At 40.4% G+C, this 235960-nt stretch overlaps 4 protein-coding genes and 1 long non-coding RNA gene across 9 annotated transcripts; 1 reads left to right on the top strand and 4 right to left on the bottom strand.

The window, feature by feature from the left end:
* Nucleotides 1-2092: 2092 nt before the first annotated feature.
* Nucleotides 2093-199858, bottom strand: LOC105205235 (protein deadpan). Of its 3 annotated transcripts, XM_026133845.2 has the most exons (6): nt 199080-199858; nt 156002-156065; nt 155403-155446; nt 100910-101079; nt 13816-14043; nt 2093-6867 (listed from the first exon to the last, which is right to left on the bottom strand). In XM_026133845.2, the coding sequence occupies exons 3-6, from the start codon at nt 155440-155442 to the stop codon at nt 5833-5835; spliced, it is 1473 nt and encodes a 490-aa protein (XP_025989630.2). In that variant the 5' UTR covers nt 155443-155446; nt 156002-156065; nt 199080-199858; the 3' UTR covers nt 2093-5832. The 3 variants fall into 3 exon arrangements, with proteins under 3 accessions (XP_025989630.2, XP_025989632.2, XP_025989633.2); XM_026133847.2 differs by lacking the exon at nt 156002-156065; XM_026133848.2 differs by lacking the exons at nt 100910-101079; nt 155403-155446; nt 156002-156065; nt 199080-199858 and adding an exon at nt 22146-23533.
* Nucleotides 199859-202003: 2145 nt separating this feature from the next.
* On the bottom strand, nt 202004-207141 carry LOC113003639. The gene is made up of 2 exons (XR_003268604.2): nt 206288-207141; nt 202004-205480 (listed from the first exon to the last, which is right to left on the bottom strand). It is a non-coding gene; the product is annotated as an uncharacterized LOC113003639 (long non-coding RNA).
* Nucleotides 207142-207598: 457 nt separating this feature from the next.
* LOC105198486 (dnaJ homolog subfamily C member 7) lies at nt 207599-212854 on the bottom strand. 2 transcript variants are annotated; one of them, XM_011165201.3, is made up of 11 exons: nt 212523-212854; nt 211225-211313; nt 210746-210870; nt 210489-210677; nt 210308-210426; nt 210034-210187; nt 209792-209956; nt 209529-209700; nt 209247-209393; nt 209009-209161; nt 207599-208901 (listed from the first exon to the last, which is right to left on the bottom strand). In XM_011165201.3, the coding sequence occupies exons 1-11, from the start codon at nt 212600-212602 to the stop codon at nt 208792-208794; spliced, it is 1503 nt and encodes a 500-aa protein (XP_011163503.1). In that variant the 5' UTR covers nt 212603-212854; the 3' UTR covers nt 207599-208791. The 2 variants fall into 2 exon arrangements, with proteins under 2 accessions (XP_011163503.1, XP_039303309.1); XM_039447375.1 differs by lacking the exon at nt 212523-212854 and adding an exon at nt 212097-212479.
* A 2980-nt stretch (nt 212855-215834) lies between these two features.
* Nucleotides 215835-228161, top strand: LOC105207965 (SR-related and CTD-associated factor 4). 2 transcript variants are annotated; one of them, XM_026133860.2, is made up of 15 exons: nt 215835-216043; nt 216977-217105; nt 217195-217486; nt 217620-217801; nt 217883-218152; nt 218246-218392; nt 218481-218728; nt 218794-218979; nt 219130-219263; nt 219344-219552; nt 219643-219820; nt 221038-221343; nt 221807-222034; nt 222616-224016; nt 225309-228161. In XM_026133860.2, the coding sequence occupies exons 1-15, from the start codon at nt 216014-216016 to the stop codon at nt 226181-226183; spliced, it is 4815 nt and encodes a 1604-aa protein (XP_025989645.1). In that variant the 5' UTR covers nt 215835-216013; the 3' UTR covers nt 226184-228161. The 2 variants fall into 2 exon arrangements, with proteins under 2 accessions (XP_025989645.1, XP_025989646.1); XM_026133861.2 differs by having other exon boundaries at nt 216014-216043; nt 222640-224016; nt 225309-226183.
* A 2386-nt stretch (nt 228162-230547) lies between these two features.
* LOC105207854 (CAAX prenyl protease 1 homolog) lies at nt 230548-234906 on the bottom strand. The gene is made up of 6 exons (XM_011177497.3): nt 234536-234906; nt 234090-234236; nt 233773-233976; nt 233133-233642; nt 232797-232940; nt 230548-232708 (listed from the first exon to the last, which is right to left on the bottom strand). Exons 1-6 carry the CDS (start codon nt 234635-234637, stop codon nt 232490-232492), a joined length of 1326 nt encoding a protein of 441 aa, XP_011175799.1. The 5' UTR covers nt 234638-234906; the 3' UTR covers nt 230548-232489.
* Between the last annotated feature and the right edge of the window lie 1054 nt (nt 234907-235960).

The raw sequence follows: 235960 nt of genomic DNA, 5'->3' as shown, positions 1-235960 counted from the left end.
AACGTTTTATTGTATACGCACAAAAAAAATGAATTCTTAAAGAAATGCAAATATGCTTTAAGAATATTTTATGCTTAGAATAATCAATAAATAATCAATAAATAATCTCCGATAAATTATTCTTAAAAAACAAATAATATTCTTAGTTAAAAACAAATTTTACTTTATTTAAAAAATAGAGTTGCACCCGTTCAACGTTAAATATGCCTGATTAGGATTACTTTCTTGTCAATGCGGACAGATCTGCTGCGGCGGATTCATTGCTCATTTCACTCATGTTCCCTGTAGGTAACAGATCCGCCTGTGTGTACAGACAACCGACGTTTTTCTATCATTGTGACAAAGTCGGCCGTCTGTTAATTAGAACATAGGGCATTGGTTAGATAGAACGAGCTGAACATCTTTTACTTATCTTTAAAAATTTGAATTTTGGAGGCATGCCTCACGAATATAAAAATTTGCGCAAGCATATTTGCGTTCCAATTTTTCTTCCAATAACAAGAGTACTTTCTACAAACGCTTAAAATCTCTGTAACTCTGAGAACCTTAATTACGAGTGACTTTTCAGACAAAGATCTATAGATTTACGGTTGCGTTAACATGGATATAATCTATGAGATCAAAGATCAAGAAGCATGTGATATTTTAATCTATCGATACTATATTAAAAGTCCTATATCATGTAACGTGATGCGATGCGAAAATGGAAGAAACGCGGAAGAGATCTTTATTCGAAAAATATATGAAATTATAAAATACACGCGGGCATGTTTACTCACACATTCGCTGCTTAGGAAACGGCGTGGCTCTCAATAAGGTGATCCGCGCCATGAAAATTCTAGCAGTCTCGTCGTCCTTATCCGAAAGGCGCGGCCTCTCCACGAGATGTTCGTTTTATCGTTCATTACGCGTGTCCCGGCGGGCCTCGCGTTCCGATAAACCGGTTTCCGGTAAACGGGCAGTCGCGGAAACGGATTTGGCTCATTTGCCAAGCGGACTTTACGCCCGTTTACGTTACGGTTATGCGCGCGCGGCGGGCAAGAAAGGCGTGCGAACGGTCATTTCGCCGGGCGCAAACAGGCAGACTTTAACGATCGGTAATCGGTTTCTCTGGCAGCGCGCGCCGCGCCGGGACGTTCCGACAAAAAGTTTAATGGCCAGGAAAAAATCGCATTAACGATCCCGCCGTCCGTCGTTGCCGTCGCCTTTTTCCCCGCGAAAGGCGCTCGCCCGAAGGTCGACCGCGCGAGGAGGCGATGCAAATTATGACGGGGAAAAAAAAGAAGGAAGGAAACGAGCGAGAGATACGATGATCCCGGTCGGTCCGGAACCGATTTCGGGTGACGCTACTCGACATTTTAGAAGTCAAGAGACGAGGACAAGATTATATGCAAGGAATCCATGTATATTCATGTATTTCACACAGAAAAAAAAGAATATTTTTGCTTTATAAATATCTTTATTTTCTAAATATTAAACATTAAAATGTATTTTTTAAACAAATATTTAAATACTGAAATTTCGTATAGTTTCGTCAAGAAAAAATAAATTTTCATTATTCAATAATAATTTTTATAAGTTGAGAAAAAAAATATTTAATGAAAAATAAAAGAATATCTTTAAGAAGTATTATTGTTATTATCAGAGCAATCATATTGTGTTCTTTAGACGATTGTTATAAGATTTAAATAAAAATATAGTATTTTGCTGAAATTTTAAAAATTATCAAATTCTATAAAAAAAGATTAAATTATATGTAACCATTCTTGCTTATATATGAAATAATAATTGCTAAGTAGAATATATTAATTTTTATTAATGTTTGCTACTGTTTCTGTGCAGACATACTTTTTTTTTACTTATATGTTTCATAGATGTATTAAAAATTATAATGCAAGTACTTACCTCAGACAACTCTTGATTGATATTCGATCGACGATCAGCCGATATCTATGCAGAATATAATCGGGATCGAAAGACAGAATTCCACTAGGGATTAAATCAAGATTCTTAGGAAGCTTAGGTATCGTTTTCTGTATTCGATTAGGCAGGAAATGATAATAAAATAAAAACATAGACGCAACGTCTCGCGTACAGTTCAATATACATGCCTATATTGATTGCGTGTCTAAGTACATCGAATAAGGAATTCGAATCCCAGGATATTTAGCAATTACAGACGTAAATTAGGTGGTGAGATGGTGATTTCTCGCTACGCCGGGTGCGACCGTGAGTCGCACCCCCCTCCGCAAAAGGAAACGCTCTCTATTCACGCAATACACGCACACAAACGCACCCTCTTTTTCCCTCGCCGTATACACCTAGATAACATCAAAATAAATCTATATCTCGCAAATAGCAATAATTCCGATCGAGAGGCTATGTACACGAATGGCGGACTAAAACGCACGCACTCACTCTCTCACTCTTTTTCTCGCACACTCGCTGCCCTTTCTCTCTCTCCCTCGCGCGCGCACACACGCATACATACACGCACGCACGCACGCGCGCGCTCTCTCTCTCTCTCTCTCTCTCTCTCTCTCCCCCTCCCTCGCACACACACACACACACACTCTGTCTCTCTCAATAATCGTAATCTATAGTTATTCCATTTACATACATACAGTTATTTTGCAGCACGTTTTTACGCGCAACTACATCAAAACGATTTCTTTTGTCGCTTGCATAATTACAAAGCTCGCGGGGACCGAGCGGCTCCGCCTGAGAGGCTGTCTCCTTAAGGGGAAAAGTCGTAGAAGTTTAGGCGCACCGTTTTTACAATTCTGTCACACACTCGCTCTATTTTGGCGTTTTTCGCAACCGCTCCTCGAGACACTTCTACGCTGCTGCGCATCGTCGCTCCTGTTCCATTCTGTTCGCGCAATCTGTCAATCTTCTTGGACGCAAGAGAGGCGCAGGCTAATTCGAATCGGAGCGATCCGATCGGTTAGACTCGATCGATTCAAAGAGAAACATACGCAAACATAACTGAAAAAATAAAGATCGAATACTTGACTGGCGAGATACAAAGACTGGAAGTAGCTTATTTTCGTGCGGAACGCGGATCCGTTTTTTTTTTTCAACCCGGGAGTCATCTGGGATGTCTTTTACATAAAATTATTAAAAGTTATATGCGGTTTTTCTTTCAATTATTTATCAAATTATAATATACAGAATTTATAATTTTTTGAAAACGTCAATTTCTTGAAAAAATTTACAAAAGTCTACTATAAGTAACAAATATTTTAAGATTTCATACACGATAAATGCTTTCTTCGATTTTTTAGAGAATTAAAAAAATTGTTTAATTTAATTAGTTTTTGCTTTAATTTTCATCTTTCTTCAGATATTAATTAGTTAAAAACTTCATTTTTTAGCAAAATAAAATATCTATTGTACGTAACAAACATTTTAAGACCTTATATATACACATAATAGAATCATTTTTTGTAAAAAAATTAATGTAATAAAAAATGGTCGGATTCAAGGATTCAATTTGGCATGAAATGCCTCTTATATACATGTACATATACCTCTATTAAATTAATCAATTAAATAAAATGAACAAATAATTAAATAAATAAATTAAACATAAATACATGAAATTGAAATTTATTTCATAATAGAATTATCAATTGACTAACGAATTTTGTTAATCACTTTGTTAGTCAATTGAATAGCGAATTTTGTTAATCACCTTGTTAATCAATTGAATAGCGAATTTTGTTCATCATTTTGTTAATCAATTGAATAACAAATTTTGTTAATCATTAGTAGACTACAAGAAATAAAACCCGAAAAAATCCCCCCCAAAAAAAATCCCACTGTACTGGGTTTTTTCAAACTCTGGTTGGACTCGATCGATTCAAAGAGAAACATACGCAAACATAAATGAAAAAGTGAAGATCGAATACTTGATTGGCGAGACACAAAGATTGAAAGTGGCTTATTTTCGTACGAAACGCAGCTCCGTTTTTTTTCCAATTCGGTAGAGTCACCTGGGGTGTTTTTTTACATCCCAGCAGCGGGAAAAAGCAGCTCAGTACAGCAGTTTTCATTCGTCGATGAAAAATCCGACCTACTTTTTCATTTCTCATTACTTTTTAAAAAAAATCTTAAAAAAAAATAAATTTAGACACATAGAATGATGATAATAATAATAATCTCAAATAAGTTATAGAACAGGCGATCGTTTACGTGAAAAAACTACACAGTTGAAAAATTTGTGTTAAACATTTAACATAAATCGTACATCCCAAACGGTCCACTCAAATTTTTGTGTTAATTTAACACAAGATGAATACGTCAAAAAATAATATATATATATATATATATATTATGTGAAAAATTAACACAAAAAATGTAACACTTCAGCAAAGTTGTCGAGTAAACAAAATTAAAATAGAGTCGTGAGAGATTTAATAACGCCTTCGCCTCTCTGAACGTTCTAAAAGTGGTGTGCGACAATCTCTGCGCGGTCTTCGAAATAAAAGGGGCTACACGGCACTTTATCTTTTTCGAGTTACGCCGCAAGATCATTAAAACGTAGTACGTTATGTCTCACCACGGTTTCGCTCGTTATACGTTCACCCCCCCCCCGTTGAATCGCCCATTCCGAAATCGTTTCGCCGCGATGCGAAAATCCCTCGCCGATGCTGCATCGTACGCCGTTATTCGAACGACGGCTTTCGGCGGAGAATAACGCCGGGTATTGCAGCGGATTTAAATGACACCACGCGGTGTGCTTTTGGACGCGATGCAAATTAAAGGCTTCATTAGCGCCGCAAGAAACGGCGGCGTACAGCGCGCTGACGTCACGCGCGCGCGGAGTTATTAGGCGAGAATGCGCATACGCCTTTTCCGTGTACTCATTTCCACAGCCGAGCGCAAACGGTACGACGGTGATAAAAACAAGAGAGGGCCCGGGGAGAAGGAGGAAGGAAAAAACTCAATCGTGGTTTTTCTCGACTTTCCGCCTCCAGCGCGAAAATCCAAAGATCGACAGAATAATGCGAGGGGAAGGTGTACGTAACACTTTCGACGCACGTAAAATTCATCGTCGCGTTGCAACTGCGTGAAATGGTAATTTCGAGTGCGTTTTCTCCCTCCCATTTCTCCTCCCCCCCCCCCTCTCCATTGTCAATTAACATTTCTCTCGATATTAACGACAATCGCGTTAATTTTCTGCGCCTGTGAAAATTCGCCGATTGCGCAGCCCCTCCGATTGCGGGTTGCATTATCGCGAAATTGTGTCATTGCCAACTCCCCCGTAATAACGTAAATAAATATCGCGCGTTAATTACTTTTGGCTTCGTGTACCGCCACTCTTTTGAGAATTATATTACGCTAATTGAGGAGCGCTTTTCGAAATGCACGCGCTATTTTCACCCAGGAGCGTATTTTTGAAATAGAACGTGCCACGGTGTTCTTTCTTTTTTTTTTTGTAACCTGCACTGAAATAAATGTGATGATTTTTTTTACAGCTTCAGCTGCTTCAGTTAATTAGTCAAAAAAATATTATCGATAGATCGCTCGTATGTAGACTTGAAAAAAGTTCAAAGAACGCACCTTAAAAATAATCTAAAATCTACGATAATTTTGTTTTTGTTCAAAGTAATTCTCATTGTGTGATTAACGTCAATTTTGCCGAGACCTATCATCCAGGTGCATGCCAAGGTGCACACGACCTGATCGCAGCTATATGTAAGGAAGATTTCCTAGAGCAATAGACGACGATCGCAGCTGCGCATCGATGCGGACTTCCGGTTTCGCATGCGCGCTTCGCAAAGGTACACTTCTATTTACAAAGATAAGACAAGGAGCCTCGGATCTTTACCATGGTCTCCACATACCCTCCTCATCCTTGACCGGTTGCTGGCCCACTGGCGACGGAGAGGGCATGCCGACGGCGACCTCGCTGTCCGGGTGACTAGACGGTCTATCCTCGTGGACGATGGGACCGCCGGTCTCGATCGGTAGACGGGTCTGCAGTTGCTGCTGCTGCTGCTGTTGCTGCTGCTGCTGCTGCTGTTGCCGCAGATGATGGTGATCGACGCCGGAATGCGTCGAGTTTCTCGAGCTGGCGGTCTTCATCTTCTTGGACGTGGTGGTGAAGTCGAGCGGCTGCTCCGGCTGCTCCATTCGTGGGCTCTTGCTAGGCTTGAGGCCGCCAGTGGGATCCTGCCATTCCTGGCCGAGGTCCTCGTGCGGTCGCTTCACCAGCTTATCGGTGGCCTTGAGCAGCGACATGTTGGTCGCCGCCCAAATCGCCGTTGGCGGATTGGGCCCGATGCTGATGCCGTTCGCCGCGGCCGCCGCCGCCAGTTGCACGTAGTGGCTCGGTAGCAGGAAGACCACTTGGCCGTCCGGCAATCGGGAGGGTATCACTTGCACCACGGAGAGCATGTTGGGATTCTGCTGCGACGTGGAGGCCTGATCAACCGGCAGATTCGACGGATGATGCGGATGATGCGGGTCCAACGTCGCCGGGTTCACCTGGCTGAAGGCGGAGGTCGGCCGGCTGCTGTTGTTGTTCTCGTCGCCGGCTGTGTTGCTGCTGTCGGGTCGTGCCGCCTCCACCATCTCCGGGATCTCCGACTTGATCAGGCCAGCCGGAGTGAGCGCGGCGCTGCAATGCGGCCCGACCGTCACGTGGTGATCCAGCGGCCCCGGGCTCGTCGTCCCCGCCACGCGATCCGTCACGCTACCGGGACTGCTGCCCAGGCCGCTGTCCGGTCGCGACCCCAGGTCCAGATCTAGTTCCGATACGCAGCTATCGAGATGGCGAAGCAGTCGCTGCTTCACCGCCGGGTCCATCGGCGTGGTGTTGCCCGTGATGATGTCCGGCGCATCGAGATAGCGGCTCACCTGAAGCACGACAATGAGAAACGTGCGACGTTAAGTGCTGGTCTTTCGACGAACGAGAGGAGAGATCGAGTCATAGCGGCGGAAAGCACGCGGTGCGGTCTGAGAGCTCTCGTGCGGATGAATCATCCGCCGCGATCCTTGAATTTCATGCAACCGCGCGAGATATTGACGTTAAAATAGGAGCTCGCGTAGTTCGGAAAAGACCGAGAACTTGCCGCCGCGAGCGACAGCCAATCTGCGTCCTGGCGAACGCAGTTCCGCGCGGGCGGTGGGTGGGGGCGATTTTTGCGAACGCGGTAGCGCCAGCGATAAACAAACATTCGCGCGAGCCAACGCCAGCGGAAAATATATTGCGCGCTGGAAATTCCGTTCTCCCGACCACGGCTGCGGTATCGCGCGTCAGTCATTATCGATCGCAGGCGTAATTGAATATTTCGCTCTTTAATCCGCAGTACGGTCGAGTAACGGCGCCGCGTGATTATTTGTTGCCCGGCACCCGCCTCTCCATCCCTCCCCCCATCAGGCTGCACGACCCGGACGGGCCCCCCTACGGCCTGTAATTTATTTCGTACGTGCCGGCGATAACAACCGGCGCGATAAAACGCTCTTTAACCCGTTGGCCGGGCGGAACTGCGACGACGCAACTGCGAACTTTTCGTGGCCGGTATTATCGCCGTGAATCACTAATTAACGCGCGCTTAGAGCGGCCCGCTGATTAACGCGGCGCGCGGCGCGCGGAAGGCAATCGGGGCGGGATTTTATAATAATGTGCCCCCGGTGGTTCGATATTTCGCGATAATTAAAGAGAAAGATTGAATTGCGCATTAGACACAAATTCCCCGCAAGAATTTGAGGTAGCACGTGCACGGGGGAGGATTTTCCGTTACATTCTACCGCAAAATTCGCTACAAATTTCATCATGTGTGATGAAGACTCTATTTTGGCAACCTATCAAATATTACAGTCACGATAGGAATTTTTTAAATGCGTAAAAGATTTTTACATTTTAACTGCTTTAAAAAAGTTACCAGCATTGTAAAATATTCCAAGGTAGAATTTGTCAATTTAATACATTTTTTTTTATATAATAGGATTCGAACTCGAGATTTTTCTGAATCATGAATCTTTTACTACGCCATTTTTTCAGTTGATAAATGCATCATGTACAGTCTATTTATGATATAAACAGCGTGCCAATCAATTATCAAAATGCTCCATTGTAAAATTTATGTAAGATATCGTTTGTTTGGTATTTACCTATTTCATTTAAAATAATAAAAAATTACAATATTTTAATCATTGCATTCAAAATATTTTAAAATCATTGAAATTCAATTGAAAAACAAATTATTAAGTGTACAGTTTTTAATAAAAATAATCATATTTTGTTACAAAAATATATATAAAATATGTGTAGTAAATATTAATCGGAAAAAAAATCACATAAAATTCTTCAAAATACAATGTTGCCCCACGATTACTACACTCAGAGAAAAGTTTAAATTCATGAAATCTTGAGCTTGGTTTTTTTAAACTGGAGAGAAAAAATATCTTTGAAGAAAATATTTATTTGGTTTCAAGAAACGACGTTGTTGGCCTTTTTTGAAGTAAATTATTCATTTAATTTAAACAAATAATTTTTTAATTCAAAGAAAGTACTGACAGAAATGTAAGAAATAATTTGGTTGTTCCGATTTTGAAAAGTTAAAAATATACTTTTTTCATTTAAAGAAAAAAAAAAGATTTGCATTGCAGATTGCGTTGAGCCAAACTATTTCTTTAATTCTAGTAAAAGGCATAATCAAAAAATTTCTTCAAATCAAAGAAAAGTTCTTGTTTAACTGTATGGCAATGTATGAATTTCTTTGGTTCAAACAACTTCTTTTAACAAACTTTTTTCTGGACGTATTTTGGAAGAGGTTTAAAAGTAAATATGATGACAAAAATTCAAGAGCGTATCTTCGCATTTTTATTGCGGAAGTCAGGAAAAAATTTGCGAAGAGTTGCACCTGCATTAAAAAAAAAAACGTGGGAAATTATATCCGCGAAAATTATATCGCGCGCTTAATCGATGGCGTATACGTGCGCGCGAAAAATCGCGACGGTGTAGTGTCGTTGAAAAAAAAAGTCAGTAGCGCGCGACCGCTGGCGACACGAGCCCGGCGGTAGACCGGAAGAGGGCCGAATTGCGAGTGGAAGCGGCGGCGATTCGGGCGGAAGCGGCGCGATTGATCTCTAATCGCATAGCGTATCGCGCGCTATATTTCACGCGGAGGCGCGGCGGGGCGAGGGGCGTGCATCGAGCGCGCAGCGAGCACGCTGGCTCGCCGGCGAAACTATCGTCCGCCCGTGCGGCGGACAACAGTTTCGCGGCGAGCCGCGAACGCGCGAGAGAGCTTTTATGGGTCGCTGCTTCAAAATAAAGCAACCGAATCCTCCGCCTGCTGCCGCCGATGCCGTCGACGCCACACGCTGGAGGGGGAGAGAGAGAGAGAGACCGACGGCTTCGGGTGCGCGGAAAGATCGCCTATCGGATAGATATCCGCGAATGTGGGTTAATCGCGTGCGTCAGTAATTAGGAGAAACGGAATTTGCATTTTCGATCCTACGCACGTGGATGTTTCTAAAAAATTTATAAATTAATTTAATATATAATAGAGAGAAAGAGAGAGAGAGAGAGAAAGAGAATAAATTAATAACGATCGATACTCTTTAACATACACGAGCGTATTTTAAGATTCGCCTCCTTTTCATAAAATATCTGTGTTTCACGTAAGAGAAAACCTCTCTATGCGTAGGTGGTTTTTGACCTGGTTTTCTTGCAACGTGTTTCTCTCCCTCTCAAAGTGCATCGCGTCGTTCCTCTATCCCAGGAATATATACATATACGATCCCTCGGATCCCCTCGACAAATTCGTAGTTGAGTCTGTCTCAAAGAAAATTCAACGACAGGTCATCAAGCGTCTGACTAACTTGGCTTAAAATTCCAGACAGATTCCGTTAGCGAAGAAACCGATTCGGGCGGTTCGTTACGACTGCACTTGCGCTAAAGAATTTCTCGGAAACCCCGTTAAATCTTCATGCGCTACCAATCTCCCTGCGTTTCCGGGAAATGCCGATATTTCGAGATTTCGCCGCGCCCGTTTCCCGTTTTACTCCTCGACATTGAGAAGGAAGGTACGAACGGCGGATAATGCGTTTTGTGGTCGCAGAGACGAGCAGAGATGCGCGATACTTTAGACGGACGAGATCCCGAAGGAAAGATAGAAAGGACCGCGGAGCAATGGCAGGACATGTCGTCTTGGTCGACCGCTGATTTTATAAGACCATAAAGTTTGCCCCGTAGGGATTCTCGCTTCTTCTTTCGTTCTTTCCTTCCTACCTCGCTTCGTACATATATCACGCGCCATAACTTTGCCCGCTCAACTTGTCATCCGAAATTTTAGGCACACTCTCCCACTCACCTTTCCCCTCCCTCCCCCTTCTCTTTCCGAAACAAAAGTGTTGTGAAATTTGATTCGCTTCACAGATTGAGAACGTTTCTACAATTGAAATTAAAAGATTTTACATTCTGAGAGAAAAGTTTTCCAACGCGGAAATTGGTGACTCGATTAAGATTTGTTTTTTCGCATGTCGATTGTTAATGAACAAAAGTATGGAAAAAAAGAACATTTTGAAAATATCGTTCATTTTCAAAGTGTTAAATAAAATGAAATCAAAAAAATATTAAAATAAAACTAAATAATATTTGACAATAATTAGCACGAGTTAAAGAAAAAAAATATCGGATAATAAAACAATATCTTCGAGAATTACAATTTTTTAACACTATTATTATCAAAATAATCAATTGTGCTTTCTAGAGGACTATAATATTAAAATTAAAATATAAAAAATTTTTTCTTTGCTAAAATTCAAGATCAATAAATTCTTTAAAGGAGAATTAAATACATAAGCAAGCATACCATTTCTTGCTTGTGTATTATGTGAAACAATGATAATGTTAAATATATTAGTTTTAATTTGATATTAATGTTCGATACTGTTTTCCTTCTATGCGAAAAAAGCACAATAAATGAATATAATTCTTTATACATTGATTCTCGCTCTGTATTAAATCATATTTATTTCTTTGCCGATGCGCAAGAGCTGATCGAAAAATTCCGAGACTCTCGATCGTTCTAAACTTGATGGTGGCGATGACACTGGAAGAACTACTTTCGTGTATCAATAATATATCGTATCCACTTTTTACGATGTTCCAAAACGATCGGGAAACGTACAGTTGCGAATTTTGCGACATCCTCTTTAAGGGAAACGGCCGCAAGTTTCTTCTCTTTATCAATGAAAGATTCTCTTCCACGCAAGTGGAAGTTTTTTTTTATGATTAAGAAGCGATCAAGAATGACAACCGACCAAGAATGAGAACCGTAAGAGTGTCCGACGTTGCCACTGCGATTTGTTCTATTGTCCCAAGAATGGAAAGTACTACGGCCGCCTCCTTAAAGAGGATGTCACGGAATTCGCGCTGTACGTTTTTGAGCTGCCGGAGCTCTGTCGCCCGTCCGTCGCGTACGACGGAGAGATTCGGCGTTTCGAAATTAATCTTTTAATCACCCTTCCCAGATTCGAGGTGAAACTCCGATAGCGCGCCTTTATCGCAGCACACAGTTAAAGAAACACCTTGCCCGTGCCACGTTTTAGAGCGTATATATGTATATCAAATTATAGAGCCTGAGAACGCTGACACACCGCTGGTCCGCATCTTCTCGCGTGCACGCGGAAGACCTTGGCCTTGAAGGTGGCCGTCATCGTTGAATCGCGTTGCGCAATTGCGCGCGGAACATGTGCATGCAATTTCAAAGCTTTTCAATCGGTACTCGTGCACATGCGTATCCGTACACATATATCTGCATAGTACACACATCGCGCGTATTTGCTCGATAATTATACGCGTATGACAAAACGATGGCGAATTCGACAAAAGTTGCGATAAAATGTGAGAAAAGCAATTTCGTAAGAATTACGTAAGGCTGCTTTATTACAGTGATCACTCTTCGACGTGAGTCCGCGGAAGATTAAAACACTCTCGCCGCCACCGCGAGTGTACGTCCCGCTCGCGTATGTGATTTTTCAACGATAGCAATAAGTCTTCCCAATTGGTTCTTCCCTTATCTTTATGACGCAGGGCACAGTTGCTGCGCTTCCGAGCACGTGCGCCCCGTGTGGGCGCTACATCTTTCGAACGGCGGGCATCCTAGCGCCGGCAAGTCGGCGACTTTATCGGCGAGGCGTTCTGATAAGGCGGTCGCGCGACAGGTATAGCGCACACGCGTCGGGCTTTGTGTCGTGACAAGTGTGCTTTGTCGATGCGATCGAGCGGGCCGACAATCGACTAGACGCCCGCCTAGAGCTTCGCGGCACGCTTGTCGTGCCGCGCCGTCGTACCGATGAAGATACACGACGGAAATGCCGCGGTATCGCGTCGCGTAGGCTCGAAGTTGCTCGAAAAAAAAAGTCCGCCTCGAGTCAAGTTTTCTGGACGGCAAAATTGTTGCATCCAGTCTGCGATTAAACGCGCAACTGTTAAAGAAAATCTTTAATTGGAAAGATATAAGGAATTATATAACGTGGCTTATTAATAATAAAACGTTGCAAATCTGATAAATAGATATTACAATAGAAAAAAGTTAATGCAATTCATATTATAAGCAAAAATATAAAATCTTGAAAGGATTTGATAATCTTAAAGACATAATTTTTGCTTACATGAAAAAACAAATTTGTTTACGTTTATGTCTGCTTAAGATTAGAAATTCTTTCAACATTTTATATATGAAACAATAAATTATTGATTTGATTGTTGACTAATTTTTTTTCTGTGTAACTGTTTATAAAAAATCGTAACTCTCCTTCACATCTTCAGCCTACGATAAAGTCCTTAAATTTCCTTATACAATTGTTTGTAAATTCTTGCGTTTCTTTAAACTTTAATGTGCTTTTTTTCATATTCTCTAAAAAAAAAATTATTGCAATACTGTACAATAATTCTTAAATTATAATTACAAGACAGGATATCGTATCAAATTGAGTCACAGTTAACGAAATACGTCAATGTATACCTGTGCAGAGATTGATTTCGATCGCAATTCCGGCCACTCTGCGCCGAGTCTTCGCGCGCAGAAACCGAAAACTAAAGAGCCTTCGCCTCCGCTTCCCCCGGATCGAGCGACGACTACCTGACTCGACCAGAGATCCGACCGCAAGGTTCATCCGGCAAATTCTGCGCGACGGCATTTAGAGGGTGTCCGCTTTCAACGAGTTTCCCCTCGTTTCGCGACTGGACGTTCCTTAACGAACGAACGATTGAGCTTCACGGAGTCACGCGAGATTCCCCGAGGACAAACCCGATACGTTAGATACCTATCGCCGTCCGAGCAGAAAGAGGTGGGAGGGAGGGTGGTTTCGGGCGGGTTCTTCTTCCACCGCGTACAATCCCTCCTTCCCCATCCCCTTCCGCCGTGTAACACGAACCAGTTCCGCCGAGTTCTCCGATTACACGCTCCCCGGACGCGCTGGAATTTTTTCACCACCCTCCCGCTCCTGCTCTCCATCCCGCCCGCGTCCCTTCCTCGTGCTACCCCGTGACGAAACGTGCCGAGTATAATGGTAAACGTGACGCAAAACTCGCGTTTTTCCGCATCGCCTTTTTGTTCTCACCGACGGACGGTGAGTCCCCTCTTTGTTCTCGGAAATACGGAGATATCGATCAGGATTTTCGAGGGGAAAAGATGTTTTCTTTTAAGGCAGATATTCTGTTTCGTATCGTAAAAAAAAACTAAAATTTCAGATAAACCGTAAAAGTTACAACATTTTTCCCATTCGCGTGAATTATTAAATGTACATGACATTACATTGCGCTCTCGTTAAAATTAAAAGTGCTCTTACCTCTCTGGAGCAGTCCTGGTATCCCGCCTTGTACCTGGACAGGCCGGGCTGAGCGAGCGATCTCTGTCGCTGCAGATGCCTGACCGTAAGTTCCAAAATATCAGCTTTCTCGAGCTTGCTGTGCTTGGTGTTCTCCAGGCGAGCGCTGTCGAGAATGAGCGCCTTCAGCGCCGCCAAGGACTGATTGATCCTCGCTCGTCGTCGTTTTTCCATTAGTGGTTTGTTAGCCTGGAAAACAGAAGGCAAAAAAAAAAACGGTATTTAATACGTCCGTCGACAACGTGACCTGTAATTCTCAGATAAGAACACAATTATCCGTCTTTGGTATTCGCATAATCCAAAGCGCGCGTTGCTATTACCGATAACTAGAGACAGTAGTGCTGAGGTTTCTTTACGTCGGAATGGAAGAAAAAAAAATGGTAATAATTTGAAATAGCTTTCGTCCGAGTTCCTAGCATGAACCGTTCGCGGCTTAACGACAGTAGGTCAACGTGTTGCCTAGATGCAACACGCTCTTCCATCCCAGTCGGAGTACTATTTCTTTTTTTTTTGTGCGCGCTTCGCGGAAGAGGTGATTTACGAGGAGCCGCCGGCGATGAGCGTGACGAGCGAGCGAGCGAGCGAAACAACGGCGAGAATGACACGGAGCATCCGGGAGGGGGAAGAGAGAGAGAGAGAGAGAGATGCAAACGCGTTTGTGCCGAGTCCAGACAAAACTATCGGGAGTATCCACCTATTTCACGTGCTTCCGTGTCTCTCTTTTTTTCCGAGCTAGATATCTCCCTCCCGGGGTAAACGCGGTGCCTGGGTGGTCTAGGACAATTTTACGAGGGCATTACCGGTTCCAGATTGATCGTAAGCAGGTTTAAAGTCTCGATAAGGTCCGAGTTGGATGGGATTGGCTCTTCTCGTTTTCTTCCTTCGCTTCTTCAGTCGATTTCCATCCCATCCGGCACGCGATACCGCTGCCCTTTCGCGTTCGCCTCGTTTCCATTTCAGTCTCAGAAAAGTTCAAACGTTGCTGCTGCCGCTGCAGCAGCCGGCTCGCGTCGCGCATCGCCGTGACTGAAATACCGAAGTTCTTCCCGCTATGGGAAACGGGAGGTTCGGCTTCCCGCAAGCCAGTACCTTTACGAACGTTCCGAATAATCTTTCATTTTTTTGTGGCTCTCGGCTGACTGGCTGGCAGTGTGCCGACGTCGCGCACACCAAGACACGTCGTGGAGGAGGCAGACGCGATCTCCGGGACAAGAGTTGCAGATGAGCTGAATAAAGTGGATCGAAAAATGGATGACGGAGGCGTGCGGAGACGCACCCCCCGGGTGTGTCGGCAGCTCACGTCAGCGGCAAATTTATTTCTCGCGCAGGTGCCACGCGATAGTTTCGCCGGATGCGTTAATCGTTAATCCATCGTGGCGTGGAGAGAGAGAGAGAGAGAGAGAGAGAGAGAAGGTGGAGGAGGAGGAGGAGGAGAAGACAGGAACGGCGATCGCAGAGGGACGTTTGGAAGAGAGGCAGGGAGACGAAGGATCGCCAGCGGAGACACAAAAAGCAGCGCCGACGTTCCACGTGGAAAGAGGATAGCGTGCGAAATGGCGAGGCCGAACCGGCAAAGGCACGTCCGCCGCCGCCGTCGCCGAGGCGGGAGACGACAGATATTCACGGCGCGTGAGAGAAGATCGTTGGGGAGAGAGAGAAAGAGAGACGGCGGAGCGAGAACGGATGAAAAGGAGACGGCGGGTATCCCCGTGAGAGATGAAGGTGGTGAGCGCTACGGAGCGCCACAAAGGGGGAGAAAGAGAGAGGAGGAGAGAAACAGCGACAGATACGAGCGGACGAGAGAGCGACGGAGAGAAGAGACGGAGATCGCGAGCAGAAGCGACGTGCGGAACGACGAAGACGGGCAAAGTCGGCTCTAACGAGAAAGGGGGGACGGAGGGAGGAGGGCGGGAATTGCGACTACCGCGCGAGAGTAACGGAGAGGCGGTGTGAAGGCTGAGAGGCGAGGGACGCGTGCGGAGCGAGCGGTGCACCGCAAGATACGCGACGACGACGACGACGACGACGTCGAGGGCGACGAGGAGTGGAGTCGTGAAGAGGAGGCGGGACGTCGGACGATCAGGGGGGAAGAAGAGGCGAAGTCGGCGCGCGGTGCGTTCACACGGGAGCGCCGCGACGGGTAAACAAACGAGCGAGCCGCCGCGCGGTCATGCGTATTCGTGTGCGTATACGTGTATCCGTAAGTTACGTACGCGCGGGTATGTGCATGCGCGCGCGTGCACGCGCGTGTCATCGCCGCCGACGCGGCGCGGCGCGGCACTCTTGCTCCATCGCGTCGCGTCCTTCTATTATTACGAGAGAGGAGCGCATGAAGGGCAGCGACGGAAGGAGGGTGAGACGCGCGTTGTCGACGGTGGACTCTCTCGCTCGCTCTTCCACGTGTGCACGTGTGCGTGCGTGCGTGCGTGCGTGCGTGCGTGCGTGCGTGCGTGCGTGCGTGCGTGCGTGCCCGCTTGCCTGCCTGCGGGTGAAGCGGGAGAGGAATTTTGTAATAGAGGCGTTTAAATTACGCCTCGGCGATTCGGAGGCTGAAACTGGGTTAGTCGTGGACCATTTGTTCTCTCTTCCTTTTCCTTTCGCTTCGATTCCATTCCTTGAAACGAAAGTTAAATGACGCTCGAAGGATCTAAAGAGGTGTCGACCGTCCGTCGACGCTCGCGGCTTTCTCTCGTTAAGGATGATTTGGCTACACAATACGAACTAAAAGTTATCGAAATTTTAAAGACTGAAGGCTTATCCTCAAAGTTTATTCTTTTTTTCCTAATTGGCAAAAAAAAATTTGATCGCGAATGCCCGAATTTTTAGCCTGAAACTAGCTGCAAAGAAGAAAACAATGAAAAATTCGATTCATAATGGTTTTTGTAGCGAAAATTACTATATTTTGTTTTAAATAAAGAACTTTTAAACGAGTTAATCTAAATAAATTTTTGCATGAATATTTATTAGAGTTTTATTAGTATATGTATAAAAATTTTGATTTAATTGATAATGCTACTTTCCTATCAATTTGCAAATAAGTACTGCGAAACGCGATTTTACATAAGAATCAAAAGTAAAATTAAGTAACTTTCAAATCAACGAGTAAACTCTGCTCAAATTTTACACAGATATACTCTAACGTAATACCGGAATATTCTATGAAATTTTTATATTTATGGTAATGTTTTGAGATGTGATTTATACATCTTAAAATTTTCGCTAATAAGAGACCAACGAATATTTTGTAACATTTTTGAATTTCGCCTTCTTCGCTTTCGTCTCATGTTTTATAATTATTGCTCGTCGCCGATTTTTCCTTCAAAGAGAAAGATTCTTTCGCGAGATTTCAGTCCCACTCACCGCTCCTCCGAAAAGCTTTACCGAAAAAAAATTGTAGCTCCCAGGATAATTCCGCGACCGTATCTGTGGCTTTCTTTCAGCAGACGTGACTTAGAAAGATAGACGCTGCGCGCGCTCGCGCTCGCGCGCGGAAAAAGAGAAGGGAGATAAAGGGGACAAGCGGCGTGACGCGTGACTTTGACGGTGCCGCCGATTAGCGCGTTACGCGCGATAAATCACATTCTCGTTGTTTGCGACTCCGCGTCACGTACGGCGACGGCATTGTGAATCAGCACCGACGTGCAAACCTCGCGACTCGCCGGAATTTTTTTTCTCTCTGCAGCCAAACTGTTTTAACAACAGTCATCGCTAATAATGGGTCGGTCACGGTCATTTTTTCGATGCATTGTGTACATCGAAGGTAAGGCTGCAACGATCCGTACACGCTTCGGAGATATGTAAATCTTTAAGAAAATGCATGGACTTATTATCGTGTATTGTATCTTCATGTGTAACACGTGAGGAATTAACGGCGTAATCATTAATAGGAAAAATTTGTGCCAAAACCGCCAGAGAATATCGAAGCTACATAAGTGTAATGATCTTACTGTAATAATTAAAAATGCAGTTTTGTTTCTCTTTTTCATTAGACACATAGATGTTTCATAAACAGAGCTGGCGAAATATATCATTAAAGTATTTAAAATACACAATATTTTTATGTACTCCATTGAAATACAAAATACAAATTATATTTCAAATACGCCCAGCCCTGTTCATGAAGAGCATTAAGTTTATGATTAAACTTTTTGGACTAGTTCCTACAATGAAAAAAATTTAGCAATAGTTAGCAACTGAATGAAATAATGTCAATGAAATATTTCGTTAATAATATGACGAAGAACAATTTTACTCTTTTCTAAATATTTCGTAAGTATTATCGAACGGTTGACTACATTAATATGTTTGACACTACTTATTAAGAACTTAGAAAAGTAAAATTATTTTTGGTTATATTAATAAAATATATTTAATTAGCACTATTTTAGTCAACATTTGCTAGCTATCCAAATAGCTCTCTTTCCGGTGTTAAAGGTGTGGTGAAAATGAATTTTCAAGAAAATTCTCAGTAGTAAGCTCGAGTCGCTTCCGTATAATTCTGGAGACGTGATATCACAAGTTCGTCCGCTGCATTGTCATATTCGGGCACGTCGCGTCGTCGCCTTCGCCTCGCGCATGATAAATCGATTAAAATGTGTGAACTAACGAGCGACAGGTAATTAAGCCGGGCATAACGTTGATCTGTTAAGTGCCATCAATTAAATCGTTGCCCGACGACGATCGGCGGCATCCACCGCGTTTCCCTCCTTTCTCTCTCGTTCCTTTTCTCTTTCGTCCCTCTTCTCCCGCCCCACCAGTTTCGAAATCCGACGCGAGGCTTCATCGGCTCTTACTAGATCAAAGTCCTTTTGAAATTCCTGAAACCACCATTCCGATTCCGCGGCGGAAGACATGATAATTCGATCACGCGATAGAAAATGAAATTGTGAATTTCTTATCACGCGAAAAGGTTTTTACATAAAGATGGGAAATTCTCTCACGTTTATGTAGATAGCCATTGTTTGTTTAATCCGCGGATCTCGCGCTTTGATTTATCTGGCGCTGCGACCGTAATGCCTTTAAGTAGACATAGTTCGATTATAAGATACAAAAGTATTAGTGAAATTTTTTGCATTTTTATTTACAGTATCACTATCCATTATGCTAATTGTCTTGCTTGCTCCGGTTGTTTACCAGACTACGTGAATGAGCGAAGGGAAATTGGGTCTCCGACACGAGAAAGATAACCGCGTGAAAGTAGGGCGGAAAGTTAACATTTAAATCTTATAATTTTTATTACTATGCACCATTGGTGGGTGAAGTAAAGATGGAACGAATTAAGAACGTGCGGAGAAGCCCGAATGACTGTTCAGAGTTAATGAGAATGTAAAGATATTTTGTAAGCAAAAATTAATATAAAAATCTACCTGTAAGAGTAACATAAATATCATTGATCGCCGATCTATACGTATTTGTACTCGTCATCATTATCACTTTTTTCTCTTTACTTGCAATTTTCATTCTCTTCGATCTACATTTGTTTCTAATACTTGCATGTATTTGTATTTTCTTTTGTTTTTTTTATTTTATATTTTATTATTCTTTCTTCTATTTTTTGTACTGGCACTTTTTAATATGTTAGCATTTAGTTTCAATCTTATAATTAATTCTTTTTGTTCGTTTAATTTGTATGCGCGTTGTTGTAGCGCTTGAGAGGATATCCTAAGACGCTGTAGAAAGAAAGAAATTTATGCGACTCGTTTTTTTTTATTAAAATGTTTTCTGTTCGAAACAGATGGATTCAGAATTTTTTCAGATTGCGAAAATTTCGCACTTGAAATTCTCGCGGTGTCAAGTACGTATTCGCGACGCGCGTGTCTTCCGCGCGTGTCTTCCGCCGCGAATCCACTACGCTAATAAAGACGAGTGGCACGAAGTTACGCCCTTTCGTCACCGCGGAAACTTTCCTAATAGGAGACCGTGCCGCCGCTCGAGGCGCGCTCGAGCGAACGTACTCTCACACGCAACGTGGATCACCTTAAAAGGGCACCTAGCCGCATTTGACGCACGCGTGCACCGCGGCATCACGCGCGAGTACTCTCGGTACTCGGAATTTCGCGGAGCAAGCGTGTCTCGGCGCGACACGCGAGGCCGCGTTAATCCTCGATTATTTTTAACAAAGAACTTCTTTTTTGGTGAACATACATATATATTTCTTTTTCGTTCAATTTTTTGTTTTTTTTTTATAAAGAGCGTAAGTATTAAATTATCTGAATGTTACGTCGTTACAGATGAAAAATTCTAGACGTGCGAGTTCGTCTTAGAAGCGTAGTCTTTAGATCACGCGTGATGCCTGCACGTTTTAAACCGGCGAATTAACTGGCTAAACCGAATTACGGCTTTTTGAACGACGCCGACGACCACGCGGGCGGGGGCGTCCGGACGATCTGTATGATAACCGCTCGTAAATACGTCCAATTACTGCAAATTGGCGTCACAAGGCTCTGACACGCACTGTTCGTGCCGCGATGTGCCCTTGCGACCCGCTGCGTTTTGCCGCACGGCAAGGAGAAGTAAGGAAATACATGTGACACGCGCTCCGAGTAACATACGATTACAATTTCGCCGTATAATGGGAATTCGAGACGAATCGATGGAACACTGTCTCTTTTAGATTCGTCCCCTCGGCGTAGATAATATTACATAGAGAATTGTGTCTATTAAATACGACGACGATACGCGATCTGTTCTAAAAAAAAAAACGAAGTATTGATAGTTTATCTTTCCTGACGATATATTTTAATCTCGCGCCCGCGTTGGCACGCGTATCTCACGCGATTAATGGCTCAACGGTTCGTGTGTGTACCGCGTTTCGCTGCGATTTTAACGGCGCGTCCACGTGGAGAACGATATCCGTTTTATGCCTCGTATCTATCGCCACCGCTGTCGCGCGTCGTTTTTTTGTTTCGCTTTTTTTTACGATCCGGAAATGGACGAAGGTCGGTTCGAAATCCGCGATCTCGCGGAATCTGCCATCTGTTGTTGCGAAACTGACCCAGTTCGCGGAGATTAGAGAGAAGATACAGGGTTGAAAGTAACGGCGAGCGGCTGTCGCCCCTTTTTTGCAGCGAGCGTTTAATCACAAACTTTTCCTAAAGTCACGCTGAACGCCGCGACTTATGATCTGCCAAGATCGCAACTTTATCTCTACCTTTGCATTCTTTCAATTCGATGTAAAGTCAAATCTTGGAAATATAATTAGTGATTTCGAATTATAATATAAAAATAATTTCGGCGTTATATCGAATATTGGTGCTATAAAAACAATGTTGTATTAAATATAATTGCACGGAAAGAACAATTTTATTGTAGTATCTAAAAATTTTGCTAGATACACATCGCAAAATAATTATGCAAGACATCATTTAGAAATGATGATACTGCTACAAAATATTTTGACATTCAGTAATCAGCTTAAACCGTCCAATATAAATTTTTTAATACTTCAGCATGGTTACTTTCAGATCTGTATTTCAGCAAAACTGTCCTTTACGTGTAGGCATCTCTTATTAACTATCAAGTTCCGAGAATACAGATAAAAAGTAAAATTTTATATCCCAGACAAAGCAAAAAGTATTTTGAATATTTTGACACGTATGTAAGCTTGGTAATTAAAATTACAATTGATTTCGAGAGAAATGTATTGCAGTAGAGAAAAAGAAACGACGGTTAATTTTCCATTAAGAAAAATTTTATGTTTTTATCAGCACATTTTTTTCGGAGCAATAAATTTCGTGCTTAACGCGGGTATCACGCTTTCCGTATACTCGAAGGCTCGACTGACAAATCAGCGAATTCTCACGTAGGGATTGAACGACGACGACGAGCGGTTGTGTGAACGACGCACGTGTCCAGTATCGAGTTCACGTCACACCAGCGGACTTACGATCGCGGATTAAGCGCGCAGGAAGTAGGGTGAGAGCTGCGTTCTGACGCGTGGTCGCGTGCGCTGCGTTGCAGCACGGGGTGAGTACGTCGCGTCATCCTCCACGCGATCGACTCATCTCTTTTCATCCTCTTTTATTCTTAAAACCTCTGATTAAATTATTCGCACGTTCGCGCTTGCGCTGCAATTTCTATTCGAAACTCCGCTCTCACACGCATCCCCTACATTTTCCCTGATTAACATTTTATCAGCGTTAATGTGTCGTTGATATCGAAGAGCTTACATATGAATACAACTAACATCCTCTCTCTTAAACGGAAAAAATCCTTCCTTCGTCCTAGATTAGCTTCTAAATCGAAACTTTTCGGTGTGCTCGTCAGAAGCACAGGCTACTACTTATACTCACTCTTCGTCCGTCCGAATGTTTCGGGCTCGGGCTGAGGCTTGGGCTAGGGCTCGGTGCCGGGCTCGGACCCTGATGCACGGCCTGTTGATGCTGGTGGTGGTGGTGCTGCCTGTGGCTGCTGCCGGCTGATTTCTTCTCCTGGTGCCTCAGCGAGTGTAGACGCGCGGTCATCTTAGCAGGCCGCAACGGCCCTCGGCACAGATCGCAGCACCCTACTTGATTGGTTGGACTGAACGGCTGAGGCTCTCAGCATCTCGCGGCGGCCTGCGACGGCAAGACCAGACTACCACCACCGGACCCCGCTAACCCTTGCGACTGCTGTTGGCACCGGCGATGATATACGGCGTACTAATCACTGTTGCACCATGCCCTCGAGTGTCTCGAGAGTGAGAAACCAATGAGCGAAGGTCGATCGTCAACTTTCTCAGCTGGAGCGAAACGTTTGACGATACCGCAAAGCGTCCGTCCGTTCGCTTGTTCGCTCGCTCGTAAATGACCAACGACCGACGACAATAACTATCTGTCACTTGTCCGTCGTGTGCATCGATTGTTCATCGCACACACGCGCCCGGAAGGGAAAGAGAATCCCGCGAAAGTTCACGCCACCCCAGGCGGCTACCTACACCGGCGCACACACCGCGCCACGTGGTTAACCACGCGTCGCCGACCACTTGTCACTCGCGGAGCGAAACGGCCGCGATAGCACGCCCGTTCTTCGATGATTCTCGTCCAACTCCTTGTCCGTTTCGGAAACTGTCTCACAAAGTGCAAAAGGAAGTAATCGATAAGAAATCGAAGAGCACACTCATTTACACAAGTTCTCGCACAAATGACGTTATAACGTTCAACGTCCCGCTTTCACTGAATCTTTGACAGCGCGCGCTGATGAGCGCCTCTGTCAAGTGAAGATTGCAACCGTCTCGATCGCTTAATCTTCCTGTGGTCCTTTTCCGCTGTACACCAAAATTTTTTTACATTAATTTCCTAAAACGCCGATTTAAGATGAGCGCAAAACCTGACAACGAATGCAATGTGGAGAAATCTACCCTCGTGCATGCAACGTGCAACGCAGAGGCTGATCTCGATCCGTCACTGTGTCAACGATACGACGACAAAAACACGCAGCGCGTGCAGTCTGACTGTAAAGACGTCCGCGTGTGTTCACACGACGAGCGACGGTGACGGACTGTGAGGCGGCGAGCGGTAGCCAGTGCTAATATAGACGGGTTTTCTCGCGCATGCGCGTCCATTGAGGCTTCAGGAAAGTATTCGTTAAAGGTAGTAAAAAGGGAGATCTTCAAAAGCCCATACAAATTTTTTTGACAAAAAAAAGGTTTTTGATGATATTTACACATCATATACGTGTGTAAAATGTATAAAATATAACATTTTTACGAATTTATACCAAAAAGGCAATGACTCCGATCCTCAAGAAGGACAAGACACCCTGAAGCTCGTACTTCAGGAGGTGTAAAATTCAATAGAGGTACATTGCAAAATATTCTATTCATTGCCTACCCCTTATTTAAAACTCCTCCTCAGGCATTCAGACGAGCCTATTAAGTTTAAAAGGTTAATAAAAAGAAAGTCAAACAAAATGTGCACTTTTAAACAATCGTTTAAGAACTAAAATAAAAGGAGCACTTTTTTAAACGCAACCGTTTAAAAACTAAAATAAAATTGTATAAATATAAATAAAAAATAAAAATAAATAATTAAGAAAAAATATTTAAATAATCAACTTAAAATTAAACTCTGCAAATAAAATTTATAATAATAAAAACAAGCATGCATTAAAAATACTGGTTAGATTTGTGACTCTATGCAAAATAATAAACAATAAAAGTAAAATTGTTAAAACTTGTCAGATTTATTTTAATTTTCGTATAAATTTTGTACATTATACAGTTGTAAATGTCTAGGATCAATTTCATAATTAGTGCATTTAAGTATTTTTTGAACTGCCTTTTTGTAAAAATTTAAACAAGCTACTTTAATTTCTCGTTTAGATTTCGAAGATAATAATTCTAAAAAAGTCTCACAACCTGGTCCCACATATATTTTTTCTAAATTTTATGAATGCATCCGATCATAACTGATGCATTTCCACATGCCAATATTTTTAATTGGATTTTTTTTCTTCTAAAGATTTTTAAAAATTTGGAAAAGTTTACTCACGAAACAATGTTTAGCGTCTCAGGATACTAATTTTAATAATTATGTCACAACTTTTTTAGTTTTAAGACAAATATATTTAACAAGAAGACACTTGAATTTTGTATCAGAAATATTTGTACTTTTAATTAAAATGGAAAATTTGTAACATTGTAAATAATCAACAATTTTTTCGATTTCACATTTAGCTATTATATCTGTAACAATTCTTTTATATTTAATTTAGCCCATTTTAAGATCTTGTACAATTTTAGGTTCTGTGCAAATATCCTTCAATGGAATTAAGTGATCTATAGTGATCTAAGTGATCTATAAAACAAACAGGGGTATTGTGATCAACAAAATATGCTGTTAATTTAATTTGGCTTGTTTTACTTCATCCTTATAAGACAATTTATTTTCCGTTAATTCATTATTAACATTATCTATATTATCAATTTTTTTTATCTAAATTTACATTTTTAATATGTTTGGCCGTCTGTGAGTATTGAATCAAATCTGTTTTATAACTTTAATGGTCTTATTGTATGCAGTGCGTAAGACTTTAATTTTTTGATGGTGAGGAGCTAACCATCCTTTAAAAACATTTTCATTTAGCTATGACAATTGAACTATAATCCTACGTTTTTTTATTGCTTCTTTTTCATTTATAAATCCATAATAAAATAATATAATATATACTTCCTTTAATTTAGCCTATTCTATGACGAGCCCGCTAAGACTTATGCGCCCATTTCTGCCACATAGCTACATCACTGTTTTCCCTGCTCTACCGTCGCGCATGCGCGAGAAAACCCGGCCCGTCTATCAACACTGGCGGTAGCTGGCGGCTGTACGCGGCTGAACTTGGCGCGCCGAGGCCGCGCGTCGGCTACAGGGGGCGACGGCGGGAGACGAAAGAGGGGGACTCGCGTCGTGGTTGGTCGTGCGTGGGGCGGGGGATACTGGAGCACGGATGGCTTGCCGTTCGGCGTGGCACGGCGCGGCACGATGCGGCGCGGCGCAGCGCAGCGTGGCAAGGCGAGGCGAAGCGAGGCGAGACGAGGTTCGGCACGGCACAGCGTGGCGCGGCGCGGCATAGCGGCGGAGAATCGGTCGGAAGGCTCGCTTGCCTGCTCACGCGCGCCCTTGCCTGCGGCTACGTGCGGTCGTCTCCTATTCCCATCCTCCTCTCTCACGCACGCTCGCTCGCTCGCTTGCGGCCGCGTCCTCGTCGCGCGCCACGTCGTGCCTTCGTCTCTCTCAGGGCCGTTTTATTGCCTAGCCACCGTGAAGCGGCGTCGAAGCAGGAACCGATTTGGATATCAGTGGATCTTTTTCTCCACTCTCTCTCTCTCTCTCTCTCTCTTCCTTTTTTTTTAAATCGATGCTGGTTCGACTGCGCCCCCGCCTCTCCGGTTTCGGGGTAAATGAGAATTAAAACTCGCCGCGCGCGGTGAGCGCCGACTAAATGCGTTTATGTTCACGGAGATGGATACCGTGCGAAAGATAGCCGTCTCCTCTTTTTTAGTTGTCTACGCGAATCTCCGAGAGATATACGCAGTTGATCGCGTTAGCTGATAAAAAAGTTCCGATATTCGTACATTTAGCTAACAAAAATACAACATACGAGTATACATGTTTACAAATTACATGATACAAAAGTTTAATATATGCAAAAATGCACATAAAAAACTATCATTCTCCTACTAAGAAAAGCGATTGCTCAATTTTTAACTTTCTTCTTTTAAGTAATAGCTTTCCAAAAAACATTTTGGTAATTATTCACTTTAAAAGAAGCAGCTCCGATGACTTTGTGTGATACGTGTTGTCAAAATCATACCCCTGAGTGATCTCTAAGACATTTTAACCGTTGCTCGTTATTTGTTAAAAAATTATAATCATAAAAATTGTGAAAGTTATAATAGGTTTCCGACTTTCCACGTGGAACAAGACCTATCTTAGTACTGTTTCACATGCGTTTTCGACTTTACATGCAAAGCGTAGTCTTTCCTCCCCCCCATTTAGTTAGGCGAAAAGAGGTCTACGATTGTATTGTTGCACATTACCAATATTTTTTGTTAGTAGTATAAAAATACACTCATTGTTTACTCGAAACAAGTAATATTTACTTAATATAAATGTTTGAGTACACAGAGGAAAATAAGATAAAAGCAGATAATATGGAATAGACTACTATTAAAATAGGGGTTTATTAAAAGAAAAAAAAAACACTGCATGCAGGTGCCAATCACTGAAAGTTGTGAAACAATAATGTTATGCTATAATAAACAGCGAGTCTTGTATGACAATTTCTTCGATATAAGTACTTATTTATTTTTATTGCTTCTAGAGATATCATTTTATTGTCGTAATCACGTTCCCGCAAACTCCAAGTAAATTCTCTGTAGTGTTTTTATAGATAGTCGCTTTCTTCCAATAATGCTATATGAATAATGTTACGCTATTTAATTGTGATCTTTAATTTCTTTATTGACACGAGAAAAATTTGTAATATTGAAATGTGCAGGTAACAGAAAATACTTCAAGAGAATGTATGAAATATATATTAACATTTATAAATTACGTTTTTTATTTTTTATAAATGATATAATTATATCTTATAACTTTTCTATATTTTAAATTTATTTTTAATATGCAACGTCGTTTTCATTTTATATAACCTATCACTTTAGATTGCTCAAGTACAAATATATAAACGTTAATATTTATTTTAGGTGGAAATGTTTATTTTACATAATAATTTAATGATTTAAGATTTAATTTTATGTATTTTAATTTCTATGTGCAATGTTATTTTTTTATGTGTTTATTGTACAGTAAAGATATGAATCAGTTATGTTAAATGTATTTTGATCAATTTACATAAATAAACAAACTTACACTTTATTCATTATTGCCCTTGAAATTGGACTCAAATTCCATATTCCATATCCCATTTTTTAACCTCTTTCGTTTTCATTCTATTTACTTTTTTGTTAATATTGAAGTTGCATTTAAATTTTTGAGACTTTTATTAACTGGATGTTATAGTTAACGTATTTCTTAAGATTTTTACATAAATTAAAAATTTTAATATACATTTATATTGGATTAATTTAAAAATATTCCACATTGCCTTTACTCTATATGCTTGAATTATATAATTAAATATTACTTGTTTAAAATATCTCAGATATCCATAGTTCATATATCCATAAATCTATCATAAGTACATTATAAATATAAAATTGATTTAAAATGAAATACATATATCCTAATTCTTAGTAATTTAATAATGTAATCAAGAATAATATAAGTTAAAACTAAAAATTTATTTGTTCAAATGTTTCTTCGATACAATTTTGTATTCTTCGAAAAAGTATAAATCCTTTTCTTGAGTACACAACAATGAGTTTTTCTAAAATTTGTGACAAGTACTATATATTTTAAGACAATTATTAAGAAAATATTCTATGTTAAAGATAACCTTTAATTATTAGAAGAAAAACATAAATTTTGCAATCCCTTTTGTTCGTAGTAGAAATAATACTTTTCTTTGTGTAGTAACGAAAATAGATAAAGTAGAAGAGAAATCGTCATCTAAAGGAAATCACTCTTGTTAAAAATATCGAATTGGAAAACGATGATAATTTAAGAATCAACTCGTAATAATTTACGAAATCAAATAGTCAAAAGTACAAATTTTTGCTTCAAGTGCGACGGACAGTCAGGTTTTTGCCGGATGATTAGTCGCGGTATGCGCTGCTGACATTTAGCGGATATCGATCTACGCGTCAACGCAAATGGTAAGTCGCGTGCGATTCACGCTGGTAATGCCACCAGGCCAGGAGAAAAAAAAAGACGAGTCGCTTCTACGCATCGCACGGCGCGGCACGCGATAAGGATCGTCGGGTTTCGCGCGCGCGTCGGCCTTTAATCTCCCCGTCTCGCAACGCGCGCGAAAAGTCGGCAGCGACGGCGGCACGTCGTGTGCGACGAAACGACCGCAAGCAAGAGTAGGAGGGAGGTGAAGTGACGGAAGAGGAGCGCGAAAAACGCCGAGGCGACGAGCCGTGGTCGGTAGGTAGGCGAGAGAGAATGAGAGGGAGAGAAGAGACAAGGATGGCGAGAACGGGGTAGCTTGGCGGTGGGAGCTCAAACCGTGCCGCCGTGCCGCCGTGCCGCCGCCGCCGTCGCCGCCGCTCGGCTCGTCGAAGCGATGAGCCCTCGGGGCCGCCGCGCCGTGTCGGTCGTTCCCGCGGGGAACGGGGCACGAGGAAACGCGAGCGTGGCGAGGGAGACGCGCGGGTGGCGACGAGGCGTGCGACGGAAAGCCGTGAGGAGCGAGACGGCCTCGCCGTCGTCGGCACGCGCGCCACGAAGCGCGCGTTACCCACACGCGAGCACGGCCGGCACATAGCCGAAGCGTGCGTGCGAACGAGATCGTGCGCGAGGTCGTGCGTATCGCGTACGCTGCTCGTGAATGTATGAGTGAGCGAATGAGCGAGCGAACGAACGAACGAACGAGCGTGCGTGCGTGCTTGGTCGGGCGGCCGTCCGATACGTCGACGTGCGCCAGCTAAAATCGCGGAGTTTCGAATGAAACGGTCATTATTTCGGCCCGCGTACTTTTTGATTGCGCTGAAGGGTGAGGGAACAGGGGGAGGGAGGGAGAGAGAGAGAGAGACAACGCGCATCGCGACGCGCGAGGACGATTAACGGCACGTTTATGGTAGGTGCTTCGTGTAATGTAATGAAGCCGCGCGCGAAATATCGAATCTCTCCTGCCCTTTCGAAAAATAGAGGGATAATTAAATCGTTTAATTAAATGCTTTTATATTTGCGTCATATTATTTAGAGGGAACCGCAAAATGTGTGAATATTCTCTGTAACGACGATTGATTCTGCTCCATATGTCGAGCTTTCCGTATTTTAAATCTTACCTCGTAATTAGAAAGGAATAATTGAATCCTGCATCATGAAGAGACGTCTCAATATTTATCGCTAAAATGCAAGAGAGATTTATTTAATTTATGTATGCCGCATGAAGGATGTGAAAGAAGAGTTTATTAGCATACAGGATAGTCCAGTAATCATGATACAACGGAAAGAGATGATTATCCTTGAAAGGATAAATAAAAAGAAATGTGGAACACAAGTTTTTCATACAGAATTCCGTTTTCGAGAAAATCGACTTTAAAAGTTAGTCAAGTATGCATGCTTATAACTATTGGGCCACCTTGTGTATAAAATAGTTGTAGCGAAAAATTCTGAGAGAGAGAGAGAGAGAGAGAGAGAGAGAGAGGCAAAGGAATCTCTGTTTTTACATAACCCTTATTTAAAATCTTGAATTCTTGAATCCTTGATCTTGTGAAGAAGGAAATAATTTAGAGGCAGAATTTTGAATAAAAACTTTTAAGTGCCAATTGGATTCGCATGTAAATGAAACTAAGACGTGTTACGTCTGCAATAAAAATAAAAAAAAAACCTGTCCTAAATCGTATACGTAAAGTTTTTTTTTAAGCTCACTTGACACGAGCCATAATTTACGACAGAATTCAAGACAGATTTTTATTTATAATTTTATATCAAATTATGTATAGAATATTCGAATGTTTCTTTGACATAGTTATTAAAAAATTAATATGATTGTTAAAAAATACATATAAATACATATAATAAAAGTATATCATGTAAAGTTCTTTAATAATAACATTAGTTTCAATAACATCCCTAATTATAGCAATTTTCGCTCGCAGAAATAAAATTCGTAAACATAAAAAAAAGATTTGGCGTAAGTTATGACATATCAGAAGAGAGCAAAATATACTTAAGTATGCTGCATAACGAATTTTTAGTCAAAGATCCTGTAACATATCGAAATTTTTTTAGATTAAATAAAAAACCATTTTAAGATTTACTTAAATAACATTTTAGTTTAGAAAGAATTTATTCTAATGCATCAGCACGAGCATATTTTTTTTGTTATTAACAGAGTTTACTATGGGCAAGGATATTTTTTACGTTCAGTTAATAAACAAGCGAGTTGCTTCCGGAATCAAGACATTGTCACGTCATTGATCAGATGTGACAATAGGTTAAGTTGTAATTTATAATACGTCATTTATAATTCACGGATACACTGCGCATATCTTGTTTGTCCACATGTTTTCTATATAAAATAGAATTCTGTATAAAATAGAATTCTATATAAAATAGAATTCTCGAATTATGTTATCGCAAATTACACTGAGAAGAAAAGGTTGTTAATTTGAGTAAATTTTTCAACTTGATTGAATTTCTTCAGTTCAAGTATTTATGTATTTAAGTTAAATACATATACAGTTGAGTTAAATATATAAATGCTTCAACTGAAGTTGAAGTATTTTACGCATTTAAGTCAAATACATAAATACTTGAACCTGAACAAATTTAATCAGGTCAACAAATTTTTTCCTCAGTGTATAGATCGTGTGAAGTGGGCTTTACAATATATTGAACACGATAGCTTGTGAGAATCTCTAGTCCGTAAAATCATTAAAAAAAAATACGAAATTGTATTATTGTTTGTACCAGTCCGATGTCCGACGAATTTTCCGCGTTCTCGTAGGAGAGTGTCAATTTTTCCCTCGCGCGCGACCTGCAGCCGCGAATTTTTAGCGCCGGGGCCAACGCGCAACGAGCGGGGAATCAGCGAGCATGTTTTTAATTTAAAACCCGATTCGTCGTGCGCGCGACGCGCGTATATACGTTATTATTACCGCGCTCTTCGTCGCTTGGTATCGACCCGGGGCATCGATAAGCAACGGCACCGGCGACGACGTGTGTCGCGGAGTCACGGCCGAGAGCGAGGGCGAGCGGGATATTTTTCATCGCGCGCGTCAGGAATAATAGCATCCGCGGGACTCTCCTAGTTGGATACGCCTCTCTCTCTCTCTCTCTCTCGAAGAAGAAGAAGAAGAAGAAGAAGAAGGTTCTCGCTTCTCCTTGCCCGTCGAACGCTCGCTTCTCTTCCCATCTTTCTTGTCCTCGTCGACATCCCTTTTTTCCCGCCTGGGGCGAGTAAGCTTGCTTGCTCGCTCGCTCGCGTGCTGCCTGCTGGCACGGCGTTCGCACGCGGGAGAGTCGATGGAATCGCCGCGCGGGAGATTCCATGAACGCGAAAGGTCGTACCGACGCGTGAGAAGTAGCCGGGTGTAAGAGAAGAAGGATGAGCGCGCGTCGGGAGCCGGACGATCCAACTCTTTACGCACGCTGGATGTGCTTACCCAATGGTCCGTACGCGCTCGTCGCGACGACGGACGGCTTTACTCGGGACACGGTCGGTGAGAAAAGAGAGCACTTCTTTCTATAAGTAATCTCGCCTACGTTCTCGCCTTCGATGGCAATCGGTGGCGAAGCGAACGACATCTTCGTCGGAACGACGGTGTCGTCGAAGAAGAAGAAGTAGCGAAGATGGAATGGATCCCATCTTCGGCGAGGAAACGTCACCTCGAATTGTCTCCTTCATGCATCGCTCTTTACAATTACCGTGAGATTCGCGAACGAACGTTCGCGGAAAACCGCTAATTCGCTGTCGTGGATCGTTAGAGTCTGACGACTCAAAGCAGCAGCTTCTTATGAAGCTGTATTAAAAGTAAAAGGCGAATGGAGAAACTCCGTCGCCCCCGGTCGTCTCTATCGACGATGGGATTTTACGACAAGTCGAAATCCCCGGAATGCTCGTTTCTCTCAATCGCCGCTCGGCATCCGCCTAGCTTCCCGTCCGATCGATGGAACTTAATCCCGCGGTACACTTGTTAATAGCCTTACAATCAACTTGTTAATAACCCTTTGTACTTATCTAATTGCCATCTTTCCGTCTTACCCCCCTTTATCTGTAGCTGCGCAACCGCGAACGCGATAGCGCCCGTGCGATTGAATCGAAGTCGCAGCGGGCGATCGCGACTCGCAGCGGAGCATCCGGTTCGCACGGCTTGATTTACGACGAAAACTTTCGGGACACGCCGTAGGCGCCGGCGCGGCGGCGGCGGCGGCGGCGGCGGCCGCGCGATGACGCGGAGAGTCCATCCCACTGTGGGAATCCCACACAAGGCAAGGCTCGCACGCCGCTGGTTAGATAGATGGACATATATATACCTACATACCGCGCCTTGAGCCAGGCTCGCCGCTGTGAAACGTGCCGTCTGGAACTCGCTTGACCGCACCTACCGGGTGTCGTTGGGAGAAACGGGTGGCATTCGCAAGGAGACGCCGGCGCGTTCATCGTCTCTCGTATACGCTAATCATTGATGTGCTAGCGGCACGTAGTCGGAACGTAATTGCCGAATGTGCACCACCCAAGTTACTCTTTATTTTATTTCTCATTTGGTATTATTGATTCGTAATAAACGTTGGAACGCAAGGAAAACGATGAAAATTATAGCCTGATGTTTCAGGTACTTATTACTTATACTATGTCCAATTTAAACTTTCATCAATAAAAATTATAATAATATATGATTAAGTCATTTAGAGGAACGTGCCGCAAAAAGTAATTTTTAGGCAACCGGTTGCCTAATCGTACCTATGATGGATCTTCTGAATCATACCACCTTTGAAAGTATTGAATTGATAAATGAAAATAATTAAACATATAAAGAATTATTAACTGATACTTATTTTATTAGTAATGTATTACAAAAGGTATCAAATATTAAATAATAACAATGGAAAAATAAGGACGTCGAAATAAAACTGATTTTTTAACTGGTTAACTATTGGTTTTAACATTATCACTTACCTATTTTACATTAATACCATTTATTATAGTAAAATTTATGGTAGTGCGATTTAGGAAACTTTTCAGATTTTATAAAAGAATTAGTTTAATCTTTTAATACTTGCAATATTTATAATATACAATGAATGTAAAATATTTTGCAATAAACCTTCTTTTAAAAATACAAAAATTCAGTACAAAATAGCATGATTATATTACTTGATTAATAATTAACATCAGTACGTGATTTTTTAAAAATACGTACAAAACAATATGTAACCTGTTAAACCTGTTATCTTATTATTCACTTCTCATTTATTTCATATTTTTGTCACTAAATGTTGCTTACATTATAAGTAAAATTACAAAATATTGATGAGAATACGATTTAAATAACCAATACGCAATTCGACAACTCTTCCTTATATAGGCATACTGAAAAAAAAACAGTTTAGTAATAATAATTTGAATTAAATGTTTGGCTAATATAATGAAATATTCAGTAACATTTAGTAACCGTTTGATAACCTTTTAATAATTGATTAGTTACTATTATTATGTTTTGTTACTAATATTAATATAATTACTAAATATTACTAAATATTTGGTTATATTAATCAATCATTTAATTGAAACGATTTCACCAGGGTTTGATCATTTCACGCTCACGCAAGTTTGATTATTATTACTAAAGTCTCTTTTTCAGTGTAACGTATGAATTTTGAGTTTTAAATATTTTTTTTCAAGAATGACCAGTTAATAAGGAGCAACGATAATTGATAATACGTTTGTTCGTAAAAGTTTTCCACGATGTGTTAGTCGATTTTAACTGATGTTAATGCGGGTGTGCGTTACACCTACGCGCGAGAATGACGTCAACGTTAATTTCACCGATCGAGAATTTCCTGCCATCAACGTCTAGGCCAGACAGTACGAATTTCAGGGAAATACATCGAACTAATCCGCAAACATATAAATCTCGCGAAAAAATATATATATTTTCATACGCTTCGTGTCGTAATAAAGAGAAATACGTTTTATTCTGCCCGGTGATTAGAATTCACGTCGGAGTCTGACATTGTAAATCATAAGCTGAATCGTAAAGGGACCGATTTTAGAAAATCCCTTCCGATTTAATCCGCGCTGCGGATCAATTGATCAATTTATACGTTTCACCAATTGTTCTCAATTTTCGTTTTTAATTAAATATAACGCAAAGGGCAGAAACCAACGTAAAAATCACACTAATCGATTTCAACAATATTTCCCAACAATATCTTAAATACATAATATGGTAATATAAAAAAAAAAAAAAAAAAAAATTTCGACGTAAGAAAAAGCTCGTCTCGTTGTATGCACGATCCACCTATATATAAACCACCTACGAAGTGCGGGCACACCGCCACACGTAGCGTACACGTATCCGGATCGCCGAGGAACCCACTCACGAACGTCAAGCCCATTATTCTCGCAGACGCCGGGCGGTCGGTTGGCTGGCTGGTTGGTCGGTCGGTCGGTCGGTCGGTCGGTCGGTTGGTCGGTCGGTCGCTCGCTCACTCGCTCTCTCTCTCAGAAAGCGCGGAACCGCCACCCGAGCATAGCGACGACGAGACGCACGAGGAGGAGGAGGAGGAGGAGAAGAAAAAGGAGGAGGAGGAGGAGGAGAAGGAGGACGGGAACACGGCGTATAGACGCCAGAGTAACAGCCGTGGGGCAAAAGCGGCCGAGAAAGGCGAGAGGCTATTTTGTCCCGCGGCGAAGACCCGCAAGAGCTCTTCGGCGACGAGGCGAACGGAGAAAAAGGAGAGAAAGAGGACGTGAGGAAGGACCGACGGCGAGCGAAGACGGCGGTAGCGGGCGCGCCGGACCGAAGAAAGAGGAAAAGGTGGTCCGAAGCTTTTTGCGTGCACGCTACGCGCCACGCCGTGTCGCGCACCGCACCGCACCGCACCGCACCGCACGGCGACGTCGTCACGCCGTGCCGCGCCGAGCCACGCCGAGCCACCGCGCCGCCGCCGCCGCCGCCGCCGCCACCGCCACCGCCAACGCCGTCGAGTCGAGCCACGCCGCGGTTAGATCGACCGCGGTGGCTAGGCCGAGGCGCGCCCAGGCGGAACTGCCAAGGCCGCGTGTCGCCGCATGCGTGTGTCGCGCGCGCGCTGTTTGCGCGGCACGGCGACACGCTCCCGGGCGTGTCGTTGACGGTCGGTGTGGCGGTGCACGACCTGCGAGGTGACGGAGCGAATTCATGACGACGGCGGCGGCGGCGGCAGCGGCGGCGGCGGCGGTGGCGGCGAGACATTACGCACCACGCGAGAGACGAGGCTCATTAGCGCCGTACTCTCTCTCCCCTTCCTCTCCCCAACTCCCTTTCGGCGCCTTACTCGCCGCGCGCAATAGGGGGAATGGAAACCAGTGTAGCACAAGTGCGTGACCTCGCTCCTTCATTTAACGCGTGAGAATTCGACCGGCGTCTTTTACGTAATTACGTCATGATGACGCGTCTTCTCGATTACCGATTTTAAGCGAGATATAACCTGAGATATCAAGTAGCGGCGCAACGAAATTACTCCGATACAGCCTACTTCGTCTTTGTCGCTGCGTATCTGGGAAGACTTTTTTTTTCCACGTCCAATTAATCGAACGCTCGCAATAATTCACATTTTCCTTCCGCCCCATTTATCGTGTCATCGAAAGCTGGCTGTAATGTAACGCTCGGGCGCGTGTAGACGTCCGTTCCGTTTATCATGACGATATGCGCGCACGTATACACACACGTGTATCGTCGCTGGCGAATGCGTCTCGCCGCTTTTTCCTCGTCGTGCGTCTCCTCTCTTCCTCTTTTTCTCCTCGCGTTCGAGTCGCGCGATCCGGGTCCCCTTCGGCGGAATAACAAGCAATTGCAGCGATAGCGTACGAGAGTGTCACCTGCGTTTTCAGAAAGCACTCGGTTTTATTAACTAAAATATTAATGAAAATTCTCGCTTAGCATCGGATGCTCATTCCGCGATCTCGGAACGAAAGAAATTAATTGTGGCAAAAGGAAATTTAACAGCTAAAGAGGATCGCGTGAGGATACGAGGATGCGTTCGCAGATTATTCTTGCGCGAAAAAGGATCGCGCCCGTTGTTCAGGTAATTATTGAGAAACTTAATGCGACGACGCGACGCGTCGATAGAAGTTTGCGATAAATTCCGGTCGTCGCGCAAGGTCTGCAAAGTATAATGCGAAACGTTCGCGAGATAAGATACAGATAAGATATAGGATAACGCACTTTGTGGCTGTTCCGATCAGGATTCACTTTGCGTCGAAAGCCGCACGAAGCAGCAATTTTACGATACAGTTCCGTAATGACTTTAATACCACAATTATCCTTATATAATCCAGATATCCTTCGATATCGTTCCGCGGATCCTATGTGCTGGATCTATCATTTCTAATAGGTAACACGGATCTGACAAGAGAAGAGAAGGGTATAGGAGAGATAGGCGAGATGCGAGCGAGATGGAGGAGGCTCAGCTCGATGCCTTCGGCATCGATCGTTCTTCGGGAGGGGAAGGAGGAGAGAATAAGCGCGCGCGAGAGGGAACGAGGGCGAGAGGCGCGCATGAGAAATTCGAGACGCCCGATGTCGAAATGCTATCCGGCATGCGAGAAAAGACAATCCTCATTATGACGATCACACATAGTATCACACAATTAGGCGATTTGCGGCTGCGACTGCGACTGCGATCGCGACTGACTGTTTCGCAATTACGTTTTTGATCGATGATTGCGGCTGTCATCCATTTGTCAACGTTTGCGTGCGATTTTTAAATAGCTATTTAAATATTAATATATGGATATAAATTTCCAACGATTGAGAGAAATCGGAAGAAATATGCGTACTGTGGTTTTTATAATTATGCAGAAATGTTACGAAACTCTTTCTCGCAGAAAAATATGGGTAAAACCGCGGGTGGCAAGAAGGAAGGAAAAAGATTGTTAATTGCTTCCTTTTTTTTCGTTTTACATAGATGCCTTCGAATAAGTACAAATGTATTTGAAAATCTTGTTACCGAGATAAGATCTTTAATTCAAAGACGCGACACGCATCTGAGACAAAGTATTTCACCCGCTGAGAGACTATCAGTGACACTGCGTCATTCAGCAAAAGATCAAATTTCTCTCAGATATCCCAAATATGAAGAAAAAAAAAAAAAAATAAAGACAAAATACAGTAGTATGATATTAACTGCGAGCAATTGAATATATCATTTTTCTACACAGTCCCCTGGAAGACAGCGCATTTACTGTATATTGCCTCGTCTGGAAAGCGTCTCCTTTATTATTAATAAAATTTTATTTTTATAATCGTATCGCGTAGAAGCAATCTTTTTTGTGAAATAAATATCAATTAATTTTTCTAAAACAAGCCGGTGTTCATCCCTTCTTTCTCGGATCCTGGAACCGGCGAGCTAATCCAAGCTCGCGGGAGAAGTCGAACGTTATAGTTGTATCATTCATCTAATTAAATGTGTCGCCTTGCACGAGGACTAGAGCGCGGGAGAGCCTGTGGCTCGGCTCGGCCTGGCATCCAACACGCGCGAGCGGTCTCCACACGATCGGTTCCGGCATGCCGCGCCGCGATGCGCGGAACGCCGTCGCAGATATAGACAGGCGGCAATACTACGGATAAAGAGGCGCGGAACGCCGTCGCCATTCGATCGGCTCTTTTAAATTGTCACTCCGCGCCGTGCTCGCCTGGCTTCCGCACGCTGCCGCGTTCGCCACGTTCCTATTAGTTAACTCCCCGATTTAAATTAAAGCGGACGCGCGGCGGTATAGTCCGCGGCCGACCGGTCGATCCGGCGCGCTCGCGGCGCCGGCGGCCTCGCGCGGTATCTATTCTTATCTCGGGTATGTACTCATCCGCGCGAGCGTTATCGCGATCGTCGTTGGCAGATGAGTTAAGTAGACGGCTTCTACTCGGCGTTGCGGCACCACTCCGCTTCAATTGGAGCCCCGCATTACATTTGAGAAGCCAACCCGTCGCGCCGCGCGCACGTCGTCGCCGTCGTCGTCTCGACGAGGAAATATCGAAATCCCGCAAAATATCGTCGAATATCTTTGACGACACATATGTGAAGTGTAACTCCAACCCACTGGCAAAGATTTCAATTTTTAGCTTCACCAAACATTCCTCAATTTCTTAAAAATGAAAGTTCAAATGGAAAATTGGAGCTGACTCCAAGAATTATAAAAATTCATCTATGAAAAAAGTACGTTTAAGATAAATGACACGATAATTGGATATGAAACGATGGAAAGCAAGGATTATTGGATTTTTTGTAAGAATTCATGATATAAAACAATTTAATTATATAATTATTATAGCTAAAATATGTAAAATGTTATTATTAATATACAAAATCCTTGAAAAAAGGACTGATGAAATGTTTATAAAGGAACTGATCACTATATCAGTAAGTAATGAAATATCATTAATATAGTAATCAGTTTATTGAAATACTTAAAAAAAAAAATATGAAGAATTTTTAAATTATTTCGAAAATAGTACAAACTTATGAAGTATCTGATTGATCCAATATCTCGATAATATAAAATACTTGTCTTTATTGTCCTAAATTCTTATCCTTAATATACTATTTATAAAAGGAGCAAAAAATATTATTTCAATAAATACAAAATATTATGTATTTATCAGAATGTTAACGAATTAATGTTAACAAGATTTTTAAAAACATCAAAATATAAACTCTAATCTAATTATGTAACAAGTAGATTTTTTTAACGTTGACTTTATAATAATCCACGTTGTAAATATCTTAAATAATTTAAAGATTACAATTGAATCGTAATATTATTAAAAAAAAAAAAACACATTTAAGATTAATAAAACCAAGTTTCCGCGTAAGTGTTTGAGTATGAGGACACATGCGGTCACCGGGACATTTATCATGCCTTATCGGAACATGCCAACACTCTCTTACGCTAGGAAGAGAGACGCGGAATTAAAATTTTCTATTTTCTTAAAGCTGAGAAAATTGGAGAGTGCGGCGGCGGTGGCGGCGCGAGCCAGGAAGAAGACGGCAGAGAAAGCCAGCAGCCTCCGAATCTCTGGCAGCTCGTAAACACGGCTTTATGCGCGCGCTTCCACCTTCTTCCGGAGTATTTATTTCAGTGGTCTCACGCGGCGGTATCCTTGCCGTCGCGCCGCTCTCTCCGCCTGCCTCCGACGGCGACGACGACGACGTTGGCTGCGGCGGCGACAGTGGCGGCTTCCACAACGCAAAAAGCTACGACGATGGTAAAGGTCGCGCGCCAGTGCTGTAAAGCGGTCCACGATGCATCGGGAGGGATAGGAGGCGAGCGAGGGAAGGGGTTCACGCTCGAAAGTAAGGATAATGACAGGAGAGGCGGTGCGCGGCGCGGGCGAGAGCGCCATTTACAGACACTAGCCGGCCGTATATATGTGTCGCATATACATACACGTACATATTCGTTTATTTGTATTTACGTATGCGTGCTTGGCTCGTACAGTGGCCGCGCTGAACGACGCATCCGCGTTTCGACACGAGCGCGCCGAGGCAGCGAGCCAGCCAGCCAGCCAGCCAGCCAGCCAGACCGACCGACCGACCGACCGACCAGGCAGCAGCCAACCATCCAGTCGGGTCATTATGACTGCCAGGCTAACGCCAACGGGCTATGCATCATTAATGGTCCTCGTGCCATCGCCGGCCGCGACTCCCACGATACACGACCGTGTATATATTCGCCGCGTCGCCGCGGCCGTCCGTTTCGCGACGCGCGTTTTCATAATTTTCCACTGGGTGTCCGCGAAACGCGCGAAACGTCAATCGCCGTTATTCGCCTCGTGGCACAGAGAGAGATTTACGCGATGTCTCATCGATGCACGGCGGTAGGAGCGTTCGATTGATCCGCCTCGATATTTCAGCTTCGTCGAACTTTCAAACTTCGGAGAATGATCTTTTCGCCGACAACATTTCACTTATTTCAACGAAATGTACATCGGCGCATTTTTCCGCGATTCCGCCTAATTAACTCATCCAGATTAATTTATCCTCGTCTTGTGCACAGAAAGAAAATCGAGAAACGCGCGCGCGGCTCCCCGAGGAAATCTCTGGCGGCGCCAATGCGCGAGGCGTCGTCGCCCGGCGCGTTCGCGACGCGTCCCGATATTTATTGCGAGTTATTACACGCGCTCTCGCTCTGCGGATATACGCGTAGCACGTCCGTTCGGCAGCCGCCGCGCGCGTCGCGCATCGACGACGCGTCTCGGCTTTACGGCGGGAGATATCGCGGCGAGAGGCGGGCGCGCCGAGGAAACCAATCGTAACCTGGATGTTTACGACGCGTGCGATTGCGATCGTCAGGCACGAACGATTGGGCCCGCGCGGATGCCCGATTTAATTGTAAGTAACGGTAGTCGGCGTTACTCTCCCTCTCCCCCCGGCAGCGGCGACGTGGAATCCGCGCCCAAGCGAAACGAGAAAACGAAGAGACACGCGGTCGCCGCCATTCGTTTATTTGCCGAACTCAATTTTCATTTTATCGCGTCATTCTACTCGCCTCGAATACGAGTTCGCGCTGTGCCGAAGACGTAACTCTCTCGTCGTGCCTTTTTTTTTTTTTAGAAATTTATGTAGAGGAAAATATCGGGGCTTAGGCAAAAGATTCGAACGTAGGGTAATTACGAGACAGGTTCCTACTAGAAGACAACAGGGTTTCCGTTGAATTAACAAACGCGTGTGGTTGGTTCCATCGTGAACTTATTATCGAGATGAAATTTATTTAATAGAAATTCATTATTAGATCACGCGTGCGTGCCGTCGTTGAGAAAAAAAATATAGATTTGCAAAATTGGATATTAAGTGTTAAAATCTCGCTTGTTATATTTATAATAAATATTTAGTAATAAATTCTGCACGCGGCGATAGAGCGAGGTTGAGAAGGAAAATACGGGTTGTGATAAGCGCTAGAAAATATCTAGGCAGAAGGATCCGAACTTCTCAAAGCTTCGCAGTGGACTCGCACACCGCGCTTTCGTCACTGAAAAGGCATAACGAAATCCAGGGACCGGTCCTCCTGTCAGTCATGCACCGTAAATCGCGTGATCGTCGCGGAATTATCGGCAATACTCGAGACGGCGGACGGCTCTATAGGTTCCCGGTGCATAACGCATGCTTAACGGCGCGCGGCTATAGAGCCGCACTCGGTGCATACACAATGAGCGTACGACGCTCGGCGGGCATGCGATTATTTTTATCCTGGTTAGCGCGCCGACTACTTAGCGCGCGGCGCGGACGACTAAAGGTGCCATTAATACACGACGGAAACAATACGGCTCTCTATAGCCGTTGTTAACGGCCGCAGGGTTAAACGTGTTTCGCACTCGTAACGAGATCGACACTGAATACGCGCTATTTAGCCGTCGTTGAATCACTGCGCGTACGCGTAGCGCGCTGCAAGGTCTAGTGCAGCAGCGGAGGCCGCCGCGCCGGCCGCGGCCTAATGTGACCCAATGCTATAGATGCACGTGCATCTGTGTATACGTAGCGGGGCGATAGTTACGCAAATTAACTCCTCGATTAAGCATACCGCTGGGAAGCGCGCGACTTCCCAGATCGATCGATCGCCCGCTTGACGTTGCGTAACGACTCTCTCTCTCTCTCTCTCTCGCCTTTGCCTCTCTCGTCTCGTCATCGTCGTCGTCGATCGTTGCGTAACGACTCTCTCTCTCTCTCTCTCTCGCCTTTGCCTCTCTCGTCTCGTCATCGTCGTCGTCGATCGTCAGGAACGGAGGATTCGATGGATTTACGGAGAGAATTTCATCATCAGCCACGCCGTCGGATCCGCGCTGCGGATCATGTCGCATCCTCGCTACACGTATCGAGAGTGTCGCGCTATCGAGATATACGCATTACGTCGGGAAACATATCGGTGAAGATAGGGTGAGAGGATAGAGGTAGAATCTCAACGATAAGCTGATTCTCGTCGATTCGAGCTCCTCCGTTTCGCGAAGGATAGCTACGTAGTAGTTGGCCATCGTAAGCCATCGACCGGCGGAGGCGGCGCGGCGATTTGGGGCAATTGCGTCCCAACACGAATCCCACGAATCGCGTAGGGACGCGTTGTAAGCGCGGGACACCTCGCCGTGTATTAGTGATACGAAAGCCCTGGCACGTTATCCCCCCTGCGCGGCAAACGGCGATAGAACGAGTGTGCTAGATGGAGCGAGACGTTCGTCGGCATCAGCGGTGGTGATAGGCCGCGGCCGGAGAAGAGCGAGCGAGCGAGCGAGCGAGCGCGACCGGGAGAGATTGTACATGCGGGCATTTGCATACAAACGTCACCCAGGGTTTGCGTCCCCATTAATTATACGGCGCGACCAATGAGCCGGTACCTACCGGTCTTCTCTCTCTGTATGCGTGCATGCGTGCGCGCGTGTGTGTATACGTGCGCGGAGCGCAGCACGCCGCGTTGCTTGTACCTTTCGCGCCCTACCTCTATTATTCACGCGAGCACACCGCACGCATATACCAGGAGGCGCACCGACCGGCAGCGCGAACTTATCTTATCACGGACCGCGCGGCGCGGCGCGGCGCGGCGCCGACCAACGAGCACGATCTGTCTCTCCGTTCACTGTCGGGGACCGGCCGACGACCATGTCTTATCGACGCCCCGTTTCCCTAACGCGCACATGCACGAGCGGCGAACGCTCGTGTCATACGCCGCTTAATATCGTCCGTACGTGCGATATCGGAGTGGCCGCTTATACTCTTGCACGTGCGGGGAAGTGTCTCGGCTAAATTGACGTCGATGCACTCTGCTTATCGAAAAATCGGTCGCGAGCGTATGCTCTGATAATCTTCTCGCATCGGATTCAGGCGGAGAAAAAAAAGTATTTGATATATTGTGACTGGAATTGCATGGTGAAATAATTATGATTAGAAGCTACATTTTTATTATAGTTATTACTGCTATAATGTTAGCAATGATAACCTTATATGTTTGTAGTTTTTATCAACGATGAAAAAAATTCATTATAAATTATAATAATTTCAAATATTAATATAATAAAATGTCAATATAATAAAATGTCAATATAAATAAAATAAAAGTAAAATAAACATTTTATATATAAATATGCAACTGCAAATAAAGTAAATAGAATTATTTCTTTCTAACATTCGCTTACTATTAACGTAATAATAATAACTAATAGCTATAATTTACATTCTTAGAGCAACTGTAAAGTTGTCACCAAAAATGGCTATAAAGTATAAATTGTAATTATAACCTTTATAATTGTAACTATTATAATCGTAACATTTCTTTCTTTCGATGCATGCATCGCGATTGCGATCTTTCTTAAGAATCGCAGTAAATGTGATTTATATCTCTTCTCACAATTAGTTGTACACTATTGAATATCACACGTTCTATAAAATTTTCACAAAGTAATGAAAAGAAACAAACTTCACAGATTAATTAAATCATAATTTAGTTTTAAAAATGAGCATTCCGTAATCGGAATCAAGAGTGCGCAGTCATAACATTTAAATCGTGAGATGTATAAAGACGTTTTATTTTACCATTTTTCTATATAAATATTTAATGAATAAATACTTAATTACAAGTTCGAGTTTGAAGCTACGTTTTAAAACTGCATGCGTTTAAAAATTCAATTGCATATTGCGTTGCAATTAAAAAAAAATCACAAAATCACACATACCTAACTATAACTTGCCATAACGAATTATTACGTAAAGTTCCGGGGTAGAAACGCGTTTCTCTGCTGTGAATTCGAGATTAGTTCCTCAGTCGTGGAAATTTGATCGGCGAAGTCAAATCGATTGGATTATTATGACGAAGGAAATTAAATAATCTCAGCAAATTGTATCAAGGACAATGACAGTGAGTAACAGAACTTTATTCGTCAATGGATTCAAATTTTGTTCCATGGCGGAAATATAATTTATATGATTTCGAGATAAGTCATATTTAATGTGGAAATCAATGACAGGTTAGAAAATAATGACAAAAATAAGATAGACTAAACGTTTGCTGAAAAGCTAGAAATGTCCAAAGATATCAGTTCTTTTCAGATTAATCTCAGTGTAAATATTGAGTTAGTCTTTAATTCGAAAGTGATTACCCGAACCTTCTTCTTAAAAAATGTGACTCTATATTAATGTCTCACATCAATTACGAACCTAAGTGTAATATCGATTCTATCTGGTTCTGCGTATATAAATTTAATTTCAACGTTTTTCTTTCGAATCTCAGCTTCCTTCGGTAATTTCCCACTTCTCTGTGATCGATTTAGCATTTATGTATTATTTACGTTGGTGCTAACTTTTTATTATCGCAAATGTGACACTCGACTTTGCATTTATCGTCCGTCCCTTTTTTTCGTCACCAAGTTAATCCCTCAGAAAATGAATAAATAGATAAATGAATTTTCTCTAGCTCCGTAATTTCCACGACGGGGCTGTTCTTGTCAAATAAAGACTTGACGCTATCTTGGGAATTCGATGAAGGTCGAACTACCGCGCGCGCTTGGGCACACCTCGTGGGCATAAGTGGGCGTAACGAGCCCGTAAATAGACCCCACTGTGATGCCGTGCCGCGGAAATTACTCGGATTAGCGATTATATCGTAGCCCGGCTTCGGGGCCGTCCGATGTGGTCGGACGTTCCGGACGCCTCTCGATTTTGCATGGAGATTTCAGGAAGTCCCGCTCCGAACGTTTTCCTTCAAATCCTACGGCGCGGAAGATTCCTGAATAATTTTGCAGTCCGAGACACCGGCGGAATGCACGCCCGGCTCTTAAAGCTTCCGGATTTGCGGGCGCCATCAGACATCAAGCGGATCCTCCGATACGAAAATTTTAATAACTGCGACGATATTTCCACGGTCTGCTTGCGTTCGAAATTCGGCTTGGGAGAGGCTGCCTCTGACGTATTCGACCTGGGATATCGAATATTAACAAACATCTTCAGTAAAAGTTGAATAACGTAATTAAGCAAACAATGAAAAAAAATTTGGTAATATAATAATTACTAGATTCTTTTTTCAGTGTGCTAAAAAACCTTTTTTCAGAAAAGAAGAACGCCATTTTCTGATTGAAGTGGATCTTGCTGCCTAATAATATTTATGTGAATATTTTTTTTATTTTTATTTAAAACGCTTGTTAGTATCAAAGTATTGTTAAATTGTCAATTTAATTTGCGATATTACGTATTCCAGCTTCAGTTTAGATTCGAAATAATCGGCGCGCAGTTTGCCATAAACTGTAAAAAGATTCGCACAAATATTATTAAACAACAAGATCCACTTCGATCGGAAAACGCGGCGTCCTTCCTCCCTTAATTATATTATCACCAATTTCACTTATTATTGTTTAAGTTGACTCTTTTGGAACCGCGAGACTAATTACGGTGGTTGAAATAATCTATTAGAATTATTGACGTATCTATTAGCATTATCGATACATCTCGGTCCATACATATGCGAGAGACGCGCGCGTGTTACAAGAGCCTCGTGCTGGCGTTTCGGCGGAGCGTCGAGTATCTTCCGCGAAATTACCGGCAGGAATTTCGCCGAGAACGGCCTTGAGGGTCATTAAGGGTCGGCCGAGAGAATGGCCAGGCTGCAAATCATCGATAGCATCCTGGTCCCGGCTCGGATTAATTTCCTACGACTTCCGCCACTTCGCGCACGCGGCTCGTCTCTCCGGCGGCGTATCCGGGAATATCGCGGAATTGAGACGACATCGGGCAAGAGAGCGGATCGGATCGCCATTTATTTGTGTTGCTTTCGATAAAAGCAGACCGGCCCTCTATGCATATGGATGAGCCAATCGCGCGGAGGGAGGGGGGAGGGGCGCGACGTCAACGTCGCTAACTCGACGAGATTCAGGGTGAACGCGCGATACTTGGAGAACGCGTTCGTCCCTTCGTCCCTTAAATCCACGTCGTGTCGCGACATATTTATGATGCGGATCTTTCCGGAAAAAAAGATTGGCTACAAAACACGCCGGACTGGCCTTTTATCTCTACGTCTATCTCTCTCTTTCGTGTTTAACAGTCCCGATTTTCTTTAAAATTGCATCTATTGACAGAATTTGGATTTTACATGCCATAAGATAAAGTTTCCAAAATTCATCTAGAAATGTTGTCTCAGGCACGTGCTGCGTACGATATAATCGCAAATCATACGAAGAAGGCTTTTCATGTGCATGCCATATATAAATAAATGTATAAATAAATGAAATATATGCCTAAATCGATGTCAGGCATGCATATGATAAAAAATACTCTAAAACTGTATTCGGTATTATTCGACGACGCAATATCGGCATTAATTTAATCTCGCACTTCCGCCGGGTAGAAGAGCGAAATTATTCCGCTCTTCCCACCCTCCCTTTTACCGTCGCTCTCGTCTTTGTCTTCGGGACGCGCGTACATCGCAGGATGTGCCAAGGGCGGAGGAAGGGGGTTGCGGGAGGGGACGGATGAGCGAAGCGCGGAGAAAAAAGTGGGCGACGACGAGAGCGAGAACGAGAGATGGATGCTCGCACGCGACCGCTCGGGTCACGTGCGTCAACATCCCTTTCCCTGCTTTTTTCCCCGTCACCCTGTCCTCCGCCAACCCCGCCCCGTCTCACCCTCCATCCACGCGCCGCGCTGCTGTGGTATCCTTTTTGCCTTCATCCTCGCTATTTTTCTTGCCTACACGACCGCCGCGTTTTCTCGCACGTGACGCGGCTATTCGGCAGTTTTTTTTCCCCTGATCACCTGCTCTCCTGAGTCTACTCCAATCGCAAATGGCTCTCCCTCGGACGCACTTCTAGTCATCCAATTTCTAGCGACCGTACAGGCATATTCGAGCTTACATCTCGAGAATGTCGAATACACACGAGAATCAAATATATAATATTTGTTTTTCGACACCTTCTGTACGTATGATGGAATCGCTCGTTCCTGGATTTGTCATTACTTTCACATGTATAAAAATGTTCTTCAATTACTCTTAAATGTACTTTAATCTCAAGAAAGTACCTATATGACTGTTTATTAAAAAAAATTGTATATCAATGTTATAATTACCGCGTTTTTATTTTTTCAAAGAGATTAAATTCGCAGAAGACGACTAATACCATAACGTGTACAGAGAGTTAAAAGCAATATAGCATTCAAATTAACTAACATAAAATAATAACAAAATAAATACTTAAGCTGTTCTTTTTTTATAGTATTTTGCATTTGGTACTACTTTGGACGCAAATCAAAGTTTGAAATTGTGTACCTCGGTGTTTCAATCATCCATTATTAAATATTAAATCTTTTAGTTAAATTAATTTGTTATGTTGTTTTCTGTAGCACGCTGCGAGAGGTGCGATTTGGAAAACCGATCACCCAAAGCGTACCTGTAGTCCTTTAAATCGTTTCATCTTCGAAAATATCAAATTTATAAATCAATTGGCATGGGTACAAATTTATAATTACAAGACTTTTTAAAATTTCTCATCTCTACGGTAATAAATTCATGATAAAGATATTCAAATACTTTGCAACAAAATTAATAAATAAAACAAGAACTTTCTTACATTATATAAAATGTTAGTGTTCACCTATACATTCCACATACATGTAATAAATATTTTTTCTACATTTTCCCCATTATACTTCCTCTTGAATTCCAATAATGTTTGAATGGCTATCTGAAAACAAAGAAAGCTTGCCCTTACCTTTTTTTTCTCCCAACAGAGAGCATTCTATAATTTCCTCGATATACAACATTATGTTTACCGTTTCGAGAAAATTTCGCGTTTGGTTCTGCGTCTCTCGCAAGGTACTCGGTCCTCAGGGCGCCAATAAACGTCCCGCTCGCTCACGCATCGCGGAATACCTGAACGGATCGTAATAGCCGGGACCCAGACGATCGTTCTCGCGCGGTGTGAACCGGGGGGAGTCTTACGCGCGGTATTCAGAGCGGCTGCTGAAAACGCGATGTGTGCGCGCGTCGTCAGCGCTCTATATTACGTCGTTACGGGCGCGTCCGCGCGCGCGTGTGTATGTGCGTGTGCGTGTGTGTATGTGTGCGTGTGTGTATGTGTACGTGTGTGCGTGCACATCGCGAGCACGCGTGCACGTCCGCGTTTCCAGCGGGCGTGACGGGCGGCGTTTATTGCGAGGGAGGTCTTGCTCCTTTAATGGCCCTCGCGTGCCCGCCGTATTGTCGGTCGGATCTACCTCTCGCGCTCCCCATTCCCCCTACCTCCTTTCTCTCTCTTTCTTTCTCTATCTCTCTCTCTCTATCCACCGCGTTCGCCACTGAAGGCGAAGGAGACTGCTCGTGCACGATCGCCGATAACGAGCAGACCGCACGCACACGCGCGCGCGTCCGCACACGCACACGGCTGCCGCGGGGATTACGCTGATGAAAATCCGAGCGTCCCGATCATGCGAGGCGCGTTTACGCGGTAATGAATCATCCGCAGCAGCTCGCTTCGGAGAGGACCGATATTAAATTTTGCGTTACGAGAGGTGGAGATTCTGTGTTTTCACAGACACATTTTTTTTATAAATACAGTAATGTGTTAGAATTACCGATGCCGCCACTCCCGCCGTTCTAATGAAGCGGATCACGGCGAGACGTCCTCTCGCCATTGCAGCCGCTATCAGTGAATAGAACTGGCTGTCACCGCGTGAATTTACGCGCGTAAACCGGTATATCTCATCTGTATTATAATTATAACGGGGTCATTCCCGATATCGTTTGATATTAATGAAAGAACAGCGTGCACTCGTTTACGCCGAGTCGGTCTCGTTTCGCCGGGAAGAAATCAATCTCCTCCCTCTTGCCGCTCCGAGGGGCTAACTTCGACAATTATCTCGGAATGCTCGAGGCATTCCCGAGGAGTCAACCGTCACCCCCCCATCCCCTACGGTTGCTTCCGCCTTCTCTGCCGACCCGAGGCTCTTTCTCCCTTTGCCGGCGCACGTAGCGCGGAATCCCGCGGGGAATACGAAGGGATATATGCCGTAAAGTCGTATCGGCGATAAATAAAGATGAAGCCGCCGCGATAAAATGCGGGGCACGGCGCTCTCGCTTCACGTTCCCTCGGCAGGATGGGGTGCCGCACGCCATTTTGCCTCGCCAGGTTGCCCTCCGTTCCTCCCCGCTCGATTCGTCGTTTTCCCTCTACCTTCCTCTTCCCAGATCCTCCCCCTTCATCCTCACAACCGTCTCCTTAACGTTTCCTCCTCCTCCTCCTCCTCCTCCCCTTCCCCACCATTATCTCGGTCCTCGCGCTCTCCATCGCTTCATCCTGACACCATCAAACCGCCGTGAAACGAGGCGCACGATCATAAAAGCCGTGCCACCCCCCCCCCCGTGGCCACACAGATGCCCCCTTCGCCTCCAACTCTCTCTCGCCGTAATGTTTTCTGCGTAAGAATGTCCTCGGGTATAGGCACCCAACTATCTGCGGGGGAGAGAGCTGGATTAGATGGAGGACGGTATCGCGAGTGCGGCGGTTCTGATGAAGCCCTTAAATGATCAACGTTGGAACGGGATATGAGTTTTTCCGCCTTTGCTCCGAATGGGAGCTGGACCAGTTCGAGATAAAGTAGATTCTTGCGAGAAGAGAACCTTTTAAGCGCGGTATACGTTGTGTACACGCGACCGTCGAGCCTATCCATAAATGCACATGCGAGATCAACACGTGGAATCCGTGATAGATGGATTCTTTGCGAACCATTTAATTCTAAATCCTTTTTGTTCCATCTCCGGAGCACAGAAATAAATTATTATCAAACAATAATGTAATAATATAATCAACAATCATATTCTCATATATAAGCAAGACTAAAAAACAAGAATAAAATTTTTTTAAAAGAGTTTGAAAATCTTAAAGACGTATCGGACATATGCAGTTCCTATAAAATAAATAAAATGAAAATAATTGTTGATTCGATACTATTCTTTTTCTCTGAGTTAATGTCTCTTTGATGAAAACTTGATTAGAGACTTTTTCAATTTTATTCTTCTCGATGTTCAATATTAAATATCTTAATATTTTACACTAAAATTCTTTTAACAAAATTTATTTAAACAAAATTATGAAAAATTATTTTTAGTCGATTGGCTTATATAACTTGAAAACTACTGACGTTTTCGGTAAGTAATAAAAATTAATTTTAAAAAATAACTCGTCCTCTCTCCAAATTGTACGTACATGTTCTATCTGCATGCTCATTCAGCAGTCAATAAATAACTACAATAACATATGTATCTAATAACGTTATAAGTACAACATAAACATCTAATGTGATCTGGCTCGATTTATATCGTATGTCACGTAAAGTCGCACGTAATCGCTCCCGACGGAATCGCCGGTCCTCCGAGGATGGTCCACGCATAATAAATTATTATTCTATCGCGTCCCCACACTAATGAGCGGCGCGGTGCAGGTGTACATAGGCGCGCACGTATAGCGCTTCGGACGGGGAATCCGTCCGAACGCGGAGCTTTGACGCGGATAGCTGCGCTGCAGTGCGGCGTGGGACGACACCGACACGGCGCGGCGGCGGGGGTGGCTGCGGCGTCGGTGGCGGCGACGGGCAGAAAGGGGAGGAGGAGGAAGAGGAAGAGGAGGACATAGGACGAGAGACCAGGGAGTGCGGAGCGTGGCAGTGGTGGCATCGGCGGCGGCAGCGGCAGCGGCGGCGGCGGCGGCGGCGGCGGTGGTGGTCGGGGTCGTGGGTGTCGGGCAACGTGCGATGCCGTGACATCCGCCAACCGCCCTCTCCCTTCCCCTTGCCCTTTCCGCCACTCCATCCCGTACCTTCCTCGCACACCCCCTCTCCCTTCGCCCCTTCCGTGCGGCGCACGAACCCCATCCCCGTGACCGAACCCGACCGCCGAACTACGGGCTCGAGTTCGAGCTCGCCGTTAATCCGTTTATCGCGTTACCGCCACCGCCGGCCCGGCAACCCCCCGACTGGCTCACCACCACTCCGGGCCTCCCTTCTCCCCGCGTCCCGCAGCGACTCCGCAGCGGGGTTCAGCCCCGTTACCTACACCCATCGGACCGCTGCACGTAGGCGACACGTCGAGCGCGCTGTGTGGGTGCACAATGCACCGTGTGGCGTGGGCGCGCTACATGCGCCCGGTGTGCACACCGCTCTCGACCTAAAGCCTGGATTACGCGACACTTCTTTCCACGCGGGAACGGCACGCTGATTCGCCGGCTGGTATAGCGGAAGCTGTAACGTTGAGCAGGGAGCAAGTGCTGGGGAAATCTACCGTTACTCCTTTAGTCCTCGCTCAATTTCTCAAACACCGCAGAGAGCGCGTTGTAAATAATAAAATAAAAGTATTAAATGCACAGAGGCATCAAAAAAGCATTACTCCCCTCTCCTCCCATGGTTTTAATACTACAATTTCAGACAGACGAAATCTTTCGGTATTTCCCGATTTATAGATCACTCTCAAACTGTTTCAGCAATCCTCGAGTAAAGAGAAGCGTGTATACGTGACACCCCATATATATATATATATATATATATATATATATATATATATATAATATACGCGCGAGTAAACCCGATATTTGTTAAATCCTGTCTCACGGAAGAATCGTTCCCTCTGCATCCCTTTACCTCCGCTCTGCTCCGTGCAGAATGCACACTGCAGGGTTAAAAATCAACGTCGTGCAACTCAGGCTTAACTCTCAGCGACGCGAAGCCCTCTCCCTCTCTCTCTTTCTTTTCCCGCCGACTACGTTTGTATCCCCTTGTCTTTGTTCTCTTTTCTATTTTTTCCCCTCCTTCACTCTTTCTTCGTTTTCTATTTTTCCTCGTACTTTCCGCGACCGTGTTTGCTTCCTTGAGATCGCATGTTGTCCCGCGTCCTCGCGTCGTTTGCGAAGGGGATGGCGATTGCGACGCGATGGTGCCGCGCCGCTGCTACCGGTGGCGAGACCAACTAGCACAGCCGGACCTCTCTGTTTGGATATGGACCAATATCCGGACGATAGTTTTCGGTTCTTTATTGCCGGGCTCGATGGGCGGAGGTAAACCTGGATTTTGCGATAAATCTCCGCCGGCAGAATCCTCTCTCTCTCTCCCTTTTCATCCTCCTCTCTTCTTCACCCAACATTATACATATATCTGCTTCCCTATGCGCGCGGTCGCCAATTGTGATTTTATTACGCGCCAGCTTTATGGCGTGATTCGCGTGGTAACGAAGGTGTCGCACGTAATTTCGCGTCTCTACGATCTGGAGAATCATGTACGTACGTGATGCCCCGCCCCTCAGTTTATTTCCGTATACGGCGATTCTTCGGTTTACTCGCAATACACTTGTATTTTTTTTTTTTTTATAAATATAGCAAAGAATACCGATAACCCTCGCAGCTAACGTAATTTCTACTTAGGGATGTTTGCGTATCAAGTGTAACTTTATGCAAATACTAGAATAGTTCCTCATAAATCGTAAAGAGCATAAAAGACCGGACTTATTTATTCAGAGGAAAGGTAGTGTTATCTAGATATAGAAATACGGGGCATTAGTCCTCGTGAATTTGCTGGAGGTTTCCCGCATCTCCGGCCGTTTAATTGAAAGCATTTCATATATATACGTCACTATGCCGTGCAACGGGCAGAAATGATTCTTTCGCTTTGTCGCGATTTTCTTATAAATGCGGATTTTCGCCAAGTACATATCGGCAACGTGCTTCTCGATGCAAACCAAACATCGAACTGTCAAGCTATCAGATATCTCCTAAATGAGGTACCGTTGCATTCATTAGCGTCACGTGGTTATTTTCCACCGTGGAGAAAAATGTCCCGTGAAAGTTTAATATCCGTGTCATCTCGGATCTGAACTTCGCACCAATCACGCCGTGAACCGCAAATGACGAAGATATATAATGTATATCCGCGAGACCGGATTTAACGAATTAATCATCTCCCTTAAAAACACAAATAATGCTACGTATTCCCCTGAGAAAAATTGATTTTAGATGTTTCGTTCGTGTGAGATGGCACATAGAATGTAAACTCTCACTTACGTAATAATTAACAGTAAAAATGCACATTTGAATAGAAACAATTTGTCGTAGAAAAATCGATTTTACATTAGCGAAAGAATACGTTCGCAATTTTAATTCGACGACTTTATTATCGAAGCCTGTATTACTGAAAGGCGAATAGTGCTCCGTTGCAAAGAAATGACTGATACCTTTGTCAGCGTTTTGTCAGAAATTAAAAGTTCATTCGAGCCGACGTAAGCCTGCGGCCAAGAAAAGCACGGGTAAAACTCCTTCCATTAAAAGATCATGAACCGATTTCTATGAGGTAGTAGTTGGAGAATGGAAAGTTAGAAAGCGTGAGAGAGAGAGAGAGAGAGAGAGAGAGAGAGAGAGAGATGCGATCCTTGAAGTTCGCATCGAACAATGAGTCGCGCGCCGCTTCCGGAGAATGTTTCCGCACCTGTGCGTGCAAAACAACGATGACGCTCGCCCGACCTATGCCACGGGGACGGACGGGGAGGGGAGAGGGAGGAGGGGGGGGGGAGAGTGCGAGTGTACAGAGAGCGACGGCGTGCTGTGGGGCGATGGTGGTGGCGTGCATTAATCATCCCTCGGCACGCCATAGCCATTCGCGAGCTCCCAAACCAACCCCGTGTGTGGCTCGAGCGTCAGTGGTGCTCGATCATCCGTTTCGCGTGTCGTGCGCCACACACGTAGTCCCACACATATGCATACGTACACGTGTGCCTCGAACCCAAATACGCGACGTACAGGAACACGCTCGCGCGCGCACAAGCGCTCCCTGCTTCGGCCAGAGTAAATCTTGGTACGCTGCAGGCGTATATAGGGTGTATAAGAGGTTGCGCGTCTTTTCTCTAAAGCTAAAAATTTTTTGTGGAATGTCGAATTTCCACGGCGGAAATTCGATCGACCGTTGACAAGTTGTGTGCATAAAAAATATGTAGGTTTATTTTAAAAAGAAGTAAAAGAAAAAAACACAAGCCAGCTCGCTCTTATATTAATATTTTAAATCATTGCAAAAGAAGTATGAGCGTTCAAGGGGAACATTGGCGTATTAAGCTCTGCACGATGAATGAGAACAATCGCACTGGATCGCATTATAATTAAATAACTACCATAAATCAACTTCGAAATGAAGGACTCATACTCGTGGCGTTTTCCCGACGTCCGTATTCGGGACATTTGGATAAGTCGATACATTTGCACCGGACGTTTATTTTTTTATTACAATATTAATGTCCGAAGCGGAACGCGAAAGCGGGTAATCACTTTAACGCAATTCCACTCGTCCTCTCCTATCATTGCATTGCGCGCAACGCCCGGTTCCCCTTAATCGGGCTTCAAATCGATCGTGGCTCGTATCAGCGGAAAAAAAGGTTAAATAACTGGCGATGAATTTAGCCGGTATAACTCGATGCCAGCTTGTCGAATATTTCATCGCTTCGCGCGGTCGTCGAAGCTTTTCACATGCGAACCGTGCGCTGACGAGCGTCTTGCGTGAACAAAAAAATAACGAACGGAAAACAATATTTTAGACACACGTGTCGATACATGTAAGATATAACAATTTTCTATGTATCAAATTTTTGTATAAAAAAAATCTATATATATATGAATTAAAAATAAAACTTTGTAACGTAAACTAAAAAAATGTTATCTATCAGATGATACAGCGGTTTTTATAATATTATTAAAAATTTTGCAACAATCAAGTTTCTCGTAAGATAAGCAAAAATGAGCGTCTGACAAAATGAGCTCCAAAACCGACATAGTAAGCAGTAATGCTACATTTTCCTTTTTTTTCTGTTTCCATTCACATGAGTCAGCTGTACAAAATACATTAATGTATTTGAGGAAAGAGATTTGTAGAAGCCTTTTACTTCGTTAAAACGTTTCTTGTACAAATATACTATTCCGCAACATATAGAACGATAATATATAGATATATATTAAGTTACATTAATTTATAATAATAGATCTCGTAACACTGTATCTTTCATTTTATTCTCTCTGTATGCTCTTCACTTATCTTGTAGTTTTAACGACAGATGTGCCAGTTTATTCTGGGCGTTCCGATTATTATGTTTAAAACCGTATTATAAAAAAAATGTAAATAAAACAGTTTTAAGACGCTACAAACTTATAAAATAATCTAATATTATCAATAATATACTCACTATTGTTTGAACAGTGCAATTTGCAAAGGAAAATCATGTAAATTTTATTCTTGCTTTTAAATAATTCATTTTTACATAGGAATAGGCCACGGACATGTGAATTATGAATTTTTACTTAAATTATCAAATCAAATCATGTTTCTATCAGTAATTAATAAAGTACAATGTTTAGTTTCAGAGAAATGAGAGTGGTCGCTCTAGGAGACCTACCCAAAGGTATCGGTGACTTTCCTCGACCTTTGTGATTGGATCACCGATCGAACGGGCTCTCCGCCTCGATTCTACCTCGAAAATTCGCTTCCATCCGGAGATCTCGTACGAGGAACGAGAAAAATATTTAACGGCGGGACACCCTGTATATCCGGCGCATGAAAATTGCAGAAGCCGGGCCGGTGCGATAACCAACGAAATTATTTATCGCGATCGCGGCGCTCCGTCCTCCTCCCCGTCGCCCCTCTGAGCGGGATAAGCGGCCGGGCGCGCGCAACCCGAGGTTATTAACGTACCCGAGGGTCAGGAAAATCGATCTCCTTCGGGAACGGATCCTTATGAAATTAAGATCCTTCCTCCGGCCGCGCGCCCATCCGGCTGCTCGTTTTCTCGGCGATCTTCTCTCTCTCTCTCTCTCTCTTGCTTGCTACTCTCTCTTGATAAACTCGCGCAGACGCCGCGTCATCGACGCTACGACCGCTTCGTTTCGTGTAATTAGGGTAATTGCGAGTTTCCACGATATCTTCCACACGCTCTCGACGCGATGAGTACCGATTCGGGCTATGAAGGGAACAAATTCGATCATCAATATGTATACGATCGTGCGACCGTGATGATTCCGTACGCTCCATTAAACGTTATATTTGTAACTGTAGGAAGTTTGAAAACTATGACTAGCTGAAAACTATGACTGAAACTAACTTATTCCGGTGTATAAAGAATGTAAAACGCAGTATCCAAGTGTAGATACACGCGCGCAATACAGAATCGCCATCTAAATTATACGTTGTCTAGAATTTTATTCATCCTCTCAAAGGATCGTATGCCTCATTTAATTTTTTTTTACTCAGATAATTTTAGTGATAGTAGTAGTAGTAATAGTATACTTTAGCTTTCTCAGTGGCGCTCTAATTTTCTTGTTGTTTCATTTAACACGATTCAATTAGCTTTGACCTCACACGTTGGCGATGTACGTTCGTTTCCATAACTTGTATGGAACATTGTGGGGCGCCTTTTATCAGTTTTCCTTTGCAGGGAATCTTTACGAAGTTAACATCCCTTTTCCGGCCAGATGCTACAGTTCTTCTCAGTGTCCTGCTCAAAACTTGGTGTCGCCGCTAATGCGTCGTAACGATGAAATTTATTTAATGGATACAGCGCAAGGATTTGTCCTCCTGCAGTCAGTCATACTACTAGGAGCGGTCACAATTCGATAATAAGTTCAAGATCTAGCTACAAGAAGTTGATATTGCGGATATAAACGATCTTTAATGATTTTCTTGATACGTGTTTTGACAAAATTCAAGATTATCACATTTTTTAGACGAGATTAAATTACATCTAAAACAAGATTATTGCTCGAATGTAATTTCTCGTTTACATATAAAACAATGATTGTTAAATAGAATGTATTAGTTTTAATTTCACTCTAACGTCCTTTCTACGCAAACTCGTCTCCGATTGTCACTAAAGATCCAACAGTACATAGTCGCACTGATCTGCCCATCTTCCAGTTCGAATAAAGTCTTAACATCCGAAGTGAAGAGGACGCTTTGAATTAATTGATTTCATTGGCATAACTTTTAAGTGCAGTTCGGCAGTATCGATACAGCTACACGGAATCTCACGCGCCGGCATATATGAGCTATAAAAATGCTGCTGTCCGTCGTAGCCCGGCTGCCGCGGCAATCTACTTTTATTCGCCATCCATATATTTCGCGTGGCGGTCCGGTTGTTGCATACCGGGTGATCGTAAAGCGTCGCGATACGACGTCGCGACATGATGACACCTCAGAGAACACGTATATCTGATAATATCTCAGATGTTCGAGAAAGGAAAAAGCTGTCTTTAAGACCACAAAACGTCACATTTTTTTCAAAATCTTTCCTGAAGGCTATTTTTCGCTTAAAACAATTTTTGAAACATGTACAGCTATTTACATTATTCGTTACAATATTCATTAGAAAATATAGCCAATTTAGATGTAACGTAGCCTACAAAAAAGTTGACTATTAATTATAAATCTGGTTCATCAACGTTGTTTTTTTTTTATTATTTTAATTTGACTAGTTGTTCTCTCAACGATGCTTGTATATAAATCAAGTGCTCATAGGTATTAATTTTCAAAAATTTACATTTTTACTGTTTGAAATCTCGTATTCGCGGAATACGAATTTCCTTCAGAAGTTCGGAAAGATAGTGCAACCTCATCGCTAATTATACTTTCTCGACACTTAATAAATTTTGGAGACTTTTAATCTTTTTACGATTTAAAAATTTTAAATCTTCAGAGTTGTACTTCTTCGAAAATTGAAAAAATTTCTACAAATTTTCGCTAGTATAACCTAGCCGTGCGAATACGTCACGGCGATTTTTCCCTCCGCAAAACGACTAAAAAGCTCCCTCTCAGAACACCCGGTAGTCCTGTTCCCGATGACGAGGCGCGAGGGAGAGCTGCTAACGTTCCAGCGTGCTAGCTATATTCTCCCGAGTCTAGACTCTAGATGGAAGATAGCTGTTCCTAGGCTAGGGCCAGCCATAATCGCCACTCGCCGCCCACACCTTCCGGGGGTCGCCGCCGCCGCCACCGCCGCTGCCGCTTCACACAACCCCGGGTTCTCATCCTCATCCTGCCCGTCGTGTTCCCGCTCTCCCGTCCTCCCTCGCTCCCGGCCACCCCTTGGGGATCCGCAATCCGCCGTCCACGATCTCGTCAGCCACCCCCGTCCCCAACCACTCTTCCTATCCATCCTGCACGCGGTGATCCCCCGTCCTCCGCCTCCTTCTCCCCGGAGAGAGATCCCGCGGATTTTACCTTTGTCCTTTGCGCTCGATTCGGCGAACGGGATAAATCCTCCGGGAGGAGGATCGCGACGTTTTTCCCGCGTCGAACCGTGCCGAGCCGAGCCGAGCTGAACCGAGCCGAGCTAGCTACTACTACGTTACGCTACGCCACGCCGGGAAAGTTGGTGGTTAAATTTCCCGACGAAATTTTTGCCACCGTTCTATCGCCGCTCTGGCTCTCTCCCGCCGGATTTTTCCGGCGCACGAGTTTCGCGAGTTAATCGCCCGCGGGCTCGCTCGCTCGCCCGCCCCCACCCCCCGGAAGGATTTCACCGGGATGAAAGGATGCGACGCGGCGGGGTGTAACGTGTGCCGGTGAAATGTGCGCCAGGATAGGTCAAGCGAAGCACAAAGAATTCGGTACCAAAAGGATTTAACTCAATTTTTTTATTTTATTTCGGGAGATTAAGTGGAGATATATCTCGAGCATCATCGTTATTTATGGAAAGGAAGAAGCTCCCTCTGAAAGTTAACTTCCACAGCGTTAAACGTTATTAAGATGCGTCGCGCATTCGGAAATTCTTTCGGTGTAACGATTGCAGCGAAATCGTTGAAATCGTTATAACGAACAGGAAAGAATTGTCGCACCTATTCCGATATTCCCTCTGCCTCCAACTCGGCGGGTGTTAAAAATGCAAACCGCGCGAGATTTTTCGCGTCGCGCATTCGCGGATTATCGCGTCCCCGATCGTTTTCCTCGTCGACGGAGGATTTGAATTTCGAGGAAGCGGGTGACAAAAATCTCGTCGAATTATGTCGCCCGCGCTCGGTGCTGGTGCTCGCGCGTCGACGAATTCCCGGCCGAATTCTCGCCGTCGGTCGGTCGCGTTGCTCGCTTTTGTTTCGCCCGAAGGATTTCCTCTCGGAATGGAGGATGGATGAAATTGCAACGCTATTGGATCGCGCTCGTGCTCGCGCGTCGGCGTCGGATATCCGGGCGTCTTTTATTTTGCTTGTCGGCCCCGCTGTTATCTGGCCCGCTACGCTGAAATTTTGACGAATCTCCCCCGTCCGTCCGGCTCCTCGCGCGACTCCGACGTTACGAGATTGCTGTCCGTAACAAAAAGCAGCTAAAATTCGTGCGTTAGCGTTCCGATCGTAGCCGTTGTGAAATATTACGAGCTGAATTATTACGGGACGTCTTCCGAAGATGCGTATGATCGACGTGACGCATGGGAGGAGGGGAGGGAAGGCGTTTTCGTCGAGAGATTTCCTACGAGAGAAATGCCTTTCTATCAATTGCACGAATTTTTAATGATTACCGAACTTATGGATTAATTTCAACTTTTTTTTTTAAACCTGTTTTGAACTTAGTTTATGAATTTATTCGCGGTTTCGTTAGTCCGTATCCCGAGCGCATTTTGACAAGAAAGTTCCGATAAATTCCAGCACGATCGTATATGTCACGTCAGAGGGTTGAAGGGCGGAAAGGGAGAGAAGCGCACGATGTTAATTAAATCCGCAGGGATTTTTTTACATCCCCATTCTCCTTCTCCCTCCCCCCTTCCCCTTCCGTCACTCCGCACCCTAACGCCGACGAAGGACGGCGCATTGAGTGAGAATTAATCGATGGCCATTAATTTGTCAGGAAATATCGTGGTAATCCTCATCCATTTGTATTATCGTGGTACGGACCCGAAAAAATAGCGATTGACTCGGCAATGGCTTCGCCGCGAAGAATATTATCAAATTGTAGTTCGTGAGATATTTTACTTTGAGTTATAATTTTTAAAAATCTACTAGCGTTCCTTGATAGTTTTGTCAACAGAAGATTCGACCGTAGATTAACGCAACTCCGCGATCGCATTGTCTGCATCTGTTATTTTGTAAGTTACACGAAATGTGGATATTACTAGAGGAAGATCGCCATTAATGATATACCACTTCGTTATTGAAATGTATTTTTTAAGGATGTTTTGGCTATATAATACGGGCTAAGTTATCAAAATTCAAAAAGGCTTCTTCTAAATTTATTTTTTTTCCTAATCAACAATAAAAAATTTTGACCGCAAATGCTCGAATTTTAATCCTGAAATTAGCTGCAAAGAAGAAAACAAAAAGTTTGATTTATCATACTTTTTACGAAAATTACTGTATTTTGATATATTTTGCAGTTTTAAATAAATAACTTTTAAACGACTAAGTAGATCTAAATAAATTTTAGCACGAATATTTATTACAATTTTATTAGAATATGTCAAAATTTTTACTTAATTGATAATGGTACTTCCCCATTTTGCGTTCCAAGTACTGCAACGCGATGTTATACAAGAGTCAAAAGTAAATAAAAAATTAAATAACTTTTAAACCAAATAAATTGTGCTCAAATTTTACACAGATATTCAAACGTAATACACTAGATATTTTATGAAATTTTTATATCTTTGTCAATGTAATGTTTTGAGATATGACTAATAACCTTAAACAGAAATTACAAATTAAACTTTGAAAACAGATAAAACACACTAGAAAGTATTTTCTATTACATAACGCAGAAGTTTTTATAATATCACTTTTAATTTTGCAATTGGATAAGATAAGCAAGAATAAACGTCCGACAAAATAAACCTCGAAATCCACTTAGTAGACAGTAATGCTACATTTTCCTTTTCCTTTCCTTTCACGTGAGTATATTGTACAAAATATTTACAAGTTAATACGAGAATTGCTACAAATTTTTCACTTCAATGTATAACGATTTTTGTCAATTTATACAAATACTTTGTGCTGTTCCGCAAGAGACGCAACCTGTAGCACGGCTTTCACAAAGATTAGATTAGATTGCTTAATGGATAGATCTCCTAATGCTATATCTTTTATTCTATCCTATATCGTTTTTATTATTTTTTAATGTCTTTAGTTGTGCCGTCTTATATGATTATACGTTTAAAACTGCATTGTGAAAAAAAAATCTCTAAATAAAATAATTTTAGGACGCTCTATGTAAAATAATTTAATATTATCAACAATATATTTACTACCGTTTAAACTATGCAATTTGAAAAAGAAAATCGATCGCAAAATTTATTTTCGCTTCTCAAGAATTTATCATTAGTAGATTTTATATAGAAAAAAAGCCATAAATGTATAAAGTTTTTACTTCTTTAATTACTAAACAGATCATATTTTTATTAATATTAATACGATGCAATGTTCAGTTTCCGAGAAATAAGATGTCGCTTTAGAAGAGGTATGTCGGCCCTGGCGACTTTCCTCTGTTAATTTAACATAGTTTTTTTTTAGTCAGTTTCGTAATCTGAAACTAACGGAGAACGTTTCGTCGTCGGGACGACGACGCAAATTCACGCGGGTTAGTCACGTAAAGCGTCGCAAGAAAAATTATCCCGCGGGGAGCTGCTTATTAATACCACGGGAGTTTCTAGACGATGCGTGAACGGTTTTATCCGCCTCGTTTGTCAAACCTCCCTATTTGCGGCAGCGAGAGGAGGGATAGGGAAAAGCGGCGAGCCCATCCTTCGCGCGGCAAGTGGCGATCCGTCGTCGGCACCGCGCCGCGGGCTTTCCTGTTGTGACTGAAAAGTTTGAGCGATCGTGCAACAGTTGACGCACCCTCCTGCCTCGCGCGGGCACCCCTCGCTCGCGAGGGAGGCCACCCCTCCGCAGGGGATCGAAGTGCGCCGTAGGGATGGGGGCCGCAAAGCGGGACGGATGGAGGAAGCGGCGGCATTTCTAATCGAGGTGTAATTATATGCTAATGAGTAGTAATACGTGTGTGACAGAGAACAGACAGCAAGATATAGAAGATATAAAATTTCGCGTTAATTTGAACCTCAATTAAATGGGGAATTTCATTAAAATTGATAAAGTTAAATTTACAATTAAATTTCTATGAAATTCAATACATTATTAATATTGCAAAAGTGAAGAAAAGTTAATAAATAAACGTGTACGAAAGAGAAAAGGAGAGATAAGGTGAGACGTTAAATGTAATGTATAAAATGTCATTGGGATCCACAGATAACCGAGGCGAGTCCGAGAATTTTCCAGCTCTGGCGTCTTAAATCGTTCTTCTCCACCCTATTCTATTCTAAATCATACATGCCACCCCTATCGAGGCAGAATAGAACGCAAGGGTGGTTTTCACTCTCTCGTGCGAGCGAGGGCGATTCCGTAGAAGGGTGAACGACGCGTGACGACACATAAATCGGCCACTCGAGCCGCTCCGACAAGGAGAGTTCGAGCGGAGCGGAGCGGACCGACCGACCGACCGACCGACCGACGCCACCGCCGGTCTTGCGGTCGGCAAGGGCACGGACCGAGAGCCCGGGTCGGGAGAGAGAAATTGCGAAAAAAAAGGTTGATTTCGCGCTAGACGGATCAAAGTGACCGGCGATTCACGACGGGACGCGTGAATAAATCGCGCGGCCTTATTTAGAGGAGCGCCGCCGCCGCGGCGATTCGATCGCCCGTAGTAGCATCGACTCTACACAACGGACCGTACAGGTATTACGCATCGGATACGCGCTATATAGTCGGCCATCGATCGTGAAATAATGACGGCGTGTGTCAGCACGATATACGTATATATACGTATATACACATATAATATATATTATATATATATATATATATGTATGTATATATATATATATATATATATATATTATCACGCGGCCGTTGTAATGTATATGGGTCTTACTTCGGTCGGTTTCTCGGTCGACTGATGACGATCGATCGCGGAGATCTGCCGAACGAAGTCTCGCCGCAATATTGTGTCGTATAGTAGACGATAAACCTGACAGAACGCGTCATTTTGCGCGATGAAGGGTGGAATCGAGGTTAGTGTGACTCACTGAGATACCTTCGTTGACCGTTTTAGGCACGCATCTCTTCTTTTTCTTTCGTCAGTATCAAACCTCGTTGCGAAATCAGTTCTCTTTGAGAACAAATGGCATTTTTTTTTCGTTTCCCTCTGTCTCTTCGAGCCATGATTTTTTTTCGCAGATTAACGAGGGCGGCGAAGAATTCCGATGGTCACCACTGGTCACCGAAATTATGAGCCCGACGCCAACTCGAACGTGGCGGCAAAAAGGGCGTCGGCTGGTGGCGACAGCGCCCTGCTAGCCCCGGGCCCGCAATCGCGCCCGTGGGATCCGCCGGGCTCATAGCAACTCTGCCTCTCTTTCTCTCTCTTTCTCCTTCTCACTCACACACACACACACACACACACACACACACACACACACACACACACACACACACACACACACACACACACACACACACACACACACACACACACTCTCTCTCTCTCTCTCTCTCTCTCTCTCTCTCGCCCTCTCCACCATCGTTGTCGACCACGCGGTGCGGGCGGCTGCCGGATAATTGCCGCTCGCGTGCGGTCGCGTTCACGTGCGCGACCGCAGTTCCCCGCCTCGGCTGGGTTGGAGACGGTATCGGGGTATCGATACGATATTTCGCTTATCTGGCGGAAACGGAACCGACTCCTTCGGGATTTTGATATTTAATAACAATGTTAATAACAACGCTTAATGTTGTATGATGAGATTTTTCAACGAGTTCCCTGTATATGTAAGAGATAGTTAGTAAAACATAATGCAGAGAAACAGTAATGTATAAGTACGTACCGAAATATATGTGAAAAGATACAACATTCTATTTTACAAATAAAAGTGATCTTGATTGCGTATGATAATTTTTCGCACGAATGTGAAAAAAGAGTCCGTCTCGTACGAAAATTTTACTCTATAAATTTTATTTATTTCTTAAAAAATCATTTTCTTGCTGGTAAAAACCATGTTTTATATGCATATATGTACAGTCACAAAACTAATCCCGATACGGGATATTGAGAGTCAATTTTTTACGCAAAAATTCATCAAGTATTATAATTTTTTAGGGGAAACTCGATTGGAAGTGGAAACCCTCGTCAATACATTTTCAAAAGCAAATTTGTGTTCAAATTGAAAAAAAATCACTAGTTTATTATTAATAAAATCAGATTGAAAGATATATTTAAATAAAATTGCAACAAAGCGCCGATTTTATTTTATTTATATTTGTTTTTACTTAAATCTAAAAATGTGTGTAAAGAAGAGGGTAAAACTGCGGCAATAATACAAATAAACAAGATAATCTTTTAAAAAGTCACGAAACTGATTATCCTAAAGGCACACGAGATATTAGAAATTTATCATAGTAATAAAAGAAATTTATTATATTATATATTAGATAGTTTATTATATCAGAAATTTATTACATACTACAAAGTATACTTCGTACTACGTTAATAAAGGTTTTTATTTTCAATCAAGTTTTTCCTTAAAAAAATCATAATATTTAATGCATTTGTAGCATAAAATAAATTTCCTGTCCCTAGACAGTTAGTTTCGTGTGATTGTATATATATCTATATACACACTGAGAAAAAAGGTCGTTAATTTGACTAAATTTCTTTAGTTCAAACATTTACGTATTTAAATTAAATATGTATGTAGTTAAGTTAAATATATAAATATTTAAAGTAAAGTTCAAGTATTTTATGTATTTAAGTGAAATACATAAAGAGTTGAACTAAAAAAATTTAATCAATTTGAAAAATCTAGTCAAGTTATTTAATAATTCCCCCCCCCTCTCTTTTTAGCTATTATACAAAGTGATTATTAATTTCCAATATGTACGTTACTGTGATGCGAGATTCTTTAAGAGCTTAAAGCGTTTGTTGGCGAGAACAAATTTTTCATATTCAGTTGCTATTTGTGCGATCATGTTTTGAAGAGCTCGTCTCGCGAGAGCGATGTATGAAAGCTTCGCTTTTTCGAATTTTCGTCGTGTCGCAAAAATTGTGTTTACGGCGGCAATTCGATGGATACATTTCGTATATTCGGTTTACGGGATTACGCTATAAACTTTTGTTTCCGTAGCCCGTTATCGCGATGTTTTTTTATAATGCCGCAACGAGTCCGTGATTGCTGACGCTTTCAAAAATCTCCCGCTGAAATATCTCCTCTACATAAATTCCTCCACATAAATATCTAATGTAAAAAGAGAAGAATGAATGCGAGAGCAAAACCCTTACGTTTGGCATTTCCACAATTTCGAATTTCGAGTTACCTTCCTTGATCTCCCATGAAAAGAGATCCTTCAAGATCGATTGCTATTACGTTTCCTCGCCCTTCGTGACGTAGTCGTGAGGAACAATCATATTTGCCTTATTCGGCACGCAATTTCCGCTCGGCAAACTATCGGAAACGGCAGTGGCGACGGCACGAAGGGTGAAACGGCAGGGGGAGAGGGGAGGGGGCGGGGAGGAAGGGCGCGATGCAACGAGCGGAGCGCGTGCCACCCCTCTCGTTAGGGCTCCAACGCGATAGGGACCGTGTTCCTTGGGCGGTGCGCCGCCGACGGCCGTGTCGGCTGTATCCCCAAGGTGCCGGTGGAAGGCCATTAGCCAAATTGCGAGGTGTCTGCTCGTTCCACGGCTCTATTACCTCCACGGACCTCCTTCTCCTCCTCCTCCTCCTCCTCCTCCTCCTCCACCTCCGTGGCCTCGACTCTATTCTCGTCCGCGTCGATCGCCGAGATCGATCGATCTCGCGCGCTCGATCCGGTCTTGCTCGCTACGGTAAATTAAATTGAAACGAACGCATCGCGCGCCGCGATCATCTTCTCGGCGCGGCGCGACGGAATGAGAAACTTTTAGCTCGGCGACTCGGCAAAAATCAAGACATGAATTTATACAGAGAACAGAGAATCTAAAAAAAGGGAATATTATGGTGCAAAATAAAATCAATCTCTGATTTTTCATAGAGGTATGGAGACGCAAATCTGAAAAATTATGTAATTGTAAATTTATTAAGTAAATTAAAGGAAAATGCATACGCGTTTGTGCAATTATAATTCACTTGCTCAATTGTCAGCGCAATCGATATCGCATTGTTTATACAGGGACAGACGATGACGTTTAAATCTTGATAGAGTTACATGAAATTCTAGACGTCACTGCAATATTAACGTGCTTAATTACACGCCTCGTTTTGAACTATTAGTGACGAGAGGACAGTATAACACGGTAATGATCACAATCCTGTTGCAATATCATTCTAATTGTCATAATAATATTACGCGAGTGAACAGCGCGGTGCGCGATACAGTGACGTTTGTCCACACCTGCGACTACTCGCTACGTGGGAATCCTTCTTGACGGGGGGTATTTGATATTTTTCATCTCGCGGGACGCCACCGCGAATTCATTATTTTTATGCATATTTCAGCGCGCGGAGTCGCACAAGTTGCCGGGCTTCTCCCCGCTGAAAATACTTTCCTAAGTTTAGAATCGATCTCTTTTTTAGCGGAAACTCGAGAGCGCGCGCGACGACGAGGAGACGACGACGACGACGACGACGACGACGACGACGAGAGTCTAAAGCGCGTCGAGAGCGCGCCTCGCGTCTCCTCTCTTGTCCTCTCTCGTGAGGATCCCGCGCGCGCACCGCCCGTCTTTCGTCGCGGCGCCCGAGACGACCTCGAAGCGTCGTCGCGGCGCAGGCATCCGCGTCTCTCGTAGACTCGCGGAACGTCGTCGCTGGCGCGCGTCGAGTCGCTTATTTATCTCGCCCGTCGCTCCCAGAGCGCGTGTTCCATCTCTCCGGGGATACGTACTGGGTGTCCCGGATGTATCTCGTATTTTCTCCCCTCGGATGCGGATCTTCCGTCTTCCTCCTTGGGGGAAAGAGCGATTTCCTGAAGTTCTCACGCGATTTCACTCTTACAGCTCTTTCGGAGCACGAATTTCATCTTAACTCGCGAGCAGCGCGGGTGAAAAATAATAAAAGCCACGTGGAAAATGCTGAAATCGATTTTCAAACGCGTAGCGTTCATTCAGCGTCTTTTTGCCTCGACTGTTTATCCCCGGCACGACCGCGATTCGGTATTCGTCGGGCACTCTGTAGACGCGATCCGAGAAGCGAGCGGGAGATAAAGTGAGAAAGGGTTCGGTGGAAGAGAGGCGCGCACGCGGGTGGAGGACGAGGCGTGTGAGTGACGGAGCGAGAGGGTCGAAAGGACGGAACGGGACGGAGGGTCGAAAAGGGTCAGGGAAGAGGGAGTCCGCGAGCGGGCGGCGGACGAAGTACGGAGATGATTAATGCATCCAAGAGCCCTCCATTCGCCTCTCCAACCTACCTACCTACCTACCTACCCTACCTACCCGCGCTCTCCGCCTCCTTCTACCTACCTATCTACCTACCTACCTACCTACCTACGTCGCGACCTCGATCCGCGCGCGCTCTCGAAATTTTCGACCGTGCAGCGGGAGCGAGAGAACGCGCGCTCGCTCGTCCGTATAATGCCACGAACACTCCGCGGCCAAAATTTTCCGTCCGTTCGTCCGTTCGTTCGTTTCGACGCGTTCGTACCTCCCGCCTGGATAAAAAGAGATTTATGCGCCGCGCGATAAAATGAAAACGGAGGTGCCGCGTGCGTATTTTATCGACACACGAGAGCCGGAGCCTCGTGGACGTGACGTAGCGCCCACTTATTAATTAGGAGAGACCTTTTTGATTTGTAATCTTGAAACTCTATCCGGCGCCGCGATATCAAGTGTCACAATTAAATAACGAAAATGGCTGTACCGATCGAAAGCAGTTCTTAACGCTCGATAATTTTCTACGTGAATTTGTAAACATTTACAAGATCCTCCAAACTACGCTGCGTGCCGCACGTAGTTTGCCGGACTTAAAATTCAGCTCTTAAGAAAAACCCAGAAATGTAATATCGCGAAAATTATAATTGCTAATCAATTTAATAATTTTGATGCTTGCTCTACGATCCTATCTTATTCCGAAAACTGTAAAGAAATTTATTGCGAAAAATATCACCTCGACCAAGGTTTGAACCTAAATTCCCAAACACTCCATACATATCTTCATGTTAAACAGTTTGACCACCGAGGCGCTTGGTAATATTTATCGCAATAATCGATGATGATGTGAAATGAGCGACGCGTACTTGTATACATTTCGCTTGTATCAAGTATCACAATTCCGTATAAATTCAAGCGAGGGAGTTACCGGGCCTTGATTATTTTGTGGAAAATCGGATTTTTGGCGGTAGACACCGCGCGGCTCTCTTCTTCTTCTTCTTCTTCTACTTTGAAACTTCGCCGCGCTCAGAATACATCTCTCGAGGCGTTGAGAAAAGAGAAAATCCTGGCAAGAGACGCGCTCGCGGGGACCTCGCATATAATTGGGGATCGCTTTATAACCGTTTTCAGTGACTTACCTGAGAAATGCGGCCCGCGCGCCGGCTTATCGCGTAAATTGCATCGGGGCCTCCCGTTTAACGATATATAGGCGTCGGAGCTCTAATCGGGACGCACGCAACGTTCGACGTGTCGACGCGGTGCGGCGCGTACGTGATTGCCGGTCGTCGTCATCGCGAGAGTGATCCAGGTGTTAATCCTAAGTTTCAGGTAACGATCGAGCGTGGCCGGTTATCCGGGTGCGGTGGTAATAATAGTGCAACGCGGCCGGTGCATTTCTGGGCCGGCCGGCCGGCGGCCGTCTGCGGATATCGCCGGCGTCGATGCTTTCAGCGCAATTGGGACGATACCGGTTAATCGCGCGTGCAACGTGTATCCGTCCGATTCAATCGTTATTCGCGTGTCGCGCGAAGCCGCTCGACTCTTCTTGCTTGTTACGCGCCGCTGTCCGTAACGAGATAATTATATGACGCTTCTGCAGTTACGCGTTCTGTTATTTCTAGAACGTCGATGTAACTCTTAATTATATCGAGATACACTTTTTTTTTTAAGTGACCTACGGATTGCTTCTCCCATCATCCAATAAGCGTTTTTTTTCACACGTGAAAGCCTTTAAGTGTAAGAACAAATCGCCAGTACTGCGTTTAACGCACTCTAAATCCAAGTGTGTAAAACGTATAATCACTCTTTATACTTCTATGCGTGTAGTTTTTGTACTTTCTACACGTTCAAACGTACAATTTAACATTGATACACATTTGGATTCGCAGTTTGTAATGCGTGCAATACTTTACTCACATTACTCACATAAAAGTTTTTAATTAAAAATAAAAACTGATGATTTTCTGAAAATGATTTCTTAGACATGTTTTAAAGTACAAGTATCTAATAATTAATCTCTGAGATTTTTCATACACACTGGGAGAAAAAAATACTAGATTTTAATAAATATTTGCTTGAAAAGTTATAATAAATATTTATTAAATGTAAATATTTATTTAGTACAAGAACTACTATTTTAACTATTATTTTTTTATTGAGTAAATAATTATCTATCGCAAATAAATCTTTCATTGCAACTGTTTAAGCAAATATTAAAATTTAGCAATTTTTTTTTTCAGTGTAGATTAAAAGTCTAATTGTATCGTTAATTTCGTCAACTTTGATTAAAATACTTGCAAGTGCAATTAAAAAGAATTAAAGAAGTAACGCTTTTACAAAATATTGCCGTCTTGACATCAGAAATTTCGACTGATTTCTTTCAGATAAAGATATCGCTTTCGGCGCATTATCTCGCCGTTTTCTACGGCTAGCCTTGCAATTATTAATCTCGCTCCTTTTGTCTGGCGGTATCACGACGTGCGTGTGTGCGCAAGGTATAACAGCCACTTCTCGCGATAGCGTGACACTGGGCTGTTCGGCAAAGATGGTTCGAACGCAGTTGCGAGAACTCTAATCGGTAGATATATGTATATGCGTGCCCTGCAGAGGAAACGCGTAATCTTGGACAGGTCAGTTGAGCCTTTAAGCTTTGTCGCTCTAACGGCCTGATATCTCACTTTAATGTCCGAAATATTAAAGGCTCGCAGCGCGTATCGTCAGCGGTATCGTTTCGTCGAGATCGTCTCGTAAGCTATCCCTACACTATAAATCCACGTGTGTAAAACGCGTAGTTACTTTTTACGCATTTGTATTTTTTATGCATTAAATTAAATTCATGCGTGTAGTTTTCGTACTTGTTAAACGCTTAGACGTGCATAAATACTTATTAAATTACGCGTCTAAGCACGTAAACAATGCGTAAAAAGTGCCTACATAATTTTATACGCATAAATACACAACACTTGGATTTGCAACGTAATGTCGTCCTTGAGACCGAGTCGCGCACGAAGGCAATGGTTACGATGTGTATAAGAAAGGGCAGTAGGCATGAAAACATCGATGCATTTCAGTTGCAAGACCAAAACCACAAATCTCGGACAGCGTCTTGACGTAAAACGAGACACGCGACGCGAGCGATTAGTATCGCGCGTCTAAATAACAAGCAAATGATAGGTTAACTCATCCCTCACCCCGGTAGCGCTGCCCGGCACCGTCCGACGCCGACCAAACCTCTGCAGCTGCTTCTCCATAGCACTTACGCGCGATCTCACATGCGCGCACTTATCACCGAAACGCAACGAATACGGAATCAATTGTGCAGGCCGCACGTAATTCCCGATAAAACGCGATTCGAGAACGCTTCGCTGCGCGCCGCGTCTCCGTAGCGTTCAGTTGGCGACGGATGATGTCAGCGTTACGTCGGCAACTTTACTCCGATTTACTGCCGCGACACGACGCGAGTCAAGCTAGAGTCAAGATGCCGAATCGACGCGGTTAACCCTTCACTTTCTACATATGCATGCGTTAGCGCGCGTTAAACATCCTGTGCGTGCACGGGAGCCGTCTCGATTGATCATCTCGATTTTTGGGCCTCTTAACCTTAGCTTGACTCGCGTCGTGTCGCGCGGTAAACCGGAGTGAAGTTAGCGCCGTCCGCTATCTCGGCCGCCAACGGAACATTATGAAGACGCAACGCAGCGAAGCGCTGTCGAATCGCGTTTAATCGGTCTGCGCAATCAGTCCTGTATTCGTAGCGTTTAGGTTATAATAAACGCGCGTAAGTGCTCTATGGAGAAGCAGCGGTGCGAAGGATTCCGAGAGGAGCAGTAGAGAGACTTTGGTCGGTGCCGGGCAGCGCGACCGGGGAGAGGGGGGTGCGTAACATATCATTTACTTGTTATTTACTCGCGCGGTACTAATCGCGTCGCGCGTCTCGTCGATCGTTTTACATCGCCGCTGTCCGAGATTTGTGGCTTTGGGTTTGCGATTGAAATGCATCGACGTTCATGCGTACACTGCCGTATTTTCTCGTAACGCGCGACTCTCGGTCTCTCAGAAATGAGATTATAGATGAAGATACGCTGTATCCCTAAAAGTACGAATTTAAAAACGCTCTACATGCGCTCTAATTTCCGCGTTCTAACGAAATTACAGTATTACGAACGTGGCTCCAATTATGTAGTAGACTTTCTAAGATAGTACTACACAGGAAGTAGAGTTATCACGGATACGAAGCTTTACGGCGCACGAACGCTCGCGATTTTACTGGGAGCGATATTTCGGCATACTTCTCTCTCTCTCTCTCTCTCTCTCTCTCACTCAGTCACTCCGCCTCTCTCGTTTTCGCACGCGGCGTGTGCGTTGTCGGGCTTAAGCCGAGGGCTGTCGACGGTATGGCACATAACTCGTGATGCCAGAAGCGGATTACGCGGACGGATCGGGCGGACGGGAGGCGCGACGCTCGGCGCCGGGAGGCACGGCAGCGGTCCAGGTCAGGCCGCCTATCGCGCGTGCGATAGCTCAGGATCAACCCGCTGCCATGCCGCCGCCGCCGCCGCCGCCGCCGCCGCCGCTGCTGCCGCCAATATATGCACTCGCGTGTGCGCGTCGAACGGCAAAAGCTCCCCTCATTAATTAATCCGCGGCTTGCGATTGTGCGTGCATGCGCGATTGCGGCCCCGATCGCCGCGCAATTGTTAATTGTTGATAACGATATGGTGCCATACGCGGAAACGAGTATAGCGGGCTCGTCCCCGTGGGCGTCCGCCTTGAGGATATTTGACTCTCCCCGCAGGGGAGTGTATCGCGAATGTTATCCTCTATTTAGTGAAATATGCACGTGTACGGCTTTAATTTTATATGTACACGTGTGCACGATTTTAATTCTATTCGCATCCCGCACAAAGATTCACAAATGCATTCGAGTTTATATGTGAACGCCTACATATTATTCAAATAGAGATTGACTCCTTTGTATTGGCGTTCGTTATGAAAAGTTCATTACTTAAAAACAGCTATTTGAAACATTTCGACTTTCGACGACAAATCAAAAATTTTTTTTCAACGTTTGACGCTAAATCTACAAAGTTATTGTGTTAGTATTTTAAATGGGAATGCGAAATGCACAAGAAGACATCTGTAATTCGTTTTACTGACAACGAGTTGACTGAGACTCGCGATAAATAATTACGTTCGGGATCGGCCGACTTATCACGCGATGCGCTCTTATATTACGATTTCGCGCGCGCGTCTCGTATCGCCGACGTCGCGAAAAAAAAAAGAAACGATAGTCCGCCTGAGTACATACGGATCCGCGTGTCTATTTCCGGCTCGGGAATCCTCTCTGCACTTATCATTCCTAATAATATCCTTTGCCGAGCACGCGTTCAACCGCACGCGTCGCGGTGAAGGATATTGAGATATTGGAACAGAGACTGTGTACAGGGTGTACATCAAACGACACGACTATGAGACAATGGATGCTGATAAAAGAACGACCTAATGTCTGAAAAATACGAAAACTTGATGAAAAACTGACGAGTTGAGATACAGAAAAAAAAATGTTTTCCTAAAATGTATAAGAAAATCTAGATAATTTAGATTTTCACTTATTATTGTTTAAAATTAGATACAGTTTGTATTATGTACCAACGTAATTTCGTGTCACAGTTAATTATTCAGAAATTGAACGTGAGAGAATTATAAAGAGATGAGATCTCGTCAAATCGTTTCTGCTGCGTTCGCACGCGCGTTCGGATGAGGCGAGGAGCAGCGGGAGATCGGAATGGCTCTCTTGCGAGAGCGTGGCAACGAAAGACGAGACCGAAGCGGCGAGAGAGGGAAGGACCGGGGTTCAGGTTAGCGAGGGTAAAAAGAAAGACGACGACCAAGAAGACGGTGGAGGCGTGCAGCCGCGTTGGCATGAGAACGAAGCTTAAGCTCGGGCGTGTTTGCCGTCTCGTGGCGAGCTGGCAGGCACAGACGAGGGGAGGCGAAGCGAGGCGAGGCAAAGACGAAGACGAGGAGAGGCGAGGCGAGACGGGTAGGGCAAGGTAAGGCAAAGGCAGGCAGAGAGCTCGAGTCGGGTTCCCTCGCTTCCGTTTTGCTCGTTTTTTGCCCGCCGTCGTCTCCGGTCCCCGAAGAGTCCTCCTTGGCTTCTCGCCGCCTTTCCTCTCTCTCCTTTCCCCTCTCTCTTACTCACTATTTCTCTCTCTCTTTCTCCTCACGCTCCTCATCACTTCTCTCCTATCCGGCGCTTCGGCTTCGTCGTCTCTACGACGTCGAGTCGTCCTCCTCTCTCTTCTCTCCCGATACTTCTCGTTCTTTTTCTTCTTCTCGCTCCTCGTCCTCTTCTTGTCCTTCCCGCGCTCTCCTTCTCTTCTTTCTTTTTCCCTCCTCTTTTGCCCCCGCGCTTCGCGGAAGAACTTTGACGTGCTCCCTGGTCGCCGGGCCTTCCTCTCTCCTTCCTTCCTTCTCGCCTTTTTTTCTCCTCTTCTTCCTCTTCTTCTTCTTTCCTTTCACAAAGCGCGAGCACGCCCCCGCCTTATTACTCTTTAACGTTGCGTCCGGAAGCGCGCGACGCCGCGGCAAAGCGAGCGGCACGGACAGCTAATTATCCTCCCTGCCGCTCTACTTCCTGCTCACCCTCCACCTACCTCTACCCTTAATCGAAGCTGCTAATGGAGATCTCCTGCACGATGTCGTGCGCTTTGTCGGCGGCTTCCTGCGTGACCCACAGCCGCGAAAAACTTCCGATATAGGATAAAGTAACCAGCTCATTCGGATTTATAACCATAGCTATATATAGTATATATAAATTGCTAGAATCGTTCATTTTAACATCGACATCAATAACGGGGTTAGACATAGACTAACAATAGAGATAATTGTCATGAGCTCAATTTGACGTGTCGGGCCCAAAACTCTCGTTTTAATTTTGTTCATTGTCGATATCTTATTTTTGCTTCAGCACGTTTCTCTTCGTCTCAGAATTGACGAGTGAAGCTGCAGTAGAGTACAAGTGGCACAGTTTACTTCGTAAAAAATAATTTCTCCTACTTTGGCTCGCTCTTTGATTTTCCGTTTCGACGCGTTTGTTCTTTGCGTTTTAAAAGTAAAATATAACACGTCTCTTTCTTCCTGAATTTTCTACGGCTCTCTTAACGACATCCCGCGTGTATTAATACAAATTAGCAGTGGTGTTATATCGGTAATAACGCGCGCGAATTTCGACGCGACGAGCGAGAGAAAAGATCGATCCTTCGTCTTCGCGCAGCGGTACTGCGGCCAATCAGTGCGCTCGAGTGCACCGGAGATCTGAACGCGCTGAAACTTTTCTAGGTTGAAAGGAGGAGGCGGTCGGGGAGAGGGTTGCCGGGGGGTTGGCGTTTCCGGCAGTTTCGTTTCCTCCGAGAAACGAGAGGTTGCGCGGTGCGAGTGGTGGCGCGGGCAGGGGAGCCGGAGGGTAGTCGAAACAAGAGAGGTCCGTAGCTCTCGCGAGCTTAATTGCCATTTCGCCACCTGCATTCGAGTAAGAGGAGGACTCATCAGGCTGCCGGAGAGGGGAGGGGGGGGGCACGGAACGTGGGATCGGGAGCAAAGGGCGAGACAGGGTCGGGGGTGCGAAGGGAGCCAGAGCGAGGGCGAAGGGTGAAAGCAGGTGGCGGCGGCGGGGTTAGCTGGTCGGGCGGACCTCACGTGCGCGCATATGCGCGCGTATTTATGGGTATACTCCAGGAAAGCCCGAGACCCCGATATACAACTCGCGACCCGACCGACCGCGCGCGTTCCTTAAAAGTCGAGCTTCCACCCTGAATTCAGCCGGCGTGCACCGCGCTGGTATTAGAATTTTATGGACGACGATCCAGGAATGAACGGCGCGCATAGCTCGCGCCGAGGAATTAACCGCATGAAACCGTACGAGTATAGGGTGTGCTGTCGACAAGCAGTCATCATTGCACGAGTGTGAGCTATTGTTTTTTTTTCCAGTGACGATCATATGAACGATAATAAAAAATAATTACGTGATAGATGATTGCGTTTCATCTGCCACACGTTTGAAATATTGAATAGTTGTAACATTTGTTCATAATAATTAATGCAAGTTCTACTTTTCTCTGAAATGCTCTTCTAGGTCGTTTGCAAAATGGCGGTTCGCGATATTTCCTTACGGAATAGAAAATTGAAGCCGCGCGCGCAGTACCCTAAATACAGCTCGCGCGCGCTTATACATCCAGCTAGACTCCAGCTTTAAACATTCATTCGAATTGCGGTCTGCCGCGGTGAAGAGTTGCGGATAGAACTTAAGAAAAAAAAAGTTCTCGTTCTCGCGCGCCACTTCGAGGAGATGAAAATGCGGCCGCCCGGGCAGGATCGGGTGTTTCCTTTGGCCGTCCGCCAAATTTACTGCGCTTCGATCTCGCCGTGATCGTCCCTCTCCTCCTCTCTATTGTCACTCCCTCGTGCTCGGTTGTTTGGGAATTTACGTGCGATTAAGTCTGACCGGTGCCAACGAGTAGAGAAAAGTTGCACAATGTGTACGGATCTCCTGAAGCGTATTTGTTCAATATTTTACATATTTATTTCATATAAGCAACATTTAGTAACAAAAACAGTAATATAAGGAATAAGTAATATAGAAAAAAAATTTAACAGGTTTCATTTTTGTTTTGCGCACGCTATCGGCATTTCAGAAAATCAAGTACATCCGATGTCAATTTTTCATCGACTTATATAGCTGATAACAACGTAATTATGCAATTTTATTTTGAATTGTTATACTTTCATATAAAAGAAGAATATTTTACATTGATTGTATATACATATTTACAATAAGTATAAAAATTAAATTAATATTTTTATAAACTCTATCAAGTTTCCTAATTCGTATCACCACAAATTTTATTATAAAAAAATAATACTAATATAGATTGATACGTAATAATAGTAAAACTAGTAATTGCTATGAATGAAAATAAATCAATTACAAAACTAAATTCGAACCAGTTTTATTTTTTACTTTTTTCATTGTTATTGTTATTTATTAATTCTTGAATATTTAATCGTTTTTTCGATCAATTATAATATTAATAAAATAAATTAGTTTTTATAATTTTTTATATTTTTAATTACATTAATTCATAATTTGATATTTAATTCATAAATTCGATATTTTCGAAGACGATACGATTTAAAAGACTACAGGTACGCTTCAGGTAACCGCTTTTTTTAAATCACACCTTTCGCAGCATGTCACAGAAAAGCTTATAACAAATTAATTTATTATTACTGAAAGATTTAACGTGTAATAATAGATGACTGAAACACCGAGCTGTAATTTCGAATCTTGATTTACAACCAAAACACCAAAAAAAAAATATAATAAAAAATAGCTTAAGTGATGTGAATTTGAGCAACTCTCTCCTAAAATGTCCTCGAGATAACGCGGAATAGAGATGAAATACTTTTCCACAGCCGAGAATTATTAAAATTCTGCGAGAAATACGAGTGCTATTGCGTTACGATTAGATAACCGCGAGCTACCTGTAGTCGCTCGTAAAACTCTGCCGGCCATCGGAAACGAAAGTGCTGTTACAGATGCAAATCCTTCTCCGCAACGCGATCAAAATTTTACCACGGCATTAAGGTAAATGTGACCGGCCATCTAACGATGCAGAGCCAATGTTATGAAATCTAAAATATTTTAAAATATTTTTATAATTACTTTCTCTTTCGTTTATTCAACTTGAATAATGTGTTGAATAATTTATAACATTTAAATACAAAAATAAAATAAATATTGTCTTAACAAATTAACGATATTTCTTAAAAAAAAAATTGTAAGGACATCATTAAAATATAACCTTGATCTTAGCTGTTTAACAAACTAATTTTTTTTTGAACGTTAATTTTTTATAATATCTATAATGACCTACGAGGGTTATTCGGAAAGTAAGGTCCGATTTCTTATTTCCTTTCCATATTTGTTTCGGAGCTTACTTTCCGAATAACCCTCGTACTTCATAAATATGTTTAAGCATTTGAAAATTATACTAATTCTTTTAATTATAATAAAAATACATTAATAATAATAAGTTTACACATTAGTGTCCGGCTACAGGGACGTGTGTGGTCACTGGAACATTTATCTTGCAAGACACTTTTTTTTTTGCGTAAAGAGCCTGCCGGCTGCTCGTCGCGCGGGGCGTTTACATCATTTACGAGCTTTCCTCCGGGCTGGCCGCGCGATTCCTGGCCGGTAGAGCCCTGGCTCTTTCTCTTTCTCTCTCACACACCGATTAATGCGCGATAACACGCGCGTCTCGCGCCCGCGTCCCAAAGCACATCCGACCGTTCGACCAGTTTACCATCGCTCTTTTGTTCCCGGTTTAGCTCGCGGTCGACCGACGGCGACCTACTGAAACTCGAAATGAAAATGGTCACGCGCCGCGTGTGCGAACACTCGTTCGTTCGTTTCACGTGAATCCAAAAGCTTCGTCGATACCCCACAATAAAGACATGCAGGGGATGGACGAAATAATGTGCACACCTAAATACGCTGCTTTTTTTTCTTAATATAACAGATTAATTCACTATTTATTTTTAATACAGATTTTATCTTTGTCTGAATTAAGGTCATGTAATGCAATTGTCATGTAATGCTTGATCAGTCTTGAACGCTTAAACTATCCTTCTAGCAAAAATGTTTTTCAGTTGATTACATAAGTGAGAATGGAGAAAGAAACTTGCTTCCCACATTATTTTGCGAAAAATTGCCCTGTTCTTCAAAACTTGAACGTTTCTTTTTTTCAATGTAATTGCCTTAAATATCATCGAGTCACTGTGATCAATTTTGAAAGGTGAAATAAAAAATAGATTTTCTACTTCAATATTTCTTTAGTATGCCCCGACATCTCTTGAACTGTTGTGCAGCAGAATAATATAAAATTGCACTATTTTAGAATTGTACAACCTTATTCCAAGAAGAATAAAATCAATATTAAAGACAAATGATGAGTCTATTTATTCCCCCGTACATATCGCGTTCGTGATTAGAACGCCAACGCGAATGTACCGTGCTAATCATCGCGAGGCGCAAATCGATAAATCGCTCGCCGACGAGTTGTTGAAGCCGCCGAAAATTATTGAGACCACCTCCGCGAACGAGTACCATCGGTGCTCTATGAAATTTAAGCATCCCTAAATCGAACGCGCGCGACCGTGCCGCCCTGCGCCTTCGCTTTCCGCGTGTAAAAAATTCAAGGCCCTCCTCCGCCAATCAATAATCCAGCCTGCCTCTCTCGCAAGCAGATGATCCTCGGAAATAACTTCGCGTCAGCGACCGAAGTTGGACGGAACGAATTGCGAGGCATGCCGTCACACCGTGGCCGCGTCTTCGCGCAGCAGCAAATAATCCGTTGCACTTTGAGCGATTGTCAGCGGTTTGAGGTGACAATTTTTATATACCGACATTCTCTCGAAAACAAACCGCATTATTTTTAGTTTTTTTCATTCGTAATTAAGTCTCATGGCCATCCGGCGATATCTATGGGTATCGGCCTGGTGCCGATACCTTTCAACGATATTCGTCGATTCTGCCCCGAGCGTATTTAAATAAATGGGAATATCGATAGTTTTTTAAAAAAATCGCCATCCCCAAACAACTTCCCCTATTGGCACGTACACACGCGTGCAGCGTACCATCCGCTCGCACACGGACACACGCACACACGCGCGCGCGAGCGCGAGCGCGCTCGTGTATCCGGCGTCGTTGCGTGCAGCGATGAGATGCACGCCACAATGCACGCGCGTGCTGCGCGCTCGCTTTCGAGGGCGAGTACACACGCGGTGGCCGAGCGGTGTTATCGTTATCGCGCGCGTTCGTTCCATCGTCGACGCGCCGTGCTACACGTACGCACGCACACGCGTACGCGTACGCGTGTGCGGGGAATATCCTCGCGTCGGTGTGGGCGGCACCGGTATATTCCCGCGCCCGGCACAAATATTATTGCGTGCCGGGATAAATTTATTGCCGGCGTTCCGCAGCCGCTCGCAAACGTTCCGCGCTTACGGAGGAAAACGAGCGCTCGGTAGGGGCGACGCCGGTGCAGAAGGGTGAGATCGCGATAGAGGGGAACCGGGGGGAGAAAGGGAGGAAGGCAGAGCCGAGAGTGGAGGATCTTTGGACGCACTCCGTTCGAGGGATATATCCGGCGGCCGGTGTAACGAGATATACGCCGCCGCCGCGCCGCGCCGGTGTGTGCCCAGGGGACAATTTCGCCAGTCGTGCCTCCGCGAACATTATGCACGCGGGACGAATCGCCACCGCGAAAAATTGTCTCGCGGGGAACGTCGCGCGAAAATGCGCGCCGCATGCGAATTCGTGCTCCGTTGAAAGAGGATAATAAGTCAGGCGGTAATTCCTCCTTTCGCTGTCGCGTGCTGCCCCGGTGTCCGCCACCCTCTCGACGATTATTCGTTCAACGAGATAAATCTTTCGTGCGAGTTTTTATTCCCGTGATAATATCACCATCGTTTACGTCAGTAAATATTACACACATATATATGTGTATATATATATATATATATATATATATATATATATATATATATATATATAAAAGTTAGAAGGCATTTGGAGAATTGAAAACAACATCCTTTCATCAAGAAATTTCCTTTAAAGGACACATATAAATAATCGAAATCCTTTATCGGTTACAGCTAGATTTTGGTGCTGATATTGTGTATTATGTACAGTTTTTTAAGAGAAAAGAACATCACGTAAGTGCTTGTTAATATGATTTATTATTAAAATGACTTTCAATTAACATTAGTAATATTATTATTTAATTAGTAACATTAAGAGTAATATTACTATTTCTTGTTCAACTTGAAACTGTGTTTTAAGATCAAAAATTTATTCGGCGTACAGTTTCGTGAACATAAAAAAGTACATAAAATTACACAATAAATATGACTGATAAGGTATTTTGATCATTTATATTGTGTCTTTACATAAGAACCTGCACACAATACAGGAATATAAGATATTAGGAATAAGAATTAAAATTTTAGTTTCAGTTTTCTCAATGAATGTTAAATGTAACGCACAATGGATACGAATAAAGCGTAAGACATAAATAGTGTCGTACAAGATACAACATAACTTATTATTTATAGTATTCGTTGAGGAAACTGATCCTCAAATTTTAATTCTTATTCCTAATATCTAATATTCCTCTATTGCGCGCAGACCTTAAGAGTCAAAGTTATCTAATATGATTTATTCTATTAAAAAATGGTGCATATCAAAACACACGTTATTTTTCGGCACTTTTTCTATATACGTTGGGTTACAAAACTTCCAAATTAATTTTTATTACTTTTTATAAGTGTAAAAAATTTTTTAATAGTTTTTACGTATACTTTAACATTTTTAGAAATTTATGTGGTTGTTCATACAAAAAAATATTGTATATAAATTATATTGTTTATAAATTATAACTAGTTGCAGTGCTCAAAATTTTTTAAAGAAAAGGAATTCGCAGGACAAAATTGTCAAATCGCGTGTACAAAGTGTCAATTTCAAACAATACCCAAACATACCTAACGCAAATGTTTCTTTTAAAGAAAAAAAATAGAAACGAAGAGACGGCTACGTGGAAAGATCCAGAGATGAGGCAACGCATGATTCAGCAGGCTGTAACGAGAGACGTGCGAAGAATACTTAACGATTAACTATTAATCCACATTAATGAACGTGGATTAATAATTAATCGTTAAGTATTCTTCGCGCGTCACGCGATACGCGACATTTCAGTCGTGTGAAATTTTTATGAGACACCAGTCGGTGGCGGTATCGATTAATACATCTGACTGCCACCTTCCGTGATTATTCTAATGCCTCGCGGCTAGATTCATCCGGCCGCGTCACCGTAATCCTGTTTGGTTTCCCCCCCCCCTCTCCACCCCCTGTCCTGGCGGTGCTCGACTTCGTGATGCACGTCGACGTTTCGCTGCAGGCAGTGAACGTTGTTTGTGCGACTAGGTGGCGACCTTAAAAACATCACGTAACCTCCCGAGACACGAGCTATATTTTTAGCGAAACAAGTGTAGAAATTGCTAACGCGTATAGAGTTCGCAATTATTATCGTCCCTTACCGCATTTGTTACAGTACAGCGCTCCGTTTCATTGTGGAGAAATAAAAAAATGAATATTCCTTTAAATTTTTAAACACGCATGCATCACATTACAGGATCTTCGCGTGCGAAAATATGGTTGAAACAATGGTGTAAAAGAAATTTTATACGTTAGGCGTTTCGACACAGTTTCGCTTAAAGATTTAAAGAACGTGTATAGTTATACGAACGTTTAACTCGCAATTTCTTCATAGATTGTAAAAAGGAGGTATGATCGAAAAATAAAAATACTTCGATCAAAGATATTAATTAAAAACTAAGCTGTCGTAAGATTTCAGATATAGGTAAGCATTGAAACGTCGCACATCGGCTGCCAATTGCTAAAGTCGTGTCTGACATCGTTACATTCGACAAAACTAAAAATATGTAAACAATAACTAAAATCTTAGGATACCAAAAGCTTTTAATTTAACGTTACTCGGTTAAAATCAATAGTGATCTCAAGAAAAATCCAAATACATACTAAATTTCAAAGTTGCTACGTTCTGAATAATATAAGTCACCTTTTTGAGATTGTATAGAGCATACATCTTTAAATACATGAAATTAGATTAAAGCTTTTTTTTTATAGCCGTCACATCGCGGAAGCTTTCTAATAGTACCTTCGAAACAGAGGATGAAGATGAACGTTTCTGTCGAATTATTCGCTCCTCGTTTAATCGCGCGATCTGTCGATAAGAACCTCGCCCGGCTTTCCCGAAGCATCGCCTCGCCTTTAATGTAGGCGTCGCGGGATCCAGTTAACTCCTCGGCAAAATTCTCGTTGCAAGCTCGGCGGCGTGGCTCCGGGGGTGTCACGCCAGTTTGCGGACGCGGGCGCGGGGGGTGAGCGGTGACGGCGCGGAAGACGGAAGGGTGAGGTGACGCGGCGTTCTGGTCACGAAAGCCCCCGAGGGTACACGCGCCTCCGTCCCGGAATCCCCATGGAACCGAGAAACTTCCCTTCCGAAGAGAAAGTGCGCGGGAGGGAGAGTGCTCTCTCGAATAAATCGCGCGTGATACCGAAGCCTCGAATCATGATTCAACGAACACGAACTGGTGTGGATCGCGCGATTAATTGGGAGCCTTTCCCTTTGACTAAAAATCAGAAGTAGCAAGGGGGACAAAAGACGCTGTTATGTAGAGAGAGAGAGAGAGAGAGAGAGAGAGAGAGAGATTTTAAGGAAATCATCTCTCGAGAGAAAGTTATTGTAAAATTATATTAAATTGTGTGTTGTATTAAATTGTTGAACAATTTTCCAACTTAGCTCAGAATTACGATGCGTGCGGAGAATTGAGAAAAAAATATGTGCGTTGTAGACAAATTTCAAACATGGGATAAAACACTTCGATCATTTAACAATGAGAAAAACTGTCCAATTTACTGTCGCTTTTTTTCAATTGTAATATTAGAATAAAAAGCATACTGAGATAAAAAGTGACAAAATTTAAATAAATATGTTATTATTCAAATAACTTATTTACTTCAAATAAGTGAAAATTATTTGTTTGAAATAAATATTACTCGTTTGATATAAAATAGTTATTTGAACAATACTAACATATTTATTTAAATTTGAGAAAGTTATGTTACATAAAAACGTTTTAATGTTAAACTAAAATTATCACATAAATATAAGTGACAATAAATAGGGAGGCAATATTAGATACGTGCAGCAATAATTTGAAAGCAATATTCGGAACATGACTGATATTAATAGCTTCAATACTTCATATTTTTCATTTTTTTTATTATATTTAAATAATTAATCAGTTTTCAAGCTTGCCGCTTTTATTTTGTGTATGTTAAAATTTGTAATTAAATAATGTTTATGATATATTTAAAAAACTGCAAAATAAGCATATCATCTACCACTGTGTATACAAAAGAGCAGTAATTGAAACAGTTACCTTGTCGTTACACAATGAAATTAATACTTTAAAGAATGAAATAATTAAATATTGAAATGGTAACATCGTCTAACAAATAGTTACAGACGATAAACAGACATTCTTAACGAGAAAAATTATGAAGTAAAGCAATTGTGGATACGAGTAGTCTGTAACACAAATGAATAGAATTCATAATTGACCTATATTTGTCATTAAATTTATCCCCCGGTACATTTCCTAATTGTGCGGATGACTTTTTGGGTTCAGGGTAAAATATAATAAGAGCGGAAAGAAGCACATGCACGAGTAAGAAGGGAAAGCAAACAGACGTCGATGGGAGAGGTTTGTTTGTCAGAAGTTGTCGACCTCGCATAACTCTCGGGGCTTATGTTACGGATATACGTCAATCCTCCGCGCGTGAGCGAGCGGGCGAGCGAAAATCCACACGGGGGTGGGTGTAACGAGGGGGAGGACGACGACGACGACGACGACGACGCGTCCTCGTTTCGGAGCCGAGTCCTCCGTTAAATTATTCGGGGCGCTTTCTGCGCGCGCGACGAATGGTCCGGCGAGACGTTTTAAAGAGTCCCGCGAGAGTCGGCCGCCTATAAATACGCGGGTTAAGGAAACGGTTAAAATTAGCACCTGCCCGGCATCGCGCACGCGGCGCGTCGCGTCGCCGGCGTCCTAAGAAGCGGTCGATTTTCGACGTTCGCGCTAATGTATTCATCCCCGGAAACGAATCGATGACAATCGACAGATATAATCGTCCGGTCTTAATCTCTTTAAATTTGGTAACTCTGTAGGAATTTCGTATACGCGTTGATTCTAGAGAAATATCAATGTATGTACTCTGTAACATCTTTCAAACTACACCAATAGTCAACGTTTAACTTTATGATAAAGCTCCGTTTTGTCAATCATGCTACAGTTGTAGAAACTAAAATTCATTTTAGTCGATTGCCTGACATTTTTTACGATTGAGAAAGACCAAGTAAAGTCGGAAACGTTTCGTTTTATTGATACATAATCTTTGATGTGTTCCAATGAAAACATTAATATGATATTCCATCTTATTTGATTGATTAATTGACCTTTATCCTATTTGCGAATTTATTGTGTAACATTTTTGTGTAAATGTAATTACACGATAAACGAATAATTATAATAATTTTGAGACTACAAGAGCACAACTTCTTTTCACAGTTGAACAACGAAAAAATACTTTCACAATTTTAACTCGTTTCGACGAGATTCATATTTGCGTAATGCGTATGTTTTTTTTTCTAAGATAGAAAATAATGATGAAAATCGAACGCCGTCAATTTCGCGTTCATGTATGCGTGTAACACATAAGTTTGCATGGGATAAGTGTATTTCTTGATAAAATGAATTGACTCGAAATGATAAAATTGGTGATGAAACGTGAGCACACATTTGACGCGATACAATTGAAACTTCATGGCGCGGTATCACACGCGCGATGGAACGGTTATAATTTTTCATGAAGCACTGGTAAACGAAATTATTACATCGCCTGGTGACGACCGCGCTCGCGTTTTGGCCGTCGATGTAATACTCATCCCGCGGCGGGAAATTGTCGCGGATATTTTTTCATGCGTATGCCGATATAATTGAGTCCATAATTGGCGGCGGAATCGGAATCCGCGTTTTTTTTACGCTTTACCGCGCTGCGTTCATCCAGCGATACCTAACCGGAGCCAGCAGCCATCAGCCAGCAGCGGCACCAGATAGTGTTAAGGGAATCAAACAAAAACGCGGGCGAGAAACAAAAAGTATTCCTGCGCGCGTATATCATTTTAGAAAGAGAGAGAGGCGCATTAAAATAGAATATACAGTAGAATAAAATGGAACGAGATAAAATGTCGAACAAAAGCGCAAGACTTTTTTTGCGATGATATCCACCTCGTCATTATTCGAGTCGACACGCGCGGTGACATTTATATTTTTAGCCAGCATCCGCATTCGCGCGATCCGTCCGCCGCGTGACTGCACAAAGAATTCAGGAGGAGACCAGAGTGTGTTGCGGCAGCTTTTACCCTTTTACCATCTCAGGGCCGGTAGTTTCCGAGGAAATTTCCTACTCTCCCTCCCTAACGCTGTCAGTCGAAAACACGCAGCCAGTCGGATCATTACTCTCGGCGTCTCCGAACTCCTGGACGGGAATACTCTTGTCTGAACGCACTCTCTCTCTCTCTCTCCTCAGAATTCCATCCCCTCGAGAGATTCGGAGCTCCGCGGGGAGAAGATGGGGACGACAGGGCCAGGGCAGGGCAGGGCAGGGAAGTAGGGGGGGCAGACGAGATCCGCAGGAGCACGCCACCGCTACTTTACGATCAGGAAAGCGTGCAACCAGCCAGCCAGTCAGCCAGCCCGCCAGCCAGCCAGCCCGCCAGCCAGCCAGCCAGCCAGCCAGCCAGCCAGCCAGCCAGCCAGCCAGCCAGGCAGGCAGGCAGCCCGCGTCGTACGTAAGTACATACCTGTGGCACGGTGAGCGACGGCGGCAACGGTGGTGGCGGCGGCAGCAGCAGCAGCCCTGCAGCAGCGGTTAGAGGGGCGCTAGCAGGTTAACGAGCGGCTCGCAGAGTGGCGCGGTCGAGGATAGGGGTAGCGCGCGTGGGTGGCCGGGGTGGTTGGGATGGGGTGGTTAGCTCGGCTGGCTCGAGGGGACGGCAGAGCGACGCGATGGCGTGGCGGTGGCGGCGCGACGCGCGGCGGGAGCGACGGGCGTGGGCGAGCGCGGCAGGCGTGAGGGGACGAGTTTGGGGTGGATGGGGCGAGAGAGAGAGAGAGGGTGCGGGGGCGAACGAGGGAGGAGACGGTTGGGTCGCTGCCGGCAGTATAACAGAGACGGCCGGGCGTGCCGCGGAGCGTGCCACCAAAGGGGATGAGAATTTTCCGGCAGCGGCGAAAGTACTGTCCGCGCGGCGCCCCCGCGAAAAATTCGCATAAAATCAGCCGCGCCACTCGGACACGTTTGAATTCGGTGTCGGGACTCCTCGATCGGGATCGTGTCTTATCAGAGAGACGCTTTTTTTATAAGCACCGCGATCGCGACGCGAGAACGGATCTAGAGGCGATAGAGCGGACAATTGCATGCCGGCGGTGTATAGGGACATGCCCTGCGGGACACGGCGTGGAACGGGGTGGTTGGAACGGGCCGCGGAAACACGGAGAGGGCGGGAACACGCCGGCCGAGCGAGGGTTGACGAGACGGGGTGGGACGGGCGGGGCCGCGGGCCGCTGGAGGGTGACTACGGCTTTCTGCACGCGCTTGTATGGGTGAATACGTATACGTGCGAGAGTATAGGGACGGTCTGTGGGCGAGAGCACGTACGAGGGCACGGAGAGTCGAAGGGTATCTTCTATAGATGAGAACGGGGAAGGGATGGTGAGCCGTTCGGTCGAGGGCTGAGTTCGACATCGAACTTCTCTCTCTCACTCTCGCTCTTTCTCTCCCTCTTCATATTCTTCTTTTTCTTTCTTCCGCTTCCACGATTTTTCCACCACCTCTCACTTTTTTTTCCCTTTCTCCACATCCCGCTCTCGTTCCTCGTCGCTCCCCGCGGCTTTTCCCGTTGCCACCTTTGTCTTCGCGCGTTGGAACGCGCGTTGGATTTTTGACGGAAGCCCCGAGAAAGAGGGATGATCACGCGAGGCTCGGGAGACGGTCGAGTTTATGCGAGTTGGTCGCGGCGATGCGTCATGAAAAGGCGCTTTGTTACAACTGTCGCTAATGGAGGAGCAACGTTCGCTCGTAGGCTGCTTCTTGAATGAAAGGTGCTATTTTTTTTTGTTCCGCGGCGCATGCCTTTCGTTAGCGGTCTGACATTCCTATCTCTAAAAATCCGCACTATTCAATTATTTCGATTTATTAACGCGGAGAGAGAGGAACGAAATATTAGCGAACGCGCCGTTAATCAGCTTAATATCTGCGTGATTGAATCAAGTGACATTTTCAAGTGACGAAATTAATTCTTTTACGCATATGACGCGATTGATTTCTTTTTCCTCGCGCCGACAGCGCGAAAAGCGCATTTTTTCTCAAAGTGTGTCCAAAATAAAGTAAAATCTAAAAATTTCTTAAGATTGATTAAAAATCTTATTAAAATATAAAAACGACTAACTTATCAAACCTATTTAGGTTATTACATAAAAATACATAGATTTATAATTTTACTTGAAAGATTTTATTTTATAATGAACACTGATATGTCATTTAAAAAATTTTAATATGAAATAGTCAATAATAGTCAATAATAGAAAGTGTTTGGTATTAGTAATTATAACCGTATGGTGAAATAATTATGGTTAGGAGTTCCGTTTTTATAATTATTACTATTATATTGTTAGTAATAATAATCTTTATGATTTTACAAACTAAGAAAAAGTTTACTATAAATTATAGTAATTTCAAATATAGTAAAATATCAAATTATTTTATTTAAATAGTAATAATAATTAATAGTTACAATTTGCATGATTAAAACAACTATAAAAATTGGCATCGAAAAATTGACTTTAAATTATAGTTAAATTATGATAATTGCAAACATTTTTTCTCTCGGTGTATATAAGAAAAATATTAAATGTAGAAAACATTTTTTTTTTTAATTACTAAGAATTAACCAAAAGAAGGGAGTTTCGATAAGTTTCCTGAAGCACCTTCGATGACTCGTAAACAGTCCTCTTATCGTCCCTGTTTTTATATCTCTCGCTTTTATATCTCTCATCTACTTGCATCTCTTTCGCCCTGTTTAGCATCCCAACTTTTTTTTTCCTTTTTCTCGTTTTCTCTTTCCATCTCGCCTCATGTCGCGCACAGTTCTCAACCCCATCCTATCCGCGGTCACAATCATACTTACCGACAATATTGCCCAATTACTCTTCGCACGGTCGTTCCACACATTCACGCATCATACACGCATGCGAATACAATACGCGGTTCCGAACGCGATGCGAGAAATATGGTTAAAAAAATATCTCGCTCGACGCGCGCGTACTAAATTCAGCGAATTTATTGCATTAATTTAATTCTCACGGGGCGGAACACACTGTGACGTTCAACTGACGGGGCATAATGAAAATTAACAATTAGCGAGTTATGGCACGTAACCGTGCCCAAAAGTGTATCTTTATCTAGAAGAATTGTCAAATGCGCAATGAAGATGCCGAATTTCGTTTAAGAATGCGTCTACTTCAATAAAATTGTGCGTCGATAACTTATCAAGATTTACGACTTTCTTTCGCTATGCTTTTAACCGTGTGAAATATCTCAATGTGCCACATGCATAATTTAAAATTAAAAAATAAGAATAAAAATATCCAAAGTTAACTAAAAAATTAAAAAAAAAGAATTACTGATTTTTAATTTATAATGAGAAAGAAATGGTGATATCAGACTAGAATCGTCTCATGTATCAAAATTTTACTTTCGTTAATTTGTATAATTGTTTGCTCTAAAGGTTCGGATATGGATTACGACTCGATTGTCTTGACAATCTTCCGTTCTCGCGCAGGTGAATCGATGAACGGACTTTCTTCTCACGGTGTTCCGCAATCGATATCTATCAATCGTTCATCCTCGATATACTGATGCCGTTGCAACGTGATAATCGCGCCGTTCGGCAAACTGATTCTAACACGCACGTGCATTATTTATCGCAGTCACATTAATCCAACGAAAATATTGCGTTATTCGTGCTTCCAACCAGTTTCGTCAGTTTTCAATTTTCGATACTTTAGTCAATTATTGAAGATATGTATTCCCGCGCGATCTGCGCTCTCAAGTATCAGAACGACGCGAGGTAGCGAGCAAAGAATACATCGCGAGTACTCGTACCTGATTTCAACCGCACTGGTGATATCTGGTGCTGCATAACTACATATTCTATAAGTCAGCATTTTCCTGAATTTTCCGAAGAAAGCGATGTTATGCAGGTACACACATAATTTTCGAAATTATTAAAAAAAAATACTGTAATTTTCAGACGGAAAAATTGATAAATATTATTTCAGTATAAATACAAATTATCGACATTTTTCGAACATTAATATGCAATCATGAGATCCTCCGTCCTTGTTCGCATCGCGAGCCCAGGCTCGTCCTTCTTTCGCCGCAAGGTTGTCAATGACGAAGACCTTATCTACGCTCCGCAGCGCCAGCGGAGCTTTTTACGATTGGCTCGGTCGTTAAGCGTGACCGTACCGCCGCCATAAAGCCTGTCAATCGTCGTGACGAAAAGCTAAAGAAACTGGAACGAGAGGGCGAAGCCAAGCGAAAGAGAGTATCGCGTGAATCGATTTGGCTGAGTGTAAAAGGTGTCCCTTACATCGCGTTTAAAAAGTTGGCTTGAAATACTATTCAAGTCAACCGTCTATGCAAAGATGATACCAAAAAATACGCATCGAGAAAATTCGTTCATCCTTTCTTTTTAAACTCATGATCTGTTAACTGCTGTTCTTTATATTAACGTAAACAAACTTATCGCAATATCCGTGAACGAAGTTTTGTTGAATCGATATCGAGAGAGCAGGTCTCGGATTAAAGTCTTCTAAAAAAAAAAGAGAGAAAATCCGCTGGAAATTCTTTCGGGTATAGAATCCCATTTCTGAGATTACCTCCTTCCCGCTATCCTTGTACATAGTCCAACGGTGCCTCTAACTTCAAAGGATCACCTTAGCAAGAGAAATCTTCGGCTGGATCCTCAGTTGAGAGTCGAAAGCGTTACCGCGGCTCCTTTAACATTTTCGGGGCGCTGCGCATTCGCCGCCCGAGATTGCTGCCGCTTCTCCGGCAGGTGGTTAAAGGGTTGGATATGCATCGCACGACGAAGGAAGGCTGAGTGGGAGCCCCGGGGTGGCGGGAGGAAAGGGAGGAGGGAGAGAGAGTTGGAGCACCGCCGTGGGGCTTCCGTTTACGGGCGTCGCGACGCCGACGACGAGCAGAGGGTAGGTCGTAGAGTCCTACGTTGGCTGGTGAGGTAATCATCCCAGCCGGTTACGATGCTGTTAAACGTCGCTCCATGAAGACCCTGCCCCTCCCCCTGTCGCCCCTCGCGCATCGACCCCACCACCATCCACAGACTCCAGTCCTCTCCGCCAGTTTAACCCTTTCCTCGTCGTTCGTTTGATTTTCCAGCGACTACCGCGCCAATTCCGCTAAGAATCTTTCGCGCCGGATATCGATCACTGTCCTTTTTTTCCGGAGACAATTTGTAAGCTCGATAATTTATCGTACGCGAGCTTTCTCGAAATTAAGACATGAAATTTTCTTGTAGTATCTTTTTTTTTGTCCGAGTCAGAGCGAGTAATACATCATTCGCGAATGGCGACTGGATTTGTACGGATCTCCGTGATCGTAGAAAGCGATACAGTTACATTTTCGTCCGAGAAGAAGAGCGTAACTGTACGTTTCTCTCATTCAATTTCTTACATACTTCATTGATAACGTCAAGTTTAAAAAAAATTCAGCTGTTACATATGTGAATTAAAAAACGATTAATTGTAAGTGCTTGATTTCCTTCAGCGACTGACACGCAGCTCTCTCTTTCGCTTTCGTTCCTAAAATTTACTCCCCGTGCCTTAGAATCCTTGGATCTACAGCCTTTCCTATTGTTAGATAAAATCTCCGTAGCTCGTTACGAACCGTTGTGCGTGCAACGTTGACGGCGCGGCGGCGAGAGGAATGAATAAATTTGAGCGCCGGCGACGTTCTTGCGCGACTCGGGATTTTCCGAGGATCTTGGGAACGGTGTCATCTCGTTAAGCTCGCGAAAGAGGACCCTCCAGTGTACGAGGGGGGAGTTCTCTCGGGGAGGGCAAATCCCGTCGCTCGTGCGACGCACCTGCGCTCGTCGCCTCGTCATCGAGGAGGCATTACAGCCTCCAGGGATGCCGTTCCTGCCATTATAGAAACAATAACAGCCCACCTGGTAGACGCGAGTTGCTTTTCCGTCTCCGAGGATCTTCGTGTCGTTATTTAAATTTTTTATCTTTGCTTTATCACGTCATGTTTTTCAAATTTATCGATTTATAATAAATCAATTGAAAATGCAGATGTTTCTCGATCAAATTTAAGAAATGTGTGCTAATAAGGGAGAGTTGCCGAATGCGTACCACAAGTTATTTTTCATTATATTCCCATTTGATACACTAATTTGTACACAAATAAAGTTTGGAAATTATAGCTTGATGTTTCACGTATCCATTACTACAATATTTAACATTTCATCGATAGCAAATTAATTTATTTATAAGCTTCTTTACAGCATGCTGCAGAGTAGGTTTATTTAGGTAATCAGTTGCCTAAATTGTATCGCCTTTGAAAGTATCGAATTTATATATTAAAATAATTAAAAATACAAAGAATCGTAAATTAATATTTTTTAAATAATTTATGGAAGAAAAGGATCAAATATTTAACAATTAATAAATAAAAGTATTGAAAAGGTAAATACATCCAAATAAAACTTGAATTTAGTTTGACATACTTTTATTCATATCAATTATTAGCTTTATCATTATTTATCAATGTTGCGTTAATATCACTTATTGTCATAAAATTTGTGGTGGTACGATTTAGGAAACTCGACAGATTTTATAAAAGTATTAGTTTAATCTTTATAATTGCACATAGATATAATGTACAATATAAAATATTCTGCAATAAGCCTTATTTTGTGAAATTATAAAAATTCAAGGTAAAATTGTCTAATTATTATCAGCTACATATTGATGAAAAATTTACATCCGATGTACCTGATTTTCTAAAATGCGTTTCTAATGCACAAAACAAAATAAAACTAGTTAAATTTTTGTTTTTATATTATTTCTCTTAATTTTTATTTTTGTCACTAAATGTTTAGATTAACATATAAAATATTGAGAGGTACGATTTGGTAATTGATACGCATTCATCAACTTTTCTTTACTTAAATATAATATGCTCTTGTTACTTTGATATTTAGAAATTTGTGAGAATTTTCTCACAATCAGTCGGGCAAGTTATATATTTATATGTATTATATCGCGGACGTAAACGTAAAATTATAATAACCTTAATGGTTATATCAATTCCATATCTCGAACAAAAATTCGATATCTAATTCAATATTTTAAAAATAAAAAAAAAGTGGAGAAATGAGAGAATATATTTATAGATTCCTTCATTTCTACAAAGTGACACTGAGTATTTTAATTCTTTATCCGATAAATTTGCAGGAGAATGTCATTAAGAAGGAATCTAATATCGATATTTAATATAAGAGCGTCGAGTAACTACTTTCGAAGAGTACACATAAATTTATACAAATATCAAATTTTTGCATGAATAGAAGGATGCATTCCTTACAGAGCACGCCTTTTATATCGCTCAGCGGCGCCGTTTCAAAAATACTGCCCAACGACGTTCATTATTTCTTAATGCGTCTTGACAGATGAAATTTCCTGAATTCGATTGCAATAATTTAGCACGTACTTAAATATAAAATAAGTATCAACTATTTATAAGAGCGAGTCTCAGTTAGTAAATTTCTGTACGGCGCACGCGAGTCACGGTTTATATACAGGGAGGATTTATGAACTGATAAATGGTTGCCCCGTTATTAGCTTGGGCGATCGATCGCAGCACGCAGCGCGCGCGACTAATTACTCCGATTCGCGGCCTGTAATTGGGATAATTAGTCAACGAGCCCGCGGATGCGGATGTCCTCCTCCTCGCAGAAATTTATATTTTCGCGACTTCGCAGTGCGCCGGCCGTAATAAATCGCATCAATGACCGCGCGTAACTGACAATATGAATTGTGAATGGCGTGAGTAAAGTTTACGACCGCGTTTCTGCCGCTCAAACGTGTGATAAAAATTCAAGTAAATATGTATGTACAAATTCTAAATAAAACTTACCAAATAATCAATTATAATTATACATGTATCAATTATGCGTTGAATGCGAGGAAATGTTCCCTCGTGGAAGCGCAACGAGAAACAAGGGCTGGCGTCACCCTTTCTCGGGTGACAGAACGAAAGCTCGCCGAGCTCGCACGGGGAACAATGTTCTCGGTCGCAGGATCTTGTCGCTCGCACCCTCTCGACGTGCCGCATGATCAGCCCTCGCCCTTGCTCGCCCGTCTCTCCCTTATCCCTGACTCTTGCCGCTCCTCGAGCGTATATAACACACGCGTGCCCCGAGGCGCGACTCGACCGCGCCGCGATATCGCGTGGCCTCCTCTCTCTCTCTTTCGCCCCGCGTGCCACGCACGCATGAATGCCCGAGGGTGCGCTCGTGCGAGAAATTCGAGTGTGTCCTTGGCCGCCCGCGAGAGCGAACGGTCATTCGTTTAAATATTCAGAGCTGTTTAAATATTCCCCGAGAACTCCTTGTGCGCGCAGAATTCTACTTCCTTATCGAAGGGGTGGAAAGCGAGAGCATTACGATTTAAGTATCCGCTTTCCGCGTCATTTCGCGACGCGACGCTAGAATTTTTGCGCTCGTAGCTCTTACAGAGAGAAAGAGAGAGAGACTAGACGTTCTCAAGACTAAACTTAACCCAAATATTCCTTCTTTACCTAAAAACACGAAGCAAAGCGAGGATCGTAATTACGGAGGTATTCTCTACTCTAGAGCACGAGAAAGTGACTCACTTTTGGGAATTTTAACGAAGGCTGCTACATCTGTTCTTCTATGCTTTTACACATCTACTTGTACACATTTAGTAAATTTTCGTGTGGCTACATACTTTATTAATTTCCATGTTATTTACAATTAATAAACTTATAAAATTAATAAACTAATAAAATTAATAAAAAAATTTTAAAACACATTTTTCAAGTCAGCTGACACTTCTCGGAAACTATCGAAGTTATCTCTCGACTTCAATTTTTTTATATGTAAGATATTTGCTGTTTCTGCTTATCGCATTAAACTAGAATAAATAAAAATAATTGCAAATTATTAAAATGGCACTGTTACGAAAATCAACGATAAATATCGATTTTTATTTTACTTTATGTATGAAAACATAGTTAATTTATAAATATAATAATTTTGGTTCATGCGATATATATATATAATACATATGTATGCAAAAATTGAAATTAATAGCTTCAGTAGTTTCTGAGAAGTCAGATTTAAAATACATGTTTATTTAAAAAAAAAATTACGCAACATAGAGACTAATGAGCATTTGACCAAAATTTATAGATATTTACTAAATATATAGATGTGTAAAAGCATAAAAGAATATATGCATCAGCTTTCTCTAAAAAGTTCCCCAAGAAATAGGCAAGAGCCCTTTTTGCGCTCTCGACTAAGAACACCCCCTTAAGCGCTAAGGATCGCCTCCCACGTCTCCCGTCTCACACGCATTTCCACGTGAGATAAACGATGTGTGACCGCGAAGCGTCGCGACTGAAGATGGGGTAGCTCAGTTTAAAAAAAAAAAAAAAAAAAAAATGTGAGGTGGAAAAAAGGCACAAGAATCGGCCGACGTGAATATCAAAGTTATTTATGTGCGGCGCGTTTACGGCGCACTTTAAAAGCGACGTCGGCAACGTCAGTGTAGGTGGACGTAGAACCAGCGTGGAGGCGCGCGACGGCGGTAATAACGTTTATTAATCGCCCGCGGAACGTTAAGCGATACCGCCGCCGCTCTCTCTCGTAGTTTGTCATCGCTGCGACAGCACCCGCGCCGCCGATGTCCGCGCGGCTTTTATCGTCGCGAGCGCGTCAAAGAAGTTTTACGACGACGACAACGAAACGCGACGACGACGTCACACCGGGACATCGATCCCTCCTCTTTAATTTTCCAGGACCTTCCCTCCGTCTCGGTGTTTGCCCGCGCGCGTCCACCGTTCCTCGGCGTGTCACCTTACTTACCAACGCCCTTCGTAAGTTTCCCGAATTGCCTCGTAATCTGTCGACGCGGATTTCACGGGCATGCAAATTCATATAGTTGTTACATTTTTATCGGAAAAAGTTCGGAGGTGTTGACGTGTTTTTGCACGCTCTTGGCGTAACGGATAAATTTCTTAATTGATGTCAACGATTTACAAATTATTGTAAAGATGGTCAATCTTAATCACAGTTATATAAATGTTTCAGCTATAAATGTTGATCTTATTTAAGTACATGTCGGAATATTAGACGGTTGATGAGAACCAAATAAAGTCGAAAAGTGCCGTCGCGTTCGAATCTGATATTATAAATAACATTTATGCAACATCCTATTTTTGCTCGTTCGTTGGCCTGATTGTTTTACAAACATTTATACTTTAAAGAATACGAGCGATATTGATTGTTGCTTTTTAACTTGTTTTCTTGTAAAATTCAGTCTTGTGTGTTGCAAGACCAAAGATCAGAGTTTTGAGAAATATTTTAGTCCTCGTGTAACCTTGTGCACACACGTGAATTTGTCACGTTCGATGCTATTTCTCCTGTACATTAAAATATTCAAAAAAAAAGATCTGAAAAAATTCATGAAACACACCTCTCTACATTGTAGTTGATTTCATAGTTTCTCTGATCAACATTTATCAAATATTTTATTTTTAATGAACTTTGAAGCGAGCGACAAACTTTGTCTGTCGTCCAGTTTTTCATTTTTTAGCAATAACTAAACAGGACAGCGACGATTTGTCAAAATTTTCTAAAGAGACATTGATTCAATCGAAAACAACAAATTTTTCATTAATAATTAGCAAAATGTTACTTATGGAAGAGTGTACATGTGTACAAACTTGACGCGTCCGTGCGAGACTTTACACGTTCGGCATGCAGTGATGTATTGGTCTTTCGTAATGGCTTTGAGGCCTCTACTCCCTTCTACTACTTACTTTTTTTAACGAGGGGTGCCAAGACAAACAGATTTACTTGTTTGAGTTGATGTTACTTTGTTGCGAACGTAGACCCACGTGTGCGAAGGGTTCAAATTTATATATTACACAATATAAACAATCAAAATGCCTTATCGGTTATAACTAGATCTCGCGATTTATAATGTATTGTGTAAAGTCTTTTAGCGGGAAAGGGCTCTCATTGGCATCATTTACCACATTTAGATGCTTGTCAGCGTCATTTATTATTAAATTGACTTTCAATTTAATTAATTATTTCTTGCTCAACTTAGAACTACGTTTCAACAATAAATCTCAGCACTGAGATCTAACTATGATCGATGAGGCATTTCGATTGTCTATATTGTGTTTTCACATATAAGTCGAAGTTTTCTATTTAATACGATTTACATACTACATATATATATTTGTTTCTAACATATGTAAGAATATCCGTAATATTTTTTGCGTAAACTAAAAATGTTTGACAAGTGGGTAACAATTCCATCCCAAATCCCAACGCTCAGTATCGCTGTAACAAGCATATTAAATTTATTTTCATCGATCAAATAAAAGGTAGGTCGCGTAGCGCACTTTTTATTTTACTTTTTAGTAATATGCGAATCAAAATGATACGTGTCAGCCGACCTTTTCTAGTTAAATGTTACGCTGCTATTTGTCTTTCATTTTTTGGTTTTCACGCGGTAAACATTTTTAACCCTTTTTAATAGGAAAACAGGTCAGCGTTCGACATTCGCCCGCACGAGCAGCAAATGAGTTCGCATCTGCGAAACGGCCCGCGTTTTCGCGGCGGAGTGGAAAAAGCCGGTATGTAACGGACGAAGGAAGAACGGATGGACGCGCGGCCGCGGAAAAGCGCCCGCCGGGAGGAAATGAGAAGTAATGAAGTCGCCCCGTTCGGGGAAGTTACTGGCTCGTAAAGCAACTGCGAAGTGACGGACCGAGCGAGAACCGCGCGGAGGCAAGTGCAGAAGAGGGTCGGGGAGCGAGGGGGGGAGGGAGGGGGAGAGAAAAGTTACGTGGACGTAGAAGGGGAGTTGAGAGAAAGGTCGAGCGGAGACGGACGCGATCCGCCGGAAGGGAAAGAGTGGCGTGAACCGAGATAGAAGAGGGTGAAACGGGAGAGGAGGCGCGCACTCTCTCACGCCGCCGTACCGCCGATGGTACCGCGGAGGCGTGCAAGCAAGGGATGGGACGAGGGGTGCGAGAGGGGGACGGTGAGGAAGGAGAAGCGAGAAGTCGTCGGTGGCTTACGTCGGATTCCGCGCGCGGTTGGCAGCGACGGCGACGGCGACGGAGACGGCGACGGCGGTGGCGGTGGCGGCGGCGGCTCCGGCGGCGTTGATCCGTGTACGGCGATATGAAATAATTAAACTCGGCCTCGACGGTGGCGAAGGCGACGGCATGGCGCACAGGAGTACGGCGCGGCGGAAAGGGGCGGGGATGCGGGCGAGGGTGCCGGGAGCGTTGGATGTCGGAGGCGATGGGACGCTGGATGGCGCGGAGACGCGGCCAAGGGGAGGAGGGATAGGGGGATAACCGTATTCCGTATACCGGTATATGAAAGGCAGCCACGTCGCCCGCGGTTCGAGACTCGAGCTGCTACCGCTGCCGTCGTTGCTGCGGAAGAGGCTAGGTCGGAGTGGTAGTAAGAGAACGAGACGGAGTGCGAGAGGCGCGGTGGCGGCGGCGGCGGCGGCGGCGGCGGTGGTGGTGAGAGGACCGAAGCGAACGAGCCCGAGAGATGAACGGAGAGACCGTGAGAGCAACCGAGGGAGAAAGGAGAAGAGAGAGAGGAGAGAGAGAGGAGAAAACGGTACGAGAAACGGCAGAGGACACAGTGGGAAGAGTAGCGGCGGTGGTGATGGCGGCAAGGGGATGGCAGGAGACGACGATAGCGGCGCTGCGGCGTAACGACGCTATAACGCGAGCCGCCGGGTGATTACCTACCACCTCCGTACTCCGGTTCGCCCTCCCGCGTCGAGTGGCGCGCGGCCGTGCCGTGTCGCGCCGCGCCGCGCCAAGCCGCTGCCACGCCGGGCCAGACCTTTGCCACGCCGGCGCGGCGCGGCGCGGCGCGGCGCGGCGCGACGCGGCGCCGGCGTGGCGCGATACCGCGCGTGGCCAAGCCGCCCGCGAGACGAGCGTGCTCGACGCTCTTTCGCTCTCTCTCTCTCTCTCTCTCTCTCTTGCTTCGACTATCCGCGCTCGCTTCTATCCCCCCCGACTACTGTTGCGCGCTGCGACCGCGCCATCAAGCCCGCCCGAGTAGTCGTAGTCGTCGTCGTAGTCGTCGTCGTCGTCGTCGTACGGATCGCCTGCCGCCCAACGTCGACGCTCTAAACGCGACGCCCCTCGTAATGACGCCACCAGGGACGCAACCCCTTCAACGTGAGCGTCGTGTCGGTGTGAGACTTTTCCACGAGCACGTACTACACGCGCGCGTAGCTCAGCTTTCCGGACGGCGATATCGCCTGGCGGAGAGAGTCGCATGACGAACGGAGAGGCGAGAGCGAGAGAACACATCCCCGGTGTGGGTGCCGCGCGCCACGGACGAACGAACGGTGCGGCGTGGCGCGGCGGGCCTTTGTTAGCCGCGACCGGACACGTCTCCGTGGTTCCGAATCGAACAATTTCGCGTTGGCGGAGGGGGGAAATTAGAAAAGGCTGCGATCGAACAGTCGTTGCGATGTAAGGCGGAATTCTCCCTCTTACGGTTGTTTCGACTTCGCTTCTCCCTAGCGAGACTCTTGATTTCTTTTCATCATTTCTAATAAGCTGATGGCAATCATTAAAAAATCAACGTAGTTAACTCGTATATGCAATCAGCAGTGGTTGTAGCATGGAAAATCAAACATTTGCAATATGATGATCTTGCGAGACATTCGTATCGGCGACGAAATGCGCGATAAGCATTTGTCAGAGGCAGGAAAATAAAATTCGAAGATATTGATGTAACTTTTGCCTTCCTCCCCTGCGAAATATCGCGATATTAAACACTATGAAAGATTAAAGCTTTCGGGCTAAATCCAACGTTCTTAATCCGACGTCGGGCAGTCTTTTGAAAAACGATGCATATGTGCGGTCTGCTTATAAAAAAAAAGGACTGTCTGTCACCGGGAAAGTTACGGTGGACGCCGCAGGCGAGAGATCGACGTGGAGCTACAAATTAAACCGTAAATCGTAATTGATGGTGTGTTTTGTTTTTTTTTCTCCCCCCCTCTCTCCCTCTACTCTCTTTTTTTTATTTATCGATGCGCTGCCGGTAGAGTAACGGTTAACCGCGGATGTTTTAAAACAATCAAGCGAATGTATCAGAGTGCCGCGAACGATTCGAAATCGGAATGAGTGCGCCGTTATAAAATCGAAACAAAATTGCGTACATTGATCAAATTTGCAGCAGGTGTCGCGGCATCGATTGACAAGCAGACAAGCAATAAAAATTCGTCGTTACTTCTCTATCCCGTCGTCTGAGGTATATTCCTTAGCTTTTCCCTCTTCTCCTTTCACGAGCAACCTACCCCCGTAGATCAACTTTCTTTTCTTTTTTTTTAACAGACAAGTATAATAATTGAACGTAAAACAGTGACGAGGAAAAAAAATTTCTCCCGGTCTTACGTCTAACAATTTCAAAGTGTTCCTTCGCCGTCGAGAGAGCAAACATTAAAATTCCTAACGATGTGGATCGATGATAAGGGCAACGGAGAAAACTTCCGACAGCGCGCGCATTTCATCCGTTTCCTGTCGACCTCATCCTTGTAAACAAAGAACGTGCATTAAAGTTCTTAGCAAAGCGCAGGAAACTCCTTCTCGGAGCGCGGAAGAAGCGCGTTTTTTAAGCTGGCCCATTTTAATTCCGCAGGAATACCGCGGCCGTCCCGATCGCGACCCTATCCCTCGAATTATGCTAATTAGGGGCGGCACACGATCGCGCGCGCGGTGAACGGCTGGAAATTAGGAGATTAGGGCATTAGTCGGCGGGTAATCGTAGCCGGTGCGTCGACCGGCGCGAGACGCGTATTTTCGAAGGCACGCCGAGCCCTCGCAGGGGCGGTCGCTGAAACGAAGGACCAGGGGGGAAATAATTGTAGCGTGTAAATTGAAGGGAGAGAAGTCGCGCGTCCGGAATGCACAAGTGCGGCATCCGAGAGAGGGCGACATTCCGGGGAGAGCGCGTGCATTCGTATTTCGTTTAATTTCCAAGGGAGAAATTTTTTTTTTCTTTTTAATGAATCGCTTTATCAATTAAAATTTTACGAAACAATTCATCTCTAAAAGAATTCTCTCGCTGCTGTTGTGACGCTCTAGAGAAAATTTCGGCGGCGTCCACGGGGTAAACGGGCGAGAACTTTAGACCAGAATTGTTGTAGGGCGAGCAAATGGGTCAGAAAACGCAGCTGTACCCTTCGGCCAACCGCAGCAGCGAGTCTCGGTAATTAATTAATTAGCTCACCGGCGCTTCCACTTGACTGTCTAGCCGCCATCTCGTTCGCCCGTGTCGGCATTCTCTCTGTCTTTCATCGTGGCTGAAATTCATCCATCGCGCCGCGCAATTTTCGTACTGGCGTGAGTGACGGTTGCGTTTCATTGGATAAGTGGCGATTTCGGCAGCATAAGCTGTGTCTGAAAGTAAAAAAAAATAATTATCTCTTAATTTCGTTTCCAGGAATATAAATATTTGATGAACTCGCGCCACTGTTTTTCACAAAATATACGAAGAAAATTCGAATAATTATGATATATATTTTTAAAGTAGAGATATGTTTTGGACCGATAATGTAACAACACAATGATAATAAGAAAACCCTCTTCGGTCGTAGCTAGATCTTAGTGCCTACATTTATTCGTGTGACTTTATATACTTCCTCGAATTCAACCAGAATGTGCGCCGAATTGTTTTTCCGGTCGTAACGCAGCATGTCGAATAAGAATTAGTAATATCGCGATTTTTATTAAATTAATTTAATATAATAATTGATGTTAATTTGGATCTATATTCCCCCCTGAAAAAACTGTAAAGAAATTTATTGCAAAAAATAATACCCCACCCAGGGTTCGAACCTGGCACTTCCGGAATCTTCGGTCTCGGTGTCTTACCACCTCGACCATATTTTTAAATCCAATTAGATACGTGATACAATTTCTACAACCGCGTTTAATAGATTTTGTAATAAACTTTGTATTAAGCTACAGGCCCATTGAGCAAATTTTCATCCTTCAAACTGCCGGACAAGCGTACAAATTTTTTCGCCGATTTCCCCTTTCTCGTTCAAAAAGTACAAATTGCGAGTTAGCGTCTACACGCGTAGGACAAGCGTGTACAAAGATGGGGCGAATCACTTGGCGGAACATGAAAAAAATGTCGAGATTACTTTCCGCAGTTGTTGGTGGCGAGAAGCAAGCGGACAGCCGCATTAATAATCGCGGCTCGGGGCTCGTCATTTTATTCAATTAAACGCGAATGCCGGAGAACGACTTCGTGGTCGTCGGGGCGGCTGGTTGCTGCGATTTACTTCCAACCGCTCGTTAAAAAAAGCGTCTCGTCTTGCCTATATAATTGCAGCCTCTGTAACTGCGCCAACTGTTCTCCTTTCTAAACCCTCGTCGATTAGTTATCGACTTGTTTGCGATAAACATTTCACGTATGTACAAGATGGACATTGAAATTTCAGTGATGTACATGTATCCCTCGGAACTCGTGTTCCGTGATTTCGTAAGTCGAATTGCTCGTAAATCGGATGGAATTTATATCTCGTATAAATAAAATATTATTTATACAAAATAATTATTTTATTACTAAAGACGATTAAATTCCTATTTAGGAAGTAACAGAATAAAATTTTTTCTTAAAGATTATATAATTCTCAATATATTTGCTATTAACATTTAGCATGAACACAGATTAACTTTATGAAGACTAAACAGCAATATTACTTTTTCTTAAAAAAATATATAACTTTTTGACATTTAATATTACAAAATTAATATTTAATTTGGATCACGTCGTAAATAGAGTGGTTTCCGCATTCTTTAACTCAGTACGTTTTCAAAAAGTGTGTTCTAGCGTTCATAGACTCGACTTGCTCCTTCTAGGTTCCGCTCTAATCACTTTTTGATAAACTTGCGATCGCACGGCACAATTAATCAACGCGGTATGTTTATTTTCCGGCAAGTTAAACAAAGTTTAAGGTCCGCGAGACTCGGACGGGAGGTGCGGGTCTTTGTTTTATACTCGAGGCGGAAAGGACGCGGAAGACACGTCTGTTTGCTTTTCCCTCGAGTAATCTCCGCTTCTCGAGACATCCACACGCGCGCGCGGCGTTCTTCGTTATTCCGCGCAACCCTCAGGAAACTTAACGGGGTATAACGCGCGACCCGGCAGCGCGCAACGGTAACGCAGCTGCGTTGTATTGTGAATAACGCCCAGCGACTAGTACAAGCGCGGCATCTCGCTTATGGTCGTTCCCGTGATATCTGTTCGGCGGTATCGATGTTTTCGCGATTTCGAAGAAAAGGCAAGAGAACGCGCGTCTAGATGATGAATAATTATTCGCAAAGCCACAATCTATAAATATCGTTTATAACTATCGCTAACAGATTTTACTAAATAAATTTTTTTGCAGCGTAAAATTGTAAATTTCATTTTCAATATTCTATTGTACAAATTATATTAATTTATCGTTTATACATAAAATATAATTTCAACAATTGAAGATATGATCAAGAAATCTTTATTATTCCTTTAATTTATTGCAAATTTGTATCTCTTGTCAAATACAGATATTTATAAAAAATATATATTTAAATTAATAATGATGACCATAAGTGACAAAAATGATAAATTCCCTTTGTTTCTTCCAAAAAAGAGAAGACGAGAAATTCTTACTTCGGCATTTCATTAGAAAATCCTGAGAATATCGCTCATTAGGAGGAAAATGTAAACAGTGCCTGGGATACCGGTTGAAAGATGAACATCGAAGTAAATATAGTACAAGTTTATTTTTCTTTTCTTTAGCGAACCGCAAGATACTTCGCGGGAGACGCGGTTAAACTATTCGCAGATTAAGCGGTTATATTACTAGCCGGTCATTCATTTTCGATATGCTGGCAACTCTTCTTAAAATCCGCGAGTCCGATCGGTACCGCACGTCTGAAACAAGTCATATCTGAGCATTGCCTCGCGCAAAAGGATAAAAGCGAGGGTGGACAAGGAGGAAGGAGGAGGAAGATCACAGGGCGGTGACGGCTGGAAAAAATGGTTAGAAATAGAGAGACGCGGAGAAAGAAAGAAAGAAAGAAAGAAAGACAGAGAGAGACACAGACAGAAGAGAGAAAGGATCTCCGCTTCCTCGCTTCCTTTCCCGAGAGATATACGCTCCTCGATAAACGTCCGGACGAGACTCCTCCACTCCATCCACCCTCTTCATCCTCCACCCCTTCATCATCCTTTCTCGACTACACCCTCGGCTCAAAGCCAGCCCTCACGTTCTCTCATCGAAAGAGAAAGATAGATAGAGACAGAGAGATAGAGAGGGAAAGAGGAACGAAAGGGGTAGCGGGGATGAAAGAGGCGGGAGGATAAAGGTGCGGGGGCGACGAGCTCTCTCTCTCTCTCTCTCCGCTTTTTGCCAAAGGCCGTCATCCCCGCGGGGCTTAACCCCGGGTTTATCGCGGCGTTATTAATAACCGCCGCCCGCACTGGTCCCCTGCCCCCGAAACCCGGCGGCGATACCCGTGAGCGAGAGAGCGCCCTACCTCGCTCGTAAACCTCGAGCGACGAGCGGCGCTGCCGCGATAAAGAAAAAGCCATGAGGAGCGTTCTCTTTCTGTCTCTCTCCCTCCCACCTCTCTCTCTCTCTTTCCTTTCACCCTCCATCTTCTCCGACAGCTCGGCAGTTCGAGAGCTCGATTCCCTGACATCGACAGACCTCGTCATTTTCGGTCCTAGCGAGTAGGGTGCGTGATAGCGCCTGACATAGTTTATGGAGAATTATTAATCCTGACATTTGATAGTTGGCCCCATAATATACGTCTCGAGTTCGGGCTGCTAATTTCTACTCACGCTATTCAAGTTTTTCGAAACTTCAAAGAATAATTAAACTGTACATTTTATTTTTTTCAAAATACAGTACCAACATTTGTTCGACAGACTTGAAAATATATTCATGAATTTTTACACATGTTTTTGAACCCCTTTAAAAAGATGAAAAAACGATTGGAATCAGGAGACCGATGACCGTACCAAAAAGTTTTTCCACTCAAGGGTTAATTTGTTAAGATTAGGATAAATAATATTTACACAGCTACAAATTTCAATAAAAAAAAATAGGAATGCAAATTGTTTAAAAATTCTATCAATGTTGTAAGGTCAATGTTTTTTAATTACTATTATTCGCAAACGTAACATCACTGGCTTTAACTCGAGACGGATCAAGAAGCGGAGTAATGTCACCAAAAAGGATAAAATAATTATCCTCGCGGAAAAGCGCGGTGTGTATAACACCAATATTATGCAATCTAGAGATAATGGAATACGTTAGTTTCACAAGCTTTGTGTATTTCGCCATTAAGCAGCATGCCGAAAGTGCAAAGATTTATGGAACGACCATAACGAGTACAATGAATACTCTATGAATCGCGCGATCGCAGTGATGCCCGCCACGTGACACACGCGTTTCGTGTCAAATACTAAATATAAGTATGTTAGTTATACTCGGTCACACCAACGCAAAAATAATGTAATAATTGCAATTCGTATTTAAATAATAAAACGTGCAATTTCTGAAAAGATGTGTGTAGCATCTTGCCTCAGTGCTTCAATGTACAAGTTTTTCTGCACAGTAGAAAACATTTTCTCTTTGTGTTAAAACCAGTCCTTAAAATTTTTAAGTGTTAAATTTTTAACTAATATAATTGCGTTACTTGAATATTTTGTGTTAAATTAATGTAGTTTTAAAAGTTTTTTTCTTTTTAAAGAAACATAAATTTTAAGATAAAATTTGTACGCGTCAACATATTATAAATGTTAATTTTAGTGAGAAAATATGTTTCCACAATTTAAACTGAGTCAAAGTGTTACATTTTTGGTGTTAATTTTTTTACAAAAAAATTTATTACTTTTTAACATATTCATCTTGTATTAAATTAACACAAAAATTTGAGTGAATTGTTCAGGACATGCGACATGTGTTAAAATCAACACAAATTTTCCAAATACACTCACGCGACATTCGTAAAAATTAATGAAATTTCACTTATACTTTTTGGGGGGGGGGGGGGGGGATCGTCTCATAATATTCGATGCTTTTACGGCTACGTGGAAAGAAAGACGCTGCAAACGCAAAAAGATGACTTCGCAGCGATCTTTGCCAAGAGGCACGTACGTTTTATACCCGCCGAGGGTGACGCTAAAGTCTTTCGTGGAGGGCTTTCGTGTGCATGACGTACCGACACGGCACGTACACCTCTCTCTCTCTCTCTCTCTCTCTCTCTTCGTCTGCCTTTCTCTCTTTCTCTCAACAGACTATCGAGTCTCGATATCTCCGGTTCCCCGCGGTGTCCCGGCCACGTCGCTCTCGCGTCCGGAATGTGCGCCACGGGCATGCGACGTGTGTACGTGTTATCACGCGTAGCGTAGTCTCTTCCGTCTTTCGCGTTTACGCGAACGTATATCCGGCACACTTGTATCGCGGACGCGGTATTACGCCGCCTCTCGTCACATGGAAATAATTCATTTGTCGTGTAACACACAGTGAATCATAATCTCCCTTTCGGGAGGCGATGCGAAAAGTATTAATCGGATTTATATATAGGTAACTGTACACTAGTGAATTAAATTTCACAAGCGATAATAATTCTTAAAAAAATATTTTAAAACTTGTATAAATACACGTGGTTTGTACATTTTTTAATTAAAAATTGTTTTAGTTTGATAAAGAGACGCGAGATCAAGTCCCATTCATTCTATTTATTTACTCGGCCGATTAACTTGAAACGGTCGAAACGGCAAACGCGATAAATCTCCAAGTGTTTCGAGACGCGTGGCCTTCTTTCCCGGAGGAAGGAGAGACTTCGTCTTTTTATTCCCAATCGTGGGGCTTTCCGACGCCATTCCACAGGCGTGTGCGAGATCGATTTTCGCGCGTAATCCCTCGAACGAGCTGCCTACGATGTAAGAGGCGAGGCGGCTCGCCCGCCTTCGGGTTTCTTGGAAAATATCGGGCCTCGTTGCCTCGAACGAATGCTATACATATCCTCACGTTATTGCCGCGCGTAAACGCTCGCCGACTGCCTTCGCCTTCCTCGCGAGATTCTTACGCAAGCGTGAGCCGCGCGAGACGTGAGCGTGCGACCGCACGAGCGTGACCGCCGTGGCTCCTGGCAGCAGCTCCGTTCTAAAGCCCGATTCAGACTGCACGGATCAGTCTGATAATTCAGTGCATTCCTTCTAATTTAATTTTTAATAACAAATATAGAGTAAATAAACTATGAAAATATGTTATTAAATAAAAATTTAATTTTATACACACGATTTTTATATGTACATAATGTGTTTATTTGAAGTGTTAATATTGGCACATTTCTAATTTTTATTTACTTTGCACGAACCTGCATGTCTTCTCGATGAAAACTTTTTTGTGAAATTTTAAATACCGAAGAGAAAGTGAAAAAATGTAAGGTTGGTCAGACGCAAAGTAAGCATTACAAAAACTTCATTTTTAATCGAGAGCACCAAATTTCAGTATTAAACTTACAATTCATTTTATAATTATCAGGAAATATTTATATTTATCTATATATATGACATATATCATATATATATGACAAATTAATTAATACAGCAATTCTGATATTTATTCCCAAGAAAACAAAAAATAAGTCAAAGTTTTCGAGATCCCAATTTAGATAAACTTCTTAATACGTCAATTTTAATAAGTATTAAATAGAATAAATTATTGATCTATGATATATAATATAATGGATAAATTATATATTGACAAGATGTAATATAAATTTTTTAGTACATATATTATTGTAACGTGTAATATATGGCAAAAAAAAACATTTGCAGAGCGTAGAAGATCGAGGCATTGGGAGTAGCATCTCGTCTGAATCGGGCTTTACATTTTATTTCCACTCCACTCTCTACTACAGCTCTAGCTACCACTACTCGCAGAAGCACTCGCGCGACGCGATACACGCTGGAAACGTAATGCGCGCGGTTATCAGATACGATTCGAGTACCGGGTGTCTCGGGAATTCTTTGCCGCTAATGCGGCCACCCTGATACACGCAACGGTCTTGCCGCTTTAATGAGCATCCGCGCGAGCGCGAGATTTATCCCCGTGATTCATAATTAAATAAGATATGAGGCTTGGAACGTGCCCAGAGTCGGCGAAATGAAACCAACTCGACGGATGCTTTTCCGCTTTTACTTGTCGCGCCAAAAATTGACTCGCGCCTTATCGAGTAAAATTCATTCAGATGCAGACTTTAGCACATTGCACATACCCCCCCCCTCTCTCCTGTCTTGTATCTTAAAAGTTTTGCAAAAAGATTGCCATTGATTAATTAAAACCATTTTGCGATCACATAACAGCGTAATTATTAATAATAAGAGATCGATATATGCAATGAAAAAAAGTTTGATAATACTTACCAAATGTTGAATTAATGTAACAAAAAAATTATTTTACTTTTCTAAATGTTTAGTAAGTACAATCAAATTTACAAAATATTTAGAGAAATAAAATTTTCGATTATATTAATCGAATATTTAATTGGCATTATTTCGCTCAACATACGGTAACTATTAACAAATTTTTTCAGACCATGTAAAAAGACCATTAATTAAAGATGACCTTTCGGTTATAACTAGATCTCAGCGATATTTCTCGTCTGATATTACACACACCTTCACTTCTCGTTTGACCTTACATACACCTAGGTTCACCTAAACTGTGCGACAAATAAATTTTCGCGTAATTACTGCTTTCGGATTAGAATATTTCGCGCGTCGAATTTCGCGTCTCGCTTTTTCGCGCGTCTGGCAACTGCGACAAGGCGAAGGGAGAGAGAGGAGAGCGGGGTAGTGAGAGCAAAAATCGATGCTGCCGTTTCTCATTGGCGAGTATCAATGCGACGCTCCGCTGGCTCGTATTAATATTTTCGGATAGGAGAGTTTCGCGCGCGCGAAGCCGGCTTTCGCGTCGCATCTCGATAGCGGCGCGTTGCAACGATGCACCGCGCCGCTCTGCAATCCCAATTCCCGCCCGTCCTGCACGCGCATTACAATTCTGCAAGGAAAGTTACCTTTTTGCTAATATTTTGCCGTTTGCCGAATAAGCAGCTTAATGTCCATAGGAAATTTCGCACGAAAGCAAAAGACGCTAACTAGTACGCTACACGTTTTTCATTCGTATAACTTATCGTTATATGAATAAAAAAATTTGCATTAAAAAAAAGCAGGGATATTTAGTTGTATTTGGTGAATTTTACATCGGCAAGCCCCCTCGGCTAAATATGCGTTTTACAATTTTTCCGTTTTTTTTTCTTTTTTTTCTTATACACATGCTTTCGAGCTTACACTTCTTTAGCATTAAAAATATATCGGGCCTACGGTCTCTGTAAAGTAAATAAAATTTGGAATTGTATTAATATTAACAATAATTATTCAAATAAACTATATACTTATGAAAGTTGTGAATAAGATTATATTTTTATTTAACATGTATTTTCACATAGTTTATTTGCTCTGTTATAAAAAATTTTGTTATCTAAATTCTTTGTGCAAGTATTTCAAGTATCTTCAAGATAATTTATACAAAATTGTATTGTGACCGCTTAGTTATTTTGTAAATAAATAAATTTTGTTTATTTTACGGAACTGATTTCTGCATTGCAATAAAATATTTTTTACTAATAATTCCCTTTAAAAAATATGAGAAATAATAAACGCATTTTACATAAATCATTTTAAATATTTGAAGTACTTAAATAAAAAAAATTCCGATTTTATTATTTCTTACTTCATTATTTCATTATTAATTACATTTTCATTAGAGTACATGTCTATTTCTTATTGAAATAACTTTTTATTCAGATAAAAAATTACCGCCAAATTTTTACGGTAATCAAATGCAATATAAAACAATCTAAAATTTTTTCATAATTTTCTTAATGTTTTACAAAATGTCCTACGTCTTTAAATATATATACTTCTATTCTAACATTATTTATTCCGAAAGCAAGCCTCAACAAGTTAAAAAACCTCTATTACCTCTTTCTATCTATATTTTTTACAAAAAAAAATATATATATTTTTTTTCGTAAAAAAATATAAATAGAATATATATTTTTTTTTTTTCATAAAAAACCTCAGATGATGAAAATGATAATAAACTATGGTTCTATCTGCGTCCCTCTTTTTCTTCCATACTTTTTCCAGAAGTAAACGTATTCGTGCACGTATCTAACACACGTCGCCGTCCTGCGCACATATCATACGCGAATGAATGTACGCGGCTGTGCAACGCGCTTCGAGAATGTCACGCACCTCGTTATCTGATGCGGCTCTGCTACCGGTTGTCGCAAAAGTCTCAGAAACGCAACACTTGCAAAATACGCAACGCGTAAAAAACTGAGACGATAATTGACTGATATAAAACATAAAAGCAATATCATATTTTATTACCCCGCTCTACTTATCGCTAATTAATCTAGTATATTTTTATCACTATTTAGAAATGCGGTTTCAGTTCGGTCATTTCCTTTATCTTTTTCTCAAACAGATCGGTATCGTTTTTGTCGCGTCTTACACGTTCGCGCTGGAAGTCAGGCAAACGAAAAAGGGGACGGGGTGACGGCAGCCGGGGTTGTTTGTGCCGTGCAGCGTCGAGCCGTTCATTAATTACGGCGAACGAGCGGGGGTGGTGCGCGCAGCGAGTCGAGTCGCGGCGAGGAAAGGGAAGGAGGGGTGGTGTGGAATACGTAGATAGAGAGGCACGAGCCGCGTCGGAGGCATCCATTGAATTAGCCTCGTTCCCCGTGGCTACGGCCCTGAAGCCCCGCCGCCCTCGTTCGCCACGTTCAAACGTTCCGCCGCGTGCGCGATATAACTGAGTACCGACACCTATACAGGACGTTCCAAATTCGCCGATTTTCTATAACGGCACAGTAAGATACGGAATAATTCAAATTCAAACGAAAGGGATGGAATCCTGTACTGAGAGAGTGGTTTGGCATTTGTGGCTATAGTTGCGTAATAAAGTAATTATGATTAGATGCTCTATTTTCATAGCTATTACTGCTACAATATTAGTAATAACATAGTCTTGTGTTTAAATAGTTTTACCAGTTATAAAAAAAACTTACAAAATATATAAATTATGGTTTCAATTACTAATAAGGCATCAAGATGTGGTAAAAATAAAATTATATTTTTTTATGCGGTAAATGCAATTGTAATAAATATAACTATTTTTTTTTAAACTCATTGTTCATATAGTAGTAATAACTAATAGTAATCTGCATAATCAAAACTATCAAAACATAGTTAGCACCGAAATAACTAGTTAAATTATAATTACAACTATCTTTTCTCAATATAAATAGAATACGATTGATGCAGTAGAATGCGCCAGCACTCTTTTTTTTTATGTCCATTTATTTCTTGGCATCGATATGTTGTTTGTATTACCAGAAATGGTACGGATATTTTAAGGCGATTATTGTTATATATCGCTGCGTTTATTACTTCTTATATTTTTTTAAGGTAATTATTAGTAAATAATTTAGCCTCATTTTCGAAGGATTCGAAAGAAGGACCAGCACGAAAATTAAGAATATAAGACTAGTCCCTATGGTCACGCCTACCACGCCGATCCTTTCATCAGCGCACTTTATGAGCAATCATAATTTGTCCGCGTACCGCGTCGTAAAACGCCTTTAATTTTTCATATTTGCCCTCAACATGACCGTGACGGTATAGAACCGCACATAACTACTAGCACAGCGCTAACCCGTTATTGCTAGTTAACTCGATACTTGAAACAACAGTACGTATTGACCATTTCTACCGGTATTTGTTACTTGAACAATCTTCTAATTGTTAATTCGTGTAAAAAAGCAATAAATCATAGATAATAAAATCTTTTTTGTAATAGTAGAAAATTTGTGATGAAAGAAACACGTGAAATCAATTATTCAAAAAAAAAAAAAAAAAAAAAAAAAATAATGGCGCATATCTTTTAGATTTTTTAATTTCTATAATTTATTTCTTTGTAAACTTTAGATTGAAACTTCATCTAAACCAAGGTTTCCAATATGTATGATTGAAGAAATATCGGTGTTTCGAGGATGATGGGATGTGAACATTATTCATCTCGGTCCGTCCTCCGATACCTGCAATTTGGAGAAAGTGCGCGAGGTACCAGAAACGCTCTTCACGCACATCATTCCTCCCGCGCTCATATCGTCCAAAACGCCCTGTAAAGTGGCGGCGATATACAACCGCAAATATAGGTCCGCTCGCGCATTCTGTGCGATGCGATCGGTTTAGCGCATTCGTGTACGCTGAGCGTGCGAGGGTAGCGCACGGGTCGGCAGGGGTGGATAGCGAGGCGGGGGAAACGCGAAGAGGGATGCTGCCACGTATTCGTTTCGTTCATTTCGCCGCGCCGCCAATCAGCCGACTGATCGCCCGACCGAGGTCATGTCGGGGGCGAAATGCGGGGGATGCTGCGGGACAGCGTGCGAGCGGCGAGTCCCGGAGGGACAGAGGGGACGGACGGGGCGGGGTGGTTTGGTCCGGCTGGCAAACGGATCGCGGCGCGCGAGCCCCCGAAACTCGATTACTCGTGCCACGCCACTCTAAACGGCGTTATCCACGTGCGCGACGACCGGGATCCGGTGGCGTCACGTGGGCGGACGGCGGAACACGTTAGTTCGGTACTGTTCCGTTCGGATCGGATGAGATCGGACAGGCGGACGGATGGACGGACGGACCGATGCAGCGTTTCACCGAAGTCCGGAGAAGTTTCGATTTAATCTCGAGACTCCGCTGGCAGCGTCTGCCCTCGCGTCGGGGATCGTCATGGAGCCCGTGAAGTTTCCCGACGGGTTACCTTTGATTATGCCGGCAAAAGCGCTCGCCTCTCTCCAGCTCACGCACGGCGATGACGGCGACCATCGCTAAGTTTCGCGTAATTACGGAGATAATTTCAGGGTCGGTTACGAAGTTCACCAACTGCGGTTAGCGATCCCTCTGTATCTGGAGGGGGTGGAAGAGAATAATTACTTTATGTCAAAATAACACCCGAAAGATCTTATATTTTCTTCTGTCGCGTTGATTTCTTTGTTCAAAGAAATGACCAGAGGTGTTAACTATAATTGAAATCCAAATTTTTGAAAAATAATTTCGGTGTTAAATCGCAATGATCGAGACATCAAAATTTACCTATTGTCCCAATGATTAAGCGACTTTCAACAATTAAAAATCATTGCTCCCCATGTTTCCGTCATCTTATATATTCCTATCGCTTTACGCGCATACTTGCGGATTAACAAAGTAAAATTAAAAAAAAAAAAAAAAAAAAAAAATAGAACTTGTACTCCCACAAAAAGTCTTTATGCGGCAACCGCACTTTAAGTTGGACTCCGGTTGCACCTAAAAACGGAACGATGGCCTTTAACGGTGGGTTAACGTCTCCCTTTCTCTCGAAGACGCCGGCCTGTCGTATGAAGCCGTCGACGTGATTTCCGCCACGCCTTCGCGTTCATCTCGGCACCACCATCGCTTTTTCCTAGGCTACCCTCCTCTCTCTCTTCTTTCTCACCATCGTTGTCGTTGTCGTCGTCGTCGTCGTCGTCGAAGTGGCCGTCGCCCAGGCAGGCAGGCAGGCAGGCAGGTTTGCTGGCTGGCTGGGAATGATGGATACCGCCTGTTTTTCGTTCGTTTCAGCGGGCGGCCGCTCTCGCCAGGAGCTCTCGCCTTTATCCCGCCGCGTTAGCGAGGCTTTCCGCTGATCCTGGAAGCACGAACCGCTCGAAATCGTCCGGAGGTGGAGTCAACACCCCGTGTTGCCTCGCTTTTTCTCCCTGCCTGCCGCCTGTCTCTCGCTCCCTCGCGCTTTACGCCGTCTCGTTTCCTCTTTCCATCGCCACCTCTCGCCATCTCCCTTTGCCACTCTGCCTCACTCTCTCTTTCTTTCTCTCTTCCTTCTCTTTCTCTCTCGCTCCCGCGCGCACGGAATCGCCTCGTTTCCTCGCTACGGGGTAGATATGTATGCGCGCTCGCGTAATAGCCTCGTTCCTGCCGTGCTCGATGGTAGATACGTGCCGCGTCGCGCCAGCCGAACGCCGCTCCAAGAGTTCAAGCCCGCGCGATAAACGGTGCCGTAGCACCACGCGGCGCCGCCGTGAGCCACGCCGAGCCACGCCGAACCGCGCCGCGCCGCGCCGCTCGGAGCCACGCCAACCGCGCCGCGCCACGCCAGCCACGCCGCGTCGCGCCGTGGATCGCGCGCAGCCGGGGATATTCCGCGCCGCGACGGCACCGTGGTACAGCCGTTAGCAAAAAGACGACGAGATCACCGAGCGAGCCGAGAGAGGGATAGAGAGAGAGAGAGAGAGAGAGCCCAACCTTTTCCGTCCGTATGTTCCACCGATCGGAAATCGAAGCGGGATCGAGCCGCCGGGATACCGACGAGATATGGAAGATCCAACGTCAATTAATATCCGCCGTGCGTAATTCGATGGTAATGAAACGGCGCGAGGCTTTCGTTACCAGCGACGTGCGGGCTTTGTCTGGGATTTATTATTTATCGCGATAGATTCAGAGGATAGGACTTTTTAGGGGATACTTAGTGCAGACGGATAGTCTAAACATATATATATATATATATATAATATATATATATATATATATATATATATATATATATGAAGATCAAAAGTACAGTTGATCCTCTATATTTGCAAAGACATCGTGGAGATCTCTATATTTTATTTTTAAAAAATTGTATTTTAACATTTGATATTTTTCCAACATAAACATGGTAATGTGGATTGCTTTTAGCGCTTTGTTACCAAATTTTTTAACTTTCCATGCAAAAAGATAAATATTGAGCGGTTTTTTTTTTATGTAACGTTCAGTGACTCCATGCGAATAGACAACCAATTTTAGCGATTCAAAATCGAAAACATTTATTCTATCGCGCCGCTATAAAAATAACGAATGGAGGAGAGTACCAAATTCATCAAATTACCTGACTAATAGCTATCATGGCCAGACACGATCCGAAAAACGCTCATGGTGAAGCAGATTAAAAAGAGAGAAAGAGAGAGAGAGACGTATTTCTCTCTCGAAAAATAAAGACCCTTTCCCCTTCGCGCTCGCAGACCACTTCCATTGTGGTATTCGTCGCCGATTCTCCTCGCTCGCGGAAGTCGTCGGCGTCGGTCAAGCGTCAAAGAGAGCAGCCAAGCGTCTTTTGGCGCGACCTGTAAGCGGTCTTGAGCGATGCTCGCACCCGCGAAACCATCGAAAGGAGATGGAAGAGGAGGTTGAGGTGGAGGTGGAGCGTGGAGGAGGAAGAGAAGAAGGAGGAGGAGGAGGAGGAGGAGGGAGACACAGCGCGCGGTAGACACGAGAAGCGAAGAAAGAAGAAGCGGGCGAGAGCGAGAGCGAGAGACGGGAACAGAGCGGGAGCCGCCGCTCGGTTATTTATCACGCGCCGCGCGCGGTTCGCCGATCGTATCCGCCCGTATATCGCCTCCTCTCTTTCTCTCTCTCTCTCTCTCTCATCCTACCGCCGTCTCGCTCCGTCCACACTGACCGATCCTCACACCCCTTTTGCCTCGCCACACGGCATGGCACACGGCGAGCCTTCGCGTCCCACGGCGATCCGGTCGTCCGAGAGAGCCCCGTTGCGACGAGGGACCGGGAGAGACTCGTTACGAGCGTCCTAGTGTCCCTCTTCCTCCGGAGCCTCCTCATACCCTCCTCCTCCTCCTCTTCCTCAACCCTCGAGCCGTGTCGCGTCGTTCTCTCTACCTTCTTCTTCCACACTTCGTACTACTCTTCTCGCTTACTTCTCTATTTCTCTTTCTCCCTCCTTCTCCCTCCCGCCCCGTGTCGCCCGTTCTTCTTTCTCGTATAACTCCCCGGAGGGATCGAGTCCTCTCGCCTCTCGCGCCAAGCACGTATGTATACATAGCGGATACATGCGAGCACGTATATAGTCACGTGCGCACGGACGTGCGCGCGTTCTCGAGGATATGGGGCGGGTGAAGGCGCGAAGGGGAGAGAGAGACGCTCGTGCGGGAAGAGCGCAGCTATTCGAGTCTCACGCCGGATATTCGCGAGCACGACCACCGCCGGCGACGTACTTTTATGCTTTTTCTCTCTCTCTCTCTCTCTCTTTTTCCTTTCTTTCTTTCTTTTTCATTTTGTTTCGCTCCGTTCTTATTCCGCCGGACTCGCGCGCGGCTTCGCGCCGAGCTCTCCGGGTGTTTTCGGGCTAAGTTGTGCAATAAGAAAGCGCGAGCGCTTGTGTGCCGCAGGAAAAAAAAATTAAGTAATTGGTCCAGGTTTCAAAATTTATGCGGTTCAAGCCCAGGCATCCTGCTCACACCGCGTATTTCAATGATAAAAATATTTTCTTCTCGCGTGCACGGATTCAGAATAAATATATCGGAAATAAGATCTCTAAATTTAATTTCTAAAAACAACGTATGCATATTTCGGTTGGCAAGACTCGTAGCTTCTTGCTCTTTCGAATTTAAGTAAATTTAAGCAGATATCGAGCTCTTAATAATAAATGGGTTGCATTTCGGTTCACCGTTCACGGTTGAACTCTTGATCCCGATATTTCTCCGACGTTCGCCGGATCGTTGTTAAGACGAGGACGCCGAGCCTCGTCGGAAAATAATTATCGTGGAAGGGATGCCCGCTTTTTCGATCGCCTCTCTGGTTTCTTTTTTTTTCTCTCTTCTCTTTTTTTCGCCAGTCTGCGCGCTGCTGGGAAGAGAAAAAAAGTCGAAGCTCCGCTCGCCGACGACGGGAGATCGAGGAAAAAAAGAATGCCCTTCAGGCAGCCGGGGGTGGAATTCTCGCCCTGTGCTTAATGCTGCACGGAGGCGTGATGGTTGGCGATTGGAATTAACGACTTGGCGACCGTATTGATTATTCGTCTCCCCCGAAGCCTTCTTATCTTATCCTTTCCCGCCTACTTTTTCGCTTCCTGGCCCTCTTCTTCCCCCGTATATCCTCCTTCCACTCGTAGAGAGTTTGATGATCCTTCGTTTGTCTCCGCGAGACTAACAGCCTCTCTCCGGGGCGAGAACGACGCGACCATAGTCCTGTCTTAATCTTTCCGTTCGAATCATCTCCGGTTGCATCGTCAATCCCGTCCCACACCCCTTCGTCCTCATCTTTATACTCCGGCTTAAAGGATTCGGCCATTCTTCTCTCGCTCGCGCGCCGTCTAGCCCTTTCTTACGAATCCATTCTTTCTTCTTCCGCTTTTATTTGCCGGTCCGCGAAAAGCGACCGACCTGCTGGTAGGCGATTGCGACCGACAATGTCCTGGGGAAGGAAGTTCTGGCGGAAGTTTTCGTCTTCATGTTTCTTCGCTCTTTATTCGAATTCTTACGCGCGTGCCTTAATCTTAGATTTCTAAATGTGATTACATTTCTGCGGGTAACGTCCGCGGAAAAAAAACTGTCTTGCGTTTTGTTCAGGTGAGAGACACTTTCCTTGTCGCTTTTTTCTTTCTTTTTCGCGCTGTGCGAAAAAATTTGTTTCATTTGCGTGCAATTGAAGAGCAAAGTATTGGCGAACATATCTGCTACTCCAATGTCGCTGGCGATGCTAAGATTTGAGGCGACCTTAAAAACGAGAAAAGTCGAAAGTCCATCCGTACGTTATGGTCGTGCTAGCCAATAATTCCTACGGGACTTTATTCGCGCTCTATCGAGACGACGAAGGCGACACGGAGAAATGGAAGGTAAGATTATTCTTGGAAAAGGATCGCGGCGAGGTAGGACGGATGAGCCGGGTCGCTCCTCCGGTCGTTATCAGAGAGGAACTTGCTCATCGTTCTCCCGGGCACTTAACCGGCTACCACTTGCCGAAGGAAAAAAGAACGGGGGGATAGAGAAAAATGGACGAGACGAGCGGAAGGTTTGGTCCGGTCGGCCGGAGTCTGAGCTCCCGATATCCTGCGCGCGGCTCTCGGCATTCGTCTTCGTCATTCTGGAAAGGAAGCTCCACAGCCGAGAGATCCTACGGTGCAACCGAACGTGCGAGAATATTTCTCGTCCCCGCTATTTCTTCGCATTTTGTATAAAAAAAGAGGCAACAATTGAAAATAATAATAATAATAATAAAGCAATTTTCTCTCAAGATCGCGAAAAGAAAGACACTTAAAAAGATAACGAGTAAAAGTTGGACTGAGAGGCAAAGGACTGAGAGGCAAAGCCGATTCAATGTGGATCAATATCGGTTGTTCTTCGCGATATCAACGTAGTTTCGTGTAGCCGCGAAATTCTTGACACGTTTACGTAATTCTGCGAGTACACAGACAGACGGTGTCTTGCGCGAAAACGAAGGACCGTCGCGGGAAGGCGCGCTCGTTCCCGGGAATTTCCCTCGCAGAGTCTCGCAAAGGTCGACTCGGAGTCGTCGCCTCGCTGAGGGAGCAGAAACGAGCTGACGCCGTGTGCAGGCAAATCCCCCGCAGGATCCTTAATCAGGCCCGACGCCTCACCGGCACGTAATACGGGATAGAAGCTTCAGACCGTTTCCTATCCTCTAACCATCCGCGCTCGAACGAGCCTAATCTCCGCCTGTCGGTCGGCTACGACTTGAAATTCTTTGAATTATAAAATTGCCTCTTTTGCGGCAATTATTAAAAAAACCTTTGAGTTTGTGACATATCTAAACGAAATATCGATCTGTTATACATGACAGATTGTATTCTTATACAATTTGTCATGTATAACAGATCGATATTTCGTTCAGATACGAAAAGAATTGAGAAAAAAATTGTTAACTTGATTAAATTTTTTTCGGATCAAATATTTATGTATTTGACTCAAATAAATAAAATATTTGAACTTTAATTGAAGCATTTATACATATATTTAACTAAACTACACATATAATTAATTTAAATACATAAATACTTGAATTGGAGAAATTTAATCAAGTTAAAAAATTTAGTCAAATTAATAACTTTTTGTTTTCTCAGTATACGTTTATCTATTGATAAAAGACATGATATATTTATTCTTTTATAGATGAGACAAAAAAATTAGAAAAATCGAATAAAAATTATACACAATACAAATTAAACTAAGAAAAAGATCATGTTGATATAAATGATAACGTGAACCTTAAATAGTCATAGTGAGAAATGAAGAAATTAATTAATATGAAAGCTGAAGAAGAAACTCAGGAATTATTTATATTTATAAAGAATTGAATAAATTTTTTTTCATTGTCAAAAGTACAGTCTAAATTATTTAATCCATGATAGATTCTCCTTAGATAAATTAATTCCAAATTCGCAAACGAAAGATAGAAGCATTGTAAAGAAGACATTCGTATAAATAAATTATTATATGTATGAAAAATGTATAAGAGTTATGTTTTAAAATGTTTTAAGATAGCTCGTGCCCACTGAGAAAAATTCGGATTTTTGTACCTTAATTCTTTTCCGTTATCAGTAAAAAAAGAACTTTTTTATAGCCAGACCTAAATTTATAATTATATTCCACATTTCCGTTATTTTATTTAAAGAAAACCCTGATTTGATCTGTGACAGTTTGAGTTTTGATCTCTAAATTTTTCAAAAACTACAATCTCGATCTATGCGCCTGATCATTTGAACAATTTAATTTGTATTACGTTTTAATAAAGAAATTCACGTAAAAACTTACGAAAATAAATACACATATCCAACAAAATAGGACTCGCGTGCATAAAAAGAACAGGTTCCATTTCTGGTCTTTGGTTTAACCCTTTAAAATTCATACTGTTCGACCCAACCAGCGTCTCGCTTCGCGCGACGCATGGCATACTAATAGAGACATTTCTTTGCCATATACCGACGGCCATTACGTGGCTCGCGATCCGCAGATTTCCCATCTCGTTTCCCTCGCGAAGACCGACACGAAGAACTTGCCGAGAATGAAGGAGATGGGGGGTGGGAGAAGGAAAGGCGAGCCACCCTTTGGCTGCCTGCAGGCTCCTTAATCAGGCGCGTCGCGTGGCTGGCACGTAACACGGGATAGGTTCAACCCCACTTCCCGTTCCCTCGCCGACGTCGACGTTGTCGTCGACGACAACGACAACGACGACGACGACGACGACGACGACGACGACGACGACGTCGGTAACCGGTAACCTCATGCCACTCACTCTACCACTGCTACACAGCCGTGTCTGTGCGTGTGGCGCGGCAGGGTGGTAAAGTACCTGCGGTATGGGTCGTGCCATCGGCGACCAGGGGGTTGAGACTACGGGGGATAGGTAGGGTTATAGATCGGAGACTTTGCTTAAGCCGATGCCACCGTCCACCCTTATCCGGCTCGTGGCGTGTCCACGCCGGCCGTGCATTTTTCAACCCTCGCTGCGCGACGAGAATTTTAAGACCAAGGGTAGAAGACCGAGGGGTAGAAGACCGAGGGTAGAAGAAACGCTACGAGGGCTGAAAAACGTTTCTAGAGCGTTAATGGAGTAACGGCCGATAATTATTCGTAGCACGCCGCAATCGTACTTTTAATTTTTTAATCGGTTAAATCTGCGTTAATAAAATTACATAATATACAGGTTCCTACAAAAATTTTTTACGATCGTTTACATTATTAATTTAAAAAAAAAATAATTTTTTTTTTAAGCAATGCAATTTGACAGACAAAACTTTTTAAGATAGTATTAGATATAAAATTAAAATGCGCATTTCTATTTTTGACACTTTCAGCGATATCAATTAGTTGGAATATTGACAGTATAAAATTAAAACAAAATCTAAAATACTTTTTGTAAATAATTCTAATGACGAATTCTGCGAACGATACATTTAATTGCCAAATACTCCAATAATATTCAACAAATCCGTGAGAACTCGAGTCTATAAAATTTTATCCAGTAATTACAATACCAAGATTGTCTGATATCGAAAAGTAGTTAACTTTGTCAGCTAACATTATGTCTGCTCATAACGATCACCTACTACTTGCACGGCTGTCCAAGGAAATCGTCATCACTTATTTCAGCGAAAGTTTCAATTTCGATGCGAACTGAGAAACGACGAAAAACGACGAGAAACGACATTACTTCCCCTGTCCCTCCGTTAGCGATGTCGCGACATTGCATTTACAGCGTGCATCCTGACCGTGCTGGGATCACCTCTGAAGCGAATGAGCTGAGCCTGTAGCAGTGCCACGTCGAAGCCACGGCGGTAACTCCTGATTATCCCTCGGTCTCGGATTTCGACCGGGACTTCCTGGGCTTATCGAGCCGTAGCCAATGGTCGTCGATGCTGCACGGTATCATCGATCCAGGTTCGAAAGCAGATATCAGACCGGCGTATCAGCCGGCGCTCCCTACCCCTCGCTTGTCTCCTACCCTCCTCGACGCTCGGCGTCGTTCCCTGGTCCCTGCCACTCGAGGATTACGGCGTTGGGACCAGCCTTTCGAGTCCTCGAGTATTATCGAGCTCGACACGGAGCCGCACCGAGGCGTCCGCCGCACTCTCATCCGCCTTCTTCTCTCTCTCATATCCCTCGTCGCTGTTGCCTCTCGTGCAACTCGGTCTACTCCGTTGGCTCTGCCTCCTCGCTTATCCTCGGCACGGAACTTTCGCGGCTCCTTCAAAACCTACCGCATTCTCTACCCATCAGCGTTCTTCAGTTCTACATGCATACATGCATACACGTTCTTTCATCCTCTTTCCGAGTTTCTTCGAGTTAATCTTTTTTGTTTGCAACATGGATCTATTCGTCACGAATCTTCCCATCTCGAAATATTAATCTGTAGTATATTATTTCATTTCGTTCTTTTGATTTGACATTACGTTTCCCATGTTTAAAGAAATATAAAAGTACAGTTCGAAGTTTAGTTTGCTAAAATCTTAAGTTTTTCGATACCAAGCGGTAATACAAGCATCGATGCTTCGACAATGGAACAATTACGACTACTCTTCTATCGACCTACAGCTTTCGCTGTAAAAAATGAATCTCGCGAGTGCTCAGCATGTAATAAATAATAACACTCGATACAAACTTGGACTAAAACGTGAAATAGATCTACTACACTTTGCTTCTTTCCTTTCCCCTATTTCTTTCCTCAATTTTCCCCGACTCAGTCTATTTCCTGTTCCACTTTCTTCTCTTTCCGCCTCCCCCTCCCTCCCGCTCCCTCTCCACGCTTGTCACGGCATCACGTCATACCGCAGTCCCGCTGCCTGCCACCTCCATCAAACTGCCGGCGCCTCCAGCAGCGGCAGACAGCCGCTATGCGCGCACGTGAGCGTATCGACACTCGCACGCGTGCACACGCATACATACATGCGCGCGCGCGCACACACAGACACAGGCACGTCTCTGCGTCAGGTCGGCATACAGATGGATACGGATGTCACGGCAGTAGCGCGGTTCTCCACTCACCGTCCTCTCCGTTCTCCCCTAGCCCCCTTGCTACCAGCTCCGGCACGCACTCCGCTTGATTCACTCTTTTTCTCCTTCCCTCTCGCACCAGCCCGCCATCTCCTTTCAGGGATGTCGGTGGTGAGATGGTGAGGAAGAGAGAGGCAGGAGTGAAAGAGAAGCGAGCAACCGCACGAACTGAGGCATCGTATCCCTCACGCCCTGTATACGAGGTGTCCTAAGTATCACGGATTTTCTCCCGGCTATAAATTCCCGCGGAAAATTGTGGCGATTTTGTTTGAGGGTAGGATTTGATTGGATCTCGAATTTATATCTTGCTCGTATAAGGTTTACACTCGCTCGTATAAGGTTGTAAACGTGAGCTTATACGTGATTTTTTTATTTTTGAACTTGAGTTTGTCTAAATCTTGATTACTGATCAAAGTGATGCATCAAAGTGCACCCGCGTACATACATACATTATTCTTAGTCCAATAAGTGCACGGAGTTACGAGAAAATACGTGATTTTTGAGACACCCCGTACGTCATTGCTCCATGGCCCCAACCCCGTTTTCCACGCTGGGCGGACTCGCCGTCTCTTTCGCCAGCTCTTCCTTTCGCGCCGCTGTTGGCGAAACGATATATCGGGTAAACCGTAAAAAAGAAATTTCGAGTCTATCCTGAAACGCGATTTCTTCTTAAATTATTATTAAATGTAAGAGGCAGAGAGAGAGAAACAAGAAATTATTAGGAGTTTAAACCTCTAACGGAAACCAAAGCCGACATTTCTACGTCCTTTTCTCAAATTTCTCCCAAGTTCTTCACTTCCTTCCAAGTTACACAATTCTCAAATTTCGAACAGCGAAAGTAAGCTTTCTGTCGCGTTATCCTTTTGATACAAATAATTCGATTGCTTTCTAAAGTTACACTCGGAATATTAAATGGTGTTTCACGGTTCACCCGTTGTGCATTGCATCGAGGGTCCAGCGACCGTCTAACTGCGCGCCTCCGAGTTCGAGACTAGAACGGCTCGAGTCTGGAAAGGAGAATGGGGGTTGGGAGCGGTTCGAACGTTTCGGAATCTCCGTTACCGCTTTCTCGTATAAGGGCGACTACTCTCCGATATCCCGGCAGCCGAGCTTCGTGAGATCGCAACCGAGAAACCGTTTCCCCGGGAAAAACGTGCGGCGCGTAGCTATGGGCGCCGCGAAACGTAAGGAGATGCATTTACAGCCGAGCGCTCACTTAAAATTCACTTAAAATGGTTTCAAAAATGTAGTAAGGAGAGTCGCTGATTGAGTACTGGTCGCCTAAATCGTATCTCAACGATACGTTTCATCTTCACTTAATTTAAATAATAAGTTAATTTAGTGATAAAAAAATTAAATAAGTAAAAACTGAGTAACAGACCAAAGTTTAACAAGTTCACCTTGCGTGCTAACAAAACTTTAAGAAATCAGATACGACCAATGTTAATTTTTGATCAATTTATGTAACTGATAATAATATAATCATGCAATCACATATTCAAATTTTTATGTTTTAATAAAATAAAAATAGTTAAAGGTTTATTATAAAATGTTATTCATTGCATATACATATATACACACGCATGTTATATGTAATTAAAGATATTGACATTTTCTTCTTGAAAATCAAGTAAGATTTTTATATGAGTATAAGTTATGGTTTCTAAAAAAACACGCACATGAAAAATATTGTGCTTGCAAACCATCGTCATTCTAACGATTAGGATTCTATTTCTACGGCTAGAACTTACATAAAGCCATTTCGCGATTTCAATTATTACATCACTGTTTTATACGATATCGCAAAAATTCATCAATACGTCACAGTGCAGACTTGATCAAATAAAAAATTAATAAATGAATTAAACATTAAAATTAAAGAAATGCATTTCTGAAATAATTCATGTCCATACTTTCCTAAACATATGTTGTGCTTTAGTACAGCGAGTTAAAACCGAATATCGAGGTTACGACGAGGCAGAGTCTCCGAAATCATACAAATTGCAAAATATAGCATTATCTGTACCAATTAACAATAGCAAGATAAATTACATCCCCCACTATTTCAGGTTGAATTCGTAGCACCGTCGCAGTTCGCGTTTCTCGAATCGCGACTCTTTCGTCGCGGAAAAGCGAGACGCGTCGCGACAGTCAGGGCGAGGGTGAGTGAACTCGTGCGACGTTATCGCGTCCGCCGTGCAGCGCTAATTCGACGTCGAACGGACGCGTCGCGTCGCGTCGCGTCGCGTCGCGTCGCCTCGCGTCGCGTCGCGTCGCGTTGCATCGCCTCGCATCACGTCGCGCCGTTCTCGTGCCACAGGAGTCCAAAAATGCGCGCGAACGTCGGGTCTCACGTGTACACAGAGGGGTCCGACCCCCGCTGCTTCCCCGACCGTACTTTCTACGTCCTCTCCCGATGAGACACCCCGTATGCAGACGGATGTCACGTGCAGGTGCAACATGCTCGCGTCCACTCAACGGGACGTGCGGATAGATACAAATGCATGACATTGTCCTCGCGCGCACAGTCCTCATTTTCGTGTGTTCTTTCTCAGATTTATCTTTTACCTTAAGTAGCCGAGGAAAAGGATTAAACTGATCTAGATGCAAACTATAAATTTGCGAATTAAATTAAATTAAATATTACAAAATATTGTTAAAAAAATTAATTTCTTTTTAGATATGATACATTAAAAATTATTATTTTGTGTTTAAACGTCTCAGTCTATAATTGCTTATAAATAAAAATAAAAGTACATAAAAAAATTTTTCGGAGTTAACTAGCTGTGCATTATTTCTATCCCCATCCATCCATTCCCTTTTTTCTTTCCTTATCTCAATTGTTTGCTGGCGATAGATAAGCATGTATGGGCCACGAAAAATGTAATATTACTGATACGCGTAATCGGTCAAAATAGATAATAAAATTCGATTCAAGAATATATAGGATTTCGCGGCGATTCTCTATCTGTATAAAAAATTACTTCAATAAGAAGTAGACGTGTGCTCTAATGAAAATATAATTAATAATGAAAAATATCTGATTCTTTTTATTTAAATACTTTAAATAGTTAAGATAATTTATATAAAGTTTCATTGCGATGCAAAGATCGGTTTTGTAAAATAAATAAAATTCATTTATTTACAAAATTACTAAACAGACAATCATAGAACTTTGTATAAATCATCTTGAATATTTAAAGTATATACATAAGAAAATCGCAAGTTTTCTTAATATTGTAAAAAAAATTAAATATTTAATAACAAATAGAGCAAATAAATTATAAAAATGTTATTAAATAAAAATATAATCTGATTCATACAATTTTCACATGTATATTATATTATTTGAAGTGTTGATTATTAACACATTTCCAAATTCTATTTACTTTGCAGGGAGCGTGTGTTCAATGCACGCTTAATTACGAAACGTTTTCATTAAGACTCGAGTTTTAATTTTCATTTTAATTATCCGTCCAATTCTTTATCTTTTTCCCGAGCATTCCGGAGGAGTACGGAACTGTAGCCCTGCAGCCCTCGTCGCATCATTTCCTGATAATCTCCCTGACAATCGCCGGAAGCCGCGGGAATGAATGATCGAGGTCGGGCGAGCCTTGTCGATGGTTTCGCGCGGCGGAACGCGATGACGTTCTCCCTCGCTCTACGCAGGCATAAGCGCACCCGACCGGCCGTAAATCGCCGGTTAATGCGCGGGCTCGATTTACGCTTGTAATGGACGCCGCCTCGTTAGAGTCGTTCCGCCGGACGGCTCTCCCTCTCTCTCTCTTTCTCTCTCTGGATGATGCGGCGCTACATCGCGGAGGGACGCGAGGCGTGGCAGAGATGGTCGGGCATGATACGAGACACGACGCGCGGCGAAATGAGTGCCGACGCTGCGGAGCGGAGGTATACGCCGCTTCCGCTCACGAGGGAAGCGTGAGATCGCGACCGCTGCATTTTTGCGCCGTCGCGGCCTCGCGTACGGAACGATTAACCGCATCGCGATGGACAGCCATTCATAATTCATGACAAAAGGTCAAGCGATCTACGGCGATCTCGCGGCCGTAATTTACAATCTCGACTGGTCGACGATGATCGCGCGGGAAGTTGCGAGTACGCGCGTGCGTCTTGCATCCGTGGCTTACACGTTACGTAAGACGTTTAATTACGGCGTGCGCGTGTTACATGTATCGCGCGTTTCTTTCCTTTTTTGCGTCATTTTATAATCTTTAGCCTCATGCGCCGCCGCTTCTTCGCTGATCGAGGTATACGGCATACATTTCGCGTGATCGCAAATGTGCATTAAAAGTGACACTTTCACGGCAAATTGACGAATCGCATCACATACGCGAGGCAGATAGATTTTCATCAATCACTTGCAATTATAACGCTCTATTCTCGAAAGTTTTTTTAATGGATAATAAAAAATTTAATCCAAAAACAAATCTGACACACTTCCAGCTCAAATTAAGCATTATAATAATATAAAATTTCAATTGCTTTTTTATTGTAACATCGATACAAAGATATTGAGATGTGCAAAGTCAGAAGGTTTCGCGCATATTCAGAGAATCATTGAACATTTTAATTAATAATTCAACAGCTGTTTCCGGAAAATTATCTCTTGTCCGTTTATTTCATTCGTCACTGATCTTTTCGATGTTAAGGAAGATAAATGTGATTGAAAGGTAAATCTCGGAAAAGTATTGTAACGCGCTGAACATACAGAGTAACTCTTCGATGTGTCGATCAGAAGAATTAGTCTAGAATATAACAAATCAAAGCGTGCACCGTAAGAAAATTTTTTTTCAATAAAAAAAAGTATATTTTCTTAAAATCATATAGTTTGACGGAAGCATTTGTTCAGTTTAAGTAAATACATTTATTTTTATTAAATAGACATTTTAATAAACATATAATTTTGTATATTTACATTTTTGACATTTAAATAATAATTTTACAAATAAGCTAATAATATTATCAAAGTTAATTAAATTGTTTTCTTAGGTTAAAAAATCTGATTAGCTTAAATATAACAACAGTCTAACAGTAAATAATTTTTAAACTACAAAAGAATACTTGATTAAAAATTATTTCTTTACTTTATTTACACGAATATTTCAATTAAGAAAATTTTAACTTGACTGCAAGTAAATAAGCTGTTATTTATCTACTAACAATAAAGTAAATAATTTTTTGTATTAAGTACAAATTTTTTTGTTTTGCTGTTTATTTTTTCCTTCAGTGTGGGTAGAAGTTCGCGCGCCGGGCAAGTTTTTAAATGCGGGGCTCGATTCTCTCTCGCGTCCTCGTCGGCGATTCCGTTCACCTCTCTGGCGCTGCATCACGTTCTACTTTCGGTGATTATAACGCCGACATTTGCCAAACTAGTGCGCGCCAATCGGTTGCCAGTTACACGTTACATGGCGCGTGCCCACGACGCCGATATTATGCGTGTCGCGCATAAAAATCTGCATTGCGGTCGTTATACCCGGCTCGCCCTGCTCGCTACGGGAAATCGTCCGCGCGTGTCGCCGCATTTATTGCGAAATCCGTAATGTCACATTCCGCGGCCGCCGATCCGTTACCATCGACGCGCCGACGACGCGTCGCGACGCGTTGGAAAACGCGAGTGATTGATCGATCGCGAGCGGGTGGCAAGCGTAAACGTGACTGGAAGGGGAAAAATCAAAAACAACGGCGATGTAAAATAGAAGGAGGAAGACGCGAGAGAGGCAGAGAGAGAGAGAGGGGGGGGGAGAGTCGCTAATAAATAAGCGTGATCGATTGCACGATCAATTGCGAGAGCAGGGACAGCGGCTCTCTCGCGAAAGTAGATGCAATTATGGCCATCGGAGATGGCGATTTAACGACGCACTAGATGCCTTGGGAAAAATTATCATATATAAAGCTATCGTGTATTCTAGAGATTCCTCGTGAAATTTTCGACCTAAATATTCATTTTGAAAAAGTATGACATCGCGTTCTTTCTTATAAAAAAAAAAAAAAAAATTATAAAAATTTGTAACATTGAAAGATAACGGCTGGTTTCAAAAATTAAATAGAACAATGGAAATTTTATTTTCCGCTCTCGTCACAATTGCTTAAGAATCTGCGAACAGTCCTTACAAAGTAAATAAAATTTAGAAATGTGTTTAATATTAACACTTTACATGAACTATATACATATAAAAGTTTTGTGATGAAGATTATATATATTTTTATAATTTATTTACTTTATGCGTTAATAAAAATTAAATTATTTTTTACAACGTTTAAGACAATCTCAATTTTTTGTATAAATATTTTAAGTATTCAAGATGGTTCATTTTTTTGTATAAATTATTGTGATGGTTCAGATATTTTGTAAATAAATAAATTTTGTTTATTTTACATAACTAATCTATGTATCGCAATGATACTTTACATAAATTATCTCAATTTATGCAAAGTTTGATTTTTTTCGTTCTTATTTCATTATTAATTATATTTTCATTAAAACACGTGCCTATTTCTCACTGAAATGATTTTTTATCCAGATAGAAAATCATCACAAAATTTTTTCTATTACTTTCAAACGCATTACAAAACAACCTGTAAATTTCTTAAATGTTTTGAGAAATGTCCTATATTCTAAAGAAGCTAGAAAAGTTGTGATTCTTCTTCATTTTGTAATATACACATACAAATATGTAATTAAATATGAAATGCACACGCAATGTGCGTCATAATTCATCTTGGCGTTCAATACACAATTTTTAATAGTCCATAAATATTTTACATAACAAATAGCTCTATGCGGCTCTTTGTGATAAGCTACTAGCATTCGCGCAAAATATATAAAATGATACATAGAATGATATGTGGAACATGCCGGCGATAATGATGGAGCTATTTCAACATTACGCATTCTACCGCCCTTCGCGCAACGGAATATAAAATTACGATGCACACGTACGTGCACGCGGATGCACGTGTGCGGTAACGACACACTGGCGGTACGCATTGACGATTATACGCACAATCCGCCATTATGTTCATGTCTTTGATACAAAATTCCGCGTACCTGTGCACTTCCAAAACGCGTTTATTAAATTAAGCATACTGCAGCACGTGGAATATTTCGGAAATCATGAAACGTCCTTTAATGAGGATTTTAACTGAACCTTTGAGAATTTATCGCGAGCCATTATCCAGAGTAACTATTTAACTATGTACTATTTCATAGATGTCGAAAAATTAACCAAAAAAAAAAAAGATGTTTATTTTAAGTTAAACGAACTGTCGCGGCGATATACGCGGTGGGATATCAGTTTTTGAAGCGCGCATCGCAACATTTTTTGCTGATAAAAGAGAAATCCTCTCGAAGAAGCCAAAAATCACGCTGGCGCGATTGCCCCCCGTCGCGCTGCCTGCCGTCATCCCCTCGACTCATTTTCGTCAAAACCCTCCTCGGCTTTTATTTATGGGATGGCGTCGCGACGTCCTCGGACGATATTAATTCGAGCCCCTAAACGAGCGGAAAAACACGCGGTGACACGTGCCGGATCAGGACTGCCCGCAATCACTGTGTAAAGTCCAACCGACGGTTAGATAATGAGGAGTTTGTATATAACGAGAAAATTGTAGCCATCAAAAATTATAACTATGGAAGCGTGAAATGTATTGAAAAGTATCGAAAGAGGCGAAGCTTTTCCAAGCTTCACTCGTCACCTCGTATAATTTGCGGAACAAACTAAATGAAGAATAGAGCGAACATTTATAGACTATCCTATAATGTTCCTTATACCCTGATAAAGAGAGATAAATGTGTTTAGTTAAACACATTAACGAGCATACCGAAAAATGTACCTCAAACACCTTTCAATCCTCACCTTTCAGCCGATTAATAAGGTAGCCGAAAAAGCTTCTCCAAAGTATATATACGTTCGTCATCCGGGAATTAAATAAATTAACGAGCAGTTGCAAAAAGTGGAACGAAAGTCACGTCCCGCAACTCACACGCCTCATTGAGATTCATCGCGGTGGATTTGAAGCGAAGCCTCCTTCGATCGACCGATTCGAGGGAAGGATTCGGAGGGGAACGAGGAAAGGGGGCGTCATTGTGTAAACTCTCCTAGCGGGGTCCGTAGACGCACGCACGTGCGTCACGATCGGATTAGGGGACCAGCGACCTCGTACACGCACGTAAGCGGCAGGTGCCGAACAAACAAGCGTCCCCCGTGCCTCTCCGTGACTACAGCGTCCCCTCGAGCGCACCCTCGCCACGGAGGACGATCCTAATGCCTTTAATCGAGTACCGCGACGAGGTAGGGGGTGGGGGAGGGGTGACAACAGCGAAACTTTCGCTAACGATGATTCATCTCTCTCGGCGGCGCGCGTCACGAGACAACCTAATCCTCCGTGAAATGTCGTCAAGTGTAGAAAGTTTTCTAAGAAAATTCAGCCGCGAAAAGTGAATTTTTTTCCCCTCCTATCAATTTAGTGACTTTTCGGGCCAAAATAGTTTTTCTCATTGCTAACATTAACATCGGTAATTAGTACCTCATTTCTGTTAAAGACGACTGTTTTAAGTGAGAAATATTTATCTTATTCCTAAGATAGTATCCTTTGATCATTTCTAATATAAATTGTCAACAGTCGGTCACTCTCACTGCAATTGACGCATTTTATTTCACTCAACGATTCAATTTCGATTCTTTACTGTCACATTCTTAAATCATCGCCAACCTCCTGAGAAAAAAAAAACTATACGATGCACATGATGGACACCCGGTAGAGTCCCCAGACGATCGTGGATCTCGGAACGAGTGCGGGGACACGAAACGACGGAGGAACGAAACGAGGCAGCAATGACGAGTCGGCTGTAAGAGGGAACGATGAGAGAGAAAGAGAGAAAGAGAGAGCAAAGAGGAGAGAAGGCAAGAGACAGGAAGCGAGAAACGGAGAGGCGGAGAGAAACGCCGACGTCGCATTGGACGTCACGTCGTTAATGATAACGACGGCCACCGATTGTCCCAACCGACGACGTCGGTCCTTGCCTCCCTCTCAGTCCGACGACGCCCGGCGTCGAGTCTTTCGCCTTATTGCCGCGATAAATATAAAGCCTACTTCGCCAGATCGCCTATTCATCCTTTAGCCACCTTCTCTCGCCTTCTGCGCTGTTTATGCGGCTAATGAGCTGACTTTTCGCGACGAATTCAACGAAATATTATATTTTATTTTTTATCTGATATGAAAGATGGAAAAAAAAGGAGAGCGCCATATGACAATTATTCTCACAGCAGTGAGAAAAAATGGCTTTTCAAAAAAAAAAAAATTGGTATGAATTCTTGAAAAATATATTGAACGTCAGGCAATATATGTAATTCGCAAAAAACTCAGCTTGAGAAGTTATTAATTCTGTTATTACATAAATAGCAATATTTTGCGTTAACGGATTGCTTTTTGGATATTTTAATGCTTAGAAGATTTCTAATTTAAATGGAAAAAAATATTAAGTTTCATAAAAATTGTAAGTCTTATTTTTTTCTGAAAAAAGAAAAAAAAGTATAAGCAAAACATAATTATTAAATATTTGTAATATTGTTATTGTTACCAATATTATCTACAAAATATTTGATTTTTTCTTAAGAAAAAAAATATAAGAAAATAAAAAATATAGAAAAGCTTATATGAGAAACATTGCTAAATATTATTAAATATGTGATATTAATTTAAAGTTAAAAGTTAAAAAAAGAATGAGAAAGGCTAACATCAGTCAATAAAATTTAGAAAATTAAAGAATTACGCGACGATTCTCTTCCAAAGCAATTTAACATATTTTCAGGATGCACAATAATGTACGTGAATCTACGATCAATCAGCGTGTTGCGTAAATAATTTTTAAAATTTCGAGGAAGGTTTGAACAATCCTCCCTCCCGTCGGAAATTCGCAGTAATTTCCTGTCTTTCTGGTTAATTCAAATTGAAATAACCCCGAAATGATGTTACGGCGATGATCGCGAAATCATCACGGTCCTTCGCGGAAGCTCAGGGCGGCTAATAAAATATAAAATCGCAATAAAGCGAGCCCGAAGGTTTATTAAGACCGTCGTTCGGCCGGTTACGAGACCGATATTACGGCCCGGGGACAGGGAATTGACATTAGAGATATTAGAGCGTTCGCGCCGCCACCGCGCCGTCGTTATCGTCCAGCCGTTTAATTCCCGCCGGACTAAATATCGGAGTGACGTCGGTGATCGCGTCGACAGACCGTGTCATTAAGCTTATCGCGCTGGCTGTGTACGAGCAGCCGTCTGTCACCGATTGCATTGCATCTTTCTTGAAATAGAATCTTGAGCACGTGTGAACGTTGAACTCCGAATTGCTGCCGTGTCCGGGATTAATCGCTTCGCCGTGTAATAGGTATCGACGATAATCTGCCAACTAATCGATAAATAATAAACCAACTATTCGAACTGAAATTAAATATATTCCATAAAATACGTATATTTGTTCTCTTTGTTGTCCAAGATCGCTAATTCACGCTTACACGGGATTTTTTCAAGAATCCTTTATATAATTTTACTTTTTCTTTACAAGTGAAGTCTTCCGTCTAGTTTTCATAGATGAAAACATTAAAATTGTAAATCAAATATAATAATTAAATAAATCTTATTTTATCACACCGATGAATTTACCATTTTTACTCTTTATCGCGGCAAGATACCATACTCATTATTTGCGACCGTCATCCGCACAATTAATTAAAACTAAATGTAAAGATACTGAAATTCTGTCCGCGTGCATTATAGATAACAGAAAATAATTGGGGATTGGATTGGACGAGACGCGCGCGCGCATGTCACAAGGATAAATCCGAGACTTTTACCTCACCTGGCTCGTATTATTTGTCGCGTTTCGCGTTGCGAGTCGACAGATCGATCGACGGACGGGGCGAAGTCCGCCAAGATCGTCGACGTTCTCGTCGCTGACCTGAATATTTCACGCCCGCGCCGCTGACGATCATTCGACATTCGAGGTGTTGGAGTTCCAGCTCGTGGCGTTATCTCCGTCCGTCGCCGCTCCACGGGCTCGTGCCAATTTGAGAGACATTACGAGATATTACGGGAAAGTTAAAAGGACGCGCGTACTCTTCGACAAGCTTTCGCGACTGACATTTTATCGGAGATAACGAGCGATCTCGATGCTATCGCCGAGCAGTTAAACATATGCTTTACTTTATAAAAATGGAAAAATGATGTCACGGAAAAGTGGTCTCTTAAAAAAAAAAAAAAAAAAACACCAATTCTCCTGCGCCACCCTAAAGTGGCAAAGTTAAGCGCATTACCGTGGGAATTATGCATTCATTTCTTTTGTATCACTTCTTACGCAGATTACATGTGCATAACGGTCAACTTTTAGATCATCGATATGTCGCGACGCGTAAAATAACACGACGACGTAATTCGCGCGTTAGTTGATATCACGAGCTCCGTGAAAGCTAACGAGATCCACCAGTTTGCAGGACGTTACCGATATTACAGGCGCATTAAAGGGAATCTTTGACCGAGCCCCTACCTGACCCCGTCCGGAGTAGGAGGAACATTAAAGATATTAGAGGCGTTAAAGAGATATGCCGGCGTCATATTTTCCTGACGGATGCAAAGCGCCTCCGGGGGCTTCTTGTGTACCACGTGTACCAACCCCAGCCCCACGTGCCCGCGATGAGCGTGAATCCGCGTGTACACACGCGCACTGAAGTAATTAGGGTTACATGCACTCGTAGTGAGCCTCTAATCGCCACTTTGCCACCAAATGGCATATGTAGAGACAAGATTAATTATGATACGTACGCAACAGTGTAACTACTGTAAAGTTTTGATAACATAATTTACATAAGTTTACAACAAACACAGAAAAATGGTCGATCATACGTTAAACTTTTTATTTTAAAAATAATAAAAAATTAAAAGGGAGAGAGTAATTTGTCTTTTAATTTACGATTCGACGTACACGATTTAATAAAATAAAGAGGCTGCGCTAAAAGACTCCCTACGAGATAACTTTTGTAAAATCGTCACAGAAAATTGCTATTTAAACAAAATCTTAATTTTTAAGAAATTAGAAAAATGATGCCAATGCGAACCATGTTAAATAACACAGGTCTGCAAAATTTTACTATTTTTCTGCGGTTTAGAAAAAAATAATAATTTTCTGTAATTTTTTTCATGTGTCATATATAAATTCATAAGGAGAAATGTTCATATCAAGAATATGAGAAAAATGTAGTCGAAACATTAAAAAAAAAAAATTTTATTTACTAGTTTGGAAAATTTGTAACTCTGACAAACTCGATATGCGATAGATGTTGAAAGGGATTCACATTAATGCTTAAACATTGTATTTCAATATGATAATACCGAATCTTACGACATCATCCTCTAATGTGTTTCGTTTTTAAAGGTGAGTGGAAAAAACGATTATTCCTTGCAGTGCGAAACCATTACAAAAATGAGTGAAAAATTCAAATTTTAATATATAGATTTAACATATAAAAATTCTATTTTATACAAAAAAATTATTAGAATTGCGTTAGTTTCTAAAAAATAATTATTTTCAAAAATTTGTTTAAATAAATGGAGGGAAAATTTATCGCAAAAAAACACCTTCAATTTCAAATATTAAAATCCACTATTGAAATTTTTAATGTGCACAATTAAAATAGGACAATTATCATACTTTATTCTACGAGCATATAAAACTCTAAAAAAAAACCCAAGTTGCGATAGTACCTACCAATAAATAATTCGATATTTTCGTACCAATGAGCACTGTTTAGCATTAATCCCTTTTCAAAATGTATGCAACATTGGCTTCATCGATTACGAAGTTTTAAAAGTGACCAAAACGTGTTTTTTTTTCGTTTTTTTTTGGAGAACTTCAATTCCATTTTTCTCGTAAACTTGGCATGACGGAACATTCTTACCAGCGGATTCGGATTCAGCGCACAAAAAATTACAAGAAACAAAATTCTTGTTTTCCAAAATCAAATCTGTGTTACAATTAAAAAAATTTGAATTTAATCCTACATTCTCGTACATGCAACGTGTACCACTTTCTAGTTACCGCTTTGCATCCGCGAACGCTCGTGGAGGTATGTGTGCGTGCGTGTGTGTTTGTGAATGCATGCGTGCGTTCATCGTTTATGCGTGCGCCCAGACGTGCACGCGTGTCTGTGCGTACGCACGCCGGGACTTGACAACGCGCCAGCTGTCACTCGCCGTTTACGCCGTTAATGAATAGGCGACGCAGCGGGTGGGGCGGCCGCGGGGGCGTTCGCTCGATTACCAAGATTAAAGAGTCGCGCCGCGAAAATCGATAAGCGTTATATTCACGGCGTGACGCGGCGTGACCGTCCTATCGAGAGTGGCGCATTTTTGGATTAATAATTGACGTAGGATAATGCGGGATAAAATCGCGTCGCTCATAACGTGCCCGGGTCTGCAAGTTTTCTTCGACAATCATTATCGAGTTCTTACAAGTTATGACATCGGTATTACGTAGCTTTGCCTTTTGTTATCGAGTTTATAAGTCCTACGTAGCTACATTTTACAATTCGATTAGCACTCTTCGCTCTTCTTCGTTTAGCCCTAAGCTGATGCGGAGTTTCAGTCGGTCGAAAATGTTACATCCCGAATTATTATTTCATTGTTAACCGAGTTAACACAACGATGGATAAAACTTTTCAATAATTTTTTTCGATTTTCAAAGTCGAAAAATAAAATGAGAAAATTTAACGATACACCCGGTATAGTTCGTATCTCGTTTAGTGCGATTTCTCAGTCTCTCTCTCTTTTTCTCTCTCTTTCTCTGATATAGGAAGCGCGCTTATTAATCCTTAACAATCGTGCGTCGCTTGCATGGAAACATACTAATTATGTTAATTAACATTGAACTTTATTAATCACGTACATGTCGATATTTATAATTTGACAGGGAGGGAGTAGTTATTTACGCTGATATTTTAAAAAGGCAGAAATCTCCGACATTAGCGTACGTTCGTACAGTGTGTTAAAAATGTTTTATCAAAATGCTCATTTCTCGAAATAAAATGGAAAACTCGAAAACAATATTAATTCCTTTTCAATCGCGCCGTAACACGCGCGCAATCCGTGAAAGAATGTTTCTCTATAAATCTAGAATATGGAGAGCATAGATCTCTCTTTTTTCAAAGAGGAAGAAGAAAAAAAAAGGTAGCTTGCTCTGAAACGCGCGGCATTCGTTACTTCGCGGCCACCCGTAGCGTAAAACGGTCGGAAGCGTCGTCGCTCGCAAGCGGAGTCTGCCGGCTTCCGTTTCGCCACCCCCGTCCCTCAACCCCGCGTTGCCTGTTCGCTCACGCTGCCGCCTCGCTAACCCACACCCTCCTCCCGCGCCCAACCCCCCGCGGGCCACCCCTTTGGTCTCACCGAGTGCGCCATCGCGCGCCCCCATCCCCGCGCGCCGCCGCGCCGTGCCTCGCCGAGTCGCGCTACATCTCGCCCCATCCCCTCGCTGTTCTCCGTCCCCCTCGCCTGCCGCCACGAGCCGCCACTCTGCGCGCACGGCCGCGCTTAAGTATCCCCCATCCCCTGCGCGTCCCATTCCATCCCATCCCATCCCATCCCATCCCATCCCGAGCGACCGACCGACTACCGCCCGCCCCCATCCACGCTCTTGCCGATATTTCCCGCCGGTGGACGGGCAACTACTGACCCGGGTCCTGCTTCCAACCACCACCGGTACCCCCCTGCCATCGCGCTCGTTTCTGTCGCTCTGCCGAGACTTCGATCCCACCCACCGAATCTCTCAAACTTGTCTCTCATTCTCTCTCTCTTGCCTCTCTTTCTATCCCTTACTCTCGGCGCCCTTTTGTCTCTCGGTGGGCCATCTCACTCCCTTCGTTAGATATCTGCTTTCCTCTCTCTTTCTCTCTCTCTCACTCCGTCTCAATCTTCTACCCCGCGTTCGTTCATCCTTTCGTTCAAAGCGCTGCTGTACTTTCTCCGTTGTGGAGGCGAGCCGGATTCGAGAGACTCCGCGAGTGAATTCAACGTAAAGAGTCCGCATCGGGGGACGAAACTTTCGCTGTCGAGAACACGATGAAGCCGAATGAAGGAGAAAGAGAGAGAGAGAGAGAGAGAAAAAGAGAGAAAGAGACAGGGAAGGGAGACCGAGTCTCGGTCGCGTAATAAGCAAGCGAGCCGCCAGTGCGCCGTAGGTGGCACGAGGCCCTTGGAAGAGCACGTCGCGTCGTCCCTTTTTTCCTCGCCTTTTTTTCCCTCCTCTTTCACGCTCGCTTCTCTTCGCGCTCTTTCTTTTTGTCCTTCCTCCAGTCCTCTCGCGTATCTTTGTCGCACTCGTTTCAGTACTCCCATCCTTTGCCATCTCCTCCTCTTCGGTTTTCCTTTTTTCTTTCTCTTTTTCTCTCTCTCTCGCTCGCTCGCTTGCAGTAAATGCTGCGCTTTTGGAAAATTTAGGGATAGGTGTGCGTCCTCGGCCCTTAAGTTTTCAGGTCACCCACCACCGGAGCGAACGCGGAAAGTAAGATATATGTTGCATCTCGATCGATGATCTCGGTACAGGAGCGAAAACGGTCCCCTATTGCTTTGAAAAGTCGGATTGAAAAGCGATTCTTTTTTTCTTCTTCTTTTCCTCTTCCTCCGTGCTTAGTGCCGCCACCCTTCTACTCTTCGTCGCCTGTCTCTTCGTCGCCTGTCGATTCGCTTCCGGACGAAGTTATCGAGTCAGCGAACGTCGGGTGATGGAGCTCGCGGTGGACTTTCGTCGCCGCACGATATAAGAGTATAATCACAGCCGGGAATACATAATTTTATTTCCCATGCGAGATTATGTATGGAAAAGACGTGGCTGATCGTAATCGATTTTAACGCAAATGTAATAGAAAATTCAGAATCCTTATTACAATTTTCATAAGATTATAAAATCGAAAATTATCGTCACAATCGTAAATGAGTCAAATAGATATTGCGAATTATACAAAGTGCTCCTCCCGTAACTCGATCATTTAGAATACCTCTGTTGTTTTTAATGATACGAAAAAATACCAAAGGAAAATAGCTGTTCGTTTTAAAGGGGCAAATATTATGATGGGCAGCAATTTTTTTCATGCTTATTATTTTACGAGATTTCGAGACCTTAAACATAAAAAAAATCACATTTAAATATTTGCTTTCCTCTTTTATGTTTAAGGACATCTAATATTCTATATGGTTGAATTTATTTTTCCACAAACTACGTTACTACATTAAAATAATATGCCATTTAAAAAGAACGTTGATCTCGAAATAATCGAGAGAGATTTGTAGGAGAGACTCTGTGAAGTGATAATAATTAATTAAAATGACAGTGTGTGATCAGCGACAAGGGACTTTGAAGTTCGTCAAAGAAGCAGTTATTATTCGACGCATCTATTCCGATGCGTCCTGTGGATCGTCATTCGTCATTTCTCAATAAGACTCGTCGACACGCTGGCACCCCCAATTAGGGTGGTCCGCGCTTGCCCCAAATACATCGCACGTGCGCCTACGGGATCATCGCCGCTCGGAAGGGATGCGATGCAGTTAGGAGGGTGTGATCGGAGTGCACCCGCACCGAAATGTCCGAAACGGATCGTCGTGATTCAACGGCAAGGCCGGACATCGAGCGGTCTAATCCCCCGACAAACACTTCGCTGGCAAAGCTAGCAGGCCACCCTTGACGTTGTTAACGCGTGACGTGAGAGAAGGGAGGACGGAGGGAGGGATGAAGGGGGGAGGAGGGGTTGACGGCGCGCGGGGGGTGGCATCAAGCGACGCACGATGGCACTGACAGCCGCAGATGGCACTTGCCGGCTTGTTTGTCATAAAATCTCCCTCGGGCGCGAGTCGCCATCACCGCCGACCATAGTTGGCTCACTCGAGCACCCTCGTGGACTATAGTACTCGCGGGGGCGACAAAACGGGGGCGAGAAAAATGTCGCCGCGATTGCGTGGGCGAGAGCCGAGTTTGTGAGGTTTTCCCTTTTTTTTCCTCCCCCCTCCCCCCCTCGCGTGCCTTATCGCGCACGACTGTGAAAAATGGTCGTCGTTACATGTAGACGTTAAAATTGGCGTAGGTTGAACGATATTCGTCTCGAAAGTTACCGCTCGCGTAATTTAAAATTTTAGAAGCGAAAAAGTATTGAATGTATAATTCATCGATTTCAAGTTGTAATGGTAGTGCACGCGGAAAACAGCGCTACATTTAAAGAATGAACTGACTCGTTCTCAAAATTTTATGTTACTTCGTATTATATTTCATTTTCAGGATGTATGAGTCATAAAATGGGCCTCAAAGCATAGAACGTTCTAGTATTACGTTTGAGTATCGGTGTAAAATTTGAGCACACAGCTCACTCATTGATTTAAAAGTTACTTATTTTTTTGTGCACTTTTAATTCTTATGTAAAATCGCGTTCTGCAGTATTTCCGAATTTGATGAAGCAGTAGCGTTACCAATTGAATCCAAACTTTTACATATACTAACAAAACTTTAATAAATATTCGTGCAAAAATTCATTTAGGATCCACCTACTCGTTATTATTTAAAACTGCAGCATAATGTAGTAATTTTAGAAAGACTAAACAAAATAGGCGCGCGCCATAAAGCTTTTGATATTACATAGTTTCCTACATATTACAAATTTCCTACATATTACACTATTAACCCTTCAATGCACGTAGTCAAAATACGATCTCGGCGATGACAGCTGCTCACGAAGTTAACGCGGCGAGAAAACCAATCGGCATTGCGGAAAAGCGACAATAACTTCGATATGTTCTTTACGTGCCTTTTTAAAAAGGATCATATATCATTATAAATCAAATTTTTCATTGTTTTCTTCTTTGCAACCAGTTTCAGGACCAAAATTCGGGCATTCGCAACCAAAATGTTTTGTTGTAAATTAGAAAAGCCTCCAGTTTTTAAATTTTGATAACTTTTAGCCAAAACATCCTTAAAACTATCGCCCCACATTTTCGAAAAACAAGCGTTCTTTTTTTTTTAAATAACGAATCCATTTCGAGAGTATTGCGGGCGAACGACGACTATCGTTCGCGGCACGTTTTCCCGAATGTTTTTCCTTTAGATATCGCGTACGTTCCCGTTGCGAAGGAGATTCGTGACAAGTGGAGCAACGCCGGAGGTGATCGATATAACGATCATGTGACATGTGTGCACGCCGCGTTGTCAACGTCGACCGATAGCGAGCGGCGCGGCGGTTTCGCGAGAAGGTTTCGCGTTCGCGTGGGCAACATTTACGTCAATGTCCATATCAGAAACAATGCTCGAACCCGTTGCGGTCTACCTCGCGCGACCCTCGTCCTTCCCCCGTGCAAATTTAACGATACGCAGAAATAAAGCGTCCGCCATTCGCCGCTCGCTTCTCTATCACTTACGTTTATCTTTACACAATATATCGTTGGGAAAAAAATCACAAGCGGTCAGCGAAGGAAATTATGTAGACGTTTGTCAGAAAATTCGTCAAAATTTTCCCAATTCTTTCATACAGAGATTTCGTCTCGACGGATTAATATTTTAAGCCAGATGAACGGAAACCATGAAATTTCAATCGCGGAATATAATAAAGATTAAATTATCCGTTATAAAATTATTGCGCATGTCGCTACCAGTGTCATTCGTCGTAAAAGAAAACACTTCAACTGTCGTAAAAAAAAAAGTTCTTGCGCGCCTCATAATAGCGCGACAAAGCGGCACTAAATTAATTCCGGCCGGACGAGGTAAGACCATTAAGACCATTTTACGACCGCAGCCTTTACGCATTGCGCACCGTTCCCGGGCTAATCAATTTTGTTACACGTGAATAATTGACATCGCGCGCCCGGCCCGCGTAATCGGCAGACCGCGAGAGAGGATGAGTAGCACTTAAAAAAAAAGTGGGGGCGCAATCGAATTTGCGCGTCGCTCCGGCTCGGGTTCGATCAGTGACGTTAAAATAGCCGGAGATCGAAACCGATATAATTCTCCGTGCGATATAAATGGCCGTGGCAAAATATATCTTACGTCAGAAGCTGCAGTCATGAATGAACATCGAGGGCAAAGAGGTTAACTTGGGGATTGTAATTGCAATTTGATCGTACCTTAGAAAAGCGTAGAATAATTTTATTATCGCAAAAAAATTCGATTTTTTTGCGACAGTTTGGCGAATTAATTAAATCGCAATGAGGAAGTGCCTAGTTATCGAAAATAACGCGGCCTCCCCCGTCGCCCCGAGCCGCTTTCCTTTTTCGCGCGCGCGGGGAAGAGCGTCGCGACGGAGTTTCCGCCGTCGTCGTCGCGGCGTGCGGTTGCACGCGGAGTCGCTCTTTCGAAGCGCGACGGAGCCGACAGAGCTCGTAATTTCAGCGAGAATAGAACGAGGTCGTGAACCAGACGTCGGACGGTCGGAAAGAGCGGGCGAGCGAACGAGATAGCGAGATTGACGGAGAGAAAGAAAGACGAGGAGATCGAGTAAATGCGGGAAAGCGAGAGAAAGAGAGAGAGAGAGAAACGAGAGAAAATGAGAGACGAATAGGTGGACGGATAGAACAGGAAGGAGAGAAAGAGAGAGAGGGAGAGTCTCGTTACGAAATCATTTCGTCGGCGTTGCGATGGATCGATCGCAGCCATTTTGCATGCGGACCCCGAAGTACCGCGCTCAATGATTAATCCCCCAGCCACCGCGAGATCCCTCCTGTCGGAGAAGTATCAGCGGATAGAGCGGCTTTCAGGTCGCGAAGCCTAGATTCTTCGATTCTAGTCCTGTACGTTAGACTTTGGCGCCGAGAGAGCGGGAGAACTTCCTCGGAGAACACCTCGACTGCGTAAAACAATGAACGGATTGTTGCCTCCAATTTAGCTAATTAAGAATCTGCCTACAGCGGTTATTGATTGATTTACGTGAATGTATATGCAACGTTTACGAGAAACTGCAATATATATTTCCTCTTTCGCACGGCGTTGCGTAACTCGTAATATCAGATCCCCCCCTCCTCCTCCCGGCCTCTCTCTTCTCCAACGCCGCGTGCCGTTGGTAATTTCGAGACGAACTTTGGAACGATATTTTACAACTTACGTTTAGACAGTCTGAATTAATTATTGCTTTTTAGTTCGGCCGTACCTGTGGCCGTATGAAGCCATGCACCCTACGCTTGATATCGATTGTTGATATCAGATGACACTCAGAATGATCGCTGATCATCATGCCACACCGCAAATAAATGAAGAGAGACAGAGAGAGAGAGAAAGGTTTTGTTTTGCGGCCGTTATCAACGCGCGGTATTTCCGACTGCGCCGCAAAGTTCGAATTTCACCCGGGTTAATATCAAATCGGTTTTCAGTTTACAAAACTCGGGCCGCAACTCGGGGATCGGCCATGTTATTTCGCTGACCGGTCGGCCGGATCAAACAACGCGTAATCATGTATTTTACAAAATGAACGTTGTAATACGAATATCGTACTTCCGGCTAATTTCGGCGCATTACTGTTCCCTAAAAAATGGATCAATACAACCCACGTAATTATCGTCGGCCGACGCAAGAGATAATGACTACGGATGTTGATAGACGCATGGTAATGCTTTACAATAACTTCATTCTATAACAATAACGATGCTATACGTTAAGTTCAATTCTCCCCTCCCCCCTCTCTCTCATTAAAGTCTAAATAAATGTACACTTAAAAATGTATGTCTGTCGGACATACGGTCCTTGCAAAGTAAATAAAATTTGCAAATGTGTTAATATTAACATTACAAATGAACTATGTATGCATAAAAGTTGTGTGAATAAGATTATATTTTAGTTCAATAACATATTTTTATAGTTTACTTTATTTGTTGCTAAAAATTATTTTTACAACATTAAGAAAATCTCAATTTTTTTGGACAAGTATTCAACAATACTTTAAGTATTCAAGATGATTCGTACAAAGTTTTATTACGATTGTTTAGTTATTTTGTAAATTAATAAATAAATTTTGTTTATTTTACAAAGAATGGATCTTTGTATTACAATGAGATTTTACTTAAATCATCTTGAGTATTTAAAGAAAATAAATAAATAAAAAAAATTCAGATTTTTATTATTGCTAATTGCATTATTATTATATTTTCATTAAAACACACGTCCGCTTCTTATTGAAATTACTTTTTGTCCAGGTAGAAAATCGCCGTCAAATTTTTTCTACTAATTTCAAGTACAATATAAAGCAATGTTTAATTTGTTCATAATTTTCATAATGTTTCGAGAAATGTCCTACACGGCCGTGCAGAAAAGAAAACGGTAAAAAAATTCATTCGTAACGTACGCAATATTATCCGGAGTAACTACTAATTCGCGCGGAAGCCATCTTAAACAAAATAAAAAAAATAAAAAAAATAAAAAAACCCAGGAACGACAGAGTCGGACAAAACGCTATCACAGCGAGCATTGTAACTCGCGCTGATCCATTGTAACCGGAACGTCATGTAAAAGGCGAAAAACGAAACATCATGGAAGCCGGATGCCAAAATTTCGGCCGCGCTGCGTTAAACTCCGGATAACGTTGGCGCGCACACGCGCGTGTATATATACATCCGCGTATATACGAAAAATATACATCGCGACCGCGTCGGCGGCGGCGGTTAAACTGCGCGCCGGCTATTTCCAGTCCCGAATAATTCAGAAACGATCGATCGATAGTCCCGACATTGAGGCGGCCGTCATTCTTCTTCCCGATAACGGCGGCGGTGGTATCTTCGGCCCAGGGGAGAAAAGGCGACAGCTCCGAGACACCCGGTGTAATGCAATTTACGTCATCTAATTTCGGCGTCGCGCGTTTCCGACCCCGTCGCGAGCAGCCGCGAATATTTATGCCATATCGAGCGAGACTCGCTCGCTCGCTTCGCGCTCGTCTGATCCTCCTCCCACCCCGCCCACGATCACTCCTCTACCTATCTGGAATCTAGAATCGAGCATTTACTTCATTGTCGGGATTAATTTATGATATAAACGATACTCGATACTCTCTGGAAAAATTCCCAACATTCTTCGACGATTAAGTTAACGGCGCTTAGTTACAATGCGATAGTTGCATTCTCTCTTTTTTTTTTTTATTCAATTCTTGCAAATGGTACGGTTCACAGTCCGCTTGCAGTTAGTTGTCAATCGGATGCGTAATTTCGTCACGTCGATAGCTTGCGCGCGCACGATACGCAAATACCGATGTACGATCTCCAACGACGCGTACAGCTCGCAACATTTTTTTCATAAAAATACAGCTTTCGCGTGCCGCTCTCTCTCTCTCTCTCTCTCTCTCTCTCTCTCTCATCGGGTTTTTTTTTATTCGTTCGCGGCAAAGTAAAAGCTCGCGGTGTGCGATATCGATACATATCCCGAAGAATTTACAGGAGCCACCGACGAGGTCGTACTCGTTCCGGTCGCTCCCGCAGATTTTTTTTCAACCCCGACCACCCTGTCGCAACGTGCGCGATCGCGAGGTAAAATATAAATCCTCGGGGAAGGGAGTAAAAAAAAATGCTCGTGACGACGGATAAGCGATCGTCCGCTCGCTCTGTCGCGCTCCCGGTGTATCGATACTATCGAACGATCCGGGTCAGATATATACGCGGTCGCCTGTATATTTCCGTTGACACAAATATTCGTCAGAGTAACGTCAGCGGTGGAGCGCAGTGGTTGTATTTATAAGCGGTCTAAGCGATCACTGGAAACAAAAAAAAAACAACAAAAAAAAAAAAGAAAAAAAAAGAAAACAAAATGTCTGATAACGTACGAAATTAATTCGTCTCGTAAAGAAGTAGAAATCTAACGAATTAGAAATGCGAGAGCCTAGAGAAATTTAAGAATGAAACGAGGAAGCCATAAAAGTGCTGACAATCTAAAAATCTGAGAGACCTATTGGCAGCGAGAGTTTACCCGATTCGATTATTTAGTTAAATTGCTTGTCACTGCCTGCATTATCTCAAATATCATGAGCTCGGGAGTAGAGGGAAAGTTAAATTATGACGACGATTAAAGAATGTTGGTGTAAGGATCGGCGTTCGGCGATCGCGAAGAGAAACGGCGATTCCGTCTGACTTCGGATAGGATTCTTTATGGATGCTGACGGACGTTCTAGGAACTTCTGTCCGGATAATTCTTCGGTTCCTGCAACGCCTTCGTTTTCTGTGCACCTCTATAATCCGCCTGCATCCGTCGTCATGCTATATCCTACCCTCCTAATGACCCTCTTTTCCTCCTTTTATCTTCAACCGAGTCGTTACGGATTATCGTTCTTGCCGACCCATTTTCCGGTCGTTCAGACAGAATCGAGACGCTCGAACAATGAGAGGGAGAGGAGGGGGGAGGGCGTAGGGGCAACAGAGAATCCGGTTGTGATAAATGTATCGCTCATTAATACATGCGCGACTGTTACGAGGAATACCTAACTCGTGAAATATAAATAGCAACGATATCTAATTCACGACAAATACTATATATACACGGAAAGGACAACTTTACTGTAATATCTAAAAATTTAGCTACGCTGAGAGAAAAAACATAGCTTAAAACAAAAAGAATTATTTACTCGGTGGATCCTAATAACTTATTTACTTGCAGTCAAGTTAAAAATTTTTTAATTAAAATATTCATACAAATGAAATAAAGTAACAATTTTTAATCGAGTAATTTTTTCCAAAAAGTTCTAGAAAATAATTTACTGTTAAATTATTTTTATATTCAAGGTAAACAGGTTTTTTAATCTAAGAAGATAATTTAATTAAGTTTAATAATATTACTCTAGCTTATTCGTAAAATTATTATTTAAATGTAAAAAAATGTAAAAATACAAAATTATATGTTTATTAAGATAATATGTCTACTTACTAAAAGTCAATATTTATACTTGAACAAAACAAATGTTTGCATCAAAATATATAATTTTAAGAAAATGTATTTTTTTTCATTACAAAAAAATGTTTCTTTCAATGTAATATGAATTAAAGATATTTTTATGTTGAACTATCAAAATACTTATATGGTATGCCCAAGCATGATAATGTTACTGCAAACAGTTTCACATTTTAACAACCAAGTTAAACATCCGATACAATTTTTTAAATAATTCCATATATTTAATTATTTTCAGATTTGTGTTTCAGCAAAATTGTTCGTTCCGTGTATACATTCAACTTAAATTCTTCCATGGTACATAATCTCTAAATAATTAATGTGTAAAAACAATCATAATTCAAGAGAATCATTCCATTTTAAACCTTCTTCAGTCTGCCCAAAATTTTTAAGTCGAATGCCTATAAACGCATGAAATTAATGAATTGTGAAAAAATTAATGAAGCAAAAGTTTTTCGAATTTGTGGGTCATTTTGATTTTCCGCTGTCGTGCGCACGCGCACGCTGTGTCACTCGCACGTGCCAAGTATACTGGAAAAGTCTTCGAATCTTTCGTAGCACCTCACGAAGGACCACGACGGACTCCCCTCCCCCTCCCCGTCCCCGCCCTCGTCGACAAGAGAGATCCTACAGGATGAATTCACCGAGCGGGCGCGTTGGATATTTGCAATTCCAAATCCCTTCCGCCGTATCGAGGGACAGGCGATGGTAAGGGACGTGTGTAATTCGATCAGCCTCCGTCATCCTGGATATCGGTCTCCGTCGTAGATCGACTTTCTCCGTTCTTCTTCTTGCGGCAGCTCCGTTTCCGATTCCAGTAGACTCAAGGACGTGCCGTGAGAGAAGTCTAGAACGACTCGGTGGATCGAGATAAAAGAAGGCGGGGGTCGTTAGAGAAAGAGGTGATGGACCGTGGCTGACGGAAGAGGGAAAAAAGGAGAATCCAGAGAGATTTCAGAAGCGCCGAAAAGGTGGATACGCAACGGGAGGCTATAAAAGTCACACCGTCGGTGTTGAAAAAAGATGTAGTTGTAATCAGGCAGATTTAATTAACACGAATAATTAATTAAAATGGAGTAAGCTGTGTGAGACTCTGATTTTCTGAATTTTGTTACTCTTATCGGCATCCAGCATTAGCACAATGTAATACACATCAAATTGCACCACAAACTTACATGTTTTTGTTTTTATTTTGCGGTATCCGAAAAAAACACGAAATCCTTTATTTGCGAGACTTTTACAGAAAACCGACCAGAATCGCGCGCGAGATTCGAAAAGAGCTTCTATTTTATTTCTTTCGCGATAGCGCAATAAAAGCCTGTTGATCGGCTCGTCTCCCTTGTTTTTCTTCGCTTTGCTTGCACAGCAAAACGCATAACGCTTGCAAACAAGAAACGCCAGTCAAATAGCTGGCAATGCCAACCGATGCAATTTAGAAGTTATAACTTATCTTCGGATTTGACTGTTCTTCGTCAAACTTGATGGCGTTAATGCCTTTTTTCGCGAACACCCGTTACGCGTGGCTTATGCGATGCGCTTTAAAGAGGACGTACGCTTAAGGGTGAGAAGATGAAATTGAACAGTCGTCGTCAATTGTCATCAAAGTTTTTCTTTTCTCGGAAATTCTAAGGGAAAATGGCTGAATGCGTATCCTCCTAAAATGTATCTCCATAATATTTCACTTCATCCAAGTAACTTTTTACTTCATCCAAGTAACATTTAGTAATACAAATAAAAAGTAAATAAGAAATAAGTAATAGACAAAACATTTAACAAATTTCATCTTGTTTTGTGCATGCTCGCAACATTTTTGAAAATCAGATACATCTGATGTAAATTTTTTATAACTTTTATAGCTGGTAATAACGTAATTATACAATGTTATTTTAAATTATTATATTTGTATAAAAGAAGGCTTATTGTAGAGAATACTTTTTACTTTCATCGTACATATATATTTATAATTATTGAAATAATTAAATCAAAATTTTTATAAACTCTATCAAGCTTCTTAACTCATACTACCATAAATTTTACTACAATACAAAGATATTAAGATTGATAAGTGATAATAATAAAAATAGTAATTGCTATAAATTAAAATATATCAATAAAAATAAATTCAAGCTAGTTTTATTTTGATATTCTTACATTTTCATTATTATTTGTTAATTATTGAATATTTCATCCCTTTTTCAATAAATTAATAATAAAATAAGTAATAGGTAATAGTTCTTTATATTTTTAATAACTTTAATTCATAAATTCAATATTTACGAAAACGACACGATTTAAGGGACTACAGGTACACTTTAAACAATTTTCTAAATTACACTTTTCGTAGAATGTTACAGAAAAGCTTATAACAAATTATTTTTTTAATATTGAAAGATATAATATGTAATAATAGATGCCTGAACCATCGAGCTATAACATCAAGCTTCAATTTGCAACTCAAAATAACATCAAATGCAAAATATAATAAATATAGCTCAAGTAATACGCATTTAGCAATTTTCTCCTAGAGTTCTCAAGATATCATTATATTCAAATTATTCCAGTAGTTTTAATTATAATAAAGAGAATTTAAAATTTTCACAAGACATTATATCTTGAAATTGAATTCCACGATTCAAGTTGATAATTCTACTATGATTAGAAGTGCTAATCAAAAAGCGTTTTATTCTTATTAGACGGGGAGCACTCGCGATTTCTCAACTTTTCAATTTTTAATAAAAACTGTGTTCCGCTGACAAACATAGGCTCAAATTTAATAAAGACATAAAATAACATTACACCTTGGGGTCAAATAGCGAACGCTCGTCCGTCGCCGGGGCTGTAAAAAAAATATTCCCCCTCGCCACGTTATCGACTTTTCTTCATCAGCCGCGCAATTTTCCACGAACGACACGGTACGACGCGATATCTACGAGATTGGCGATTCGCAACTGCCAGAGAGGGCCGGTCGTAACATTTAGAGAACGACGGTCAGCGTGATCAGACACTTGGTATGCGGAAAAGTACAAGATATCTAGTGGATATTTCGAATAGAGTCTCGCTCGACGAAACGATTCGTGTAAGAACGTCACACTGGCGTTCGTTAATCTGCGATTACCTGCACTATAAAGTAACTCTGCTTCAAACTGATGTTGGTTAATATTAGATAAGAGCGCGCGCATCGTACATCTGATTCAAATCAAACAAAATTCTACTTCACTAAAACAAATAAACAAGTTAGGTCATTAGACGAGAAATTGGAAAAAAAATGAAGAAGAATAAATTAAATCGGGCAAGGAGGCACAATGTGGAATATTCATTGCGAGTGAACCATGCTTACGATTGAATATATATATATATATAAAAAAAGAAACAAACGAGAGAAGACCAAGTTTTTTTGAAATCCGGAAGAACGTTTGCTCGAAACGCCGGACCGCGATTTTTTAAATCGATACGATATTTGCAAAGTCGAGCAGCCGAACAATTGCACTTCGACTGAATCGTAAAATCGGACGACTCGCAATCGCGTCGAGACATAACCATCGAATGAGAGAAAGAGAAAGACAGAAAGAATCACGTAGCATCGATTCCTATTCTCTATTCCCCGCGCTCACCGTCCCTCGTGTGCGCGACGTTACAACGGAGAAGGCGCGGAGAATTTTTCATGGAAAAAAAAGCACTTCTCCCGATCGCTGTTCGTAATATATTCGTGCGCTCTCATCACGCGGTTCACCCCTAATCCAGCCCGCGAGCACCAACTTGGATGGAACGATCGTAGCAGAAAGAGGGCGGGGATGGTCGGGAACCGACAAAGTGCAGCGGTGATCAGTGGGTGGACGAAGGTACGGGAATGAAGCTACGATCAGAGGAAAGGAAGGGGAGGGGGGAGACAAGCACACCAACTCGCCGGACTCGAGCTGCTCCATTTCCGCCTCCGAGTCATCGCCACCCCCGACCTGACGTCTAGATATTAGCGGTGAACGCGAAGAAAAAAAGAGAGTAAGTGGGAGGGACAGAGAGAGAGAGAGAAAGAGAAATGCGAGAAGAGTATGGGTAATGAAGAAGGAAGAAAAAGAACAACGACTGCAGTTTCGTTCATCGATCGTTTTATTCGCCCTAGCCGATAATAAGCGCTAGAAATAGTTAGGTTTGCCTATGATTCGGAAGACGCATCTATTCTCGCTCTCGCGTCAAGGCGCGAAAATTCTTCGTCTTTCTTTTCGCAAAATTCTCAACGTGATCGCGCTTCACGATGTCGAGAGGCACTGCTCGACAGTGTGCCATGGCAAAGCTAATAATTTATCGACGCGAATAATCACGATCGTATCATTCCACGTTATATTTGTTAAATTACACATCAATTAGATTATTTTCAAAAATCTATACTGTTAATATCAACAGCGGTGAGTATATAAAAACCGAAAAGCTAGTGAAACTTTTACCAATTAATTGACCAATTAACTGATTTCTACATTACTCCTGTATCTACTGCTCACATTGTTGTATTTTATAATTTTACGTTAATATATTGCTGCATTACATTATACAGGGTGCGCCACAATGCGCGGATGGATTTATTCTACGACGGTGCCTTATGCGATCTAGAGATGTCAGCTGGCGGCGATATGAAGCATTTATTAATATTCCGCAGCGTCGAAAGACCGTAAAGCGATTTCATTCCGTATTCGTCTGGAGAAGCAGACGTCAGAGAATTATATCAGACGGACGAAGGTGAAAGCGGGGGAACGGAGGACACGTGTCACGGTTTCTCGCGAATTTTTTTTTTCTTTCTTTTCTCCAGAAAACCGTACGTGTCTTTTTTACGCGCCACTCATCGAATCTCGCGCATCGTATTTATAGTAATAAATATAAATCACTTATCTATACATGTAGTAAGCGTTATGAGAATTTAAGAAGACACGAAGTAGCTTTGAAATTATGATGATAAGAACTGTATGAGAGATACTGTCGATTTCGAGAGCCCCCGTCTGCGGAGGGCGAAACTACCCTCGAGGGGTTACAGAAACCGAAATCAACGTCTGTCACTTTGGTGACCCTCGGGCGAAACTCGAGACGCAAGCAAGGCTTGCTCTCGAATCCCATTACATCGATGATCGCGTTTCAGTCGCGGTTCGATAAACAATTATTTAACAAATTCGGACACATCTGAAAATGCACGCGCCAACAAATTTCCGTTTAAAATCCATCGGGCGAAAGAAAAGAAGATTCTGCGCGTACATCTTCGTGCCTTAATTAAATCGCAACTTTTTAATTCTCCATTACGTAATTAAAGGATTATCTCGTTCGTATATAGATGCCTTCTCATTAATCTGCAGAATATTTATCGCATAAACTGAACGATAATTGTCCGTGTTTACTGGCTGGTAAAAAAAAAGCTAAGGGAGAGTTAAATTCACAGGACAATTACAGCGAGCGTAACGGAGACCCCCGATCGGCAATGCGCAATAATAATGTTCATTATCAACAAATATTATTCGAGGCGTGGTAATTAGGATACGGCCGCCGATGAAGTTAATTATGTGCGGGGGATAACCGGGCCGCGGGTTCCCCCTGTATTAACCTATTATCATCGTTATTATTATTATGTTTATTATGTAAATTCCATTGCGTGTCGCGAAACGTGCATCGGTGCGCCGCGCCGCCGCGCTCTTCCTTCCGTCTCGCTCTCTTTTCTATTCCGATCACGTTCGTTAATTAATTCGCGCCTCGGTATTAATCACAAGCTTTTCGGCCGTTTCATTATCGTGAAGGTTACGAAGTACGTACCTACGTACGTACGTACGTTTGAAAGTAGTTGACGACAATTCTTAGTGTCTCGTAGATCTAAGATTGAATTAACTCTACCGCTCGTCTCGTAATAAATTTCCTTCCGCCACACAAATATATGCGCAGAATAAAGTAAATTCTAGATAAGATTTCCCCCAAGTGATATACAAAAATTCTACATTATAATTAAAAAAAATTGCTGTCAGCCTAGAAAAGTGTAGATTTAATTATTGAATCGACTCGCAATTGTGATCAGACGATCGTAAAATGATTTCGTAAAAGTCATCTTGAAAGATGCATTCGAGATTCGAAAATCCGAAACTGATAAACGAAATCGAGGATAAGGGTTGAAAGGGGTGAGGCTCCGAGATGGAAGGGAGGACGAGGGGATCGCGTAGTCGCAATTTCCTGACTCCACGAGGCGGTCGTCGTCTACGTCTCTACGAGAACCTACAGTGGGAGATGGAAGGAGTAGAGAGGGGCCAGAGGATTGCGGAGGAAGCGAAGCTCTATTTGCCCCCGAGATACGCCTCTCCCTCGTCGATTATAACCGTATAAAAACCGACGACGTCATCTTCAATTCTACTCAGCGTCCAAATTTAGCAGACTTTTTATAAATCCTTACGTGTGATGAACAACTCGCGTAATTGATAATTTGCAAGAAGAAATTATAAACGATATTATTATTATTACACAGCTATACTTCTTTAAAATTTCCAATGAGCATGAACGGAATTCTTGTTTTACGCCTTTGAATAAATACGTACGCTAAGAAAGAAATTTATTAACTTGGCTAAATTTTTCAACTCGATTAAATTTTTTCGGTTCAACTGCTTGTATACTTGACTCAAATATATAAAATATTTAAATTTCAGCTTAAGTAATTATATATTTAACTTAACTGTGTGTGTGTGTGTGTGTGTGTGTTCAACTTAAATACTTGAACTGAAGAAATTCAATCAATTTAAAAAATATATTCAAGTTCACAACTTTTTTCCTCAATGTATCTGTAATGTCGTAAAACTTGAAAGACAGAACATTAAATTTTCAGAAAAAATAAAAAAAAGTTATTTCTGAGCCTACAGAAAAATTCACTTTTACAAAAAATTTCAATCGCGCGCGTGTTAACGCATCATTACTCATTTTAAATTTTACCCCGCGTACTTTCCTGCAAATCCTGCAAACTTGGCAAGTATCATCGCGATATCGCGGAAATATCTCCGATAACGAGAAGAAGTCGACATGTCTTGTCGCCGCCCCGTCGACATTCGTAAAGCGAAATGCGATTCACCTCCGGGGTGGCGTCGGCGACGGTTCGTGCTATCGCCCGGCAAAACCGTTCGCCCCTCTCTCCTCGCCCTCGTTCCCAGGCAGTGCAGCCACGAAGGCGAAGGTCCACGAACCGCCTCGTTTCAGGCAGTCGGGTCGAGTATCGTCGCAGGTTGCCGTGTAATTAGAGAGGTAGCAACGTAATCAGGCACAGCCGAGGTATCTGCAGATTGCCCCGAAGCCCGGCCCGGCCCGACCCCTCCCTCCCGTCAACAACCCTCGGGCTTCCCAACCCCTCCGCCGTCCCGCTTACCCGTATCTCCCCCTCCCCCGGCGGATCTCGTGCGCCACAAAATGTACGTACGTGGAGGTAATTTCTGGCCTGACCGCGTAACCAGATACAAAAAAGCGCCACGTGTATTTCCACGCGAGGTTATTGCGGTTGCCGCGATCGATTCTTTTACGTTTCAATAGCTTCCGATTCGTATTAGTTCTTTACGGCTCTTTTTTTTTTTAAGGGATATTGTACGTTGTCTCGCAATTTACAGTGGTAATATATGACAGAAACTTATGTTACTTTGCTGTAACAATATACGATTATTAATGTCAATTAATTTTTGGCAGTGGCCGTTTAAAAAAAAATTGACATAATTTTATGTATAAGATATTTCACACATTTGTATTTATCTATTTTTGATAATTAATACGTTGAGTCATGTGTTTATGACATAAACTCTAATATAAATCTTTAAATGCAAATTTTTTTGTGCAAATAATAATGAAATCTCAATTTCTCGTGTTATTTAAGTTAATAGTTGAACAATCGCACATGCTTTATCACGATTTATATCACGAGAATAAATTCGGAAATCGACGGCATATAATTCCATATTGCCATGAAATGAACCACATAAATTTACACGGAACCGACGAAGGAGTGCTCGCGAAGGGTGGAGTTTTAATCATGACACTCTTTAAGCATCGCTGACGATTATGACGCAAAACCCCACCGAGTTGGTCGAGTCACCCTTTTCCACGACTTTCTTTGTGAGGGAAGAGAGACCAAGGGAGAAGGATTCTTCCATTCGACGTGTCATTACGGTTGCTAAGTCGAACTGCGAATGAAAAATTCTGCGTTTTTTCCGCGTCGCGACTGTGAATTATTCTCCGTCAAAACTTTCAACGAGGCTCGAATTTAATTGTTATTAATTGAATTTCGTATAACAATTATATCACGCAAAAGATACGAAATAAAATTTCGTATCTTGAGATGCAAACACGCAGAATTTCGGTAACAACATTTTAATTGGACTGAGACAATTCTCAGTTATAGAAACGGAACAATTACTCATGTTCAATTTAAAGATAATAGTATTGTAGGAAATTGATATGATACCTCTCTCCTCCCGCAATGTAACACATACATATACATGACAAAATATTTAAATAAAATATTTAAATTTCAAATGATTAATTTCATTAATTATCAAGAAGTATGAATGGATAAGCTATACAAAAGAATAAAAAAAATATTAGTCTATAAAGTTAAATATAATTAATACTAATAATAATCATTAGCTGTTTTTATTGAATTGATTGAAAAATGTAATTATACAATATTTATTTTGTCTTGCTTGTATTAATGCATTTTTTAAATGCATATTTTTAAAAAAATTAATAAATATTATCTTATTTATATATCAAATTAATATTTAATCCTGGACATACATGTAAAGATATCAAAAAAAGTTCTCAAAGTTTATTTAAAAAATGTTTAAAAAAAAAGTAACACAATCATATTATGTATTTTTCCTGCTGTGTTATAGATAACGTTTTTATATCGCATACATAATAAACAAAGTGTACACAAATCATTTGCAATTTTTATTATCCACAAAATAAGAATACAATAAAGTTAAATATAACTTTAGAATTTTAAAAATATATTGTTTGATTATTACTTGATAATATAAGAAAAGTATTGAAATAATACTATTAAAATAATTTTGACGATATCAATTGTTTCCTAAAAATCTATTTTTTTTAATTTTGTGCATAAATGCATCTTTGCATAATAAATTGTACGTATTTCAGGATCAAATACTTATTATATACTTATTATTTTTCATCTGTCTAGCCTATCCATTTTGGGGCAATAAAATATTAATTAATTTCATACGTAACATCTACGTATACCTTGTTACCTATCTTATTTTAGATATTTATTACCCCAAATTAGAAGATAATCTGTCACTCACCGATATGATGCGCAGCACCGGAGTTGTAAGCAAACTGCATTGAACTGTAACATAAAAATACCGAAAAATTAAAGTAGCGTGTAAATTAATTAATATTTACAAATTATTACGCGCATTAAATAATCACGAACCATTATTTCTATACCCTGAGAAAAACATGCTTAAAAATGCACTTGTAAGATACTATAATAAATGTGTTTTACTGAAATAAAACTTTATTTAAATACGGCGAAATAAAATTTATTCCTAGCAAATAAACCAATTAATAAGAAAAACGCAATATATTTCACAGAAATACATACTCTGTTATCATAATCAAATTTATAAACAATAAATATCGAAGAAAACGTCACAAGACACTTGCTCGCCGATATTTTCACTTTTTTTTCCTTAGTGCAGATAGCAAATAAAAAATAATAATGTTTACTCGCCCACGGAGCGAGTAAACATTATTATTTTTTATTTACTATTTGCACTGAGTAAAAAAAGGTAGAAATATCGGCAAGCAAATGTCTTCTGACGTCTTCTTCGATATTTATTGTTTATAAATATCGTGGGCGAGTAAACATTATTATTTTTTATTTGCTATCTGCACTTACTATTGCTCCGCCGCGTCGTCGCCCGATGTCTTCCTGGACCTCCTCCTCCGCTCAGATTTCTTGGCTGCAGTCACGTAAAATTCGCCGAAAAAAAAAAAAAAAAAAAAACACAATTGATATGAATCGCGCATGCACTAATTGTGATGATGATGATCGCGCGATAAACGGCACTCTCGACGCGCACTTTACTACGTCACAGTTAAGAATGTAATGCGAGAAAAGTACGATTGCACATACAGCTGCGATGCGCAATCCGAAAACGAGCAGACTGCATTCAAAAGTTCGAAGCGCGACGCGAGAAGCTTAGTTAAACAACTGTAGTGAACATCACGAAATGAAATAATTTATAACTCCCGTTTCCCGCGGCTCTGTACCTCCCGTTCTCAAATAAACAAAATTCGCGCGAGATAACGCTTCGATGATTACCCATTCCTTCGACACGAAGTTCATGAGCCATTAATTACGCGAATTAATCGATCGCGCGCGATTGCTAATTGTCCGTGGGGAACGGTCGTATTTTTTTTCCCGCTCACACTCGTCACGATCGCGAGAGGCAATGACGATCCGAAGCGGAGCACTGTCTCCGAGTCTCGCCGTTACGAATGTAAATAACGTTACCGCGCGTTGTGTGCGCCGCTAGTGTACCGAGAGACAAGTTTTTATCAATTAGTCCATTCTCCATGGACATATTCAACGCGTTGCGAAATAAACGGAACGCGGAACGTGCATGCCCGTTTTCCTTATAGGTACATAAAAGTAACGTCTTTCCTTACATGAGTCATTCGATGCATTACTATTCCGCTCTGTCTGAAACATAGCGCGGGCTTTATATTCGAAACGGTTGAAAGATGCAAAGCACAATGCGACAACGTTCGAATTTAAGCGGCATTAAAAGAACGATCGTCGACCCGTGAATATCGCGAAACGATAATGCAATGGCTCTTATCCCCCATCGATTTCTACTTTAAGCGTGTAAATTATGCGAAGGATCTCGGCCGCGGCAAAAAGTCTTCGCGATACCGCCGCTTGTACGTATGTGCGTCTGACAGCGAAACTCGACTAACCCGACTAATTTTAGCCGCGACTAAAGAATGATAGCGCTATCTTCGCTGTCGCGATACATCCGCGTGTACATACGCGTAATAATGCGGACGGCACACGCGGCGGCCCGCGATACCGCCTACCGGCTCGAATCTCGGCGTACGAGTGATAGCGCGGCGACCTTCTGTAAACACCGGCGCGCCGTAGGCCGCGCGCGCCACAATGAACAAACACCAAGGCCGCGCGCCGGCATAACTGTTATTGTTGCGAAACATTCAATGACTTACAAAATAATAAAATCCGCCCCGAATATTCTACTCTTTGCGTATCGATAAATGAGCTCCGCTATCGCGCAGCTCCGCCTTACGCCTCGTTCCGATTTAAACCGATTTAGACGTCCGTCGTCCGAGATTCATTCGCGTTGGTCTTAACTTGAAGTGCAATAATCATTGAAATTTATTTGAACATTTTAAGTGCCTGTATTTATTGACTTGAAAGCTTTGAATGTATTTGTCAAAATGCTACGTAAAAAAATATATACTTTTTTAATTATTTCATGTTTACAATGTGTGTCAATTTATAATTATAAATAAAAATAAAAAATTGTGTTTATATATATAATAAATAAAATGTGGATCAAATTGACCTCGTGCGACCATTTACATCACAAAAAATCATGCGCTTAAGGATTAAATAATCGTTTTTTTTTTAAATTTCCGGAAATATGACATGACGAATATTAATTAAATTCCTATAATCGATTTATTAAAATTAAAATTGTATTACATGTCTCAAATTGATTACTGGCAGAGTTCACAAGTAGAAATATGATTAGAAATATAAGCTAAACTATATTACATTAAAAGTATTTAAACGCATTCTTTTTTACATCACCATTAAACGCTTATTATGTAACTTTAAACGAGTTAAAATTTAACATTGATACAAAATGCAATAATTATTACGACATACATTTTAAAAAGATTTAATCTTCTTAAAAAATTGCACATATAAAATATTATACAATAAAAAAAAAAAGATAAATAATTCATCATAAAAAGCAAAATTTTTCTTTCCTCTTCTATTTTCCTACTTCTTTTTCTATTTTCATTGAAAAACAAGTTCTTTGGTCTACTTTTTTATGTATCACTCCCTCCACTTTGTAAAGTGTTTACTTTAATATTAGCTAATTTCACAATTTAAACTCGATAACATAAATAAATCATGTATTTAAGAGCACGTAACGCATAGTAATTGCAAATGAACGAGTTTTCGATAATCGTCCCCGATTTCGCGGTTCGCGAATCTCAGTCGACTGTTCGGGGACGCGAATTTGCAATTATCCTCGTTGCATCCCCTCGCGGACTCGCGCGCTGAATAAATAGATCTTGTTACCCCTCGCAAAATCGCGGTGAACGACGCAGGTGACATGAACGCACGAGGACCCTTTTTTTTTTGCTCCCCGCTACCGTCGTCGACAGCGGCGACGGGAGAGGACCGTCATCCTCGTGGGGAACGCGAAAATGGAATTCACCGCGCGCCCTTCCGAACGGCCTGTCCTCTTCCCCCTGGCTTTCGCATACTCGCAAGAGCGGCAAGAAAATACGCCCGGTATAATTAAATTCTTTCGCGGTCCACGTAAGCAAACATTGATTGCGCCGTCCGCTATTTTTTCTCCCTCCTCCGCTTTCCCCTTTATCACAATGTTGTTTCTCAGACGTTCGGGCGAGGGGGAAAAATTTCTGTCATTTTAATAATGCGTCGCCCGCGTTCGCATACTCGCGTCCGATAATTAATTCTCCTAAAAGTAATTTCAATTGGAAAATTGTGTGGGGCCGGGGGAAGGCGGGCGTGGTTCGAACGTGCATATCGATCTTTTCAATCTAAACAATTCATGAATCGAACCGTTTCAAATCCTAGTCGCGTCTATCAGCTCTGCAACGCATAGTTAAATACGCAAATAAATAACAATTTGCGGCTTCCGTTCGAGCAGCACGCGATTATCTCTTTCATTAAAACGTGTGAAGTCGCGGGGCAAAAATGTAAATAATTTACAAAGTGAGGTAATTGCATTTTATTCGTACAGACCGTTTGTGAAGGGCGCAACGTCGAATTTAATTGTGCGGTTAAACGCATTCTATATCGGGCCGTCGCGTAAGTAATACATTATCGAAATGTAACAGACATTTTCTAGCTCCCCCCCCCGTACGTCATAAGGCCTATCTAAACCCCAGGGTAAAAGCCGGCGGCGCGTGAGAGAGAAAAGCGACGAGCAAGTGGAAGTTAACCGGAAATGAACGATGGCACGGGCAGATATCTTTCCGGGTTTACTTTCGGCGGACTCTCGGTCTCGCTCGGAGTGCTTAGATCAAGGATCTCGTGATTTATGGTGATTTATGGCGTCGGCGCTGACGCCCTGGGGATAACGGAGCGAGAGAGAATCCGCTAATTTTTGAGAAATATTAAACGCAAATGCTCATCCAGGCGGTCATTTATCGCTGTTTAGAAAACGGTGTTGATCACTGGTGATCGGAAACCTTCATGAAATTCGATTGAAATTTTGTTTCCAGCCGAAAGTGAGCCAAGCAAAGCAACAACTGACGGTGTTCGCACTCATCGAAACGAAATTATTCACTCTTGTTTAATCGCACTCGTTTACTTGGAGGCTTTACGCAGTGGACAGAAAAAATAATCAGTCTTCTCTTTACCAAACAATCGATAATTTTTTAAATCGAGGCTAATATATTAATTCTTCGAATAAAAAGTCGACAAATAGATATATCAATATTTATCATTTCTTAATATATCAAACATTTATTAATTAGATTTAATACAGGATATGCTAGAGATGTACAGAAAAAATTTTTCATCAAGGCTTTTTTTATGTCAAATCGAATCGAATTAAATCGTATTGTTGAAACATAATTTTTAATTAATAATGTAATTATTGTCAAGTTAAATTTTAAAACATAGATAATGAAAAATATTAGCATATAAAAAACAATACTGAATGATTTTAAATACAATTCTATAAAACTGTTATTATATACGATTGAAAGTTCGAATCTCTAAAATTTTCAGATTTGAATCGCGCAATTTGTAAGATTTAAATTCGAATCGCATTTAAATCTTACCTGATTTGATTCATCCCGAATAGTTTGCATAATTTTGTATTATATTTGTAAAAAAATAATGTTTATTGCGTTTTCAATTATTTTTATCATTATTTCGGAATTTCTAAAAAAAAAAATAAATAAAATTAATTTTTAACAGAATAATAACGTACAAACGGGCCCTGTACTTTGAAGACCGGCGTCGACATTTATCGAAAAACGTTTTCCATCCGAAAACAATTTCCCTGACGCGTGTAACGTCCAGAGATTTCAAAGTAATGAACCGTAGACGACCGCAGGACGGTGATCCTGAGGATCACGATGATGCTGCCGTAAGGCTCACTTCGAGGAAGAGGTCGTCGAACTCCCAGAGGTGTATTTCATTCTCGTAACGAGATTTTCGAGGGACTAGACCTGAAACTCGGTAACAAGCGATTTTCACGGTTGGCTCAGACTCCTACCCCCCGTGTCGCGGCAAAAAGTTACCGTTTTGTCATTACAATGGGAAAAGAACAAGCAGGCTGCAAGTCTCGTATATACCCTGTACTTCCTCGAGAGAAAAACTGTTCGACACGCAATGCCATTTACGTTGCAAAGCACTCGGCATACGAACATCGACAAGCGTAACGCGCGACGCCTTACAGTGAAACTTTTCCTTTGAAAAGGGCGTTCTAAGACCAAGTTCTGCTAGCACCGATCGTTCTCCTTTTCGTTTCCGATCCCTCGCTAATGAGCGAAAATTGATTTTCTTTAATATATTCTAAACGTTCGCGTTCAAACAGCCCCGCGGAAATTTATGCGATACATCCAACTCTCGCGTACAACATTTCGCGGAAAGCCGTGACGGCGCGTTCCCGACCGCGCTCTCCGCGTGCGTGCATACGTGTGTGTTTATCAAAACGCGCAACGCGCGGCCGGGAAAAGTAGGATGCAATTACCGTCAGCGAGCGAGCGAGCGGGCGAACGGCAACGGGCATTTCGGTCACGGCTGTTGCCACTCCCACGTAAAACATAATGCGCCCGGCTATCATTACCGCTGCGTGACGCCCCTCCCTCCCCCCGAAAAACGGGGGATGGCGTTCGTCGACGAGGGGGCGCAAAAAGGGCGGGGGGAGGGCGCGGAGGGCGAATGCGCTGCGCGTTCCCAGGAGCCCCCGGGGCGCCGCTGCCGGGTGCCATTGCCCTCGTCTGCAACGGACGTGATTCGTTATCACGCTTTTGTGCGCGTCCGATTTAGAGCGGTCCGTGATATTAAACTGCGAATAGAAAGGAAGAGGGAGAGAGAGAGAGAGAGAGAGAGAGAGAGAGAGAGAATGAGTGAAAAACGAAAGAGTGGCTGCAAAAATCGGCGGTCCGAATGATTTGCGCGAGGTGATTATACCTGTTCTGCGCGCAAGTATTAAGCATGGAATTTAGAAAAGAGGTCATCGCAAAGAGAAAGAAAAAATCTCAAATGCCTCTTTTTCAAATATAACATTGCAGTCACAGTGCGCAAATTATATTGGCTACTGGCAAAGAATCATGAGGGAAAGTTTCTAAATTTCCTCGAAATTAAATACGATACAATTACTTATAAAAAAAATCTAACGAATAGTTTTGCCAATTTAAGAAATGCGAGTATTAAATAAATATCGGGAATGTTCCTGTATTACACTGGGTTCTTTTCATTTATTCAAGCTTAACGTTGTGTACTTGCATAAGACTCGTACAAAGCGTATTTTAATCTCACGCACAATATGCACAGGGGATGAAATAATGTGAGCACCTAGAAAATGCGTAACTTTTTTCACTGGTAAAAGATTAATCCATTATTTATCTTTAATACAGACTTTATGCTCGTTTGAAATAAGGACGTATAATGCTTGAATAGTCAGCAACGGAAAGTTTATACTATTCTTTTAGCGAAACAATCTTTCAAACGATGTTGTAACAAGAAATTTGTTTCTCACGTAATTTTCCAAAATTGCCCTCTGTTCTTCAAAATCTCAATGTTTTTCTCAGCCAGCAACTGGCTGATTTAAATATTATCGAGTCATTGTGAGCAGTTTTGAAGGGCAGAGTGAATAACAGATTTTCTTCTTCAATTTCTCTGAAAAGGTATTCTGATAGATAAGCGAATAAGATATAAAATTGCACTGGTATCTTTTTAATCTTATTCCAAATCTATTAAAAACAAATGATAAGCCAAACTTTTAATAAAATAAACGTATTTTTCAGGTGTTCACGTTATTTTGTCTATCCCCCCCCCCCCCATGTAGATATAGTAGAGTAAATAAATACACGGAAAGAACTATTTTGCTGAAATACAAATCTGAAAATAATTATGTTCAACTGTTTAAAAAATTGTATCGGATGTTTAATTTGGTCGCTAGAATTGTCTGCAGTAACATTATCATGTTTGGGCATCCTACATAATTATCTTGATGGCCCAACATAAAATTAATTTCTGATCTGTATCTAGTACTAAATTTTTAGATGCCGCGGTAAAATTATTTTCGTGTATGTAGTAATTCGACCATATGTGTATCGAAGAGATCGTCAGCCAAATATCAAGAACTGTTTCCTTCAGCTACGATTTTGAATTGAGTTTTTGGGATTTCAGTTTCGTGTACTTCGAGCTCGTCCTCGCAAATCAAACACTTTCTAAAAGTATTCGATATCGGTAAAATTCGAACGGCGACGAATGTGATAGAAAGAGCAGAAGGCAACGCCTCCGCAGCCCCGACGACCGCGTCCGATCTCCCTTGACCGTTTTCCATCTACATAGCAGGAAGGAGGGAGGGGGAGAGAAGAGTGCTTTCCACGTCCCCGCGCGATTCACTTCCGCGCGAAGCTCTCTCGAGGCGGCATCGCCATCAAGCGGAGCGTATCTCTAGCCGCATCGTCGTCCCCGAGTCCTCGTTACCTCCGCAACCACTCTGGCGCAACCTCCCTCCCGACGATCTTCATTCGCCGTCCTCCTTCAACTCCCCCGTGCCACCGATTCGCGCTACGGCGGCGCCGAGTCCGCCGTGCCGCATTCAGATGAGCCTATTTTCCGGCCCGTTGCGATCGCCCTTTACACAACCGGTGCGCGGTTACGAGGAGAGGCAGAGGGCGAGAAAAAGATTACGGGGTTGCTCGGGTTGGGTGGGAAGATGGGGGGAAAGGGGATAGTGAGAGCGGGGCTCGATAAGAGCCCCGCCGACAGATACGCTTGCCCGAATGAGCGCGCCGGTACTCCCGAGCTCTGGTTGCTCGAAGAACCGCGACTGTCTGCGACAAGATAGCTTGACGAGATTCAACTGACTTTGACTCGTCGCGCTGCAAACTAATCTTGAGAAACGGTTGAATACTGAATGCATCCTATATCTTTTTTTCCCTCCCTCTTTTCTATTTGCATTTTCGCTTTACTGGTCTCGCTCAAGAGGACACGCTGATCAATATCTTTTTATTCAAACAACGTTAACGAACTTTATTCTGCAAAAACAGGGGAAGGTGGGGCAAGACAGGGTCGTTGAAAGTTACCCACGAGCCAGCGACAACAATTTATATATTTTTTTTTGCGACTTCCTTAATTTTATCTCATTTTTTCACTTGCGACATTAGTATTAAATTATAGTATACTTTTAAAGTATAACTCATCTTGCCCAAGGGGAAAACTCCGTCTTACCCCTCCCGTGAAGCAGGAAAAATGCATTTTTCTTTTTTTTTAAATAAAGTTTACAATTCTCTGCAGATTTTATTTAATGACAGTTATATTGGAAGATTGATATTCAAAGAATATTTAATAAATAAAGATGTGAAGATCCAACTTTTATTCATATCAAACCTTAACTACACCGTCTTGCCCCACCTTTTCTTATATCTTTTCTACATCCCATTATTTCGAGCCCTGTTCTCATTGAGTGAAAAAAGACCGTAGCCGGTTTATAATGCCGCAGCGCGCGCTCACTGACTTACACGAGTTAGAAATAACTGCGTTCTCTCATTCGTTTATCGAAAAAAAAGGGGGGGGGGGAGAAGAATGACTGCTTTTTTTACACGTACGTGTGCGATCGGCGTGTGTCAAACGGACGCGCGGTACACCGGCGCGAGGCCACGAGCGCACATCGTTCATTTCCGGTCTCGAAGAGAGCGTCGCGCGTTTTGCCGAAAAAAATGCGGAAAAAAGCGACGGCTGGGGCACGCAAAAAAGCGAATCGAGCAGAAGCGCGACCGATACGGCCGCAGATTACGAATGCATAGTTCGCCGAATAAATAATGGACGGACAACGGGGGATACAGCCAAACCGATCGTTCCCTCAACTTCCGTTTTTTTTTTTTATTTTGTTTTTGACCGAAAGCGAAACACGCGTTTGCCCTCTCCACTTTTAGACGCGATATCGAATAATACGCAAGCCCCTATATGTGAAAGTATTAAATAAAAAATTATTACGGTAGAGCAATATCCAATTTCATCCCATGTCATCGCAAAACTTACTATCTCTCTTTTCCGGGAAAACAGAAAAGAGGAAAACAAAAAAAAAAGGCTAGACGAGAGGAAAATAGGAAGAATGCATCGTCGTAGCGAGCACAACTGTGCAACGAGCTACATTACTCGAAAGAGAAAAGGGAGAAGAGCGATCCACGGGAATAATTTCGTTGACGACATTCAGGGACACCCGTCTCCCTGCTCATGTATAGTTCGGAGAATTTTCTCCCGTGATCCACGGAATTGTTCGGCGCCGGCTATTAGCGACTTCATCAATGGCCTTTGATTGAAAGGTCGGCCGTGAAAGGAGGAGGGCCAGAAGGGCAACCGGTCGACCGGCGGAAGGAGGTGGCGGACGAGGATGACGACGAAGAGGAGTCGTCGCAACGGACGGTCGTTGTGACGTCGACTGCGTGTGACAGCAGCGAAGCTCAACTCCCGTAGACCTCTCGAGTAGAGATCACCCCGTTCAACCCTCCTCCCTCCGCCCGATCAAACTTCATACGCCATCTTCACTGACGACACTCGACGATCACGATCAATTTCTTCGCTCGACATGCGCCAGGAAAATTATCAGTCGGAAGACAGAGAGAGCTATTTAATTCCGTTGTCCACGCTGTTTTTGTAAAAAAAAATGACAAGAGAAAACTTTGGATCGAAATTGAGAAACACACTTACGAAATTTACGCTCTCTTTAAGGATGTATCGGACCATACGGTCTCTGCAAAGTAAACAAAATTTGGAAATGTGTTCAATATTAACACTTTAAATAAAGTACTATATATACGTCTGAAAGTTGTACGAATAAAATTTTTTTTTATTTTATAACATTTTATAACATTTTATAGTTTAATACCCTATTATTAAAAATTAAATTACTTTTTATAAATAACAAAAATCTCGATTTTTTTGTATAAGACCTTCAAGTTTTCGAGATGATTTATACAAAGTTTTATTGCGATTGGCTGTTTAGTTATTTTGTAACTAAATAAATAATTTTTGTTTTAATTTTTGAACATTTAAAGTATTTAAATTAAAAAATTCAGATGTTCTTTCATTATTTCTTATTTCATTATTAATTGTATTTTCATTAGAACACACGTCTACTTCTTGAAGTAATTTTTTATCCAGATAGAACATCGTCACCAAATTTTTTCTACTTTTAAATGTAATATAAAACAATCTGTAATTTTTCATAATTTTCTTAATGTTTCGACGAACGACTTGTACATCCTTAAAAAAATTTCAAAAAGTGAAAGAGACTAGAAAACAATATGGCAATATTTAAAGACAACTTGCAATTTCCACTTAACAAAACAATGAACGATTAATTGAATTTCACAGGTACCTAAAATATTGCTAGTCACTCCGACGAAAGATTCGTTCGCGATAGACTCCGCGACAAAGATTCGCGTCCGAATTTCTCTTTACTCCCATATACACGCGACACGAGAGAAATCGTCGCAACTCTTGGAAATTTCGACGGACAAATAATACCGTTTCGCAGTTGTTTTAAAGCGAACGATGTTCAGCGGTGTGTCACGCCGCTGTGGAAGTGCGTTCAATCGAACAAAAAAATCTCGACGTGTGCACGTGCGGGGTTTTTTTTATTTTTTTTTCGTCCCTTTTTTGGCGACCATCCCACCAATTCGAGCCTGACAATTTTTCAATTTATCCCGTGTTCTTTTCCCGCGAAATTGATCGATGATCGCCGACGAAAGCGGTCGCTACGTCCGCGGCGTTATGGGACGAAAATTACAAGCCTGCCCGGAAATGACGGAGCAACGGAAGAGCTCGTGACGCCTGACTTCCGGTGGCTTCGGCCACCGTCGAAAATCCATTCCGCGATTGCACCGAGAAAAAGCGAGTTAGCTCGACAATTTATTTATAACTGAAATGTTTTTTTTTCTCCCTCGATTAACAATCTATTTTATATCGAAAATTAACCAATAAAAAGTTTCACTACATCCATTTTTGTTTTACTTTCTTCACATAAATTTAAATATCAGAAAATGAGCTTTAAATACTCACATATATTTTATTAGATACTATCACTTTTAATATAAAAGAAGGAAATTGTAAATAAAAAAAATCACAAACAGTGCGAAAGCAGCGAGTATTAGAGAAGAGAATCCTTCAATTTATCAGTGCAACGTTGTGCGAATGATGCTGCGACTTTTCCTGAAAAATTGGAAAAATCGCTTGGCCATTGTGAACGCTCTTTAACGGTCTCTTATGCGGTGACGTCATTGACTCGCGTGGGTGATAGCGAACGCGACCCGAACGCCGGCTCGTTAGGGCGGGTTGGGTTCCCAGCCCTCTAACCACCTCTCCTCCACCCACCTCTGTCTGTGCAACGAGAGAACGGAGGTGGAGGAACTGGCGGCAGCGATGGAACTCTCGTGCAGGCGGTGGCCGGGGAGAGAGGGGTGGGAAGGACCGCGAGAGAGAGTCGCCTCCGTGAGTGCTTGCGCTTGCGGCCGTCGAAGGTGGAGGTGCTGTTGGAGAGGCTTGGAGAGTATGAGGGAAAACGAGCGTAAACGAGAGAACGAGAGAGAGCGAACGGAGGTATAAACGAGAAAGACTGGGACAGAGGAGGCACATACATAGTGACGCAAGGGAAGGAAGAAGGAGCGATCTAGAAAGAGAGAGAAACGAGCGAAATGGTGGAGAGAAGGCAGGAGGGAAAAGGAGATGAGATGCGGTGGGATGAGGACGGGGATGAAGGAAAAAAATAGTACGAGGGCGAACGAGCGCGGTGAATGAGAGAGGGTGGTGGTAGTGAGAGGGCGAGAGGCGAGGAGGAAGAGAACGGAAGAGGTGCTGAGAGAGCGGATCGCTGCTTATTACGGTGGACGGTTAAACCGTCGATGCCATTAGCATTCGATAATTACTCTCGTTTGGTTCTCGGCGACATGCGAAAAATGAGCGTCTTTGTTCACGCTTGCGTGAACGCGCATCAATGTTTCGCAACGCATTTTTTCCAAGCTTCTATAAATGTTTCTTAGACTCGCGTTTGCGAATGCACATATGTGGCATGAACGATTTTTTCGCTGAAGTATCAAAAAATTTAGCTAGATACAGATTTGAAAATAATTTTGTCGGACCATCAAAATAATTATGTAGGAAGCCCAAGCGTGATTAGCAAGGCTGCAAAAAGTTTCGGCATTCTAGCAACCAATTTGAGTGACCGACACACAATTATTATTTTGATGGCCTGAAATTATTTTCAGATTTGTATTCAGCTAAAAATTTTTAGATACTTCAACAAAATTATCCTCTTCCTGCAAGTTATTAATACATTGAGAGAAAAAATTTGTTAACTTGACTAAATTTTTCAACTTGATTGAATTTATTCAATTCAAATATTTATATATTTAAGTTAAATATACATATAGTTACGTTACATATACAAATGCTTGAACTAAAATTCAAATATTTTATGTATTTAAGTCAAATATATAAATACTAAAAAAATTTAATTGAGTTGAAAAATTTACTTAACAATTATTTTTTTCTCAGTGTATCGATTCTTGACTTGATCTCCCGTCATAATAATGTAACATTTACAACACTTATTTTAAACATTTGTATTTACAATAAGGCAAATATCTTGTTCTTTAATAATTTCTAACAACTAAATAAAGGAACATAGAACACGTTTAAAGGTAACAATTTTTCGCAGGTATTTAAATCTAATTTGCTCATATAAAGTTTCAACTGCTAAAAAAAAAAAAAAAATGCATGAAAATCCTTTAAAGTACGATAGCGCACGTTCATTTATGGACCGTAACGTCGTGACGCTAGACAGACAACAGAAAGTTTCCGGAGAGACGTGTGCCATTAACGGGAGGCTGGACCGCCACTTATTCCGAACCTGCGGACGTCCCTCGCGTCGTACGCTTGGAGTCAGCGAGCGCGGCCGCCTGGTTCGCCTCTGGGGACGACGAGGGTCACTTGAAAGTTTCGCAACGACGACGACGGCGCGGCACGCTACCGGTTCAACCGTGTGCGACGACGAGGGTCGCCGTCACTTCAGAATCACTCCTCAACGGCGGCGCTCGCGAAAATTATACAAGTTCGTCCTCGCAACCGCCTCGTAACCGGATCGTTACACCGCCGCCGGAATTGCCGGTGTCCGATCCAGGAACGCAAACAAGCAAACTGCACTTTCGTAGCTTACGACTGTCGAGGTTATCTGAATACGTCTCTTTTATCGATCAAAATTAATTTCTTCACCTATGGCAAGATAACGTTATTTTGAATTAAGGGATTACATACCTTCTCAATTTTCAAAAAAAGTCGATTTTTTAAATCATTTGTTATAGTGTCTAAAATATGAGAAAAAGAGTGAAAAGTTGCCCAAAAACATAATTATTCACATGAATTTTCTCTATCAAAACTTTACATGCGTTTTTACGAAATCATGTTTTTCAAAAGTCCTATAGGACTCGCGTTATAACGCAATACCTTTAATAATTTTCAATCTTTTTTAATAAAACAAGTTTTCACTTGTGTAAAATACAATTCTCTATAACTTGTCGAGTCAGTTTTTACATTTTTTATTATAACAATTTTTATAAACATCTAAAGGTCCGTCGACAAAATCGACCTGTTTTTTAAAAAACATTGCAACTTATCGATTTTTAATTTTGAAATTTGGTTCGTCAGGCTTCAATGACACAATCATTCTAGAGGCTCGTAATCATTTTCCTAATTTTCGTTTTACAGAATTCTAGAACGTTAAGATTGGACGGGTGAGCCTGAGAGCAGTCCCGGTGAAAGTTATTTAAATAAGTCCAAACAGTTTTAAAAAATTATTTTTTGTACATTAATAATCAATAAAACATGTCCCTTTTGTAGATATCAAATTTATTTCTTATCCTTTTTCAAAAGAAATTCCCAAAAATCAGTAATTTTTCAGGATCGAAAACGTATGTAACCACTTAACGCTCTTGGTCTCTGTTTTCTGTAAAAGTTTGAAGTTTGCGCCGTTGATAAAAAAAATGAATATAGTTTTAGCGAGCTACTAGAGATTTTGAAAAATCGTAAGATCGATGGAACCGCGAAAATCTAAAGAAAACTTTCCGCGACAGCCTTTCGCTCTTCTCTCGGCAAGCTTTCGCGTTGTTCTAGTATGTCTCGAACGATCCGTTTGCCTCATCTCTCTCTCGTTTCCTTCGCCGTTTCTGCTTCTCCTTGATCCCTTCTGTTGGCCGGTGGTCCACTTGGGTGGCTCCCGGCGAATATTTGCCGCACGCGGCAACACCGATATTGCCCTACAGGCTGTATCAAAAAAGATTTCTTTCATATGAAAAGTATCGTTTGTCGCATACAAAGTCGAGATCTGTACAGTAAAAATGTTTTCTAACTAACAACTTCAAAGTTGATACATTTCAATATTTTATAAATTCATGAAATGCTCAATCTTTTTTCAAACTACAGACTACAAACTTAAATTCTCACAGAGCATATTTCATCGAATTAATTCAGGAGTCATTTGGAAGGCAAATGTTATGCGAAAGTCAAAATAAATAATATTCATTTATCAATTTCGTTCTTTCAAAGCGATTCTCGTTTGACGGAAATATTTAATAGATAACGTAAACGAGAACAAGTCGCGAAAAAAATATTCTTTCGGCAAATTCTTCTTTATAATAATGAAATCCCTTCGCGACGTGATCATCAATCGATGTAACTGACTCAATGGAGAATAAATCACGTAATCCATCGCATAGAGCGCATACATGACATTTTACGAGCCGCAAACTGATGAAACCACGGAACGAGGCGAAAAAAAGGCCGATGGGATCGCTTTGTTTTGCCTAAACTAGTCGAATTGTGGAAGTTGCGTGCTCGCGTCCGTTTCCGGCGTAATGCACGTGAACACGAGCGAGCGAGCGAGCGAGCGTTCCGAAATTTAAACGTCGGCTTACCGCAAACCAATTACAAGTTTTCCCGCTTGTGGATGTCGCGTCGGCGATTTCCCGGAAAATCTCGCGACAGCGTGTACGCACCTCGTTACATACCTCTCTCTCTCTCTCTGTTTCTCTCGCTCCCTCTCCAATTCGCCGTCTCTTTCTCCCAGTTACGCGCACCCCTCTGGTTTTTTAACCCATTTAGTCTGTCCGCGGAAAATGCGCATCGATCGCAACGCGTGTGAGACGCAACGAATTGCTGCGCTCGCATAATTGCACCGATGCGAAGAGAAACGCGTCGGAAAGTGCTCCGGGCGTTCGCGATAGTTGCGAGTACAAAGTTACGAGCGTAATACACGAAATTACGAGATTTCAATTGTAAACTGGCGGCAAAAAAAAATAAAATAAAATTGAGCTGTCGTCGGAAACTAAATTTTTTTTTACCATTAACAAAATCACGATAAACAAAACGGTATCGTAAAAAGATAATTTTAATACGTGTAATTATATTAAAATTGTATGTATATATTAGAGTCACAATTATTGCACAATTATTCCTCAAGTGACATAAAATTAAATCCTTTTTACGAAAAAAGAAATGGTTAAATTTTACATTCGGTACTTTCATAAAAGTTCTCTGGTAAAAATGTGACAAGTATGGTTGTCAGAAAGATGGTTTTCTATGCCTAGTAATTTAAGGACGTATTGGTCATATCTTAAAACCAAAAATTATCAAAAGTACGTATAACAATTTCATAGAATGTTCTAGTATTACGTTTGAGTATCTCCGTAAAATTTAAGCACAATTCACTTAGTGGTTTAAAAGTTATTTAATTTTTTGTTTCTTATTCTTATGTAAAATTGCGTTTTGCAGTATTTATTTGCAAATTTGTTAGGAAAATAGCATTACCAATTAAATCTAAAATTTTACATATACATAAAACTAATAAATATTCAAAAATTTATTTAGATCCACTTACTCATTCAAAAGTTATTTATTTAAAACTGCAGCAAGTACTTTTCACTGCAGCATAGTACTTTTCACTGCAAAAACCATTACAGATCAAATTTTTTATTGTTTTCTTCTTTGCAGCTAGTTTCAGAGCAAGAATTCAACCATTTGTGATCAAAATTTTTTGTTGTTGATTAAGAAATAAAAAATAAACCTAGAGAAGTCATCAGTTTGTAAATTTCAGTAACTTTTAGTTCGTATTTTATAGTCAAAACATCCTTAATTATTACTATACCATCGGTAGCGATTGGTGACGCAAGCTTGAGTACAAGTCGTATAATTTGGTCGCTTCAACTTGAAGGAAGCTCTACATTCAAAGTGGAAGGAACGATAAAGAGGAGCACAAAGAGAAAGAGAGAGAGGAAGCGAGAAAGCAGAAAGGGCGATCGAATGATCGTGGACGCGGAAGAATGCCAAGTAACGCGCGCAGAACAAAGACGCCGCGCTGGTAGCGAAGCCCTGCGACCTATTCACGTAAGAGCACCTACCTGAAAGCACCCAAGTTTTATGGCACGCGAGTTCACACGAAATGCGACTCCGCGCTCCGACGCGAGAGGAAAAAAAGGAAGAAAGAAAACCGAAAAGTTCGCCGCTATGAGATTAGCATGTGCATAATGCATACGCAATTAACGCTCGTATTTTATAGCCGCGTTTCTACCGAAGAATTCAACTGAGATCGCGGTAAATAAAACGATTTAATAAACATAAAAATCAATATTTGTTACGTTATATATATATATATATATATATATATATATATATATATATATATATATATATATATATATATTTGTAATCGCGATTCTCAAATTTAACTTGGATAGAATTGTTGTTTTAAAACACAGCCTGAGTTTTGTTTCCCGTTTTCGTTCGATAATCAATTCTTAAGAAAAGCTGTGTGTTAACAGTTTTTGAATCCCGTAGCATTTTTGTTGCTGACTTGACAAGAACATATACTGAAAAAATATTTAGTGAGATAGACCAAACGTTTTAGTTAAATAGTGACATAGTAGTTTTGACCAAACAATCTGTAGCTTCAACCAATTGTTTTTATGCAACTTATAATCAAATGATTCGTTAAATGTAGCTAAGTTTTTTGGTACCAGTAACTACAAAATTCATTTGATCACTTTTTAACTAAACGTTTCATTAATATTTCTCTCATTGTCAGTGTAATTACACGAGAAATTAATCTTGAAATTTTGTCAAGAAATGATAATTTTGATTTATCATTTTTTAGTCACTTCGAGATGTAAAAGTTTGGCATCATTAAAAGGCATTAAAAATAAATGAAGTTACATAAATTTTCCAATGCATTACATCGTACTCGCTAAATAAATGTCAGATTGATTGCATCATAACTGCCCATCAAAATCAATCTGAAGCGTAAAGAACAAAGCATTTGAAATTTATTGTTTATTATATAAAACGTTGAGTGATTTAAAAAAATAACAATTCGGTGCGCGGACTTAACGTTTGTTACGCAAGATCACCGTGCGTTCGCTACGGTGCTCGCATTGTCATTCGCACACGAGACTCGAAGCAAACAAGCAGGTTGCACGGGCCGCTCCACGTGTCACCGTATTACCTTACCCGACGGTGTAATGCGCGAGCGTGTCAAGTATCAGCAGCTCCGCTAAATGCAATTATTTTTTGCGAACAATTAGCTGCTTTCAGCGCAATTAATTAACTGCCGCGATTAACGGTTGCATCGATTATTTATTGAATCAAGTATTCCGCGGAGTTTATTCATCTCGCGGAACACCGGGGGAGATGGGAATTATAAATTATTGTTTTATTGCGATATTTGTATGGTCGATAAAAAATTTTTTTTTTATAATTAGATTTGCATGTATCGCAATTGTATCGCACTTTGAATTTTTCGCCGATTTCGAACGTAATTTGCTCATCATTTTTGGATTGTGAGCGTGGAATAATATACAAATCGTTGGATCGAGTTTATTCAAGTAATGGAAAACCGTGATATAGCGATCATTTGTTAGTATAATACGTGTATTTCATTGAATCTGCGCGCTCGAAACACATTGCGATGTATACAATACTACATTTCAATATTTTTGAATATCTGCTTCTAAATTAGTCATTAATTAGTCATTGATTTTATTAACTACACCGTGAAATTCGCGGGTGTTAAGTGAATCATTCAGCTTCATTTTTTTTTTCACGCGTTATTTTTGCAATCGCCATTCGACGAAATTCTGTCGCAATGTAACATAAACAGTGAATTATATATATAAAATTCACTATTTACATATAATTATTTATTAATCGCAAATTTCAATATGAACGGCATCACTTATTCATGCGTGTTTAATCGTGCGCATTACTTAGTCTGGATCCAGCTTAATGCGATACACGAAGTTTCTAAGCAGATTGATTTGATATGCGTATCTTAGAATTTTTTAAATACTTTGTGGACTTTTTTATCAATGATTCAATATTCAAACGGCTGAATGAAATTAACAGAATATTATATTTCTATTTGCAATAATAAAAACTGTACAAAAATAAGGAAAGTAATTAATATCCCATAAAATTTGAACGTTACTTTAATCATTTATTTATGCAAATACGTATAATTTAATAACTATTCAATAATAGATCAGATATCTATGATGCAACACATTGATTTTTTTTTGTAACTATCAAATGAGTAAAAATTTTATATACATCTCAAATTTATACGCGATGGCTTTTATTCTCATAGAGGAAACCGATCGTGCGCTACCGGCTAGAATCAAAGGAAACCTCACTCCTCACTTTAGAAACTCGCGATATTCCCTCGCATTTAGCAACGGATCCAGAATCGTGCACGTTGGCATATCTCGGCATTCGCGAATCTTAATTCCGCGTTTCCTCGCTTACCGCTGTTGCGCGAATAAAAGCGCGTCGTAAAAGAGAGGGTCGGAGCTTTTCCATCGCTTAGCCATTGGTACTCGGAAATTTCGCTTTGGAGGTCAGTGGAGTGCTCGCTCGTCGTGAAGGAGCGACGACGAAGCAAGAGAAAGAGAGTGAGAGAAAGGCAAAAAGAGATGAACATCCGCGGCTTTTGCCGCTAAAGACGCATAGTTCGAATTTTCCCTCGACCCCTTCCCGCCCCTTTTACCACTCGGACGTACTCTTTTGGCTTCCCACTCGTCTTCTTTTCCTCGTCCCTCTCTCTCCCCTTTCGCCTACCGTCCAGAAAAGACGGCGTCTTATCCTCCTCTCTTTCTCAGAACGTCTCCTTCCTCCTTCCCTGTCCTTCTCTTTTTCGTCTTTCCTGTGCAGCATCCATAGCCTCTTCCTTCGCACTCAGCACTTCCGCTGACTCCCCCTCGCAACCCCTTCTGCCCGCCACCCCCCTCCCACTCGTCTTTTTTCCTCTTTCCAACCGCGGGAAAAGAAATCGGGAAAAAGGAGGGCCGGAGCGAGAGGGTGGGCTCCTCTTCTTCTCGCCACGACGTTCCTTTTTATCCGGCATGGTGGACGCGGAATAAAAGGCGAAAGCTGCTCGACTCTTTTGATGCTGCGTCTGGCTCAACAGCGCGCTTCTTACGTGTGTACGAACGCTGCCATATATCGGGTAGCCGAGAGCGATTTTACCTTTTCTACGCGCGCGATTTTTTTTTTTTTTTTTACGTAAATGAAAATACGTGTATCTAGATTTCTCAGAAAGATTCCGCAAAGTCCCATACAAGACCGCCGCGACTATCGGCTTTCTATAAATTTTCTGTATTTTCTATATTTTTCAAAATTCGTTCTCTAAATTTTACCGCGTAAGTACGCGCGACCAAGCTCTATGTACTGTGGAGCCTCCCATATCCGAAATAATAGGGAGACAAAAATGTTCGGATAAGTAGAATAAATACATATTAAATTTCATTCATTCAATCAGAAACTTAAATTTTTAACAAAAAGGATTTTATATATTAAAAAAAAAAAAAAAAACTCAAATTCTTGATGCAAAGGAAACAGAATTAATTTCACAATATGTTATAAAATTCAAATAGTAGATCGTTCGGATATTAAGTGTTCGGAACTTTGGATATTAATGGAACTTCGGATATGGAAGGCTCCACTGTATACGTAGAGCTGTAAATTATCGCAGCGGTGATTATATTTGCATTATCACTTCCCGATATTTCCCTCCTTAAATTCGCTTTTTTCTTCCCCCGAGGAGACGCTTAGCTCAGCCGCCCGCGCCGCAACCGCAGCGGTCGTTTTTTCGCAGCGACGATCGCTGTGATATACAAGGACCGAAATTCCCCTTTTTCCGTCTCTCGGGGCGCTTTAACCCTTTTCCTGGAAGCTGCCGGCCGACGACGTTATCTTCCGCAACGTGCACGATTAATAAAAGCGGGATTCGCCGCCGCCGCCGCCGCCGGTGCGGGCGACCGGCGAAGGTTTTAATCTTTTTTCCCCTTCCGCGCTAATGGCCGCTGTAGAACCCGACGTGGTATTGTGCCGGGGTTTAGGAGGATTACCACGGTCCACCTCGACAACCCGCCGGGTATATCAGGGACTCGGTGATCCTGCGAGTCACCCTCTCTCTACCCGCGCCCGCCGTATTCCCCACGATAGCCCTGCCATGGCTGTCGCAATTGTCGAGAATCTCCCGGTTTTGCATGCAGTTTCTTGCACGCCCAAAAATTTTGCGTGAACGCGAAAGCGTACTCTCCCTTCGTCCCCCCCCTCACTCTCTCTTTCTCTCTCTCTTTCTCGTGAATATGGAATATCGTTTCGGAATTAAAAACATTACGTTATTGCGTTTCTTCGGACATATTTGGATACGTAGAGTTTTCGAGTTTTAAATCGTCGCATCTCTGAATACCCCGCTATTTAGGATTTCAAATTTCAAATACAAGTTACGAGAAAAATGTTGGCAGCCATTTGATATTGATTCAATATCCTTGGCAAATTGAGTTTCATGAATAAATAATAAACTTTTTTTTTTTCGTGAACGAATAAAAATTTCTGCTTTAAACACGTTCCGCTTTAACGGAATTTTAATTTTAATTTGTAGCGTAATTACCAATACATTAAATGCATTAGAAGATGTGCGTAGAGGGCTTATATAAATCGACTTAATCTATTTTTCTGGAAAAAAAGAAAAATTTACCCCGCCCTTGAAAAAGGCATGAAGTTTTCTTATGCAATTGTTCTGAAAATATACAACCGTTGTACAACCCGAAGCGATATTCAAAAAATCGCATAACCCCGCTGGAAATTGCGACTACTCGCTAAAAACTAACGTTTCATATGTCGGCGGGCAATTTTTTCCGCATTCCTCGCACAATAATTTTCCGTGGTACGCGCTGTCGCTCGAGAGTGACGTTAGCGATTTTTCCCTTCGCGCCTGTCATACATATATAGCACGGCTTCCATAATACGCCCGGGCCGTTATCCGCAAGTTTAAACTTTCATCGAGCGATCTCCTGACCCAGCTCCGCGCGTCCGTCGGACGGTCGCGCCGATATCTCGCTTTCAGCGTTAATAGAGCGCCGCGTTTAAAAGGCACGCGTCATATTATTAACGTTAAAAGCGAGACGAAGATGCGGGAGAGAGCGGCGGCACCCCCGAGCGTTTTACTCAATTATTCGATGTCCATCGCCGCGCGCTGTATCCGCAGTGCCGAGCCTGTTTAGTTAATTCTGAATTAACGTTGCGAAATTGGAAATCCAGCAAATAAGCGGCGATGCAGCGCGATTTGCGGTGAATTTCACAGCAGTTTGTTATTTTTTACCGTTGCAACTATGTCAGATTTCTCAGTATAGCTCACAAAGTTATTTATAAATTTGGCAAAGGGCAAGTTTAGCTTTGTCTTTGCAACGTGACTACTCACGAACGCGTACCACTCATTACTGAATAAACTGACCTAAATGTAACAATTATAATCGCAGAACCAAGTCTGAGTCTTTGTTTCAGAAACAAAGTGAAAATGTTATCTAATATAGCAACTGATATCAATATATTTAATTATTATCCATATTCGAAACAAAGGTAGATTTACAAATTTCGGAATACATGAGAAAACTGTATAAAAATTTAAACCAAAAATTTTAAACCACTCCAACAGTTAAAATAAAATTTTTGCAACGCGCTCAGAGTGTCATATCATAATTATATTAAAATGTAATAATCATTGAATTGAAATTTTTCTTTTCAAACGATAATCTTTATATCTAGAGGGAGATGTTGCGCGTAATATTTAACCTTTGGAGAACGAGGTGGTTTTTGAACGATTTTTATAGTTCTCAATAAAACCTTTAGATATATGCCATAGTAATGATCTATGAAAAAGCTTGGACCGCTCCAAAACCGATATATTGGCTTCCCGTATGGAAACCGATGGTAAAAAAGTTTTTTTTTGTCTTCAAACTCTATTGTTGAAATATTTCACTGGAATAATTATTTTCACTTTTTATGGTGAAATATTATAATATAGAAATATGTAAAAATTTTCAAGACAGAGACAAGAAATAGTTTATAAATCAATACATATCAGTACACTGTATACAGTACACGTACAACAAAATATTAATATAATACAACAAAAGAAATATGTCAAATTATTATGATGGAAAATGATGTATTTTACTATGAAAATCAGAAATCCTTTTTTGTATGGTACGAGGTATAAAGCGGAAAGAGGTTTGTCACATTCGCACAGACAAATAAGGTTCTTTCGCATATAGAATGTTTCAATATACTGATACGTTGTCTTTGGTCTTTTGAGTATTCCGCTAATTTTTTCTCAAACAATAAAATAAAATAAAGAACACTGATTACGTTAAATTCATTTGAATCATTAAAAATTAATAGATCGGCCGTCTTATTGTCTTCTAGAAATTAAGGAGAAAGTTTAGACCTGTTTTATGCTCTTCGCTTGCTTAATAGCTGCAAGCTGTGCTATAATTCCGATGCCTGGGCGTAGTTGAAAAGGCGCGATACGTTACTAATTACACGTTACATATATGCCCAATGTATGTGTGCGTGCAACATAAAACGCTGACACACGATGCCGCCGGAAAATCCACCGTGTATCGTCAGCTGCATCGACGAAATCGGCGATTCAGTGGCATTTCAGTGAAACCGAATCGCCATCGCTTTGGCGTTACTGAAACACGATGCTTCTGCGCGCAATCCTCGTAATTCAGAGAGATGTTAAGCCGTAAGCATTCCAGCTTGTGATCGAGGAAAGTCCACTAAGGGCCGGTAGAGAGTGTCGAAAGCGTAAGCATGCTTTTGTACGGTGCCTTAATCGTCGCGAATAGAAAATTACGTAAAAAACTGAACGTCATGGTTATATTTGCACACATTTTGCAATCTATATATTATAATTCAGAGATGGAAAGTAACGAATTACAACGAGTAACGCTGTTACTCGTTACCGTTACTCTTTTATAATACTTTGTTAATTTGGTAAATGACATTACAATTTTCCTTAATAGTAAGGCTAGGATTGGAATAATCACTTTTGACAATCAGCTCGTTATCATTATGCTATCGTTACTCATTGGAAAATACTAACTTTTGCATTACTTTTGCTCATAAAAAAAAAAAGAACATTTTTGTCTTCGGAATATCCTTATTTTCGAAATGTAAAATATTGAAAAGATATTATATAAAAAGAAAAAAATTATCAAATTAACAATCATATATAAGCAAGAGTATAAAATCTTGAAAGAATTTAATAATCTTAAACAAACATAATTTTTTGAAGAAATTTGTTTCTTACACGAAGAATTTTGTAAAAATTATTATAAAGCAATAGAGAATATATTTTTCTTGATAAAACTATATAAAATTTCCTCATGTAAGTAAGTAATGTCTGCTTAAGATTATCAAATTCTTTCAAGATTTAAAAACTCTTGCTTTTATATGAGAATATGATTTGATGCTAATTTCTCTATGTAACGTTAAACAAATATAATTTAGATAGACGAGATACATAAAGATTTTGCACGGTTTCATCAAGAAAAATATATTCTCATTATTTAATAATAATTTTCATAAATTGAGAGAAAAAAGTATCAAAAAATAATATCTTCAAATCACAAATAAGAATTTTTTGACATGCATTATTATTATCAAAACAATCATATTGCGCTCTTTAAAGGACTATTAAAATATTAATACCTAAAATAAAAATATATTGTACTAAAATTTAAGATTAATAATTTTTTTAAATAAAAAAGATTAGGTTACATATAAGCAAGAATATAATTTCTTGCTTGTACATAAAACAATGATTGTTAGAAAAAATATATTAGTTTTAATTTGATACTATTTTTTCTATGTACGGTAATGTCAAACGTGGCTATTTCATCTTTGGCGTTATTATTACTGTTATAAAAAATTGTAACGTCGCGTCGTTACCAAATCGTTTTATTATTAAAGAACCAAAGTAATGGTGACTCGTTACTTCCCATCCCTGTTATAGTCACATAAATGTAATTGCAATTGCTCCGATTAGTTGCTTCGTTTAATGCTTACGTTACATTGACGTCAGCATGCCTTACATCCCTTACATTTGACGTTTACATTAAATTACTTCTTATGTCGATTTTCATTTTTCGCGAAGACGTCAATTTTCGGTACGGGAAGGGGGAACGTACGTGGATTGCAACGCAATCATCGACTCGACCGCGGAAGATCGCGTCGTCGCCTAGATACCGAGCCGTCCCCTTTAAGTTCTCCACGTTAACGAACCGAATGGTCTCTAGAGGACTTCTGCGCAACGATTACTGTATCGAGATGGCCCCGGCGACCCTCTGAAAACTACAATTACTTAAACGAAGGCTCACACCGGCAACGGCAGCAATTACTACGCATAATTTTGCGCGACGCTATTTTCGCACCTACGACAAGTCATCGCTGAGAAACTGAGAAAGAGTGAACGCTAACCAAAAGCAAATTGATTCGATTACATTAAATAATCAAACAAGATATATTTAAAATTTTTTTAAATATAGATTTCTTTTCCCTTAGCCTTTGAAAATTGTAAGAAATGAGAACGACATAAATTTCTATTTTACCTCATCATCGTATTTGCGAAAACGTGCGATATTATTGATGAGAGAACAGATATTAAATTTCAAGCGAAGAGAATTAATAATCGTTGACTGCTCCATTGCAAATCCATGATAATCGCAGCGTGGTCATTCGTCTGAGAGCCATCTCTCCCAGCAGAGATCTCGCGGTACGGCAGCGCGAAAAATCGCGAAGTAGACCACGGCCGATCGTATCTGCGTGTTGGAACGATTAAATTCCATCAGCTCGCCGGAGTAATTAGCTCACGCGTCGCTCCGCGTCTCGTCGTGTGTCGCACCAGAAGTGCACTCGCGTGCGACGTACATATATCCTGTCGCCCACTCCGTGCGATCGCGCGGAGATTTATAGGAGCGGTTATCGCTCGCGGCGCAATGCCGCGTCGCGTCGCCGTATCGTATCAAAATAACGGAGGCGGCCGGGCATGGTTTTTGCAGCGTGTTATCCAATTATCGACACCAACGAGAACGACGACGAGGACGAGGAGGAGGAAGAGAAGGAGGAGGAGGAGGAGGACGACGACAACGACGACGCGGCCGATTAAAAGGCAGCGGTGCGAATAAATTAGCGGCGCTGCGGGCCGTCTCTTCACGCACGACGGCGCCGAGCGCGATTTATCGCGCTCGCCCGGCGCGGCGCGGCGCACCCGCTTCCGTTTAATTGCCCGCGCGCCGCCCGCCGACGTTCATCTGATAAATGCGAAATCGCTGCGCGAGATTACAATTAGCCGAGCGGGCGAGCGGCTTAAACGTCTTAACAGCCCCCGTCGTTTTATCGCGCCGGAGAGCGCTAATGTACGAATTAGCGCCGGGCTTGTCTTTGAGATACGAAATAGAAAAATTGCACGAGATAAGAAAACTATAAGAAAAACGAGGAATTCGCGTGTGCCGCTTAATTGAGCGCGCGCCGTTCAGTACTCAAGAAAGATATATACGATCAATCTGAGGACGTCCTTTGTATAACTATACTGTCGAGAAACCTGTCATTAGCCTCAATTTATTATTTAAAAATCTTTTGTCATTTTTATAATAGATGCAATTATCACTGTAACTGTTAATAACTTGTATTGGAGATCATTGTACTGGATCATAAAATCGAAACATTTTCATTGTCAATTTCATTAAATACACGAACAGACAATGTCTATTGGCGTAACCTTTATACATTTAATTTAATACTCTGAGCCTAATACTGTTAAGTTACTTATTATTTTATAATAGATTTATAATACATTGAGAGAAAGTGTATCGTAAAACAAAAAAAATATTGACTCGGTCTTAATAGCTTATTTACTTGCAGTAAAGTGGAAAATTTCTTATTGAAATACTTGTGTAAATAAATAAAGAAATAATTTAATGTATCATTTTTAATCAATTATTTTTTGTTTTTAGTTCAAGAAAATATTTACTGTTAGATCAGATTTTTTAGTAAGAAAACTAATATTAGCAGCTTATTTATAAAATTACTATTTAAATGTAAAAAAACGCAAAAATACAAAATTATATACTTAAGGTAATAGTTTATATATATTTACTTAAAAATAAATATTTCTACTTAAACATAAACTACTTGGATTAAAATGTGATTTTTAAAAAAGATATTTTTTTAATAGTTTTTCACATATAATTTCTTGTAACTTTGACACGAGAAGGATGCGAGGTTAACATCCTAATTTGATAAAACGTCTAATTAACATACAGGAGTGCAGGACGACACGCGCATACTGTTCCAAATCATGCGTTCGCGCGCCAACGCATGATTCGGATTCCAATTATGCGCGACCGGTTGACCAAGGTACCAATAAACCATATCGCCATATACATATCGATTTCGACTAGACGAACATATGTGGACTCACACATAGAACGAGGATATCGGGGAAAACGCAAAGTGTGTTTCCGTTTGGAAAATTAGAGAGCGATTAGTTCGCATTACGAAATTTACATAAACAACCTCTGGCGCAACGTCGAATTTCGGTCACTCGTTCTAAATTATGCGTTCAATCTGTTCGTTAATTTAAAAATGGCAAACATTATGATGAAGACAAAATGTTTCGAGAAAATTATTTTACAATTCAATTCAATAAGTAATTTTTTAAAATTTACACATGTGCTATTTTCACCACTGAATATCAGAATCTGGAGTCCATCTAAAATTTCGTCCTATCTCTTTCGTCCTCCGAAATTTGACTCCGAATATTTAATTCTAAATTTTACATCTTCAATCTCATATTTTTTCAAGTTTATTCGTGAACTTTCGTTTAACTAATTCTTCTCTTAACTAATCCAATTTCACCCCTCGTCCTCCTACGCTAAAAAGACATTTGGAAAGCTTTTCGTCCGCGTTACAGAGACACGCGAGTGCACGTGTGTCCACCTGCGCATGGAGAGCAGTTACGCGAAAACTATGAGGGTGCGAGGGTGCACGCCACCCTAACCCTTCACCTCGTCCGCCAACGAGAAACTGAAACCGAATCGGGCGCGCGCCGCAATGAGTCACTGGCTTCCATTAATTATACTGATTGAGCAAATACAAGCCGGCAAGCAAATCAACGGGGTGTAAGAGACTGAGGATGAGGGGAGGGCAGGAGAAAGGGCGAGGAGGTGGATACATGCCGGCGACTCGATATCCAAGGACGGATTTCACGGCTGCATGTAAACTATCCTAACGACCTGATAATGGGCAAATGGCAGCGTTTATCATCGTGCCGATCCATGTTGTGTATTTAATTTTTTATCTAATCCTTTGCGAAGATTGCCGAATCAAATTAATTAGCACTTATACTAACTGCTGCAATGAATAGAATTTTTATAGAATAAAATGCAGCAAATAAAATTATTAAAATTATTTACATATTTTCTGCAAGACAAGAAGGCAAACTTAATCTAAGAGAATCATGTCAGGGTTGTTAACGAAACAAAAAGAAAATATTTCTTGAAACTTTTCTTTGTTTTCTCGCTCACTTTTTAGAAAAATTCTGATTGAAGCTAAAAAAAAAAAGCATTTAATAAAAATTAAAGAAAAAAAATATTAAAATTTTTTATTAATTACAAACAAAATTTTTTAAAATATATAAAAAATGCTAAAATAAAATCATGACCATATTTTTAAAACATTTATTTATACAAGATAAAAACTCCATTGCACTTTTGAGAGGAGAACTTATCTTTTCTATTTGTATGCGAAACAAAGATAAAACGTCTCTCGCAATAAATCGCGTTTAAAAAGTGCATGACTACTGAAGCATTTTGTAAATTTATTTTGTGCGATTTTTTTTGTTATCTTGCTGCGAGCGATATGTGAAATATCGTAAATATATATAAAACGAGTAAAGATACTGTAGTTTTCCTTTTTAACTATGTCTGTTAATACCTTTCTGTAATTCGTTCACTGCAAAATTTAAAAATCATAAAAAATATTTATAATGTTTCCTTCAATAATTTAAAAAAATTGTAATTAACTGCGCGTACTCTCATTTGCCCGCTTTTCGGATATTTAAAAAAATTATATTTAATAATAATAAAAAAATAAAATTTGAAAATTTAAAATTGGTCTACAGTAATTTAATTTTATCTCAGACTAATAAATTTTTTTTATTCCCTAACTTTTCCTGCTAACAACCTGTCACAGTTACAAAATATCAATTGACAGAGATAATAATGCGATAATAATAGTCCAAAGGCATTTTGTTTCGAACGAATTAGTAACGAGAGAGGAAGAAAGATAATTGTCCTATTGATGAAAAATATTCTTCATATTTGCCGCATTTATCATAATTATATTTTCTTCTGAATAGGTGAAGAAAGTAAAATGGGAGGGGGAGAGGGGGGGAGATCGAAGTACCCCGAAGTCTATTAGCATTTTTCCCCGCTAGAGAATTAAAAATTTAGTTCTCTGAAATTTTTACCCTCCAATTGCGTCGCAACGTTAATGGAAATATGCCGTAATTGCCGCTTGGGCGCACTACACCTCAAACGGCGATAAAAAATCAGCGGCGTTTTTCACGGCAGCTCGCCGCTGCACGCTCGCCCGCCGAAAATATAAAATGAAAGCCGATACGGGATGAACGGGCTCGTTCATCGTCGATGCGAATTAAGGCAGCATACGGACGCGTTCGCACGCGAAATGCCTTATCTCGCTTCGTGCCGCAACGCTCCGTCGCGTTTATCAGCGTTGACTATATAATATCCCCCCCCCTCCCCCGCGCCCCCGATTCCACCCGCTGGTGTCGACGTCAACGCGGCGTCGGCTTCCACTCTGCCGACCGTTTTTCGCCCACTTTTTCTACAGAGTCCGCGATCAGAAGTGGTGAGCGTATTGGAAATACATCGCCACGCTAATGACTCGCCGCCGCATTAACCGATCTACCTCCGAAGATATTTCGCTTCCAATTTTGTTTACTTGCATCTCTCTGTTATCATTAGCATCTGTAGACGTTGATACTTTACAGCTGTGATAAATTTTACGAATTTTTAGATTAAGCTTAACTTTTTTTTCAGCTCGAGCAATTAAAGATAGATAGCTTTTAATTATAATAAATTTAGTTGGCTTTCCCCGACGCGCTTAAAAATTCTTTTTCATCGCAGCAGTTATTGCAAGTGCTAATTAATTTGATTCGTCGCGAATTTCATCGGAGAGAGGCAGGCCGGGGAGAGGGAGAGAGAGAGAGAGAGAGAGAGAGAGAGAGAGAGAGAGAGATGCAGCCTCGTCGTGCGTAATTTCGCAAATCCGCCAATTATCGTCTAACCCGCCGGCTCTCCCGGCAAAGGGAAGAGGGTCACCAGGTGGCGAGGCGGCGATTTTTCCCTTTCCCCGATTACGGGAGAAGCTGCAGGCGGTCGGTATTAATCCCGCGCGCTGTTCTGTACCATCGTCATGGAAACGCAAAGCCCCGAAAAATCATTTCGACGTCGAGCGTTGGCCGATAATAAAAAAAAAAAATAAGGGTAGGGAGGAATAGGAGGTACAGGGATCCGAGAAGAGGATGAAAAGGACGGTGAGGGAGGAACGAGGGAGGAGGGCGGAAGAGAACGACGCGTTTCGAGTGCTCGCTCGGAGCACGAACGTCGAGTAGGGCGATAATATCCGACCTTTCGAAAAAGCGTGCGCAATTCCAACCCGAAGAGAGAGAGAGAGAGAGAGAGAGAGAGAAAAGAACTTTTTCCGGATGGAAACGCGGAGATGGACCGGAGGGATAGGACGATTAGGAAACGGCGTCGATTGCGTCTCCACGTCATTTCTTTTTTTTTTCTTTTCTTCATCTCGTAGGCGAAATCACGCCTACGGTAAACATGCTGCGATCCGATCTGAGATTAAGTTTTTAAGCTTCATCTCTCTGTTCGCCGACAAACTTGTACGATTGCGTTTTTTTTTCGGTCGCGTTTCTTGCTTTATATTTATATCGCGTCGCGAATGCGCAAATAAATCTCGTGCTTTTTAAAATCGGTGTTTCCAATACGAAGCGAAACACGCCAAATCTTAATTTCGAGCTTAATTGCTAAAATATTTAACGCCACGAATACGGACAAAAGTGAATCAAACATACATGGAAAAAACGATTTTTTTGCTGAAGTAACATTTAGCTGGACACAAATCTGAAAATAATTTTGTTGGATCAAAAAATTACATGATATTTATATAAAATTACATAATTTAAAAAATTATAAAAATTATATTGTATAAATAATTTTGTTAGATCAAAATAATTATATGAGACGTTCAATAATGATGAAAGATACTGCAAAAAGTTTGGCATTCTAGTAACAGGAGTCAGTCAAATAATTGATATGATGATTTAAAATAAAAAAGAAGAAGTAAGCCTTAAGAAATTATTTAAAATAATAAATACTAAACAATTATTTTATTTTGGACACTTTAATTATTTTAAAAACTTAAATAACTTGATTTAAATATTTTAAATAATGTTATTTTAAACACAACCGAGTCCTGTTTAGCAATCAGTTTGAGCATTGTACACAATTATTTTCAAAGTCTAACAAAATTGTTTTCAGATCAATATCTAATTAAATTTTTGGATACCTCAGCACAAAAGACCGTTCTTTCCATCTCATTAATGTTATTTAAATGTTATAATTTTCAAGTCAAAATTGGAACAATTACGCAGGTTAAAGAAATGGCTCGCGATAGAGCCAGGTGAAAAAACATAAGAAGGTAACAAGATATTGAAAAAGAGACAGGGACAAGATGGAAAAGGATAACGACAGCAAAGAGGAGAGCTCCGATTACTCTTGTTCACCAATAACGAAGAATGAACTCCTGACCGCGGCGAAATATTGCGCCATAAAATTTGCCATCCTCCTTGTTCCAGCTATCTCAAATCTCTCTGTTCCTTTTCATTTGTTCAAAGTCCTTAAGCAGACCCCTTCGTGTTCTCCATCGGAAAACCGGAGAACGAAAGAGAAAATTTCACCTCTCTCTCCCTCCCGCCCCATCTCTCATTCTAGAAAATTTCAATTCTTTCAAGACTCCGTCTTCTCCATTCCTCTTTTCCCGTCCATTCTTTACATCCTTACGTTTTATTTATTATTTTTCTGTCGCTCGTAGTTCTTGCCTTCTTTCAATCCAAAAACTTGTTCTTCAAAAAATAATTGCATTTTTACAGCATATCTTTATTTTCATCATTACAATCTCATCAATAGTTGTTATACTATTGTTGGCATTGATTTCTTGTCAAAATTATTACTTCTCTAATAATTATTCCTTAATTTGACTTTTTACGGGTATTTCATAAAACTGTAAGACGTGCATAATATACGAAGCAGTCCCACGATATAAAAACTGTCACTCTATATCAATTTGACAAACAATTCCAATAAAGATCTCAAATACTTTGAGATCTTTAAGCACGATTCTAATCTCAAATCTCAAGGCCACGATAGTGAAGAGGATAAGCGAAATAACGATTCGCGAGGAACCTTTCTTTACCTTTCTTCTTCCTTTTCCCTTGCTTCCAGAGTTCAGTTTCTCTCTTGGGTCTGTCTCGCGAGAGATCCGCGCGAATCGAACTCCGGAAAGAGCGGGAGAGGAGCCGAAGGATGCTTGGTTTTTCTTTTTCCTCGTCGTTCCTCGTGCTCGAGTTACTCGCTTCCGCGCGAGCGCGCGTCTATCTGTCGTAGAAAGGATCGAGACAAGCCGAGGGTGAAAGGGCGAAAAAGAGAGGAAAAACGCGAGGACACCGGCTGCCACGAGATGCGATGCGACACTCTCGGGTGCTCCAGTCCGTGGGCTCTCGTCTACCGGGTGAGCCAGAATAGACGGTGATCGCCGTGTCGGCTAATCAGAGAAATTGATAAAAAATTGTGACCCATAAAGAATTTCCACGTCACAAAAATAATCGAAAATCTATATAAAAGTTAACAAAATGTGCGTTTTCTCTATTGGATGCAAATCAAAGTTCGAAATTGTAGCTTGATGTTTCGGTCATCTATTATTAATGATTAACATGTTAAATCTTTCAGTAATAAATTAATTTGTTATAAGCGCTTCTGTAAAAGATGTGATTGAGAAAACCAGTCGCCTAAAGCGTACCTGTGATCTTTTAAATCGTGTCTTCGAAAATGTCAAATTTATAAATTAAAGTTATTAAAAATATAGGAATCATCGACTAATATTTATTTTGTTAATAATTTATCGAAAACGCGATTAAATAATCAATTAATAAATAATCATAATAAAGAGGTAAGTAAGAATATCACAAAATAAAACTGGCTTGAATTTATTTTTATAACTGACATATTTTTATTCATAGTAATTACTAGTTTCACTATTCTTTTATTAATATCATTTCTTTTTAGTAAAATTTATGATGGTATGAATTAGGAAACTTGATAGTTTATAAAAATATCGATTTAATTTTACAATCAAAATGATGCAAAATATTCTACAACAAACCTTCTATGAAAGAAAGTATAATAATACAAAATAAAATTGTATAATTACGTTATTATCAGTTATATATAATAAAAAATTTACATCAGATGTATCTGATTTTCTAAAATGCTGATAACATGCACGAAACAAAATGGAACTTGTTGAAGTTTTGTCTACATTACTTATTTTTAATTTACTTTTTTGCCACTAAATGTTGCTTATATAAAATAAAACTGTAAAACATTAAATAGAAGACCGGTACGCATTCAGCAAACTTTCTTCTATTTCCATTAAAACTTTTATATATTATTATTGTCCAATTCTGAAGGAGAGAGATTGTCATTTTCGTGGAACTGCGACTTCTACACGGTAAAGATTTTGCGGAGTTTTTAACATTTTTTTTTTTGTAAAAAATCAATCCTGATCGTAGCATATCGTCTGGTATAATTTATAATGCTTTTTCAGGAATTGCGTGAAGCCACCCGATAGTCTCGTTGTTACGCTCACCCTCACGCGATACGAAAGGGTTCCAAAGCTTAAATGAGCCGCGCGCTGTCGTGGCATCCGCGGCATTTTCCCCTTTCATCCCCGCAACGTCGCCTCGTGCGCAGCTTGCGGCAGGCCTCTTCAGGGACGACGACAACCCCGGGGACGGGAACGAGGATGACAACGACGACGACAATACCTCATCGGGATCCTTCCACGAAGAACGGCTTTCGCGCGCCGGCGAATTTCATCGATATCGCATGGGCATTATATACCGAGTGGCCGTGAAATGTTTGCCGTAAAAGTTATACGACGCATTAGCTGCATGCGCGAATCCTCGCGCGAAGCGCTAAATTTATTGTGCACATAAAATACGATATTCCAGAGATTACTCGATCGAATTCAAATGGTGCCGCTGTTGTCGCGAAAATGCGGCGCCCGAGATTTTGCGCCGTCCGCATAGATCACTCTAAAGTTATTAATCTTCAAGTTCTATATTTGTGGACTTCATTTGAACGCTCTGTCATCTCTCATATGTAAAATAAAAATTTGTAACTTGGTTACGCTTCTTTGAATGTGAAGCATACGAAAAATCAGTTAATTTAGAATCACTCGCATAGCTCAAACGGTACAAATAATCAATTTTACCCTGCATATTGCATTAAACCGTTAAAGATGACGAATATTTTACGAACGCTCGCGTCCCCACGGTCTATATTTGCAAAACACACGCGGCAGTATCAATTAATATCATTAACAATTCCGCGCGATCGTCGCGATATCGCAGTTGCGTGTACGCTTGCGCTCGATCGAAACCGATATGATAATTAAACCCTGCGGCTTCGTATTTTACGAACGCTCGCGTTCCCGCGTCTCTCTCTCTCTCTCTCTCTTCATAACCGCCATAACACTACGTAAAACGCAATCAGAATCGGATTAAAAATATGTATCCTAGATCCAAAATGTATTCTGCAGCTGTAGCAATTTTTACATTTAATTACAACTTTCAGCAAAATTAAAAAAATGGTTAGAAAAGGGCTCGCTTTCCTCTCATTAAATTAAATTAAATTAAATTTTTCCGGAATTTCTAATAAAAATATCTCACTGCACTAAATAATCACAAAATATCTAAATAATATATTCTATAACGTTATATTACTTCTTACTAGATTAGCTATTATTATATTGCTATCTTATACAGAGAAGAATTGCTGAATACGTCGATCGCCTAAATCGTACTTTATATATATTTATATATATATTTTTATTTAATATAAACATTTAATAACAAAATAAAAATGAATGAGTAATGAACAATGTCGATAAAAATTTAACAGATTACATCTTGTTTAGAGTGTGCTAACCAGATACAACCAATGATCAATTTATCTAGCTAATAATAATGTAATCATGCAATTTTATATTTTCATAAAAGGTCTATTGTAGAATATTTCACATTTATTGTAGTTATTATAAAATTTATTCCTTACCTATCAATTTATTCCTTACTATCAATTTTACCTTAATATTATTTATTGTAATAAAATATATCACCATATATTACAATAAATAATATTAAGGTAAAATTGATAAATGATAATAGTAAAACTAATAATATGAATAAAAATATGTCAGTTACAAAAGTAAATTCAAACCAGTTTTATTCAAAACGTTTTCACCTTTCCATTGTTTAATTATTAAAAATTTGATCTTATTTTCGATAAATTACTCATGAAACAAATATTAGTTAATGATTCCTTATATTTTTAATAATTTTAATTCGTAAATTCAATGCGATATGATTTAGAAGGCCCACAGAAACGACTTAAGCAACTAGTGTCTTAAATCGTACCTTCTGCAAAATTATAAAGTTTTATAATAAATTGTTATTAATTAAAGATTAAACAATAATAGATTCATCAAGCTAGTTGCAATTTCTAACGTTCGTTTGCAAGAAAAAAATAAATCAGTACTAAACGAGAAACGTAATAAAAAATAACTTTCGACATTTCTATATCAGAAAATTTGTATCTATAGATAGCGAAAAATGTCAGTGTCGGCAAACTCTAGCCGTGACACCCGTTACAGTGAAAAATTAAAATGATCCCGGCGTTCCCCTGACCTCTCGCCAGTAGCTATTCCCCCTCCGACAGTAGGTGGTCGCAACCCTCTCGCGCGTGCGAGCACTCGTTTCTACTGATATATATCGGGTGTGAAGAGTCTCGGAATACTTGAGCGACGTCTTCGTGCTAACCCCTCGGTGCTCGGCGAACCGAGACGACCCCTCTTGTACGACCTTCTGCCCCTCCGGCAGCGCGCTCTCTTCCTCGCGCCCCCGTTCTCGCACCCTGAAATTTATTACACTTTGCTTCTCGCTGCGCCTCGCTCTTCGTGGCACATTTATTCCGAGTGCATTATCATACACGCGCACGCACGCGGGTGTGCCGCGTGCGTGTACGCTTTAATAAATACGAATGCATGTGTGTTGCGTGACGCGATATAAATTATGGAGAGTGCCGTCGAACGATTGGAAAAAGGGATGTTTTCGCCCCGCTGTTGTTTACGCTCTTGTTCCACTGTCGTGTGCTATCGTCTTTAAGAGAGACTTGCCTTGCAAATCGGTCGCGATAATTCCATGCGAGTGACATCGCGATCTGACTTATAAGTTAATAAAGACATTTTTCACTCGCTCGCTCGCTTGCTTCTTATTAAAATCTTGCTCCAACTATCGTAAGAAATATACAATATAAATGTTTACAAAAAAAAAAAAAAATGATTTGCTAAAGAATCTACAAATTTAGCTGGATACAAATCTGAAATTAACTCTGTTAGACCATCAACTAATTACGTAAGATACAAGCTGATTGTTAGAATGGCAATATTGTTTGCAGCATTGCTCATCATGCTTGAACTATAATTTGATGGTTCAATAAAATTATTCTTAGATCTTCATCTAGCTAAACTTTTAGCAAAATTTCAGCAGTTCTTTCCGTGTATTTATATGCCTAATTGAATGTTATTGTCAAGTCATATTGAATCTTAAGTCTACTAATATTGACGTTGGATATTTTTAGACAAATCTTCTAAAAATATCTAATGACATAAAACTTTCTCTCTGGCGAACAAATCTGATCGTCAGAAGTTGCATATTAAATTTTAACGCGATCCCATTATTTGCGGATGAATTCAACCTATTTCCTCTCGGCGCAATAAATTGTCCGTGTCCGAAAGGCGAGGACGACGGTGCTTCGAAGGTCTCCCAAAAAGTGTTTCGAAATAGCTAAGCTACTTCACTCGTGAGAATTCAAATATCCGAAATCCAGAATACTCCGCCGCCGTTAGAAATACATCACTCAACAAAATTTTTTTATTTCGTTAAAACTTCTATCGTTCTATTCTATTTTATGACTCAACTCTTTAAGACACAGATCGTAAATATATATAAAAAATAACCTTCTAAATTTCATCCAAATTAATTAAACACTCCGTCTAATTTTTGACAATTAACTGATATCAAATTTTTTTACCTTCAAAGATCCTATTTTTTCACAGAAAAAAATAAAGACGATTCCATGAAATAAAAAAAGAAGTGTTTAATAATGGCTCACAAATTGATCAACCTTACCCACAATTTTTGTTTAATGTTACGTCTGAGAGGAGCGACTTTAAAAGTTTTTTTACGCCTAATCAAAAATATCAAGAACTGTGTTCTTCGCGTAAACACCGAAAAACTTTTGGGCGAGGATTCACGAAACTTTTCTACAATTTCGATATAACGATCGTTTAATGGAACCGTAGGACTCGGAGCTTAACGCAAGAAGGCGGTGAATACTAACTACTGTTAAATTGGCAGTTTAGCCAGATGCCAGGTTAAGCTCTATATATCGGCTACGGACTAACTCGATGTAATGTCCTCCGACCAAGCACACAATTGCAGCTTGCCAGCATGACTGCTGGCAATGCGACGATTCAAGGTTGAATCCATGTGGCCTAATATACGTTCTCGTTTCTCTCCAAAAGTGTAGTTTCGTGCAAGGTCGTGTAAAAAATAAAGAGACGAGGACAGAGAAGTTTGTGCGCGACATTAAATGTATCTGCAACGCTGAGCCTCAAATTGTCATTCTATCCGAGCAATATTTTCAAATTTGAAAGAAACAAATTCTCGCGCTGTTTATCTGCATCTCTGGAATTTGAGTTTTTAATAATTGCTTAAATTAGCTGCAACTCGAAAACTGACAAATTGACACAAGTCGGCGCATCAAAAATTTTGTTGAGAATATTTTGGCTGTATGTACAATGCGAGATAAAAGTTATTGACATTTGAAAACTGAAAGGCTTCTTGAGTGTTTTTTTTTTATCAATAACAAACAAAATTAATCGCGAATACCTAAATTTTAGCCCTGAAATTAGCTGCAAAAAAGAAAACAAAAAAATATGGTTTATAATAGTTTTTGCAACGAAAACCTTAGGACCTAAAATTACAGAAAAATGGAATCGTTTTCATAGGTAAATAACTTTTAAACGAGTAAGTGGATTCAAATGAGTCTTTACACAAATAGTTATTAGAGTTCTAATATACGTAAAAAATTTCATTAAAAAAATCAAAGTTACTCAAAAGCCAACAAAAAAATTAAATAACTTTTGAATCAATAAGAGAAACATGCTTAAATTTTTCACAGGCATTCAAACGTAATAATAGTGCAATTTATAAAGTTTTTAAATTTTTCATAATGCTTTGAGATGTATGTAACACGTACATCTTAAAAAAAAAAAAAATATATATATATATATATACGTCCGCAGTTTAATAATTAATGCTTTAATTACTTATATAAAAAGAGCATTATATTTCTATGAGACTTTTTGAAAAATGTGGAAGATCTCTCGTTAGAGAACGCGTCATAGGCAGTAACGGCATCGGTTTAACTCGATCGTGACCGAAACTCGCTGTTGTACACCGAGGAGTAAGAGGGATCAGCGATACACGCCGATCGAGCGATACACGCCGATCGCTTTTGATCCTCCGACCAGACGCGTGCACGCGTCATCCCTCGGATACAGGGGAGGATGCCAGAATGGTACACATCGTTAGCATGCTGATCTCAGGCACACCCATCCTCGGCGCGCCGCTTTCGCTCCTCCACCCCCCTCCCAAAAAGCTCGCAAATCTCCAATAGCCTAGACCACACGTGCGTGTAAATTCGGCGTTGACTTCGTATCTCAAAAAAATATACAATAAATTTTTGTTATCATCCGAAATTTTAAAAAAATATATAGGACATTTCTCAAAACATTAAGAAAAGTATAAAAAAATCTATAAAACAGATTGCTTTATATTACATTGAAAAATAGGAGAAAAATTTGGCGGTGATTATCTATCTAAATAAAAAGTTATTTCAACAAAAAGTAGACATGTGCTCTAATGAAAATATAATTAATAACGAAATAAGGAAGAATAAAAAAATCTGCAATTTTTATTTAATTTATTTAAAGTGTTAATAGATGTTAAACACATTTTCAATTTTTATTTACTTTGCAGAGACCGATACATCCTTAATGTGCACTGAAAAAAATACGCAAAAATAAATATTGCTCGCAACGTTTTCTTCGACGTTTATTGGTTATAAGAAAAATTTAATTGTGATGATGAAATATACATTTTCGAAATATATCTCATTTTTCTTATCAACTGATTTATTTGCTAGAAATAAAATTTTATTTCCCATATTTAAATAAAGGTTTAGATTTTCAATGAAGTAAATTTGTCTCACAAAAATTTTTAAGTATTTTTTCCTTAATGTTAAAGTATTTTTATACAAAATTATTTTATCTTAACGGCATTGCAAAACACCGCAATCATATATAGAATTATTACAGAATGTTAAAGGAAATATAAAAAACATCTATAGTTCTTTAAATAACTGAATATTATTAATATGAGAGATATTATATGTTTAATATTTTATGAAATTAAAAAGATTAAATAATAGGTATAATATTAATTGAAAATGTAGTTTCTGTGTAAGATCTTGCTGTGACATGAACGCGATTTTTTCATATGAAATTATATAAGTAGATTTTCATGAATTTGATCAAATTTTTCAAAATGCAATTAACAAATGGGACTGGCTGCTCTTCACATTTAAAACACGTGAAAGCTAACGCGAGTAACGTTGGGTTGATCAAAAAAAGAGAGAGAAAAAACTCAACGGTATCGAGCTGTACCTGCCCGCCGCAGAGATATGCAACCAACCGAACCCCGCGAGAATCGACATGTGCGGAGGACGATGACGACGAGGAAGAGCAGCGCGCGTGCCACCGCGTAACAAACATCGAATGCACGAGAGGGGGGCCCGACAGCACTGTCAGTCGGTGGCGCTCTAGAGGATCGGGGGACCGGGGGCAGGTAGCAGGGGGTACGAAAGCGGGGGATGGATGGATGGGCGAGTTGTGAGTTATCAGGGACGGGCAGGCTCGTGCGGCTCTACTACCCCTCGCGAAGGGGGTGCGAGCAGCGAGAGAAGCGGGGAGAAGGGGAGGGGGGCAACGGAAGCGTGGTAGTTCTGGCCTAGTGCTACCCGCATCCACCGAGGGGGTGGCGATGGGATGGGGTGATCGATATGCCGTGCCGTCGCCAGTGCCACACACCACGCCACGCGCGCGTACATTCCGCTTCAGCGACAACGTAAGGAGGAGATGGTTATCGGGGATGCGATTGTTTCGGAGAACGATGAGGAACGTGTTCAGCGGGAGAGGGGGGGGGAGGATTTGTGTGATGTCTACGATATCCCTGTACGAAGTGTTTTTAAGTATTCGCATTAAGTGATAATCACTTTGGATTAGTGAAGCCATGCGAGATTTATCGAAATGCTGTTACTTCAAAAGTGACAAAAAAATACAAATTGTAATACGATGAATAAAAATGTTTTATGTTCAAGTAAACATATTTATTTTAACATCATCATTTCCTTAGTTTAATAAAATATTTCCTAAGTTAAAAAATATACTTTAAACTAATTTTTAACTAGTTTAAATAAACTTTGTAAAATTATTTTATATTTACTAATATTATTTAAATAAAAAATATATATTTTATAATTGGTATGTTATTATCTAATTCAAAGTCTGTTTTCTATGTTTTCGATTAGTTATAAATTTGTTAATTTAATAATTGTTTAATTGTTCAATTAATATAAATATAATTACATAATTGGTTAATTACTATAATTATTAAATTAAATAATTGTATAATTAATTATTAAATTTCTAAAAAAATCGCTATTCTGTTTTAGTAATTTTCACCTTTAAACTATAAATTTATTTTATGCTAGCTAATATTTATTGAAATCAAGAAAACGACGTTAAAATAAATTTATTTATTTAAACATTAGAAACTTTTCTCAGGTGTATAATTGAAGATTCCGTCTCAAATATTTCGGATATTGTAACTTGTAAAATTCATTTTCTCTATGCAAATGTTTATTTAATGCTGCATTAAATGTTACAGCTGGCACTAATGCAATCTGCTAAGCCGATCGTCAAGCATATTTATTTATTTTTATCTGTCTCTCGTATAAAATTAATAATTTATAACAATTTGAGCGGCAACATAGAAAAAATAATAAACATATAATAGAAGAAAAGTTGTTAATTTAATTAAATTTTTTATCTTGATTAAATTTCATCAGTCCAAGTATTTATGTATTTAACTTAAATACATAAAATACTTGAACTTCAATTTAAACATTTATATATTTAGCTTTAATCGAGTTGAAAAATCTAGTCAAGTTAACAACTCTTTTCTCAGTGTACCTTCTGCTGTCTCTCTCTTTCCATTGGAATACGCAGCAATACGTTCCTCAATTTACGGACGGACTTACCTGAAAAGCAAAGACACGAAAATTATCAATATACAATATTTGCACCTTGGCGAGCAAACACTTCTAATCACACAGGTTGCCATCGGCATTTCCGACGTACATTTATCTCGCGTACTGTACGTCGCGCGGTCGTTCGTACGGGGTGAAAAGCATCGGCGGGACGGTGACGAGGAGAGGAGGGAGGCGGGAGCGAGGGTGGTTTCGGAGCGATCAGAACTACGGGGCCGTTCCGTCCGTCCCTCGGCATCGACGCCACCCTCCGCCTGCACTCCGAATCGCTCTAGTTCGACACGTAGAGTCGCACACGTACATACATACACACACACACACACACACACACACACGTGCACGTGTGCACGCGCGCAGACACACGCATGCGGGAGCGGACGCCTCGCTTCCATTTCGCCGTTTTCTGGGTTAAGTAGAACATCCTGCGGGACGTCGCCGTCGACGTCGTCGGCGTCGTCGCGCGACGTGTCCGTACCGAGTGCACGATCGTGGGTATATATATAAAAGTACATATGTATACGGGGTGTCTCGAAAGACGCGCGTTCCCGCGTTTACTGCGAGGCTCACAGCCAATTTTTCTTTGGCAAAATCGGACAGAAAGCGAGAGAGAGAGAGAGAAATGCCGTCGATCTCGATTGCAACCCATTCCCAAAGTTCACTGCTGTATTTATGTGTGTATTTGTCACGAGCACATTATCGAAATATTCTGGGAATCGGAGTCACAATTAAAAATATTTGATCATTGTGACGTCCGCTTGAAATTGGCGCGTGTAAGTTGATGAGTACGAATTCCGATTATCCAGAAATGGAAAAAAAAAATTACACCCGCGTCCGATAAAAATTGATTATTACACACGGTAATAATCAGTTGATAATTTCGCGATCCGAATTGATCGGATTTTTTATAACGTGCATAAATTCGCACGTTAACGACGCATCGATGCGTTGAAGCTCTTTTTAGAAAAAAATTTTATATTATACATTTAAATTAGTTCTATTTTCTACTATATATATTCAGATCAGTTCCCTCCTTCTCTCGCGCACTTTTCAATAATTATTTCAGCGTTACTTATTAAAGGAAGAAATGCAAAATTTCGTTATTCTCATTCTTTCATCGAGCAGTTTAACAAATTTAATATATTATAAGTAACAATAATATATTGTAATACATATACTGAATAATATAATAATATTGTAGCTACTATATTTGCATGCAGAATTTTAGAATTGTAAGGGAGAGTTACCGAATGCATCAAGTTTTTATTATATTTTATACTACTGCAAATAATTGTTGAAAGTTGTAGCCTGTTTTAAGTCTTCTATTAATTCAATGTTTAACGTTTCATTATTAACAAATTAATTTATACACCTTTTTGCAATATGGCACAAAAAGTACGATTCAGATAACTAATCGCTTAAATCGTATCGTCTTTGAAAGTATCGCATTTATAAAGAAAAGAATAAATTATAAATTTAAATTAATTGAGATTTACTTTTTGTTAACTTAGTAAAAAAAATCAAATGTTTAATAAGTGATAAATAACAATAGCAATGAAAACAAGAACGTCAAAATAAAACTGGTTTAAATTTATTTTTGTAATTAACGTATTTTTTTCATATCAACATTATTAAGTCTACTATTGTTACATATTAGTCTCATATTAATAATTTATTATATAATGAAATTTATGATTTAAGAAACTTGATGTTTTACACAAACAAAAATTTTAATCTTTATAATAATATACGAACGTAGAATATTCTATAATAAATCTTTTATAAAAAAAACATTAAAATTCGATATAAAATTGCACGATTACATTATCAGCTACAAAAAAATAATAAAAAGTAACATCAATAATCTGAATTTTTTTAATCTTTTTGGCATGCACAATACAAGATGTAGGTTGTTGAATTTTCGTCCACATTGCTTATTTTTTAATTATTTCAAATTGTCACTCAAAGGCTGCGGTCAATCAGACATTACAAATGCTTCGAAGCATTCGATTAACCAATCAGAACAAAGAATTTTACAAATTGAAACCAATCAAAAGATGCTTCAAACCATTTGTTGCATCATCTTGCCTTGCTCGTACCCAAAGTTGCTTATATTAAATAAAAATATAAAATATTGATAAAGTATATGATTCAGTCGGTCAATATGCATTTAGCAACTTTCCTCTACGTTTATAATTATCGTACGCATTAATGATAAAACGTACCTTAATTAATATGTTGCAATAGTCCACTCGCAGTCACGCGCTCGATTCCATGCTCGATCATCATCTGGTTGAAGATTTATCTGGAGCATCTTCGATTCTTCGTCGAATCACTACCGTCGCGTCCACTACGCTTCGAACGTGCGCTTCGAAGCGTTCACGTAAAAAAAAAGTTACTTGAATAAGTTGGATTAGTCACAAGATTACACTCACTAATTAGCACTCCGTAATCGCGCGAAATTGTACAATACTTGGCACTCCCGGATCACTCGCGGACACCGTGGCGACGAATCTTTTTCACGTCGTGAACACTTTTGTAGAAGTCATTTCAAAATCTACACTGTTAATATTCGTTAGTACTGACAATATTAATTGTGTAAGGTCCCTATCAGAGCTGCGAAGTATAATTGAGACCGTCGGCGAAAGTGACGCGAGGTTAGGTTAGGTTAGGTTATTCGCGTTTCAAGCTCCTCAATTGAAACTTGACGACTCTATCGCGCAATCACGGATATCGGCATTCTGTAATCGCGCGGAATTACATTCGACGGTCCCGATAATCCGGATCAGACACTCGCGGCCGGAGAATCTTTTTCACGTCGCGTATTATTCCCCGCGCGGGAAAGTTATTCCGGCCACCGCGGAAGATGGTGACGAAATTGGCGGGAGCTCGATCCTCTCTCCGCGCCCATACACCCCGCGATTGGAATGTGACGAGATGGGCGAGTTGACTAATCGCGATATCGATTGACAATCCACGATCGCGAATGGACGTTTACTCCCGACGGTATGATTCACTCGCGTTCGTCGCTATCGCGTTCGTCGCTACGATAAACCTTTCTTTCACGTCGCGGACACCTTCGCGCGGGAAGGTGTTTCCGCCTTGCGGAAGAAACGCAAACCGCAATGAACATGGCGGCGAAATTGACGCGCGATCGTTTCTCTGTGCCGGTACACCGGAGTCGAAAACGCTAGGAGCTATCCGCGCGATATCGATTGACACTCCGCGATCGCGAGTAGACGTTCATCCAGTCCTTCCGATAACGCGATTCAATCGCCACGACGAATCTCTCTTTCACGTCGCGAACACCTCCGCGCGAAAGGTCATTCCGCCTTGCGGAAGAAACGCGAATCGCAACGAATATGGCGGCGAGTCTCACTCTGTGCTGAGTGCCGGGTCGCCGCGAGTCGAAGACGTTGGGAGCTACCCGCTCGATATCGATCAACACTCCGCGATCGTACGAAACTTTGCTCGAAACGGTTCCCCTCAATAACCCTACGAATTGCTCGCGGCTTCGCCAGAGTTATGCCAAATCTCTTTTTTCACGTTGCCGTCGCATCGCGAAAACCTCCGTGCGAGAAGTCATTTTCACTCGGAACAATCGCGAGACGTAACGAACGCGGGATAGCGCGATTACTTCATTCCGAACTTCGCGACGAAACTTGGAGACTTGGAGGCGAGAAGCCCGGCTGATCGCGATCACGAATATCAGCTAGAGATCGGCAGAAACTTTCGTTCGACACGTCGCGCCGGTCCCCGCGCGAACGACACGGCCGCCGTGAATCGCCGTGACCCAAGATCGATATAAGCTACAGGCGTGACGTTTCTTGAGAAAGATCGACAATCGACACGAACGTAGTTGCGAGTTGGCGGTCGAATAGCCAATCGAGACCTTCATCTCGATTAGAATTTTATGACGTCACATTCATTTCAAGATATTCTCATAATTCAGATGCTTTATGTTTTATGTCCATTTCTACGAATGTTTGCAAAAACATATTTTATAATTGTATTTTAGGCTGCGGTCGACTAGACATTTATACAAATGCTTTGAAGCATTTATAATGTCTAATTGACCGTACCCTTAATGTACATTAAATTCGATTCTTCTTACAATTTTTCCGTTTTCAATTTTAAATATAGTCGAATGTTAATTTAACATAATGTGATAATAATCGCGTGCTATTTATTTATCTTAAAATTAATGTTTCAAAATTATATTATTTTTGTTATTTGTTCATTTACAAATCATGTTATTTTAACACCGAGAAATACAAAATATCAATTTAACACAAAATATTCTAATAATGTAATCTAACATAATGTTATTGGTGTAATATTTTGTGTTAAATATTTTGCACTTCTTAGTGTCAAAATAATACAATTTATGGATAAATGAACAAATAACGTAAACAATAATATAATTTTGAAACGTTAATGTTAAAACACATGAATAAATGGTACTTGTAATTGTCAGTACTTTATAAATATTAAGTTTACTGAAGAAAGATATTTCCACAATTTGCTTTCAAATTGTATTAAAGTGTTGTTTTTTGTTAATTTTTTAACTTAATATTTTTATTTTCTAACATATTCATCTTGCGTTAAATTAACACATAAATTTGAATAGACCATTTGAGATATGCAATATGTTAAATTAACACAAGCTGTATAGATTAATTTTAATCTCGATTTACTTAGGGTTTTAACAAAATAACTAACTTGCGATTTCAAGACAATATTTTATACTCTAAATCTTTGTCTTTAATAGACATCTTGTGTCCTCAATTAAATAAAGATTATATAACAAAAGTATTATATATATGCATATGTATATATTTCTTTCTCTCTCGTATACTTTTTAATAATGATTTCAGCGTTATTTATTCAAAGAAATATAAAATCTCGTTATTCTCGTTCTTTTTTTTTAATAAGTAACAATAATATAACAAATGTATCAAATATATTATTACTCTAGTTACCACATTTGCATTCAGAATCTTGTAAGTGTACGTGAGAGTTGCCAAGTGCGTGTCACTTAAATTATTTTTTATTATGTTTAGTGTTGATTTATATGCAAATAACCGCTGAAAATTGTCAATTAATGTTTAGTGTTGTTTATATGCAAATAACCGCTGAAAATTATAGATTAATGTTTCCAATATTACCTATTATTACAATATATTTATACATACAACAAAAATACATAGTATCCTTTATTCTTTAATTCTTAGAATTACGAAGAGATAAAAATAGATAAATTTATAAACGAGATTAAAATTAATCTATGCTGGGTAGAAATGGGCATTAGGACATCAATTATCGTCCTCGTTATTAATGACAGAGTCGAATTCTCTCGCGACGACATCGATCACGCAAAACGAGTCGGAAAAAGGGAAAGATAGAAAACAAGTGTACATCCCTCTCTCTCTCTCTCTCAGATTTCTCTCACTTGCGGTCGACCGTACGCAATCAAAACCTAATCAGCCCTCGACTCCCTCGAAAGACGAGCTTTCGGAGATTCCGCCTCGCCACGCGCGCGCAGGGGGATGAATTTCGGGCTCGCATCGCGCGAGCCGACCGAGGAGGAGGATGGGGGCGCGACCGGGGACCGCCGGAGGGACGGAGACTGGAACGGGGTAGAGCGTATGGTAATGGCGCGTAATACGATCTGATTGCATTTATGATGAATGGGGGTCGCGCGGCGCGACGGCGGAAAGGGGACGGACGGGGCGACGCGTGTCGAGTCGAGCGAGCGAGCGGTCGGAAATTCTGCTTGTGGTTTAATGACAACGCAAGCGCCTGCTCCGTTCGCTCGCTCGCTCGCTCGTTTTCGTTCGATTTTCGACCCCTCGCGCTTCGCTCGTTCACCCTGCCGCCGCCGCTACCGTCGTCTCGTTGATCCGCACCACCCTCTCTGTGTCTCTCTCTCTCTCCCCCCCCCCCATGTGTAGAGTTGCCTGTACGCACGTATGCGTGCACGCAACGCACGCACGGTCGCGCACGGGGTGTTTATCTCAATTTACGCAACGAACCGCGCGAGAGGAATTTTTTTGCACCTTGTGCATCTTTGAGAGGATGAGAAGAAAAGTAGGAATAATCGTATAAATAAAGATTACAAGAGATTTTAAGACGCTCATCACTTGGAAAAATTATTTTCGCCTTCCCCCGATTCCTCACGGTCCGAGTCGAGCTTCGGACACGTCGGATCGGGAATTCTCCTTCTTTCCATGTGCGTTTAATCCCAAACATTTTTTAGGCTTCCCCTGTCTGTGGGGGGAACTCCCTTCAGACGCGACGATGCGTGCCTCCGATAACGATTTTACGAACCGCACGCGCCCCGAGAACGCGCCACCGTGGCATCATCGTGAGCGTCATCGTATCACGCATTTGAATCTCGTTCCCATCGTTCGACCGCGGACGTGCGATGTCACGGACGGATATCGGGATATCGGGATATCGTGACGAATCACCAGGCATTCGCCGGGGAAATTTCTCACCCCCGGCTGACCGGCATGAATGATGATCCCGGCGCTGGTTATCGCAGAATTGCGGATGCTAAGAAAAACAGGCGTAAAGGTGATAATTTTACTGCCATATGTGTATCATAATTTTAAGTAAAATTAATAAAATCACAACAAAATAAATAATTCCAACCCTGAACGTTTGTGTATACAATAATATATTTTCATTAAAAAATTACATATAGAAGTTTCGGTCTTACGTAATTTTTTAATATACTTGTACGACATTCAGTGTCGACTTCTTTCTTGACATTATTTCATTTTATTGCGTTTTATTTATATTTTTCTCTCATTTTTTTTCATAATGCGATTTATGTATAGATAAATTTTAAACAAAATCGGGATGTCGCGTAAGCTAACACATTTATTGATAATAAATGATGAGATAGAATAATAAAATCACATAAGATAGAACAAAGGACACAGCACACAAAACATTTATCTTGGTAACAGTAATCTTCTCTATATAATTTATAACATCTATACATAAATCGTTATTATATTTTATATGTTAAAAATTACACGAGTTCGCACATATGCAAATAGAACAATGGGAAACAGATATGCTTTACAGGAGCAATTTGGCGTCTGATATCAGGAGCGTTTTCGCAGTCACGCCGGATCGCTGGGAAGCCAATTGGAGAACACCTCGGCGTGAATCACGGGACGGACGTGTAACAGGTTCAATCGACAACGACACGCTACACGACACGCGTCCACGACGAACACCTGCGTGTAACTCTCGCATGTGTTCGCGGGAATTGTATAAATTTTCATACACACTATTTTTACCTTGAGAATTAAATATCGAAACTAATCGAATTATTAATTCTCGTAACATATGCGATAAGATTTAATATATAATTGTATTATAATTTAATTTAATGTAATAGTAATAAATTTATAAACTTCCGAAAACTGAATTGTAAAAACTATCTCAGAAATCTGATTTATTAGCGATGTGATTAGTGAACTATTTGAATTTCTATGATTCTAATCTGAACTATTTAAAAATTTCGAATCTAAGAGGTTTGAATATACGAATCACATATATTAACAAGCTTATAAAATTATATTTTTAAAATAACTTTATATTATCATAATCAATATATTTTTCTTACCTAAAAGTCTTTTTATTATCTATTTACTAAACTTCAACTCAACAATAATTATTACTTACAAGTTATGTTTCAACAATTCAGTTTGATATAATTCGATTCAGATTCAAATAACAAAATAAAATTTGGTTCGTTTCGATGCCAAAAATCTTGATTCGCACTTCACTAATTAGTGATTTAATTTTTCTAAATAATAAGTAATCAGAAAGAGCAATGTCAGCCACAATACAATATCGAAATCGATTTATCAATATTCTAATATTTATCAATATTCTAATATTCTACAATAAGGTCTCAATGTCTAACAAAACAAACCAAAATGATCAATCGCACTCACTATGAATTATGTTTTTATACAAAATAGCAGTCAATTTCTCCAACACTAATAATTATCTCAATTGATTTGTTCACAACTTTCTACGATAATAGCAGCAATGAGCAATTGACTCCTCCTATCTGGCAACAAGTTACAGAATTTGATTCATCATTGATTTAACTTTCTGTTATTCAGCGAACGTTTGCTTTTACAGAGTTAAACGGTTTTTCCAACATTATTCCGTCGGATCGGTGGTACATGCCGTACGCTGTCGTTCGCGTACATGTGTATGAGTACACGCGGGCGAACCAGGATTTCTCAGTGTCCCCAGAGAGTGATCGAGTGGATTGCCTTGACGCGCGCAACTCTCCACGCCTGAAAGTCACCTCCAAACTTCCCTCCTCTGATTTTCCGTTTCTCTCTCCTCTGCTCCCTTGAAGCGGTCGGTTCCTCTTTATCTCTCTTCACATCCTCTTCTCTCTCCTTCTCACTCTCAACCTTTGTCTTTCCACGCGTCCACTCCCGACAAGCAGGGAACGAACGTTCTCTTGGACAGGAAGATAAGTGATCGTCGAAATTGCTCGGCTTGGCAAGAAGCTACCGCGTGGTCTCTCGGAAAGAAGTGTCGTCCACGTCCTTCGCTGTCACGCCGCCACACTTTCAGCTACCTGCGAGAGAGCAGAACACCATAATCATTCAATGGTACCCATAGATCTTCAATGGTACAATCTAATTTTCTAAACGTTTTTTAATATATTAATAAATAAATAAATAGTATATCAATCATCACGATAATAATGTAAAATTATTAGACAAATAAAAAATTATTAAAAAGAAAACTACAAAATCTGATTAAAAATCTAAATGAAAACTATGTAAGGAAACTTTTCTTTTCTTTGAAATAAATTGTATTTTAATTGTTCTGACTTTGTCATAAAATTAAATAATTCCGTTCACAAAACATAAGAGACAAAAACAAAGAGTATATTTCTCTTTATTTTTTTATTAAAAAAGATTTAAACTTAATGACTATTTAGAAAAGTTATTAAAATAATAAGATTTCGTAGGCTATTATTAAAATATAAGACTCAAATAATAAATTGCAAAATTAATTGATACTGTTTAAATCTAATTTTCATGAAAATTTTATTAAAATATAATTTTTTACTTGAAAATGTATTTAGTTATTTTTTATTTGCTCATTGACTGATCCAATGCTCCTATTTAGATATTTATTATACATATTATTATAATGGGAATTTTTTTATATTTTATCACACATACACACGATGCGAGTGATCAAGATCAATCATTGTTATAAAACTTGTCGTACTCCTTATGCCAACTTTTTCCCATTAAAGCTTACATTGCATCGCTGCAAATAATTGAGTATTTATGACTTTTCAATGTCACGTATCAAGAGTGACATATCACAACATGACAAGTCTCAATGAAGTAAATGATAAAAATGTGACCTATTGTAAATGAATCCCTTTGAATTGGCGTAGGCCTGAAAGAGCGGAGGAGGAACCGCATCTGTATACCCTACGGGAAATGACAGAGTAAATCCTCCAATGTATCCCTCGCATTGCAGAGCTTATCACGAAATGTTGTTAAAACCTGAAAGGTTCTTTGATAACATGCATATGTGTACAGAGAGAAGCCCGAGAGCGGCTACGGCTGCGATTTAGCTATAACTTTATTTTGGAGCGCCCTTATGTTCATAAAACATTGAACTATGTAGCCAACGTTTATGAATCCCATAGGTACTGTCTGTGTTTTGTGGTTCTCTTCCGTGCTGTAACAAGAACTGTGCTGTAAATTTTAAGATTACGTCTACATGGATTATTTTTTATATACTATTTACATGAATCTTATTCATGTAAATAATACAAGCGATGTAAATTATTACAAATTAAACAACACAGTACAAAAAAATTAACTAGTTATAAAATATGTTGATACATCTGACTTTAGTTTGATAAAATAAAGATATATAATATAAAAAATAATAAAATGGAATATAATTTTCACTATTTATGATAAAATTTAAGTTTTCTATGATCCCCTTATTGATTATTTTTTACATACATATGATACGTCAATAGTTTACATTGTATAAACGCAATGTAGATTTTTTTATATTTTACGAGTATTCGCTCAAATCTGACCAAAAACAAAGTTGTGATGTATTTTTCAAGATTACATCTACATAAATTATTTATGTATTATTTATGTTTATATGTCTCTTTTTCATGTAGACAATACGAGCAATGTAAATTATAAATTGTATAACACATAAAAAGTAATTAAATGATAAAATTTTTATATATTTGACTTTAATATTAACGAAATAAAATTATATTTAAAAATTAAAAAATATAAATTTCACTACTTCTGATAAAATTTGAAACTTCTATGATCCATTAATTATTGTTTACATATGATAATTTACATTATATATATGTAATGTATATAATGTAAATTAGATTGTTTATATTTTACTGCTCCTGATCAGAGCATTATCATATTTTGTCATTGTATGTGTATATATATGTATACATATATGTATACATACACATATAAGCAGAAATAGAATATACATTTCCATAAAAATTGAATTTACAGATTACTAAACGTTATTAACCTTCTGTCTAGTATGCTATTTTCAATTCTTGTCTAGTACTTTTCAACAAGATTGTCATTTCACACAGTAAATAAAAAGATTGCTTATTATAACTTTGAACATCAGGAAGATCTATTTGTACGATTAACTAAAAGCAAAATGTATTATAATTTATATATTTGTAGAAAGATTTGTGGAATGAATACATTGTGGATCTATGGAAACAATATATTCTTATAATTTTTAATTATATTTGGGAACGATGTATTAAGCGCATGTATTATCGCAAGACAAACGTACGGAATTTATATTATATACCTTCTTATCAATTCTCTTATAATGTGAGAAGATTGCATCTTATTTGGGTTTGTAAAAACAGATGTGAAACCACTAAGTATACATTACATATGGATATAAAGATTGTGGAGCAATATATCATTAATGATTACACATCAAACTTACTTAGTTGCAATCAGTAAAATTATAGTAAATCCTCGATTTTACGAATTTTTTAAAGCGGTTCCAATGATTGATATTAAAATAATAAAAATTAAAAATATCGAAAACTAAAAACAGTTTTTTTTAGTAATTATTTAATATACAAACCTCACTGTAAACTTCGATAAAAATATATTTATACAACGCATTTTTCATACAAAACGACAAAATTTCGTGGAAAAACAGTGTGCTTTGTCTCGTAAAGTAAATTAGAATATTTAAAAAATCATGCAAATTTATGAAGTGCATGAGCTATACAAAGTATATTTTTATCAACAATTTAAGGTCCGTATTCTAAATAATTATTCTTTTTTTAATAATTAATATATTTATAACGTAAACTATTTACTCAAAATTTTAATAAAAAAACTTGTCAATACAAATGCTTCAGCTATCAATCTAATGGATATTTGCTTCTCTTATCTATTCACAAAGGTTTCGTCAGGTACGAGTGTTTCACGTATCGAAATTACTTGTTGCCTTCGACGTTAACCTTAATGCTTTTTCGCTTAAACTAATTCATTAAATCGAAGATCTACCGCATCGTAATATTGTGTAGTAGAATCATACATATCATATATACAGCTTTATGTCATGTTTAAATAAATATGCATATCAATCGGTCAGACAAATGCCTGATATTTAACAATTTCAAAATTATAAAACGCAAATGATACTATGCTGCATCATGGATTCATATATATATATATATATATATATATATATATATATATATATATATATATATGCATGTGTGTATATATATTTGAAAAGGTGATGCAGTATTTACTAAAAACAGATTCGTATATCATATACACATATTCTGCATTGTATTATTCATTTTTGCAAAGTTTGTTAACCTGGAAACTGGAAATGAAAAGCATTACTCGGGAAACCATCATGAAATTGGAATTGGAAACCTCCATCTTGACAGAAGAAATGGAACATTGCATTTGGATCTATATCTGAAAGAAATGAAAAAGTTTATATAACATAAAGCATAATAAAAAAGCATAAAATATATAATGTATTAATTACAATTGTGCACATCGAGAAAGATCGAAGTACCTACCTTGGAAACCACCTTCGTTATCATCTAAATCATGTCCGCGATCATAGCGAGATCGTTTTTTGGGATCCGACAGAATACCGTAAGCTTCTCCGACTTCCTTGAACTTTTTCTCTTGTTCTCTTTTCTCTCCTTCACTGGCATTAGCATGACGATCTACGAAATATAAAATATAACGACAATATATAAAATCACGTTTTTATAATATTTCTTTTTTAATACAATAACATTCGTTCTTTACCTGGATGGTGATCCAGAGCTCGTTTTCTATAAGCCTTCTTGATATCTTCCGTAGATGCATTTTTATCAATACCTAAAATTTTATAATAATCTTTCCTCTTGGATTTCCTCAATAGCAGTTTAGCTTTTCCGAGTAATCGTTTTGTTTCTAAAATTATAAAATTATAAAAAAATTTTAAATTATAGAAAGTTGTAAAAAGTGTACAAATATACATTAAGATGCTATCAATGTTCCATTCTACCATATTATTGCTATTAAAATTTGATAAGTATTAATTCATACCGCGATTAGTATTTTTATCTATTTTACATGCTTTTTCAAGATCACGAACTGCCTCTTCAAATTCTTCGAGTTCCATATAAATACTCGCTCTTTTCAAAAGAGCTTTTAAATAGTTTTCGTTGAGCTTTAAAGCTTCTGTACATTCTGTTACAGATTCGGTTAACTTCCCTAACTAAAAAGAGAAATAATGGTCCCAATGAGACATAAAGAAAAAGAGAAACAATAAATATTTATAAATATATCAATTTTAGAAAATGTAATACCTTAGCTGCAGCTGTTGCTTTGTTAAAATGTAATTTTGCATTAGTCATAATATTGTGTGGATCAATAGTTAAGGCTTCATTATAAAGATTATAGGCCTCTTTATATTGTTCTCTTTTAAATGCTGCATTACCCTCTTCTTTTTTTTTCTTCAAACATTTTGCTCTCTACAAAAAAATACATAAAATTAACACGTTATATTATTTAATATAAATTTAAAAAATTATTTGCTTTTTCTTATTACTTTGTATATTTCTAGTGCTTTGGCATGATCTGGCGCAAGTCGCAATACTTGTTGGAAATGTGTGAAAGCTCTATCAACGTCATCTTGGAAATATAAGCACATTCCACGGATATACAATGCTTCAGCATTTTGTTTATCAATGTGTAAAGCATCACTGAAATAAAATTAAAATAATATATATACACATATACATAGGTAATAGAATGTTATGTGGCACCATGTAAAAGTGACGTTAAGTGTTAATATATTTTCGATATTTAACCAGGCAATTTACTTTGCAATATCTTGGGCTTCCTGGTATCTTCCTAAAAGAGCTAAACACTCTGCTTTGGTTAATTTAAAACGTGTTCCAGATGTACTTATGTCACAACAGCGATCCATACAATATACAACCTAAGGAATCCAATAATTATTTGAGATTGTTGATAGATATAAAAACAGCAGAAATCGTTTACCTTACGATAATCCTTAACATTGTAGGCAACATCAGCGTCCTTAAGATATTTTTTTACATATGTTATGTCTTTTTCTTCTGTGGATATTGACTCATTATTGGGATCAAATTCCTGCAATTTCTTTAATATGGTCTCAGCTTCTAAAATCTCTCCCAAAATCAAGAAACATTTGATCATTCTTACATATGCCTAAAAATATGAACAAAAAAAGTTTATCAACTCATTATGATATAATTAATAGAAAATTATCAGCATACTTTAGAAAATGTTGGCTCTAGTTCGATACATTTTTTAGCATCTGCCAATGCATCTCGGTATTGTCCAAGCATCATGTAACACGCTGCTCTGTTGCTATAATAACGGGATACATTGGGACACAATGCTGAAATATAAATTTTAGTTTTATTATAATTATTTATAAAGATAATTATAAAAAAAATTTTTTTAAACTCAATATTACTAGAAAATTAGCTTTATTTATTCAATACACTGACTGCTAAATTTAACTTGTAATTGACAATCTATAAGCTGATATATACATCACTGAGCTATACATTAATTTTATTTTTTGAAAGAAAAAATAAAATTTTACTATGAATTTGAAAAGTAAATGCATATGAACAAGCTATATATAAATAACATGCTGATATAAATATAGTATCAGGGACAAAATTATCTAATTGTGCAATGGCAATCAAAACAGTAGACACTTATGTAATATTGCAAAAGCACTAACCAATAACTTCATTGTAGCCAACCAATGCTTTCTTGTACTGTTTTTGTGAGTAATATTGATTGGCAGCTTCCTTTTTCGATTCCGCTAATCTGTAAATATTATATATAAATAATATTAATATAATTATTACTAAAAGTGACATAATAATAAAAGTATATATTAAGCTGTAATTAGATTAAAAATTAAGATTGGATTGACTAGTAAAACTAAAACGAAGTTCACTAAACTTTAACAGTTCTTTTTTTCTTCTTTTTGACTCTAGTATACTATCATAGAATAAATAAAACCTATATAATAAAGGACAGTTTAAATGACTTATGTCTAAGGCCTATTTATACCAATGTTTATAGAAGTATATAGATTTAAATAACTATTATGCTTTGCCAAATAGTTGTATATCTAAAAGATATCTTTGAAACATGTACCTAACAGATGTCAAAAAATGTTTTAAAGACACAGATGTTTTCAAGACATCTTTAAGACGCCTTTTCAATATCAGTTAGATATGTACATTTTAGATAAGCATGTTAGATAAGCAGTTGTTTGGGAAAACGCTGTAGATAATAAAAGTTTCTATATATTCAGTTCAGTTCAGTTTGATTTAATTCCTTTCAAATAATCCAGCAAACTTTAGCATATCAAACAAATTATTACAATGAATATATGTTATATGAATGTGTCGTCAATTTTCTGACTTTGGAATCTAATAAAATAAAACTAAATTAGTAATAGGAAAACAAATACACATCAATCAATAAAGACTTTACATAACTGCAAAACAACAGACAGTTTGTAGAAGTATTTCATCCTTAGATTCTCAAAATTGAAAGCACCATGCGTGATAGCAAAATGACGTGTTCTCATTTGACTACCTAAATTTGTTCACACTTCGGCATCTCAAAGACGATATGGTCATTAAACACTAATAAAACTTGGAACACAAAATCAAATTTAGACTACAAAATCTCCAAGTTGAAAAACAATGATGATTTATTGCATCAGCCATCCTGAAGAACTTTTTCGAGATGAAACACATCCCAACACTGTTCGCGACAGTTTTGGTGAGACTTCTACATGCTCGAAGCTAAGATCTCCGTGTCGCAAGGGTGACTAATCTTTTTCTTATATGTATATGAATCTCCAATTTCCAAGCTTAGGTTTAATCTGACCAACAAAAGGATGACTTATGAGTCATCCTTACAGAATGCTCGTAAGCGAACTTCCCGGGTTTATCTATGACGCATTGTACAGAAGATCGCAGGAAAACGCAAAACGTATCTTTTGTAAGAGAAACTCACTCCTTGGTACTCTCCACTGTTTCTGTGTCGTTAACGGTTGGGTCTGGAACAACGTTGATCGGTTCATCGGACGACGCCATGGCCGTGTTCCTTGATAAACGACGACGAGAACAGGCGACGACGGAACGACGTTAGCATATACCGTAAAAACGTACCGAGAATTCCTACGTTTTTAGCCTTCCACCACCGAGATGGGAGGAAAAAAGTACCTCACAAACAATCGCGATTAACGATATGCTAACGAAACCGCGTAATGAAACTGACGCGGACAACGTGCTCCTCCCTTCCCCCTCGCGCATCATTATCGCGGTCACCAAGAACGAAATACAAGATGCGTTCAGAAACGCAGCCTAAAGTCAGCCAATGCGCTAACGAGTTCAGATTGGTTGCCTAAGGCTCAATGCACACAGGACGCGTCAACGCGTTACGCGTGGCAAATAGCCAATCATTCTTTCGCTTTATTATTTCTTGTCATAAAAGCTTAAAATGATTGGCTACCTCGCCACGCGTAACGCGCTGACGCGTCCTGTGTGCATTGAGCTATACTGTCTCTCACGTATGTATCAAGATGAATCACATTCGACACTTCCGCGATAGCGCAAAATTCGAAACTCGAAACACACGAGAAACACGCACGTATTGCCTGCAGCCTAATTCAGACACGCAACAAACCGCAAGCATCGAGCAGCAACTAATCAATGAAGTTGTTGCTCCTCCACAATCCACCATTTTATTTTTATTTTATTCTTATTTATATAATTCATATTTAAAATTCGAAAAACGAGGCCACGGAAAAGATGCGAAACACGATTGAACGCGACACGACTCCGCATCATTCATCGTATCCGACTGACGACGGACGTTGGTGCGAACGCCAAACATTTCACTTCACTTTCGACACTCCAGGGTACTTTCGAAACTCTTTCGCGTCAAAAACTCGTACGAGACAACAAGGATGCGAGAAATGGGCCGCGATCTTCCGCCGTCCTGCCAGACCGACCAACTGCTGCTACTGCGTAGCAGCACTAGCGACGCGCAGGCGCTGCCACGCGCCAGTCACATGAGTCACGCCGCTACGCACTACGCAGCGGCAGCGGTCGATCGGTCTGGCAGAACAGCGAAAGGTCACTATGCGTCGCGGCGTATTTCAACTCGCCCTACCATGAAGTAGGATAAAGAGACCGAACTTTGGGTAGCAAAAGTGGACCCAAATTTTGTCGTAAAAATGAGTTCGGTATTTAGTCACTCGCATCGCATGATCGTTAGTACTACCGTTTCTATTGGTTAAAAGTCCTTAGAACCCGTGGTGGGAGTATCCATCATGCTTAGAACCAATAGAAATGGTAGTATTAACGATCATGCGACGCGAGTAACCAAATACCAAACTCATTTTTACGACGGAATTTGGGTTCACTTTTGCTACTCTCTGAGCATAAAGTTTGGTCTCTTTATCCTACTTCATGCACACTACTTTGCTCGCGCAAGTACACAGTGATTGGTAGATTCGTGCTGTGGTGAAGGTATTCTATAACTTTGGCATTCCGCTTTTATCGCCCCATCAGTCAAAATTAAAGAGACTCTACTGTATTACGTGAACGTTAAATTATTGTATTAATACAATAATTTAAATAACAAAATAAATTAAAAATAAAATATAAAAAATATTAAATATTAAATATTAAGTATAAATATAAAAAAACAAAGAGATCATTTTAAAATTTTTTAATAAAACAAGAAAACAAAATAACGATTTAATAACAAATTTTTAAATATTAAAAATTAAAAATTAAAACTTAAAAAATAAATACTAAATATATAGATTTAATATCATAATTTAAAATAAACGTCTAAAAAATAATTTTAAATAATTAATTTTATTGTAACAAATAATTATATTTTATTTTACAATTTCTAACACTACAAATATATTTTATATTTGATCAATACTAAAATCAAATATATTAACAATCTTATAATTACATTTTTATATTGTGTTATAATAATTTGCTTGTATTGTTTACATAAAAAGTTTTATTCAAACATAAACAATAGATATAAATAATTAATAATTTATGTAGACATAATTTTAAAATGTACATTTTGTTTTTTAGATAAATATTTAAGATATTTTTTTAGCAAAGGATATAAATTGACACAAGAATCATTTTGTTTTTATTTAATGTTTAGTGAGAAACGTAGATTAATTCCTATGTCGATTTGTATTTTTTGTTGGAAAGCTACCATTATGTTCTTTAATTTAGCAAATTTATCTTCTATTTTTTAATATGGCGGTCAAATCTGCCATATTCGGCTATAAAGTGATTATCAAATCAAGATGACAAAAAAAATCGAAATTTTAAAAATATCAAGTTTAGTTGACTGTTAAGTCTATTAGTTCTTAATAGGCTTTCTACAATAAGCTATTAGTCAGTATCATAAGTTATAAGCCATAAAAATTAATCAATCACAGTCGAATATTCTCTTTACTATGATTGGTCAATTTTTATAGCTTATGACTTATGATACCGACTAAAGGCTATAACACACACCTTCCATAACCGTAACCATAAAACGTGCCGTAAGAATTAGCCAATCACAGTCGTAAAATCAGATTTTTATTTCTTAATTCTTGACTGTGATTAGCTAATTCTCACGGTACGTCTTATGGTTACGGTTATGGAAGGTGTGTTACAGCCTTAAAGTCTGTTTTACAATTGCATAAACACAATACCGTAAGGTTGTAAGGCGGGTTTTAAGAGCTCATAAGCGAATAAAAAATTTTTATTTCTTACGTTACAACCTTACGTCTTATGTTTACTACTATTGTAGAACAGACTTAATAGCTTATTGTAGAAAGCCTATCAAAGTTGGTTTATAATAGCCGTAACCGTAAGAAATTGACCAATCATGGTCAATTTATAGAAGAATAGTTGACTACGATTGGTAAATTTCTTACGGTAACGGCTATCATAAACCAACTCTCAAGGTTAGTTTATGCAGACCGCTAACTTATGCCGGAATCTGTAAAAAAATGACCAATCATAATCGATTATTCGTGTATAAATCGATTATGATTGGTCTTCTTACAGATTCCGGCATAAGTTAGCGGTTACAGCCTGCATAAACCAACCTTAACGCACGGAACGCTTTGCTGTGTTTTGCATTATACAGTGACGAATTTTCATGCAGACGACAACTTCGTCGCGATGTTCAGAAGCAATCGATAATCAGCGGTGAATCGATACCTCTCCTTCTGCCTTACCGATCGGACAGACGACAGGTGTGACGTCACGCGTCGGCCGCCCCGCGATGCGTATCGGGTAACACACGGGACCTGCCATCTTGAATGGCATGGCTCGGCTACACAGTGCGTGATGAAGGAGACATGCGAGCTTTAACACAGACGTTACGCTGGTATTACGTTGCGTTGGGACCTGCGTGAGACTTAACGACGACCGTAACACAAGAAGGCTCTTCCCCTGTCCCGCACGATGGAGGCGGTGAAGGCGTTCAACGCGGAGGTAAGCAACACCCCGAGGTCCCTCGAAGCTCTCGTACGCGCTCCGTCTTTAGAGGTCACCGTCGTAGGGGCAGCTCTCCCTTTGTGCTTCGCCCTTAGCCCGGCTGCTCCTACGTCCTTTCATTCCTTAATCTCGCGCGAAAATCGCAAGGGCGCTCGTGACGAGAGAAAAAAATAATACCCCCTTCGCCCCTTCCCCCTCCCCTCGTATCTTCCTCGCTGTTGCTCCGTTTCTCAACGAAAGGGTTTCCTCGCCGATGGGCCACGACTTGTTCGAGATTGTCTAAGGAAAATTGCGATCGCGATAAACGTTCCACGATCCCCTTTGAAGTGGCTCTTCGGCAAGGCCCGCCGAACTTTGTTTTCAAAAAGCACCTTCGTTGATCTCGATCGAACGAGTAACCGCGATTTTGTTGAGTGATTAGCTTACCTGTATTCCTGAATTATGGGACAATAAAACGAACGTGTATGCACACGCGATTTTTTTATTTGTACATCTCTACTACAGCTTTTGGTAATACTAAAGAGTCATTTCAATATTTATTTTCAAATATAAGATTTGTTCATGTTGCTTGAAATCTGCAAAAATGTTTGCACTTAAAATAAGGCAAATATATATATTTGGGTGTTGAAAAGGCAAAAAGCAAAGATTCCAAGTGTGAAAAGTGCAAGCGACATGAACAGATCTACTGTATTCTTTAAGGCTTGAAAGTGAGAGTAATTTTATAAGTCGTAATCTAATTTTAGCTTAAAGCGCTATGGTTAGTCATGAGCTGATCATTTTCTAGTTTTTACAAAAAGCGTTCAAATATACTGCCAGTACTAAAAATCTATAGTTTATATATATTATAGATTTTTAGTATTGGTAGTGAATTTCAGAATGCAACCTATATACTATTTAGACAATAGAATTAATTGAGATTTAATTTTACAGCTCTCTGCTCTCTACGATGTCAAACCCCCAATCTCGAAAGCCAAAATGAATTCGCTTACACGGGGTGCCATCAAAGCAATAAAATTCTACAAACATGTTGTACAAAGTGTGGAAAAATTCATTCAAAAAGTAAATGCATCTATTCAAACACTCTTTTTCCTAAGCTATTTATGTACACGTGCCTGTTTTATTTTATAATTTGTTTTATTCTGTTTTAGTGCAAGCCCGAGTACAAAGTACCAGGATTGTATGTAATAGACTCAATTGTTCGACAGTCCCGACATCAATTCGGGATGGAGAAGGATGTGTTTGCTCCACGATTTGCGAAAAACATGCAGACTACCTTCCTCAATCTTTTAAAGTGCCCACAGGAGGATAAGAGCAAGGTTATACGTGTATTAAACCTTTGGCAGAAGAATGCAGTTTTTCCACCAGAAGTTATTCAACCACTTTTTGATCTGGCAGATCCAAACCATCCGATACATAAAGAACAACCAGTAAATAGCAATGGTAAATAAAACATACAAAAAATACAATTAAACAAAAATATTTTAATTTAGTAATATAAATATGTTACTTGAAATACAGTATGTATACATATGCAATGGAAAATATGTTTTATAAAATATTTTAATGCTTCCAGGTACATTAAATACATCATCTGGAAATAATTTAAGTAACGTAAGCGCTGTCACTAAGACTCCGCCATCTGCAATTAAAAATGCTGTGAAAGACTCCAAACTTTTTCCATCTGGAAAAACAATTGATCCAGTATGGCTAGCACAAACAAAAATGGAAGCGGCAGTCAATGCAAATAAACTTTTGGTAATATTAATACATGTATTTATATATATATTATGTACATATTTACTGAAAAAATATTGAATTTTATCATTTTCTTCACAGAATCAATCCAACGTCGGTCAAATGGATTCCAATATTTTCGACCAGTTGCAACATTTACAGCAGCTACTTTTGAAAAAGGATGTTACAAGTGAACAAAAAAGTTCCGTCAAATTTGATAAAAAATTGTTAGATTTTGATTATGGCGAAGAAGAAGACGACGATGTCGTTGTTACTTCTCCAAATGCAGCTGCCTCAGCCAATACCCAACATAATGCTGCTTCAACAAATAGCAGTTTAGAGAGCCTTGGATTATTGCTTGCAAATCCAGAGGTACTTGTCAAATGCCAAAAATTAATTACAATACTAAGATGTAATATAATCATTCTATACATTGTGTCATTCTATACATTGTGTCATTTGAAGGTGCTGAGACAGTTACAAACTTTACAACAAACCATGCAGGGCAATGCATCTTCGTCACAACTTGAAATGGAAGAAAAGAAGCGCAAGCTGCAACAAATGAAACAGCAGGAAGAAGAATTTGATAAGCATTTAGCACAAACTGTTCCTGTAAGTTATTTATTTTAACAGTTTTCAAATTTTTCTTATTTTTCTTATTTATTCTGATTAATATATACAATTTTGTCTTTTATTTCAGAATCTTCCATTCGCATCTGAATGTGAATTAAAACCTTCTGATATTTTAAAACCAAGTACACAAAATTATGCATCAAATATGAATAGCGGTATGATGCAAGATATGAGCCAGCCACCGCCTGGTTATCCACCAGCTATGTCATACACCTCGCAATCTTTATCAAACATTCGACAAATGAATCAGTCCACGCATCAAAATCAAAAAAGTCCTTTACTTGATGAACGTCAAGAGACGCAAGATTATTCTGGGTAAGTATATACATTATTTTGCTACTGGCACGCTTTATCTCTTCTAATAATTATTCTTTTTATAGAAATAGTATCAGACGTGATAGCAGCAGTGTAGAAATTGTGAACTGCGAAAACACAAGTTCTCAAAGTAGATCGCCAGAACGGTATCGACATCACAGTCGATCTCGATCTCCACGGCATAGAGACAGAGACAGAGATCGAGATAGAGATCGAAAATCTCGGTCTAGAAGCAGATCGAGACGAAGAAGGTAATTAGACCAAAGTCAATTAGACCAAAGTCAGCATTAAATTAATTTTCTTCATAATTGTAATTTAGAATAAATATTTAAAAAAAATTATCAAATGATTCATATTTTTATGCTAGTTTATATTACATATATATTTTCTTGTTTTTACAGATCTCGTTCAAGGGATAGAGGCCGTGATAGAAAACGTGATGATAGTCGAGAAAAGATGACGGAAGAAGAGCGGGAAAAGGATAGGGAGCGACGCAAACGTGGTTTGCCGCCGATAGTTAGAGATAAATTAAGTGGTACGTATACTAAAGACAAACGATTTTCTCGTTTTCTTATACAAATCAGATGTAAAAAAATTAAATGTACGCTTTTGTAGTTTGTAGTACGACACTTTGGGTAGGACATTTGTCGAAACTCGTACATCAAGAAGAATTATCTGATACATTTGGAGAGCTTGGCGATATCGTTAGCATCGATTTAATCTCCCCAAGAGGTTGTGCTTTTATATGTATGAATAGAAGGCAAGATGCATACCGAGCGTTAACAAAATTGAAAAATCAAAAAATGCAAGGCAAAGCTATCACGGTAAATATTATTACAATATATATCTCATAATCGCTGAATAAAATTGTGATACTTTCTTATATGCAATGTATTTCTGTTTTAATTATACAGTTAGCTTGGGCGCCTGGTAAAGGAGTGAAAGGCAAAGAATGGAAAGACTACTGGGAAGTAGAGCTAGGCGTCAGTTACATCCCTTGGAATAAATTAACTAACATTACCGATCAGGACTTGGAGTTGTTAGAAGAAGGAGGAATGATAGATGAAGACACATTACCTCCCCATTTGAAAGGTACATTTTTTAATTTGTCTATATATATATATATCGTTGATTATATATATATATAGAAAATATATAATTGCTTACTTTTATATGAAGACACGCGTTCTAGCTTCATTAATTAAAGAGCTAGCATTCATGAGACTAATTTTTCGCTTACACTTTATTACTGTGAAACACATTTCTATGAAAGAACTTTTTGAGATTTGTTATAATTTTTGAAATAATAAATAAATGTCTTTATTACCACACTTTATTTATTCATAAAATGAATAAATAAAGAGATAGAATTCTAAAGTCATAGAATCTGAATATATTTCTGTCATATCTCTTTAAGATAACTTAATGTTTTCTTTTGATATATAGTACAGAATTCTAATTATCAATATATCAATTGCAATAATATCACAAAACAGAGCAGTTTGACTGGAATTTTTCCATAAGAAGTATACGTAGTCCTTTTTTCTTATTAATTGGATAGCATTGTGAAGAGTTTCTTAAAACGCAAGTTTCAATTTAGTTACATGCACAATTAATAAAGTATGTGTAACTTGAACCAACTTGCAATATTAAAATCAGAGTAACTTTAAATTTGATTTATAAATTGAAATTCGATTATAAATCAATGATAAGGAGCTTTGAACAATATTATTTGATGAAAATATTGCCACTTCTGGTACTAAAATAATTTTTACAAAAAAAGTAAAATATATTTATACATATTTTTATTATTACTAATTGTTATACAGGATGTTTTATACGATACATGCTTGTAAAAGAAAGTAATTTTTCAAAAATTATCAAAGTAGTAATTATCCAAAATTTCAAAAATTTTGATAGATAAATCAGGCTATCATGTAGGTACGTTGTATCGAATGATGATATTTTCAATTTCCGGTTTTGATCGGAAATGGATTATCCAGATTGGATGTTGAATTTTTTAAATATAACATGTACTTTTTATTGCAAAAAAATAAGAAACTTTTTTCTGGAAATATCTCTATTAATTTAAAAATGATCTTAAAAGTAAATGTGGAAAAAATAAACTTAAATAAAAGAATAGAGATATATTTTTAAAAATCTTTGAGACACTTATTTTTTTATGTCTAATCTGTGTTTATAATAAAAAGTACTATGCTTTTTTTCGTTTTAAAAGGGATATATGGTCTGAAATACCCGTACAATAATATTAATAATAATTTTTAAAATACATATTTTTTATGTTACAGGAAAATTGAAACACACTGGCACGAGTGCGGATGTTCTGCAGCAACAATTGCATCTGCAACAACAAGCAATGGTTGCCGCTGCAAATGCTGGTGCTCCGATTCCTACTTTAACGGACGGTATCGTCAATGTCATACAGTCGTCGGCTAATTCACAGCAGCAGCAGCAACAGCAGCAGCCACAGCAACAATTAGTCGACACTAGTCAACCTCCACCAATCAGACCACCAACATCGGCTGCGCTATTGCCCCCTCCGAATACGCAGTTACAAATGATGCCGCCAGCATTTACGATGCCTGGAGTACCACGTGAGTGTATAGTGTTTATCGTTTCTTGAATGCAATTCTTTTTGATGAATATTTAGACTAGTATAATTTTGTAAATGCAGATGTTCTATATACAATAATTAATGTATAATTATTCAAAGTATTATAGTTGAACATACTGATTTGAATTACGTATTTTATTCTTGTTTAGGTTTTTCTATATACAAAAGCGCCATTTTTATTTTTTTTTATTTACATGAATTATACATCCTTCACAAAGAAAAGTTATTTTCCTTGCAATACGTTCTTTACAATACAAGTTATAAAATAAAAATTATATATTGAAAATATAAAATACGTAATAGTGATTGAATAATATCTAATTTCTTTGGTACAATTTACTAGGATACAAATGCGGAATAAAATAATTGTAGCTATGGTTTCTGGACTATAAAGTACTTTACAGTCTTTAAAGTACCTTAGATGTTTTACAAATCTTGTACAGGAATGATTAGCCACATGGGCCTACAAATGACGCATGGATTAATGCCGAATGTTCCGATTGGAGTGCCACCACCCAACATGCAAAGTCTGCTGGGACCACCCGGTATGATGCAGACTATGTTGACACCTTCAGTAAACCCGCCATTTGGTGCAGGCGTTGGCGTAAGTTTATTGACACAAATTCCACTGCCCGCACCTGCAGCGCCTTCGGATAAGCCAAACTCCACCGGTATGTACAATTCTTTAACCAATATAAACAATAATAAAAAATATAAAACAATCTCTTAAGATATTGCCAACAGTTACAATATTTTCTACAGCTACATACAAAGTATTTGTCAAATGATAACGATAAAATATATTTTTATTTATTATTTTGTTAAATTTGAACAAAAATATAATAATTAGCAAACAAAATAGTGTACGAAAGAACTGAAAAAACAAATAAAATTTTAAAATTAAGTTAAAAGTTTTATATATATATATAAAAGTTTTATATATATATATATATATATATATATATATAGTCAAATTTAGTTACAAATTTAGTTTTGATTCATATCTTTGCACTTTTTATGAACTATTAACTTCAAGAATGATTTAATAATCTTCAATGCTTTCCTATCTTAGCTGAGATTTAAAGGTAATACTTGTGTATAAATATATAGGAAAGGGATAAAAATAATCAGTTATCAACGCTAACTAATACTAGTACAATTGTGTTTTCTTAGATCTAATTTCAATTGAACCCGCGATGATGTTTAATAACTCTTGCCATCCCAGCAAAGTTGGCTAATCTCAGCCAAACAGGATACGAGATCCTGAATATTACAGGTATGCCACACAATGTCCCACCGATTGGAGTACCGCCGCCTACGTCTGAAACGAGTATGCCGAATTTGCCGATGTTACGACAACCGTATGGCGTGGGTCCGGCGCCGCCGATGCAAATGCCTCAACTACCTCAACAACCGCACCACTCGGACGATATGGACGTGGAGATGGAGGACGCAATGCCGCAAAGTTTGAGCAGCAACTTGTCCAAGGACAAGCCAAATCTCAGTGATCAGTTAATCGCGGCAATGAATATAGGCAGTAGTGTGAACGACTGTCGTCTGGAGAATGATCAGTCTCGTGAATATAAGGAACGGGACCGTGATCGGGAGAACAGGGAAAGGAGAGACCGAAGTGATCGAGATCGCGGAGATCGCATAGATATTAATGAGTGCAGAATGGATCGTAGCAGGGACAGAGGAAGAGGACGGGATCGCGGTCGAGATAGACGGAGAGACGGTCGTGACGGTCGCGACAGAGAAAGAGACGAGAGACGCGACCGGGACAGCCGTGAAACTCGAGAAAGTCGGGAGAGCAACAGTAGACATTTGGAGGGACCGAGTGCGCAAAATCAAAACATTCAGGAAGGCGAAGGCATGACGAAGAAAGAGGGCAAGCCCAGTTTAGCCGATCGTCTGCGACAATTGGCAGACGGTACGTTACCGTTGGATGATCGAATGGACAGGAACATACGTAATCGCACTGAACGCAGCAATGAGCGAAATGATCGAAACTTTGAAGAAAGTCCCGGAGGCGCAGGAGCACGACGGCCACCCGGTGACATGCCGATCTCATTAATGGATCTACCTAAGTTTGGAGGAGTGATACCTCCGGATCGAACAGACTTCCCGCGAGGGCCGGATTTCCGAAGTGGGCCGCCAGACACACGCGAGTTTCCGCAACGCGGCCCACCCGATCGCCCTGATCGACAGAATTTTCCGCCGCGTGGTGGACCGAGGGCTTCGCAAATGGATGACTTCATGGATCCCAGGATGCAGCCTGGCATATTTCCGGAAGAATTTGAAGGTAGGCTAGGTCACAATGGACCTCGACCTGACGATTTCCCACCGGGCAGACTAGGCCCGGCTCGGGATGAGTTCGAGCGATCGGAAGTGCGTCCTCGCAGACCACCCGTGGACGAGTATGAACGTGAGCGTTTCGAGTACGAGATGAGACGTGATGGCTTTGATCCGCGAATGCAGGACGGCTTCGAGCTTAGGAGTCACAACGAGCGTTCCGACTTCGATCTCCGCAGACGAGACTTCTTTGGTGGCCCAATGGAGCCTGTGTTTGGAATGCCGCCTTTAATGGGGCCAAAGGGACCGAGAGGACCGGTTGGACCTGAAGGATTTGGACCACGTGGTGCCAGGGGACCCGGTAAGACACAAATCTTTTGTGATTGATATATATATTGTGTTAGAGAATGCTATTTATTGTACAAAATGTTATTTGATTAAGCAATTGATATTACCCTGAGTGGGTCTTGGTCTATTCTAAAAAATTAATACAGCTTCCTCTTTATAAGTATTTGCAACAATAGTTGTTTTATGTGATGTGACTTCAACGACATCTTTCATCTTTCAATCTCAGGTCCAAAAAACCACTTTACACAGAATACTAATTTAAAATCCATTTGTAGGATGAGAAGTCAAAATTTAAGATCTAATTACGAATTTGCTTTCTACATGAAGCTTCCCCCCCCTCTCTCTCTCTCTCTCTCTCTCTCTCTCTGTGCAGCATCATAAATAAGTCTTATAAAAAATATTGAAATTTTAATATCTCTATTTTAACAGAACTAATATTAATATATTAGGACTTAATATTCATAGACAACAAATCTTTTATTTTAACTTACCAAATATAAATCTAATTTATTTTTATTTTTTTTAATCATTTTCTAATATAATATGCCCATTCATTTGGAAAGTAGTGTTGTGCTTACGCTTAAACAACTTCTAAAGAGCCAAATTGAGCTGCTTTAGCAAAAAAATCACGAAGCGTTCATAACGATGAGCTGCTTCACTCTGAAACGGATTGATTTGATGTCGAAATTAATATTGATGTCAGTTCTTGACATTGATTCGACATTGAATCAACTATGCAGCTTTATTTCCGCGAGTTCACACGCGAGAGCGAGTGCACGAACGAAACCTGAGAAATAACAGAAACACTAAAATTTATAATTTGAAAATGAATATATATTTATTGTAAAATGTTTAAATTATTAGGAACATTTAAATTTATTTAAAAAATATATAATAGTACTGCATGATAATAAAGTTTTTTTTTATTTACTCTGAATTATGAAAAGAGAAAAAAGAATAGTAACTAAATATTATTCTAGCAGAAACTTTATATTTTTTGTTATATAAAATATTGGTTATATGCAATATTGATTTCTATATTCATGTATGCATGTATTGCATGACGCAAATGTAATTCTCAACTTTTAATGAACTTTTGTCGATGTTTACTCATATAATAATAATTATACCTATGACTATTCGTGAATTTCTTAATGCTAATTCATTCATTAAATTTTTTCTTGATTAACGTGTTAAAAAAAAGTAATACAATATAAAACAAATATCTATTTTACTAATTACAGCATCGCGAATGTTATTATGTTCTTGCTTCGTGCGTGTGTCACTTTACCGTGTCTTTTGTAGGTCCACTGATGTTCCATCCACGTGGTATGGGCCCGAGAGGTATGAGGCCCGGGATGAGGCCACCGTTCGCACCTCGTGGTCCACCGTTCGACCCCAGAGAAGCGGACTCCTTCTTCCGGCCACCGTTTGATGATATGCGCGGTCGCCCAGGACCACACATCCGACCACCATTTGGTCCGATGGGCCCGCCAGCTATACATGGACCAGACGGACCATGGAGAAATCAGGAGGGCGGTGGGCCACCACCCGCGTCATGGTCCGGACAAGAACCTGAAGGCCATGGGCAACGTGAGAATCATCTCCCGCGGGACAAGCAAAAATTAGCGAAACTTCAGGACTTTAAAAACATGTCCGAGCGAGAGAACCGCAATCGAAACCGAAAATCCAGGTGGGGTAATGTTAGTCCACCGCTGACAGACGACGTAGACGAGATGCCGTCAGAAGAGACCGAAAGTAAGGTGGAGATGTCAGATGGCGCAGAAGCGAAGGATAGTTTTGATTCTTCATCATTGGCTGCCGATCAACAAAGTCTTCTGATACAAAAGGAACAAGACCAGTCAGCAATTCACGAGCAGGATGTGATACATGGTGACAGAGAAAATGAGTTTACGAGTATACCGAACGATAAGGGTAACGATGAAATTAGCTATCAAAATGACAAGGGTCAGACCAATACCTTTGAAATTGGTGCGGATCATTTTTCCAGCAGCGATTTAGCGCTAAAGCGGAGTGAAGAGGAACAGTGTGAATATGAAGCGCCCATTCCAGCTGAAGATTCAGCGCAACATAATGTGGTACAATCGATCGAACAAATAGGGCACGCCAGTGAAAATCATAGTGAGCAATCAGTGGAACAGCAAGTGGATTCGTTATAAACGAAAACGCGAGAGGACAGGAAGGAAAAGATCAATATTGGGAAAATTACCAAAGTAAAGTATAGAGAATCTTCAGGCAGATTCGTGTAAAATATCGTTTAAATCGATACGATGTACATAGAGTCGTGCTACAGTAAGAGAGCGAGAGAGCGAGCGAGAGAGAGAAAGAGCGAGCGAGAGAGAGAAAGAGAGAGAGAGAGAACGCGCGCGAGAAAGACAGAGAGAGAGAGAGAGGGGGAAAGAAAAAAAGTGAAAACAATTCGATTTTACAGACTCAGAATTATCGCACTCTGGAGTGGTGGGGGAGCTGTTGGGTCCAGTGAGTTGTTTTGAGTATCTTTCAGTCGTCAGAATATTCAATTGTTGACTCTCGTGTAAGTCTTAATCAAGATTTCTTCCCAACTGAAATCTGCTGCTTAGATAATTGCTGTGATAGAGTGAACACAGGACCTGTTTATTCGTGTAGAGGTATATACAGAGATCAATTCTTAATCGAAATTCTTTTATTATATTCTGCCTTTTTCTTCTTTATCTTTTACGTTAGAGATAACAATTATGGATGACGCATAGAGTTTTATTTGTATATATATATATATATATATATATAGACACATTTAAAAGAATTCCATCATTGCCATCTATACGAGATCAGTCTCCAGTCATTCTTTCTATAATTTTAATAAGAACTTTCCTGTAGTTAATTTTGAATCATCGTATCGGGTATTGTACAGCGAGAGTATCGTACCTCATGTCCCTTTGGTGAGGATTAATTTATTGAATTGTACATACTTTTATATTTTCGTAGCAGAACAAATGAATAAATATAATGTGCTGATTGCCATTGCTCAATCAAAGAAAGAAAAAGAATAAATATTTTATATATAACGTCTTTGATAACAAAAGAAACATGGCCTTGTTATTCCGATACGCGTAGCTCCCAGTCACGATAAAATGAAAACGACAGATTAAGTCTGCACGTGTATAATATACGAATTATATTTCTAGGCATCTACAGAGACATGTACATAACACTTTTCAAAATATCTTTGTCTCTCTTTTCGTTTTTGGTATTATTTTATCAATTTATGTGAAATTAGTTTAGTCTTCCCATCGATTCTGCACAATTGAACAATTCAAATGACTTGGTTTAATTCTCAACGCATATTCATTTTATTCTGCATGAGCAGATTTAATATAATCTGTTTGAATATAAAACCGAGAATGATTATAAAAGTGACGCGTGTTCCACGCGTATACCACGCGCTTCCATATAACTTACACATCTTATTACACGCGCGTACAGACAACTTGGTTCCTGTGTTCACAAACGCACATATTACACGGCGCAGCGATGGAAGACACGTGCTTGCGCTCAAACTGAGTGACAAGTGCAAGGTATTGTTCCCAATTACTTTTACGTACCAGTTAGTCAAGAAAATGTGACACTAAGATGATTTTAAGAGAGCCACCTGCTTGGCCGCCACCACTCCAGGATGAAATTCGTCGATACATATACTACTTTAATTATTATGTATCTTTAACGATTAGAGAACACTTGCTAAGAGATGTTATTAAGAGAGAACGACTTCCAAAGTTGAAATGTCCGATCCGTGTTGCAGTTGTTGGACTCGTCAACTGAATCGACTCTTTGATTCTGATATGTTAATATTAAACGTTCACTTCGCGCCTTTAATGATAAATAAACAACTGGATTGTTAAGAGATAATCACTGGTAGATAGACTTTCTAACGAGCCGTTAAAGTAGGATACGATAGCATTATTTCGACGCGTATAACGACAATGTTTGATATTTTCACATTAGGACGCATGTATGCCTATTTCCTTGCTTTGAGCTTACTTTACTATAAGTTTCGTTTTACGAACATATATTCATATATGTGAATCCATGGAACAAAAACAGCAACTGTATTTAAGAGCGTATACTTAATATGGAACATAAATATAAATTGACAAAATATTCTTTTCTTTTTTTCACTAGTAGCTTACTAGTACTTACCATAATTTTCAACACGCAATGTCCACATTTTATGGGCAAATTTTATAATATCCTAATAGGCACATTGTAACACTCATGAAAACTAGAAGTTCTGTAAAATGCATTGTGCAGATAATAATGTGCTGACATTTGTTCATATCCATATCATTTGTACATTTTTTGTTTTCAATTAATTTTTTTACTGTTGTAGTCTAAATGTCATAAGTAGTTATTGAAATGAGTATGCGTAACGCATACAAGTGAAGTATTAGAACAAACTAAACATCATTATTTATTTAATATAATAGTTGAATTTCAATTTTTGTAATAGATTAAAAATGCATTATATTCATCAGGTTTCATGGTTGTAAATTTTAAAAAATTTTAAAAACGAGAGTGAACCTGGAGTGGTGCGCGGCACTACATTCTAGGATTTTATACGTATATTGGAACGGAATTACAAAATTTTACATCTGTAATATCGAATTTTTAAAGCATGTTATGTTTCCTCAATATTATCTCTAAATTTCAATATTTGCGGGGAATAATATTTTAACTTTTTAAAGAGCATTTTGTTTTTTTTAAACTAGGTGTATGTATGTATGAACATATATATACATATAAATGCATATGTACATATATATGTGTACGTATATATGTATATATATATATATATATATATATATATATATATATATATATACATATATATACACATAGAGTATTCGGAAGGTCGGAGCCAAACTTATACGTGTTAATGAGATTGAATAGATAAAAAAAATTCAACTTTAATATAAACTTATGTCTAAATATACTTTATTAAAAATTATAAAACTTATAAATAAATTTATAAATTTGTAATATGTATTAAAAAGTTATAAATGTCTTATAAAATTTAGTTATAAAAATCTTTCAACATTTATAGTTTTTTAACAAAGTACTTTTGGACATAAATTTATATGAACTTTTTCTATATACTCGATCTCATTAACATGTTGTATGACTCCGACCTTTCCGGGCACCCTGTATATGTGTGTGTACATATAATGTTAAAAATATAAAGAGAAACAGCTTTTTCATAATATTAGATACATTATTTTTTTTTATTTAATTACAGTTGATTCTCTTTTTATTTTTCTATTTAAAATAATAAACATTTATTATGCATACCGGTTTTTAAATATTTGTAGTGTTGTGTATATAAATTACATTAATTTTTTAATTGTTAAACTCAATTTTTTTCGAAAATGAGATGTATGAAAAGATTTTATCTTGTTTTTGCACGAGGAATCGTTCTTTTCTAATTGCACCACAATTTTAGATGTATATCATGTATATAAAATTTTTTTATAAGATTATTTTACAAAATTTAAAAAAATTATTTTACAGAAAAATTTTACTTTTAAATATTTAATAATACGTTATTATACGTACTATGAGCATGTTATATAATTTAAAAAAAAATGTATTATTTAACTGCATTTAAATATTATGCATTAAATTTATATACATACAGAATCCCGTGAATTACACACAAGAATTAATAAACAAAAATTTAATTTTGTCATTACTAGTAAAATTATGGTTCATGAAGAGAAAGTCTTCAATGTCTTTCAATTTTTATATTTTTTGATATAATTATTTCAATTCGATTTATTAAGTGAATAATTTGATCATAATATGAAGTAAGGAAACGTTGATTAATCGCTTGAATTAACTGTTTAACCATTTTTATTGATTCACAATTTTTTATTTATTTATTTTTTATTCAACGAAATCGTAGAAAATAGATAATCGATTAATTATCTCAATAGTCTTAAAATAATTATAAGATCGTGTTTTGCCATGTATAAAAAAATTTAATATTTTATTATTTAATAGCCTATGTTAGTGTTATTAACGCTTATGCTTCAGCTAGAAAATATTCATTTATTTTAACATTATTTAATTAAATACAAAAGCATTCATAGAAGAAGAATATTAAACAAAATAAGAATTCAAATGTAAAGTGAGTAATTTATGAGAATTAAAACAAAGCTATTTGATAAAATGTAACTTTTCTCTAATAAGAATTTGATTAGAAAGACTTCATGTATTGTGAAATTGCAATATTAAATATTCATTGCATTGCATTTTTTGCGAAATTATCCTATATGATGTAACGTTTTATACAGATAACGTAAAATTATATCTATAATAGGTAAGTATTGGCAGAGTGAACGATTTTTGTAATGATACACAGAAAACAATAAGGAAACTCGATACGTAATTACAAACTTATATTGACACTTGGCTGCTTACCTTAAAGATTATTGACACATTGGGAGAATGTACAAAGCAAAATGGCATGAAAACATATCAAGTTTAATTGTTTTGATGCATCTTTATTTTCCTTCACAAGTTGAAATAATTTAACTTATAACGTTTAATAATTAATTGGAATTTTGCCACTTATTTCAATCAATTGCGATAAAGTAATAAAGCTAGTATTACGATTTGTATTACGATTAAATTAGGTAATGCTTTAACAAAAACACGTTTTTATAAACAATGTGGAATCGTTAATGACTTATTATATACAATATAATTACTTTTCGCTATACTTTCAAATTGGAAATACGTAATGAAGTCAAGATCTCATGTTTATAAACATATATTGAATACATATACACACTCACATGTTATACAAGTAATCTAACATATACATATGCTATAATGCAAACTTAGCTGCAATTTATATCGCAAATATTTCAAGAAAATATCAAGATTTATTTTTATAACTAATGTTATAAAAATGAATACACACTCATACATGCATATATATCTTTTTTTATTTTGATTAGTCATTCAAGACTAAATGTAAGAATGAAAAAATATATAATAATGTAGTCGTTGCTCAGTCACTCATTAACATGTAGACAATTAGATTGGACTCTTATAAGGTGCACATATAATTGAACATAATGAAAACTTATGTAAGTTGCATACATATATATAATTGAATAATAAGAATATTCACTAGACGAGATAGATATATTATCTTCCTTGACATTGTCATATTGTGAATAATTGGATTATGAAATTTTAAATGCACATTTTTGCAGTCGTAAAAAAGACCTATTGACACGAAGAATGTGTGGGTTATTCACAAACGTGATATATTTTTACAAATTCCCAGTATTGTAAAAACAATATTGTTAAATGGAATATCAACTTATATTTTGTATTTATTACATATCCTAAAGTTATACTTTTACTTAATGGCATTTCTGTATCTATTATAATCGATTAATAAGTAACGATATATTGAATAGTAAAGCACAAATTCTGGTACATATCTATAGAACATATATACAAGATATGTCACTATATCTTCGAAAAATAAAATATACTCGAAACATTCCAAATGTAAGATAAATCCCTATAAATATAGAGAAAATACCTTACGAAATATCTTTATTTATTACGCAATTAATGATACTCGAAAAATGTTTACATATACACTCGACACCAAAATTAAAAGATCACCTATTCTGACTCCCAAAAAAAATAGGCGAAATTCAAGAAAGTGTAACTTTGTCAAAAATGATCATAAAAAAATATTCAAAAAAGCATTTTAAAGCTTGAAATCTCTTAAAATTGCACGCAAATGCGGTTTACAGCATTCAAAAGCGCGAATCTTTATCTTTAATTTGCTTACTTATTGAGCATTATACGATTTTTATTCACTGAATTATTCAACATTGAAGCAAAAGAAACCATTCAATGTTGAATAACTCCGTGATAAAAAATCGTACAATGCTTAACAAATACGCAAATTAAAGGTAAAGATTCATGCTGTCGTATGCTGTAAACCACATTCGCGTGCAATTTTGATTTCACGTCGTGGAACACTCTCTTGAATTACACCTATTTTTGGGAGTCAGACTAGGTGATCCTTTAATTTTAGTGTCGAGTGTATAAATATTAAACGCTGGAATATATTAATGTAATATGTCGTATAAAAACACATTAATAGTGTAAACAGTAAAGCTCTATTAAAACTTCTTATCCAATTAGAATGGATTGTAATAAATGGATATTACAGTAAGAACAGAATCGCATTGATATTATGACAATAAACAGGAAGCATAATTATCTCGGACCTGTGTTTAGGTCTGCTCAACTGGATAGAATAATTAAGATAAAAAGAAAAATATATATGATATACAAAATAACATGAACAACAATTAATGCCTGTAAGTTCCAGGCTTCATTCTTTACATCTGCAAACAAGTTATGAAAGTTGCGTAAACTGAAAGACTCGTTTGTTATTTGGTTTTATCTATCGCCTCCAATCGTTCAATTATAGGCGGATGAGAATGATTCCAACAGGAATACCATTTATCGTATAAAGGATATCCCAAATTGTCCTTTTGCAGTTTTAACAGAGCTGCCTTTAAAGGCTCACCATGGCCTAACTTTGTAGCAAACTTATCTGCTTGAAACTCGTGTCTTCGGCTGATAACCACGCTAATAAAATTAAAGATCTGAAAACAATGAAAAAATTTTCGTGAATAATTTATCCATTTAACATGCAATATAAAAGTAACTTTAAAACATTGAATAGATATTTACCGTGTTCAATGGTATTAAAATGTACATTGTTACTATCAGTAGACCAATAAGAATCGGCTGACTGTCCACAAAGCCAAAAGCGGTATACATAGGCGTGTATCGCAAGAGTTTGGCAAATGTAACGAAATTGGCTACAAGTATTACCTGAAAAATATATGCAATTGTTACAAAAAATACAAACTTAAAGAAATAAATAAATCAATGTTTCTTTATAATAAAGTCAAAGGTAATTTTTCCTTAGAGAATATCGAAATGTTAAGTATTACCAATATTAAAGCTAACTTCAAAATGATACTCCAATACATAAAATATGAATTAATAACTTTAAAGTTATACCTGGCTCAGAACAAATCCTTTCAAAGCGTGATTATGTTTCCAGTGGCCAAGTTCGTGCGCGAGTACCGCCAGTATTTCATTTGTATCACAACCCTTCTCAGCATCATCATCATCTTTCTTACCATAATCTTTGATAAGTGTATCAAAGAGAACAATTCTTTTGTACTTGTAAAAACCATACAGATAAGCATTACTGTGGGATGATCTCTTGGAGCCTTCAACTATGAACAGCTTGTACAAAGGAAATTTCAAAGAAGCTGCCAATTCTTCAATCTTCTGCTTCAATTCACCTTCAGGTAATGGTGAATATTTGTCAAATAATGGCGCGATCACTTCCGGATACAGAATCATCATAAACAATGAGACTGCCAAACACATTATCCACAAATACCAGAAGAAATAATCGCCACCATGTTGCACAATCCAAATCATACCACATAGAAGAGGTAAAGTGATAATCTGGGCCACAAGAAACTTTTTAATTTCATCCTTAATAAAGAACATAGCTGTCTGTAAATAAGTTAATATCCATTAATTAGCAGATCTTTTCCAATTAATTTTATGTTCAATAATTAAATGTATAAGTAAAAATACATAAAAAAGTCTATATAATTACAAAATATCACATGTAAAATCTTACTTGTTTATTAAAACCATGTTTCTGCTCTAAAACGAAAGTATCGTATACCGCTATTGGCAGATTGGATATGTGGGTAATTACACCTATAATAAACAGACATATTGCACTTAGCAGTATTTCACTCTCATGATTCATACCATAGTACTTGGCTACTGCAATGCTCCATTGCCAGAAATAGTAATTGCCATAAGTTATCAAGATTACCTGTAAAAATATCATGTTATATAACACAAACCTTATAAGCAATATCTAACAAAATTTTCTTCTGTTTTTTTGACAGTATGTGATATTTGTAAAAGTGTTTCTACAACACTTACGGTATTGTAAATCTTGGAGTATAAATCCTGCACATTACCAAACGTATTTCTGTGTAATGCATACGCACGAGCCTTATCATATATATCTTTAGTCATTAAACCCTCAATCTGTTTTGGCAAATCCACTAGACGTTTCAGCAGTGCTCTCTGTAACATTTATAATATACATAAATCAAAAATATTGCTTCCATTATGTCAATTCATTCGTTTACATGTTAGTCTTATTTTTTAATTTCCTCTGCAAAAAGCATAATGTTAAAAATTAAATAAATGTGATATAGACAAAAAATAAATAGATACATAAATGTATGTACAAAGGTAACTAACAAAATAATATTAAATTTTGCTAATTTACAAACTTCAGCATAAATTTAAAAAAAAATATTCTTAATAGTGCTCTGTAAAGTAAAAAAAAACAAAAAGAGCGAATAGGAAAGCAGACTTACCTGGCGAAAGTTCAAATAATAATTCCAAAAGCTTAATAACCATATTATGCATAAAACCGTTTCGAGGATATGCCTCTCCCAAAAATTCACAAATGTCTCCATTTCGTCAATATATCATAAAGATATTCCCATTGGACTTCAAGTTCTAGTTTGCTCCAGTTCCCCGATTATCCTGTTCCACGCGCGGAATAAGAGAGATAAGATGTACAGGTTAAAAATTCGTAAACACGTAACTCCACGTATAGGCGAAATCGATTGGCTTGCAGCTCCAATCTAGGATCATGACCAATCAAAACGTGACAATGTCAATTAAACATGAACTAGTCGTAAATATTATACCGTTATTTTTGCAGCTACACTAAATTATATTTTATCATCTGAAATGTAGTAAATGTATAATTATATACAAGTTGAAAGAGAGAGAAAAAAAGGAAAAAATGTACGAACAGTTCAACTACAAAGAAAAAGATATTGTAATTCTGCTTGTTTCCTTTAGAGGTTCAAATTTTCAGACTTCTAACAATTCTTGAAATTTTAGTTAGTGTACCACCTTTCATCTGATTATATTTTTATGATATCTCGTCGATTTTTGAGAATTACAAGTTTTGTTAATATAACGGAAAATAATGCTTATTATCACTGTCGATAAAGTTGGTTGTGATTTTACTGACTTTTGATAAAGTTCGTGACTATTTTATCGACTGTTACAGATTACTAATTTATCACATTTAATTAACGCCAAAATATTTGCAGTTCTCAACATGAACAGAAAAATCAGGAAAATATAAGATAAGAGATGATCAAACAAAATTTTAAAAGTTGAAAATTAAAACTTATTTATTGAAAATTTTCCATCGCTTTTTGTATTGGCACGAGAAGACTACAACTGGTATTCCAACAAGACACATATGCACGCACGCATAACGCAGTCATAATGCTTGAACAATTATTTCTTGTACAATGTGTGGGTGTGTTTGTGTATATATATGCTTCTATGTTTACTATTCTGAATAATTTAGATAATCGTTACGTATTTATGTAAAACAGATTAAAGGAATAATATGAAAGATAATATGCAAAGTTATTGGAAGTTGGCTTCGTATGAGAAACACCCCGCGCTGAAATGGAACGACCATCCGATACCGTGCGATTTAATACGAGTAAGCGGCCATTCTTCTTGAAGGCTGTTCCTTTGTCATGCTTTTCGGTCAAGTTTTCGCCGTAAGGACTTCGTGTGGATCGGCCAGGGCCGTGCTCTTGCCACAGTGACCTCAAAAGAGAGAGAAAGAGAGAGAGAGAGAGAGAGAGAGAGAGAGAGAGAGAGAGAGAGAGAGAGAGAGAGAGAGAGAGAAAGAGAGAGAGAGAAACACAAAGACCCCACGAAGTACCTGATGAAGGTCAACAGTGAAGTGGAAAGAATTCCGT

Source organism: Solenopsis invicta, chromosome 3 (genome assembly GCF_016802725.1).
Source record: "Solenopsis invicta isolate M01_SB chromosome 3, UNIL_Sinv_3.0, whole genome shotgun sequence".
Classification (NCBI taxonomy): Eukaryota; Metazoa; Arthropoda; class Insecta; order Hymenoptera; family Formicidae; genus Solenopsis; species Solenopsis invicta.
Note: the sequence above shows the minus strand (reverse complement) of the source record. Positions and strands in the feature narration are given on the sequence as shown.

Bases quoted from the DNA above. Each gene is read 5' to 3' on its own strand.
- LOC105205235 (XM_026133845.2), bottom strand. From the start codon at position 155,442: ATGCAGTTTGCTTACAACTCCGGTGCTGCGCATCATATCG. The intron at 101,080-155,402 runs GTGAGTGACAGA...TTTTACTTTCAG, and splicing joins CGGTGCTGCGCATCATATCG to ACACAGCTTATGCTGCCGAA. The intron at 14,044-100,909 runs GTGAGCTAATTA...TCTGTTTTCCAG, and splicing joins ACAGTCAAGTGGAAGCGCCG to GCTAACAAACCACTAATGGA.
- LOC105198486 (XM_011165201.3), bottom strand. From the start codon at position 212,602: ATGGCGTCGTCCGATGAACCGATCAACGTTGTTCCAGACCCAACCGTT. The intron at 211,314-212,522 runs GTGAGTTTCTCT...TAATATTTACAG, and splicing joins ACAGTGGAGAGTACCAAGGA to ATTAGCGGAATCGAAAAAGG. The intron at 210,678-210,745 runs GTATGCTGATAA...TCATATTTTTAG, and splicing joins TAGAGCCAACATTTTCTAAA to GCATATGTAAGAATGATCAA.
- LOC105207965 (XM_026133860.2), top strand. From the start codon at position 216,014: ATGGAGGCGGTGAAGGCGTTCAACGCGGAG. The intron at 217,487-217,619 runs GTAAATAAAACA...TAATGCTTCCAG, and splicing joins ACAACCAGTAAATAGCAATG to GTACATTAAATACATCATCT. The intron at 218,393-218,480 runs GTAAGTTATTTA...CTTTTATTTCAG, and splicing joins ATTTAGCACAAACTGTTCCT to AATCTTCCATTCGCATCTGA.
- LOC105207854 (XM_011177497.3), bottom strand. From the start codon at position 234,637: ATGGAGACATTTGTGAATTTTTGGGAGAGGCATATCCTCGAAACGGTT. The intron at 233,643-233,772 runs GTAAGATTTTAC...ACTTATTTACAG, and splicing joins AACATGGTTTTAATAAACAA to ACAGCTATGTTCTTTATTAA. The intron at 232,709-232,796 runs GTAAATATCTAT...CATTGTTTTCAG, and splicing joins TTTTAATACCATTGAACACG to ATCTTTAATTTTATTAGCGT.